Source organism: Gymnoscopelus braueri (genome assembly GCF_963280865.1).
Source record: "Gymnoscopelus braueri genome assembly, chromosome: 11".
Taxonomy (NCBI): Eukaryota; Metazoa; Chordata; class Actinopteri; order Myctophiformes; family Myctophidae; genus Gymnoscopelus; species Gymnoscopelus braueri.
The window spans coordinates 6,115,141-6,359,765 of record NC_137613.1 but is presented as its reverse complement, the minus strand read 5'-3'; the positions used below and the strand labels follow the sequence as shown (position 1 = coordinate 6,359,765).

The 244,625-nt window shown below is 39.8% G+C and overlaps 8 protein-coding genes across 13 annotated transcripts in view; all 8 read right to left on the bottom strand.

Moving 5' to 3' along the window:
* Positions 1-1,447: 1,447 nt before the first annotated feature.
* Positions 1,448-26,250, bottom strand: LOC308095966 (2-5A-dependent ribonuclease-like). The gene is made up of 14 exons (XM_080443161.1): positions 26,201-26,250; positions 16,064-16,130; positions 12,564-12,621; positions 11,893-12,177; positions 9,567-9,831; positions 8,709-9,272; positions 8,438-8,595; positions 8,118-8,359; positions 7,510-7,693; positions 7,090-7,238; positions 6,219-6,345; positions 1,882-1,961; positions 1,741-1,796; positions 1,448-1,623 (listed from the first exon to the last, which is right to left on the bottom strand). Exons 4-14 carry the CDS (start codon positions 12,166-12,168, stop codon positions 1,583-1,585), a joined length of 2,142 nt encoding a protein of 713 aa, XP_080299287.1. The 5' UTR covers positions 12,169-12,177; positions 12,564-12,621; positions 16,064-16,130; positions 26,201-26,250; the 3' UTR covers positions 1,448-1,582.
* Positions 26,251-93,758: 67,508 nt separating this feature from the next.
* LOC308095168 (uncharacterized protein) lies at positions 93,759-116,362 on the bottom strand. Its single transcript, XM_080442118.1, has 19 exons — positions 116,312-116,362; positions 115,006-115,053; positions 114,858-114,914; positions 111,020-111,304; positions 110,330-110,488; positions 108,825-109,049; positions 107,935-108,309; positions 106,646-106,788; positions 103,828-103,950; positions 103,238-103,460; positions 101,641-102,129; positions 100,938-101,012; positions 99,590-99,741; positions 98,554-98,688; positions 97,686-97,743; positions 96,702-96,758; positions 96,496-96,603; positions 96,346-96,408; positions 93,759-95,589 (listed from the first exon to the last, which is right to left on the bottom strand). Exons 1-19 carry the CDS (start codon positions 116,334-116,336, stop codon positions 94,625-94,627), a joined length of 3,765 nt encoding a protein of 1,254 aa, XP_080298244.1. The 5' UTR covers positions 116,337-116,362; the 3' UTR covers positions 93,759-94,624.
* Positions 116,363-119,002: 2,640 nt separating this feature from the next.
* On the bottom strand, positions 119,003-213,411 carry LOC308094882 (uncharacterized protein; the record flags this gene model as incomplete). The annotated part of the gene is made up of 38 exons (XM_080441705.1): positions 119,003-119,014; positions 120,420-120,488; positions 120,639-120,676; positions 120,885-120,968; positions 121,159-121,722; positions 188,447-188,506; positions 188,592-188,639; positions 188,923-188,977; positions 189,788-189,898; positions 190,960-191,099; positions 191,388-191,462; positions 191,665-191,688; positions 192,527-192,554; positions 192,837-192,905; positions 193,118-193,152; positions 193,513-193,767; positions 194,434-194,490; positions 194,581-194,628; positions 195,224-195,278; positions 195,362-195,457; positions 196,474-196,613; positions 197,039-197,114; positions 198,286-198,354; positions 198,515-198,540; positions 199,792-200,080; positions 200,183-200,265; positions 201,018-201,083; positions 201,616-201,696; positions 202,409-202,466; positions 204,364-204,492; positions 205,158-205,297; positions 206,000-206,068; positions 207,441-207,494; positions 208,495-208,552; positions 209,259-209,384; positions 209,816-209,949; positions 212,571-212,624; positions 213,372-213,411. The coding sequence occupies 38 exons, from the start codon at positions 213,409-213,411 to the stop codon at positions 119,003-119,005; spliced, it is 3,615 nt and encodes a 1,204-aa protein (XP_080297831.1).
* LOC308094798 (uncharacterized protein) lies at positions 122,581-147,253 on the bottom strand (the record flags this gene model as incomplete). The annotated part of the gene is made up of 27 exons (XM_080441624.1): positions 147,243-147,253; positions 146,468-146,521; positions 144,081-144,214; positions 143,309-143,434; positions 141,144-141,201; positions 140,074-140,127; positions 138,440-138,508; positions 137,729-137,868; positions 137,310-137,438; positions 137,136-137,193; positions 136,419-136,499; positions 135,814-135,879; positions 135,082-135,164; positions 129,912-129,977; positions 128,813-128,905; positions 128,675-128,729; positions 128,355-128,411; positions 127,206-127,682; positions 126,810-126,844; positions 126,535-126,603; positions 126,214-126,241; positions 125,336-125,359; positions 125,069-125,143; positions 124,626-124,765; positions 123,461-123,571; positions 122,955-123,009; positions 122,581-122,663 (listed from the first exon to the last, which is right to left on the bottom strand). The coding sequence occupies exons 3-27, from the start codon at positions 144,186-144,188 to the stop codon at positions 122,581-122,583; spliced, it is 2,340 nt and encodes a 779-aa protein (XP_080297750.1). The 5' UTR covers positions 144,189-144,214; positions 146,468-146,521; positions 147,243-147,253.
* LOC308094797 (uncharacterized protein) lies at positions 155,889-171,715 on the bottom strand. Its single transcript, XM_080441623.1, has 14 exons — positions 171,657-171,715; positions 171,221-171,294; positions 167,126-167,279; positions 166,881-167,023; positions 166,553-166,791; positions 165,859-166,030; positions 165,407-165,558; positions 164,346-164,479; positions 162,958-163,554; positions 162,684-162,853; positions 162,363-162,601; positions 159,893-160,076; positions 158,612-158,778; positions 155,889-158,046 (listed from the first exon to the last, which is right to left on the bottom strand). The coding sequence occupies exons 2-14, from the start codon at positions 171,236-171,238 to the stop codon at positions 157,887-157,889; spliced, it is 2,529 nt and encodes an 842-aa protein (XP_080297749.1). The 5' UTR covers positions 171,239-171,294; positions 171,657-171,715; the 3' UTR covers positions 155,889-157,886.
* On the bottom strand, positions 171,677-184,136 carry LOC308094796 (uncharacterized protein; the record flags this gene model as incomplete). Its single annotated transcript, XM_080441622.1, has 7 exons — positions 184,072-184,136; positions 183,763-183,902; positions 183,206-183,325; positions 183,039-183,093; positions 181,732-181,779; positions 181,584-181,640; positions 171,677-171,714 (listed from the first exon to the last, which is right to left on the bottom strand). The coding sequence occupies exons 2-7, from the start codon at positions 183,883-183,885 to the stop codon at positions 171,677-171,679; spliced, it is 441 nt and encodes a 146-aa protein (XP_080297748.1). The 5' UTR covers positions 183,886-183,902; positions 184,072-184,136.
* A 5,895-nt stretch (positions 213,412-219,306) lies between the features above and the next one.
* Positions 219,307-244,625, bottom strand: part of LOC308095965 (uncharacterized protein) — a 93,947-nt gene continuing 68,628 nt past the window's right edge. For all 6 annotated transcript variants that reach the window (XM_080443155.1, XM_080443160.1, XM_080443156.1 and 3 more), the window contains 2 exons: positions 220,948-221,168; positions 219,307-220,805 (listed from right to left, as the gene is read on the bottom strand). In XM_080443155.1, the coding sequence (XP_080299281.1) occupies positions 219,611-220,805; positions 220,948-221,168 (1,416 nt within the window). In that variant the 3' untranslated portion in view covers positions 219,307-219,610. The remainder of the gene's footprint in view (positions 220,806-220,947; positions 221,169-244,625) is intronic.
* Positions 239,398-244,625, bottom strand: part of LOC308094795 (uncharacterized protein) — a gene marked incomplete at both ends in the record, with an annotated part of 40,533 nt that continues 35,305 nt past the window's right edge. Inside the window, 3 exons of the mRNA XM_080441621.1 lie at positions 239,398-241,058; positions 242,302-242,407; positions 242,979-243,035. Coding sequence (XP_080297747.1) covers positions 239,398-241,058; positions 242,302-242,407; positions 242,979-243,035 — 1,824 coding nt within the window. The remainder of the gene's footprint in view (positions 241,059-242,301; positions 242,408-242,978; positions 243,036-244,625) is intronic.

Sequence of the window (244,625 nt, the reverse complement as noted above, 5' to 3'; positions counted from 1 at the left end):
TTTTGATAAATCTAACATGTTAAAAATGTAGTTTGAAGTTATAATGGGTTTGTATAGGAAGGGGGGGGGCGTGAATATCAAATATCTAAATCAAGCAACTTAAAAACTGTCTGGGGGGCTCACACAAGCCTGAGTAGACGATAAAATGACCCAAAGTTTTTTTGAAAGTATCCCTTTAAGTCTTCTGACTTTTTGCGTTATCCCGATAATTCTAATGTACTATGCACCTTGGTGAATTGTATCATGAATTTATCAAATAAATCAAATCAAACAACTTGACCAGATTGACAGACTATCATAATTCAATCATCATGTCTGGTACATGGGCAGGTTTTACTGGCTATGTACGCAGGCCTTGTTACCAGGGTACTTCTGTCCTTATACTAAAGTTTATCTTAAATTGTCGTCACAACTACAGACTATCCTGTCTGTCTTTTCAAAATCTGAATCCATTTAATGAATGAGTACAATAAGTTTAAATAGATTCAAAGCCTTCGAGATGCTAGTTACTTAACAGAACATATTTTACCTCTCCCCTTGGCACATTTGTTGGCAGCAGATATACTACCAAGGACCCTACGCTGCCTATTACTCTACAGAACAGCCGAACTTCAGCACGTGTTGGTCTCCTTAGCCGTCGGTTGGTCACCAGCCCAAACCAAGACAGATGGGGCACGTTTACAACCACGTGAGTCTTGGTCACTTCCAGGGGTTTTAAGAACTCCACCCCCTCATCTGTGATGTGGGCCACAGAAAGGTCATCATCTGTGAAAGGTTTTTAACATTGTGCAGATTATTTAACATGAATCCTTTCATTCTGTTGTGCAGAGGACGTGAAAATCAGTCACAACACAAATGTGTTCTGTGTGCCGAGGGCTTGCCTACCAAGCTTTATGTACTGATGGTTTTAATTTTCATTCTCACAGAAGGTATTTGAAAATGTTCTGTCTGATTTTCACATCCTCCTCACTATAGGATAGGGTGTAATTTAAATATCAGGAAGGTTCCCCTTGTAAACATCATAGACTCCATTTTACGGTAAACAAAACTTAAACAAGAACAATTATCTCTTTAACAACATGCCTAAACCATCAAATACAACATCCCACATTGGATTACAACATATTATTGTCATAATATCATTGCATCATATTATTGTCTGTTTCACAGTGTCACTTTGAACTTAAAAACAAAAAGAAAGAAACAACTAAAAATGATTGATAATGATTAGACAATGAGAAGAGCAGCGCCTCACCGAGTGTGATCTCACAGTGCAGCAGGTGTAGCCGGCAGACAGACTGCTCAGGACACTGGATTTTAAACAGAGGCCCTGCGGGAGCCCGTGCAGTAGCCCCTGCAGGATCCCCTGCAGTAGCCCCTGCAGGATCCCCTGCAGTAGCCCCTGCAGTAGCCCCTGCAGGATCCCCTGCAGTAGCCCCTGCAGTAGCCCCTGCAGGAGCCCCTGCAGGAGCCCCTGCAGGAGCCCCTGCAGGAGCCCCCGGAGACTGGAGAAATCTTTCATCCCACTCAACAGTCCTGTAGACGACTTCTCCTTCCCCTGTTGTTACAAACACCAACCCTGTCACACTGCACTGGAACAGCCCTGTCCCGGGGAACTTGAACCTGTGACACAAAACAACCATTGTTTCTGATATCATCTATTATTGACTTCATTATGTCTAATCATGCCACATTGTTGTATCAAGTTAATTTATAATCACAGTGGTGAAATACAGTTACCTGTATTCATTGGTTGTCTGTACTTTGTCTTTGTGCACTGTCGGTGTAAAAGTGGTCTGAAAGAGAAAAAGCAGTCAGTAAACATATCATTCCTGCTGTTCAATCTGTCTGATTATTCTATAGAGGAGCTGGTTTACTCACAATGGCCATGTTTGAACGATCGACCTCATGCAACTTCTCTGGTGCCACCATTGACACATTTGGCTGACTTGGGCCGGCAACTGGATGGTGGAAAAATAATTGCTTGGATTAAATTAAAATTACATTTTTGGTTAAAATGAACATACATATATGGTAATTACACAGTGTGACTGGCACAGATTGACTAACTAAATGTTTGACTAACAGACAAGCCAACAGACAGACATGCGTGTGTGTGTGTGTGTGTGTGTGTGTGTGTGTGTGTGTGTGTGTGTGTGTGTGTGTGTGTGTGTGTGTGTGTGTGTGTGTGTGTGTGTGTGTGTGTGTGTGTGTGCGCGCGCGCTCAGGGGATAAATTGAATCTTGACCATCAGGTCAAACTTTGTGTCAGATCCTGTGCTTGGTGAGACATGACCTTTGACACGATCTAAATGTCTCAATAGAAGAGCAGGGAGACAAAATACAACCACCCCAATTGTTATATTGTATTAACATACTCTACCATACAGATTGTATAAGTTATATTGTATTAACATACTCTACCATACAGATTGTATAAGTTATATTGTATTAACATACTCTACCATACAGATTGTATAAATTATGTTGTATTAACATACTCTACCATACAGATTGTATGCTACCATACAGAAGTTAGATATAGTTCATCATTCTTCAGGTCTTTGTACACGTTTAGGGTTTTAGAGGGTTTTCTCTTAACTGCAACTTCAGTGCCATCACTTAACCCCAAGAAGACCTCAACTCCATTACTTCCCTCTCCTAATTCTTCCCCTTCCCCAAACACAAGACTCTGAACTTTACTGTCATCCATGATTACAAGCTTCTCTAACTTTTCCCTCCATCTTTTACTGACTGGGAGACATTTTTGTGGTATTGTTGATGTACTAGCATTGAGGTCATGTGGTATTGTTGATGTACTAGCATCGAGGTCATGTGGTATTGTTGATGTACTAGCATCGAGGTCATGTGGTATTGTTGATGTACTAGCATCGAGGTCATGTGGTATTGTTGATGTACTAGCATCGAGGTCATGTGGTATTGTTGATGTACTAGCATCGAGGTCATGTGGTATTGTTGATGTACTAGCATCGGGGTCATGTGGTGTTGTTGATGTACTAGCATTGAGGTCATGTGGTGTTGTTGATGTACTAGCATCGAGGTCATGTGGTATTGTTGATGTACTAGCATCGAGGTCATGTGGTATTGTTGATGTACTAGCATCAGGGTCATGTGGTATTGTTGATGTACTAGCATCGGGGTCATGTGGTATTGTTGATGTACTAGCATCAGGGTCATGTGGTATTGTTGATGTACTAGCATCGGGGTCATGTGGTATTGTTGATGTACTAGCATCGAGGTCATGTGGTATTGTTGATGTACTAGCATCAGGGTCATGTGGTGTTGTTGATGTACTAGCATCGGGGTCATGTGGTATTGTTGATGTACTAGCATCGGGGTCATGTGGTGTTGTTGATGTACTAGCATCGAGGTCATGTGGTATTGTTGATGTACTAGCATCGAGGTCATGTGGTATTGTTGATGTACTAGCATCGAGGTCATGTGGTATTGTTGATGTACTAGCATCGGGGTCATGTGGTATTGTTGATGTACTAGCATCGGGGTCATGTGGTATTGTTGATGTACTAGCATCGGGGTCATGTGGTATTGTTGATGTACTAGCATCGGGGTCATGTGGTATTGTTGATGTACTAGCATCGGGGTCATGTGGTATTGTTGATGTACTAGCATCGAGGTCATCGCTCAGCTCCTCTTTAGTTCTTTTCCTTTTCTTCCCATTGGATCCTGTCCAGAAATGAGCCCCCGCCCCCTGAACTGTTGCTCTGTACATACCCCCCCCCCCCCAAGTGTTTTTCTGTACATATTCCCCCCAAACGTTTTCTTTTCTTTTTTGTACATATTTGAAGATTAACCCCAAAAGGTCCACCCGAACTGTTTCTTCTTTTTTCTTTTCTGTACACATATATGTTCATCGCTCCTAACGTTGATGAAGTCTTGTACCGTACATAATGCATATTGTTGTATGTCTTTAAATTGAAAAATGTTATACCTAGGACCACAATGGAAGCAAGTCCTTAGGGCTTTTTGTGTTATCCTTTTAACAATCATTGTAACATCATACATCTGTATTGTTTACAAATCTGTTAATAAAGTATTCAATCAATCAATCAATGAATTACAATAAAAGTATATATATATATATATATAGATAAAAAGGCACTTTGAGTCTATTAGTCCTGATTCTTACACTGGTAGAATGGAACATGACTCTAGCTGTCTTGTGGATGCAGCACTGGTGCTGATACTGTATCTTCTACTGCGTTCAGGAAGTGAACTTTTATTTTATCAGGTCAAACTTTGTGTCAGATCCTGTGCTTGGTGAGACATGACCTTTGACACGATCTAAATGTCTCAATAGAAGAGCAGGGAGACAAAATACAACCACCCCAATTGTTATATTGTATTAACATACTCTACCATACAGATTGTATAAGTTATATTGTATTAACATACTCTACCATACAGATTGTATAAATTATGTTGTATTAACATACTCTACCATACAGATTGTATGCTACCATACAGAAGTTAGATATAGTTCATCATTCTTCAGGTCTTTGTACACGTTTAGGGTTTTAGAGGGTTTTCTCTTAACTGCAACTTCAGTGCCATCACTTAACCCCAAGAAGACCTCAACTCCATTACTTCCCTCTCCTAATTCTTCCCCTTCCCCAAACACAAGACTCTGAACTTTACTGTCATCCATGATTACAAGCTTCTCTAACTTTTCCCTCCATCTTTTACTGACTGGGAGACATTTTTGTGGTGTTGTTGATGTACTAGCATTGAGGTCATGTGGTATTGTTGATGTACTAGCATCGAGGTCATGTGGTATTGTTGATGTACTAGCATCGGGGTCATGTGGTATTGTTGATGTACTAGCATCGAGGTCATGTGGTATTGTTGATGTACTAGCATCGAGGTCATGTGGTATTGTTGATGTACTAGCATCGAGGTCATGTGGTATTGTTGATGTACTAGCATCAGGGTCATGTGGTGTTGTTGATGTACTAGCATCGAGGTCATGTGGTATTGTTGATGTACTAGCATCAGGGTCATGTGGTATCAGGGTCAGGGTCAGGGTCATGTGGTATTGTTGATGTACTAGCATCGGGGTCATGTGGTGTTGTTGATGTACTAGCATCGAGGTCATGTGGTATTGTTGATGTACTAGCATCGGGGTCATGTGGTATTGTTGATGTACTAGCATCGAGGTCATGTGGTATTGTTGATGTACTAGCATCGAGGTCATGTGGTATTGTTGATGTACTAGCATCGGGGTCATGTGGTATTGTTGATGTACTAGCATCGAGGTCATCGCTCAGCTCCTCTTTAGTTCTTTTCCTTTTCTTCCCATTGGATCCTGTCCAGAAATGAGCCCCCGCCCCCTGAACTGTTGCTCTGTACATACCCCCCCCCCCCCCCAAGTGTTTTTCTGTACATATTCCCCCCAAACGTTTTCTTTTCTTTTTTGTACATATTTGAAGATTAACCCCAAAAGGTCCACCCGAACTGTTTCTTCTTTTTTCTTTTCTGTACACATATATGTTCATCGCTCCTAACGTTGATGAAGTCTTGTACCGTACATAATGCATATTGTTGTATGTCTTTAAATTGAAAAATGTTATACCTAGGACCACAATGGAAGCAAGTCCTTAGGGCTTTTTGTGTTATCCTTTTAACAATCATTGTAACATCATACATCTGTATTGTTTACAAATCTGTTAATAAAGTATTCAATCAATCAATCAATGAATTACAATAAAAGTATATATATATATATATATATATATAGATAAAAAGGCACTTTGAGTCTATTAGTCCTGATTCTTACACTGGTAGAATGGAACATGACTCTAGCTGTCTTGTGGATGCAGCACTGGTGCTGATACTGTATCTTCTACTGCGTTCAGGAAGTGAACTTTTATTTTAATTTTATTTTCTTCTTCTCCCCCCCTCCCTCTTTTTCGTTGCTCTTCCTCATGGAACTACTTGCGGATTATACCAGGGTCAGTCGGTCGACACGCACTGACATTTTGCACCTTAATCCCAGGTATAACACACTTTTGTTCTCTTGTTTGATCTCCCTTCCCACTTGCCCCCCCCCACGTCTTCTCCCTCCCCCTCTTCTTTCTATGGAAATAACGTTAAGACGGGAACGATGTACGAAAACGAATTTCACCCACTTTTTTACTTTGTAAACCTGTGTTGTGACAATAAACCTGATTCTGAACTCACCAGTAGAGTCAAACATTTCCCGTCTTGTTCTTTGGCAAACTTGTAAACGTATCCAAACAGAGCAGGAAACATCTTCATCAGGTTGATACCAGCTACAGCGTCTGGACTGTGAACTAATATCTCTGGACTGTGAACACAAAGCAGTGCTCCTTCAAATCACTACTTCTGATGATGACAACATTCACAACTATAGTGATACCACAATTAATTAAAATCATATCACCATGTCTGCCATAAGGTCAAATTTTAAGGTCATGCTTTTATAAATAGTAAAATATCATCATTTAATTCAGCTCCATGGCTCCTAATAGACAATATTCAATAGAGCAGTGGTTCTCAAACATTTTCAAGTCAAGGACCCCCAAATTGATATGTATTTGGCCGCAGACCCCCATGTGAAAATATTTTATGCCAACGACCCCCATACAAGATTTGTATTGTTAAAATGTTTCAAAATCTCTCAAAACAGCAGATGGTAAAACTGATTTGCTATATCAACTAATTTAGCTGGGGACCCGCTGGAACCTACGCCAGGCAGAGAATGTATATATTACAATTTTAATGTCCTTTGCGTGTCCTTTGCAATGTCCCAAGCATGTTGCATCACATAATGTGAGGCTATGAGCCTCTTCATGAGAAGTATTTTATGGATGCCCTAATTGTTTACTGGCCTGTTGTGTAATTCTCTGTGTGTGTGTGTGTGTGTGTGTGTGTGTGTGTGTGTGTGTGTGTGTGTGTGTGTGTGTGTGTGTGTGTGTGTGTGTGTGTGTGTGTGTTGGACATTGGACAAACCCACCAGATGTTTTGTTTTAGTGCAATAGCATGAGTGCTAATGTTCAACACCGGTTTGTGTTGATGTAATTCAACTTACTTGTGTGCATGGAGGTTGCGTATGAAGCGCAGCAGGCCAAATGAGTTGTCAGAGTAGATCGTCAACCTTTTGCCATCAGGGCCTTTCTTCGTTTTATATTCATCCAACCCCTCAAACAACTTCCTGGTCTCCTCCTCGGCTTCTCTGAACTGGAAAAACACAGACAGTAACTGAAAGATAACTGTAAAAACACACAGTACCAGTATCAAATGGGTTTGAGAACATAAAGATGGATGTGAGCCTGAAATGATGCTTTACTTAATTTGGAAAGGTTTATTTGTATGTCACAAACAAAGGCATTTAAAGGCATTAAAATGCATTTAAAGAGAAATAAAGAACAGAAGGAATCAAATAAAGAGAAAAGAAATAAGGTAAATGTGGGGTCATACAGTTTTCTCATATTATTAGTAATAAACTAACCTTTTGTTTCCATGTGTTGAACTGTCCCTGCTCAGCATACTGCTCTAATGCAGGGATGAGGACCTTCAATGACCTGATGAGTTTCTTCTCCTCCTCATCCTTGGCCTTGTTCTCGTCCTGTTCAGCTTTTCGATGCTTCTCAACTTCCTTTTCATTTCCAATCTTGCTCAAGTACTCCTCTCTCCTGGGAAGAAAAGAGTGAAAACATGAGTCTACTTCATATGGATATCATCTCTGTCGGATGGAAACCTCATACAGTACAGTCCAAAACTGTTACTTTTCAGGATTCAGATTCAAAAGTAGCAAAAGTAGCAGAAAACGTGGTCCAGCTTGTGGATCGGCTACTTTTGATGGTAACGTTTGACCTTATGTCTAACCTTTTAAGGCATTTTTTACTATTTTGAAAAACATTTTAAAATAGTGAAAATAGTGAACTTGTAGATCGGCTATTTGAACTATTTAAAATTTTTTTCAAAATATAAAAATTGTAATATAATAGTAGGCTACCTTACTGTCTGATAAAACAGATTAAGATAATATGCTGAAATAGTGTTTATAGATCAATGAATGAATGAGGAGCGTGTGGAATAAAAACCTTTCTATCGTACCGTGTGTTTGGCCAAAAGAAGGGATGAGCCAAGCATTGCTCCACTTTAGGTCTTTTCTCTGGTTCTCCATGGATCATCCACTCAACAAGATCCTTAGCAACCATATCATCATCAATATGTTTCAGACAATAGTTGCCTTTGGAAATGTTGTATTGACATTCAAAGATTGTTCCATTGGTGGTGTCCTCCAGAAATGGATGGTGTCCTCCAGAAAGGATGTAATGTATCAACATCCCAGCAACCTTAAGAACAAACATTAAAATGAGTAAGATTCTTGTTCCCATTCATTATATTGTTCTCACACAGATTAAAAAACTAACCTGGATATCAGTGCTTCTTTTATAAGCATCACTTTTATTCAAAGTCTCCTTTGCCATCCAGCATGGTGTTCCTGCAACTTTTGTGTGATAGGTTGTTTTTCCTTGGTCTATTTGGCGGCTTACTCCAAAATCTGCCAATCTGGCCTTGCCTTGAATATCTGCGAGGAAAGTCCAGAGATCAATAATATAATAACAGGTTTTAGATTAAGCAAAATAAACATAGTTGAACATAGTTGCTTATAATTTTGAAATGATATGCTTGTTTTCTTACCAATCAAGACATTTTGAGGCTTGATGTCCCGGTGGAGAATTTTACTATCCTGACAATGAAGAATTCTTAAGCTATTGAGGAACTGTTCCGCAAGCTGTTTCCTCTCCTGTTCTGGAAGTTTAGTGATGTATTCTTCCAGTGTGTATTCACATAACTGAAGAGCAAGGTACCCATAGCCCTTATCCTCTACAAAGTCAATGTATCGTACAATCGAAGGATCATCAAGCTCTGGAAGACGTAGATAAAGTTCATCATTCTTCAGGTCGTTGTACATGTCGTGGGTATTAGACATTCTCTTCACTGCAACTTCAGTGCCATCATCTCTTAACCCCAAGAAGACCTCAACTCCATTACTTCCCTGTCCTATGCGGAATTCTTTATCTTCCCCAAACACAAGACTCTTAACTTTTTTAACTTCACTGTCATCCATGTTTGCAAGCTTCTCTAACTGTTCCCTCCATTTCTTACTGACTGGGACCCATTTTCGTGGTATTGTTGATGAACTAGCATCAGGGTCATTGCTCAGATCCTCTTGATTTCTTGTCCTTTTCTTCTTATTGGATCCTGTTGATGGTAGTCATGGAAATGTCAAATTCTGAGTTTGGTTTGGTTTGATTACATTGCTTGGGCAGTTTTTTTATAGGCTTATACATATACTGTACATACGTCTCCTACATATTAAATGTGGCTTGTGGGCACTGCTTGCGTTTGTAATGTTAACAGGTGAAGATTCAGAATGTCCCAAAATATGTTTCTGTTATGTCACGTTACGTCACACGTTACGTGTATGAATTACCACTACAATCTACAGGAATGTTAATAGCCTTAATGTTTTAATAGCATTAATTCTTCACCTACCTTTGAGTATGTCTAGAAGCCGCTCCAGTGTATCAGCATCATCCTTGAGGATCTGCTGTAGAACATTCATTACGACCTGTTCTGCAGCATCCGGGTAGTAGTACTCCATTATCAGGTCGACAGTGTCTGGCCTGTTAGCTCTACCCAGCTCTTCCTTTGGTATTGCCTTAAGGGCAAGGTTACGCTGGAACTTTTCCAAGTCTGTGGTTTTCAGCTCACCCAGAGTTTCCATGATACGTTCCCCAAGTGTGACCGTGATTGATTTCTGGAATAAACAGAGGATGTTGACATCTAAGATTCATTCTCTTTATGCTTTGGGTTAGGGTTAAAACAAAGCCATATAGATTAAACACTTACTGCATGTATGAATGGTCTGACTGCTCAGAGCAGGGTGCGTGTGTGTGTGTGTGTGTGTGTGTGTGTGTGTGTGTGTGTGTGTGTGTGTGTGTGTGTGTGTGTGTGTGTGTGTGTGTGTGTGTGTGTGTGTGTGTGTGTGTGTGTGTGTGTGTGTGTGTTAATTTTGATTTTAATATAATTACCATAGTTTCAATTTTATTAATTATTTTATATATTGTAATTAAAAAATATTTGTTTTTACTTTACTCCCTGATACTGTGCCTTGCAGCAGTAACCTGTCACATTCCAGGTGGCTGACCAAAGATAGTATGTTTTATATGGAGGTTATTCAATGTTTTTTCCTGTCATGATTTGCATATGCACACAGTGAAACTTGGTGTTCCTCCGGCTACCTTGTGCAATCATGACTGCTAGTGATAAAGACAGTAAATGAATGCCCTCATCAAGTGGATTGATAATGAAATTCCCTCTTGAAAGGGACATTATTGAGTGAGCCTGGGAGAGGACAATATGAATGTTTCCATAGGCTTTGAGTGATATACTGTAAGAGAAAGAACATTATGTTTAAGAAACGGCACAGGGAGACTGAGGCTGACGCAGTGTCATGTGATGAATGGCTGAGGGACCAATTGGGACAGACATAGAGGAAAACATTAAGAAGGTCATAAGAGTGGAATCGAGTACTAACGTTACCTTACAACACTCTGACCTACACAGTAAAAAGTGATAACTATAAGGGGTATTTTGTGGCGAGCTGTGGTTACATCGTAGTGTGCACATTAGTCTTGAAGCGGGCCCCTGATGGGAGGGAAAGCTTCATTTAACATGCAGCTTTTCCTCTGGTCTCTGGTATGACAGGTTGTAACTGTTATGTTTAATGCTCTGGTAGCGTTCATTTTAGATTTTAAGTTGAGGCCAAATCTGCTGTGTGTCTGAACCTCTGTTTGATACACTTTATGTCCCATTCTATAGTGACCCCCGCTTCCAGGTGTTGAGCCTTCCTTAATGTGTTTACATAATATGATTTACTTATTTACTTTACTTTACTTTACTACTTTACTCACTTACACTGACTGCCACTACTGTTTAGTTTTATTGTTGATGTAGTTGTTTTATTTTTGTTCTATTCTAGTCTTGGCATTATTTAGCGTTACTATTTATTTATGTTATTGTTTATTTTTGTTATGTTGTACGTATGCCAGCCTTCTTACACCAATAAGTTGATAATAGTCTGGTGGTGTGTGGCTGTATGGACGCTGGAGGGTTGCTAATAGGTTACTTCACACCTCTATAATTGTGTTGAATAAACAAACAAGAAAGCGCTGCGTGGGTCTTTAATTATCAGAAACTGAAAACAGATGCTCTTTGGAAAGGGTTAAATTTTAGGTCAACACATGTAAATGATTATTGGACCCTGATGAAGGCTCTTGAGCCCGAAACACGTTGGTCACATGTGCGTTTTTTAACTTTGCCAATCAAAGCCATTACAAAATAAAGGCTTTTAACTTAACTGAGCGGAGTGCCTTGGATCTTTTCTTAAGTTCACCTGTTTTTCACACTTGGATTGTCAGCCTACTGCAAGGGAAGGAACTTAAATGTGTCGCCCTATAATTGTGTGTTTGGTATTTTTTTGCATTTCTTCACCATTTGCATACTTTTACTCCTTTCAATTTGCTCCATGTTTTAATCTTTCATCTGCTTGTGTGTGTGTGTGTGTGTGTGTGTGTGTGTGTGTGTGTGTGTGTGTGTGTGTGTGTGTGTGTGTGTGTGTGTGTGTGTGTGTGTGTGTGTGTGTGTGTGTGTGTGTGGTTGCAGTGTATTATAACTTAAATCATTGCCAAGTGTCTGTGTATGAAATCATGTGCATGTGTGATGCAGAGTTGTGCTCGTGTACATCAGTGTTTACTGAACTAGTGACTGCTTTCAGACACAACAACCATTGTGTTCAGTTTCTGGACAGTGCACATACCTCATGTACGTTGGGTTTATCTAAAAACCTGACCAGTAGATCATTCCTCCTGATCTTCTGCAGAACATTCACCATGACCTGAGCTCCATTACTGGTGTAGTACTTGATGATGAGATCAACAGTCCTCGTCGGTTCAGCGTTCTCCAGGCGCCTCTTTGAGAGCGGCGGGAGGCCTTCAACGTTACCAGGCTGTTTGAGATACCACTTGAACCTCATGAACTCATTATTGTCCAGCTCCTCCAGAGTATCCAACATAAGGCCCTTAAGTGTCTCCATGGCTGATTCCTGGTACAAACAGAGGGTGTCAACATCTCAGCTTCATTCTCTTAAAGCTTTGGGTGCGAAGATTTAGTTGTTAAGTTACACACATCATGGAATGGAATATACATTAACCTCTTAAATCGTATTTATATTTTGTCATACGATGGTGTCGTGCGGCAAAAATAGCCAATCTACAATCTCGAAAACGTTTGAAGGTTTGCACCTACAGTATAATGACAGGCCCAACATATAGGGATATCAGGATTTGTTTTAGATTAACAGACACATAGGTCAATGAAAGTAAAGCCATTCTCATTAAATACTGCTACTATGCATAATATTACATTAGATGGGACATACACACATGAAGAGGATCTGTACAAATATCCAAATGTAGCATAAGGACATACCTGTGATTTACAGTCTGAGATTCCACAAATTGTCCACTAGATGGCAAACTTTAACCACCTAAGAGAACAACAGAGATAGGCGGGAGGAAGACAGAAATACAAATATTAGAAGTTGAAACTCTACAGTACTAAAATACAGGGCTGGATTAACACCTCTCAGTGCCCCTGGGCACTGGAACTGCAATGCCCCCCCCCACCTCATGATTTTTTTTTAGGTTTCTTTTTTTCTCTAATCTAGCTAATTTGACACTGTGGGGAAAAAAAATGTGAAAAAAAAACGGTTTTTTTTGCCCCCTGATGCCCAGGTGCCCCTGGGCACGTGCCCAAAGTGCCCATATGGTAGATCCGGCCCTGCTGAAATACAAATTTAAACACACAATGTGACGCTCTGTGTTGTACTTTGGTCTGTTTTGCTACTTTTGTGTGACACTGAAGTATGATGAAGTAGGGCGATCATTTACGAAAAATCATTTAAAAGTTGAAATATGGAGATATGAGGTTTTTGCCCGACAGCATCGATAAATACTATTGCAGCAATAGAAACATCAACATAATAATAAAAAATACAATAAGTCATCATGTAACAGATACCTTGTATACAGTACATTGCAATATTGGTTTGAGCAATCTGTACATGGTGTTGCTCTCTTGCTCGAGGAGAAGGAGACAGTGTAGGAGAGACAGACAGACAGTAGGACAGCTAACAGAGAGACAGTGTAGAAGAGACAGACAGTAGGACAGCTAGTAGAGAGACAGTGTAGGAGAGACAGACAGACAGACAGACAGGAAGGACAGCTATTACGGAGACAGGAGAGACAGACAGTAGGACAGCTAGCAGGAAGACAGGGAAGAGAAACATTTTAACAAGCCTATCTGAATCTTGAGCTCATTATGACATTTCCAAGAACTTCTCCCATCTGACCACTTAACATGGGTGGGCTCTGATCCGGAACATGTTGGTAACCACTTGTCTAAATATTCACACAATTGAAATGACAAAGCCTTGATTTCTAAAGCCTCAATTTGGCAGATCTGCATGGAGCAAAGGCAGATCTACGGCCCAGATAGTTTCAAGAACCTGTACAGATGTGATATTATATCATACCAACCTGGAAGGCCATTGTGGTACAGTAGAGGAGAGAGGTATGTTTCCTGGTCTAAAGTGCCGTTCACACTGAGCAGCACAATAACTATAAAGATAACTATAACTATATTGTTCACCATTGTATTTTTTTTTTTAATCGGTGTGAACTCTTACTCTGCCATCCACTTGACTTTTAAAACTATATTTATATAGTTATAGTGCTCAGTGTACTGTTAATGGCCTTAGGCGGCATAAAATGATGTTGCACGTTTTCTAATGAAACTCTGTAAAATTGTGGATTTCATAGATGTTAGTAAGGTTGTGATGTCTATTTACACAGCTCTCCTGTGGCCAGATTATGTTACAATCTAGGTAGCTGGCTAGCTGTTTATATGTTAAAGCGGCACTATGTAACTTTTTTTTTTATGAATAGAATGTAATTTTGTCCAATCTGTATGGTAGAGTATGTTAATACAATATAACTTATACAATTGGGATGGTTGTATGTTGTCTCCCTGCTCTTCTATTGAGACAAAGGTCAAGGTCATGTCTCACCTAGACACAGGATCTGACACGAATTTTGACCTGCTGGTCAAGATTACATTTATCCCCTGAGCAAGCAGGCAGGCTCTATTAGCTCAGTGGTATAAAAAAAAATCAGCGCTTGTGCAGGAAACCGGGTTCAAATTCTGGGTAGAAGAGGAAAGTTACATCATGATCAAGCCGACACTAGAAACACAGATATTGACCAAATCATCAGCACAAGTTAAGTGGGAGCTTACTATAATGCAGTAACATGCCAGCACAAGATATCATAAGCAGGCATGTGCTTTACAATATATCTAAACCATTCAGCATTGGAAAATATAGATGACTAGATTTTCAGCCTGCTATGTGGCGTTCAAATCCAGTCCTATCGGCTGATCAGATCAATGGTCACCGAGTTAAGGTCATTTGACTATAACACTGCTGTAATGCCACATAATGTGTGCAAATTATTAAATTTTTTGTGTGACTATTGTCATGGCAGATCCCAGTGTTTGTGCCATGTTTTTTTTTTAAAGTAAAAGTTGGGAAGCTGAACGGAGCTTCCCAACTTTTACCCCCAAATTAGGCCAAATATGACATTTTTTTTCTGAAATCCCTTGTGTCTAACTGATTAGTGGCAGTGCACACCTGGCTGTATTGGCATGGGCGTGGGGGCAGTCCAAACACACGTAAGGATCTGCAGGTATTTGTGAGTGAATCTCACCAAAAGAGTGTGAAGCTTGTCTCAAAACTGAATGCGTGTGTTGGTGTACTCACAAATGCAGATTCAACAATTCACACGCAGAATTGATTCTTTACTAATGATAGTTTATGATAAATGCACACACAAGTATAATTATTTCTCTCCCCATATTAGTTTATTGCAATTTCACAATGTGGTGGTGACTCTCGTGAACCGAAAGTGCAGACCGGCGCAAACATGAAGAATGTGCATTTGAATTGTTTAAAAATCTTTTAATCTACAATAGACCGTGCCAACGCGTCGTCACCACGGGGGGTGGGGGGCGTGGCATAGTAGCGCAGACATGTTTGTTTTGGGCAATGTTAAGTCAACCTGGTTTATACCCCTCAAAGATGTCCGCTGCTACCAAAAGACACTTGTTGACGCCCCCTTCAGGATTTTTGGCACGCTCTATAGAGACTTTGTTATTAAATGTGTCTCTCTAGTAGACTGTATATTTAGTCTATTTTATGCCGCCTAAGGTAACAATAACAACAAAACAACTAAAACCATATACTTAGTTGACCGTATTCCCAAGGGCAGAGAAAAGGCAGATCTACGGCCCAGATAGTTTCAAGACCCTGTACAGATGTGATATTATATCATTGCCAACCTGGAAGGTCATTGTGGTACAGGAGAGGAGAGAGGTATGTTTCCTGGTCTAAAGTGACATTCACACTGAGCACTATAACTATAAAGATAACAATAACTATATCGTTCACCATTGTATCATTTTTTATTATCGGTGTGAACTCTGCCATCCACTTGACTGATTTTTTAAACTATATTTTTATAGTTATAGTTATAGTGCTCAGTGTACTGTTAATGGCCTTATGTGGCGTAAAATCGACTAAATATATAGTCTATTAGAGAGACACATGTAATAACAAAGTCTCTATTGCAGTTTAAAACATTTTTAAACAATTAAACACATTCTTCATGTTTGCGCCGTTCTGCACCTTTGATTCAGGAGAGTCACCACATTGTGAAATTGCACTAAACTAATGGTGCCTTATAGGATAGTAGGACAGTAGGTTACTGTACTAGGAAGTAGGATAGAAAGATTTATAATAGTACAGTAGGATGTTATTAATCAGTAAATATTTTAAGCTTCATAGATGATATTATTGATCAGTATAAACTCACCTGCGCAGGTAGAAGTCTATAGTTGAGGAGAGAAGAGAGAAATGACACAACCAGGAAGGAGCTGTTTCTGATGATTCCAGCCAGTACACACACACACACACACACACACACACACACACACACACACACACACACACACACACAGTAGACAAAAGGTTAAAACAGCACATTTTAACAACAAGGCCGTTCAAAGTGCTTAATAAAAGAATACAGGGAAGGTGGGCACTAGGGAAATCTGGGCACCATCTTTAGTAGGGGTTAAGTGTCTTTCTCAGCGACACTTCCACACATTGCTGACAGCCAGTGGTAACTAAATACATTTACTCTGTATTAAGTACTGTACTTTATTTACTTTACTGGAGTATTTCCAATTTTCTGTACTTTTACTTCTACTCCACTATATCTCAAAGGCAAATATTGTACTTTTACTGCACTACAATTATTTGAAAACTTTAGTTACTTTGTAGATTTGGATTATTATTAACATACATTAACCACTTCGGCCCTTCATACATTTTGGCCAATTGAAAATAGCACATCTAAAAGTTCACAATGCGTCGCTTCGCAATGCATTGTGAGCTTTTATATCTGCTATTTTCATTTTTTTTATATACATTTAAACGCTTGTGAAATGGGACATTCTGCGTAATGAGTACTTTCTACTTTTGGTACTTTAAGTACATTTTGATGCCAGTACCTTCGTACTTTTACTCAAGTACATTTTGAATTCCGGACTTTTACTTGTAACAGAGTATTTCTACATTGCAGTATTGATGCTTTTACTGGAATAAAAAATGTGATTACTTCTTCCACCACTGCTGAGAGCTAGAATTGTACCTGGGACCTCCAGGACCTCCAGAGTTCTAGGTGGGCTCACTAACCATTCAGCTATGGCCGCCCCAAAATGCTTGGAAATGGGGTCAACCTGCAAACAAATTGATCCCAGCCTAGAAGGCTTCTAATCCCATATCATGTGACATTCATTCCGCTGCCATTGGCTAGATCAAGGGTCTTCAACAGGGGGTCCGGGACCCCTATAGAGGGTCCTCAGAATTACTACAGGGGGTCCCACCAAACCTTTGTGTGATAGCATTTTTTTTTTACATTAACCACTTTGAACCCTATAGCATCCCTATTCTGAGGAGAACTTTAGCCAAAAATAGCGGATCTACAAGCTCTACAAGCTCTCTTCGCCTCGCACTTGCGAGGCGTTGAGAGCTTGTAGATCGGCTATTTTTGGCAAAGAGGTTTGGTATTAGAGGGGAAAAAAGCAGGAAAGGCGAAATCTGCCACCGACTCGACTCAGGTTGTGTCTGAAGTCGCCTAGGTCGTGATAGTCGGTTCCTTAGTCGCTAGTCGTTTCCTTAGAGTCGCCACGGCCAGGTCGGGTACGCCACGACCAGGTCGGTTACGCCACGACCAGGTCGGGCACGCCACGACCACGTCGGCCATGGCACGACCAAGTTGGGCAGGTCGACGCATATTGCGCCTGACCAACGACTCTAATGGTAAGCTCACCGTGGCCTTTTGTGCAGTCCTCTGTTCCCGTAGTTAACACAATCCCCCCCCCATGTGCGCGTCCCCCCCCCCCCCCACGTGCGCCCCCCCCCCCCCCCCCCTCTAAGGGGTCACCCATAATATTTTTTAAATAGTGAGCTTGTAGATCGGCTATTTTCAAACAGCCATGGAGAGGAGTTGACATTTCACTAAGGCAGAACTCTGTCAGTAATCAATGGATTCTTGTATTTCAAAGTTTTCTATGATCTGTCAAGTTTATATTTTCATTTGGTGTATTTATTTATGTAATTTATTTTCTGTCTATCGAACGAAAATAGAGCGGACAATTACGCAGTACGGCCATGAACGAGTCATGTTCCACTCCCAATTTAGGTGGAATTTCAAATACTTATTCCTTCATTAATCCCCCCCCCCCCACACACACACACCCCCCACGTCATAATAATCTGTCTATCAAAGGATATCAAGCCAGGGTTTCTTGCGCGTAATTACGCACGTAAGTCCATGCTGTGACATAATAATGTACTACTTATACTTATATAATACACAACAGCCTACTGTACGCTACCATTGTTGGGCTGTTGGCCACCGTGGCACCACCGTGGCACTCATCATGATTTGTGTGCATGGGGTTCTCATCTTAAACAAGCTGCGTGCTTAATGAGATTTCCAGTTTAGTAGACCTTGTATTGTGAATTTGTATTTCCATGTACTGTTATGTACTGTCATGTACCGTTCTCATGTCTTACTAAATAAAGTACATCAATCAATCAATCGTTTGGCAGTGGAGATCATTTGCAACCTCGTTGAGGTTGTGACCTAGGTCGCTAAAGTCCCGACGCACCTCGCCAGTCGTGACCCAGCCTAGGTCGCTAAAGTCGCGACCTCAGCGACCTTAGGTCCCGACGCACGTCGCCTGCCAGCTAGGTCGCCAGCTAGACCAGTGTGCCAGGCTCCAGACCGACGCACGGACCGCTCGGCAGCTCATGAAGTTATCCCATTTAGCTCCCATTGTGAGCTTGTAGATCGGCTATTTTTCAAATCGCCTATGTATAAAATATGGCTGAAGTGGTTAATGTATGGTTTATAATATAATACTTTTTTCTCTGCAAAGTGTAGGATTATTATTATTATTGTTATGTCTGTCAAAAGTCTGCGGCTGTAATACAAACACAGACACGCAGTTAACCCCCACGTTATTGCTTGCTCCAAGGTGAATAAATAATTTAAGAAAAAATTAATTACATTAAAACCGTCATTTTTGCCCATGGAAATTATATTAAAACCCCTTTATCTATCTATCTATCTATATCTATCTATCTATCTATCTATCTGCGGTAGAGTTCAGGTCGGAATTAAAGTATTATATATGTCGAGAACTTTATTATGTTGGAGAAATTGATGCTATTCAATTCAAGGATTATTATTATTATTATTATCATCATTATTATTATTATTATTACCCTTATTGTTATTATTATTATAGACCTATTGCAATAATAGACTTTATTATTATTACTGGAGTATTTCCATTTTTTTCTATACTTTCACTTCTACTCCACTAAATCTCAGAGGCAAATATTATTGTACTTTTACTCCACTACAATTATTTGAAAACTTTAGTTACTTTGTAGATTTAGATTATTATTACATCCTCAACCACTTCAGCCCTATTTAAACGTTGGCTATTTGAAAATAGCAGATCTACAAGCACACAATGCATCACAATGTGAGGCGTTGTGAGCTTGTAGATCGGCTATTTTAAAAAGATTATTATACATTTTAGACATAATGATAACATGTGAAACGGTACACTCTGCATAACACGTTTTTTACTTTTGGTACTTTAAGTATATTTTGATGCCAATACTTTTGTACTGACACACACACACACACACACACACACACACACACACACACACACACACACACACACACACACACACACACACACACACACACACACACACACACACACACACACACACACACACACACACACACACACACACACACACACAGTAGGGGTTAAGTGTCTTTCTCAGCGACACTTCAACACATTGCTGAGAGCCAGTGGTAACTAAATACATAGTACTGTACTTTACCTTACTGGAGTATTTCCATTTTTCTGTACTTTTACTTCTACTCTACTATATCTCAAAGGCTAATATTGTACTTTTACTCCACTACAATTATTTAATTCTAGTGGAGTAAAAGTACAATATTTGCCTCTGAGATCGAGTGGAGTAGAAGTAAAAGTATTGAAAATTGGAAATACTCCAGTAAAGTAAAAATACCTCAAAATTGTACTTACGGTACGTCAAAGCCAAAAAATAGCAGATCTACAAGCTCACAATGCCTCGCACTTGCAAGGTGTTGAGAGCTTGTAGATCGGCTATTTTTGGCAAAGAGGTTTTGGTGTAGAGGGGAAAAATGAACAGACTAAGTAAAAAGTGAAAGGTCAAATTGACGGTTTAAGTGGTTAAATGTCTGAAAATACACATTAACATGAATCCAACACAACACTGATGATAGTGCTGTCATACAGCACAGTGCTGTCAAACACACAAATCCAGTGACCTCTGAACCGTAGGACCCACCTAAACCTACTCGGCCGGCATGGAAAAGGTGTCTTTCACTATAGTACGCCTAAATGTGCTGCTATTCATCCACGCCGCCTGGATGAATACCATGGGACTGTCCCACGCAAAGTGGGACAGTCCCACATCTAAATGACTTTTCAGGCGTCCCACAAATTGAGACGCTGTCCCACACTGTGACTGCCAGACATCAGTGTTCAAATGTGCGTATTAAAATCTAGCTTACATCACAGGCAGTGTGGAGAAAGCGTTCTAATTACCCTCTTTAAGAGAGAAATAAAGCCTCATCAGTCATAAATCAATGCACAGATGTAGAGAGGTGTGCTGAAGCTCTTAACATGAGCATACATACAGCAAACTAGACGGGTTGTGTTGCCGCGATGCAACTCAGTGACAAGCAGGGGTGCAATGCTCATAGGACGGCCTTGCACGGCGTGCAGGAACCTATTTGACCAGGAGCACGCGCAGGCACACGCATAGATTTAAAACAAGTTTAAATTCACACCTCAACGAAGTTTACAAAGGCTCCCGACTCACACCAGGTATTGTACATTAACATAGGAATTAGCCTAGATGCATATCAATTGTCCATTGTTTGACCTGAAGTGTAGGTGTTAAGCGACGTGCGCGTCACGTCATTAAAATACACTGCGTACTGACGCCCAAATGAGCATAGCAACACTGGTGACAAGAGATCCCTTCACAACAAGTGAACACTGGACACAACACTGCTCTAGCAGCACGTGAATAAATAGGCTCTATGCACAGCAGCCGTATTGTGAAGAAATTGGGCCTCTTTCTTACTTCCTTCACAGGTGTTGCCAATGATACTAATGAAGGCTCAGTTCCATTCTGGTCAAACAGGGTCAGGGTGCAGATATTGTGCATGTTGGCTCACTGGAAACACTCTGCTACACCAGTGGGTCTCAACGTGTGGTCCAGGTACCCTCATGGTTCCAAGAGGGGGTTCCAAATTGACCCTTATGGATACTGTATGTAACTCTGAGGGTGTACAAATGGAACCAAATGGACCCGTAAGGGTGAATTTGGTTCCATTTGTACACTCAGAGTTATGGGGGTCCTTGAAATTAAAAAAGTCTGAGAACCACTGTGCTACACTAAATGGAACAGAGCCTTCATTAGTATCATTGGTAACACCTGTGAGAATAGGGGAAGTGGAAGTGAGAAAGGGAAGTGAGAATATGGCTGCTGCTCACAGAGCCTAATATGCTTTTATTAAACATTGTGGTTAATCTAATCAAAAGCGAAATAGATACTACAGGAGCTGTAGAGAATGCTGTCCATTCTAACAATAATTAAAATACAGAATGAAGTTAGAACAGTTATTTACAAGCTTGTTTAATTTGTTGCATGTTGAAGTCGGCCATACCACCCATGACCAAAATGTGCATTTTTAAAACAAAATGTGAGACGCCAGAGGGTTTTAATAACAAAATGATAGGCAATATTAGGCCTATGGTCGAATATGACATCAAGACATATAATAGCAACTAATTTGCTATTAATCCCCCACACCCTCACCCCGCATTGTCCCACAAAAGCGGTACTTCTGTCCCTCAAATTAACAGTTTGGATCTGGTCACCCGGACCACGCAGCTCACCATCTGACCACTTAACATGGGTGGGCTCTGATCCGGAAAAGGTTGGTAAGCACTTGTCTAAATATTGACACAATTGAAATGATAAAGCCTTGATTTCCAAAGCCTCAATTCAGCAGATCTACATGGAGCAAAGGCAGATCTACGGCCCAGATAGTTTCAACACCCTGTACAGATGTGATATTATATCATACCAACCTGGAAGGCCACCAGGTTGTGGTACAGGAGAGGAGAGAGGTATGTTTCCTGGTCTAAAGTGACATTCACACTATAACCATAAAGACAATTATAACTATATCGTTCACCATTGTATCATTTTTTATAATCGGTGTGAACTCCACTTGCCATCCACTTGACTATATTTTTATGGTTATAGTTATAGTGCTCATTGTACTGCTAATGGCCTTAGGCTGCGTAAACTCGACTAAATATATAGTCTATTAGAGAGACACATTTAATAACAAAGTCTCTATTGCAGTTTAAAATATTTTTAAACAATTTAAATGCACATTCTTCATGTTTGTGCCGGTCTGCACCTTTGGTTCAGGAGAGTCACCACATTGTGAAATTGCACTAAACTAATGGGAGAGATTTGTCTCAAAATTATTTGTGAATCCAATACCATGATGCACAAATATTCCATGATTTACAAATGTGTTTCCATGATTTACAATTATTTATTTGTGACTTTTGTATAAAAGGAATTTTTAATTAAAAAAAATATATAATGTACATTTGCATTTTTGTGTGCATTTATCATAAAATATCATTAGTAAAGAATCGATTCTGTGTGTGAATTGTTGAATCTGCATTTGTGAGTACACCAACACACGCATTCAGCTTCACACTCTTTTGGTGAGATTCACTCACAAATACCTGCAGATCCTTACATGTGCTTGGACTGCCCCACCCCCACCCCCATGGCAATTACAGCCATGTGGGCACTGCCGCTAATTAGTTAGACAGGAGGGGTTTCAGAAAAAATAGGTATTTGGGGTAAAAGTTGGGAAGCTGAACAAAATAAAAACTGGTCAGGGAGCTGCCATTACAATAGTCACACAAATAATGTAATAATGTGCACACATTATGTGGCACTACAGCAGTGTTATAGCAGTGTCTAACATTTCAAATGGCCATAACTCGGTGACCATTGCTCTGATCAGCGCGATGGGACTGGATTTGAACGCCACATAGCAGGCTGAAAATAAGGCCCCAAATAAAGCTGTAATCCCACGTTTTATGTCCTCTCCTGATGTGGAGACTAATCAACTTAAACCATATACTTAGTTGACCGTATTCCCCAGGGCTCTATAATTGGCCCTCTCCTGTTTTCTCTGTACACCAAATTATCAAAAATGGCCGATCTAAAAGCTCACAACATGCATGATAACGTTACTTGTGACACGTTGTGAGCTTGTAGATCAGATGTTTACTATTAGCCCCTGAATAGGAATGCTACGATTCAAGTGGTTAATTACAACTGTAAGACCAGGGATTTGAACCTGGGTCTTCCGCATGGGAGCTAAGAGTGAATCCCCACTAGGCAGGATATTGGACGTACGTAGGAGCTTCAGGAAAGGCTACTGGTCACCTGCTAGGTGTCCTACCTAACACCGGGGAAAAGACACTATAAAGCCCCAAGGGCCTCCGGTCAACCATATAGTGTTTAAGTGGTTAAATATAGTTCACTTTATATATAATATCTGTTCCCATTATGTGTCGAAAGACATGGCTTTCAGATCAGCCTTTCAACCCTGCTTCCCTTAACCTTGGGTACCTTGGACCCCTTATGGCAAATCCCAGCCCAGGGCAGGTGATAATGGTCTCCATGTCTGCCTACTAAACGATGGTCAAAGAAGAGAAGAATTAATAGGAAAGAGTATAGCATAGCGGGGCTCATAAACCTTGCTTATAAGCTTACAATAATGCAGAATGAATCAAATCACTTATTGCATAATGCTGTGTGTGTAAAGCTCCCCAAACATCTTGGGGACAGGATGTTACTGCAGTACACACAAAATGTTACTGGTTACTGGACGCCAACGTTACTGGACGTGCATTGGGTCATGATAGGGCCTCGTATGACACAGGAGATGTTGACAGGACTGGCAAACAGTGGTAAACTAATCTATAATTTGGTTGTGTTATACCGTAGAACCAATTATAAATTATGCTAAAGTGTGATATTAATTATCTGAACTCATTTTACTATGATGTACTATGATTTGTTCTGACTATGACTATGAGTCGGTCCTTCCTTAATATAACTTTTTTGATCCTAAAGAAATAATCAAGAATGTGATTATATTATTTTGGTTTATTTTATTGTTTTATGACCATACTGTATTATGTCTAATCATGTGTTTGAATTGTACTCAGCTGTTTGTGCAGCAGTGACAGTGGAGCAAGGAGGAAAACAGAAGTTGGTTAAATGAAGAAATTTAGAAGGGACGTACATAGCAGATGTTTCCTGTACTTTGGGCTGGTGAAAGCAGAATACCACACACTAGTGATGCGCGGGTTGACCCGTAACCCGCGGGACCCGCGGGACCCGTGGATCAAATGTTTTTTTTTTTACATTAACCACTTGAACCCTAGCATCCCTATTCTGAGGAGAACTTTAGCCAAAAATAGCAGATCTACAAGTCTCACAACGCCTCGCACTTGCGGCTATTTTTGGCAAAGAGGTTTTGGTGTAGAGGGGAAAAAAGAGCAGACTAAGTAAAAAGTTAGCCTGTGTTATTAAATAAAAACGGGCGATAATGGCCAAAACTCAATTCAACTCATTTCAGTTTTACTTCTTTTTTTAAATATAGAGACAGATACAAAGGAGGAATGTATGACAAGGCCAAGGCAGGGAGAAGGTTAAGGGGTTCTGGGACACATCAGGGTCAAGGCACAGCAAATTAAGTTCTCTATTTCCGAGTCAGTCAAGTCTGCCTCTGTGATAATCAGGTCTCTTTTTTTTAATAGACACTAGGAACATGTTGGTTCTCAGCACATACTTTCAAATTGGGGATACATATTTACAAGACTTATTTTCAAATTATTCGATTTGGGTGCAAAATCTTGCATTAAAAAGCCATTTAAGCATATGGAAGTATTGAATAAGTAAAATAACCTTTCCAATCAATTCCCCATACTTGAATTGTGCAGAAAAGTGTGCTCATAGGTCTCAACACAATAATGGCTCAAAAGTTGATAATATATTTGTTGTAACAATTTGCGTGTGATAATATAGGGGTCCACATATTCAATGCATGATAACTACCACTAAGCTACTCGTCTGCAATGGTTATCATGCCAAATTGTGAGGTAGAATTTGCCGAAATGTACAGTAAGTTAAAAAAAACTCATACCTAGCTTTGCCCACCACCCATTTGAGAACCATGGCTCAATTCTAGGGCCCTGCCTCATGTTATCACATTAACATAATAGTGTTTCTGACTGTATCTCTAGAGTTATAACCACATGTTACCACTCGAATTAAAGCTTAGAATGGTGAGCAGTTTTCTATAGCCATTAGGAACATGTTGGTTAATGCCACTGCCGGCGGGACAGTGCTCAAGGTAGTCGAGGACCAGTAGTGGAAAAAGTAATCACATTTTTTACTTAAGTAAAAGTATTAATACTGCAACGTAGAAATACTCTGTTACAAGTAAAAGTCCGGAATTCAAAATGTACTTGAGTAAAAGTACAAAAGTATTGGCATCAAAATGTAGCAAAAGTAAAAAGTACTCATTATGCAGAATGTCCCATTTCATAAGTTTTCAAATGAATAAAATGTATAAAAATCATTTGAAAATAGCAGATCTACAAGCTGTAAATAGCTTATATTTGTACAAATCATAGCATATGTATTTAAATGCCAACTTACAAGTTACAAGTACGTTTGCAGATAGGAAAATACATTCGTAAAAATGTTCTTAAAAAAGCGTGACGTTTGTCTCAAAATGATGTAACAGGAAAAAGGAATGTATGCGTGTGTTGGTCTACTCACAAATGCAGACTCAACAATTGACACGCAGAATTGATTATTTACAAATTATATTTTATGATATATTTACGCACCAGTATAATACAATTTTGTAAAACTTACAAATTCATATTTACAAAAATCACAAATAAACCATTTGTGTTTGCAGATTGCAAAACACATTTGTGAATAATGGAATCACATTTGTAAATCATGGAATATTTGTGCATCATGGTATTGGATTCATAAATAATTTTGAGACAAATCTCTCCCATTAAACTAATGGTGCCTCATATGATAGTAGGACAGTAGCTTACTGTACTAGGAAGTAGGAGAAAAAGATTTAGAATAGTACAGTAGGATGTTATTAATCAGTACATATTTTAAGCTTCATATATGATATTATTGATCAGTATAAACTCACCTACTGAAGTAGAAGTCTCTAGTTGAGGAGAGAAGAGAGAAATGACACCAACCAAGAAGGAGCCGATTCTGACCGCACTCAGCCTGTACACGCACACGCACGCACACGCACACACACACACACACACACACACACACACACACAAACAAAGTAGACAAAAGGTTAAAACAGCACATTTCAACAAGGCCGTTCAAAGTGCTTAATAAAAAAATACAGGGAAGGTGGGCACAAGAGAAATCTGGCACCATCTTTAGTAGGGGTTAAGTGTCTTGATCAGTGAACTGCATAGAAGTTAAGGAAAACTCCTTAGACACACTTAAAGAAATATGTTTTCTTTATTTTATGATGCTCATCTTGTGCTCGGTGCTCAAAAGTGAATTAAAAAGCAAACGTTTCAGTCCTCCTAGGACCTTCGTCAGTGCTATGACACTGACGGACAGATGGCATCTGTCTAAGGAGTTTTCCTTAACTTCTATGCAGTGAGCGAGTCTCCTTCTGCCCGTTTACCTTTATGTTTTTGAGACCACCGCACCGGCAGTCAACCTTGACCAAAGGACAAAGAAATGCAAAACAGTTTTCTCTGTTCTGTAAAAAAACTTTTGACATGAGATCTACAAAAAGAGGCACTAGCCTATGTAACTTATTTTTAATGAATAAAACATATTTTTGTCCAATCTGTATAGTAGAGTAAGCTGCTCTTCTATCGAGACATTTAGATCATGTCAAAGGTCATGTCTCACCTAGACAAAGGATCTGACATGAATTTTGACAAGATGTGTTAGTATAGGAAATCAAAGGTTGTTTGTGTGGAGACCAAGCAAGTCGACTTGTCTCTGCCCCATTTTGTTTTGACAGGCCTAAGTTCGCCGCTGTGCATATCGGCATCATCTTGTTTTGACAAGGTGAAGTTAACGGTTGTGCGTGTGGGTGCATAATATATGAAACTGCAGATAACAGCTTCTTCATTGTGACCACTTCCTCTGCTCTCATGAGAGCACTAGTTATGGAGACAGAATGCGCTGCAAGCCACTAGTTTTTTTAGAATGCGCTGGCTGCTAAAAACAGTCGGCCGCACACAACCTGAGTTCATCAGCGGCCAGACATATTTTAGTGTGGCCTTGCCCTTAATCAGAAATACCTGATGAATGTCAGTTGGAAACACTGTACTCGCAATAAAATACTTTTTTTCTGTAAGTGAAGACAATGTGTGCGATCACCATTCTTTCCTTACACACACACACACACACACACACACTATTTCCGAATCAGTCAAGTCTGCCTCTGTGATAATCAGGTCTCTTTTTTTTATAGACACTAGGATATGTTGGTTCTCAGCACATACTTTCAAATTGGGGATATTTACAAGACTTATTTTCAAATTATTCGATTTGGGTGCAAAATCTTGAATTAAAAAGCCATTTAAGCATATGGAAGTATTGAAAAAGTTAAAAAACCTTTCCAATCAATTCCCCATACTTGAATTGTGCAGAAAAGTGTGCTCATAGGTCTCAACACAATAATGGCTCAAAAGTTGATAATATATTTGTTGTAACAATTTGCGTGTGATAATATAGGGGTCCACATATTCAATGCATGATAACTACCACTAAGCTACTCGTCTGCAATGGTTATCATGCCAAATTGTGAGGTAGAATTTGCCGAAATGTACAGTAAGTTAAAAAAAACTCATACCTAGCTTTGCCCACCACCCATTTGAGAACCATGGCTCAATTCTAGGGCCCTGCCTCATGTTATCACATTAACATAATAGTGTTTCTGACTATCTCTAGAGTTATAACCACATGTTACCACTCAAATTAAAGCTTAGAATGGTGAGCAGTTTTCTATAGCCATTAGGAACATGTTGGTTAATGCCACTGCCGACGGGACAGTGCTCAAGGTAGTCGAGGACCAGTAGTGGAAAAAGTAATCACATTTTTTACTTAAGTAAAAGTATTAATACTGCAACGTAGAAATACTCTGTTACAAGTAAAAGTCCGGAATTCAAAATGTACTTGAGTAAAAGTACAAAAGTATTGGCATCAAAATGTAGCAAAAGTAAAAAGTACTCATTATGCAGAATGTCCCATTTCACAAGTTTTCAAATGAATAAAATGTATAAAAATCATTTGAAAATAGCATATCTACAAGCTGTAAGTAGCTTATATTTGTACAAATCATAGCATATGTATTTAAATGCCAACTTACAAGTTACAAGTACGTTTGCAGATAGGAAAATACATTCGTAAAAATGTTCTTAAAAAAGCGTGACGTTTGTCTCAAAATGATGTAACAGGAAAAAGGAATGTATGCGTGTGTTGGTCTACTCACAAATGCAGACTCAACAATTGACACGCATAATTGATTATTTACAAATTATATTTTATGATATATTTACGCACCAGTATAATACAATTTTGTAAAACTTACAAATTCATATTTACAAAAATCGCAAATAAATCATTTGTTTGCAGATTGCAAAACACATTTGTGAATAATGGAATCACATTTGTAAATTTGTGCATCATGGTATTGGATTCATAAATAATTTTGAGACAAATCTCTCCCATTAAACTAATGGTGCCTCATATGATAGTAGGACAGTAGGTTACTGTACTAGGAAGTAGGATAGAAAGATTTATAATAGTACAGTAGGATGTTATTAATCAGTACATATTTTAAGCTTCATACATGATATTATTGATCAGTATAAACTCACCTACTGAAGTAGAAGTCTCTAGTTGAGGAGAGAAGAGAGAAATGACACCAACCAAGAAGGAGCCGATTCTGACCGCACTCAGCCTGTACACACACACACACACACACACACACACACACACACACACACACACACACACACACACACACACACACACACACACACACACACACACACACACACACACACACACACACACACACACACACACACACACACACACACACACACACACACACACAGTAGACAAAAGGTTAAAACAGCACATTTCAACAAGGCCGTTCAAAGTGCTTAATAAAAGAATACAGGGAAGGTGGGCACAAGAGAAATCTGGGCACCATCTTTAGTAGGGGTTAAGTGTCTTGATCAGTGACACTTAAGACACATTGCTGAGAGCCAGTGGTAACTAAATACATTTACTCAAGTTTTATACTTTATTTTGCTGGAGTACTCAGAATTACTACAGGGGGGGCACCAAACCTTTCTGTGATAGAATGTTATTTTTTTACATTAACCACTTGAACCCTAGCATCCCTATTCCGAGGAGAACTTTAGCCAAAAATAGCAGATCTACAAGCTCACAACGCCTCGCACTTGCGGCTATTTTAGGCAAAGAGGTTTTGGTGTAGAGGGAAAAAAAGAGCAGACTAAGTAAAAAGTGTTATTAAAGAGAGACGGGCGATAATGGCCAAAACTCAATTCAACTCCTTTCAGTTTTACTTTTTTTTTTAAATATAGAGACAGATACAAAGGAGGAATGTATGACAAGGCCAAGGCAGGGAGAAGGTTCATGGGTTCTGGGACACATCAGGGTCAAGGCAAAGCAAATTAAGTTCTCTATTTCCGAATCAGTCAAGTCTGCCTCTGTGATAATCAGGTCTCTTTTTTTTATACACAACTAGGATATGTTGGTTCTCAGCACATACTTTCAAATTGGGGATATTTACAAGACTTATTTTCAAATTATTCGATTTGGGTGCAAAATCTTGAATTAAAAAGCCATTTAAGCATATGGAAGTATTGAATAAGTAAAATAACCTTTCCAATCAATTCCCCATACTTGAATTGTGCAGAAAAGTGTGCTCATAGGTCTCAACACAATAATGGCTCAAAAGTTGATAATATATTTGTTGTAACAATTTGCGTGTGATAATATAGGGGTCCACATATTCAATGCATGATAACTACCACTAAGCTACTCGTCTGCAATGGTTATCATGCCAAATTGTGAGGTAGAATTTGCCGAAATGTACAGTAAGTTAAAAAAAACTCATACCTAGCTTTGCCCACCACCCATTTGAGAACCATGGCTCAATTCTAGGGCCCTGCCTCATGTTATCACATTAACATAATAGTGTTTCTGACTGTATCTCTAGAGTTATAACCACATGTTACCACTCAAATTAAAGCTTAGAATGGTGAGCAGTTTTCTATAGCCATTAGGAACATGTTGGTTAATGCCACTGCCGACGGGACAGTGCTCAAGGTAGTCGAGGACCAGTAGTGGAAAAAGTAATCAAATGTTTTACTTAAGTAAAAGTATTAATACTGCAACGTAGAAATACTCTGTTACAAGTAAAAGTCCGGAATTGAAAATGTACTTGAGTAAAAGTACAAAAGTATTGGCATCAAAATGTAGCAAAAGTAGAAAGTACTCATTATGCAGAATGTCCCATTTCACAAGTTTTCAAATGAATAAAATGTATAAAAATCATTTGAAAATAGCAGATCTACAAGCTGTAAGTAGCTTATATTTGTACAAATCATAGCATATGTATTTAAATGCCAACTTACAAGTTACAAGTACGTTTGCAGATAGGAAAATACATTCGTAAAAATGTTCTTAAAAAAGCGTGACGTTTGTCTCAAAATGATGTAACAGGAAAAAGTAATGTATGCGTGTGTTGGTCTACTCACAAATGCAGACTCAACAATTGACACGCATAATTGATTATTTACAAATTATATTTTATGATATATTTACGCACCAGTATAATACAATTTTGTAAAACTTACAAATTCATATTTACAAAAATCACAAATAAATCATTTGTGTTTGCAGATTGCAAAACACATTTGTAAATCATGGAATATTTGTGCATCATGGTATTGGATTCATAAATAATTTTGAGACAAATCTCTCCCATTAAACTAATGGTGCCTCATATATGATAGTAGGACAGTAGCTTACTGTACTAGGAAGTAGGATAGAAAGATTTATAATAGTACAGTAGGATGTTATTAATCAGTACATATTTTAAGCTTCATACATGATATTATTGCTCAGTATAAACTCACCTACTGAAGTAGAAGTCTCTAGTTGAGGAGAGAAGAGAGAAATGACACCAACCAAGAAGGAGCCGATTCTGACCGCACTCAGCCTGTACACGCACACACGCGCGCGCACACGCACACGCACACACACACACACACACACACACACACACACACACACACACACACACACACACACACACACACACACACACACACACAAGCAAACAAAAGGTTAAAACAGCACATTTCAACAAGGCCGTTCAAAGTGCTTAATAAAAGAATACAGGGAAGGTGGGCACAAGAGAAATGTGGGCACCATCTTTAGTAGGGGTTAAGTGTCTTGATCAGTGACACTTAAGACACATTGCTGAGAGCCAGTGTACATTTACTCAAGTTTTATACTTTATTTTGCTGGAGTACTCAGAATTACTACAGGGAGCCACCAAACCTTTCTGTGATAGAATGTTTTTTTTTTACATTAACCACTTGAACCCTAGTAGCATCCATATTCTGAGGAGAACTTTAGCCAAAAATAGCAGATCTACAAGCTCACAACGCCTCGCACTTGCAGCTATTTTAGGCAAAGAGGTTTTGGTGTAGAGGGAAATAAAGAGCAGACTAAGTAAAAAGTGAGCCTGTGTTATTAAAGAAAAACGGGCGATAATGGCAAAAACTCAATTCAACTCATTTCAGTTTTACTTTTTTTTTTTTATATATAGAGACAGATACAAAGGAGGAGTGTATGACAAGGCCAAGGCAGGGAGAAGGTTCAGGGGTTCTGGGACACATCAGGGGCAAGGCACAGCAAATTAAGTTCTCTATTTCCGAGTCGGTCAAGTCTGCCTCTGTGATAATCAGGTCTCTTTTGTATAGACACTAGGATATGTTGGTTCTCAGCACATACTTTCAAATTGGGGATATTTACAAAACTTATTTTCAAATTATTCAATTTAGGTGCAAAATCTTGCATTAAAAAGCCATTTAAGCATATGGAAGTATTGAATAAGTAAAATAACCTTTCCAATCAATTCCCCATACTTGAATTGTGCAGAAAAGTGTGCTCATAGGTCTCTACACAATAATGGCTCAAAAGTTGATAATATATTTGTTGTAACAATTTGCGTGTGATAATATAGGGGTCCACATATTCAATGCATGATAACTACCACTAAGCTACTAGTCTGCAATGGTTATCATGCCAAATTGTGAGGTAGAATTTGCCGAAAGTAAAAAAAACTCATACCTAGCTTTGCCCACCGCCTCATGTTATCACATTAACATAATAGTGTTTCTGACTGTATCTCTAGAGTCACAACAACATGTTACCACTCAAATTAAAGCTTAGAATGGTGAGTTTTCTATAGCCATTAGGAACATGTTGGTTGCCACTGCCGACGGGACAGTGCTCGAGGTAAACCAGTAGTGGAAAAAGTCATCAAATGTTTTACTTAAGTAAAAGTATTAATACTGCAATGTGGAAATACTGTTACAAGTAAAAGTCTGGAATTCAAAATGTACTTGAGTAAAAGTACAAAAGTATTGGCATCAAAATGTATCAAAAGTAGAAAGTACTCATTATGCAGAATGTCCCATTTCACAAGTTTTCCAATGAATAAAATGTATAAACATCATTTGAAAATAGCAGATCTACAAGCTCACAATGCGTCGCTTGTAGATCTAATATTTTCAAATGGCAGAAATGTAAATAGGGCTGAAGTGATTAATGTATATTTGGAATAATACTCAAAGTATAAATTATTTTTACAAATTGCAAATGATATATTTATAAATAGCTTATATTTGTACAAATCATAGCATATGTATTTAAATGCCAACTTACAAGTTACAAGTAAGTTTGCAGATAGGAAAATACATTTGTAAAAATGCTCTTAAAAAAGCGTGACGTTTGTCTCAAAATGATGTAACAGGAAAAAGTAATGTATGCGTGTGTTGGTCTACTCACAAATGCAAACTCAAATTGAAATGTAGAATTTATTATTTACAAATGATATTTTATGATATATTTACACACAAGTATAGTACATTTTTGTAAAACTTAAAAATTTATATTTAAAAAAGTCACAAATCAATAATTTGTGTTTGCAGATTGCAAAACACATTTTGTGAATAATGGAATATTTGTGCATCATGGTATTGGATTCAAAAATAATTTTGAGACAAATCTCTCCCATTAAACTAATGGTGCCTCATATGATAGTAGGACAGTAGGTTACTATACTAGGAAGTAGGATAGAAAGATTTATAATAGTACAGTAGGATGTTATTAATCAGTACATATTTTAAGCTTCATACATGATATTATTGATCAGTATAAACTCACCTACTCAAGTAGAAGTCTCTAGTTGAGGAGAGAAGAGAGAAATGACTCAACCAAGAAGGAGCCGATTCTGACCGCACTCAGCCTGTACACACGAACACACGAACACACACACACACACACACACACACACACACACACACACACACACACACACACACACACACACACACACACACACACACACACACACACACACACACACACACACACACACACACACACAGTATTTTTAAAAGCATATAGGCTACTGTAAAAAACTTTTGGTAAACTGGCAGAAGGAGACTCGCTCACTGCATAGAAGTTAAGGAAAACTCCTTAGACACACTTAAAGAAATATGTTTTCTTTATTTTATGATGCTCATCTTGTGCTCGGTGCTCAAAAGTGAATTAAAAAGCAAACGTTTCAGTCCTCCTAGGACCTTCGTCAGTGCTATGACACTGATGGACAGATGGCATCTGTCTAAGGAGTTTTCCTTAACTTCTATGCAGTGAGCGAGTCTCCTTCTGCCCGTTTACCTTTATGTTTTTGAGACCACCGCACCTGCACTCAACCTTGAGCAAAGGACAAAAAAAGGCAAAACTGTTTTCTCTGTTCTGTAAAAAACTTTTGACATGAGATCTACAAAAAGAGGCACTAGCCTATGTAACTTCTTTTTAATGAATAAAATGTATTTTCATGTCAAAGGTCATGTCTCACCTAGACAAAGGATCTGACATGAATTTTGACAAGATGTGTTAGTATAGGAAATCAAAGGTTGTTTGTGTGGAGACCAAGCAAGTCGACTTGTCTCAGCCCCATTTTGTTTTGACAGGCCTAAGTTCGCCGCTGTGCATATCGGCATCATCTTGTTTTGACAAGGTGAAGTTAACGGTTGTGCGTGTGGGTGCATAATATATGAAACTGCAGATAACAGCTTCTTCATTGTGACCACTTCCTCTGCTCTCAAGAGAGCACTAGTTATGGAGACAGAATGCGCTGCAAGCCACTAGTTTTTCTAGAATGCGCTGGCTGCTAAAAACAGTCGGCCGCACACAACCTGAGTTCATCAGCGGCCAGACATATTTTAGTGTGGCCTTGCCCTTAATCAGAAATACCTGATGAATGTCAGTTGGAAACATTGTACTCGCAATAAAATACTTTTTTTCTGTAAGTGAAGACAATGTGTGCGATCACCATTCTTTCCTTACACACACACACACACACACACACTATTTCCGAATCAGTCAAGTCTGCCTCTGTGATAATCAGGTCTCTTTTTTTTATAGACACTAGGATATGTTGGTTTTCAGCACATACTTTCAAATTGGGGATATTTACAAGACTTCTTTTCAAATTATTCGATTTGGGTGCAAAATCTTGCATTAAAAAGCCATTTAAGCATATGGAAGTATTGAATAAGTAAAATAACCTTTCCAATCAATTCCCCATACTTGAATGGTGCAGAAAAGTGTGCTCATACAGTAGGTCTCAACACAATAATGGCTCAAAAGTTGATAATATATTTGTTGTAACAATTTGCGTGTGATAATATAGGGGTCCACATATTCAATGCATGATAACTACCACTAAGCTACTCGTCTGCAATGGTTATCATGCCAAATTGTGAGGTAGAATTTGCCGAAATGTACAGTAAGTTAAAAAAAACTCATACCTAGCTTTGCCCACCACCCATTTGAGAACCATGGCTCAATTCTAGGGCCCTGCCTCATGTTATCACATTAACATAATAGTGTTTCTGACTGTATCTCTAGAGTTATAACCACATGTTACCACTCAAATTAAAGCTTAGAATGGTGAGCAGTTTTCTATAGGCATTAGGAACATGTTGGTTAATGCCACTGCCGACGGGACAGTGCTCAAGGTAGTCGAGGACCAGTAGTGGAAAAAGTAATCACATTTCTTACTTAAGTAAAAGTATTAATACTGCAACGTAGAAATACTCTGTTACAAGTAAAAGTCCGGAATTCAAAATGTACTTGAGTAAAAGTACAAAAGTATTGGCATCAAAATGTAGCCAAAGTAGAACGTACACATTATGCAGAATGTCCCATTTCACAAGTTTTCAAATGAATAAAATGTATAAAAATCATTTGAAAATAGCAGATCTACAAGCTGTAAATAGCTTATATTTGTACAAATCATAGCATATGTGTTTAAATGCCAACTTACAAGTTACAAGTAAGTTTGCAGATAGGAAAATACATTTGTAAAAAAAATCTTAAAAAAGCGTGACGTTTGTTTCAAAATGATGTAACAGGAGAAAAGGAATGTATGCGTGTGTTGGTCTACTCACAAATGCAGACTCACTCAACAATTGACACGCATAATTGATTATTTACAAATTATATGTTATGATATATTTACGCACCAGTATAATGCAATTTTGTAAAACTTACAAATTCATATTTACAAAAATCACAAATAAATCATTTGTGTTTGCAGATTGCAAAACACATTTGTGAATAATGGAATCACATTTGTAAATCATGGAATATTTGTGCATCATGGTATTGGATTCATAAATAATTTTGAGACAAATCTCTCCCATTAAACTAATGGTGCCTCATATGATAGTAGGACAGTAGCTTACTGTACTAGGAAGTAGGATAGAAAGATTTATAATAGTACAGTAGGATGTTATTAATCAGTACATATTTTAAGCTTCATACATGATATTATTGATCAGTATAAACTCACCTACTGAAGTAGAAGTCTCTAGTTGAGGAGAGAAGAGAGAAAGGACACCAACCAAGAAGGAGCCGATTCTGACCGCACTCAGCCTGTACACGCACACACACACGCACACGCGCACACGCACGCACGCACACACACACGCACACACGCACACACGCACACACGCAAACACACACACACACACACACACACACACACACACACACACACACACACACACACACACACACACACACACACACACACACACACACACACACACACACACACACAAAGTAGACAAAAGGTTAAAACAGCACATTTCAACAAGGCCGTTCAAAGTGCTTAATAAAAGAATACAGGGAAGGTGGGCACAAGAGAAATCTGGGCACCATCTTTAGTAGGGGTTAAGTGTCTTGATCAGTGACACTTAAGACACATTGCTGAGAGCCAGTGGTAAGTAAATACATTTACTCAAGTTTTATACTTTATTTAGCTGGAGTACTCAGAATTACTACAGGGGGGGCACCAAACCTTTCTGTGATAGAATGTTTTTTTTTTACATTAACCACTTGAACCCTAGCATCCCTATTCTGAGGAGAACTTTAGCCAAAAATAGCAGATCTACAAGCTCACAACGCCTCGCACTTGCGGCTATTTTAGGCAAAGAGGTTTTGGTGTAGAGGGGAAAAAAGAGCAGACTAAGTAAAAAGTGTTATTAAAGAGAAACGGGCGATAATGGCCAAAACTCAATTCAACTCATTTCAGTTTTACTTATTTTTTTAAATATAGAGACAGATACAAAGGAGGAGTGTATGACAAGGCCAAGGCAGGGAGAAGGTTCATGGGTTCTGGGACACATCAGGGGCAAGACAAAGCAAATTCAGTCCTCTATTTCCGAATCAGTCAAGTCTGCCTCTGTGATAATCAGGTCTCTTTTTTTTATAGACACTAGGAACATGTTGGTTGTCAGCACATACTTTCAAATTGGGGATATTTACAAGACTTATTTTCAAATTATTCGATTTGGGTGCAAAATCTTGAATTAAAAAGCCATTTAAGCATATGGAAGTATTGAATAAGTAAAATAACCTTTCCAATCAATTCCCCATACTTGAATTGTGCAGAAAAGTGTGCTCATAGGTCTCAACACAATAATGGCTCAAAAGTTGATAATATATTTGTTGTAACAATTTGCGTGTGATAATATAGGGGTCCACATATTCAATGCATGATAACTACCACTAAGCTACTCGTCTGCAATGGTTATCATGCCAAATTGTGAGGTAGAATTTGCCGAAATGTACAGTAAGTTAAAAAAAACTCATACCTAGCTTTGCCCACCACCCATTTGAGAACCATGGCTCAATTCTAGGGCCCTGCCTCATGTTATCACATTAACATAATAGTGTTTCTGACTGTATCTCTAGAGTTATAACCACATGTTACCACTCAAATTAAAGCTTAGAATGGTGAGTTTTCTATAGCCATTAGGAACGTTGGTTGCCACTGCCGACGGGACAGTGCTCGAGGTAGTCGAGGACCAGTAGTGGAAAAAGTAATCAAATGTTTTACTTAAATGGTAAGACCACTTTGGTAGAGGTTTGGGTTGTGTAGTTACCTTGCCATGATGTAACTCCAAAGGTGGGCAAGAAATCAAAAATAATTGCTCCATCGATTAGAAATTGATAATTCAAAATATGCTCCTCATTGACTTACATTGTACGGTAAAACAGCTCTTAAAGTCACTCTTTTAGCACATAAATGAACCCAAACATAGCTGATTCAGGCAATATAGAACATCACCAAACCCAGTACTGTTTATTTTTTTAATAAAAATGTCAACTTCCTGTTGATTTTACTATTTGAAGATCTGGATCCGCTGATCCAGTCCAGGTTTTCTACTTATTAAAAATGGCAAAATCAACAGGAAGTTGACATTTTTATTTAAAAAAAAAACAGTACTGGGTTTGGTGATGTTCTATATTGTCTGAATCAACTTTGTTTGCGTTCGTTTATGTGCTAAAAGAGTGACTTTGAGAGCTGTTTTACCATACAATGTAAGTCAATGAGGAGCATATTTTGAATTATCAATTTCTAATGAATGGAGCAATTATTTTTTATTTCTTGCCCACCTTTGGAGTTACATCATGGCAAGGTAACTACACAACCCAAACCTCTACCAAAGTGGTCTTGCCCTTTAAGTAAAAGTATTAATACTGTAATGTAGAAATACTCTGTTACAAGTAAAAGTCCGGAATTCAAAATGTACTTGAGTAAAAGTACAAAAGTGTTGGCATCAAAATGTAGCAAAAGTAGAAAGTACTCATTATGCAGAATGTCCCATTTCACAAGTTTTCCAATGAATAAAATGTATAAAAATCTTTTGAAAATAGCAGATCTACAAGCTCACAATGCGTCGCTTGTAGATCTAATATTTTCAAATGGCCGAAATGTATATAGGGCTGAAGTGGTTAATGTATATTTGGAATAATACTCAAAGTATACATTATTTTTACAAATTGCAAATGATATATTTATAAATAGCTTATATCTGTACAAATCATAGCACATGTATTTAAGTGCCAACTTACAAGTTACAAGTAAGTTTGCAGATAGGAAAATACATTTGTAAAAATGTTCTTAAAAAAGCGTGACGTTTGTCTCAAAATGATGTAACAGGAAAAAGTAATGTATGCGTGTGTTGGTCTACTCACAAATGCAGACTCAACAATTGACACGCAGAATTGATGATTTACACATAATATTGTTTGTGCACACACAAGTACCGTATAATACATTTTGTAAAAATTACAAATTCAAATACATGTAATAGTACAGTAGGATTATATTAATCAGTAGGCCTAACTAGTTTAAGCCTCATACATGATATTATTGATCAGTATAAACTCACCTACTCAAGTAGAAGTCTCTAGTTGAGGAGATACGAGAGAAATGACTCAACCAGGAAGGAGCGACAACCAAGAAGGAGCCGATTCTGACCACACTAAGCCTGTACACACACACACACACACACACACACACACACACACACACACACACACACACACACACACACACACACACACACACACACACACACACACACAGTATTTTTAAAAGCATGTAGGCTACTGTAAAAAACTTTTGGTAAACTGGCAGAGGGAGACTCGCTCACTGCATAGAAGTTAAGGAAAACTCCTTAGACACACTTAAAGAAATATTTTTTATTTATTTTATGATGCTCATCTTGTGCTCGGTGCTCAAAAGTGAATTAAAAAGCAAACGTTTCAGTCCTCCTAGGACCTTCGTCAGTGCTATGACACTGACGGACAGATGGCATCTGTCTAAGGAGTTTTCCTTAACTTCTATGCAGTGAGCGAGTCTCCTTCTGCCCGTTTACCTTTATGTTTTTGAGACCACCGCACCTGCAGTCAACCTTGACCAAAGGACAAAGAAATGCAAAACAGTTTTCTCTGTTCTGTAAAAAAAACTTTTGACATGAGATCTACAAAAAGAGGCACTAGCCTATGTAACTTCTTTTTAATGAATAAAAAATATTTTTGTCCAATCTGTATAGTAGAGTAAGCTGCTCTTCTATCATGACATTTAGATCATGTCAAAGGTCATGTCTCACCTAGACAAAGGATCTGACATGAATTTTGACAAGATGTGTTAGTATAGGAAATCAAAGGTTGTTTGTGTGGAGACCAAGCAAGTCGACTTGTCTCTGCCCCATTTTGTTTTGACAGGCCTAAGTTCGCCGCTGTGCATATCGGCATCATCTTGTTTTGACAAGGTGAAGTTAACGGTTGTGCGTATGGGTGCATAATATATGAAACTGCAGATAACAGCTTCTTCATTGTGACCACTTCCTCTGCTCTCAAGAGAGCACTAGTTATGGAGACAGAATGCGCTGCAAGCCGCTAGTTTTTCTAGAATGCGCTGGCTGCTAAAAACAGTCGGCCGCACACAACCTGAGTTCATCAGCGGCCAGACATATTTTAGTGTGGCCTTGCCCTTAATCAGAAATACCTGATGAATGTCAGTTGGAAACATTGTACTCGCAATAAAATACTTTTTTTCTGTAAGTGAAGACAATGTGTGCGATCACCATTCTTTCCTTACACACACACACACACACACACACACACTATTTCCGAATCAGTCAAGTCTGCCTCTGTGATAATCAGGTCTCTTTTTTTTATAGACACTAGGATATGTTGGTTTTCAGCACATACTTTCAAATTGGGGATATTTACAAGACTTTTTTTCAAATTATTCGATTTGGGTGCAAAATCTTGCATTAAAAAGCCATTTAAGCATATGGTAGTATTGAATAAGTAAAATAACCTTTCCAATCAATTCCCCATACTTGAATGGTGCAGAAAAGTGTGCTCATAGGTCTCAACACAATAATGGCTCAAAAGTTGATAATATATTTGTTGTAACAATTTGCGTGTGATAATATAGGGGTCCACATATTCAATGCATGATAACTACCACTAAGCTACTCGTCTGCAATGGTTATCATGCCAAATTGTGAGGTAGAATTTGCCGAAATGTACAGTAAGTTAAAAAAAACTCATACCTAGCTTTGCCCACCACCCATTTGAGAACCATGGCTCAATTCTAGGGCCCTGCCTCATGTTATCACATTAACATAATAGTGTTTCTGACTGTATCTCTAGAGTTATAACCACATGTTACCACTCAAATTAAAGCTTAGAATGGTGAGCAGTTTTCTATAGGCATTAGGAACATGTTGGTTAATGCCACTGCCGACGGGACAGTGCTCAAGGTAGTCGAGGACCAGTAGTGGAAAAAGTAATCACATTTCTTACTTAAGTAAAAGTATTAATACTGCAACGTAGAAATACTCTGTTACAAGTAAAAGTCCGGAATTCAAAATGTACTTGAGTAAAAGTACAAAAGTATTGGCATCAAAATGTAGCCAAAGTAGAACGTACACATTATGCAGAATGTCCCATTTCACAAGTTTTCAAATGAATAAAATGTATAAAAATCATTTGAAAATAGCAGATCTACAAGCTGTAAATAGCTTATATTTGTACAAATCATAGCATATGTGTTTAAATGCCAACTTACAAGTTACAAGTAAGTTTGCAGATAGGAAAATACATTTGTAAAAAAATTCTTAAAAAAGCGTGACGTTTGTCTCAAAATGATGTAACAGGAGAAAAGGAATGTATGCGTGTGTTGGTCTACACACAAATGCAGACTCACTCAACAATTGACACGCATAATTGATTATTTACAAATTATATGTTATGATATATTTACGCACCAGTATAATGCAATTTTGTAAAACTTACAAATTCATATTTACAAAAATCACAAATAAATCATTTGTGTTTGCAGATTGCAAAACACATTTGTGAATAATGGAATCACATTTGTAAATCATGGAATATTTGTGCATCATGGTATTGGATTCATAAATAATTTTGAGACAAATCTCTCCCATTAAACTAATGGTGCCTCATATGATAGTAGGACAGTAGCTTACTGTACTAGGAAGTAGGATAGAAAGATTTATAATAGTACAGTAGGATGTTATTAATCAGTACATATTTTAAGCTTCATACATGATATTATTGATCAGTATAAACTGACCTACTGAAGTAGAAGTCTCTAGTTGAGGAGAGAAGAGAGAAAGGACACCAACCAAGAAGGAGCCGATTCTGACCGCACTCAGCCTGTACACGCACACACACGCACGCACGCACGCACGCACGCACGCACGCACGCACGCACACACACACACACACACACACACACACACACACACACACACACACACACACACACACACACACACACACACACACACACACACACACACACACACACACACACACACACACACACACACACACACACACACACACACCCACACACACACACACACAAAGTAGACAAAAGGTTAAAACAGCACATTTCAACAAGGCCGTTCAAAGTGCTTAATAAAAGAATACAGGGAAGGTGGGCACAAGAGAAATCTTTGTTAGGAGTTAAGTGTCTTGCTCAGTGACACTTAAGACACATTGCTGAGAGCCAGTGGTAACTAAATACATTTACTCAAGTTTTATACTTTATTTTCCTGGAGTACTCAGAATTACTACAGGGAGCCACCAAACCTTTCTGTGATAATTTTTTTTTGTTTTTACATTAACCACTTGAACCCTAGCATCCCTATTCTAAGGAGAACTTTAGCCAACAATAGCAGATCTACAAGCTCACAACGCCTCGCACTTGCGGCTATTTTTGGCGAAGAGGTTTTGGTGTAGAGGGGAAAAAAAAGAGCAGACTAAGTAAAAAGTGAGCCTGTGTTATTAAAGAAAAACAGGCGATAATGGCCAAAACTCAATTCAAATCATTTCAGTTTTACTTATTTTTTTAAATATAGAGACAGATACAAAGGAGGAGTGTATGACAAGGCCAAGGCAGGGAGAAGGTTCAGGGGTTCTGGGACACATCAGGGGCAAGGCACAGGAAATGCAGTCCTCTATTTCCGAGTCAGTCAAGTCTGCCTCTGTGATAATCAGGTCTCTTTTTTTATAGACACTAGGATCATGTTGGTTCTCAGCACATACTTTCAAATTGGGGATATTTACATGACTTATTTTCAAATTATTCGATTTGGGTGCAAAATCTTGCATTAAAAAGCCATTTAAGCATATGGAAGTATTGAATAAGTAAAATAACCTTTCCAATCAATTCCCCATACTTGAATTGTGCAGAAAAGTGTGCTCATAGGTCTCTACACAATAATGGCTCAAAAGTTGATAATATATTTGTTGTAACAATTTGCGTGTGATAATATAGGGGTCCACATATTCAATGCATGATAACTACCACTAAGCTACTAGTCTGCAATGGTTATCATGCACAATTGTAAGGTAGAATTTGCCGAAATGTACAGCAAGTAAAAAAAAACTCATACCTAGCTTTGCCCACCACCCATTTGAGAACCATGGCTCAATTCTAGGGCCCTGCCTCATGTTATCACATTAACATAATAGTGTTTCTGACTGTATCTCTAGAGTTATAACCACATGTTACGACTCAAATTAAAGCTTAGAATGGTGAGTTTTCTATAGCCATTAGGAACGTTGGTTGCCACTGCCGACGGGACAGTGCTCGAGGTAGTCGAGGACCAGTAGTGGAAAAAGTAATCACATTTTTTACTTAAGTAAAAGTATTAATACTGCAACGTAGAAATACTCTGTTACAAGTAAAAGTCCTTAATTCAAAATGTACTTGAGTAAAAGTACAAAAGTATTGGCATCAAAATGTAGCAAAAGTAGAAAGTACTCATTATGCAGAATGTCCCATTTCACAAGTTTTCAAATGAATAAAATGTATAAAAATCATTTGAAAATAGCAGATCTACAAGCTGTAAATAGCTTATATTTGTACAAATCATAGCATATGTATTTAAATGCTCACAATGCGTCGCTTGTAGATCTAATATTTTCAAATGGCCGAAATGTATATAGGGCTGAAGTGGTTAATGTATATTTGGAATAATACTCAAAGTATACATTATTTTTACAAATTGCAAATGATATATTTATAAATAGCTTATATCTGTACAAATCATAGCACATGTATTTAAATGCCAACTTACAAGTTACAAGTAAGTTTGCAGATAGGAAAATACATTTGTAAAAATGTTCTTAAAAAAGCGTGACATTTGTCTCAAAATGATGTAACAGGAAAAAGTAATGTATGCGTGTGTTGGTCTACTCACAAATGCAGACTCAACAATTGACACGCAGAATTGATCATTTACACATAATATTGTAGTAGTACCGTACTACCGTATAGTACATTTTTGTAAAAATTACAAATTCAAATACATGTAATAGTACAGTAGGATTATATTAATAAGTAGGCCTAAATAGTTTAAGCCTCATACATGATATATTGATCAGTATAAACTCACCTACTCAAGTAGAAGTCTCTAGTTGAGGAGATACGAGAGAAATGACTCAACCAGGAAGGAGCGACAACCAAGAAGGAGCCGTTTCTGACCACACTAAGCCTGTATACACACACACACACACACACACACACACACACACACACACACACACACACACACACACACACACACACACACACACACACACACACACACACACACACACACACACACACACACACACACACACACACACACACACACACAGTATTTTTAAAAGCATGTAGGCTACTGTAAAAAACTTTTGGTAAACTGGCAGAGGGAGATTCGCTCACTGCATAGAAGTTAAGGAAAACTCCTTAGACACACTTAAAGAAATATGTTTTCTTTATTTTATGATGCTCATCTTGTGCTCGGTGCTCAAAAGTGAATTAAAAAGCAAACGTTTCAGTCCTCCTAGGACCTTCGTCAGTGCTATGACACTGACGGACAGATGGCATCTGTCTAAGGAGTTTTCCTTAACTTCTATGCAGTGAGCGAGTCTCCTTCTGCCCGTTTACCTTTATGTTTTTGAGACCACCGCACCTGCAGTCAACCTTGACCAAAGGACAAAGAAATGCAAAACAGTTTTCTCTGTTCTGTAAAAAAACTTTTGACATGAGATCTACAAAAAGAGGCACTAGCCTATGTAACTTCTTTTTAATGAATACAAAATATTTTTGTCCAATCTGTATAGTAGAGTAAGCTGCTCTTCTATCATGACATTTAGATCATGTCAAAGGTCATGTCTCACCTAGACAAAGGATCTGACATTAATTTTGACAAGATGTGTTAGTATAGGAAATCAAAGGTTGTTTGTGTGGAGACCAAGCAAGTCGACTTGTCTCAGCCCCATTTTGTTTTGACAGGCCTAAGTTCGCCGCTGTGCATATCGGCATCATCTTGTTTTGACAAGGTGAAGTTAACGGTTGTGCGTGTGGGTGCATAATATATGAAACTGCAGATAACAGCTTCTTCATTGTGACCACATCCTCTGTGCTCCATGAGAGCACTAGTTATGGAGACAGAATGCGCTACAAGCCACTAGTTTTTCTAGAATGCGCTGGCTGCTAAAAACAGTCGGCCGCACACAACCTGAGTTCATCAGCGGCCAGACATAGTTTAGTGTGGCCTTGCCCTTAATCAGAAATACCTGATGAATGTCAGTTGGAAACATTGTACTCGCAATAAAATACTTTTTTTCTGTAAGTGAAGACAATGTGTGCGATCACCATTCTTTCCTTCCACACACACACACACACACACACACACACACACACACACACACACACACACACACACACACACACACACACACACACACACACACACACACACACACAGTAGACAAAAGGTTAAAACAGCACATTTCAACAAGGCCGTTCAAAGTGCTTAATAAAAGAATACAGGGAAGGTGGGCACAAGAGAAATGTGGGCACCATCTTTAGTAGGGGTTAAGTGTCTTGATCAGTGACACTTAAGACACATTGCTGAGAGCCAGTGGTAACTAAATACATTTACTCAAGTCTTATACTTTATTTTGCTGGAGTACTCAGAATTACTACAGGGGGGGCACCAAACCTTTCTGTGATAGAATGTTTTTTTTTTACATTAACCACTTGAACCCTAGCATCCCTATTCTGAGGAGAACTTTAGCCAAAAATAGCAGATCTACAAGCTCACAACGCCTCGCACTTGCGGCTATTTTAGGCAAAGAGGTTTTGGTGTAGAGGGAAAAAAAGAGCAGACTAAGTAAAAAGTGAGCCTGTGTTATTAAAGAAAAACAGGCGATAATGGCCAAAACTCAATTCAACTCATTTCAGTTTTGCTTTTTTTTTTTTTATATAGAGACAGATACAAAGGAGGAATGTATGACAAGGCCAAGGCAGGGAGAAGGTTCATGGGTTCTGGGACACATCAGGGGCAAGGCACAGCAAATTCAGTCCTCTATTTCCGAGTCAGTCAAGTCTGCCTCTGTGATAATCAGGTCTCTTTTTGTATAGACACTAGGATATGTTGGTTCTCAGCACATACTTTCAAATTGGGGATATTTACAAAACTTATTTTCAAATTATTCGATTTGGGTGCAAAATCTTGAATTAAAAAGCCATTTAAGCATATGGAAGTATTGAATAAGTAAATTAACCTTTCCAATCAATTCCCCATACTTGAATTGTGCAGAAAAGTGTGCTCATATAGGTCTCAACACAATAATGGCTCAAAAGTTGATAATATATTTGTTGTAACAATTTGCGTGTGATAATATAGGGGTCCACATATTCAATGCATGATAACTACCACTAAGCTACTAGTCTGCAATGGTTATCATGCCAAATTGTGAGGTAGAATTTGCCGAAAGTAAAAAACAAGAAATGACAAAGTCATAATATACCCGCTTGCGGCAGGCTGATTTTGCCCCAATCTGCAGCACAAAATGTAAAAGTTGTCATGAAAATAAAATCTCAGCCATTCGAATGCAACAAAAATAACTCCACAGAGGTTCATTGGTTGGCTACCAATATAAAGTGTGTGTGTGTGTGTGTGTGTGTGTGTGTGTGTGTGTGTGTGTGTGTGTGTGTGTGTGTGTGTGTGTGTGTGTGTGTGTGTGTGTGTGTGGTGTGTACAATATCAATGATAGTGAAAATAATTGATCTACAATCTGACAGATCTGCTATTTTCACCAGCTGATATAGTTACTTCTTAATGTAGCCTACCCTTAGCCAAGTCAAAACTACAGTGTTTCACTTAGAAATGTATGAACAACAAAAATGACGAGACACACACACACACACCCAGGAGGACTGGTTGATAGTGTTGTATGCATTGTTCCTGGACAAAAGACCGGTGGTGAGCAGTTAGTATTCATTTATGTATGAAAGAAATAAACTATTTTCAGAATAAACTAAGTGAGTCCATAGAATACAGGTAGCATAAGGGCAGTCATGTTAAAAACATCAACAGTGGTGGAAAAAGTACTGTAATGTTTTACTTAAGTAAAAGTATCAATACTGCAATGTAACCCTAACCCTTTATAAAAGTGAAGCTCACAACGTGTCTTTTGATTTCACTGTTTGAAACAGCTAGGCTTGAGTTGTAATGCATAACTGCAAGTTTGCCCTTTCCACTACTGGCTTAAATGAATGAAAAACCCAAATGGGTCCATTTGGTTTCATTAATGTCTTTTGTAAATGAAGTATTCAATAAAACGTCATAATAAAAAATAGCAGATGTACAAGCTCACAAGGCGGCGATGCGTTGTGAGCTTGTAGATCTGCTTTTTTCTGATAAAATGCAGCTGATTTTAGCGTCATACCTTACATGAAAAATGTTGCTACAGTAACCTTGGTTGTAGTGTGTATTCATTCATTTGTAAACAGGGCAGTCATGTTAAAAACAGCAACAGTGGTGGGAAAAGTACTCGTACTAGTGTTGCCATGTATAGTAATTACCGCCGTCCGAGTTATGTACCGATAGGCACAGAATAGTAAATGATGTTGTGGGGACTGCGTTTGCCCCAACTCGTTTCACTCAACTCGCCGGTCTCTCCCCGCACCCGCCCCCCGCTACTGAGACCGGGGGTAAAAAGGCAGGTCGCGTGAAAGACAGTATTATGTTGAGAAAATATGAAGTCATTACAGCACCATAACATGGTGAATAAATTTTGTTTTGGGATGTACAATACATGAAAATTAAGAGAGTAATAACGCGACTTGCGTCGATAACTAATGGGGAGCGGACAGTAGCGCGCTTGGCTAAAAACAGTTAGTTAGTAACATCATAGGCCTACAAGCTAACTATTAGCCAAATTCGGCTAGCGCTCGGAGGACTGCATAGTCCCATAGCTTGGGAGAGAGGAGGCCGCCCGTTCAGAGTATGGGAAAGTATCCCATTGGCTTAAACGACAGCCAATGACGCAAATCTGTCGAACAAATCTGTCGAATGCAAATTTATCTGTCGAATGATGAGTCGTAGGTCTGCCTCTGCATAGACCCGCCAGCTTTCAGCAAGCGGGTAAAAACTCATACCTAGCTTTGCCCACCACCCATTTGATAACCATGGCTCAATTTTAGGGCCCTGCCTCATGTTATCACATTAACATAATAGTGTTTCTGACTGTATCTCTAGAGTTACAACAACATGTTACCACTCAAATTAAAGCTTAGAATGGTGAGTTTTCTATAGCCATTAGGAACATGTTGGTTGCCACTGCCGACGGGACAGTGCTCGAGGTAAACCAGTAGTGGAAAAAGTAATCACATTTTTTACTTAAGTAAAAGTATTAATACTGCAATGTGGAAATACTGTTAAAAGTAGAAGTCTGGAATTCAAAATGTACTTGAGTAAAAGTACAAAAGTATTGGCATCAAAATTTAGCAAAAGTAGAAAGTACTCATTATGCAGAATGTCCCATTTCACAAGTTTTCCAATGAATAAAATGTATAAACATCATTTGAAAATAGCAGATCTACAAGCTCACAATGCGTCGCTTGTAGATCTAATATTTTCAAATGGCAGAAATGTAAATAGGGCTGAAGTGATTAATGTATATTTGGAATAATACTCAAAGTATAAATTATTTACAAATTGCAAATGATATATTTATAAATACGGTAGCTTATATTTGTACAAATCATAGCATATGTATTTAAATGCCAACTTACAAGTTACAAGTAAGTTTGCAGATAGAAAAATACATTTGTAAAAATGCTCTTAAAAAAGCGTGACGTTTGTCTCAAAATGATGTAACAGGAAAAAGTAATGTATGCGTGTGTTGGTCTACTCACAAATGCAAACTCAAATTGAAACGCAGAATGTATTATTTACAAAAGATATTTTATGATATATTTACACACAAGTATAATACTTTTTTGTAAAAACTTAAAAAATGATATTTAAAAAAGTCACATAAATAATTTGTGTTTGCAGATTGCAAAACACATTTTGTGAATAATGGAATATTTGTGCATCATGGTATTGGATTCAAAAATAAATTTGAGACAAATCTCTCCCATTAAACTAATGGTGCCTCATATGATAGTAGGACAGTAGGTTACTATACTAGGAAGTAGGATAGAAAGATTTATAATAGTACAGTAGGATGTTATTAATCAGTACATATTTTAAGCTTCATACATGATATTATTGATCAGTATAAACTCACCTACACAAGTAGAAGTCTCTAGTTGAGGAGAGAAGAGAGAAAATGACTCAACCAAGAAGGAGCCGATTCTGACCGCACTCAGCCTGTACACACGAACACACACACACACACACACACACACACACACACACACACACACACACACACACACACACACACACACACACACACACACACACACACACACACACACACACACACACACACACACACACACACACACACACACACACACACACACACACACAAGTAGACAAAAGGTTAAAACAGCACATTTCAACAAGGCCGTTCAAAGTGCTTAATAAAAGAATACAGGGAAGGTGGGCACAAGAGAAATCTGGGCACCATCTTTAGTAGGGGTTAAGTGTCTTGATCAGTGACACTTAAGACACATTGCTGAGAGCCAGTGGTAACTAAATACATTTACTCAAGTTTTATACTTTATTTTGCTGGAGTACTCAGAATTACTACAGGGAGCCACCAAACCTTATGTGCTAGAATGTTTTTTTTTACATTAACCACTTGAACCCTAGCATCCCTATTCTGAGGAGAACTTTAGCCAAAAATAGCAGATCTACAAGCTCACAACGCCTCGCACTTGCAGCTATTTTAGGCAAAGAGGTTTTGGTGTAGAGGGAAATAAAGAGCAGACTAAGTAAAAAGTGAGCCTGTGTTATTAAAGAAAAACGGGCAATAATGGCCAAAACTCAATTCAACTCATTTCAGTTTTACTTTTTTTTTTTTTATATAGAGACAGATACAAAGGAGGAGGGTATGACAAGGCCAAGGCAGGGAGAAGGTTCATGGGTTCTGGGACACATCAGGGGCAAGGCAAAGCAAATTCAGTCCTCTATTTCCGAGTCAGTCAAGTCTGCCTCTGTGATAATCAGGTCTCTTTTTGTATAGACACTAGGATATGTTGGTTCTCAGCACATACTTTCAAATTGGGGATATTTACAAAACTTATTTTCAAATTATTCGATTTGGGTGCAAAATCTTGAATTAAAAAGCCATTTAAGCATATGGAAGTATTGAATAAGTAAAATAACCTTTCCAATCAATTCCCCATACTTGAATTGTGCAGAAAAGTGTGCTCATATAGGTCTCTACACAATAATGGCTCAAAAGTTGATAATATATTTGTTGTAACAATTTGCGTGTGATAATATAGGGGTCCACATATTCAATGCATGATAACTACCACTAAGCTACTAGTCTGCAATGGTTATCATGCACAATTGTGAGGTAGAATTTGCCGAAAGTAAAAAAAAACTCATACCTAGCTTTGCCCACCACCCATTTGAGAACCATGGCTCAATTCTAGGGCCCTGCCTCATGTTATCACATTAACATAATAGTTTTTCTGACTGTATCTCTAGAGTTACAACAACATGTTACCACTCAAATTAAAGCTTAGAATGGTGAGTTTTCTATAGCCATTGGGAACATGTTGGTTGCCACTGCCGACGGGACAGTGCTCGAGGTAAACCAGTAGTGGAAAAAGTAATCACATTTTTTACTTAAGTAAAAGGATTAATACTGCAATGTGGAAATACTGTTACAAGTAAAAGTCTGGAATTCAAAATGTACTTGAGTAAAAGTACAAAAGTATTGGCATCAAAATGTAGCAAAAGTAGAAAGTACTCATTATGCAGAATGTCCCATTTCACAAGTTTTCCAATGAATAAAATGTATAAACATCATTTGAAAATAGCAGATCTACAAGCTCACAATGCGTCGCTTGTAGATCTAATATTTTCAAATGGCAGAAATGTAAATAGGGCTGAAGTGATTAATGTATATTTGGAATAATACTCAAAGTATAAATTATTTTTACAAATTGCAAATGATATATTTATAAATAGCTTATATTTGTACAAATCATAGCATATGTATTTAAATGCCAACTTACAAGTTACAAGTAAGTTTGCATATAGGAAAATACATTTGTAAAAATGCTCTTAAAAAAGCGTGACGTTTGTCTCAAAATGATGTAACAGGAAAAAGTAATGTATGCGTGTGTTGGTCTACTCACAAATGCAGACTCAACAATTGAAACGCAGAATTTATTATTTACAAGTGATATTTTATGATATATTTACACACAAGTATAATACATTTTTGTAAAACTTAAAAATGTATATTTAAAAAAGTCACAAATAAATAATTTGTGTTTGCAGATTGCAAAACACATTTTGTGAATAATGGAATATTTGTGCATCATGGTAGGCTATTGGATTCAAAAATAATTTTGAGACAAATCTCTCCCATTAAACTAATGGTGCCTCATATGATAGTAGGACAGTAGGTTACTATACTAGGAAGTAGGATAGAAAGATTTATAATAGTACAGTAGGATGTTATTAATCGGTACATATTTTAAGCTTTATACATGATATTATTGATCAGTATAAACTCACCTACTCAAGTAGAAGTCTCTAGTTGAGGAGATACGAGAGAAATGACTCAACCAGGAAGGAGCGACAACCAAGAAGGAGACGATTTTGACCACACTAAGCCTGTACGCACGCGCACGCACACGCACACACACACACACACACACACACACACACACACACACACACACACACACACACACACACACGCACACACGCACACACACAGTAGACAAAAGGTTAAAACGGCACATTTCAACAAAAAGGCCGTTCAAAGAGCTTAATAAAACAATACAGGGAAGGTGGGCACAAGAGAAATGTGGGCACCATCTTTAGTAGGGGTTAAGTGTCTTGCTCATTGACACTTAAGACACATTGCTGAGAGCCAGTGGTAATAAATTTACTCAAGTTTTATACTTTATTTTGCTGGAGTACTCAGAATTACTACAGGGAGCCACCAAACCTTTCTTTGATAGAATGTTTTTTTTTACATTAACCACTTGAACCCTAGCATCCCTATTCTGAGGAGAACTTTATCCAAAAATAGCAGATCTACAAGCTCACAACGCCTCGCACTTGCAGCTATTTTTGGCAAAGAGGTTTTGGTGTAGAGGGAAATAAAGAGCAGACTAAGTAAAAAGTGAGCCTGTGTTATTAAAGAAAAACAGGCGATAATGACCAAAACTCAATTAAACTCATTTCAGTTTTACTTTTTTTTTTTTTAAATATAGAGACAGATACAAAGGAGGAATGTATGACAAGGCCAAGGCAGGGAGAAGGTTCAGGGGTTCTGGGACACATCAGGGGCAAGGCACAGCAAATTCACTCCTCTATTTCCGAATCAGTCAAGTCTGCCTCTGTGATAATCAGGTCTCTTTTTGTATAGACACTAGGATATGTTGGTTCTCAACACATACTTTCAAATTGGGGATATTTACAAAACTTATTTTCAAATTATTCGATTTGGGTGCAAAATCTTGAATTAAAAAGCCATTTAAGCATATGGAAGTATTGAATAAGTAAAATAACCTTTCCAATCAATTCCCCATACTTGAATTGTGCAGAAAAGTGTGCTCATATAGGTCTCTACACAATAATGGCTCAAAAGTTGATAATATATTTGTTGTAACAATTTGTGTGTGATAATATAGGGGTCCACATATTCAATGCATGATAACTACCACTAAGCTACTAGTCTGCAATGGTTATCATGCCAAATTGTGAGGTAGAATTTGCCGAAAGTAAAAAAAAACTCATACCTAGCTTTGCCCACCACCCATTTGAGAACCATGGCTCAATTTTAGGGCCCTGCCTCATGTTATCACATTAACATAATAGTGTTTCTGACTGTATCTCTAGAGTTACAACAACATGTTACCACTCAAATTAAAGCTTAGAATGGTGAGTTTTCTATAGCCATTAGGAACATGTTGGTTGCCACTGCCGACGGGACAGTGCTCGAGGTAAACCAGTAGTGGAAAAAGTAATCAAATTTTTTACTTAAGTAAAAGTATTAATACTGCAATGTAGAAATATTGTTACAAGTAAAAGTCTGGAATTCAAAATGTACTTGAGTAAAAGTACAAAAGTATTGGCATCAAAATGTAGCAAAAGTAGAAAGTACTCATTATGCAGAATGTCCCATTTCACAAGTTTTCAAATGAATAAAATGTATAAAAATCATTTGAAAATAGCAGATCTACAAGCTGTAAATAGCTTATATTTGTACAAATCATAGCATATGTATTTAAATGCCAACTTACAAGTTACAAGTACGTTTGCAGATAGGAAAATACATTCGTAAAAATGTTCTTAAAAAAGCGTGACGTTTGTCTCAAAATGATGTAACAGGAAAAAGGAATGTATGCGTGTGTTGGTCTACTCACAAATGCAGACTCAACAATTGACACGCAGAATTGATTATTTACAAATTATATTTTATGATATATTTACGCACCAGTATAATACCATTTTGTAAAACTTACAAATTCATATTTACAAAAATCACAAATAAATCATTTGTGTTTGCAGATTGCAAAACACATTTGTGAATAATGGAATCACATTTGTAAATCATGGAATATTTGTGCATCATGGTATTGGATTCATAAATAATTTTGAGACAAATCTCTCCTATTAAACTAATGGTGCCTCATATGATAGTAGGACAGTAGCTTACTGTACTAGGAAGTAGGAGAGAAAGATTTATAATAGTACAGTAGGATGTTATTAATCAGTACATATTTTAAGCTTCATACATGATATTATTGATCAGTATAAACTCACCTACTGAAGTAGAAGTCTCTAGTTGAGGAGAGAAGAGAGAAATGACACCAACCAAGAAGGAGCCGATTCTGACCGCACTCAGCCTGTACACGCACACACACACACACACACACGCACACGCACACGCGCACACACACACGCGCACACACACACACACACACACACACACAAACACACACACACACACACACACACACACACACACACAAAGTAGACAAAAGGTTAAAACAGCACATTTCAACAAGGCCGTTCAAAGTGCTTAATAAAAGAATACAGGGAAGGTGGGCACAAGAGAAATGTGGGCACCATCTTTAGTAGGGGTTAAGTGTCTTGATCAGTGACACTTAAGACAGATTGCTGAGAGCCAGTGGTAACTAAATACATTTACTCAAGTTTTATACTTTATTTTGCTGGAGTACTCAGAATTACTACAGGGGGGGCACCAAACCTTTCTGTGATAGAATGTTTTTTTTTTACATTAACCACTTGAACCCTAGCATCCCTATTCTGAGGAGAACTTTAGCCAAAAATAGCAGATCTACAAGCTCACAACGCCTCGCACTTGCGGCTATTTTAGGCAAAGAGGTTTTGGTGTAGAGGGGAAAAAAGAGCAGACTAAGTAAAAAGTGTTATTAAAGAGAAACGGGCGATAATGGCCAAAACTCAATTCAACTCATTCAGTTTTTTTTTAAACACAGAGACAGATACAAAGGAGGAATGTATGACAAGGCCAAGGCAGGGAGAAGGTTCATGGGTTCTGGGACACATCAGGGGCAAGGCAAAGCAAATTCAGTCCTCTATTTCCGAATCACTCAAGTCTGCCTCTGTGATAATCAGGTCTCTTTTTTTTATAGACACTAGGATATGTTGGTTCTCAGCACATACTTTCAAATTGGGGATATTTACAAGCCTTATTTTCAAATTATTCGATTTGGGTGCAAAATCTTGAATTAAAAAGCCATTTAAGGATATGGAAGTATTGAATAAGTAAAATAACCTTTCCAATCAATTCCCCATACTTGAATTGTGCAGAAAAGTGTGCTCATAGGTCTCAACACAATAATGGCTCAAAAGTTGATAATATATTTGTTGTAACAATTTGCGTGTGATAATATAGGGGTCCACATATTCAATGCATGATAACTACCACTAAGCTACTCGTCTGCAATGGTTATCATGCCAAATTGTGAGGTAGAATTTGCCGAAAGTAAAAAAAAACTCATACCTAGCTTTGCCCACCACCCATTTGAGAACCATGGCTCAATTGTAGGGCCCTGCCTCATGTTATCACATTAACATAATAGTGTTTCTGACTGTATCTCTAGAGTTACAACTCAAATTAAAGCTTAGAATGGTGAGTTTTCTATAGCCATTAGGAACTTGTTGGTTGCCACTGCCGACGGGACAGTGCTCGAGGTAAACCAGTAGTGGAAAAAGTAATCACATTTTTTACTTAAGTAAAAGTATTAATACTGCAATGTGGAAATACTGTTACAAGTAAAAGTCTGGAATTCAAAATGTACTTGAGTAAAAGTACAAAAGTATTGGCATCAAAATGTAGCAAAAGTAGAAAGTACTCATTATGCAGAATGTCCCATTTCACAAGTTTTCCAATGAATAAAATGTATAAACATCATTTGAAAATAGCAGATCTACAAGCTCACAATGCGTCGCTTGTAGATCTAATATTTTCAAAGGGCAGAAATGTAAATAGGGCTGAAGTGATTAATGTATATTTGGAATAATACTCAAAGTATAAATTATTTTTACAAATGGCAAATGATATATTTATAAATACGGTAGCTTATATTTGTACAAATCATAGCATATGTATTTAAATGCCAAATATCTATCTGCAAACTTACAAGTAAGTTTGCAGATAGGAAAATACATTTGTAAAAATGCTCTTAAAAAAGCGTGACGTTTGTCTCAAAATGATGTAACAGGAAAAAGTAATGTATGCGTGTGTTGGTCTACTCACAAATGCAAACTCAAATTGAAACGCAGAATGTATTATTTACAAATGATATTTTATGATATATTTACACACAACCTATAATAAATTTTTGTAAAACTTAAAAAATTATATTTAAAAAAGTCACAAATAAATAATTTGTGTTTGCAGATTGCAAAACACATTTTGTGAATAATGGAATATTTGTGCATCATGGTATTGGATTCAAAAATAATTTTGAGACAAATCTCTCCCATTAAACTAATGGTGCCTCATATGATAGTAGGACAGTAGGTTACTATACTAGGAATTAGGATAGAAAGATTTATAATAGTACAGTAGGATGTTATTAATCAGTACATATTTTAAGCTTCATACATGATATTATTGATATCATACTCAAGTAGAAGTCTCTAGTTGAGGAGAGAAGAGAGAAATGACTCAACCAAGAAGGAGCCGATTCTGAGTTAAGGAAAACTCCTTAGACACACTTAAAGAAAATATGTTTTCTTTATTTTATGATGCTCATCTTGTGCTCGGTGCTCAAAAGTGAATTAAAAAGCAAACGTTTCAGTCCTCCTAGGACCTTCGTCAGTGCTATGACACTGACGGACAGATGGCATCTGTCTAAGGAGTTTTCCTTAACTTCAATGCAGTGAGCGAGTCTCCTTCTGCCCGTTTACCTTTATGTTTTTGAGACCACCGCACCTGCAGTCAACCTTGACCGAAGGACAAAGAAAGGCGCAACAGTTTTCTCTGTTCTGTAAAAAACTTTTGACATGAGATCTACAAAAAGAGGCACTAGCCTATGTAACTTCTTTTTAATGAATAAAATGTATTTTTGTCCAATCTGTATAGTAGAGTAAGCTGCTCTTCTATTGAGACATTTAGATCATGTCAAAGGTCATGTCTCACCTAGACAAAGGATCTGACATGAATTTTGACAAGATGTGTTAGTATAGGAAATCAAAGGTTGTTTGTGTGGAGACCAAGCAAGTCGACTTTTGTTTTGACAGGCCGAAGTTCGCCGCTGTGCATATCGGCATCATCTTGTTTTGACAAGGTGAAGTTAACGGTTGTGCGTGTGGGTGCATAATATATGAAACTGCAGATAACAGCTTCTTCATTGTGACCACTTCCTCTGCTCTCATGAGAGCACTAGTTATGGAGACAGAATGCGCTGCAAGCCACTAGTTTTTTTAGAATGCGCTGGCTGCAAAAAACAGTCGGCCGCACACAACCTGAGTTCATCAGCGGCCAGACATAGTTTAGTGTGGCCTTGCCCTTAATCAGAAATACCTGATGAATGTCAGTTGGAAACATTGTACTCGCAATAAAATACTTTTTTTCTGTAAGTGAAGACAGTGTGCGCGATCACCATTCTTTCCTGTCTCATGCACTGGCTGCCTGCTCCTATGCACCTGTCCAAGTAGGTGTGCAAAAGGACCTTTTTTTTAACAAAATTTCAAGTCATACAATTTGACTATTGGCTGATGATGAAACCATAACTGGCATAAGGACGTTGCAGATTACAGGGAGAGAGTTTGAATGACATAAATCTGTTCAAAATAACACACGGTATCAGAGCGGGTACATCATGCATCCTGTGCACGTTAAAAAGCATCACACAATATTCATCCGACAGATACATTCCCTGTGGGTGCTCAGCTTTCTCCTTGGGTGCTCGGGCTCCCCGGCACCCACAGGATTAGCGCCAATGTCGGCAGGTCTCTGCACAAACATACACTGAACAGAGAGAATGTTCTGTTTTCTATGTCAACTGTATGCATGCAGAATGAGCATGTAAGGTATTGTGTCATATCAATAGATGTTACTTATAATCTGGTGAAAAAATATGTGTAATCACTGTAATCAAAACGCCCTTCATGACAGTTACTCTATTTTTTTAAATGTATTTTACATGATTACATGATATTATTGATCAGTATAAACTCACCTACTCAAGTAGAAGTCTCTAGTTGAGGAGAGAAGAGAGAAATGACTCAACCAGGAAGGAGCCGATTCTGACCACACTCAGCCTGTACACACACACACACACACACACACACACACACACACACACACACACACACACACACACACACACACACACACACACACACACACACACACACACACACACACACACACACACACACACACACACACACACACAGTAGACAAAAGGTTAAAACAGCACATTTCAACAACAAGGCCGTTCAAAGAGCTTAATAAAAGAATACAGGGAAGGTGGGCACTAGGGAAAACTGGGCACCATCTTTAGTAGGGGTTAAGTGTCTTGATCAGCGTCACTTTGACACATTGCTGAGAGCCAGTGGTAACTAAATACATTTACTGGTGTTAGAGGGGGAAAAAGAGCAGACTAACGGACACAGCAGAGAATGTAAGGCAGTAGAAATGGAGTGCAAGAAGATCTGCCTCAAGCTCTATGCCAAGAAAACAAAAGTATCTGTATTTAACACAGAGGACATCATTGCCACTGCTGACGGGACAGTGCTCGAGGTAGTCGAGGACCAGTGGTGGAAAAAGTAATCACATCTTTCACTTAAGTAAAAGTATCAATACTGCAATGTAGAAATACTCTGTTACAAGTAAAAGTCCAGAATTCAAAATGTATTTGAGTAAAAGTACAAAAGTATTGGCATCAAAATGTACCAAAAGTAGAAAGCACTCATTATGCAGAATGTCCCATTTCACAAGTTTTCAAATTAATAAAATGTATTAAAAAATCATTTGAAAATAGCAGATCTACAAGCTCACAATGGGTCGCATCACGACACATTGTGAGTCTGTAGATCTGCTATTTTCAAATGGCAGAAATGTATACAGGGCTGAAGTGGTTAATGTATATTTGGAATAATACTCAAAGTATGAATTATTTTTACAAATTGCAAATGATATATTTATAAATAGCTTATATTTGTACAAATCATAGCATATGTATATAAATGCCAACGTACAAGTTACAAGTAAGTTTGCAGATAGGAAAATACATTTGTAAAAATGTTATTAAAAAAGCGTGACGTTTGTCTCAAAATGATGTAACAGGAAAAAGTAAGTAAAAAAAGTAAAAAATGTGAGTACTTCTTCCACCACTGCTGAGAGCTAGAAATGTACCTGGGACCTCCAGGACCTCCAGAGTTCTAGGCGGGCTCACTAACCATTCAGCTATGGCCGCCCCAAAAGTGGGATCAACCTGCAAACAAATTGATCCCAGCCTAGAAGGCTTCTAATCCCCGGTGTGACATTCATTCCGCTGCCATTGGCTAGATCAGTGGTCTTCAACAGGGGGTCTGGGACCTCTATAGGGGGTCCTCAGAATTACTACAGGTGGGCCACCAAACCTTTGTGTGATAGAATTATTTTTTACATTAACCACACTTGAACCCTAGCATCCCTATTCTGAGGAGAACTTTAGCCAAAAATAGCAGATCTACAAGCTCACAATGCCTCGCACTTTGGTAACCACTTGTCTAAATATTCACACGATTGAAATGACAAAGCCTTGATTTACAAAGCCTCAATTATGCAGATCTGCATGGAGCAAAGGCAGATCTACGGCCCAGATAGTTTCAATGTGATCATAGCCAACCTGGAAGGTCATTGTGGTACAGGAGAGGAGAGAGGTATGTTTCCTGGTCTAAAGTGTCATTCACACTGAGCAGCACTATAACTATAACGATGACTATAACTATATCCTTCACCATTGTATTTTTTTTATAGTCGGTGTGAACTCTGCCATCCACTTGACTTAGAACGATTTTTAAAACTATATTTATATAGTAATAGTTATAGTGCTCAGTGTACTGTTAATGGCCTTATGCGGCGTAAAATCGACTAAATATATAGTCTATTAGAGAGACACATTTAATAACAAAGTCTCTATTGCAGTTTAAAATATTTTTAAACATTTAAAAAATAACATTCTCCATGTTTGCGCCGGTCTGCACCTTCGGTTCAGGAGAGTCACCACATTGTGAAATTGCACTAAACTAATGGTGCCTTATAGGATAGTAGGACAGTAAGTTATACTGTACTAGGAAGTAGGATAGAAATATGTATAATAGTACAGTAGGATGTTATTAATCAGTAAATATTTTAAGTGTGGCCTGTACAGTACATGACATGGCTCAAACAAAATATCTGTCTCAAATAGCCAGAAGAAGAATACACAAGTCGCAACACGTCGGTTGTTCCTCCGGGTGAGGAAAATAAAACAATGAAAAGACTTCAAGTGCCGTTTTCTCTTTTGAGCCGTGCTCCTAGAAGTATTTTTATTTGTTCTTGGAGTGTTGCCACTCATGAGCAAGTTGAGTAGTACAAGTACAAGACTCGAGAGCAATACAATCAAAGTTACCTGGTAGCTGGAGCAGTTGTGTAGTTGTTTGTGATGTTTGTCTAAAAGCCAGTCAGTGTCTGTTGGAGTGAAGTGTTGATGTCTGTGTGTGTTGATAAAACCCTATTGGAACAAAGAGACACATTCATAGTTTAAATAATTAAACTCCTCTCTCCTTTGAGGAAGTAGGAACATGATAATAATTCATATTATTTTACAAATAATATGAAATATACAAAAAACATACCTGTCATGAATAAAAGCAAAACGTAAAATTAAATAAGTAAGGAAGATATGAACCCATTTTGGGAGGGAACCCCTATTTGTAACTATACCTTCCAGGACGGGAACCCCTTTTGGTGTCCCTGTTGATATGTACAGTATATAGCAAAATAGATTTTTTGTAATTTTTTAATAAATATTTGAAGTTTTTCAGAAAACTTAGGTCAGGATTTAGAAGGCGTTTTTAGAATCGGCCTCAGGTCTAAATGGGTTAAAGTTAAACCAACACGGTCAACGATGAACGCGGTTCTTGACTGGTGACTTCAGTACAAAACAACTTGATCAGAGCTAATGTATGAAAGTATACACATTAACATACATATCATCTGAGGCTATCATAATTATACTGATTAAATCATTATCAATTCATTTTGTAATGTCATGACAGAGAACACGATGAAGGACAACTACCTGTTCAACAAGGAGGAAGTAACAAGAAAGAAAAGATGACAGTGAAGTGACAATTTAAGGACTTTTTAATACCTCAAAGAAAGAAAGAAAAGAAAAAAGAGCAAAGGTAATCAACAAACTATACTATAATAACTGGTCAAACAAGGGCCAAATTGTTAAATTATATAAGAAAGAGGCAAAACATTTGAAAATAGACGATCTACAAGCTCACGAGTCGTGAGCTTGTAGATCTGCTATTTTCACAATATTTATCTATGGAACCGAGTCAAACTAAATGTAATGTCTCAACTCCTACAATTCCAAGTGCTTATCGGGGTGGGGGGTCCCCAATTCAAATATGATTATTTTGAGGGGTCACCAGTTCAAATATGATTCTTTTGGGGGGTCCCCAATTCAAATATGATTATTTTGGGGGTCAAAACCTGAAAAGTTTGGGAACCCTTGCTCTACACAACATACTGTTTGTCTTTTGGAGTCTCGCTCCAGTTCCGCCGGTCAGGTGAGTTTTCCTACAGTGAGAGCCAGAGTGAGGAGCCTAGAGTCCAGCACCTCAGACAGCCCCGTTGCCTAGGGCAACTGAGTTGGAAATGATGACACCTGCGTGCTGGGCAATCAGAAGGCAGCTGGGCTGAGTTTACAAAATCAGCTCACTCACTCATGACTCTCCCTGGGGAAACACCGTCCGGCGGTAAGCGATACACTCCACTCATTTCTCAGTGTTATTAGAGATCAATGCTATGTTTGAATACAAGGCTCGTGTTATGTCTCTTTTGTTTTTTAGGCAATGTACGAGCGCTCATGAAGCCTGCACTGCTTCTCCCTAAACCCTACTAACCCCTGATGTGGGAAGAATCTAAGTTTGTTTTTGCCTGAGATGCATGCCCCATGACCGGTTAAGTTTTCCCTTCAATAAATTGAGCTTTAAAGCCTGAACTGTTTCTGTTCTCTGTGCCGGGTTGGGGTCAGACGCCACAGTCTATAATTGCCTTCACAAAATTGTGGGCAGGGGCTATTTTTAACAACAAAACAAAACAACCACCATATATGATGAAAACTAAATCCAATCATCCCTAAACTGGACTCACATGTTGAGGGGCCTCTACAGAGCACACATCTAAACGCTTGCATATCTGCCCATAGGGGGCGCCACAATCTCAAACAGTTGCACTGTCTGTAGTACCAACTCCATTTACTTAAAGCTCACTTTCGGATGTAATCCTGTGGATACAATAATAACTGTTATGGGGAAGCAGGCCTATAGTTTCTCCACGCACAGACACACAGACACACAGAGAGAGAGAGGGAGTCGCCCGGAGGGCAGTTGTTTGCATGAATCGAGATCCGCGGCTGGCAGAAGCCGAACAAGTAGTGTTGTGTATCAGTATTCAAGACTGATGAATATGAAGTTAATATGCTATTAATACAATATGAACACAAATTGTCAAGAGTGTTCCATGTCAGAGAACAGCTGCTGTAGTAATCTGCTACAGAGGTAATTAGGTTAAAACTCTGGGATCCTGTCTATTGTCTTAGGTGCGAACCTAAGACACCACACCCAGCCGAGTTCTTTGTTCCCAAAAAGGCATTGTAATTATGCGATCTAATCATGCATGTTGCCATGTCTCTCTCTCTCTCTACAGCCAGCTGTTAAAGAAATAGACTTAAACTGAATTATTGTAAATTATAACTAGCTCACAGTAAAAGCTTATTCTATAGTAAGTACACAAGTGTGAACAAATGTGGTTGGGGAGAAGCCAGTTAGTTGCATGTAGTCCTTTTTAAATCATCTCTTTCTGTCTAAATCATTCATACAAAGTTGAATACATATATGTGTGGTCTTATTTTGAAGGTAGTAAGGTGTTAAATAAAGATTGCATAATATGAGCTTGTGTAAAAGTATAGTTTTATAAATAGGTAAAAGTAAATTGTCATGAGTCAGTGTAAAGAAGGTAGGGCCATTGAAAGGCTAGCCCAAGAAGGTCTATTGTTCTATAAAACCTGTGTTGTGAGTGGTCAGAAGGAGGAATATCTGTTTGCTTATAACATGGTGCTATTGTGAGAAACAGGACTCTCTGTGTTTTTTAGGCTACACACAGGTGTCACGTTCAACAGGACAAAGCAGGTCCTATGAACAAAGATGCGGAATACAACATTGAACCCTTCAGGAATGACCCTAAGAGATGAGGAGATATTAGAAAATGTGTTGGCCACCATAAATGGTGGACTAGCAATCGCCTCTCTTAATGCGGAAAGAGCAAATGTAGAGAGAAATATCGAGGAACTAGGAGAAACAATCGCCACTCTTAATGCAGAAAGAGAAAATGTGGAGAGGAATATCGAGGAATTAGGAGAAACAAAGTCAGAGGGTAGTGATAGAAATCAGTGATGATGAAGACAGGATGGAATCAGACGCTAGGAACAGAGATGCTGTGATAGTGTTAAGCAGTGATGAGGAGAGTGACATAGAGGAGTTGCAGCAGTGGAGTGAGGAGCACAGGGAGGTGGAGTTAGAACAGGGTCCAGAGGCGACACCCCAACAGCAGCAGCTGATAAGGTTGATGTTGCAACGACCACAATCACCAGGCCGCATCATCACCAGGTTGCATCATTCCCTGGTCTACGTGCCTTCCACTCCAGGAAGGGGGAATTCACCTACCCCTCCATCATCACCGGACAGTCCATAAGAGAATCAGTTGGCGATGAGGGAGATCAGAGCGATCCTCCACCATATTGTTTCATATATTCATTGTATGGATGCCTTATGCCTAAACTGTGTTAATTTGATGAACTGAGTACTGAGGAGGGTACTTAAAATCTTTTTCTGTTTCAAGCTTGAATGCAAGGGGTTAAAATTAAGATATGAGAAAAGACAGGGCCACTACAGTGTGTGTGAGAATGACAAAATAGGTTAGCAGTGAAAGAAACAGCTAGAAAAGAGGAACTTCTAGTGGAGGACAGGAAACCATGAAAGCTGGGCGAGGAGCCAAAAGGCAGAGAGAGTGTGACTTTGAGAAGAAAGAGTAGAAATACTCTACTATTTTTACTCTACTCTCTATAAGAATAAAAATACTTAAAGACAGTAAAAGGTAAATGAAATAAGAAGAGATGGAGTAACAAAATAATGATAAAGTGTGGTAATGCTTGCTATATTCTTAAAGATTGTGTTAATCACTAGAAGAAGTGGTAAGGATGAAGTAATCACTGAAAGGAGAGTTAGGGAGTAAAGTATAAAGATAGAAGGTAACGTAGTATTACAAGGGGGGAGGAAAGGCCTTACTAGACAGACTGGGTGTAGCACAGTAATACACTGATTAGGCGATAGTGGGGTGAAGAGTAAATGCTTTATACTTAAATAATAGTTTATTTGGGTTAGTTAACTGACGATAAGTAAACTGAGATAAATAGTATACATAGGAAAATAATGGTCACGACTAGTGTATAGGGTAATAGCTACTGAGACTATGGAACTTTCCCTAAGGGTATTGCATATGGTGAAATAGTGTGTAAGAATAGGGAAGAGGTGATATGTCCCAAACATAGATTAAAAGGGTCATGACGCATCAAGCACAGTCACGCTGACCATGGGGTAATAAACGGGATATGGTCAAGAGAACGTGGGTGGTACGAAAAATAGGATGGGCCAAAATGCCCTTTATAAACAATGTTCAGAGAGCAAGTTGTGAAGAGACTTTGCGCGCTGTCGTTAGAGACCTGGGGTATGTTAGAGTAATCTCACCATATCACCCGAGTTGGGGAATTAGCCTCTGACTTGTGCGAATATGGAATTTAGATGCTTAATAATAGATGGGGTAGAAAAATCTGCCAAAAACATAGTGCGTGTATTAGACTAAAAGATCTCCCAATTTGATGATGGGTCTTATAAGGGGCCTCACCCTTTATAGCCTATTATTAGGTTGTAGTCAGGCGAGGGAAAGAGTGTATACTGTACCTCGCTCTGCTTTAAAATAGACAACAGGTAGAAAGAAGGAATCTGGATTATTGGAAGGAACTACCAGAAGGTGATATTTTAGTTATGTCTTGTTTTATCACAGCGTGGGAGGGTAAGAGTACCTATGTATTTGAGATCTATTTGGATAGAACTTTAATATTCTCATGTATGTGATATGGATTAATTTGTAACAGCTTAATTGAACATTGTATTCAATCTACTTACTTTTACCTGAATTTTCTGCTTAAAGCTGTAAGCAATACTATAATACATTTTACATTTCCTGCATTTAAAAGAGAAGTTTCATAGTTATTTTACACACTTTGGGGATAATTCCCCTTATTTGGTTTATCTCCTTCAAAGATATATATATATATATATATATATATAAGGATTTTATGGGTTACCTCTAACCCCACCTTGGGTATTGATTAAAAGGGTTTAGTCATTATTCAAGAAACAACACCCTGGATTTAGACATTGTTAATAAATTCAGAATAATCAAACCAGTAATCACAATAACTTACCGCCCGGCGACCACACACACACACACACACACACACACACACACACACACACACACACACACACACACACACACACACACACACACACACACACACACACACACACACACACACACACACACACACACACACACACACACACACACACACACACACACACACACACTAGACAAAAGGTTAAAACAGCCCATTTTAACAACAAGGCCGTTCAAAGTGCTTAATAAAAGAAGACAGGGAAGGTGAGCACTAGATCTGGGAAATCTGGGCACCATCTTTAGTAGGGGTTAAGTGTCTTGCTCAGCGACACTTCCACACATTGCTGAGAGCCATTGGTAACTAAATACACTACTCAAGTACTGTACTTTACTGGAGTATTTCCAATTTTCAGTACTTTTACTTCTACTCCACTACAACTCAAAGGTAAATATTGTACTTTTACTCGATTACAATTATTTGAAAACTTTAGTTACTAGTTACTTTGTAGATTTTGATTATAATTAACATACATCAACTTCTTCAGTCCTATACATTTTGTCCATTTGAACGTAGCCGATCTACTGTAAATCTGCTGTTATACATTTGAAAACTTGTGAAATGGGACATATTCTTCATAATTAGTACTTTCTACTTTTGGTACTTTAAGTACATTTTGAATTCCGGACTTTTTTTTGTATTCCTATATTGCAGTATTGATGCTTTTACTTAAGTAAAACATGTGAGTACATCTTCCACCACTGCTGAGAGCTAGAAATGTACCTGGGACCTCCAGGACCTCCAGAGTTCTAGGTGGGCTCACTAACCATTCAGCTATGGCCGCCCCAAAATGCTTGGAAGTGGATCAACCTGCAAACAAATTGATCCCAGCCTAGAAGGCTTCTAATCCCATATCCCGGTGTGACATTCATTCCGCTGCCATTGGCTAGATCAGGGGTCTTCAACAGGGGGTCTGGGACCCCTATAGGGGGTCCTCAGAATTACTACATTAACCACTTGAACCCTAGCATCCCTATTCTGAGGAGAACTTTAGCCAAAAATAGCAGATCTACAAGCTCATAATGCCTCGCACTTGTGAGGCGTTGAGAGCTTGTAGATCGGCTATTTTCGGCAAAGAGGTTTTGGTGTAGAGGGAAACGAAGAGCAGACTAAGTAAAAAGTGAAAGGTCAAAATTGCTAAGTATTGAGGGTTTAAGTGGTTAAATGTCTGAAAATACACATTAACATGAATCCAACACAACACTGATGATAGTGCTGTCATACAGCACTGTGCTGTCAAACACACAAATGCACAGACCTCAGAACCGTAGGACCCACCTAAACCGACTCGACCGGCATGGAAAAGGTCTTTCACTATAGTACGCCTAAATGTGCTGCTATTCATCCACGCCCGGCGTGGATGAATAGCAGCACAGTCTGTTCCTGACTTTTCAGGCGTCCCACAAATTGAGACACTGTCCCACACTGTGACTGCCAGACATCAGTGTTCAAATGCGCGTTTTAAAATCTAGCTTACATCACAGGGCTGTGTGGAGAAAGCGCTCTAATTACCCTCTTTAAGAGAGAAATAAAGCCTCATCAGTCATAAATCAATGCACAGATGTAGAGAGGTGTGCTGATTGTTGCTGAAGCTCTGAACATGAGCATACAGCAAACTAGACGGGTTATGTTGCTGAAGGAGCGAGTGCATTCTCCAACAGCGGCAGAATGCACTCGCTCTCCCTCTTGTGTTGTCGCGATGCATCTCAGTGACAAGAGATCCCTTCACAACAAGTGAACACTGGACACAACACTGCTCTAGCAGCACGTGAGTAAATAGGCTCTATGCACAGCAGTCGTATGCGAAGAAATTGGGCCTCTTCCTTACTTCCTGGTGTGTTGCCAATGATACTAATGATACTACTCCATTCTGGTCAAACAGAATCAGGGTGCTGATATTGTGCATGTTGGCTCACTGGAAACACTCTGCTACACCAGTGGGTCTCAAAGTGGGGTCCAGGTAGCCTCATGGTTTCTGGAGGGGGTTCCAAATCGACCCTTATGGGTGTGTAACTCCACACACCAAATGGACCCATAAGAGTCAATTTTGTTCCATTTGTACACTCAGAGTTATGGGGGTCCTTGAAATTAAAAAAAAGTCTGAGAACCACTGTGCGACACTAAATGGAACAGAGCCTTCATTAGTATCATTGGTAACACCTGTGAGAATAGGGAAGTGGAAGTGAGAATATGGCTGCTGTGCACAGAGCCTAATATGCTTTTAAACATTGTGGTCGCGGAGGCAGTCATTTTGAAAGACAATGATCAGAGGAACTGCTGCAACAACGTTGATCTAATCAAAAGCGAAATAGGAGTACTACAGGAGCTGTAGAGAATGCTGTCCATTCTAACAAGAATTCAAGTTCAGAATCAAGTTAGAACAGTTATTTACAAGCTTGTTTTATTTTGTTGCATGTTGAACCTATCCCCTAACAGTTTGCTTTCTGTTGTAAATATCTCTGTGTCTCTTTTCCTGCAAGATGTGTTTTTACAGACATGCCTGTTAAAATAACATGAGAAATATCCCCTAGGCTAGGCTACACTATCAAGTCGGCCTTACCACCCATGACCAAAATGTGCATTTTTAAAACAAAATGTGAGACGCCAGAGGGTTTTAATAACAAAATGATAGGTAATATTAGGACTATGGTCAAATACTTAAGTAATAAGTTGCTATTAAAGAATAGATCTGCTATTTTTGGCAGAGAGCTTTGGTATTAGAGGGGGAAAAGAGCAGACCAAGTAAAAAGTGAAAGGTCAAGTTTACTAAGTATTGAGATGTTTAAGTGGTTAAATGTCTGTTTGGCAAAGAGGTTTGGTATTAGAGGGTGAAAAAAAGCAGACTAAGTAAAAAGTGAGCCTGTGTTATTAAAGAAAAACGTGCGACAATGGCCAAAACTCAATCGGAAATCGGACGAAAATCTGACGAAAATCGTCGAAAGTGGCCGTTTTCAAGATGTTCTGGCCATTATCTCTGGAACAGAAGGTCCAATCTGCTCAGTTCAAAGCTTGTTGGATGTGTGACTTTGAGGACATTAAGCACTCAATGACACCTTTTCGGGCTTTTCGTTTTTTTTCAGGTTTTCTGGCCTAAAAGTATGGTAATTGTTGGGGCCGGTCCTTAATTTTCAGTTTTCAAAAGTGCTTGCTATTCTTGTGTGACCCTCAACACAGGTTTTTGATCATTCCAGGCTCAAATTATTAGTATTGCCACCACCACCAATAATCATGATTTAAGAGCATCTATCTGCACATACAAACAACGTTCAGTGGAGCAGTGGAACCCCTGCTTTGTTGTGGGTACTTGTGTTGTTGTGGAGCATTTCCTATAACAAAGTATAGATAGCCTGTAGCTGTCGCCATAAAAGGGTTGTATATTTTTTGTATTTTATTTACATTTTGAATGTGGTTTATATTTGAGTGAAACACTGTATTGATTATTTGTATATTACTGCAGTGCCATCTACAGTTCAGGTCTTGTCATGTTACCTGGTCAGTCACGTAACACCCATCACTGAACATTGGGTTCACGTGTTATACCTTAGAGGCCTGCAATCAGTACTACTGAGTTTCTGAAGAGGGAAGGAGCTCTCCTTCAGCTAGAAAGAGTTTCTAAAAACTACAACAAATCTAACCTCCTAGATATCTGTGCAGAAGGCGCACATGGTATGTTTTTTGTTATGTGTTATGTTTGTGTAAAATGTCATCATTGTTGTTGTATTGGATGTGTTTATGTTTATGTGAAAATGGACATTTCATGAATAATATGGACAAACAATTCATTGACCCTTAAAAAGACAGTATGATTGTCAACATGGACATTTATATTTCATTATGTTTATAATTCATTCTTTAAAAACATATTATTTGTTTTGTGTTGCAGTTTTTCACATTGTTGTCTACATGGGGTTACAATAAAGAGCCCTCGTGAACTACACCAGTGAAGCAGGGTTTATTCTGCCTCAGAAAAAGACAATTTAGGGACGGTTATATAGCCTAGACTAGTGTCATTGCTGTAACTTGTCATCTGGAATGTGATGCTGTTGCTGCAGGGTGAACTATGGGTATCATATAGTATAATGGATGTCTTATAGCCCCCCCACCCAAAATCACAACCAGCTGCTTCTGAGTAGGACAGTAGCTTACTGTACTAGGAAGTAGGATAGAAAGATTTATAATAGTACAGTAGGAGGTCATTAATCAGTAAATATGTTAAGCTTCATACATGATATTATTGATCAGTATAAACTCACCTACTCAAGTAGAAGTCTCTAGTTGAGGAGAGAAGAGAGAAATGACTCAGCCAGGAAGGAGCCGATTCCACACTCAGCCTGTACACACACACACACACACACACACACACACACACACACACACACACACACACACACACACACACACACACACACACACACACACACACACACACACACACACACACACACACAGTAGACAAAAGGTTAAAACAGCACATTTCAACAAGGCCGTTCAAAGTGCTTAATAAAAGAATACAGGGAAGGTGGGCACAAGAGAAATCTGGGCACCATCTTTAGTAGGGGTTAAGTGTCTTGATCAGTGACACTTAAGACACATTGCTGAGAGCCAGTGGTAACTAAATACATTTACTTAAGTTTTATACTTTATTTTGCTGGAGTACTCAGAATTACTACAGGGGGGGCACCAAACCTTTCTGTGATAGAATGTTTTTTTTTTACATTAACCACTTGAACCCTAGCATCCCTATTCCGAGGAGAACTTTAGCCAAAAATAGCAGATCTACAAGCTCACAACGCCTCGCACTTGCGGCTATTTTAGGCAAAGAGGTTTTGGTGTAGAGGGAAAAAAAGAGCAGACTAAGTAAAAAGTGTTATTAAAGAGAAACGGGCGATAATGGCCAAAACTCAATTCAACTCATTTCAGTTTTACTTTTTTTTTTTAATATAGAGACAGATACAAAGGAGGAATGTATGACAAGGCCAAGGCAGGGAGAAGGTTCATGGGTTCTGGGACACATCAGGGGCAAGGCAAAGCAAATTCAGTCCTCTATTTCCGAATCACTCAAGTCTGCCTCTGTGATAATCAGGTCTCTTTTTTTTATAGACACTAGGATATGTTGGTTCTCAGCACATACTTTCAAATTGGGGATTTTTACAAGACTTATTTTCAAATTATTCGATTTGGGTGCAAAATCTTGAATTAAAAAGCCATTTAAGCATATGGAAGTATTGAATAAGTAAAATAACCTTTCCAATCAATTCCCCATACTTGAATTTTGCAGAAAAGTGTGCTCATAGGTCTCAACACAATAATGGCTCAAAAGTTGATAATATATTTGTTGTAACAATTTGCGTGTGATAATATAGGGGTCCACATATTCAATGCATGATAACTACCACTAAGCTACTCGTCTGCAATGGTTATCATGCCAGATTGTGAGGTAGAATTTGCCGAAAGTAAAAAAAAACTCATACCTAGCTTTGCCCACCACCCATTTGAGAACCATGGCTCAATTTTAGGGCCCTGCCTCATGTTATCACATTAACATAATAGTGTTTCAGACTGTATCTCTAGAGTTACAACAACATGTTACAACTCAAATTAAAGCTTAGAATGGTGAGTTTTCTATAGCCATTAGGAACACTAGCCCATACCCGGTCGACGACCCACCACCCAAGACACACCCAAGACAGACAGAGGTTACTCCAATTATATAGTAGGATGTTGGTTGCCACTGCCGACGGGACAGTGCTCGAGGTAAACCAGTAGTGGAAAAAGTAATCACATTTTTTACTTAAGTAAAAGTATTAATACTGCAATGTGGAAATACTGTTACAAGTAAAAGTCTGGAATTCAAAATGTACTTGAGTAAAAGTACAAAAGTATTGGCATCAAAATGTAGCAAAAGTAGAAAGTACTCATTATGCAGAATGTCCCATTTCACAAGTTTTCCAATGAATAAAATGTATAAACATCATTTGAAAATAGCAGATCTACAAGCTCACAATGCGTCGCTTGTAGATCTAATATTTTCAAATGGCAGAAATGTAAATAGGGCTGAAGTGATTAATGTATATTTGGAATAATACTCAAAGTATAAATTATTTTTACAAATTGCAAATGATATATTTATAAATACGGTAGCTTATATTTGTACAAATCATAGCATATGTATTTAAATGCCAACTTACAAGTAAGTTTGCAGATAGGAAAATACATTTGTAAAAATGCTCTAAAAAAAGCGTGACGTTTGTCTCAAAATGATGTAACAGGAAAAAGTAATGTACCGTAATTTTCGCACTATAAGCCGCACCTGAATATAAGCCGCAGCAGCTAAATTGAATGTTTGGAACATATATAAGCCGCACTGGACTATAAGCCGCGGGTGTAAAATCCATAGATTTAGGAGGTCCCCTAGTGGCCGTTAGCTGTAAAAATCCATAGATAAGCCGCACCGTTATATAAGCCGCAGGGTCGAAAAATTGGAAAAAAGTCGCGGCTTATAGTCCGAAATTTACGGTATGCGTGTGTTGGTCTACTCACAAATGCAAACTCAAATTGAAACGCAGAATGTATTATTTACAAATGATATTTTATGATATATTTACACACAAGTATAATACATTTTTGTAAAACTTAAAAAATTATATTTAAAAAAGTCACAAATAAATAATTTGTGTTTGCAGATTGCAAAACACATTTTGTGAATAATGGAATATTTGTGCATCATGGTATTGGATTCAAAAATAATTTTGAGACAAATCTCTCCCATTAAACTAATGGTGCCTCATATGATAGTAGGACAGTAGCTTACTGTACTAGGAAGTAGGATAGAAAGATTTATAATAGTACAGTAGGATGGTATTAATCAGTACATATTTTAAGCTTCATACATGATATTATTGATCAGTATAAACTCACCTACTCAAGTAGAAGTCTCTAGTTGAGGAGAGAAGAGAGAAATGACTCAACCAGGAAGGAGCCGATTCTGACCACACTCAGCCTGCACACACACACACACACACACACACACACACACACACACACACACACACACACACACACACACACACACACACACACACACACACACACACACACACACACACACACACACACACACACACACACACACAGTAGACAAAAGGTTAAAACAGCACATTTCAACAAGGCCGTTCAAAGTGCTTAATAAAAGAATACAGGGAAGGTGGGCACAAGAGAAATCTGGGCACCATCTTTAGTAGGGGTTAAGTGTCTTGATCAGTGACACTTAAGACACATTGCTGAGAGACAGTGGTAACTAAATACATTTACTTAAGTTTTATACTTTATTTTGCTGGAGTACTCAGAATTACTACAGGGGGGGCACCAAACCTTTCTGTGATAGAATGTTTTTTTTTTACATTAACCACTTGAACCCTAGCATCCCTATTCCGAGGAGAACTTTAGCCAAAAATAGCAGATCTAAAAGCTCACAACGCCTCGCACTTGCGGCTATTTTAGGCAAAGAGGTTTTGGTGTAGAGGGAAAAAAAGAGCAGACTAAGTAAAAAGTGTTATTAAAGAGAAACGGGCGATAATGGCCAAAACTCAATTCAACTCATTTCAGTGTTACTTTTTTTTTTAAATATAGAGACAGATACAAAGGAGGAATGTATGACAAGGCCAAGGCAGGGAGAAGGTTCAGGGGTTCTGGGACACATCAGGGGCAAGGCAAAGCAAATTCAGTCCTCTATTTCCGAATCACTCAAGTCTGCCTCTGTGATAATCAGGTCTCTTTTTTTTATAGACACTAGGATATGTTGGTTCTCAGCACATACTTTCAAATTGGGGATTTTTACAAGACTTATTTTCAAATTATTCGATTTGGGTGCAAAATCTTGAATTAAAAAGCCATTTAAGCATATGGAAGTATTGAATAAGTAAAATAACCTTTCCAATCAATTCCCCATACTTTAATTGTGCAGAAAAGTGTGCTCATAGGTCTCAACACAATAATGGCTCAAAAGTTGATAATATATTTGTTGTAACAATTTGCGTGTGATAATATAGGGGTCCACATATTCAATGCATGATAACTACCACTAAGCTACTCGTCTGCAATGGTTATCATGCCAAATTGTGAGGTAGAATTTGCCGAAAGTATAAAAAAAAACTCATACCTAGCTTTGCCCACCACCCATTTGAGAACCATGGCTCAATTTTAGGGCCCTGCCTCATGTTATCACATTAACATAATAGTGTTTCTGACTGTATCTCTAGAGTTACAACAACATGTTACAACTCAAATTAAAGCTTAGAATGGTGAGTTTTCTATAGCCATTAGGAACACTAGCCCATACCCGGTCGACGACCCACCACCCAAGACACACCCAAGACAGACAGAGGTTACTCCAATTATATAGTAGGATGTTGGTTGCCACTGCCGACGGGACAGTGCTCGAGGTAAACCAGTAGTGGAAAAAGTAATCACATTTTTTACTTAAGTAAAAGTATTAATACTGCAATGTGGAAATACTGTTACAAGTAAAAGTCTGGAATTCAAAATGTACTTGAGTAAAAGTACAAAAGTATTGGCATCAAAATGTAGCAAAAGTAGAAAGTACTCATTATGCAGAATGTCCCATTTCACAAGTTTTCCAATGAATAAAATGTATAAACATCATTTGAAAATAGCAGATCTACAAGCTCACAATGCGTCGCTTGTAGATCTAATATTTTCAAATGGCAGAAATGTAAATAGGGCTGAAGTGATTAATGTATATTTGGAATAATACTCAAAGTATAAATTATTTTTACAAATTGCAAATGATATATTTATAAATAGCTTATATTTGTACAAATCATAGCATATGTATTTAAATGCCAACTTACAAGTAAGTTTGCAGATAGGAAAATACATTTGTAAAAATGCTCTTAAAAAAGCGTGACGTTTGTCTCAAAATGATGTAACAGGAAAAAGTAATGTATGCGTGTGTTGGTCTACTCACAAATGCAAACTCAAATTGAAACGCAGAATGTATTATTTACAAATGATATGTTATGATATATGTACACACAAGTATAATACATTTTTGTAAAACTTAAAAATTAATATTTAAAAAAGTCACAAATAAATAATTTGTGTTTGCAGATTGCAAAACACATTTTGTGAATAATGGAATATTTGTGCATCATGGTATTGGATTCAAAAATAATTTTGAGACAAATCTCTCCCATTAAACTAATGGTGCCTCATATGATAGTAGGACAGTAGGTTACTATACTAGGAAGTAGGATAGAAAGATTTATAATAGTACAGTAGGATGTTATTAATCAGTACATATTTTAAGCTTCATACATGATATTATTGATCAGTATAAATTCACCTACTCAAGTAGAAGTCTCTAGTTGAGGAGAGAAGAGAGAAATGACTCAACCAAGAAGGAGCCGATTCTGACCGCACTCAGCCTGTACACACGAACACACACACACACACACACACACACACACACACACACACACACACACACACACACACACACACACACACACACACACACACACACACACACACACACACACACACACACACACACAGTATTTTTAAAAGCATGTAGGCTAAAACTTGGTAAACTGGCAGAAGGAGACTCGCTCACTGCATAGAAGTTAAGGAAAACTCCTTAGACACACTTAAAGAAATATATTTTCTTTATTTTATGATGCTCATCTTGTGCTCGGTGCTCAAAAGTGAAACAAACGTTTCAGTCCTCCTAGGACCTTCTTCAGTGCTATGACACTGACGGACAGATGGCATCTGTCTAAGGAGTTTTCCTTAACTTCTATGCAGTGAGCGAGTCTCCTTCTGCCTTTCCTTAACTTCTATGCAGTGAGCGAGTCTCCTTCTGCCCGTTTACCTTTATGTTTTTGAGACCACCGCACCTGCAGTCAACCTTGACCAAAGGACAAAGAAAGGCAAAACAGTTTTCTCTGTTCTGTAAAAAACTTTTGACATGAGATCTACAAAAAGAGGCACTAGCCTATGTAACTTCTTTTTAATGAATAAAATGTATTTTTGTCCAATCTGTATAGTAGAGTAAGCTGCTCTTCTATTGAGACATTTAGATCATGTCAAAGGTCATGTCTCACCTAGACAAAGGATCTGACATGAATTTTGACAAGATGTGTTAGTACAGGAAATCAAAGGTTGTTTGTGTGGAGACCAAGCAAGTTGACTTGTCTCTGCCCCATTTTGTTTTGACAGGCCTAAGTTCGCCGCTATGCATATCGGCATCATCTTGTTTTGACAAGGTGAAGTTAACGGTTGTGCGTGTGGGTGCATAATATATGAAACTGCAGATAATAGCTTCTTCATTGTGACCACTTCCTCTGCTCTCATGAGAGCACTAGTTATGGAGACAGAATGCGCTGCAAGCCACTAGTTTTTTTAGAATGCGCTGGCTGCTAAAAACAGTCGGCCGCACACAACCTGAGTTCATCAGCGGCCAGACATATTTTAGTGTGGCCTTTCCCTTAATCAGAAATACCTGATGAATGTCAGTTGGAAACATTGTACTCGCAATAAAATACTTTTTTTCTGTAAGTGAAGACAATGTGTGCGATCACCATTCTTTCCTTACACACATTATTTCCGAATCAGTCAAGTCTGCCTCTGTGATAATCACGTCTCTTTTTTTTATAGACACTAGGATATGTTGGTTCTCAGCACATACTTTCAAATTGGGGATATTAACAAGACTTATTTTCAAATTATTCGATTTGGGTGCAAAATCTTGAATTAAAAAGCCATTTAAGCATATGGAAGTATTGAATAAGTAAAATAACCTTTCCAATCAATTCCCCATACTTGAATTATGCAGAAAAGTGTGCTCATAGGTCTCAACACAATAATGGCTCAAAAGTTGATAATATATTTGTTGTAACAATTTGCGTGTGATAATATAGGGGTCCACATATTCAATGCATGATAACTACCACTAAGCTACTCGTCTGCAATGGTTATCATGCCAAATTGTGAGGTAGAATTTGCCGAAATGTACAGTAAGTTAAAATAACTCATACCTAGCTTTGCCCACCACCCATTTGAGAACCATGGCTCAATTCTAGGGCCCTGCCTCATGTTATCACATTAACATAATAGTGTTTCTGACTATCTCTAGAGTTATAACCACATGTTACCACTCAAATTAAAGCTTAGAATGGTGAGCAATTTTCTATAGCCATTAGGAACATGTTGGTTAATGCCACTGCCGACGGGACAGTGCTCAAGGTAGTCGAGGACCAGTTGTGGAAAAAGTAATCACATTTTTTACTTAAGTAAAAGTATTAATACTGCAACGTAGAAATACTCTGTTACAAGTAAAAGTCCGGAATTCAAAATGTACTTGAGTAAAAGTACAAAAGTATTGGCATCAAAATGTAGCAAAAGTAGAAAGTACTCATTATGCAGAATGTCCCATTTCACAAGTTTTCAAATGAATAAAATGTATAAAAATCATTTGAAAATAGCAGATCTACAAGCTGTAAATAGCTTATATTTGTACAAATCATAGCATATGTATTTAAATGCCAACTTACAAGTTACAAGTACGTTTGCAGATAGGAAAATACATTCGTAAAAATGTTCTTAAAAAAGCGTGATGTTTGTCTCAAAATGATGTAACAGGAGAAAAGGAATGTATGCGTGTGTTGGTCTACTCACAAATGCAGACTCAACAATTGACACGCATAATTGATTATTTACAAATTATATTTTATGATATATTTACGCACCAGTATAATACAATTTTGTAAAACTTACAAATTCATATTTACAAAAATCACAAATAGATCATTTGTGTTTGCAGATTGCAAAACACATTTGTGAATAATGGAATCACATTTGTAAATCATGGAATATTTGTGCATCATGGTATTGGATTCATAAATAATTTTGAGACAAATCTCTCCCATTAAACTAATGGTGCCTCATATGATAGTAGGACAGTAGCTTACTGTACTAGGAAGTAGGATAGAAAGATTTATAATAGTACAGTAGGATGTTATTAATCAGTACATATTTTAAGCTTCATACATGATATTATTGATCAGTATAAACTCACCTACTGAAGTAGAAGTCTCTAGTTGAGGAGAGAAGAGAGAAATGACACCAACTAAGAAGGAGACGATTCTGACCGCACTCAGCCTGTACACGCACACACGCGCGCACACACACACACACACACACACACACACACACACACACACACACACACACACACACACACACACACACACACACACACACACACACACACACACACACACACACACACACACACACACAAAGTAGACAAAAGGTTAAAACAGCACATTTCAACAAGGCCGTTCAAAGTGCTTAATAAAAGAATACAGGGAAGGTGGGCACAAGAGAAATCTGGGCACCATCTTTAGTAGGGGTTAAGTGTCTTGATCAGTGACACTTAAGACACATTGCTGAGAGCCAGTTGTAACTAAATACATTTACTCAAGTTTAATACTTTATTTTGCTGGAGTACTCAGAATTACTACAGGGGGGGCACCAAACCTTTCTGTGATAGAATGTTTTTTTTTTACATTAACCACTTGAACCCTAGCATCCCTATTCTGAGGAGAACTTTAGCCAAAAATAGCAGATCTAAAAGCTCACAACGCCTCGCACTTGCGGCTATTTTAGGCAAAGAGGTTTTGGTGTAGAGGGAAAAAAAGAGCAGACTAAGTAAAAAGTGTTATTAGAGAGAAACGGGCGATAATGGCCAAAACTCAATTCAACTCATTTCAGTTTTACTTTTTTTTTTTTAATATAGAGACAGATACAAAGGAGGAGTGTATGACAAGGCCAAGGCAGGGAGAAGGTTCATGGGTTCTGGGACACATCAGGGGCAAGGCACAGCAAATTCAGTCCTCTATTTCCGAATCAGTCAAGTCTGCCTCTGTGATAATCAGGTTCTCTTTTTTTTATAGACACTAGGATATGTTGGTTCTCAGCACATACTTTCAAATTGGGGATATTTACATGAATTATTTTCAAATTATTCGATTTGGGTGCAAAATCTTGAATTAAAAAGCCATTTAAGCATATGGAAGTATTGAATAAGTAAAATAACCTTTCCAATCAATTCCCCATACTTGAATTGTGCAGAAAAGTGTGCTCATAGGTCTCAACACAATAATGGCTCAAAAGTTGATAATATATTTGTTGTAACAATTTGCGTGTGATAATATAGGGGTCCACATATTCAATGCATGATAACTACCACTAAGCTACTAGTCTGCAATGGTTATCATGCCAAATTGTGAGGTAGAATTTGCCGAAAGTAAAAAAAACTCATACCTAGCTTTGCCCACCGCCTCATGTTATCACATTAACATAATAGTGTTTCTGACTGTATCTCTAGAGTCACAACAACATGTTACCACTCAAATTAAAGCTTAGAATGGTGAGTTTTCTATAGCCATTAGGAACATGTTGGTTAATGCCACTGCCGACGGGACAGTGCTCGAGGTAAACCAGTAGTGGAAAAAGTCATCAAATGTTTTACTTAAGTAAAAGTATTAATACTGCAATGTGGAAATACTGTTACAAGTAAAAGTCTGGAATTCAAAATGTACTTGAGTAAAAGTACAAAAGTATTGGCATCAAAATGTAGCAAAAGTAGAAAGTGCTCATTATGCAGAATGTCCCATTTCACAAGTTTTCCAATGAATAAAATGTATAAACATCATTTGAAAATAGCAGATCTACAAGCTCACAATGCGTCGCTTGTAGATCTAATATTTTCAAATGGCAGAAATGTAAATAGGGCTGAAGTGATTAATGTATATTTGGAATAATACTCAAAGTATAAATTATTTTTACAAATTGCAAATTATATATTTATAAATAGCTTATATTTGTACAAATCATAGCATATGTATTTAAATGCCAACTTACAAGTTACAAGTAAGTTTGCAGATAGGAAAATACATTTGTAAAAATGCTCTTAAAAAAGCGTGACGTTTGTCTCAAAATGATGTAACAGGAAAAAGTAATGTACAGTATGCGTGTGTTGGTCTACTCACAAATGCAAACTCAAATTGAAATGTAGAATTTATTAATTACAAATGATATTTTATGAGATATTTACACACCAGTATAATACAATTTTGTAAAACTTACAAATTCATATTTACAAAAGTCACAAATAAATCATTTGTGTTTGCAGATTGCAAAACACATTTTGTGAATAATGGAATATTTGTGCATCATGGTATTGGATTCAAAAATAATTTTGAGACAAATCTCTCCCATTAAACTAATGGTGCCTCATATGATAGTAGGACAGTAGGTTACTATACTAGGAAGTAGGATAGAAAGATTTATAATAGTACAGTAGGATGTTATTAATCAGTACATATTTTAAGCTTCATACATGATATTATTGATCAGTATAAACTCACCTACTCCACCTGACTCAAGTAGAAGTCTCTAGTTGAGGAGAGAAGAGAGAAATGACTCAACCAAGAAGGAGCCGATTCTGACCGCACTCTGTACACACAAACACACAAACACACAAACACACACACACACACACACACACACACACACACACACACACACACACACACACACACACACACACACACACACACACACACACACACACACAGTATTTTTAAAAGCATGTAGGCTACTGTAAAAAACTTTTGGTAAACTGGCAGAAGGAGACTCGCTCACTGCATAGAAGTTAAGGAAAACTCCTTAGACACACTTAAAGAAATATGTTTTCTTTATTTTATGATGCTCATCTTGTGCTCGGTGCTCAAAAGTGAATTAAAAAGCAAACGTTTCAGTCCTCCTAGGACCTTCGTCAGTGCTATGACACTGACGGACAGATGGCATCTGTCTAAGGAGTTTTCCTTAACTTCTATGCAGTGAGCGAGTCTCCTTCTGCCCGTTTACCTTGGTTTTTGAGACCACCGCACCTGCAGTCAACCTTGACCAAAGGACAAAGAAAGGCAAAACTGTTTTCTCTGTTCTGTAAAAATACTTTTGACATGAGATCTACAAAAAGAGGCACTAGCCTATGTAACTTCTTTTTAATGAATAAAATGTATTTTTGTCCAATCTGTATAGTAGAGTAAGCTGCTCTTTTATTGAGACATTTAGATCATGTCAAAGGTCATGTCTCACCTAGACAAAGGATCTGACATGAATTTTGACAAGATGTGTTAGTGTAGGAAATCAAAGGTTGTTTGTGTGGAGACCAAGCAAGTCGACTTGTCTCTGCACCATTTTGTTTTGACAGGCCTAAGTTCGCCTCTGTGCATATCGGCATCATCTTGTTTTGACAAGGTGAAGTTAACGGTTGTGCGTGTGGGTGCAAAATATATGAAACTGCAGATAACAGCTTTTTTATTGTGACCACTTCCTCTGCTCTCATGAGAGCAATAGTTATGGAGACAGAATGCGCTGCAAGCCACTAGTTTTTTTAGAATGCGCTGGCTGCTAAAAACAGTCGGCCGCACACAACCTGAGTTCATCAGCGGCCAGACATAGTTTAGTGTGGCCTTGCCCTTAATCAGAAATACCTGATGAATGTCAGTTGGAAACATTGTACTCGCAATAAAATACTTTTTTTCTGTAAGTGAAGACAATGTGTGCGATCACCATTCTTTCCTTCCACACACACACACACACACACACACACACACACACACACACACACACACACACACACACACACACACACACACACACACACACACACACACACACACACACACACACACACACACACACACACACACACACACACACACACACTAGACAAAAGGTTAAAACAGCACATTTCAACAAGGCCGTTCAAAGTGCTTAATAAAAGAATACAGGGAAGGTGGGCACAAGAGAAATCTGGGCACCATCTTTAGTAGGGGTTAAGTGTCTTGATCAGTGACACTTAAGACACATTGCTGAGAGCCAGTGGTAACTAAATACATTTACTCAAGTTTTATACTTTATTTTGCTGGAGTACTCAGAATTACTACAGGGGGGGCACCAAACCTTTGTGTGATAGAATTTTTTTTTTTTACATTAACCACTTGAACCCTAGCATCCCTATTCTGAGGAGAACTTTAGCCAAAAATAGCAGATCTACAAGCTCACAACGCCTCGCACTTGCGGCTATTTTAGGCAAAGAGGTTTTGGTGTAGAGGGAAAAAAAGAGCAGACTAAGTAAAAAGTGTTATTAAAGAGAAACGGGCGATAATGGCCAAAACTCAATTCAACTCATTTCAGTTTTACTTTTTTTTTTATTATATAGAGACAGATACAAAGGAGGAATGTATGACAAGGCCAAGGCAGGGAGAAGGTTCATGGGTTCTGGGACACATCAGGGGCAAGGCAAAGCAAATTCAGTCCTCTATTTCCGAATCACTCAAGTCTGCCTCTGTGATAATCAGGTCTCTTTTTTTTATAGACACTAGGATATGTTAAGTTCTCAGCACATACTTTCAAATTGGGGATATTTACAAGACTTATTTTCAAATTATTCGATTTGGGTGCAAAATCTTGCATTAAAAAGCCATTTAAGCATATGGAAGTATTGAATAAGTAAAATAACCTTTCCAATCAATTCCCCATACTTGAATTGTGCAGAAAAGTGTGCTCATAGGTCTCAACACAATAATGGCTCAAAAGTTGATAATATATTTGTTGTAACAATTTGCGTGTGATAATATAGGGGTCCACATATTCAATGCATGAGAACTACCACTAAGCTACTCGTCTGCAATGGTTATCATGCCAAATTGTGAGGTAGAATTTGCCGAAATGTACAGTAAGTTAAAAAAAACTCATACCTAGCTTTGCCCACCACCCATTTGAGAACCATGGCTCAATTCTAGGGCCCTGCCTCATGTTATCACATTAACATAATAGTGTTTCTGACTGTATCTCTAGAGTTATAACCACATGTTACCACTCAAATTAAAGCTTAGAATGGTGAGCAGTTTTCTATAGCCATTAGGAACATGTTGGTTAATGCCACTGCCGACGGGACAGTGCTCAAGGTAGTCGAGGACCAGTAGTGGAAAAAGTAATCTTCTTTTACTTAAGTAAAAGTATTAATACTGCAACGTAGAAATACTCTGCTACAAGTAAAAGTCCGGAATTCAAAATGTACTTGAGTAAAAGTACAAAAGTATTGGCATCAAAATGTAGCAAAAGTAGAAAGTACTCATTATGCAGAATGTCCCATTTCACAAGTTTTCAAATTAATAAAATGTATAAAAATCTTTTGAAAATAGCAGATCTACAAGCTCACAATGCGTCGCTTGTAGATCTAATATTTTCAAATGGCCGAAATGTATATAGGGCTGAAGTGGTTAATGTATATTTGGAATAATACTCAAAGTATACATAATTTTTTACAAATTGCAAATGATATATTTATAAATAGCTTATATCTGTACAAATCATAGCACATGTATTTAAATGCCAACTTACAAGTTACAAGTAAGTTTGCAGATAGGAAAATACATTTGTAAAAATGTTCTTAAAAAAGCGTGACGTTTGTCTCAAAATGATGTAACAGGAAAAAGTAATGTATGCGTGTGTTGGTCTACTCACAAATGCAGACTCAACAATTGACACGCAGAATTGATGATTTACACATAATATTGTTTGTGCACACACAAGTACCGTATAATACATTTTTGTAAAAATTGCAAATTCAAATACATGTAATAGTACAGTAGGATTATATTAATCAGTAAATAGTTTAAGCCTCATACATGATATTATTGATCAGTATAAACTCACCTACTCAAGTAGAAGTCTCTAGTTGAGGAGATACGAGAGAAATGACTCAACCAGGAAGGAGCGACAACCAAGAAGGAGCCGATTCTAACCACACTAAGCCTGTACACACCCCCACACACACGCACACGCACACACACACACACACACACACACACACACACACACACACACAGTAGACAAGTAGGCCGGCATGGAAAAGGTCTTTCACTATAGTACGCCTAAATCTGCTGGTATTCATCCACACGGCTCACCCATCTGACCACTTAACATGGGTGGGCTCTGATCTGGAAAATGTTGGTAACCACTTGTCTAAATATTCACACAATTGAAATGACAAAGCCTTGATTTACAAAGCCCAAATTCTACAGATCTGCATGGAGCAAAGGCAGATCTACGGCCCAGATAGTTTCAAGACCCTGTTGTTAGGAATGCAGAGTGAATAGAACCCAATAGCACAGCTACAACAAACAGAAGAGTTCAATCAAAGTATGTATTAATACATGCAGAAAAGGCAAGCCTACAACCGGAGAATTCAGACAGTAAGGTTGTCCAAAATGCAAAGAGGGCAAGTCGATTTGTCTCTGCTCCATTTTGTTTTGACAGGCCTAAGTTCGCCGCTGTGCATATCGGCATCATCTTGTTTTGACAAGGTGAAGTTAACGGTTGTGCATGTGGGTGCATAATATATGAAACTGCAGATAACAGCTTCTTCTTTATGACCACATCCTCTGCTCTCATGAGAGCACTAGTTATGGAGACAGAATGCGCTGCAAGCTGCAATGGAGCTGTGAGTGGGTACTTGTGTTGTTGTGGAGCATTTCCTATAACAAAGAATAGATAGCCTACAGTAGTGTCATTGCTGTAACTTGTCATCTGGAATGTGATGCTGTTGCTGCAGGGTGAACTATGGGTATCATATAGTATAATGGATGTCTTATTATAGCCCTCCCACCCAAAATCACCACCAGCTGCTTCTGAGTAGGACAGTAGCTTACTGTACTAGGAAGTAGGATAGAAAGATGTATAATAGTACAGTAGGATGTTATTAATCAGTACATATTTTAAGCTTCATACATGATATTATTGATCAGTATAAACTCACCTGCCCAAGTAGAAGTCTCTAGTTGAGGAGAGAAGAGAGAAATGACTCAACCAGGAAGGAGCCGATTCTGACCGCACTCAGCCTGCACACACACACACACACACACACACACACACACACACACACACACACACACACACACACACACACACACACACACACACACACACACACACACACACACACACACACACACACACACACACACACACACAGTAGACCTAAGGTTAAAACAGCACATTTCAACAACAAGGCCGTTCAAAGAGCTTTATAAAACAATACAGGGAAGGTGGGCACTAGGGAAAACTGGGCACCATCTTTATTAGGGGTTAAGTCCTCAGAATTACTACAGGGGGGCCACCAAAAAGTTGTGTGGTAGATTTTTTTTACATTAACCACTTGAACCCTAGCATCCCTATTCTGAGGAGAACTTTAGCCAAAAATAGCAGATCTACAAGCTCACAATGCCTCGCACTTGCGAGGCGTTGAGAGCTTAGATCGGCTATTTTTGGCAAAGAGGTTTTGGTGTAGAGGGAAAAGAAGAGCAGACTAAGTAAAAAGTGAAAGGTCATGTTTACTAAGTATTGACGGTTTAAGTGGTTAAATGTAACAAAATACACATTAACATGAATCCAACACAACACTGATGATGCTGTCATACAGCACAGTGCTGTCAAACTCACAAATCCAGCGACCTCTGAACCGTCAGAAACACCTAAACCTACGCGACCAGCATGGAAAGGGTGTCTTTCACTATAGTCCGCCTAAATGTGCTGATATTCATCCATGTGGCTCACCCATCTGACCACTTAACATGGGTGGGCTCTGATCCGGAAAATGTTGGTAACCACTTGTCTAAATATTCACACAATTGAAATGACAAAGCCTTGATTTCCAAAGCCTCAATTCTGCAGATCTGCATGGAGCAGATAGTTTCAAGACCCTGTACATATGTGATATTATATCATAGCCAACCTGGAAGGCCATTGTGGTACAGGAGAGGAGAGAGGTATGTTTCCTGGTCTAAAGTGACATTCACACTGAGCAGCACTATAACTATAAAGATAACTATAACTATATCGTTCACCATTATATATATGTTTTTCAGTCGGTGTGAACTCTGCCATCCGCTTGACGATTTTAAAACTGTATATTTTTTAACTATATGCCTTAGGCGGCATAAAATCGACTAAATATACAGTCTATTAGAGAGACACAATTAAGTCTCTATTGCAGTTTAAAAGATTTTTAAACAATTTAAATGCACATTCTTGATGTTTGTGCCGATCTGCACCTTTGGTTCAGGAGAGTCACCACATTGTGAAATTGCATTAAACTAGTGCCTTATAGGATAGTAGGACAGTAGGTTACTGCACTAGGAAGGATAGAAAGATTAATAATAGTACAGTAGAATGTTATTAATCAGTAAATATTTTATGCTTCATACATGATATTGATCAGTATAAACTCACCTGCGCAGGTAGACGTCTCTATTGAGGAGATACGAGAGAAGTAAAGAGACAAAATTAGGAAGGAGCCGTTTTTTTTCTTTCTAATCCACACACACACACACACACACACACACACACACACACACACACACACAAAAAAACAGCACATTTTAACAACAAGGAAGTTCAAAGTGCTTTACATAAAAGCATTAAGACAGCAAAATAAACACATTATGAAACATTTGAAAAGTAAAAAATTATAAAAAATAAAACGGAACGGATTCAGCTATAATTCCGGTGGATCATCTGTTTCATCGGCTTCTGCATGTTCTCACCATCTTCCTCAGTCACTCCAGCCACCTGCATGTCCTCTCTCACTGAAACCTCCTCTTTGGCTTTCCTCTTCTCCTCTTGCCTGGCAGCTCCATCTTCACCGTCTCCAAATGTAGCCCTCGTCCCTCCTCTGCACATACTGTAAGAGTGGCCCTTACAGAGTATTTGTGCCAAATTTCATCCCTGTATCACAACCTGAAAGATAATATTACTATCTGCTCCGCTACGGTGACGGCTATCTTGAAAAAATGGTCACCATCTTGGATATTTGAGTGGCCAGCACCTTTTTCCATATTATATTATATTATATTATTATTATTATATTATATATATATTCCGAGTATTTGTGGCACATTTCATGCGTGCATCACAATGTGAATGATTCTTATGAAATATGCCTTTAGTTCCACGTGTGTCATCAGGCCTGTCTCTCATCTTATGCAACTGCTTGGCAAGCCTTTATAACATTCCCTGATACATTATAAGCACTGTGACTGAGCTGCACATAGTAAACTAGAAAAAGTGCTCCTCGGAGCACAGGTCTCTACCAGGTCAGGTAGGTTATTGTGGCCTCCTGGTGGCGCTACAATAGGCCAATGTCAAAAGGGTGCCATTTGTTCTTAGGTCTTGCACGGCAATCGGACACTGCTTTCATGATTTGAGGCATTTTGTTCAAAAAAAATGTTTTGCTAAATTAGACCTGCTGGTGGCGCTATAACAGACCAATGTTAAAAGGTAGCATGTGTTCCTCAACATAGTGTGAATGTGCGCGCAAAGTTTGACCGCAATCGGCCGCTGCATTCATGATTTGCGGCATTTTGTTCTAAACATGCAAACTTTAGATGTGAATCTTAGCCAATCGGGATGGAATATGAAAAATTAAACAGATCCATCTTGATCACAGAATCAGAATCAGTTTTATTGTCACATCACAGGTTTACAAGGTAAAGAAGTGGGTGAAATTCGTTTTTGTACATCGTTCCCATCGCAACGTTAATTTCCATAGAAAGAAGAGGGGGGGGGGGGGGGAGAAGAAGAGGGGTGGGGGGCAAGTGGGAAGGAGATCAAAACAAGAGAGCAACAGAAGGCCAGACAAGTTATCTACATATTTACAAAGTACCTGAGATAATAAAAAACTAAGGTGCCTGAGCATAGCAGCAATGTATGTATACTGTGCATGTTATACTTATACTGTGCATGATATACATATGGACGTTAAGGTGCTTAGAGAAAAAAAAGCACAATAAAAAAGACAAAAAAGTCAGTGCGTTATACATGGGATTAAGGTGCAAAAGGTCAGTGCGTGTCCACCTAGGGTGGACTGACCCTAGTATAATCTGCAAGTAGCTCCATGAGGGAGTGCAGCAAAAAAGTCATTTGTACCTGGTGTAGTCCACAGGTGTGTCCGAGGGGGAGCTAAGTCCAAGTCATTGTCTCTGGTATAATCCACAGGTGTGTTCAGGAAGAGCCAGAAAGGTTTTGCACCGCCTGCTGTCAGGCTGCTGAGCAAGGCTTATGCCTCATTCAGCATCCTGACAGCAGCTGGATTAAAACTACACCAGTACCTGGTGGTGGAACTCTTGATACTGCGGTAGAGCCCCTTGCCCGGTCGTTGTAGGGGTTTGAACAGTCTGTGACTTGGGTGGTGCTTGTCCTTGATGATGCGCTTGGCTTTGACCACGCACCGCTTTTTGTACAGTTCCTGGAGCGCTGGGAGCTCGATTCCCATTATCCGCTCTGCCGATCGCACTACTCGCTGTAGGCTGGTCTTTTCTCGGGCAGTGCAGTTCCCGTACCAGGCCGTGACACAGCCTGTTAGGATCACATGACTATAGACATCATGTGTACCGATTTGCGTGAAATTTGGATAAAATCGGAAGGAGTAATGTAAAGAAATATGTTTTACATAAGTCGGCCTCCTGGTGGCGCTATAAAGGCAGATGTGAAAAATGCAGGGCAAAGGTTTTTCTTTGACCTCTAGGGAGTGCACATACAAAATTTTACACAGATTGGTGCAGTTATAGGTAAAAACACGAATCGGGCTGTTATAGCGCCACCATGAGGCTGATTAGAAAAATCTCAAGTGGAATTTCTTCCTCTATGAAAAACTAATGAAAAAAAAAGAAAAAAGAAAACTGCCACCCATTCAGCTGCTCAACCGTTAAGCCAGGTGTGATCCACAAATAAACAAAATAACATAAGTAACCAAATCAGATATTAAACCTCTAGTCTTTCTCTACCCCCCCCCCTCTCTCTCTTATCTGTTTGTTGGATAGTCAAATATATGCTTCAGAGTGAAGCAGGAACATTAGTTTGAACCCACATCCTTTGGATCATGTAGACATTGGTCCCAACAAAGTGAGCTACTACTCTATGCTGCCTGCACCTTGCCCTTTCCTTCTGCTCTGAGTAACAAACAACAATGCAAACAAAATACACAATATGAAGTTTAATTTTTTTTTTTTTAACTTATTGTTTGTTGTGAAAATCTTTTACACATTCTGAACACTTTTGAAAGTTTTAAACAAATCTTTTAAAACCCTCAATACATAGGAAAACGTGACCTTTGGCTCCATTTTCTCTCTACACCAAACCTCTTTGCAGAAAGTATCAGATCTACAAGCTGACAACGCGCCGATGTGTTGTCAGTTTGTAGATCTGCTTTTTTCTGCTAACGTTCCCCCCAGAATACAGATGCTAGGGTTCAAGTGGTTAATGTAAAAAAGGACCCCCTAGGGGTCCCGGACCCCCTGTTGTAGACCCATGATGTAGTAGACAATTTATGAAAAACATAAATACAGAGGGTGAGTGCAGCCTTTGTTTCTCAACAAACCTGTATTATTATCTATTGTATAGGATGTGAAACTTGCAACTAATAATAAAAGAAAATGCCAAATTAATAAACTGCTTCAACTGCTTTGATCACTGCTGCTCTCTTTCATCAATCTATTGTCTCAGACCGCTGACAATGACATTCCTCTCCATAAACTGTCTAGAGTAAAGCATTGCCCATTCATAAATCCACTTATTAGAATATAAAGAGGAATGTACAGTGGTTGGCAGGGTGTGACTATGAACTCACATAACCTTGCAGAGTCTTAAAACACTCAGTGGGTGCGGGTACATGGACAGTTTCATTCGGAATGAATACACTTCTATTCGGAATGAATGAATGGATGAATTCATTCAGAATAGAAATGCTCATGTAAACACCTCAATTGGAATAGAATATTCCATTCCAGTCTGACCCGAATGAATTTTCATTCGGGTTAGGAGGGGTGGTATAGACCGTTTGAATCGGGATACACCAATCGGAATTGACCATGTAAACACTTTATTCCGAACGCTCCTCTCTGTTTGGAATACATGCATTCCTTTGCGCATGTCCGTGCTTATAGTGCTGTCAGAATTGTCCAAAAATGACCTATCAAATCTCTAATTCGGCCACGGTCGCTCCTGCGGGATAAAATTAATGATTCTATTCTATAGCGTCATTTAATAAGCCATGGTTAAGCCCAGACTTGTCCAGGAGAACGGACGCTCCAAGGATTGCTGCAAGTTTCAATTTTTAATCAGATTTTACATTTATTTTATATATGAGGGGCCAAATAGTATACATTTTTAATCACATGTTAAGGCCCAATACTGCAATAGCTGCATTGTTTTAATAGCATACGTGAACAAAAATAAATGAAAACTACATTATTAGGGCGCAGCTGCAGCGAAAACAGATGAGTTTTACTTAATCAATTCATTACATTGGCAGCCGGAACGGTCCCAAAACACTACGCCCCACCCATCCACGGCCGCTCCATGGTCGCTGGATTTTGACCCGGGGCGATTGTGTTTTAGGGCGACAGACTCCGCATTCTCCGTGTGCGCACCGCGCGCTACTCGGCGCAGAAAGAGGGTTTTCGTCACAGTGAATGAGTTACAGCATGTTTCAAAGCTTTTTCATAATAATACAAGAAAAACGTGACACTCGGCATAATGAGTAGCTTATACTTTCTACTTAAGTATATTTTGATGCCAATACTTTTGTACTTTTGCCATAAATGAGCGTGCCTTGTTTCATAGACTGTAGTGTTGCTCTCTCTCTCTCTCCATTTATTATTATAATGACCATGAGCGGTCCGGTGTTTATGTATTATTATTTATTATTATAATGACCATGTGCGAATGTGCTTTGACGTCATCGTACCTACATGAGAAATGTGACAAATAGTATAGGCTAGCCTACGTTTTACCGTGTCTGGTACCAATACAAAAAAATAAACTGGTCTGAACTTGTAGATCTGCTACTTTTGCATTAAAACGGCGATAACAAAGGAACACAGGCTTGTACCGGAGTACCGCATACAACGCTGCCTGGCCAGGAGTCGGTGCGTTGCTTACCGGCCTGTCTACGACCGACAGACCTCCGCCACGGAGGCACAAGGGGGCTATTCATTGCCTCCTCCCATGCCCACCAGGGGAAGCTCTGCTCCGGGTAGTGGCCCCTGGTCCATGCCCGGGCGTAGGCGGGAAGCACTTTGCGCATGTCAAAAGTTATATTCCGAATGGATGCTTTGGTCATGTAAACGAGGAATACTTTTATTCAGGTCCCATGTAAACAGGTGAGTGGATCAGATTCCTCTATTCGGAATGAGTTCATTCGGAATGAATTCATTCTGAATGAATACATGATGGTCCATGTACCCGCAGCCAGTGTGAGAGAAGCTGTGTGAACAATAATGCAATAGAGAGGAGTCTGTTACCAATATTAATTAATTAATTCATGCTGAAATGTAATGTGATTTAAGTAACGTTAGGTGACCACTTTTGAGAAGTGGGTCGATCAAGGCATTATATGCCAGGGCCAACTTTTTGTCCCGGTACAGGCCTGGGTACAGGCCTGGATTGAGCAAAATACCATATAACAAAACACATGCCTTTATTGGTTCAACTGTCTCCTGACATTCATCACATGTCCTATAGGGAAATCATACATTTTCCACAGATAGCATATTGCCTGGTGAAAGCCTGGTGACGGGAGGTTACAAACATTCTGATCATGTACAATGTACATGATCAGAATGTTTACAATATCTCTTGTGGGAGACTGCTGGTTCCCACACTGTTCTGACACACAGCTCCCCAAGGATTCTGTAGGCTAGACTGGACTGGAGTAGGCTATATCTGATAAAACCATTCATTTCTTTGTGCATTCAATAGAATCATATCATATCGTATTGTCTACTGAGCTTTGGGTTGGGCTAATGTCATGACAGAAAAATGTGTGTGTGTGTGTGTGTGTGTGTGTGTGTGTGTGTGTGTGTGTGTGTGTGTGTGTGTGTGTGTGTGTGTGTGTGTGAGTGTGAGAGAGAGAGAGACTGTGACTGAGTGTGTGAGAGAGAGTGAGAGAGTGAGTGAGTGAGTGAGTGAGAGAGAATTAACAGACGTAAAAGAACACCTTTGTGACTCTCACTCCCTCGACCAAAACTTGTTCAATAAAAATTACATAAATATTAAATACTGTTCACGCTAACTCAGAGAGTGTACCAATGGAACCGTATAGGGTCCATTGGGTTTCGAGGAAAATAGCCGACAGACTGCAACGAGTGGCATTTGATCCGACAAGCACAGATGATGAAAATGTTTCAGAGACGATACAGACGCACTACAGGCCCAGAACAGAATACCAGACTACTGTACACCACCCTGTGAGTTTCACCCAGATAATCAACCCATTAAGCCCAGGGAAAGCATCAGTGTCATTTTTACATTTCTCTGGCTACGCTATGAGCTTGTATATCTGAATTGTGCAAATCTTTGAATATTTATATATTTTCAAAGTGAACATTTGTAACTTAAATCTTTGCTTCTGGGGAAGTTAAAAAATAAATAAAATAAATGTTGCTGAAATATCAATGGTTCTCAAACTTTTTCATGTCAAGGACACGGATCCCCATCTGAAAAGATTTTGTATTTTGTATTAAGCAATTGAGATGGTGTGCTTTACCTTGATTATTGGCAGCAAGCCAGTGGTGAGGTCAGGAAGGAGGCGGAGCAGAGTTCATCAAGCATCACGGTAAAGAACACCCTCCTGTGTAACATTGCGATTATATAACAGTTATCATAATAATAAAATGTATCAAAATTCATCTTGCGGGACATTTCTCTTTAAAAATAACTATAAATAGGCTATGTTGCTTTTGGAGTAGAGGTGGAATAGAGCAGTGGTTCTAAAACTGGGGGTCAGGACCCCGAGGGTGGTCTCCAAAAGATTTTGGGGGGTCCCCAGATGATTTTCAATATGGTTTTCTCAACAGTACACAAACCAACAGTTACAGTATAAGTGTGTATAGGGTATCTGCACAATTTAAGGACCTTTAAATATCTTTTTAATACGTCTAAAATTAAAATAAATGAGACCATTACTGCATCAAAAGCAATCAACAAACTATACTATAAAAATGGTCAGACATTGGCCAAATATCAAATATAAAATATTAAGACAGAGGCAAACATTTTGAAAACACAAACTCACACAATGCCTTGTAGATCGCTTGTAGATTTTCACATCATCATCTGGGCGGCAGTGGCTCAGGGGTAGAGTTAGTGTCGAAGTGTCCTTGGGCAAGATACTGAACCCTACATTGGCCCCAATGAGTCGGTAGGCGCTAGCTTGCCACCATTGGTGTGAGAATGTGGTGACTTATTTGGCCGCCAGCCAAGTCATACTAAATGTAATGTCTCAACTCCTAAACCTACAGGGTGGGGGGTCCCCAGCTCAAATATGATTATTTGGGGGGGGGCTGGAAAGTTTGAGAACCACTGGATTAGAGGCAGAATATCAAGGCACATTAATCATGTCAAAAAATTATTATAACGCGTTACTTCCCAACTGGTGGTCGCATAGATACAGTATCCACGTCAGCTTGCCTACGGCACCTCCACACACTTAAGTTTGTGAGTGTCGTTTCTGGATGTTAGTCTACAAAATATGCTTCAGAGTGAAGCAGGAACATTGTTTTGAACCCACGACCTTTGGATCATGTAGACATTTGTCCCAACAAAGTACTACTACTGTATGCTGCCTGCACCTTCCCCTTTCCTTCTGTTCCAAGTAACAAACTACGATACAAACAAAATATGAAGTTAGATTGTTTTTTTAAATGGTTGTGAAAATCTTTTACAAATTCTGAATACTTTTGAAAGTGTTACACAAATATTTTAAACCCTCAATACATAGGAAAACGTGACCTTTGGCTCTGTACTTGGTCAACTCCTTTTTCTCTCTACACCTCTTTGCCGAAAATAGCAGATCTACAAGCTGACGTGTCAACACTTTGTCAGCTTGTAGATCTTCTATTTTCTGCTAATGTTCCCCCAAGAATACAGATGCTAGGGTTCAAGTGGTTAATGTAAAAAAGGACCCCCTAGGGGTCCCGGACCCCCTGTTGAAGATCCATGATGTAGTAGACAATTTATGAAACAGAGGAATACAGAGGGTGAGTGTATAGCCTTTGTTTTATTCATAAAAATAAAGACATGAATTTATTGTATAGGATGTGAAACTTGCAACTAATAATAGAAAATGCCAAATTAATAAACTGCTTCAACTGTTCAGAGCTCTCTTTCATCAATCTATCGTCTCAGACCGCTGACAATGACATTCCTCTCCATAAACTGTCTAGAGTAAAGCATTGCCCATTCATAAATCCACTTATTAGAATATAAAGCAGATTCATGTTTTGTCGGCTCAAAATCATTCCTTTGATTTCTGCGAGGCTAAGCGCCGACTTTTGGTTCCCATCTCCCGGACAGCGTAGTTAACATCCCATAGCCATAGAGGAGATGTTGGGCTGTAGTATCCAATAACTAAATAGGTTTAAATTCTTACATCACTAATTCTGACAAAAAGTGTAGATCCACTTGATCTACCCTCGTCTCAAGCACCTTGCAGAGCCTCCTCCTCCTCTCTTTCAGCTCCTTGAGAAGCAAATTACAACGTGGAACGTTGTTATTTGCTGTAATTTCGTTGTAATATGTACAATTTTAATTACGGTTCATTTGAAAACTTTTTTTTTTTTTTAACTTTACTTGAACATTCTGGGGCTGTGAGATATGGACATACCTCAAAATTTATGCCAAATATCTCAATAGCTAATATGCTATATGACATTTTTAATTCCTCAGACTCAAACACACTTGCCCATCGGGCAACCTGAAAGCAAACTGCACTTGCCCGAACGTTTTCTTTACTTGCCACGGGCAGTGGGGCAACCGTTAGTGTCAACCCCTGGATTATTAAACTGTGGCTGGTGAAAGTAAATGCCACAAAGCACCAGAGGATTTCTATAAGGGACAATGTTACCCAGAACATTACTGCGGCTGCTGCTGTCTTTGCATTTCAAGCCAGGCTTCTGCAGGTGGATTGGTGGTGTAGGCGCCTCCAGGAATCACATACTGTCCTGTCCCTTGCTGAGGAGGGGTCTGGACTGGGTTAAATCCTCCAGTAGAACCAACACTGTAGTTTACATACTGTGAGAACACAGGGTGCTGCTCTGGAGCTCTGTGAATACCTGCAGGTCCAGTTCCGTACGGATACCCATGTGTGAAGTAAGGGTTCTGGGTCCCAGTTCCGGATGGATACCCATGTGTGCAATACGGGTTCTGGGTGAGTTGACTGTAAGGATAAACGGGCGTCCCATAGTAGCCTGCAGCTGGCAGGGAGACACTGGGGTTTAACATGGCTACGGTGGGCTGGTTGATTCTGTAATCAGAACCAGGAAACTGCTGGCTAGCGGGGTTTGGGCTGACCGTGGTGATGGAACCGATATTAAAAGGAGAGACCCTGGTGTTATAGATACAGGCCTGAGATGCTAGAGCAGGGTTTGTATTAACGGCGCTGGGTTCACCCACACTGAAGTTCTGATTACAGTCCAGCTGTGGGCTGGAGGCAACAGGAAGGTCTTCCCCCGCAGCAGCAGGGTGGGCTGCTCTGTAGTAGCTTTCCGGAGGCTGGTCATAATCGATGACGTCGGCGGCCTGGCTTTCCGACGTGAACTGCCGGTCGGCGTAGCTCGTGACGATGTTGTCGACAGGCTTCGGGGCCGTTTGCGTCCTGGGCTCAGTGAACCAAGGCTCAGAAGATGCAGCCGAGACTGGACTTAATGGAGGAGATTCAAGGTTGAAGTTGGAGGACGCTAATATTTTAAGTGAGTTCAAGACCAGCTCCAATTTTCTCCCATCGGGAGACTTTGAAATTCTTCTCCGTTTGTTGCCCGTCTCTCCATCTTCATTTGAGGACACGTCATCCAAACCATGTTTCACTGCCTTTCTCATTTCTGGGGGGGGGAACAGACACATATGTTAAGATACATACAGTACCAGACTGTCACACACCAGGAGACACAAGCACGTCAAACATTACTTCCATACAGATACGACTGCAGAGGATATTTAAATTGTCTGTAACACATTTCTGCCACTTAACACCTTTACCGCCGGGCCCGTAGTTCTACGGGCCGTTAAATCCAACGGTTAAGCGCCGAGCCCGTAGTCCTACGGGCTGCGGTCTTTTCGCGCATGCGCGGTCCGGGTGCACTTTCGGAATTTTTTTGATCCACTTCCGTTTCCGGTTTGATGACAGGAAATAGAATTATTTGGGATCCGGTTTCGACGATCACGCCCGCTCCCATTCTACAGACGAAACTGAAACTCAATTCTCTTCCTGTAGTTTTTTCTCCTCGCATTTCACTGTTTAACGTAATCCGCTCTAACTCAAACATGGATGCCCCGTTTGACACGCGATCTTCACTGTGAGATACAGGGAGATCTCGCGGATGTAAACAGACCGTTCACGGCTCAATCTTAAGGATTTTAACAAGATCTATGGCGACATGAAAAAAACAAAAAAACAACAAAAACACCTTGGCACTGGTGAGTACATTATGAGATTAACCTCTGGCGGTGGATGTGTTAATAAAAACCCCTCTGGGAGTCGGGGAGTCAATTCCATTTAAAGTAACCTCTGTTTTTCTATGATAGTAAAACACCAGGTTTATCAGGAAAACTGTGTTCCAGTAGGCGTCAGTATTTACCAGTATGTCCAGAGAAACAGCTGTGGGTGTGGTCTTCCTGTTTCACCTCCTGTTTAATGGTGACTGGAAACAACAGAGAGACAATTAGACATGGTTTTATATTCAACATTCTACAGTATGTGTCGGGGGAGTAATGTTGACCTCACACACCTGTTATGGTGGAGTTGCGAGTGTTCATGGTTGCCACACGCTCTGGGTGTGGTCTGTCTGACATGTGCTCTGCGACCGGCTCAGTCTTCACTATGTTGTCCGTCTCTTCTGAATTGGGAACAAGGATGACTAAGGATTATGAACGTCAACAGTGGTCTCTAGCTGGGACATATCTGTATGTGTGTGTGATGGTTGGTTCAGTATACCGTTATCTGTGCTCTTGTCTGCCTCTGGTGGCCTGCATGACTCCAGTATGTGGATGCCTACAGACAACAATCAGACCACTACAGTTACAACACCACACATTCACAGAGCTGTGGATGGACATTGACATTTTTACTGACACCGATATGGTACGATATGGTCCACCTGCAATGACCTTTTGCAACCTTTATTTTCACGTTTCCTAGTAAAACAGTGGCTGGTTATGTCTCAGCCAATCACAGTCTCAGCCAATCACAGTCTCAGCCGATCGTCCCATTAACCTCGGGCTATGGGATCTCTTCAACTACACAGGCTTGTGTCGGCACTCGTCTCACGCTCAGCAAGGCAGAGGCAGAGAGGCAGTGCCAAAGCACATTTATGTTACTGCATTGCCCATTTCTCACCTCAATAGTTTTAAGATGCATGTTTTAATGTACCGTTTTAAGTTTAAAATGAGAACGTTTGTAAGGTACCGTCTGGCCGTCATCTTGAATTAGATTCAGAACACAGGAGAAGCACTTTAAGCGCATTAACAGGAATCACACCCTGTCCTGCTCCCTGCTGAGGGGGAGTCTGGACCAATCTTTATGGATTGCGAGTAAATATCCCCTTTTTTGTTTCGAACTTTTAAGAAAAATATGTATACATTTCAAAAGATTTAAAAAAGTTTAAACAAAAAAAGAAAAATCGCCACTTCAATCAATCAATTAAAAAAATCAATTAAAAACAATTCCAGCATTTTTCTAAAGTATTTAATAAAGCTTGCAAAGCTGCTTGTAGATCTGCTATTTTCACTAGTTTGGGTCCCGGGCAAATGTAAATCCTTTTATTTTAGGAGGTTTTGGGAACCACTGGTATGGGAATCACATGATTCATGATTATTCATAAGGTCTTGCTGATGTAATCGAACATTCCATTTTTTGACAGGAAGTAATAATTGGATTTTTAGGGACTAGGGGAAAAACATAGTTTAAGAACTACTGTACCTTCATTGAATGAAGCCACACGAACACGATGATACGAGTCCTTGTCAAGCAGTATAACCTTGACAAGAGAAAATAGGTAAAACATGAACAACATTATAGTTGAGACAGACAATACAAGTTAAAAAATGTATCAGGCTGTCACTCATAAGGAGAAAAGTCACATATTTTGTTCTCTCTAATCTACACAATGTTATTAAGATGCCCGGAGTTGTCCTGACAGGTCAGTGTATGGACAACAATTAGTGTAACTCACAACAAAGTAGCCCCTGCCCTGCATAATGTGTAGCTTAATAACGAGACCTCCACTTGAATTAGTAAATAGCCATTTCCGCAGAAAATACGGAGGTAAAACGTCTGCCTCACTTCTTCAGGGACTTTCAAAATTTGAGTTGGTATTTTTGCCCTTTGAACCTGTAGGTGGGCACTAGGGACAACTGGGCACCTCTATGTAAAATTGTCTATTTTGTCCAAAATGTTGAAAAATGTAATATTTGGAAAATGTTTTAAAGTATTTCTACAATTATATTTCTACAATTGCTACAAATGGCTACAAAACCAGTATATCCAGTCATTTTGGGGCATAAACAAAAAGTTGAAGGTTAAAATTAAGTCTGATAATGATGTACCGTGCACGTTCACATCATGTATACTTTACATTACTTAAGACCATTTTTCAAATATAAATTTATTTTAACATTTTGGTCAAAATAGGCAATTTTACATCGAGATGCCCAGATGTCCCTAGTGCCCACCTATCCTGTATCCGTATAGTTCCATTACAGTTTCCCCACCACCTGTAGCACAACGGTGAACCCACAGCAGAGGTTAACTTCATGGAACAGTAACAAACAGTATCAAACTAAGTTACCTCAGCATCCATTTGGTAAAGCTGTTCCTGCTCAGCAATTCTGTTGACCATAACCTCAAAGTCATCCATCTTGTCTTTCTCACTCAAGTCCTCCAGATTCCAGATTCCAGCCATCATCTTGGGGTACTTCTCCCACTAACACAAACATACAGGAGACGTTTTCAAACTGTCACACATACACAAACATAACGGCAGACATGTCAGACTGTAGCTCAACACTGCCACTGCATTATTTGAATAATACAAATATATTCCAATATGCTTATCGGCTTTACGGCTTATTGGTTAATTTAATAAATACATTTTAAGATTTAGTTTTACTCAAACTAAACTCAGGGCCTCTTGTTTTTCTGACAATGTTATGTAAATACATGTAACCAACAACTTGGTGAGTTAGCATGACTTGAATTAGATGAATTAGACATGACCAAGACAAGAGACTTGAATCAGAGACAAAGTTGCAAAGCATTATAAAAGGTTTAAAACAGGGGTCTTGAACATTTTGTCAGGCCAAGGACCCCCTTAGATGAGAGAGAGAGACAAAGCAGGGACCCCCCATATTGAATACAATTATTTTGCATATTAAAGGTTTTCATAAATTTCATAAATGCATGTCCCACCCGGTTATTCAATACCTGTCGTACCCGTCTGTCTGCCTGTGTCCCTTTTATGCCCATATATGGGTATGTCTTTGTCTGTCTATCTGTGTCCCTTTTATGCCAATGTGCGGAGTTGCTGTTTGCTGTTTAAAAAAAAAACATTTATTTCAGGGAAATCCATCGAGACCAGGGTCTCTTTTTCAATGGCGCCCTGTGTACAAAAGGAACATTTACAACAATGGCTATACAGACATGACATAGACAACAAGGTACACATAAATATAATAAAATAAAAAGGTTTAAAAAATATACATTAAAACCAGATATTACACCAAGCAGGTGCATAGGCTTTCTTCTAATATAAGGTCAGCTAAAAATTAGTTACTGTAGTAAAAATGGTCATACTGTATGTGAGAAGTACCGGAGAGGACACTGACCATGTACTTGTGCTGATGATCGAGGCTGATGATGTGTCCAATAATGTTTTGCAGCTGGAAAGTCTTTAGACAGCTACAACACAAATAAAATGGGGCCAGTCGCTCATTCTTAGATATGTCTCCACACTGGCACTCCAGCACTGAGCCCAGACCTGAAAAAACACACACACACACACACACACACACACACACGCACACACACACGCACACACACACACACACACACGCACACAGGTTGAGGTGAAAACTCGATTCAGGTGACTAAAGACTCTTTCCCCAAGTCCACTGAAAGACGTTAATCCACTGGTAAGGTTTCATGTTGGCATAATAATGTTTACACGTAATTAAGATCATCAACAATTGATCAAGTACATTTCTCATTCTATTGACGACTTCCACTTTCAGTTGAGGCTCATGATTTATGATGACTTGAATGAAGGCTTGAATTGACTTGTGGGCGTGTGACTTGGAGTAAAAAAAACACTGCGTTGAACATTTGAAGCCCAATAGTCAGGTGTTAGGCCTCGACTTTGGCTCATTGACTTGGGACTTACTTAACCCATTAAGACCTGAGGTGATTCTTAACACATTGAGTGCCAAAAACGGTCCGGACTGTTTTTCATAATCCAAACGAGGTGTGCCAAAAACTGTTATAACCGTTTTTGGATTTTTTATTTTTTTTCCCTTCACAGCACCAGGATCATCAATCGAAGATTTAGACTTTAATCCACTTCCTGGTTAACTTATGACTTCAAAAGCCTGTATCTCAGCTCCTGTGTACTTTTTTTTTTTACTCTGTATTTTTGACTATTACGATTATTTTCAACTGGCTGCAACTATGGAACGGATTACCGAATGTTTTTATTTTTTTTCCCCCCGATTGTACGAGACCTCTATGTGTGTAATGAGGGGATCACCGTGAGGACGGTGATCACTGAAAATATTTTGTGACTACCGTACTTGAAAAAGGTTAAAAAATGGTTAAAAATCCAGGCACTGACTGTACCCTGTTTTTAAAAAAGCCTGGCACTCAATGTGTTAAAAATGTTTTCTAAATCCTAACAGTTTTTTGAAAGAAAAAAAAAATATCTAGATTTTTCAAAAATAGCAGATCTACAAGCTCATAGCGTGGCACCTATGAGCTTGTATATCTGCTATTTTTGAATAGCCAAAGAAATCTAAAGTGACACAGATGCGTTCCAGGTCTAAATGGGTTAAAGACTGATGATGTAAAACTTACTTGATACTCGATTCTAAAATACTTCAATCCTTGCAGACACCGCTGCAGCCAAATCTCAACACCGCAAAGCATTTTTCATTTGTGCACAAAGGTCAAACAAACACTCACCTACGACTCTCTTTCTCTCAGCTTCTGACAGCTTCACATTGAGGAAGAGGGACACACGGCTGGCAATCATTTCCCCTGTGTGTGTGAGTGACAGACAGACAAGTCAACCGATAGACCAGTGTTGATTTCGTCGACTAAAACTATGACGAAAATTGTTCTTCGACTACCTTTTTTCACTGACAAAAACTAAGCTACGACGACTAAAACTAAGACTACGGTAAATATATTGACATTTCGTCAACAAATAAAAACTAGACTAAAATGTTAACGAGGGACGAGTGGAGAAGAGATCCAGTATAACTAAAAGTAATTTTATGTTTGGTTGCGCTCGGGTGTTGCGCTCTGAAAATAGCAGCTCTACAAGCTCACAACGCGTCGCGCTGCGACGCGTTGTGAGCTTGTAGATCGGCTATTTTCAGCATGCAACCAAGTGTAAAATCAGCCATTGCGACGCCATCAAGGCACCGCCAAAATACATTTTAGTCGACTAAATCAACTGTAGATTTAGTCGACTATAATCTCATGATATTTAGTCGAGTATAACTAGACAAAAACTAAAACATTTCAGATGACTAAAATTATGACTAAAACTAAATCAAAATGGTGTCAAAATTAACACTGCGATAGACACAAACCTACACAGAAAGTGAACCATAAATTAAACATAAATAAATGCAGTGATTCAATCCACACACACACATACCTGCCGAGTTGCTTTGACACACCGGTGGCTCTGGGTCCAAGAACGTCTGTCTGTCTGAACACACCAGTGGCTTCTGTGTTTCCTCTAGTTTGATGCCTCTTCTGTCCCTCGGTTCTTCTGGGTTCTGTGGTTGAATACCACCGGGGTCTTGAGGTGCCGACTGGTACCAGGGTGCTGAGGAGGAGTACTGAGGAGCCCAGGGTTGTGTGTCACAATCCCGGGGAGCCTGCTGCCACGTACCAGGGATCTGAGGAGCCCATGGCTGGGCCATAGGGTCATGGGGAGCCCATGGCTGGGTCATGAGGTCATGGGGAGCCCTTGACTGGGTCATAGGGTCATGGGGAGCCCATGGCTGGGTTCTTCTGGGGTCTTCATAACTCTCTGGCTGAACATCACAGCTCTGTGGGCTTTCTGGCTGGGTGTCAGGGGGTAAGATGTGCATCGGTGAGGATTGTGAGCCTTGATTGGGGCTTTGATTTATTCCATTACCTACAGTATGGATAGAGGAAAGGTTGGTGGATGAGTGCAAATAAACGATGGTCAGAAACAGATGGAGATGAGTCACTGACAACAAGTGGATGGATATGAATAAGGCATCATGTCTTCTTCATTAGCGTCGCATACATTGACATATTTGTTAAAGACCTGGTGCCACAATCCATGCCTTTTTTCCTCCTCATATATACCACTATACAATAATGTTTGAGATCACCTGAAGTGCTTAAAATGGCTGGCTTACAGTTGTAAATTCAAAAACACATGTAGAATATATAATGCAGGATGCAACACAAAAATACATAGTAATAGTCCACTTCAAATGACATTTCAGTACATCTTGTGATAGAAAATGTTCATTCTGTTTAAAAGCATACGTGTGTAAAACTCATAATCTTTTACAAGGATGCTACCCTTCTAACACAGGGGTACTGTAGGCAAAGTAAGGCATAAGTATGAGAAAGAGGATTCATTTAAAATAAAATATATGTTTTTAATGTAGTCAATTAAATTAAGTCCCCTCACATCTGTGTGCAAATTAAAATCCTGCACATAATTCTACATTCATTCAAACTCTGAACTCTGACTGGGGAGGGAGTCTGGGAGATAGGTGTTATTCTGTTGATCATTAGGATGTCCTGATGTGAAATAAAATATTTCAGAAGAAGAAACAAATCAGGTTGTTATGAATATGGGAATCAAAAATCTGTTAGAAATATTTTATTTTGATGTGGTGTCATCATAATAAAATGTAATATTGATACGGCACACTGACTATCAAGAAAATAAAAACATGGCACTTCATGTCAAAAAGGTTGCCGACCCCTGATTCTAACCTGTTTGTGCAACATACCATGTTAAGATGACCACAGGTCACGTTCATACTGTCCTTCAGAAAAATCTCTCTAGGCAGCGTTTTGATTTTTATTCATAAAAAAGGTGGACAGTGTGAACCAAGTTTGTGTTTTCAACCAAGTAAGTAGTGCCTGTATTTGTATAAAAGATTACAACGAGGTAAATGTTTTGAAGAATGTTGCATATTATACTGACATGCCCAAAACAGATACGCCAGGGTTAAAATGGTTGAAAAAGTAATACTGACCCTCTGTAGGTTTGGAGATGGAGACAGTTTGGGATGTATCTTCAGTTAGGCAGCTCTTGGACAGTTCAGTTAATTCCGCCACAGTCTTGGAGATGAGAATCATTTTGAGGTCTTCGTTCATTTTAAGAGAAACGTCCGTCGTTTTGCTTGTGACTCGTGCTTTCAAAGGGGATTTGGCAGCAGCTTTCGGGGACTGGCTCGTGGATGACCTCATCACCGTCACCTTTAAAATGGCAAACAATATTATGTTAGTCACTGCTTATTTAACACCTTTCAAATGGCTATGCACACAGTTAGAACATGATATTATTATAGTATTCCCCTCCATTTCAAATACTGCTACAGCTTTCAGAATCATGTTTACAAACAGTACATCTTGGGAAATGGCTGTTTAAATATGAGAGTTCTAAACCCCTTCAATCTGAGTCATTTTAGATTTCAGTTTTTCAGAAAACTTCAGGTCTGAAGGCTTCAGGTCTAAAGGGGTTTAATCTTTATTTTGTTTATACATTTCATACACGGTTAAATTTGATCTCCAGTAGCCAAGCAACCAGCTAAGTGGTAAAACATTTAAGGTAAAAAAAAATTACCTTCAATCTTCCCCATCCCTCATCTCTCTCCACCTGTTGGGCCAGGTCTCTCAGCTCTCTAGGACGCTCATTAGGTTCCACACTGCTTGGCCAATCACGGACCATACGAGGACGCACCTTTTTCTGCAAAAACACAAACAAGTAGAGAGTGAGTCACTGTTCAGTTTGAATCAGTAACCATGTACGAGAGTCTCTCTCTTGTTATTCATTCAAACACACTTGCAAGCGGGCACAAACCAACCACCGACATTACAGAGTCTCAGGCTGAATGAGCAACTTTCCTCCAGTGAGTTCCCCCTTTATGCCTAGGGGTCACCAGGTGTCACATAAAAGATGGACTCCCTCCTCCCCAGTCCCCAAACAAACAGTCAGTCCACACAGGTTTAAAATCCCCCAAATCAAGCATTTAGTTTATATTTGAGATAAAAATCAGTGTAAAAACCATGTATCACTTTATTTCACCATGTTACTTTTTGCACTTTTGTAAGTTAAAGACAATTTTTGCATCCAAAGAGCCTCAATGTTCATTTTTTCAGTGTGTGAGCCTTTTTGTTGTTTATGGACTTTCATGCTGGCCTCTCGCACCAGTATTCAGCCCTGGTAAGCCTCGAGTATAAAGCGGCAAACTTCTCTACTTTTACCTAACATAAAAGGAAACAAAAACACAAGTATCTTACCTAATAAAAACTAACAGTAAAACAGAACTAATAACAAAAAGAGGTCACCCACCCCTACACTCCCAAGGCATTACATTATCCAGAACTTTAACCCGTGGAAGTTCTAACACAAGAGTGCTGGAGGAAGACATCTGATCAACTGAAGGCAGGAAGCTTTATACTACAGTCAATGAAGACAGGAGCCAATCACCTGCGAGGTTCAACCTACTAGTTAGTTACCAGTCAGTCATCATTCACACCAGCTGGTGGTCAATTAGTCACTCACCACCATTCATTCACACACACACCAATGATGGGAGAGGACAGGCATGGGGCAAAACAGTACCAGCAAATACACGTATGGTATGACCATAGACATATAAAGGTAGACGCCTCCTCTGGCTCTGAAGCATCTGCACTGTATGGCGGGCGCGCTTCCGCTTCTGGGGTGCAGCTGGAAATTTCCGTGTGCGTCACAGAACAATTAGAGGCAGGTGGGGACAACTAGATTCTGACAAGTCCTGGAAAAGACGCGCTGTGATTGGCCAGTAGTCAACACGCTGTGATTGGCCAGTGCCCGTGCCCCCCGTAAATATGGCGGCCACCATACCAAACAGGTCGCTCCAACGAACTGCAGAGGCCAATGAGGTATCTAGGTTTCTATATCTATGCGTATGACCCTATGGCATACATGGGCAACTGCCTGGCGGCCCCCACCTTCACTTATTGCAGCCCGCAGGTTAATATCGGAATACTGATATATTATTGATTTCAGCTGTTACAATTCTAAACATGACCCGCTTTAATTACTTCAGTTTAGTAGCTTAATGACTAGTATTAAAATTCTATTGTCTTTTTTATGTCCAATGTATTTGTATTTAAGTTAATAAAGTAACAAATAAGTATAACAAAATGCATTTGAAATTAAATAAAAACGTTACTTTTCCAATTCAAAAATAGCAAAACATTATTCAGGATTCCAATAAAAACATTGCAAAAATAGCCGATCTACAAGCTCAAAACGTGTCGCACTGCGACGCTTTTTGAGCTTGTAGATCTGCTATTTTTGCAACTTTTGTGTGACATAGAATGACAAAGTAGGGCAGTAATTAAGAAAAAAGTTAAAATACGGAGATAAGAGGTGTCTGTACAGTATATGCAATGTGGCCCTCTGGAGTGAGTGTGGAAATATAGTTGCCCTCTCCATCATCAAAGTTGCATCACCCCTGCCCTAGGGTCATAACAATGCACAAAGCATACAATGTAGTGACACAGTACAGTTAAGCAACAACATAGATCTTGTCTGTCATTAATATACAGTTCTAGGTCGGGCCTGCAAGTCCAGCCAAAACAAGCCTCAACCTTCCACAGGCTGTTTAGGGGTTTTACTGCTCAATAGCTTTGTGCTCTTTTTGCCATAGTTACTGGCGAATCCTCAAGCATGTTCCATTTCTCTAATACGTAAACTGCACTTTATCTAAACCTAAATGACCTGCATGTGCATGTGCATGTGCATGTGCATGTGCATGTGCATGTGCGTGCAAAGTTTTACGGCAACCGGACGCTATGTTCATTTTGTTCAAAACAGGCCACTCCTGCAAACTTTAGAAGCCAATCTTAGCCAATCAGGATGGAATATGAAAAATCCATTTGATCACAGATCCGTCTTGATCACATGACTATAGAGGTAATGTAAATGGTAAATGGTGCATTTATATACTGTAGCGCCTTTATCCAAAGCGCTTTACAATGTGCATTAAATTCACACACCGATGGCGGAGGAAACCATGCAAGGCACCAACCTGCTCATCGGGAACAATTAGGGGTTCAGTGTCTTGCTCAAGGACACTTCGACACTAACTAATCGAACTGGAAACCTTCCGGTTCCCAAGCGGCAGCTCTACCTCCTGAGCCAAAATCTGTGTTTTGCAAAAATCGACCTACTGGTGGTACTATAACAGGCTAATGTGAGAAATTTGGGGCAGAGGTTTTTACTTGGCCTTGTAAGGAGTATGCGTGCACAGTTTCATGCTAATCTGTCCAACGGTGCCGGAGATTAGCTGCTCACAGACAGACGGACGGATGGACGGACAGACAGACGGACGGACACACACAAAATTACAAAGAGTGTCCTTGCCACCACCACAGGCTCACATACTCACTATGTAGTTGTAGCGGTGTTTGGCAGATATGATGTGAGACATGTGTTGGGAACGGATGATGTCTCTGGAACAGCAGTGACACCGGAAATAGTTGCGGGCGTTGTTCTCCATCGGCCACTGGAACTCTGTCATCATGCTCAGACCTGGACCACAGTGTCACAGAACAGTCACATAGTGAACACAACGTACTGTAGAAGATGACAGTGAATGCTCATCACATGTTATCTGAAGCCAAACAAGACAGGGTATAATAACGTGGATACTCGGTGTACAGTAGCTAATAAGCTGTTAGCTGTGCAGTTTCTGAACCAAACAGAATTTAAGTACTTCTGTGCTAATGTGAGCTTAAGCAGCGTGAGGCGAGCTATGATAGGCGTAGCAGCATCAGCTTGGCTGTGTATAGGTCACCGTGATTGGTCTACGTTTGTGGGGACATAACAAGCCTAGCCTGGCATGGCCAGACTAATATCACTGCGTAGATATTAGCCTGGAATCTCTGTGTGAAACCTGCATTTCCGAGGGGCAAATAAAAAAAAATGCCTCCGGTGATAAACCCGCCCCATATTTGCATACTGGGCCCTGATTGGTCCCTCACAACTTCGGAGGGAGAGAAATCCAAACTCTATTAAGAGGGGCCAGACCTAATCTGCCAAGGGGCATTTGTTTTTTTTGCCATGGCAGATTTGTCTGGAACCAGGCTAATACAAGCCTGATTTATGCTTCGCCATACGACGGTGTAGTGTGCCGGAAATTGCCGTCCTACGAGCTCACAACACTTAGTGGTTGTGAGCTTGTAGATCTGCTATATTGGGCACGAGACACCATCGTATGACAGAGCACATGCATGCATACATAGAGAACAACCCTGTTCTAGACAGCTGGTCCCTTCGGTGGCATGCCACAATAAGACATAACCACATTTGTACATGATACAATTGTTAAACTAATTAGTTAATTACTAAAATGCTAAATGAATTAACTAAAATTATCATTTTATCCGTACAATGAAATATTCATGTGAAGATATCTCAGGCTGAGTAAAAGCCTGATTTCGGCATGAGACACCATCATACGATGAGGTATAAATCAGACTTAAGTCTGAGCAGGACAAACTAAACACATCCATCCAAGTATGCATGTAATGGACATACGAATATGACCTAAAATAAGCTATCTAGCTCAATACCACACCATAATAAACTCTCACAATGTCATGAACCAGATATTTCAAGACATAGTTTGTAGGAACATTTTAGAAAATTAAAACAAATTAGAGAGTATATGCTGACCAATGACTGGCTCTGTTCTCTCAGTGTTGTTGAGGTAGTGCCACAGGGCTGTGTTTGTAACTGTGGGGTCCATGATGTCCTCAGGAGTGACCTCGGGGTGACAGTGACACCTGCTGGTCGGTTCCTGAACTTGGGGCTGCTGGAGTTCAGCACTGAATGGCTCGTCCTGGACGTCAGAGATGAGTGCACTTGGCCGGGGTTGACAGTCAGATGTGGACGGAGGGGTTCGAAGGCCCTGGGGAGGCGTGGGGCTGACCTGGACGTTGTGGGTCACCTGAGAAACAGCCGGGGCGTCTGCAGGTTGATGAGGAGCTTTTGGTTGGAGTCCATACAAAGTGTCCTGTTCAGCAACGAGCTCTTTCTCTTTCCTTAAGTCTGTCAACACACACAGAACATACAGTAATGGATAAGTTCAAACACCTACTAAGAATACTAAGATGTGATTATCTTAGTTGTGCAGTTACTTAACTTCCTGTACAAACCCTTCAAACTTCAAACTCCATTTGAATCATGATAGACTGATAGAAAACACCGTCCTTGGTTCTGGTGACTCCCACCCTCCTAAAACTTTTTTCATTTATTTTGCATTAATAAAAAGAATGACACTAGTAATACTTAAACAACCGTGCCATAATTCACAGGTCACTGAGTAACAGCTCACTATACTGTAGACATATGAAACAGCAAATTAACTAATGCAGCTGTATTCTTTCTCTCTCCTTCTCTCAAACATTTGCCTACAAGCTTACAACGCGTCACTTTGTGGCGCCTTGTAAGCTTGTAGATCTGATATTTCTGCTTTTTTTTTTACATTTGAAAATGTATGAACATATCAACAATCATTGTGATCAGACGATTATGTAATAATTGTGACAATAACAGGCCTATACCGTGGAGGACTCTCCCGTCGGGTTCATGGACACAGGGATCTTTCTCAGGTACAGCTTCCTGTTCCAGGGTGGAGTGTGGCGGGGTGTGATTGACATCTCTCCTGACCAATGGCCAGACCCCTTGCAGGACGTCCGGCCAGTCGGCTGGCGCTGCGTCTTCTTCCCTCCTTTTCTGCCTTTTCCTCTCCGACGTCCCGCTCTCCGTCTCCGAGCCGAGGTCTAGAGCTGTGTCACCATAACAACATTTAAGTAGACCGTTAATTTGTCACAAAAATAATTGCGATTAACGATTTAATTGTGTTTTTTGGTATTGAACATTGGGGAACATATGAATAAAAACTAAATTTCTGTTTGTTTTTTTAGGCTTCATAATCACAAATTGCACAGGGCAGATATGACAAATAACTTAACACATTGGGTGCCAAAACCGTATATATACGGTTTTGCGCATACTAACGTTGAGTGCCAAAACCGTATATATACGTTTTTTTTTTTTTTTCCTTCACAGCAACAGGAAATATCACTCCTACAAGATTTAGACTCCAATCCACCTCCTGGTTAACTTATGACTTCAAAAACCTGTATCTCGGCTCCTGTGCACTTTTTTTTTTTACAATGTTAATTTAACTATTTTCAACTGGCTGCAACTATGGAATGGATTTCCGAATGTTTTAATTTTTTTCCCCCCGATTGTACGAGACCTGTATGTGTGTAATGAGGGGATCACCGTGAGGACAGTGATCACTGAAAATATTTTGTGACTACTTGAAAAAGGTTCAAAATGTTTAAAAAGTCCTGGCACTCAAAGTATAATATTTTAATAAACCTCTGGCACCCAATGTGTTAAATATACATAATAAAAATACAGTAATTTTATACTTAAATTTTCTTTTTGCGGAAATAACTGATCTACAAGCTTACAACACGTCACAGAGTGACGTGTCCCACAGTGGTGGAATGAACTCCCCACTGATGTCAGGACAGCAGAGTCACTGCCTATCTTTCGCCGCAGGCTGAAAACCCACCTCTTCAGGAAACACTACCCTTCCTCTTTGCCTGGCCTACTTATTGTTAACTAGTTGTACAAACCCTTGTTTTATAATTGTATTGTTTTATTGGATCTTGTTTAGTCGATACACTTATTTGTTTTAGCTCCTGCTCATTTGATTTAGCTATTTTGTCTCATCTGTTTAAGAAAGTAGGTAGCTGATATATTGCACTTTTACCTTAGCGCTAGGTATACTCTTAGTTGCTTGTTTTAGCAGAAAATGCACTTAATACTTCTGGTGATTAGTAGTTTTCATTCCCTACCCATGTTGAATGCACTTATTGAAAGTCGCTTTGGATAAAAGCGTCTGCTAAATGACTGTAATGTAATGTAATGTAAGCATACTATTTCTGCTATTTTTTGAAAATGTTGAAAATGATCATTTTTCAACATGGAAACGATTATGACGAGTACGCAAAATAATTGCGATTATCTCAAATAATTGTAACAGGCCTACCAAGGTCTCTGCAGACCCTCCTTGGCGTGGCGTCCTCGCTAGTCGCGCCCCTTTCCGTTTCGTCCTCTTCTCCCGCGTCGCCCTTTCTTTTACGGGACGTGTCCTGAACCTCAGAACTCTGCCTTCTTCCCGTCATCTTCACAGCCTCAGCCATCACTCCTGCAGTGGTGGAAAAAAGTACTCAAATGTTTTACTTAAGTAAAAGTATCAATACTGCAATGTAGAAGTACTCTGTTGCAAGTAAAAGTCCGGAATTCAAAATTGACCTGAGTGAAAGTACAAAATCTATCCAAATGTATTTAAAATGCCAAAAGTAAAAGTACTAAAATGTTTGAAAATAGCAGATCTACAAGCTCACAACGCGCCGCGATGCGACGCGTTGTGAGCTTGTAGATCGGCTATTTTCAAATTGCCTATGTATAAAATAGGGCTAAAGTGGTTAATGTATGTTTTATAATGCAATAATATATATCTGCAAAGTAACTAGTAAATAAAGTTTTCAAATAATTTTTGTGGAGTAAAAGTATAATATTTTCCTCTGAGATATAGTGGAGTAGAAGTACAAGTATAGACAATTGGAAATACTCCAGTAAAGTAAAAGTACCTAAAAAATGTACTTAAGTACAGTACTTGAGTAAATGTACTTAGTTACTTTACACCACTGCACTCCTGTCATCTTCAAAGCCTCACCCATCACTCGGTCCTTTTCAGCGGCCGGCCTCTGGACCCACTCAGCACATGGTTCAGAGTGGGTTTCTTCTTCTTTGCCTTTTTCAGGGTCTTGTTCTTCTGTACTTTGTGTCAGAGTGTCTGTGTCTGCTCTACGTTCCACAGAGGTGTTCTGAGTGGGACACTTCTTCTCCTCCTCAGGTTTATGGACACAGGAATCTTCCACAGGCACTGCTTCCTTTTCCACTGGAACGGGCTGTGGAGTGAGACCCTTCACATCTGGATGCTGTGGAGTTTCTGTAGGGACTGAGAAACAACACAAAGGTAATACAGGCAACTGACAAAAAAAGCAAAACAAACTCTGTAAATAAGGTGTAATAAGGAGCAGGGCTTAGTTAGTTAGGGACCAGTCGAAATTTACATAAGGGGGGGCATGGAGGAAATGTATGTGCCCTGATCTAAAATGCCATGACCCTCCCTTTGACAAAAAAAAAAAATCAATGACCCTCCCCAAGTGATTACAAAAAAAAGAGTAACCCTCCCCACCTAGAAGTGTCACGATATAGCCTATCGTGGTATTAAAATGTGATGATAGGTATTGTCATGATGTCATACTGTATCGTAATATTTTATTAATTGTTTTTTTAATAAAAAAAAAAACACTTTCTTTTTTTTTGCCGGTGAAAGTTAGGAGTTTTTACTGTATGATATGAAATGTAAAGCTTATCATAATCATAGTAATTATTAATCATGTCCTCCATCATATTCAAGGTATTTTGGAGAGAAATGAAACAGACTCCAGTCAGTCACTTTCAGTTTAAAGCACTGCAGAGGGGAGGTGTTGTGTGTCAGCTGATGCTCGTTGACGCTCGTTAATGTGACATGCATCTGCACTCTCAAATAGGCCTACATCTAATCTAAGATTGTATTATACTGTATCTGGTATTATAGATTTTTTTTAGCTGTTGGAAATAACTAGGCTGCACTTGGTTGGTAAAGTCCAGATGACAAAAATATGAGGTTTGTGGAATTTATAGTTATGCAGTCTTATATTATATTATATTTGTTAAATTAGTGTCTATCTGTCCTCTGAAACAATGGGTTTATAGTTAGTGAGAACTTCACTTCTCCATTAAGCTTGCACAAATGTATTTATTTGTGTGTACAAAGCACTTTGTAATTGTTTCTAACTTGCTTTATAACGTTATTTATAAGATGATGGCCAATGTTGATGATACATGAGAAAAGAACATTATATATCATATCGATATCATGCCCAACATCATGTATCGTATTGTGAAATTCTTGACACCCCTAACCCTCCCCATCAAATACAACATGACATTTAAAACTGATATGTCCAATGTTTTGCTTTCCACATTGATTAGAACATTGCTGTAGTGTAGTCAGTCTTGCTAAATGCACAGTGTATCTGTAGTAGTGGTAGCAGAATGGATAGTGTTCTCATCTTACATGTGGGAAACCCATTGAATCCTGGTCAGATTGAAGAAAGTTGAATATTTGGTAACCAGTAGTTTAAAACTTTTGTCACTCTGCCCTTTTAATTATCAACTACAGTGACTACAACTACACTGTTGCCTAAAACAAATTAGGCTATCAATTATGGCCTGATGCTTCTGGTTTTACTTGTGGAGCTAGGCATCTATACACAACTGTCCATATAGATCCACATTAATCACATGCACAGAATTACTTCAAATGATCATGAATATCCAGTTATAGTAGGCCTATTTATAATGCATCTCTCCAATAACGCCTGTTGAAGTTTTGCTTAATTGTTCAACCACCATCGTTAAGACGCTGAATAGATTTGACTGGGTCGTTCACACTCGCTGTGCGTTGATGGCTTGTTAACGACCGTCATTGATTCTAAATAGACAAGGTGTTACTTGATTTGAATTCTTTGTATCCTTTGAAATGGAGAGGGGTCATTGACCACTGTTCTGCTGTACTAAAAAGGTATATAAAAAACGGACTATTTTATCAATTCAAAATTGCATGACCCTCCCTTGGATTCAAAGTAAAATTAGCTGACCCTCCCTTGGACCAAAATTAGAAAGGCATGACCCTCCCCTATTTTCCTCCATGCCCCCCCTTATGTAAATTTCGACTGGTCCCTTAGTTAATTATTTTTATTTCAGTCATGATTTTTTTAAAACAAAGCAGTTGAACCTTTTTACCATTTAAAATAAATGATCAAAGTAGCATAAGAGCAAACAAGAGAAAATAAACTAACACAGAGCTTCAAATATTACATATCAGAACAGACGAAACAAAAAGAAACAACATTTTGTTTAGTTTTTCAGACGTAAACAATTTGTACGCATCTTTTTCTAATTATATTATAACAATTATATTCTATCACTAGCAGCATACGAGCATACCATCACTATTTAGAATGTATTACTATTTTTATTAATTTATTTTATTTTATTTTTCTATTTATTTATAATCTTTATCCTTCCTAATCAGATTAGCTTCGCTTCATGTTTTTGTTTCACCATTTGTCACATGGTTGCAGGTGGAAATCAGAAGACACGGCGCTATGGCGACCGGGCGGACTTGGTGGACTAGACAGACACCCACAAAGTTCAAGGTCAAAGCATTATTGTCCTGTTAAAGAGACGTTGAAGTGAAAATCTCATTCAAAGTGAGCACTGTCTCAGCGTGTAGTTATGAGGAGGAAGAGGTGCTCTAATCCACCTTCAAGTATGAAATCAAATTAATTCCAAAATTACCATTTAAAAAATACACTTATTTGTAAAAAAATATATAGAAAACATTAAAGCTACATTAAAGCTTTTTTGGTGAATAAAATGTTATTTTGACAAATCTGTATGGTAGAGTATGTTAAAACTAAATAACTACCACAACTTCAGTGGTTGTATTTATTTTCTCTCCCTGCTCTTCTATTGACACATTTAGATCCTGCAGTGACCTCTACTGGTTGATAAGTGGTACTGCCTGAAATAGATGTGCTCTATTAGCTCAGTGGTAAAAATGTCAGAACCTGTATTCCAATGTCCGGTAGCACACGAAAAAGTGCAGCTTTAACTGACCACACTTAAGTCTGTTTTATACGAGTGGCGGTTTCACATCGTGAAAGTAGCTTTTCGCCTACAATGACATGCATAAAATAGGGATGCCAGGGTTAATGTTGTTTTAAACAGCTGAAAGGTTACTGCGCGAGGGCTTTAAATAAGACCCCGTGGACCGAAACATTTCACCAATAATGATGACATGCCCAAAATGTTGTTAATTAGCTTCTATAAGAGTGTAACATTGTTACCGTGCAGGTCCAGCTCATCACACATGAACACTACCTGTTGATATTTAGGCCTCTTTTCTACCAGGGTTGAACCGGTTCAGTTCTTTTTTCTCGCCTAATTCTGGACCAGTTCAGAGTGTTTCCACTGAAAATGAATTGGTTCAGAATCCTAAAAGTTGGTTCGGTTCGGTTTTTCTTGCCCTGAACTGGAAACCAAAGTGGGCGTGTCACTATTCTACAGGTTGTAAGATGCAGATAAGATATAAACAATGGCAAAAGCAAGCAAAAAATCATCATAAAAAAAATGAACTGTAACCGCCACTGACGATTGAATTTCCCCTTTTAAATGGACATTTTGACCGGTCATATTCAACACATTGCTGGCCAGGCCTGGAATCGAACCTGGGGCAAACTGGTGACTCCTGCTGCCTAACTACAATGGTGCTTTAAACTGGTGGAAACGGCCGGTTCCGTGAAAGCACCACGGTTCCAAGGATCTAGAACGGAACCAGCTCTAGAAACCAAAGTTATTCTGGTGTAAAAGGTTCAAGAGGCTACGGTGGTTCTCACCCAGCTGAGGAGATGTGAGGCTGTCCTGCAGCTCATCAAGTGAGACCATGTTTGGCTCTATATGCATAAATAAACACAACAACAGAACATGTCAGAATAAAACACAAACGTTATTTAGCTAATGAAGCGTTACATGAAAACCACTGACCTTCATGTTGCCAGTCTTTGCGGAAGAGCTCGTCAAGAATCTGGCAGACTGTTAAAGGATCATTAGAAACCATTAGAACAGTGTAGGACATTGGTTCTCAAAGTGGGGTCCGTGAGGGAGTTCTAGGGGGCCCCCAGCTAAATGAGGGATAGTTAGGAACCAAATGGACCCTTGTGGCTCTGTAACTCTGAGAGTGTACATTTGTTCACTCTCAGAGTTAAATTAACATTGATTTTACAATATAAATTGGGGTCTCAGAGATAGAAATGCCATAGCGTAAGGCATGTCAAACTTGGGGGTCCTTGAAATTAAAATGGTTGAAAATGCTAGAGCCGTACAAATCTTCTGTTATGGGGGTCCCTGCCATATCTTTTCAAATGGGGGTCCGCGGGCTAATATGTGTCAATTTGGGGGTCCTTGACATGAAAAAGTTTGAGAACCACTGGTGTAGGACAGAGGGGTGGAGGTGGGCCACTCGCTGACAAGCCCCCTATATCGTCTCTGTCGGGTGGAAACCTCATATGTCCAAAACTGTTACCTTTCAGAATTCAAGTTCAACAACGGCAAAAGTAGCAGATCTACAAGCTACAAAACGCGTCGATCTGCGCAGCGTTTCGAGCTTGAGGATCTGCTGCTTTTGAGGCTTTTGTGGGGGAAAGTAAGAGCATTAATTGACAAAAAAAAACACAAAAGGTTAGAATATGGAGATGGGAGGTTTCTGCCCTGACAGCAACGATATGTTTGATGCAGTGTTGGTTTCGTCGACTAAAACTATGACGAAAAATGTTGGTCGACTTTTTTCACTGACGAAAACTAAATAAAAACTAAATAAAAACTAAGCTATGATGACTAAAACTAAGACTAAATATATTGACAATTTCGTCAAACAAATAAAAACTAGACTAGAGTGAGGGACGAGTGTAGAAGAGATCCAGTAGATCTAAGACAAGTAATTTTATGTTGTTTGCGCTCGGGTGTTGCGCTCTGAAAATAGCAGATTTACAAGCTCACAACGTGTCGCGATGCGACGCGTTGTGAGCTTGTAGATCGGCTATTTTCAGCATGCAACCAAGTGTAAAATCAGCCATTACGACGTCATCAAGGCACCCACAAAATACATTTTAGTCGAGTAAATCAACTGTAGATTTAGTCGACTAAAATCTTATGATATTTAGTAGACTAAAACTAGACTAAAAGTAAAACATTTCAGATGACTAAAATATGACTAAAACTAAATGGAATTTTATTCAAAAGACTATGACTAAAACTAAATAAAGACTGGTTTGATGACATGGTCAGTACTCACCATGCTGAAAGTCGTCACTGAGCATGTAGAAAATGCTGCACGGGAGATCAATTATCTGAAAGAAATACAATAAATGTGTCAAGTTTTACAGCACTGACTGCAATACATCGCACACAGCCTCACATAAGGATCAATGACTTCCAATGTGCTTTATTTGCCATTTTACCTTGATCACCATGTGTTCAGCTCCTTGAGCGTTCTCCTCCTGCCAGGCCAAAGATGTCAGGACCTCTTCACACTCGCTTCCATTCCAGGCAGATGGTAATCGAGCAGGACTCTGGTGCATCTAGAGCACAGATTGAAGTAGAAAGACCCATGGAGTCATTTTACGACAATAAGGACAGTGTGTGTGTCGAGGACATTTCTTTTTACAAATAAAATGTGCAAGCTTTCTTTGAAGTTGCTATTATACTGTAGATGTACCCGGTTAAAACAAATATTGTGAAGTTTAACACATTGAGTGCCAGGGTTTTTTTAAAACAGGGTACAGTCAGTGCCTGGATTTTTTACAAATTTTGAACCTTTTTCAAGTAGTCACAAAATATTTTCAGTGATCACCGTCCTCACGGTGATCACCTCATTACACACATAGAGGTCTCGTACAATCGGGGGATTTTTTTTTAAAACATTTGGTAATCCGTTCCATAGTTGCAGCCAGTTGAAAATAGTCAAAAATAGTCAAAAATACATAGTAAAAAGAAAAGTACACAGGAGCCGAGATACAGGCTTTTGAAGTCATAAGTTAACCAGGAAGTGGATTAAAGTGTAAATCTTCGAAAAATGATATCTCCTGGTGCTGTGAAGGGGAAAAAAATGTATTTTTTTTCCCCCCAAAAAAACTATTATAACCGTTTTTGGCACACCTCGTTTGGATTATGAAAAACGGCCCGGACCGTTTTTGGCACTCAATGTGTTAAGACTGACACACTTCTGCTCAGGAATATGTTCCTCTAATCTCCATTCTGTTGGTACTATAGGACCTGGTGACCTAGAAGTTGTCCGTTTCAATTTTCAATGATAAAATTATCTTGCCAACTCTGACCTAACACTATGACTTTCTTGCTAAGCATAACTGTTGGTGCAACAGAGCTAAATGTACGCTTGTGAGAGAGAGCATACTGTAAGTGATGATACAAATGGGGTCTTTTTAATGCACATTCAACTTCAACTCACAATTTTACTCAACTCAAGATGAATGAACAGAAACAAAGGACTCACCAGAGTGTGTTTGATGTGTCTTGGATCACACAGGTGGGCTTTGAAGTCGGAGGCAGAGAACGTACACTTACAAACCAGGCACAGGTAATGAGGCGTGCAGTTAGTGCGGGCGCTGACGCACATCACGACATGAAGCAGACCTTTACGAAAGAAAATGCTCCGTTCATTATTGATCAAGGACAACAGTCACTTGTGTTTGCAACTGTGTAACAAAGTACATTTTCATTTCATCACAAAGTGATTATACTGTAGTACCGATACCAAATGATTGAGCCCAACTCACCGATGACTGGCTCAGCCCGCTGTTCTTTCTTGATGTACTGGCATTCAGTCAGGATAGAACTGTATAACACTGAGATGAAAGCAAGCTTCTATTAAGCTTTACAATACAACACAATACTGCTTCATCAAAGTTGGTACAGTGACTTTATACATTGTCAAAATGTGTCCTTATATTATCATCACTTTACACAAATACAGCTCAATGGAGTTAGGAGGTTTTTGAACATTAATGCGGAAATGAAAAATTTTGAAAATCCCTTGAAAATTTTTTTTCAAGTTGAAAAATTGAGATAGCTGTTTTCTGCCTGACAGCGACAATGTAAAAGTAGAATAATAATGAATCATACCTCGTCCTTTCTCCAGTTCATCTGCTGTGATTGTAGAACAGAGGGTTAAGAATAAACAAGATGCATTAATGTCACATACAGTACATGTGGATAACAACAGACCATGAGATCTCTCTCCTCCCGTCCTCTCTCTTCTCGTCCTCCCTTTTGGTTGTGTGGGTTTGTGTCCCACTGGTACAATCGTAATTAACACTGTACGGATTCACGCTCTAGTAAGGCCTGCCACTAATTCTACACCCGGGGACCCGCTGCCCGGAGTTTCTTTTATCTCCCACGTCGCAGTTCCATGGACTGTCACTACGGACCCCCAGCTGCGGCTCAAGACTGTGACTGCGGACCAGGCCTCTCCATGGAGCACGACCGTGGATTTCTACAACATTACACTATACCACTACACTATACTGTGGATTTCTACAACATTACACTATACCACTACACTATACTGTATCATCTTAACATTCTTAAATTATACCATTATATACTTTATACACATTATTGTTGTACTATATTATATTATCATATACTATCTTACACTATTATATTTGCTACCATTGTTATTGTTACTACTTGTATCTCTTTCTGTCTCTCCTCTGTCTCTCCCTCTCTCTCTCTTCTTTCCCCCCGACACGGTTGAGGCAGAAGGCCCCCACCCTAGAGCCTAGGGTCTGCCTGACATTTCTTCCAGTTAAGAGGGAGTTTTTCGTTGCCACTGTCGCAAAATTGCTTGCTCAGGGTGGGACTGTCGGGTCTCTTCTCTACATGTAAAGTGTCTTGAGACAACTTGTTGTGATTTGACACTTTAATAAAATTGAATTGAAATTTGAATTGAATGAGATAACAGGGTTTACTGTAGTACCTTCTGTCACAAAGATAGTCTTCATTTTCTGTAGACACACACACACACACACACACACACACACACACACACACACACACACACACACACACACACACACACACACACACACACACACACACACACACACACACACACACACACACACACACACACACACACACACACACACACACACACACACACACACACACGCACGTACGTTATTGGAAGGTTCTGGTCAAGTAAATTCATTAACTGTTATGCAGATGATACACAATCTATCGATGAAGCCAGATGAAACAGATCAACTGGCTAAACTTTCAAGCATGTCTTATAGACATCAAGAGTTGGATGACCCGTAATTACCTACTCCTCAACTCGGACAAAACTGAAGTTATTGTACTTGGCCCTAAGCACCTCAGAGATAAATTAGCCGATGAGAATTTTACCCTAGATGGTATTACCTTGACCTCCAGGGCCACTGTAAAGAATCTGGGAGTCACGTTTGACCAAGATATGTCCTTTCAGTCCCACATAAAACAAATTTCAAGAAATGCCTTTTTTCACCTGCGTAATATTGCAAAAGTTAGGCACATTCTGTCCCAAAATGATGCAGAAAAACGCATTTGTTACTTCTAGGCTGGACTATTGCAACGCTTTATTATCAGGCTGCCCAAGTAAGTCCCTAAATAGCCTGCAGCTAGTCCAAAATGCCGCTGCGCGCATACTGACAGGAACCAGAAGAAGAGATCATATCACTCCTTCATTGGCCTCTTTGCACTGGCTCCCGGTTAAATACAGAATAGAGTTTAAAGTTCTCCTCCTCACATACAAGGCTCTCAATGGACAGGCACCAGTATATCTCAAAGAACTCATCGAGCCCTATAAACCAGCCAGAACACCATTGGGTCCATGGTCGAGGCAGAAGGCCGCCCACCCTAGAGCCTAGGGTCTGCCTGACGTTTCTTCCAGTTAACACATTGGGTGCCAAAACCGTATATATACTTCTTTTCAAATACAACTGTTGAGTGCCAAAACCGTATATATACTGTTTTTGAAAAAAAAAAAATATATATATATATATTTTTTCCCCCGATTGTACGAGACCTCTATGTGTGTAATGAGGGGATCACCGTGAGGACGGTGATCACTGAAAATATTTTGTGACTACTTGAAAAAGGTTAAAAAATGGTTAAAAATCCAGGCACTCAACGTATAATATTTGAATAAACCTCTCAGTTAAGAGGGAGTTTTTCGTTGCCACTGTCGCAAAATTGCTTGCTCAGGGTGGGACTGTCGGGTCTCTTCTCTACATGTAAAGTGTCTTGAGACAACTTGTTGTGATTTGACAACTTTAATCAAATTGAATTGAATTGAATTGATATTCTAAATTGTGGAACATAATAAAATAATTATGGCTCACCTGCTTGTGTTCCCCTCCTTTCACGTGAGAAAAGTATTGCCATGTGGTCTGGAATTTCATACTGCAGACCTGATGGGGAGTTAAAATACATTTGTTTCAGCATCATTAGTCCATTGGGTTATCTTACACTGTGCTTCAAAGAATTATAGAAAGAGGCAAGCAAGTACAGTGTGGTGATGATGTCAAGATTATGGTGGTGAGAATAGAATTCATCTTCACCTGGCAGCTCAGTACGCAAAACATTACTGGATGCTTTGCTGCGCAAGAAAAAGAAAAAGGAAAGAAATATGCAGATATTAGAGAACAAGATAATAACACAATACATGAAAATGAACAGAGATGATTAAACACAACACAACGCAACGCAACACAACACAACACAACACAACACAACACAACACAACACAACACAACACAACACAACACAACACAACGCAACGCAACACAACACAACACAACACACACCTTCCAGCTTAGAGACTGCAGTTGGAGGCTCTGTATTGGTGGGATGCTGTGCTGTCATTTCACCACCAGGGGGCTCAGCAGTAGCTTTAAAATGATAAACAGAAAAGGAAAATTACAACTGAGAGTCAGTCCAACGGTTCTACTAAAACACACTGACTGGCATGATGACAAACAGAGGGGAAAGGGGTTTAACGTTGACACTGTTATAAAGAATGCTTCCAATTCATGTTTTCCCACATTTTATCTTGGCATATTGCTGCGCCTGCAAGCTTACCACATTTAGCTGAGCTAGACTGATGGTGGGGTGTCTCTGACTCCGAGGGTCCCTGAGCACCCAGGGGTGTCTCTGACTCCGAGGGTCCCTGAGCACCCAGGGGCGTCTCTGACTGTGAGGGTCCCTGAACACCCAGGGGTGTCTCTGACTGCGAGGGTTCCTTAACAGCCAAGGGTGTCTCTGACTCCGGGGGTCCCTGAGCACCCAGGGGTGTCTCTGACTGCGAGGGTCTCTGAGCACCCAGGGGTGTTGGTGACTGCGAGGGTCCCTGAGCATCCAGGGGTGTTGGTGACTGCGGGGGTCCCTGAACACCCACCGGTGTTGTTGACTCCGAAGGGCCCTGAGCACCCGGAGGTGTCTGTGACTCCGAGGGTCCCTGAGCACCCATGGGTGTCTCTGACTGTGAGGGTCCCTGAACAGCCAGGGGCGTCTCTGACTCCGAAGGGCCATGAGCACCCAGGGGTGTCTGTGACTCCGAGGGTCCCTGAACACCCAGGGGTGTCTGTGACTCAGAGGGTCCCTGGGCAGCTGGGAACGTCTGTGGCTGTGATGAACCCTGAATAGCTGGATTATTATGAAATTATTAGAATGCATCAAAACTATGAGCATTTATCTATCATTTATTTATCTTTTTTGTTTATCATTTATCTTGAGATTTTTAGAGGAAACATTTAGTCACAGAGTAAAACTATGAGCATTATAATATTAAATGATCCTGGCTCCCTATGAAGCCGATGTCTATAATGCATTATAAACATGCTTATAATGTATTATAATCTGCTTAACACAGTATAGTTATAGTTATAAGAACTCAAATATATTAATACCTGTGAAGGTACTGTTGGTACTCAGTACTCAGTATTAATACCTGTGAAGGTACTGTTGGTACTCAGTACTCAGTATTAATACCTGTGAAGGTACTGTTGGTACTCAGTACTCAGTATTAATTCCTGTGAAGGTACTGTTGGTACTCAGTACTCAGTATTAATACCTGTGAAGGTACTGTTGGTACTCAGTACTCAGTATTAATACCTGTGAAGGTACTGTTGGTACTCAGTACTCAGTATTAATTCCTGTGAAGGTACTGTTGGTACTCAGTACTCAGTATTAATACCTGTGAAGGTACTGTTGGTACTCAGTACTCAGTATTAATACCTGTGAAGGTACTGTTGGTACTCAGTACTCAGTATTAATTCCTGTGAAGGTACTGTTGGTACTCAGTACTCAGTATTAATACCTGTGAAGGTACTGTTGGTACTCAGTACTCAGTATTAATACCTGTGAAGGTACTGTTGGTACTCAGTACTCAGTATTAATTCCTGTGAAGGTACTGTTGGTACTCAGTACTCAGTATTAATACCTGTGAAGGTACTGTTGGTACTCAGTACTCAGTATTAATTCCTGTGAAGGTACTGTTGGTACTCAGTACTCACCCAGCTGAGGAGATTGTTGATTGACAGTGAGGCTGTCCTGCAGCTCATCCAGTGTGACCACCATGTTTGGAACTATGCATACACACCAACACAGAACACGTCATTATAAAACACAAACCTTATTTAGCGGATGAAGTGTTATATTAAAACCACTAACCTTCACGTTGCCAGTCTTTGCGGAAGTACGTGTTGAGAATCTGGCAGATTGTTAAAGAATCATTAAAGAAAGCAATTATATATACGTAGTACAGGACAGTGGGGTGGAGGTGGGCCTTTAGATATACGTAGTACAGGACAGTGGGGTGGAGGTGGGACACGCCCTGACAAGCCTGACATCATTTGATGGCAAAGGCCAGTACTCACCGTGCCAATAGTCGTTACTGAGCATGGCAAAAATCCTGTTCGGGAGCTCAATTATCTGGAAGGGAAGAAGAAAGGAAGAAAGAAAGAAAGAGAGAAAGAAAGAAAAAAGAAAGTGTCAAGTTGCAGTAATCCTGGTCTCTATACTGCCTCTCCCTGGTCAGCCGGGGCGCCTGATGGAGGGGAAAGGAACTGGTTGGAATAACGTGTTCCTTCCACGCGCTACGTCCTACCGGGGAAACTCCTCCCCTGTCGGGTGATAAGAATCGGCCTGCTCACTCCTCATGCATTGAAGGAAGCATGAGGTCAGTTCAGGGCTCTCCCCAGGCTGGCAGAGGGAGAGTAGCGCCCAGGATTACTTAGGCAATTGGCACTGTGTGAAAAAATGGGTTACAAAAACCGTGGGATAAGAACTTAAAAACTTAAGTGTCAAGTTTTAGTGGACTGACTGGCTGCAATACATCAAGGATCGCCCGACAACCTCAAATTGGCTTTGTCTGCCATTTTACCTTGAGCACCATGGGTCCAGCTCCTTGAGCGTTCTCCTGCTTCCAGGCCAGTGATGTCAGGACCCTTTCACTCACATGTGGATTTGTGACTGAATTGATATTCTGGTGCGTCTAGAACACAAAAGACAACACACACAAAGTCCTGTGGTTAGGTATTATTGTCCCACCATAATGATGACAGGTTGTCAAGGAGATTCTTTCTTACAAATAAATGTGTGAGGTTTCTTTGAAGTTGCTACATACAGTAGATACAGAAGATTACCTAGATCAGTGTTTCTCAAAGTGGGGTCCAGGGACCCCCAGGGGTCTTTGAGGGGGTGCCCAGCAAAATGATTGATAGTTAGGAACCAAATGGACCCTTATGGAGCTATAACTCTGAGAGTGTACAAATGGAACAGAACGGACCTGTAAGGGTCCATTTGGTTCCATTTTGCCCTCGAGTGGGTTCCGGGAGGTCCCCAGCAAAATGAGTTAATATCAATATCAGTTTAACCACTTTAACGCTAATATATACAAACGGCTATTTTCAAAAATGTTTGAATATCTTTCATTTTGGTGGGATGATCTTTTCATCTTTTTCATCATTTTTAACACCACAAATCTTGTATGGGGGTCCTTGGCACAAAAGATTTTCAGATGGGGGTCCGCGGCCAAATCCACATTCATTTAGGGGTCCCTTGGCATGAAAACGTTTCACCACTGACCAGAGGTGGAAGACATACTCAGATATTTTACTTTAGTAAAAGTAGCAATACCACAATATAAAAACTACCACAATATAAAAACACTCCTTTACAAGTAAAAGGCCTGTGTTCATAATGTTACTTGAGTAAAAGTACAAAAGCATTGGCCTCAACATATACTTAAAGTACCAAAAGTAAAAGTACTAAAATGTTTGAAAATAGCCTAGGTATAAAATAGGGCTAAAGTGGTTAATGTATGTTTTATAATATCACAATTTATATCTGCAAAGTAACTAGTAGCTTAAGTTTTCAAATAATTGTAGTGGAGTAAAAGTACAATATTTGCCTCTGAGATGTAGTGGAGTAGAAGTAAAAGTGTTGCAAATTGGAAATACTCTACTAAAGTAAAAAGTAACTCAAAATGGTAAAGTAAAGTACTTTACTGCCACTGACCCAGCAGATGTGGTTCTGAGAGGACTCACCAGAGTCTCCTGGATGTGTATAGGATGACACATATGGGCTCTGAAGTAGGAGGCGAGGAACGCACAGCGGCAGACGCTGCACACGCTCAGAGGAACGCCGTCACCTCGGCTGCTGACACACGTCACAATATGAAGTAGACCTGGCCAACAGAAAACACTCCATTCATTATTAATGAAGGAAAAGAGTCATTTGAGTTTTTTCATTTGTTTTTCTTTTCGTGGAAGCACAGTGAAACACCCAGTGATTACCAACTATCAGGGGATTGAGCATAATGGAGATAAATATATATTCTGTGGCTACTTCAAAAGGTAAGAAAATCAAAAAATCACTGGCAGTGGGTGCACGCAGCCAGAAATAAATAAGTCTGGCAGTGAAAGAGTTAAATGGCATCATATCACACACCTGTCTGCAGTGATTCTACAGATAATGGACCCCAACTCACCGATGACTGGTTCTGCCCGCTGTGTGCTCTTGAGGTACGATAGTATCTCTTGACACGTGGAAATATCGTAGAACACTGAGGTGAAAGGAAAGCTTCAATTGAGTTCAATTTAAAGTCTACAGTCAATGACAAAAGAATGACAGAATTATGATCGTCTGCTATAGTTTAAGCAGCACTCGTCCACTATCACATGAAATCCTCTCCACAGCATCTCTGATAACCCAACATATGAAACAAGTAATACATAAAAACAATAATAAATCATACCTTGTCCTTTCTCCAGTTCACCTGCTGTGATTGTAGACAGAGGGTTAAGAATAAGCAAGATGCATTAATGTCACATACAGTACATGTGGACAACAACAGACCATGAGATAAGGTTCGATCCCAGTTCGATCCCGGGCTCCCCCAGAGTTAGTGTCGAAGTGTCCTTGAGCAAGACATTGAACCCCTAATTGCTCCTGATGAGCAGGTTGGTGCCTTGCATGGTTTCCTTCGCCATCTGTGTGTGAATGTGTGTGTGAACGGGTGAATGTAATGCACAATCTATGTAAAGCGCTTTGGATAAAAGCGCTGTATAAATGCACCATTTACCATAAGCAAGGGATAATTGACAGGAAAAATAAATCCCGACAGGGTCACATAATCATCAATTATCCCGCTTATAGAGCACCGAAGTCTGACATAATTTACACATCCTACCTGGGCGTTTTTTTCCCCCCCGTTCTGAATTCCCACAGACGTGTTTAATATCGCATCAAATAAGAACTGTGTTCCAAGAATAAACAAATGACCCCGGTGGTTTTACTCTTATGGATATGAAGCATCAACTGCCGGTGAGAAAACGCGAATGTTACTTCCGCCGAATTAGTAGAATTTTCACATTTTTGGTTACTGAATCATCTATTTCTCGCCTCAAATGTTTTCAAAAACATTCTTGAGAGCAATGTTTAGCTGCAAATGACATGGTGTGTTTGTTTACATGACTGTCATGTTGACTACAGCATAAAATCAAGCAGCGCAGGTTGATATGAGCAGGTGCTTGATTAGACAGCGGACTGTTATTGAGCTCATCGGTCATTATCCAGAAATAACACACCGCTGAAGTCAACCAAGCCGTGTAATAACAGAGTATACTGTATTACCTTCTGTCACAAAGATCGTCTTCATTTTCTGTGGACAGACAGAGACAGACAGACAGACAGACACGTTTTTGATACATTATATAAAGACATTTTTTATGCACTCTACTGTACTGTATGCGTTTCTTTTTCAATATTTGTATTCTCTCTTCCCTACTTTTCTTTTTTCTTTGCAATAGTGCGAGCCTGCACAAACAAGAATGTCACCCACTTTTAACTGTGACGTGACAATAACCTTGGTGGATGGATGGATAGATGGATGGATGGATGGATGGAGGAATCAGATCATTTCATTCAACTTGAACATATGAAAATATGTCTCACCTGCTTGTGCTTCCGTCCTTGAATGTGAGCACAATAATCCTTTGTGTTCTCCACCGTCCAATTGCAGACCTCAAAATAAATTCACATCAGCATCATTTTTCTTTAGTCCACTGGATTATCTTACATTATTGCACTTCACAGAATTATAGAGAGAACCAAGCAGTTACAGTGTGGTGATTGATTGATTGATTGATTAATTGATTGATTGAATACTTTATTAGTCAGAAATGGGATGATGCCAAGTTTACGGTGGTGAGAATAGAATTCATATTCACCTGGCAGCTCAGTACGCCAAATCCTGGAGACTTTCCTGTCAAATAAAATACAAACAGGGCTGTTATGATTATGAACATGTAGGGGTGTCATAGGGCTGTCATGATTATGACATTTTACATGTCGACTAATTGTCACACAAATAATTGCGATTAACGGTTTAATTGTGTTTTTGTCGTTGAACATATGAATAACAAATTACATTTGGATTTTTAGGCTTTGCAGTTGCACAGGGCAGACATGGCAAATGACCTAAATACACAAAGAAATGACTGACATATTATTTAATAACTTTATACTTAAAAAAAAAAAACTCACTAAATAAATTCACAGGAGGAAGAAAGAAGAGAATCTCAGATGATAGAAGACATTTTGTTTGTGCAAAAAAAAAGGCTCACTTTCTTCTTTCTTTTTCTGCTTCTTTTTGCTTTTGTAGGTTTCTCTGGCCTCTGCCACTGCCTTCTCTGTTGAAACGTCACCCTGTCTCATGGTGGACGCTGGGTCGTGAAGGGGGGTGCTGCTGGTGTTCTGTTTCTCTGTTGAAACGTCACTCTGTCTACTGGTGGACACTGGGTCGAGAAGGGGGGTGATGCTAGTGTTCTGCTTCTCTGTTGAAACATCACTCTGTCTCATGGTGGACACTGGGTTGTGATGTGGGGAGCTGCTGGTGTTCTGCTTCTCTGTTGAAACATCACTCTGTCTCATGGTGGACACTGGGTTGTGATGTGAGGTGCTGCTGGTGTTCTGCTTTTCTGTTGAAACATCACCCTGTCTACTGGTGGACACTGGGTTGTGATGTGGGGAGCTGCTGGTGTTCTGCTTCTCTGTTGAAACATCACTCTGACAGAGTTCTGTCTGCTCGCCAGGGACGTGAACTGAAAAAAGAACACAGCGGTGATGATTTTGACAGCAAACTTTGATTTAGTTTTCGAGTAAAATAGAGTTTTAGTCATCTGAAATGTTTCAGTTTTTGTCCCGTTTTAGTCAACTAAATCTACAGTTGATTCAGTCGACTAAAATGTATTCTGGCGGTGCCTTGATGGCAGCAATGGCTGATTTTACACTTGGTTGCATGCTGAAAATAGCCGATCTACAAGCTCACAACTTGTGAGCTTGTAGATCTGCTATTTTCAGAGCGCAACACCCGAGCGCAACCAAGCATAAAATGACTTGCCCTCCATGTCTCGTCTGTCAGACTGGAGATAGACTCTTCAGATATCTCCCCAAATCTGAGTGTGTTGCTGGGATAGAGAAAGGTCACTAACCAAGTTGATTTTCTCCAGTGAACCCCTTTAAATATAAGACATTTTAGTATGAAAATCTAGTAAATATTATGTGTCTTGTGACGATTAGGTCCAATATTTAGTTCAGTGACCATGGGGCTAAAGAATGGTTCAGAAGCTGTGTTCACGTTCACTCTTCCATTGGAATGAATAGACTCCAACCTGCTTCCGCTCTCCTAAAAAGGCGTCCACCTACGTCACGCAGATACGGGAAGTAAACCGGAGATGGTATGTCTTGCTATTTCCGTCTTGGGTGGTACTCACCCTGCTGAGGAGATGTGTGGCTGTCCTGCAGCTCGTCAAGTGTGACGATGTTTGGATCTATATTACATACACACGGAAACATAACATGTCATAATAAAACACAAACATTATTCAGCTGATGAACTGTTATATTATAAAACCACTAACCTTCACGTTGCCAGTCTTTGCATAAGTACTCATCAAGCGTCTTGCAGACTGTCAAATAATCATTAAGAAACCGTTAAATGGTGTAAAGGAGGGCCTCAGATAGTCCCTCCCTGACAAGTTCCAATGTGTTACCATAACACCATAACATATAACATATGGTCAGTTATACTCACCATGCTGATAGTCATCGTTGAGCATGCCAAAGATCCTGCTTGGGAGATCAATTATCTGGAAAATAAAACGTGTCAGGTTTTACTGCACTGACTGCAATACATCGCAAAACACACAATGTGCTTTGTTTGCCATTTTACCTTCAGCATCATGTGAGCATTCTCCTCCTCCCTGACCTGGGGTTTTAGGACCCCTTCACTCACAACTGGTAACTGAGCAGCATTCTGGTGCACCTATCCAAGAGAACAAAGTAGAAACCTCTAGTTTGTTAAAACCAAGGACATTACATTGCAGTCATTTAGCAGACGCTTTTATCCAAAGCGACTTACTATAAGTGCATTCAACATAGGTAGGGAACGAAACTACTAATCACCAGAAGTCTTAAGTGCATTTCCTGCTAAAACAAGCAACCAAGAGTATACCTAGCGCTAAGGTAAAAGTGCAATATATCAGCTAACACATTTTTTAAACAGATGAGACAAATAGGAAAATCAAATGAGCAAGAGCTAAAACCAATAAGTGTATCAAATAAACAAGATCCAATAAAACAAGAGCTCGTACAAATAATTGTCAACAAGTAGACAAGGCTAAGAGGAAGGGTCAGGGTAGTGTTTCCTAGAGGTGGGTTTTCAGCCTGCGGCGAAAGATGGGCAGTGACTCTGCTGTCCTGACATCAGTGGGGAGTTCATTCCACCACTGTGGGGCCAGAACAGAGATCGTTCAGAAGGACCACTGAGCGACGGGGAAACCAGTCGCCTCGAGGCGGCAGACCGAAGTGGTCGGGAAGGGGTGTAAGGCTTGATAGCCTGGAGGTAGGAAGGAGCTGTTCTTTTCACTGCCCTATAGGCTAGCACCAGGGTCTTAAACTGGATGCGAGCCGCCACGGGGAGCCAGTGTAGAGAACGGAGAAGGGTAGTTGTGTGGGAGAACTTGGGGCGGTTGAACACTAAACGAGCTGCAGCTTTCTGAACAAGAAAGGTGTGCTCTTCAGAGCGCAGAGATGGTACGACAGACGCTGTGCAACTGTCTGTTGTACAATCAGTCAGTCAGTCAGTCAGTCAGTCAGTAAAGGACATTCCAGGCCAGTCCCAGGGTCCAGCAAAATGTTAAATGAATAAAAAGTGAGGTTACACATGGGGGTCTCTTTGATATGTACAGTAGTAATAGACTTCAAATCAAATCAAAACATACAAATACACATTATACACAACCAGAACTGGACAGAAACAAAGGACTCACCACAGTGTGTTTGATGTGTGTTTGATCACCCAGATGGGCTCTGAACTTGGACCCGGGGAAGGTAGACTGGCAGACGCAGCACACGCACAGAGGCATGCTATTAGCACGGCTGCAGACGCACGTCACAACATGATGGAGACCTATCCCAGAGGAAACGCTCCATTCATTATTATACATATTATACATATATGATGGAGACCTATCCCAGAGGAAATGCTCCATTCATTATTATACATATTATACATATATGAAGGAGACCTATCCCAGAGGAAATGCTCCATTCATTATTATTGAAGACAAGAGTCATTTGTGTTTGCAAACTGTGGAACAAGATTACCTTTTCATTACAATAAGTACAAAACAAATGTAGCAAAATGTAGCTCTTGAATGGCATCATACTGGCATTATATATTGATTCCACATAATGCAGTCTACTGCAACTCACCCTTGACCCAATGTCTTTTCTTGATGTACTGGCATTCATTCAAGATAGTACTGTAGTACACTAAGATGAGAGAAAGCTTCAGTTAAGATAGTACTGTAGTACACTAAGATGAGAGAAAGCTTCAGTTAAGATAGTACTGTAGTACACTAAGATGAGAGAGAAAGCTTCAGTTAAGATAGTACTGTAGTACACTAAGATGAGAGAAAGCTTCAGTTAAGATAGTACTATAATACACTAAGATGAGAGAGAAAGCTTCAGTTAAGATAGTACTGTAGTACACTAAGATGAGAGAAAGCTTCAGTTAAGATAGTACTGTAGTACACTAAGATGAGAGAGAAAGCTTCAGTTAAGATAGTACTGTAGTACACTAAGATGAGAGAGAAAGCTTCAGTTAAGCTTCATGGTTCACACTCAATGAAATGAAAACTAGAAAAAGTGCTCCTCGGAGCACAGGTCTCCACCAGGTCAGGTAGGTTATTGTGGCCTCCTGGTGGCGCTATAATAGGCCAATGTGAAAAGGGTGGCATTTCTTCCTTGGCCTAGTGGGAATGTGCATGCATTCATGATTTGAGGCATTTTGTTCCAAAAATGTGTTTTCGGACAGATGCGTCTTGATCACATGACTATAGAGATAATGTGTACCGATTTGCGTGATGTTTGGATAAACTCTGAAGGATTAATATCCAAAAATGTATTTGACATAAGTCGGCCTCCTGGTGGCGCTGTAAAAAGCAGATGTGAAAAATGCAGTGCAGAAGTTTTTCCTTGGCTTCTAGGGAGTGTGCGTGCAAAGTTTCACGCAGATCGGTGCAGTTATAGTTAAAAATGCAAATCAGCCTGTTATAGCGCCACCATGAGGCTGATTTGAAAAGTTTTAAGTGGCATTTCTTCCTCGGCCTAGTGGGAATGTGCGTGTGCAATTTTATGGAAATGGCAAGCTGCGTTCATGATTTGAGGCAGTTTGTTCAACACTAACCAATCCTGCAAACTTTGGAAGCCAACCTTAGCCAATGAGGATGGAATATGGGAAATTGAACAGATCCGGGTTGATCACATGACTATAGAGATACTGTGTACCGATTTGCATGACGTTTAGTTAAAAGCTGTAGGAGCAATGGGGAAAAATGGGTTTTGCACACATCGGCCTCCTGGTGGCACTATGACAGGCCTATGTGAAAAATGTGGGGCAGAGGTTCTGAATTGGCATCCAGGGAGTGGGTGTGCACAGTTTGGCAGTGACCGGGCCAACGGTGCCTGAGATTAGCTGCTAACACACAGACAGGACGGACACACGGACACACGGACGGACACACACACGGACGGACGGACAGGGGGCAAAACATACTCTCTCGCCATGCCTTTCGGCCTGGCGGAGACAATAATGACATAATATATGATTGTCTGCTACAGTAGTTTCCCAGAACCTACCCCCCCCCCCTCCTCCTAAAACTGTCTATTGTACATATTTCTTGTTTTTCATACCAGTAACCTGTAAGCTGATTATATGACGTTCTGCATAGTAGAGTATATTTGTATGTCTTCTTAAATGTCAACATGATTTGAGTGCACAGGGATCTCATTTTAAATAAGCCAAGTGCTTTTATGAGCGATCCACTTTAGAGGACCTTGTATTGTGATTTGTACTTCCATGTACTGTTACCATGTCTTTCTAAATAAAGTATTCAATCAATAAAAAAAAAACTCTGTTTGAAATCCTCTCCACAGCATCTCTGATAACCCAACATACGGAACAAGTAGAATAATAATAATTCATACCTCGTCCATTCTCCAGTTCATCTGCTGTGATTGTAGAACAGAGGGTTAAGAATAAACAAGATGCATTAATGTCACATACAGCATTGGTTCTCAAAGTGGGGTCCGGGGACCCCCAGGGGTCCTTGGCGGGGTACCAGGGGGGTCCCCAGCTAAATAAGTGTCACAATCATTTTAACCACTTCAACCATTATCATATACTTTGGCTATTCAAAAATAGCAGATCTATAAGCTCATAGCGCTATGAGCTTATAGATCTGCTATTTTTGAAAAAAAATTTAAACTTTGTGCAAATCTTTGAATATAATATTTTTTTAAGCGAACATTTGTAACTCAAATCTTTGCTCCCAGGGGTCCCTGGAACAAAATGTTTTGACATGGGGGTCCGTGGCCAAATACATATCATTTTGGGGGTCCTTGACATGAAAAAGTTTGAGAACCACTGACATACAGTACAGTACATGTGGATAACAACAACAGACCATGAGATAACAGGGTTTACTGTGGTACCTTCTGTCACAAAGATAGTCTTCATTTTCTGTGGATGGACAGACAGACAGACAGACAGACAGACAGACAGACAGACAGACAGACAGACAGACAGACAGACAGACAGACAGACAGACAGACAGACATACAGACATTTTATTAGGACACATTTAATCAAGTTCTGGGCAAGTAAATTCATTAATATTCTAACTTGTGAACAACATATGAAAATATGTCTCACCTGCTTGTGTTCCTCTCCTTTCACGTGATTAGAATATTGCGACGTGGTTTCAAATGTCATACTGCAGACCTGACCGGGCAGACAAAATGAATGAATATCAGCATCATCTTTACTTATTTTACATTGTACTTTATAATCGTTTTAGAAAGAGGCAAGTATACAGTGTTGGTGATGATGTGAAGATTATGGTGGTGAGATTGGAGTTCATATTCACCTGGCAGCTCAGTATGTAAGATATGTCTGGATGCAAAATAACAAAATACAAAAAGAAAAAAAGAAAAAAAGAAACAAAGAAACAAAGAAACAAAGAAACAAAGAAACAAAGAAACAAAGAAACAAAGAAAAGAAATAAACATGAGTATGTGGCTAAAGAACCAGATGGTAACACAAGACATGAAAACAAGAGAAGGGGAGACTGACTATAAGAGTTTGCAGATGTGGTCAGATAATTGCAGCAGTGTTCCCCTACCATTGTATTGGGTCAAGTCAATTTTATTTTAATTTATATAGCACCAAATCACAGAAGAACGTACCGAATGCCCCTCGTTTCATTTGGGTCGTTGCGATGCGGTTCACATAATCTTTTATATTAACTTTGCAGGCTGCAGCTGGATAGATAGAGCTTCCAAAGTGAAAAAGCGGCCTGTCAATGACGCTTTCAGTGCATGAGGGCATCAGTATTATACCACCTATATTGCCTACAGCTGGTTTTGATGCATTCTCTGCATCTGCCACAAATGTACGTACAGTACAGTATGTCTTATAAGGCAGTCTGTGGTGGAGTTCCACTAACATTTCTTAAATGAGGCTTAGATTATATGTTCTGGCCCTCCGTCTATTGGCTTAGTCCTGACCTAGAGGGTTATGGTGATGATAGCCTAGATCCCAATTCATGTTTTCCACATTAGTCTTGGCATGTAGTTAGCATGTTATGTAGACGGACGCCAGGTACATTTGTAGACTTTCAAGCATCCTATAGTGCATTGGTTCTCAAAGTGGGGTCCGGGGACCCCCAGGGGTCCTTGTCAGGGTACCATGGGGTCCCCAGCTAAATAAGTTTAAATACATTTATCGTCACAATCATTTTAACCCCTTTATCCATATCTTAAACTTTGGCTATTCAAAAATAGCAGATCTACAAGCTCATAGCGTGGCACTCGGTGTAGATCTGCTATTTATTAATTAAAAATAATCCCTGGCACAAAACATTTTTGAGATGGGGGTCCGCAGCCAAATACATATCATTTTGGGGGTCCTTGACATGAAAAGGTTTGAGAACCACTGCTATAGTGTGTACACAGATTATAGATTTTTTGATATAATACTGTTTAGACTGATGATAGGTTCTTGGTTTACCTAATGATCCTAGATTACTATTTCTATGCATTTGATGTATTACCTGGTGTTTTCTTTTCTTACTGTAAATCGCTCTGGATTAAGAGTGTCTGCTAAATGCCTAAATTGTTGATTGTAAATTGATGAAGCAGCTTACCACCACGTGTGGCCGCGCTGGATGCAGACTGGTGCTGGGGCGTCTGTGACCAAGATGGTCTCTTAGCAACCAGTGTCTGTGACTGCGAGGGTCTCTTAACAGCAATGGGTGTCTGTGGTTGCGAGGGTCCCTTAGAAGCCACGGGTGTCTGTGACTGTGATGGTCTCTTAGCAACCAGGGGTGTCTGTGACTGTAAGGGTCTCTTAGCAGCCAAGGGTGTGTGTGACTGCGAGGGTCTGAGAAGAATCCGGGGCTCCTGGGGAAAAAAATCAAGGTTTCAACAAAATCAACGGTTTTCTGAAAAACGTATGTTTCTATATCAGTGGTAATTAAACTTTTGCATGTCAAGGACCCCCAAAATGATATGAATTTGGCCGCGGACCCCCATCTCAAAATATTTTGTTCCAGGGACCCCCAGAAGCACTCAAGATTTGAGTTAATGTTTGCTTTAAAAGAATATATTATTCAAAGATTTGCACACATTTTTACGATTTTTCTAAAATAGCAGATCTACAAGCTCGTAGCGCGGCACTCGGTGCCGCGCTATGAGCTTGTAGATCTGCTATTTTTGAATAGCCAAAGTGTAAAATAATGCTTTTTAGCTCAAATGAAAAAGTGACACAGATGCGTTCCAGGTCTTAATGGGTTAAAAGCTATAAAGCGGTTGCTTGTTTGACACTATAGTGATGGCTGCCACTAGTGTATATTGATGAAGACGTGTTCAACTTACAAAGAACAAGAACTCTGGATTCCTCTGGGCCTCAGGACAATTTCTCAGCTCTATCAAAAAATCTCTTGTGTAGGAAATTCTTCCTATAGGAGGAAAGGAAGGTAGAAAGTCTTCATATCAACCCAGCATCAATATCAGGTTCAAATCCCTATAACCTACTGAATCAAACTAAGATATTTGACATTTGGTTCCTTTGGTTGTTACGCCACTACTGAGATGATGCAATCACTCCTGTTTGTGTTTGTGTGTGTGTGTGTGTGTGTGTGTGTGTGTGTGTGTGTGTGTGTGTGTGTGTGTGTGTGTGTGTGTGTGTGTGTGTGTGTGTGTGTGTGTGTGTGTGTGTGTGCATGCGTGTTTCTCAATCACACTGTAATCCATTATAAGTGCTTATAATACAATTATTATGTATTACAACTATGACATTATAATAATATACTATGCAAAACATGATGAAGTATTATATTTATAATACTTGACCTCATAAAAGATGTATAAAATTATTTATTATCAACTATAATCAATAAATGATTATTGATCATAGTTACAAAGCAATGAAAGCATTATGAATAATTATGAGTGGCTGTAACTAAGGATACCATCAATGGAGAAAGTGTTTTATAAACCAGACACAATTCTGATGGTTATATCCCTCAATCAAATGTACAGCAGTAAGACAGATGATCTGTGACTGTTTATGAAGTCATTTTTTTGTATGCCACAAAAAAAGCTCACTTTTTGGAGAGGTGCTGCTGGGGTTCAACTTGTCAGGGACATGAACTGAAAAACATACAGACAACACTGAAGAAAAAAAGACAAGAATTAGGTTCTGAGAGGAACAGGGAACCTTAAACTTTACATAGAACACATGAGACAAACCCTTACAAATGCCATGAGTCATATTCCTTCAGTCTAATACTTACCCAGCTTGCAGTGGTGGAAAGTAACTAAGTACATGTACTTAAGTACTGTACTTAAGTACAACTTGAGGTATTTTACATTTTTACTTCACTGGAGTATTTCCAATTTTCAGTACTTTTACTTCTACTCCACTATATCTCAGAGGCAAATATTGTACTTTTACTCCATTACAATTATTTGAAAACTTGAGTTACTAGTTACTATTATAAAACATACTGTACATTAACCACTTCAGCCCTATATACATTTCGGCCATTTGAAAATAGCCGATCTACAAGCTCGCGACGCATTGTGAGCTTGTAGATCGGCCATTTTCAAATGATTTTTATACAGTTTGAAAACTTGAAATGGGACATTCTGCATGATGAGTACTTTTACTTTTGGTACTTGTCATATTATTCCTTCAGTGTAATACTTACCCAGCTTGTCTCCTGGTGTGATGCTGGTCATCAAGCTGCTCTCCTTGCGTTCCTTCCTCCAGTTTTCCAGCATCTTCAAGGCTACACATGGTCAGTGAGGGTTACATGGTTACATATAGGGACATGTTTTTTTTTAATATAATTTCCTCTGCACTGTAATTCTATTATCTTATTTTGGTTTCATTTAAAACAAAACACAAATAATTGTACTAAATGCTTTTATACAGATTGTGATGTTGTTATTTAATGCTCCGTGTCATAATATCTTAATGCTTTTGAAGGTTACTGGACATTCAACACGTTCACAAACACACATTAGATATACCAGTCCACGTAAGAGCATAAGACATTTAGGGTGCTTCTTGAGGACACACTACATAGTGACTGCACCTGCTTCATGTAACACTATGTTTATTTGCATCTGTGACATTGTAATGTGATTCAAATGTTTGTTATTGTTTCTCATTATGTATGTATTTTATATGTTGTTATCAGGGCGTCCATGAAAAAGAGAGCTTGCTCTCAATGGGCTTCCCTGAATAAATAAAGGAAAAAGAAAGAAAGAAAAATAATGTTTTGTGTTAAGCACTCTGAATTGCCTTCTCTAAGCTCTATTAAAAATAAATTCAATGCCCTGCACGTGACCAACAGGAGGAATAATAATGTGAATAGTGTTTCTGACTCTGGAACTAAAACTAAAAATAAATAAAAACATACCCTCTGTGTAGTAAGTATCTTCCACTGATGAGAACAAAGCAGGCCCCAGGACCACTTTCTATAAACACAAGGCCTTACAATTATTAAAACTGACATACAGTGCACTACCAGAGCATCTTAGGAAATGCATTTCTGATGATCATTTACTTCTAGAGTGTTACTGTACTTCATTACCTTCATATCAGTGATGGTCGTTCCATGGATTTCTTCCATCTGTTTAGCTAAATCCCGCATCATGTTGTGAAACATGTGATTGTAGGTGTAGGAACTGTAGAACTGCAGAGTAGAGGGATGCCATGCATTCTGGAGACACAAACCACACCCAGGTCAATGTAGTAGGCTACCCAACAACACTCGTACAAGGCCTTAAAATCTCCTCGGTTTGCTCATTTGAAAGACTGGACTGTGTGACGACACATGAAGAAAGGCACAGGTGGTCATGAATATGCACAAAGTAATTAATGGAAATTCAGGCATAAGCTGGGTTAAGCTGAAACTTAATTTTCCCCAAAGGGACTAAAGAAACACCTCCCTTATTGAGCAGACTGGAGCGTTTCCTTTTTTTATAAACAATCAGAGTGTAGCTAAATTACAATGTATCGGTGGATGTGATAGAAGCTGAGGAGATGTCTGATGATCTTAGAGTCGGTTAGAGTGAGTTTGCAGACGGTGCAGAGATATAAGCGTCTGTCAGTCTGCTCCTCACAGCTGCATTCCACCAGGTGCTCCAGACCTGCAGGGAGGAGAAGCACTGTTTGATTTCGTCGACTAAAACTATGACGATTTTTTTTTCGCCGACTACCTTTTCCCACTTACGAAAACTAAATAAAAACTAAGCTATGATGACTAAAAACTATGACTAAATATATTGACAATTTGGTCAACAAATAAAAACTAGATTAAAATGTTAGTGAGGGACGAGTGGAGAAGAGATCCAGTAGAACTAAAAGACAAGTCATCATGGTTGTGCGGGTGTCACAGACTGAAAATAGCTGATCTACAAGCTCACAACGCGTCGCGCTGCGACGCGTTGTGAGCTTGTAGATCAGCTATTTTCAGCATGCAGCCAAGTGAAAATCAGCCATTTCGATGGCATCACTAAATCAACTGTAGATTTAGTCGACTAAAATCTTTATGATATTTAGTCGACTAAAACTAGACTAAAAGTAAAACATTTCAGGTGACTAAAATATGACTAAAACTAAACAGAATTTCATTCCAAAGACTAGATGACTAAAACTAAATCAAAATTAGCTTAATCTTCTTAGCTAAATCAAAATCAACACTGGATGCAAAGCACTGACCTAGAAGAGGATGCTTCCTGTTGGCGGTTCCCATGTATGTCTGTATCGACATCTTTTTTGGCCTTGCAGCTGTGGATAGATGGATCACAAATATTATGATGATAAAGAAGGGATCTATTTATTATTTTCACTGAAGGGTTCAATTAAACTGCATAGATTACAATTACAATTTAGGCATTTAGAAAACTCTAACCCTAACCCTGACCCTAAGAGTAAACGGCATGAACCGTATTCACCAAACGACAGGATAAAGAGTCACATGAGTAGAATGGAATAGAGAACAGTAGTGCTTCTAGGAAAACTAGGATATCTGGTAAACATCAATGCTAGCATCTGTCTAAACAACATCTTATCTAAATATTATATTATTCTTAACTTAATTTGTGTTCAAGCCAATAAAATAAACACAAATAAACATGTTTTTGTGTCATATCTGCCTAGTATAACTAGTACAGTATAGCATAGTATACAAGCATGGAGGAGTACTAGGAGGTGAGGTAGAGCCTGAAGAGGTGAGTTTTCAGACTGCAGTGGAAAACGGGGAGCGAGTCTGTCTGCAGTTCTGACTGCAATGGAGAGTTTATTCCACAGCTTGGGAGCCAGGAGGGAGAAGAGTCTGGGACGCGTGGAGCGTTGTCCAGGGTGTTTTGGAGAAGAGTCTGGGACGCGTGGAGCGTTGTCCAGGGTGTTTTAGAGAAGGGAGAAGAGTCTGGGACGTGTGGAGCGTTGTCCAGGGTGTTTTAGAGAAGGGAGAAGAGTCTGGGACGTGTGGAGCGTTGTCCAGGGTGTTTTAGAGAAGGGAGAAGAGTCTGGGACGTGTGGAGCGTTGTCCAGGGTGTTTTAGAGAAGGGAGAAGAGTCTGGGACGCGTGGAGCGTTGTCCAGGGTGTTTTAGAGAAGGGAGAAGAGTCTGGGACGCGTGGAGCGTTGTCCAGGGTGTTTTAGAGAAGGGAGAAGAGTCTGGGACGCGTGGAGCGCTGTCCAGGGTGTTTTAGAGAAGGGAGAAGAGTCTGGGACGCGTGGAGCGTTGTCCAGGGTGTTTTAGAGAAGGGAGAAGAGTCTGGGACGTGTGGAGCGTTGTCCAGGGTGTTTTAGAGAAGGGAGAAGAGTCTGGGACGTGTGGAGCGTTGTCCAGGGTGTTTTAGAGAAGGGAGAAGAGTCTGGGACGTGTTGTCCAGGGTGTTTTAGAGAAGGGAGAAGAGTCTGGGACGTGTGGAGCGCTGTCCAGGGTGTTTTAGAGAAGGGAGAAGAGTCTGGGATGCGTGGAGCGTTGTCCAGGGTGTTTTAGAGAAGGGAGAAGAGTCTGGGACGCGTGGAGCGTTGTCCAGGGTGTTTTAGAGAAGGGAGAAGAGTCTGGGACGTGTGGAGCGTTGTCCAGGGTGTTTTAGAGAAGGGAGAAGAGTCTGGGACGCGTGGAGCGTTGTCCAGGGTGTTTTAGGGGAAGGCTTGTAAAGCATTCCTGTGTTAGCTATTCTAAGTGTGCAGGCTGGGGTATGGGGTTGGATCAAATCCTAAAGGTTAACAGGGCTTTGTACTAGTGGCTGCTGGCAGCAACCGGAAGCCATTGAGGGGAACACAAAATAATAAATGATGAGGCGACCCATGGAGAAGCCATGGACCAGCTCATCAACTGACCTGTGGTCCTCTTCAGTCCCAGAAGGTAGGGGTTGTGACTCAGAGTCTGCATCGCTGTCAAAGAGTGAGAAGAATCGTGAATTTGTAACCGCTCAAGAATTCAAGTGTTTTAGTCCGTAAGCAGAAGGACACTTTGGTAGAAGTTAGGGTTCTGTAATGAATTACCTCGTCATGGTGTAAACTAATCCAATTGGCGAGATATCTTGTTCCATTGTGCCGTTTATTTTTTAAATTAATAATCCAAAAATAGTCTCCTCATTTACTTACATCGCACAGCTCTCAAAGTCACAAATGCAAACAAAGCAGATTTAGTTTTTGTAATGAAAAATGTCAACTTGATGTCGATTTAGACATTTGTATTGGGTAGTAAACCCGTATGTATCCATACTGTATCCATAGAATAGTAAAAATCAACAGGAAGTTGACATAAAAAATCAAATAAAAACACAAATACTGGGTTTTGGTTACATATTGGTCAAGTCAATGAGGAAACTTTTTTTTATTATTATTATTTCCAATCAATGGCGCTAGATATCTCACCAATCATGACAAGGTACTGTAACTACACAACCCAAACCTCTACCACAAGTGACCTTGTGCTTTAACATCCAAGTAAATAATATAACTTCAAAATCTGGGATCTGTGTTCTACATTATTTTAGAGTGACAGTCTATTTTACAGTTAAATAGAAAAAGTGGTCCTCGGAGCACAGGTCTCCACCAGGTCAGGTAGGTTATTGTGGGCCAGCAATGTTGATGGAATATGAAAAGTCGTTCATGATTTGAGGCACTATGCAAAACATAGTCTCGGCCACGCCTTTGGCCTGGCGGAGACAATAAATATGTATACTGTAATGTACAGTTTCTGACAACTTTTGTTGCATTCCATAATATCCTATAGGTCACTACATTCTTTCTGAGAAGAAGCACTTCCCCATAGAGTAGACAACAGATGTAATGACAACAGAGCTACGAGTTACGTCACCAAACAGAATGTATGTACATAGTATTTTACACTTTAGCTCTGTAGGTAAAGTCAATATAATAAAGCAGAGGGCAGCAGCATGTACCTTTGACATAACTGGTTCCTTTCACCGTATCAAACAAATCTCTAGGCATGTCCACAACCTGTACACAACACAGAAAAGATGGAATAAAACAGCTCATGTATATTGAAACCATCAACCACACTGTTCCTTCTGGTTACAAAATCAAAGACATTATTTTGCCCATGTTGGATTTGGAAAATGAATTGTTTCAGGAATCTATTATGTTAATAACACCTTTAATAACATTTTGGGACGGTAAAATGTAATCTCTGCTAATTTATGTTAGTTTTGTGGTGACCTGTAAGTTGATTGCGCTGATAGTTTCCATTATTAGCAGGACTAATCCCCTATGGCTTCAGGGGTGATCAGCAGACACAAGTGAAAATATTGTTTGCGAAGTTACGTCTTGAGATAACAACGCATCCACCGTCGCATCGTGACGCCTTGAGAGATTTGTAAATCTCATGTTTTCGCTATTCTTGAAGATTTTGAAAATAAAATATTTGCCCTATAATGACATCCAGTGCTATCATGTTGAAAGTGGTTAACCCAGAGCTATGCTCTCACAGACAAAGACAAAGTGATGAGCTCTCTGACCTGTGATAGGGATTTTTCCATATATGACTATATGCCCTGCCTGCACACAGTTACATGCACACAACATTATACTGATTACACACATTACACACATTATAGATTCCTAGAATGTTTAAACCGCTCAACCAGTCAACAGGATAAGAGCCCCAGCCAGGTGCAAACTGGCACTATAACAGGCCAATGAGAAAAGGGTGGCATTTCTTCCTGGGCCTAGTGGTTATGTTCGTGCAAAGTTTCGCGGCAATCGGAAAAAGTTCATGATTTGAGACATTTTGTTCAAAACGAGCCACTCCAGCAAACTGCCAATCTTAGCTAATTAGGATAGAACATGAGAAATCGGACAGATCCGTACTGATCACATGACTATAGAGATACTGTGTACCGGTTTGCGTGATGTTTGGACACAATCTGTAGGAGTAATATCGATTTCTTTTTGTTGCAAATATCGGCCTCCTGGTGGCGCTTTAATATTCAGGCCAATGTGAAAGATTTGGGCAACTGTTTCTGCTCTGGCTCACGTGCACTCCAGGGAGTGTGCGTGCACAGTTTCACGCCGATCGGTTCAATGGTGCTTAACAGACGGCAGCAGGGACGTGCAGAGAATGTTAGAGGGGCAGGGGCTGAAGTTTCCAAAAGGGCACTTTTGGTGAAAATACAGAAAATAGACGATCTCCAAGCTCACAACGCGTCGCGCTGCGACACGTTGTGAGCTTTGAGATTGGCTATTTTCGGTGCGTGATGCCGCACTCAACTAAAGCTTTCAAGATTCAAGCCAATACTGGAGATGCAATTCTTTCAACATAAAATGCTTGCATTCAAGTTCAGGAGAGTTTGGAAAAGGCAATTCTCTTGAACGCTGCATTCAGGTACGGCAGGGCTACTCAACTTAAGATGGCTCAGGGGCCACTCAGCAAAATACCAAAAGTCCAAGGGGCCGCAAGCTAAAAATGACGGTCCTATTTTGGATTTTTCGATTTTGTAACACACACTACACATTGTTATTGTTATAAGAAAATGTACATTTTGACATCATATTCTTTTCACTGTACCCGTTCAATTTGTGTGTATGTTCAGTTCAGCAAAAGCTAAGGTATGGCAAGGTTAGGGTTGCCAACTCCCAGAGATTGAAATAAGGGACACCTATCCGCGCTGCCCAAAAAAATTGGGGGTCAAACCCCCCAAAAAAAACGAAATGCATAGAAAACTATGCATTATACCTGTAATAATTAACGCACCTGTATGTATGTCTGTTTGTTTTTGAATTTTTTTTTAGCAACCCATATATTTGAACGGAAATGTATATTTTTATCCTGTGCTTAAAATCTTTTTTCAGATGGGTAAAAGGGCAGGGGCTCAAGCCCCCTTTGATGTCTATGTGTGCACGTGCCTGGACGGCAGGACGAACACGCACACACTCACAGACACACACACACGGACGGGGACACGGACACACAGACGGATGGGGGCGGAAACATGCCACGCCTTCGGTCTGGCATAAACAATAAACATATTGTAAAAAAAAAAGTACAATCACATATACTATGCAGCGCTCTGATCAAATTCAAGTGTTCTGTGCATCGCCAACCGACCTGCATCCTCCCAGCGTGCAGCTCCCAGTTCTTCTTTGTGTCCCTGTGGGCCGCGGTATCCACACACAGCTCTATATGATTGTTGTGAATCCAGGAGAACCTCAGTATGTCTGGGTTGGTGTAGTTCTGGGAAGTATAGGAAAGATAAATCTAAATTACAAAGAGCATTTATGCAAGATGATGTGTATCTCTGTAGCGTGATTTGGGACCGCACTGGGGATTTGGGGAAACCACGCCCCCGGAGCCGATCTACAAGCTCACGATGCGTCGCATCGCAAGGCTTGTAGATCGGCTATTTTCAAATGGCCAAAATAAATGTAGGGCTGAAGTGGTTAATGTATGTTTTGTAATAATAATACAAATCTACAAAGTAACTACCGGTAGTAACTAAAGTTTTCTAATAATTGTAATGGAGTAAAGGTACAATATTTGTCTCTGAGATGTAGTGGAGTAGAAGTAAAAGTACAGAAAACTGGATATACTCCAGTAAAGTAAAAATACCTAAAACATTATTATAGAGTAGCGTATTTTAACCATCATCATCATCAGCTCGAGACGAGAGAGAGAGAGAGAAAGAGAGAGAGAGAGAGAGAGAGAGAGAGAGAGAAAGAGAGCACGGCCATTCAAGCAATTATTAACCTATATAACAGATTGGCGTATTTTCACAACAACAGTTGACAGTGAACGGATGCACAAGACCGCCGTCTCCATCTATTTCTCCGTGGTTTCCCCAAATCCCGCATCTCTGTATAAGGTGGTGGTCAACACTTACGTAGTAGTTGCGGCAGTGCTCAGTAGAGGTGAAATGTTCACTTATGTCAGAGACTGATTCCTCACAGGCGTGACACAGGTAGAACAGGGAGCCAGACTCTGAACTCATGTACAGAGTCACCAGAGACGGCAGGCCTGCAGGGAGGGAGACAAATACAGAAAATAAAACACATTCCTGTGTGTTACAATGAAGAACAGTAGGATGTGCTGTTTAAAGGGAATTAAATGTCATTTTCCAGCCAGGAACAAGTGGAAAACCACCACACAATGCAGGGGTTCTCTACAGGACAACAAACAAATGGTGATGCAAAATATATACAGTATTTTCTTTTTTTTATTATATATATATATATATATATATATATATATATATATATATATATATATATATATATCGCGATACTTTCTCCCGCGATAACTAATCGATATACTGCCGAAAAATATCGATATTAAAAATAAAAAAAATAAAAAAACCTTTTTTTTTTATTTGTTTTAGTTTGTGATACGTTGTTTTTCCTACTCTGTATTTGTGTAATGATGATTTTGAACTGTTTGGTGCTATTTTATGTGTTTATGAATTGAATACAAGGACTATCGTGATATATCGTTGGTGAAATTTCATGCAATATATCGTGATATCGCAATATATCGATATTTTCAGATATCGTGATATATCGTTGGTGAAATTTCTTGCAATATATATTGAATATCGTGATATCGCAATATATCGAATATCGTCGAATATCGTGATATATATTGTTATCGTGGGCCTAATATCGTGATATATATCGTATCGTGAGGTACCCATATCGTCCCACCCCTAAAATATATATATATATATATATATATATATGTATATATATATGTATATATATTTTTTTTGTAATACTTATTTATTCTCTATTTTGCGTTTACAGGAAGTAGTGCTAAAAGAAAACGGACAGCGCCTCGGAAGGCAACGGGAGTCTGACACCAAACTCAGTGTTGGTGAAAACTAAACTAAGACCAGGAGACCTGGTTCTGCCAGACCCAGAAGGAACACATTCCTAGTAGGCAACACACCTACAAACCATTTTATAAGTTAAAAGTATAAATCATTTTAGGCATTTTGTGTGTGTGTAACATTTTGTGTATAGGGGTATTTGGTTGTAGATTTGGTTTGCTGGTGTATAGGCTAGACCAGCAAACCTTCCAGTCTGATTACATTCACCTGTCCCTTGTCAGTCAGTGCACAGAATATGGGCAGATGGGCTTTGAATCCAGCATTTCATAAGTTTAGGTCATTTACTATGCTGCTTGTGTAGTAATAAACCTCTGAAATAAGTTATGTAGAACAACAAAATTGCCTAAAAGTGATCCAACGGACAACAGCAGTAAGTTTCACTGCTGGTTCAAATGGTAGCAAGTCCAGACCTGCTCTGTTGCCCCTGGTGGTTGAAATCTGAAGCGTTCCTGAATGGCTAGGGAGGAAAAGAGGGAGAGACCGACCGACAGACAAAGCCTCCTGTAGGCCGACCCCCTGGGTCTGGCAAATACAGAGTTCCAGGAGGGTGAAAGGTTAACCCCAATAAGGATACAAATGTAATCAGACGGCCCCGGTGCAGTATTTTGGCTAAGCAGTTCTCCTTTCCCAGTAAACACCAATGCAGATGGCTCCTTATCTTCCTTGTTTACGTTCCCTGCTAGAACACTCCATTCAGGCATAATCAGAACAATGTGTAGTAATAATTATAATAATTCAGGAGATACGGTATAACGGTAATACTCAAATTAGATGAATAATAATTCAATATTAGTAAATCAATAATTAGACAGGAATATAAATGTGATTTTCCGTTACAGTCACCAGAACCAAGGACTGGGGGTTTTCAATGAATCTAACATGGTTCAAATGGAGTCTGAAGTTACAATGGGTTTGTAGGAAGGGGGAGTGTCAGATAAAATGAATATCAAATATCTAAATAATGAACCAAGGAACTTAAAAACTGTCTGGGGTGTTCACAAAATTCAGAGTAGACGTTAAAATGACCCCAAACATGTTTGAAAGTGAAATATCCCTCTTAATCATTAAGACCGGGAACGAATCTGTGTATGGCAGAGTGCCGCACTATGAGCTTGTATATCTGCTATTTTGTTTTCTTGTATATTTCTTGTATATCTGCTATTTTTTAATCCTGAAAATTTGTACAAACCTTTATATACATAATTTTTTTTGTTTTCCAAAGCGAACATTTTTAACTCAAATCTTTGCTTCTGGTGATTCTCCAAATGTCTTTTTTTACTTATGATGCTATATATCAGTGGTTCTCAAACATTTTTCATGTCAAGGACCCGCAAAATGATACGTATTTGTCCACGGATGTGTATTTGTCAGCACACAGTACTAACCTAAATATGGGTCTCTTGGGGACTGCCGCAGAGAGGGAATGTGGTCCAAATAGACTGGAAGAGAGTTAAGACAAGGAGAAACATCAGCATCAATGCACAATATTAAAACAATAGACCGTTTGCTTGCGTCAATAAGTTTGTGATTAACCACCTAAAAGGTAGGGTAAGTGATATTGTTTTGTTAAAAGTTTAAGGACTATATTGTGATAGTAATCATTGCTATAGAGTGTTTGATCAGTCACAGGGGTGTGTGTGTGTTTGTGTGTGTGTGTGTGTGTGTGTGTGTGTGTGTGTGTGTGTGTGTGTGTGTGTGTGTGTGTGTGTGTGTGTGTGTGTGTGTGTGTGTGTGTGTGTGTGTGTGTGTGTGTCCCGTCTCCCCAGCTCTTAAAAACATTTTCAGGTAGGTGACAACATTTCAGCCAATCGGGAAAGAGCACCCATTTATCAGCTTCATTGTTATAGTGTTCCAGTTCCAATGTTGTGTCTGCTCATTTCTTAGTGTCATCACTTCCAATTTCACTTGTTTAATCTGTATCCTGTCTGAATTCTCTATCCTGATTGGATAAAATTGGTATCCCGACCTGAAAATGTATTTTCTGTTTACTAAAGAGCTGGAGAGACATGGAGACTCCTGTTACTGAACAAACACTCTATATCGATGAGTACTATCAGAACATAGAGCTATTTAACACTTATTTTAACCAAAGAAAACCACTTACCCTCTCTCTCTCTCTAAATGTTAAAAACAAATGTTTGTAAAGGGATAGGATCTTACCCGACTTAACACCATCTGAACTCCAGGAGGAAAAGAGCATCCAGAGAGAAAACAAACAGATCAGAGGTGAATTCAAATAATAGTAATAGTAATAGTAATAGTAATAGTAATAGTAATAGTAATAGTAATAGTAATAGTAATAATAGTAATAATAATAATCCACACTCCTTGGTGGTATTTGTTACTGTATATCTGCATACACAGTGAAATGAGGTATCTACATTTAACCATCCTCAGTGAGGAGCATTGGGGAGCTACGGGGACAGCGCTACGGGGAGCAGTTAGGGGTTAAGCGTCTTGCTCAGGAACACATTGCTGAGGCCTGGAATCAAACCTGGGACCTCTGGCTTCCTATAGGCTGGGCTCTTTAACCATTCAGCTATGGCCGCCCCATTACCTTGAATATAGGCCTGTCTGATGCCTGGACTCAGACTGACTGCACTCCATAATGATGGAATTTACTGAAAATGGAAAAAAAGAGCCCTGCATGTAACTGTGCAGAAGACAAGTACGTGTCTGCATGCACGTACAGCTGGACAATTTGGCTCCATTGAGACATACCAACCAGTCAAATGGGATAAAACATGCACCCAGGTGCAGGGTTTAAATCTGTTACTTTTGCTACTACTAGTGACAGGCCAGCTAGGGAGGATCGACAGGATCTAAGGACTGTCTAGGAACTAGACAGGATGGCTTACAACAACCTATGACCCTTAGCTCCATATCTCTGTGAGGCCCTCTGCTCCCTACTTCACTGCTAGTGCAGACAACCAATTATTTCAGAGTTCAGATTGTTGTATTAACCCATTAAGACCTGAAGCCGATACTACAAATGTCTTCTAAATATCAACAGAATTCTGAAAAACGTATGTTTCTATATCAGTGGTTCTCAAACCTTTTCATGTCAAGGACCCCCAAAGTTATATGTATTTGGCCGCCGACCCCCATCTCAAAACATTTTGTTCCAGGGACCCGCAGAAACAAAGATTTGAGTTAAAAATGTTTGTTGCTTTAAAAGAATATATATATTCAAAGATTTGCACACGATTTTTAAAAAAATAGCCAAAGTGTCAAAAGTAACATGGAGTTCTGACAATAGACTGTTTATGCCTTGCTGGCTGCTCGCTCAGTCAAGGCCATCTTTTGACTCACTTTGGGGAATTGATAAGAGAATCACTCCCGTGCCCTATTCCCTCCTCCCTTAAGATTCCTTTGCGAGGGGCGAGAACTCTCTCATTTGTGTGTGTGTGTGTGTGTGTGTGTGTGTGTGTGTGTGTGTGTGTGTGTGTGTGTGTGTGTGTGTGTGTGTGTGTGTGTGTGTGTGTGTGTGTGTGTGTGTGTGTGTGTGTGTGTGTGTGTGTAAAATGTGTTCATGTTAACTTGATCGAGGCAGGAGCCAACATCTGCTATTTTTGAAAAATCTTGAAAATGTGTGCATATCTTTGAATATATATATATTTGTAAAAGAAAAACATTTTAACGTATATCTGCTATTTTTGAATAGCCAAAGCTAAGTGGTTAAAATGATTGTGACACTATGTGTTAGGGATCAAAGTTTGTATTTTCTATTTGTATGTAACTTACACTGTATTTTGTACTTGTATTAATCATGATATATGCTTGCCCCTGAAGGGGCCTCTAACCCGAATGCATGCTTCCTCACATGTTGTTCTTTGACCTATGTACACATTATGTACGCTGTGTTCCACGTCTTGGAGGACATGTCTATTACTCATTATACACTGGGCAAACAGAAACCTGTTAGCACAGCTTTTCGGTTCCTCTTTATGATGTGTTATGAAACCGCTTATGTTGAATAAACGGGTCGTGCGGAGACGAAAAGAGTCAGTGGTTGTCTGGAGGTTAGCAGGAAGCTAAGTCTGACTCTCTCCGTGCAGCACGTAAAATTGAGCGCTCTGGTGTCTGTCTGTCTTTATTTCATTGGGTTGTTGGTCTGACTGAACAAGTGAGGTGTTTCTTCTAAGTAAATACCCTACACTATGTCAACTAATTTCACTGGGGACCCCGTGGTAAACCCCCCCCCCCCCCCCACACACACACACACACCCAAGGACCACTGGTGGTCCCCGGACTACTGGTTGAGAACCACTGCTCTATGCTATTATCAGTGACTATTGTCACCCTCCCCGCCCGGCTTCCCTCCCCCGAACACGGGACACATTGTGTTGGTATGGTCACTCCACAAAGCCGGATGCAGCGCGGTGGATTCCATCCTCCGCCGGTGGTGAGCAGACACTTTAGCACTGTGCCACCAGAGTGAACCCTTTATCAAATGTATAAGAGAGGGCCTTACCTTTCTGAAATACTTTTCCCTTGTTCTGTGGGTAGAGAACAGCAGACAGGTTCAGTAATGACTAGTGAAAAAGATCACAACACGTCGCATCTTTCAGATCTGCTATTTTCACTTACTTCTTTTTTTACAGTTTTTTTTTTCATGTATTAAAAAAAATGTAATAATACCAAAAAATATATATATCTCCCCGCCCGGGGAGGGTGATTACATACCTTTCTATGTTTCTTAGTCTTCAGATGTTCGTGGAAGAAATTTGGATTGGGGTGATTCCAGTCCTCAAGGCAAATCTGACAGGAAACAAACAATGCTCTACATCAGCTTTACAGGAATTGAATGATAGTCAGGGATCCAGTCAACCAGAATGTGATAGAACCTGACATGCTACACTTCTTCATTGTGTTTTTATATTGCATGTGTCTTTTAGTAACATGGAGTTCTGAAAATAGACTGTTTATTTATGCCTTGCTGGCTGCTCGCTCAGTCAAGGCCACCTTTTGACTCACTTTGGGGAATTGATAAGAGAATCACTCCCGTGCCTCTATTCCCTCCTCCCTTAAGATTCCTTTGGGAGGGGCGAGAGCTCTCTCATATGTGTGTGTGTGAGTGTGTGTGCAAAATGTGTTCATGTTAACTTGATGGAGGCAGGAGCCAACATCAACTGTCACGATTATGACATTTTACGTGACGATTAATTGTCCCACAAATATTTGCGATTAACGATTGAATTGTGTTTTTGTCGTTGAACACTGGAACATATTATGAATAAAAAATACATTTATTTTAGGCTTTGAAGTTGCACAGGGAAGACATGACAAATGACCTAGTAATTATACAAAGAAATGACCAATAAAGGCTTCATAACCCACTGCACTAGAGGAAGGAAAGTGACAACAACCCTGTAGTTAAAATCAGTGGTGGAAAGCAACTAAGTACATTTACTTAAGTACTGTACTTAAGTATAATTTTTTCCAATTTCCAATACTTTTACTTCTACTCGACTACATCTCGGATCCAAATGTTGTACTTTTACTCCACTACAATTATTAGAAAACTTTATTTACTTTGTAGATATATATTATTATTACAATACATACATTAATCACTTCAGCCCTATTATACATTTTGGCCATTTGAAAATCTACAAGCAGATCTACAAGCTCACAATGCATTGCATTGCAACGCACGGTGAGCTTGTAGATAATTGCTGCTAATTTCCAAAGATTTGCATCCGTTTTATACATTTGTAAACTTGTGAAATGGGACATTGTGCATAATGAGTACTTTCTACTTTTGGTACTTAATTAGCCCTGAAACATGACTGTCATATCATGTCATGGCGCTACTAGGGTTTTTGAAACGTCTACATTTACAACCCGTACATCTACATAAACGTTCAGATATCAATATAAAGAGCTGACCCCCCGGCCATGGATGTAACAAGTTAAAACGGGTGGGTGTAAGTACCCGTATCTTCCGTATTGTTCAATAAAAAGCATTTTAATCCCATCGGCGGCTATATTTTCATAGAGTTATAGTGTATCAGAGTGCAATGCACATCCAAACCGATAGGGTCGCGTAGGTAAAGATATGGAGACAATTCTGAGAAAATGGCCACCAATCGGATTAAAAAGCGTTTTATTGAACAATACAGAAGATACAGGTACTTAGACCCAAGCGCTTTAACTTGTAACATCCGTGGCCGTGGGGTCAGTACTTTATATTTGAAATGTTTGTGTAGATGTACGGGTTGTAAATGGAGAGATTTGAAAAAAAACAGGAACAAGTAGCACCATGACGCTTGTGACAGACGAGCGTCATGTGAACCATGGCTAGTACTTTTTAAGTAAATTTTGATGCCAATACTTGTGTACTTTTTACTTCCGGACTTTTACTTGTAACAGAGTATTTCTACAAAATTGCAGTATTGATACTTTTACTTAAGTAAAACATTTTTAGTACCTTTTCCACCACTGATGAGGAAGGAAAGTGACAACAACCCTGTAGTTACAGTGTGTTTTATAGTTCCTACCTGACAGTGTAGTCCTGGAGGATGAAACATGCTGAAACACCACGCTGATAATAAGGCTTATAAACTGTTTATATGGGTTTATATCAAACTAAATCACTGATCAGTGCTTTAGTTTAGAGCTGCTGATCAGAGAGTTAAAAACATCCTGTGGTTCTTCTTCTACTACTTCAGCTTTTTGTCCTTCTTGTTTTGGTGTTGTTGTAGCCCTGAAACATGACTGTCATACCATGACAGTCATGGTGCCGAGTCCCCCAGGTCTAAAGTTGTGTTCTATTTTTTCACATTGCCATCTCTCACATAAACATAAACGTTCAGATTTCAAATATAAAGTGCTTACCACCGAGCCACGGATGTTACAAGGCGATGCGGACCGCGATGAGTACCCGTATCTCCCGTATTGTTCAATAAAAAGCATTTTAATCCCATCGCCGGCCATTTTGTTTGTTTTTTTGTTTTGTTTTGTAATGTATCAGAGTGCAATACACCTTCCAACCATTAGTGTCGCATGGTCGAAAGTATCGGAGACAATTTGGAGAAAATGGCCGGCGATGGGATTAAAATGCTTTTTATTGAACAATACGGGAGATACGAGTACTCATCGCGGTCCGCATCGCCTTGTAACATCCGTGGCTCGGTGGTAAGCACTTTGTATTTGAAATCTGAACGTTTTTGTTTATGTGAGAGATGGCAATGTGAAAAAATCGAACACAACTTTAGACCAGGGGGACTCGGCACCATGACGCTTGTATACAAGCGTCATGTGAACAATGGCTAGTGTTGTTGTAGCCACAGGTTGTACAGTTAAAGAAGCACAATGCTGCCCCCCACAGGAACACTGTGGAACTCTTTGGAAGACATACCTGTAGAGAATGTTTCAGACAGCTGTTCACTTAGAGAGAATATAGGGGGTCCTTGAGGGGGTTCCAGGGGGTCCCCAGCAAAATGATTGATAGTTAGGAACCAAATGGACCAATAAGGGTCTGTAACTCTCAGAGAGTGTATAAATGGAACCAAATGGACCCATAAGGGTCTGTAACTCTCAGAGAGTGTACAAATGGAAACAAATGGACCCTTATGGGTCTGTAACTCTCAGAGAGTGTACAAATGGAACCAAATCGACCCTTAAGGGTCTGTAACTCTCAGAGAGTGTATAAATGGAACCAAATCGACCCTTATGGGTCTGTAACTCTCAGAGAGCGTACACATGGAAATGGACCCTTAAGGGTCTGTAATTCTCAAAGAGTGTACAAATGGAACCAAATGGACCCATACGGGTCCATTTGGTTCCATTTGTACACTCTCTGAGTTAAATTAACACAGAGGATTTTACTGTGTAAATTGGGGTCCCAGAAATAATCATGGCATCACATGGTTTAATAATGCATATCATAGTGGGGGTCCTTGAAATGAAAAAAGAAAAAAGAAAGAATAAAAGACATCAAAGAGTTTGAGAAGCACTGGTCTAAATAGCCCTGAAACATGACTGTCATACCATGACAGTCATGGTGCCGAGTCCCCCAGGTCTAAAGTTGTGTTCTATTTTTTCACATTGCCATCTCTCACATAAACATAAACGTTCAGATTTCAAATATAAAGTGCTTACCACCGAGCCACGGATGTTACAAGGCGATGCGGACCGCGATGAGTACCCGTATCTCCCGTATTGTTCAATAAAAAGCATTTTAATCCCATCGCCGGCCATTTTGTTTGTTTTTTTGTTTTGTTTTGTAATGTATCAGAGTGCAATACACCTTCCAACCATTAGTGTCGCATGGTCGAAAGTATCGGAGACAATTTGGAGAAAATGGCCGGCGATGGGATTAAAATGCTTTTTATTGAACAATACGGGAGATACGAGTACTCATCGCGGTCCGCATCGCCTTGTAACATCCGTGGCTCGGTGGTAAGCACTTTGTATTTGAAATCTGAACGTTTTTGTTTATGTGAGAGATGGCAATGTGAAAAAATCGAACACAACTTTAGACCAGGGGGACTCGGCACCATGACGCTTGTATACAAGCGTCATGTGAACAATGGCTATGGTCTAAATAACTGCTGCCTCTCATTGATATAATTATAGATTTATTATACAGAACATGCTGTTTGCTCTGTAAATACATTTCCACACTGACACAGTGTGTCTGGATGTTCACCCTATTGTTTTGGAAACAAGAATCTTAGTGTGTGAGAGTGTGTGTGTGTGTGTGTGTGTGTGTGTGTGTGTGTGTGTGTGTGTGTGTGTGTGTGTGTGTGTGTGTGTGTGTGTGTGTGTGTGTGTGTGTGTGTGTGTGTGTGTGTGTGTGTGTGTGTGTGTGTGTGTGTGTGTGAGTGAGTGAGTGAGTGAGTGAGTGAGTGAGTGAGTGTGTGTGTGTGTGTGTGTGTGTGTGTGTGTGTGTGTGTGTGTGTGTGTGTGTGTGTGTGTGTGTGTGTGTGTGTGTGTGTGTGTGTGTGTGTGTGTGTGTGCGTGCGTGCGTGTGTGTGCGGACTCCTTTCATGATGTTTTACAAATCACAGATTGGGACTTTATGGCCTGTCAGTGTCAGGACTATTCTGTGGGGTGTCGTCTCGACCTCCTTGGTGTTAAGAGTGAAGCCAAGATTCTGCTCTCGTCCACTGATGGCCTTCCTGAGAAGCATAGTCCAGGACCATGATGAAGAGGAAGGGGGCCAAGGCTGTGTCCCCTTGCAGTACACCAGCCAGGATGTCAAACCCCTCACTGTTGCCATCTGGGGTCACCACCTTGGCCCTAGTGCCTGCGTCTCTATTGCCCGGAGTAGGTTGGGAGGGACACACACCGTAGGCCTTAAAGGTTTAATGACATTCACTTTTACACCACATTCAAAGTCTTTGTCCTGGTCCTTCAAAAGTGTACAAAAAGTTTTAAGTGAAAATTCCATTCCAGTGATCAATGGCAGGTGTTTTTCTCTCACATTTCTAAAGCCTTTTCAACTGCAATGAAAAAAGAAATCTTTGCCTGCGGGTGTCGCTGGTGAGGGATTTTGCCTGTCAATCATCGCCTCTGCTCCGCCCCCCCCAAAGGAAAGGATAGGGGAGGGGAGGGGCGAGGAGGAGAGTGGGCGGGATTATTTGACAGTGACCTCACTGTCGAAGGGCCAAGCTCAGATTACTTTTCAGCCTAATTATTCAGAAAACCCCAGACCACAGAAAATCCACTGAATGTTTTAAGTTCAGGTTTTTTGGGTGTAATTGAGGTCATAAAACCCCAAATAAAACATTGAAAATAAAAAAAGTGAAAATGAATGTCATGATACCTTTAAGGATTTTCATCATCGTGCCTCACTCTATGTGCCTTCTATAATGCCCTTTTGGAATAACAATAATTAAAAGCAAAATGTAGGAAAAGAAAAATGAAGGGATATTTTCTCATGACCCAAAAATGGGTCGGGTCCCCACCCCCTGTTTGGGAAACACTGCTGTAACTCCCTTTAAGCGGGAATTGACCGGTCATCACTCAGTCGCCCACAGGCGAGAAATAATGTGATCGCATGACTCCGATCTTGGCCTCACTCCATTGGCTCCCCGTGCATTTTAGAACTCATTTTTAAGGCCTCTACAAACATTGATAAAGGCCTTACAAACAGCCTCTACAAACATTGATTATTGGTAAATACATGTATTAAAAATTATAATAAATTACATTAGATAATTTAATTACAATAAAATAAATGTTTTTCTTTTTTTATTCTTTAAGTTGGGGAAAATAGCCAATCTGAAATGCATTGTGAGCTTGATTGTAGATTGTCAAAAAATAATAATTAAAATGTGTTATACATCTTGTGGTGCAGGACACTATAATGATTTATTTTATCTTTATCTACACCTGAAATTAAAATAAATATGATTCATAATCCATTCCCTTTAGTTTTCTCCATTCAGATGTTGAAGGATCATATTGTTACTTTATAGAGTTGGGAATGCATATTATCATCTTTATAAAATATTTGTCAAGTTATTTAAAAAATAGTTATGCTTCTATGAAATATAATATCTCTCTATAAAGAACACTATCACTGGATATGATTTCTCAACACAAGACATAAAGATCACATTAATATCTCTCCATAAAGGAAAAAGCAGAGTCACACACTCATAGCCACGATGCAATTTTATTAAGAAATCCTGCGTTTTGACAAAAATATTTCAAGAGGGATTTTTCAAACATGCAATTAAAACATTTATTTTGTTTATATTTGTAAATATTTTTTACAAATCAATAAATGCAGCCAATTGCACTTACTAATGTAATATTATTTCTTTAATAATGAAGCTTTTTTTGTGAACCCCGTCAGGACGAATAAGGGGGTACAAAGTCTAAAATGTTTGGGAACAGCTGGATTATACAAAAAAACATCATCTAAAAAGTAAAGAAAAGTCAGAAATAAACAGCAGAATCTGGAATATAGTCTTATCAAAAGATAAGCGAAACATGAGGAAATTCTATTTATAAGACCAGAAACCAAAATACATTCCTAGTTCCAGAAAAACCTGAGGTGGAGTAGAGATAGAGGTGGAATAGAACAGTGGTTCTCAAAGTGTGGGTCAGGACCCTCAGGGTGGACTCCAAATGATTTTGGGGGGTCCCCAGGAGATTAGATTAATGTGCAACATTGTTTTCTCACTCAAAAGTAAACAAAGCAACATACAGTATAAGTGTAAACAGGGTTATCTGCACATTTTAAGACCTTTTTAATACCTCTCAATTGAAAATAAATTATAATAATCGACAAACTATAAAAAATGTTCAAACATTGGCCAAATGTCAAATATTACTTTGACAAAAAACTTTGACAATAGCCGATAGCCGATCTACAAGCTTACACCACCTTGGGGGCTGGTAGATCGGCTATTTTCACAATATTTATCGGTGGAACCGAGTCAAACTAAATTTTATTATGAATTGAATATGAATTGAAATACGAGTATTTTGGGGGGCAGCGGCCTGTAAAGTTTGAGAACCACTGGAATAGAGATAGAGGTAGAATATCAGGGCACATTAAACATAAAAACATTGTATTATATGGTCACTGTCGGGAGGATAAAATGTATATAAAAAAAACCATTACATTTCAGGAAATGGAAATAAGAACTGGTGTTCTGATGATAGTTAGTCACAAGCTCGTTCATATTTTTCATTGGTTCAATATTTATAGAACCAAACAAATTCTTTTTTCAAAACTTGCCATTTTTTTGTAGCATCGTAACACGTTCTGAGTTTTTTTAGATCTTTTCACTTCTTTCGCATAACACCGTCATACGACAAAGTATAAAATAGGAAAATGGGGGGAAAAAACACTATGAAATATGGGGATACAAAGTTTCTGCCCGACAGCGGCAACATTTCAGTCAGATAACTCACAAATAGATTGAACCAATATAATAGAACAAAGAGATTGAACCAATATAATAGAATGAGAATACAAGAGTGGATATAATATCTTATCTTGGCGTTCAGGCTCTGCTACATGTTTCTCCCTGCTCAGCACATTAGACAACCATCATTAACCATTAAGAGCAGGGAGATAGATGTACAATAACAACCCCCCATGGGGAACAGAACCAATAGCAGAGCCCACTGGTGGTGCTGGGGTGGCGGTGGGAGCTAACGCCACATGACAACAACCAGACACACAAAGCGGAAGGAACGTAGATTTAGATGAGCTTAAATAACCCGCCCAATTGGTCAGCTGATTGCCACGTCAGTGTATGACGTATGGATCTTGCATGACACCGTATACAGCCAGTAATGAGCATGCACGTAACCTCTCGAGTGTATACTGCATGAACTAAACTTGCAGGCTACGTATCATTTCAGTCAGATAACTCACAAAGTTTCTGCCTGACAGCGGCAACATGTAATTCACAAGGAAATAAAACATTGTATATTAGAATCTCAATTCAAGAGATTCCTTCACTTTGAGTGAATTACTATTAATTATAGATTGTGTTTCGAAAGTCGAATGAGACATATTGACGAATACAGATATGCTGTATGGACTTTAATGTTCAATTTAGATTTTAAATTGTTTTCAGAATTGCTTTGTTCTAATTTAGCTTTTTTGCATCACTGGGTGTACTGTATAAGAAAACAAATGATGAAAATCAAAATAATTACAAGGATATGTAAATATTGTAAAACCATGATTGAATTGCAATAAAAGTACATAGAAAAAAAGGCCATGTTGAGTCTATTAGTCTTGATTCTTACACTGGTAGAATAGAACATGACTCTCAATGTCTTGTGGATGCAGCACTGGTGCGTATACTGTATCTTCTACTGCGTTCAGGAAGTGAGCGCACATCTGGGACAGAATTCAAACATATCCTTCAGGGCGAGCCTTGACTCATTCCATTTTTGTTCTTTGGCAAACTGGTAAACGTATCCAAACAGACCAGGGAACATCTTCATCAGGTTGATACCAGCTGCAGCCTTTTCCTCTAGTCTGTGAACACAAAGCAGTGCTCCTTCAAATCACTACTTCTGATTGTGACCACATTCACAACTAAAGTGATACCACAGTCAATTAAATTAAATTACAATATCACTATGGCTGTCATATGGTCTGATGTCTGCTAAAATAAATAGTAAAACATCATTTAATTCAGCTCCATGTCTCCTAATAGACAATATTCAATAGATAATGTACATCATTTTAATTAAAACAACATATTCATTTTCTTTGTCCTGTGCATGTGGACACGCTCTCATCACATAATGTGAGGCTATGAGTTTCTTCACGAGATGCATTTTATGGATGCCCTAATTGTAGAGCACTGTTGTGTGCACTCTGTGTGTGTGTGTGTGTGTGTGTGTGTGTGTGTGTGTGTGTGTGTGTGTGTGTGTGTGTGTGTGTGTGTGTGTGTGTGTGTGTGTGTGTGTGTGTGTTTATTGTTTTGTTTTTATCCAGAGAAATGCTCCACTCATTTAGAATAAAAATAAACCAAATACGTCTTTATTCATAAATGAATGGAAGTGACTTATCTTTCTTTTGATCTTATTCAACTTACTTGTGTGCATGGAGGTTGCGTATGAAACGCAGCAGTGCAAATGAGTTGTCAGAGTAGAACTTCTTCTTCTTCTTCTTCTTCTTCTTCCCATCAGAGCCTTCCCCCATTCTAAATTCATCCATCTCCTTAAACAACTGCCTGGTGGTCTCCTCCTCTGCTTCTTCAAACTGGAAAAACACAGAGTACAACTTTAAAACGCACAGTACAACTTTAAAACACACAGTACAACTTAAAGGGTCTACACCATGAAAATCACTTTTTTCTTGTTTTTTTGTATTTTTTGGGGTCCCCAGTGTCTCTTGTACCCCAAAAAATGTTTTTTTTTTAATTCAGTCATTCCTTCTCATTTCATGGATTTCCAGAATGGGCGTGTCTGAACAGGCGATCTCAGAATGGCAATGTTTATGATGTCATAAACATTTTTGATGGCAAACCCCAATGTTAAATGAAAAGTGCCCGAATCGCTCCGAAACTTTTTCTACCCCCCCTAAGTGGGGGTCTACGAACAAATACTTCGGGCTCGGATTTTGGCTCCGCCCCCCGGAAGTGGGTGAAACAGGCACCTCAAACACTTGGTGGAATTGTTCAAAAATGTTCAAAGTGTTTTTTTTTCGATTTTGTATTTTTCTTAGATGCTTCTTTTTATGCAGAATTTTTCCATTTTTTTTTTTTTTTAAATATTTTTTTTAATTAACTGAATTTATTAACTGAACAGAATTGCTCAGTAGCCCCCCCCTGCCCAAGTGGACGTTTTGGTATTGCAGCTGAAAGTGCTGTATAAGCCAGAGACAATTGACTTGGGATGAGTATATCTGAGTGATGATTTAGGCTCAAACCTTTTGAAAAAGGTTTGAGGGACATACACAATATGATATTAAATATCAAATATTTTTTTTAAATTCATGGTGTAGCTCCTTTAAAAACACACAGTACAACTTAAAAACACACAGTACAACTTAAAAACACACAGTACAACTTTAAAACACACAGTACAACTTAAAAACGCACACACACACACACACACACACACACACACACACACACACACACACACACACACACACAACAATCAAATGGATTTGAGAACATAAAGATGGATGTGAGCCTGAAATGATGCTTTAGTTACATTGGAAAGGTTTATTAGTATATTTCACAAACAAAGGCATTTTAAGAGAAATAAAGAAGGAATCAAAAATAAACAGAAGGAAACAAATAATGAGAAAACAATAAAGGTAAAAGTGTGGTCATACAGTTTTCTCATATTATTAGTAATAAACTAACCTTTTGTTTCCATGCGTTGAACTGTCCCTGCTCAGCATAATGGTCTAATGCAGGGATGAGGACCTTCAATGACCTGATGAGTTTCTTCTCCTTCTCATCCTTGGCCTCGTTCTCGTCCTGTTCAGCTTTTCGATACATCTCAACTTCCTTTTCATTTCCAATCCTTCTCAAGTACTCCTCTCTCCTGGGAAGAAAATAGTGAAAACATGAGTCTACTCTTCATGTGGATATCGTCTCTGTCAGGTGGATGATCAAGTAGGGCGTTAATAATAATTAAAAAAAAAGAAAGTTAAACTAGAAAAAGTGCTCCTCGGAGCACAGGTCTCCGCCAGGTGAGGTAGGTTATTGTGGCCTCCTGGTGGCGCTATAATAGGCCAATGTGAAAAGGGTGCCATTTCTTATTAGGCCTTGCACGACAATCGGACACTGCATTCATGGCGTGAGCATTTTGTGCAAAAAATGTGTTTTGCTAAATTAGACCTGCTGGTGGCGCTATAACAGGCCAATGTTAAAAGGGTGGCATTTGTTCCTCAACATAGTGTGAAGGTGCGTGCAAAGTTTGACCGCAATCGGACGGTGTGTTCATGATTTGCGGAGTTTTGTTCAAAACAAGCCACTACTGCAAACTTTAGATGTCAATCTTAGCCAATGAGAATGGAATATGAAAAATCAAACACAGCTCGGCCGCCTGGTGGCGCTATAAAAGGCAGATGTGAAAAATGCAGGGCAAAGGTTTTTCCTTGACCTCTATGGAGTGCGCATACAAAGTTTTACACAGATCGGTGAAGTTATAGGTACAAACATGAATCCGCCTGTTATAGCGCCACCATGAGGCTGATTTTTAATTTTTCAAGTGGCATTTCCCCCTCTGCATAGTGGGAATGTGCGTGCAAAATTTCACGGACATTGCATGCTGTGTTCATGATTTGAGGCATTTTGTTCAAAACGAAGCATTCCTTTAAACTTTGGAAGCCATTTTTAGCCAATCAGGATGGAATATGAAAAATCTGAAAGACCTGTTTTGTTTAATGACTATAGAGATACTGTGTACCGATTTGCGTGATGTTTGGACAAAGTCTGTAGGAGTACTGTCAAAAAATTTGTTTTGCAAAAAGCGGCCTCCTGGTGGCGCTATAACAGGCCCATGTGAAAATTTTAGGGCAGAGGTTCTGAATTGGCATCCAGGGAGTGTGTGTGCACAGTTTCACTGCGATCAAGCCAACGGTGCGGGAGATTAGCTGTTCACAGACGGACACACACACGGACGGACACACACACGGACGGACGGACAGGGTGCAAAACATACTCTCGCCATGCCTTTCGACCTGGCGGAGACAAATATGGAGATAAGAGGTTTCTGCCCGACAGCAACGATATGTTCCTCTGTGCAGGCTTTACTGTCCTTGTGGACCTGCCATGTGTATCTGTTTTCACTGTGTAGTTTCTGCCCTTTGTGTTATTATTGTTATGTCTAATCATGTACATATCTGTCCTATGTGTTATTATTGTTATGTCTAATCATGTACATATCTGTCCTATGTGTTATTATTATTATGTCTAATCATGTACATATCTGTCCTATGTGTTATTATTATTACGTCTAATCATGTACATATCTGTCCTATGTGTTATTATTATTATGTCTAATCATGTACATATCTGTCCTATGTGTTATTATTATTATGTCTAATCATGTACATATCTGTCCTATGTGTTATTCTTGTTATGTCTAATCATGTACATATCTGTCCTATGTGTTATTCTTGTTATGTCTAATCATGTACATATCTGTCCTAAGTGTTATTATTATGTCTAATCATGTACATATCTGTCCTATGTGTTATTATTGTTATGTCTAATCATGTACATATCTGTCCTAAGTGTTATTATTGTTATGTCTAATCATGTACATACCGTAACACTACCTGCCGCTATGTACATCTACAGTACCAATGTGTCACCACTTTCACAACTTATCCTTAACCTCATGTACATACTGTATGCATGTGCTGATCTTATGCTATGTGTATATGTAACATCATGTACAGTACATACTGTATGTGCTGGTTTATGCTATGTGTATATGTAACATCATGTACATACTGTATGTGCTGGTTTATGCTATGTGTATATGTAACATCATGTACATACTGTATACATGTGCTGGTCTTATGCTATGTGTATATATGTAGATATCTTGATTTGTTTTAATGTTCTCTTTGACATGCTTACTTAACGTTTGATTTAACGTTTCTGGAAAACAAAAAGATGGAGCTTACGCAAAAACACATTTTATCCACTTATTTACACCTGTAAAACAGTGATGTGACAATAAAGTAGATTGTGATTCTCTTCAAACATATTGGTTATATATGAGTACCTTACCGTCTGATCAAACAGATTAACATAATGTGCTGAAATAGTGTTTATAGATCAATGAATGAATGATGTGTGGATCAAAAACTAGTACCATGTGTTTGGCCAAAAGAAGGGATGAGCCAAGCATTGCTGCACTGTAGGTCTTTTCTCTGGTTCTCCATGGATCATCCACTCAACGAGATCCTTAGCGACCATATCATCATCAACGTGTCTCAGATAGTAGATGCCTTTGGAAATGTTTTGTTGACATTCCCAGTCTGGTCCTTCGGGGTCCTCCAGAAATGGATGGTGTCCTCCAGAAAGGATGTAATATATCAACATCCCAGCCGGCTTAAGAATGAGCATGAAAATTAGTTAAGACATTTTTATGTATTTCTGAATTAAATTCTTCTCACAGATGAAAAAAACTAACCTGGATATCAGTGCTTATTTTATAACCTATTTTAGCACCTCTTGTATTCAATGTCTCCTTTGCCATCCAGCACAGTGTTCCTAAAGCGCCTGTGGGTTTACAGGTATTTTTCCCTTTGTCTATTCGTCGGCTTATTCCAAAATCTGCCAATCTTGCCTTGCCTTGAATATCTGCGGGTAAGTTGGTAGATCAATATAATAACAGGTTTTAGATTAAGCTAAATAAATTAAACACAGTTGCTTATAATTCTGATATTATTTGCTTGTTTTCTTACCAATCAAGACATTTTGAGGCTTGATGTCCCGGTGGATAATCCTCTGACAATGAAGAATTCTTAAGCTATTGAGGAACTGTTTTGCAAGCGTTTCAGGGGGTGTCAGGGGTTTCTCCTCCTGTTCTGTAAGTTCAGTGTCAGTGATGTATTTTTCCAGTGTGTATTCACATAACTGAAGAACAAGGTACCCATAGTTCTCATCCTCTACAAAGTCAACGTATCGTACAATCGAAGGATCATCAAGCTCTGGAAGACGTAGATATAGTTCATCATTCTTCAGGTCGTTGTACAGTTTGCAGCTGTTTTTTTTTTTTTTAAGAGACATTCTCTTAACTGCAACTTCAGTGCCATCATCTCTTAACCCCAAGAAGACCTTAACTCCATTACTTCCCCCTCCTATGAGTAATTCTTCCCCTTCCCCATACACAAGACCCTTAACTTTTTTAACTTTACTGTCATCCATGTTTACAAGCTCCATTAACAGAGGCTTCCATCTTTTACTGACTGAGCGCCATTTTCGTTTTGTTGTTGATGTAATATCATTGGGGTCATCTCTCAGCTCCTCTTGATCTCTTTTCCTTTTCTTCTCATTGGCTCCTGTTGATGGTAGTCATAGAAACTTCAAATTCTGAGTTTGATTAGATATCTTGAGCAGTTTTATATATATGTATACACTGTACATCTCATACATATTAAATGTGGCTTGTGCCCCCCCCTCAAGTGTTTTTCTGTACATATTCCCCCCAAACGTTTTCTTTTCTTTTTTGTACATATTTGACGATTAACCCCAAAAGGTCCACCCCAACTGTTTCTTCTTTTTTCTTTTATGTACAAATATATGTTCATCGCTCCTAACGTTAATGATATCTTGTACATAATGCATATTATTGTATGTCTTTAAATGGCTTGATGAATTGAATGCCTAGGACCACAATGGAAGCAAGTTCTTAGGGCTTTTTGTGTTATCCTTTTAACAATCTGTAACATCATACATCTGTATTGTTTACAAATCTGTTAAGTATTCAATCAATCAATCAATCAATCAATTACAATAAAAGTATATATATATATAGATAAAAAGGCACTTTGAGTCTATTAGTCCTGATTCTTACACTGGTAGAAAGTAGAATGGAACATGACTCTAAATGTCTTGTGGAACTACTTGCGGATTATACCAGGGTCAGTTATTATGTGGATTATTTTTTTGTTCTCTTGTTTGATCTCCCTTCCCACTTGCCCCCCCCCCCCCCCCCCCCCCCACATCTTCTTCCTCCCCCTCTTCTTTCTATGGAAATAACGTTACGACGGGAACGATGTACGAAAACGAATTTCACCCACTTTCACTTTGTAAACCTGTGATGTGACAATAAACCTGATTCTGAACTCACCTCTGAGAAAGCAGTCAAATATTGCCTTCAGGGCGGGCCTGGAGTTCCAGTCTTGTTCTTTGGCAAACTTGTGAACGTATCCAAAGAGACCAGGAAACATCACCATCAGGTCGATATTATTTGCTTTCTCTGCACTGTGAACACAAAGCAGTGCTCATTCAAATCACTACTTGATTGTGACTACATTCACAACTATAGTGATACCACAATTAATTAAAATCATATCACCATGTCTGCCATAAGGTCAAATTTTAAGGTCATGCTTTTATAAATAGTAAAATATCATCATTTAATTCAGCTCCATGGCTCCTAATAGACAATATTCAATAGAGCAGTGGTTCTCAAACATTTTCATGTCAAGGACCCTCAAATTGATATGTATTTGGCCGCAGACCCCCATGTGAAAATATTTTATGCCAACGACCCCCATACAAGATCTGTGTTGTTAAAATGTTTCAAAAATATCAACATCTCTGAAAACAGAAGATCTATTAATGGTTAAACTTATTTGCTAGATCAACTAATTTAGCTGGGGACCCGCTGGAAGCTACGCCAGTGGTCCAGGCCGAGAATGTATATATTACAATTTTAATGTCCTTTGCATGTCCTTTGAAATGTCCCAAGCATGTTGCATCACATAATGTGAGGCTATGAGCCTCTTCATGAGAAGTATTTTATGGATGCCCTAATTGTTTACTGGCCTGTACTGTCGTGTAATTGTGTGTGTGTGTGTGTGTGTGTGTGTGTGTGTGTGTGTGTGTGTGTGTGTGTGTGTGTGTGTGTGTGTGTGTGTGTGTGTGTGTGTGTGTGTGTGTGTGTGTGTGTGTGTGTGTGTGTGTGTGTGTGTGTGTGAGAGAGAGAGAGAGATTGCTTGTTTTATCCAGAGAAATGCTCCACACACCCCCCCCCCCCCCCCAAAAAAAATTATCCAATATATGTCTTCATTCATATGTGGATGGAAGTGACTTCTCTTTAAGTTATTTTATGGGACATGGACAAGACAAATTACATTGGACAAACCCACCAGGTGCTAATGTTCAACACCTTCACATTCAACTTACTAGTGTGCACGGAGGTTGCGTATGAAGCGCAGCAGTCCAAATGAGTTGTCAGAGTAGAACTTCTTCTTCTTCCCATCAGGGCCTTTCTTCATGAAATGTCCATCCATCACCTCAAACAACTGTCTGGTCTCCTCCTCCTTGGCTTCTCTGAACTGGAAAACACAGACAGTAACTTAAAGATAACTGTAAAAACACACATCACCAGTTAAAAAGTAAAAGTATCAATATTGCAATGTAGAAATGTTAAAAACATACACAGTACCACTTAAAAACATACACAGTACACAGTACAATCAAATGGGCTTGAGAACATAAAGATGGATGTGAGCCTGAAATTATGCTTTAGTTACTTTGGAAAGGTTTATTTGTAGTCACAAACAAAGGCATTTAAAGGCATTAAAATGCATTTAAAGAGAAATTAATGAGTTTTCTCATATTAGTAATAAACTAACCTTTTGTTTCCATGCGTTGAACTGTCCCTGCTCAGCATACTGCTCTAATGCCTTCAATGACCTGATGAGTTTCTTCTCCTCCTCATCCTTGGCCTTGTTCTCGTCCTCTCCAACTTTTCGATGCATCTCAACTTCCCTTTCATTTCCAATCTTTCCCAAGTACTCCTCTCTCCTGGGAAGAAAATAGTGAAAACACAAGTCTACTCTTCATGTGGATATCGTCTCTGTCGGGTGGAAACCTCATACAGTATGTCCTAAACTGTTACTTATCAGGATTCAGATTCAAAAGTAGCAAAGGTAGCAGATCTACAAGCTCAAAAAACCTAGTCAAGCTTGTGGATTGGCTACTTTTGATGCATTACACCTTATGCCTAAACCTTTACGGCATTTTTTTTACTATTTTGAAAAACAGTAAATCGACTATTTTTTTCAAATAGTCGATCTACATCGACATGTACTGAACTTGTAGATCGGCTATTTGAACTATTTTTAAATGTTTTTCAAAATATAAAAAACACCTGTAAACCAGTGATGTGACAATGAACTAGATTCTGATTCTCTTCAAACATATTGGTAATATAATAGTAGGCTAACTTACTGTCTGATAAAACAGATTAAGATAATATGCTGAAATAATGTTTATAGATCAATGAATGAATGAGGAGCGTGTGGAACAAAAACCTTTCTATCGTACCGTATGTTTGGCCAAAAGAAGGGATGAGCCAAGCATTGCTCCACTGTAGGTCTTCTCTCTGGTTCTCCATGGATCATCCCCTCAACGAGATCCTGAGCAACTACATCATCAACAAGTTTCAGATAGTAGTTGCCTTCGGAAATGTTGTTTTTACATTCCAAGAATGTTCCATTGGTGGTGTCCTCCAGAAATGGATGGTGTCCTCCAGAAAGGATGTAATATATCAACATCCCAGCCACCTTAAGAACAAACATGAAAATGAGTAAGAACATTTTTATCTTGTTCTCATTCATTAGATTGTTCTCCTCACACAGATTAAAAAACTAACCTGGATATCAGTGCTTCTTTCATACCGGTATTTGTCAAAACCGGGATCCAAAGTCTCCTTTGCCATCCAGCATTGTGTTCCTGCAGCACTTGAGTGATTGGTTGTTTCTCCAAAATCTGCCAATCTTGCCTTGCCTTGAATATCTGCGGGGAAAGTTAGTAGATCAATATAATAACAGGTTTTAGATTAAAATAAATGTAAACACAGTTGCTTATAATTCTGATATTATTTGCTCGTTTTCTTACCAATCAAGACATTTTGAGGATTGATGTCCCGGTGGAGAATTTTACCATGCTGACAATGGAGAATTCTTAAGCTATCGAGGAACTGTTCTGCAAGCTGTTTCCTCCCCTGTTTTGGAGGTTTATTGATGTATTCTTCCAGTGTGTATTCACATAACTGAAGAACAAGGTAACCAAAGTGCTCATTAGGGGTGGGACGATATGAAAATTTCATATTGTGACAATTGTGGCCAAAAGTATGACGATATACGATATTATCACGATATTAGCGCGTTGCTTATAAAATTCTTAAAAGGCTAGAAAAACAGTGAAATCACTTGACCTGTCATTTCTGTTAAAGATTAAAGAGTCACATTTATTATCTTGTCACGCAATTTGTAAGCATCCAATACTGTCTCACATGGAGGTAGAGAAAAACAATGTAAACATAACATAAGTAATCTGAACTTATCAAGAATCATTCACAATAAGTTATTTATTTTATCATTCAGAAGTAATCAAAGATGATATCTCTACATACAGTGGTGTAAAAGTACATTAAGTACTAAGTACATTTACTCGAGTACTGTACTTAAGTCTTAAAGGAGAATTTTGGACTAAGGTTTTCTTACCTTTTCTATGATGTTATGATATAACAGTCTCGCTAGACGAGATAAAAATCTCGAGATTTCAATCTCGTCTAGCAAGATTTTTTTATTTATTTTTTTCATAGTGTTCCGTCACTATGAACGTCAGATCTCACCAAAAAAAAGAAAGAAAAAAAGCTATTAAAATATGCGATCTAACGCAAGGCCTATCCGCGCACGTTTTAAGCTGTGGCGGACCTGGGATGGAGTTATGACATTTTTCTACTGTACCATTCATCCTAAGATATCATAACATCATAGAAAGGGTAAGAAAACCTTCTCCTTTAAGTACATTTTTGAGGATTTTTTACTTTACTGGAGTATTTCCCATTTCCAATACTCTCACTTCTACTCCAATACATCTCAGAGGCAAATATTGTACTTTTCCTCCACTACAATGATTTGACAACTTTAGTTTCTAGTTACTTTGCTGATTTAGATCACAAAACATACATGAACCACTGCAGCCCTATGCATTTTGGCCATTTGAAGATAGCCGATGATCGGCTATTTAATTTTTTTTTTATAGATTTGATGCCAATACTTTTGTACTTTTATTCAAGAACATTTTGATTACCAGACTTTTACTTGCAACAGAGTATTTCTACATTGCAGTATTGATACGTTTACTTAAGTAAAAAATGTGAGTACTAATCCACCACTGGCTATATAAATATCAATCTGACAATGTAAAGTTAAAACGGAACGGGACGTGCAGCAATTGCTGCTATAAAATAATGACTTTATATTTGGTTGCGCGCCGTGTGACGCATCAAAAAGAGCCGATCTACAAGCTCACGAGCGTCAGATCATGATCATTTCGCGTTAACTTGAATTCCACGCTGTAATATGGATGAGGCTTGACAACAACTAGCCTGGGGCCTGTTCCTCAAAAGGTGAATTAGAGCTAAAGCCTGGCTTTTCCACCTATCCTGGCTTAATTTAGCCAGGATTAGAGCTGAGTCGGTTCCTCAAAAGGTGAATTATCTTGAAGATTAGTTTAGCCAGTTCACCCTGGCTAAGTTTAGCCTTATCCGATTCCTCAAAAGAGAATTGAAGCAAGCCTAGCTTAGTTACCATGGCAATTTAGCTGTGAAGTTAGCCTGGTCAGGAGCAGGCTAACAGCCAAGCTTACTTAATCTAGTGCCTTGTTCTTCAAGTTTTTCCACAGTTAATTCAAAACATGTGTTTGTATATGGACTCATTTTAATGACCCTGCATTCAAATAAAATGAAATAAATACAATAACATATAATCAAATTAATTACTGAAATAGTGTGTGACCATGAATCATAATAATAATTGTTTCACAATGACTCATGTGATATGTAATTGTCACTCTGTTATAGTTAACACTATAGTTCATCTTGTTGTTAGATGTTTGATAATATATTACATTTTTTTTTAAATATTATAAAAAATGTCTGACACATACATACACACACATATACCCGTAACTAATCATTTATATATATATATATATATATATATATATATATATATATATATATATATATATATATATATATATATATATATATATATATATATATATATATATATATATATATATATATATAAATTATTAGTTATGGGTTTAAAGGAGCCTCTTTGTAAGTCAAGAGGAGCATATTTTAAATTATCAATTTCTAGTCAATGGAGAAATTATTTTTTATTTCTTGTCCACCTTTGGAGTTACATCATGATGGCAAGGTAACTACACAACCCAAACCTCTACCAAAGTGGTCTTGCAAATGTGGGGTTATTTATTGCGTGTCTCGTCCCGTCCCGTCCCCCCCGCTCATCCCGTCACGGCCCCCTGTCGCGGTCAACCCCCCCCGTCCCGTCCCGTTGTGGCCCCCGTCGCAGTACACCCCCCCCCCCCCGTCCCGTCCCGTTCCCGTTCGTCCCGTTCGTCCCGTTCGTCCCGTTGCCCGTCCGTCTCAAACACACACACACACACACACACACACACACACACACACACACACACACACACACACACACACACACACACACACACACACACACACACACACACACACACACACACACACACACACAATACAATACTTTGCCATGCTTTCTCCCTGGATCTATTTATTGCGGTCGCGTTTCCTTTCTTGCTTAAATACATTTTACTTCCTTGTATTATTTCATGAGCTGCTGCAGTGCTGCTATTCAGCCACAGAGAAGAACGCTGCTCTGGTTTTGGACTCGGTGATTGGTCAAGTTCAAGGAATCTGCGCTCGAGTTCATGGTCTTTTATAGAAATACGTCGCCGGCGAATCGCCGCCCATTCAGCGTGGCTTCATTATCCTGACTGGACACAGCCTGGCTCGACATAGCCTAGCTCGACAAAGTTGCTCCTTTTCAGCCTGGCTTGGCGTCTGAGGAACGGAATAAACGAGGCTTTTCGGACCCGACTTTGTCAAGTCTAGATTTGGCTTAAGGCCAGGCTTTTTTAATTCACCTTTTGAGGAACAGGCCCCTGGGATCCTAACCTGGAATCACCAGGCTTTCCAGCACGGAGGAATCCGTTCGGTGGATGTGAAGTTGTGAGAAGAAAAAAAAGTCAGCCGAATGGAGCGAATCAGTCTGGGTTACAGGCTAGACATTAGACAACAACTTGATATAAACGTGACTTAGTTTACTAAAGATCAGCAGCTCAACATATTGGCAATAAAGCTGGGTACAACGCGCGTTCTCGACGGCACTGCCGTATATTCTCTATCTATCTCTACGGACACCTTCGTACTAGTGCGTAGCACAAAATGCTAGTAGCCTACAAGGGACAGCGAGGCGAGTGCACTGACTCGCTGCGACGCTGCCTATTACACTACACCCGCCTTCTTTGGAACTGTACCCGGTGCAGTCCACACACTATATATGCATGCTCACAGCTGTTTCCGTTTCCTTTGATTCTCTCTAGGCTGGATATGCAACCTGGCAAAGCAAATGGACACCAAAATCTTTTTTGGTCGAACTTATCTTTATTTTTTTTCTCGCGATAATTACAGTACCTGCGATACAGTTATCGTGGACGTTTTTTATCGCGATATACGATAATATCATGTAACGTCCCATCCCTAGTGCTCATCCTCTACAAAGTCAACATATCGTACAATCGAAGGATCCTCAAGCTCTGGAAGACATAGATATAGTTGATCATTCGTCAGGTCGTCGTCGTACAGGTCGTGGGTTTTAGACATTCTCTTAACTGCAACCTCAGTGCCATCATCTCTTAACCCCAAGAAGACCTCAACTCCATTACGGAATGGTAAAGAATTCTGCATAGTAGAGGGAACTCTACTATGCAGAATTCTTTACCATTCCCAAACACAAGATTCTTAAGTTTTTAAACTTTACTGTCATCTATGTTTACAAGCTTCTCTAACTGAGGCCTCCATCTTTCACTGACTGGGAGCCATGTTCGTCGTATTGTTGATGTGCTAGCAGGGTCATCTCTCACCTCCTTTTGTGTCTCCATGGTTGATTCCTGGTACAAACAGAGGGTGTCAACATCTCAGCTTCATTCTCTTAAAGCTTTGGTTGTGAAGAGAGTGAACACAAGCTTTAGTTAAGTTACACACATCATGGAATACACATGAACCTCTTAAATCGTATTTATATTTTGTCATACGATGGTGTCGTGCGGTGGAAATTGAATCTACAATCTCGAAAACGTTTGAAGGTTTGCACCTACAGTATAATGACAGGCCCAACATAGGGATGTCAGGATTTGTTTTGGATTAACAGACACACATATGTCAATGAAAGTAAAGCCATACACATTAAATACTGCTACTATGCATAATATTACATTAGATTGAACACACACACATTAACTAATCAGGCTTGTGTGAAGAGGATCTGTACAAATATCCAAATGTAGCATAAGAACATACCAGTGATTTACAGTCTGAGATTACCCAAATTGTCCACTAGATGGCGAACTGTAACCACCTAAGAGAACAACAGAGATAGGAGGGAGGAAGACAGAAATACAACAATTAGATGTTTAAACTCTACTGTACTGAAATACAAATGTAAACACAATGTAACGATGTGACGCTTTGTGTTGTAGTTTGGTCTGTTTTTCTACTTTTGTGTGACATTGAAGTATGATGAAGTAGGGCATTCATTTACGAAAAAACATAAAAAGTTGAAATATGGAGATATGAGGTTTTTGCCCGACACATTGATAAATACTATAGCAGCAATAGTCATAATGTACAGATACCTTGTATACAGTACATTGTGCAATATCGGTTTGAGCAATCTGTACATGGAGTTCAAAAAAAGTTATAATCTATTGCTCAAAGAGAAGGAGACAGTGTAGAAGAGACAGACAGACAGACAGTAGGACAGCTAACAGACAGACAGTGTAGGAGAGACAGACAGACAGACAGACAGACAGACAGACAGACAGACAGACAGACAGACAGACAGACAGACAGACAGACAGACAGACAGACAGACAGACAGACAGACAGACAGACAGTGTAGGAGAGACAGACAGACAGACAGTGTAGGAGAGACAGACAGACAGTAGGACAGCTAACAGGGAGACAGTGTAGGAGAGACAGACAGACAGACAGGTTAAAACAGCACATTTTAACAACAAGACCGTTCAAAGTGCCTAATAAAAGAATACAGGGAAGGTGGGCACTAGGGAAATCTGGTCACCATCTTTAGTAGGGGTTAAGTGTCTTGATCAGTGACACTTCAACACATTGCTGAGAGCCAGAGGTAACTTAATACATTTACTCAAGTAGGCCTACTGTACTTTACTTTAACGGAGTATTTCCAATTTTCAGTACTTTTACTTCTACTCCACTACATCTCAAAGGCAAATATTGTACTTTTACTCCACTACAATTATTTGAAAACTTTAGTTACTAGTTACTTTGTAGATTTTGATTATTATTAACATACATCAACTTCTTCAGTGCTATATACATTTTGGCCATTTGAAAATAGCCGATCTACTGTAAATACTGCTGTTATACATTTGAAAACTTGTGAAATGGGACATATTCTGCAAGATGACTTTCTACTTTTGGTACTTTAAGTACATTTTGATGCCCGTACTTTTGTACTTTTACTCAAGTACATTTTGAATTCCGGACGTTTACTTGTAACAGAGTATTTCTATATTGCAGTATTGATGCTTTTACTTAAGTAACAAATTTGAGTACATCTTCCACCACTGCTGAGAGCTAGAAATGTACCTGGGACCTCCAAGGACCTCCAGAGTTCTAGGTGGGCTCACTAACCATTCAGCTATGGCCGCCCCAAAATGCTTGGAAGTGGATCAACCTGCAAACAAATTGATCCCAGCCTAGAAGGCTTCTAATCCCATATCCCGGTGTGACATTCATTCCACTGACATTGGCTAGATCAGGGGTCTTCAACACGGGGTCTGAGACCCCTATAGGGGCCCTCTGAATTACTACAGGGGTGCCACCAAACCTTTGTGTGATAGAACTTTTTTTTTTACATTAACCACTTGAACCCTAGCATCCGTATTCTGAGGAGAACTTTAGCCAAAAATAGCAGATCTACAAGCTCTCAACGCCTCGCACTTGCGAGGCGTTGAGAGCTTGTAGATCGGCTATTTTTGGCAAAGAGGTTTTGGTGTAGAGGGAAAAAAAGAGCAGACTAAGTAAAAAGTGAAAGGTCAAGTTTACTAAGTATTGACGGTTTAAGTAGCTAAATGTCTGAAAATACACATTAACATGAATCCAACACAAAACTGATGATAGTGCTGTCATACAACACAGTTCTGTCAAACACACAAATCCAGCGACCTCTGAACCGTAGGACCCACCTAAACCTACTCGGCCGGCATGGAAATGTAGGCGGGTGCAGTTATGAAAAAAAAGCACCTTACCCAAAACAAATTGCAACAAAACGTTTTTCAACAGTTTTTTGTAGTATTAGGTGTCCTTAATAACATACTAAAAGTTTACCAAAGTTTGATCACTGGAAATGTGTTTTCAAGATGGCGTCCAAAATGGCCAAAAAATCATTAAAATAACCTAACTCCTTCATTATTTATCCTAGACAAGTACTTTTTGTGTCTAACCCTATGTTTTGGGGGCATAGAAATCCACAGGACTTGTCCAAATTGCAGAGATACATTTAGATAATTGTGAAATCCAATATTTTGTTTTTGACTCTATTAAAACCCTCTGAAATGTTCACCCGTTTCAACTAGTTATATTTGTTTTACTGGAACAAGGCTTCAAGATATCCTCAAAACACAACAAAACAATAGTCACAATTTTCAGTCATTCAGAAGGTGGCAGAGAAAGAGAATATTGTCAGTTGATATAGTATTGCTTGCAATATTGAAACATTTTGGATAGCTCTGCGGATCAAATGTGAATCAAACTGTCATCTTGTAGACAACATTTTGAAAAACTTTTTTAACACATTAGGAAGGCAATCAGTGTGAGTGTGTAAAGACTGAGGGGTGGCTACGGAGGTTAGTGCAGAGCTGTCAGAACCCATTTCTCTACTGGGTGCCTAGGCAGAGGGGAGTATGAGGGTGAGGTTGTGTGAGGAGGTAAAATGGGGTCTGGTGTAGAGTTTAGTGGGCCTAGGGTTCCCCTCAGGTGGGTACAGGGGAGTATGGGGAGTGGGGGTCACTGGATTGCTCCCTGAGCACAGAAGAGCAAAGTTATAGGAGCCAAGGAGACCCTGAGCTTCTCCTCTCCCCCATGTCCGAGGTGCAAAACCTTCAACAGTTGGCTCAGACATGTCCCATTAAAGCTATAGTGGGGCACGTGTGGAGCTCAGGACGAGTGCTCATAGGCAGCTAAAGAGAATGGGGCTTGTCAGCCGTGCATCGCGATAGCCAAATTCCAATTTTCAAGTGTCCATCCTCAAGTCCTCCACTCCCGCCTAAGCCCTGCCTCCGAGCGAGGAGGTGAGGAGGCAAGGAGCATCATTTTGAAGTGACAGCAATTATTACGTGTCACACAGTTGGATTGCTGGACTATTCCAGAGCTTGGAGGGTTGTCATGTGGAGGAGGAGAAATTATACGCCACGCATTTCAACGAAGACAGTTCCCCAAACGATACATGAAAGATACACTTGTATCTTGCCAGATTTCACTCCAAGTGGCTTAGGGAGCCTGCGCTCACCTCACGCTGGAGGACAGAGTGAGGAGGAGGCAGAAATGAAGCTTATGCGTTAGGCTGAGAGGAGTGTCCCTATGTCGCCTGGCTCACTGGATAGTCCCACTGGTCCCAAGTGGACCTCCATGCTGGCTCCTATGCCCGAGATGGGCACTCGTGAGTGGGAATAGTTAGTGAGGAGGGACCCCCCCCCCCCATAGTTGTGGTTGTAAGACCTCCACGTGGTGCATGACTGTGTCAGGCAGTCAGGGGTGTCCCTATGTCTGACTGGCTCACAGGAGAGTCGGTGTCTGGTTGGTGGCTGACCATTAATATTCCCAGGGGCCCCCAGTGACTTATCATTATGACTCAGAGCATCCTCTCCCCTCAAATCAACTTTTAAAGTTAAAATTATCCAGAAAAAAAAGATTTTAAAAAAAGATCAAAGTTCAAGGTTATTGCCAGCAGTACCAATCACAAAATAAAAGACATGTGAAATTAATTTTGCACTAAAACCCCACACAACTACTACAATCTCAGGAATAAGATGTCTGTGACAAGCAAATCTGAACCCTATCCGGCCACGCTCCTCTACCACCCCTACCCAAGACAGTAGACACTAAATGTTGTGATAGCTCTGTGCTGACTTACAATGTTTACAAATGTCACAGTACCACCCAGTAATAATGAATTTATTCCTTTTTGGTATGAAAAGAAATCTCCTGAAAGCTTCAACAGAATGTGAATTACCAATTATGGCATTATGTAGAAAAGGGAGAAATGTCAAATTACATTGTTATATATATATATATATATATATATATATATATATATATATATATATATATATATATATATATATATATATATATATATATATATATATATATATATATATATATGTGTGTGTGTGTGCTTATAACCATGCTTATAACCAATTCCTTTATAATTGAACTTGTAATCACTTGACTATAATTTATATAGCTAATTAGATTTCAAGATTACCAAAACATGGGGTTAGGCACCAACATTACTTGTCTAGGATGAATAATGAAGGAGTAATGGTCTTTTTAAGGAACTGGCGGCGGCCATCTTGAAAATGTTACCTTTCTAGTGGTCCGATTTTGGTAAACTTTTGATATGTTATTAAGTACACCTAATACTACAATAATCCATTGAAAAACCTTTTGTTGCAATTTGTTTTGGGTCAAACCATAACTGCACCCGCCTAATGGTCTTTCACTATATTACGCCTAAATGTGCTGCTATTCATCCACGCAGCTCACCCATCTGACCTCTTAACATGGGTGGGCTCTGATCCGGAAAATATTGGTAACCACTTGTCTAAATATTCACACAATTGAAATGACAAAGCCTTGATTAACAAAGCCTCAATTCTACAGATCTGCATGGAGCAAAGGCAGATCTACGGCCCAGATAGTTTCAAGACCCTGTTGTTAGGAATGCAGAGTGAATAGAACCCAATAGCACAGCTACAACAAACAGAAGAGTTCAATCACAGTATTTATTAATACATGCCGAAAAGGCAAGCCTACAATTGGAGAATTCAGACAGTAGTAAGGTTGTCCAAAATGCAAAGAGGGCAAACGACCAAACAAGATAAGTAAGAAAGAGGCGAGCGGAGGATAAAGTTACTATTTAAAAAATATGTTTTATTTAAGAACAGATGGCCTCAGTTTAAAGTTAGCTCATGTCCTAATCTTTGAAGCTGAATAAAGAGGTCACAGCTGATGGCCCTGGATCTGAGAATTTGTACCAAATAGATTTCCTTTATCACCAAAGTACATTAAGAACTGGAATATAATTAATGTGATCTGAGAGCAGCTTTGTCAGCGATGTGTCACGCATGTCATGTGTGACTCCTGTTATTTCCTCATGAGAAAATAATATTCGGTCTTTTGAGGCACTGGGGTTCACGGCGTGAACCCCAGTGCCTCAAAAGACCGAATATTATTTCACGGCTCACGCTGGTCCCGAGGAAGACTAAGCTAGTAACTCCCATCATGATTATTGACATAGACTATGCAGATGACATTACCCGAGTCTCAGACACAGCAGAGAATGTAAGGGAATACTACTGGCAGTAGAAATGGAGTGCAGGAAGATCTGCCTCAAGCTCTATGCCAAGACAACTAAACTATCTGTATTTAACACAGAGGACATCGTTGCCAGTGCTGACGGGACAGTGTTCGAGGTAGTCGAGGACCAGTGGTGGAAAAAGTACTCACATTTTTTACTTAAGTAAAAGTATCAATACTGCAATGTGGAAATACTGTTACAAGTAAAAGTCCGGAATTCAAAATGTACTTGAGTAAAAGTACAAAAGTATTGGCATCAAAATGTAACAAAAGTAGAAAGTACTCATTATGCAGAATGTCCCATTTCACAAGTTTTCCAATGAATAAAATGTATAAACATCATTTGAAAATAGCAGATCTACAAGCTCACAATGCGTCGCTTGTAGATCTAATATTTTCAAATGGCAGAAATGTAAATAGGGCTGAAGTGGTTAATGTATATTTGGAATAATACTCAAAGTATAAATTATTTTTACAAATTGCAAATGATATATTTATAAATAGCTTATATTTGTACAAATCATAGCATATGTATTTATATGCCAACTTACAAGTTACAAGTAAGTTTGCAGATAGGAAAATACATTTGTAAAAATGTGTGACGTTTGTCTCAAAATGATGTAACAAGAAAAAGTAATGTATGCGTGTGTTGGTCTACTCACAAATGCAAACTCAACAATTGACACGCAGAGTTGATTATTTACAAATGATATTTTATGATATATTTACGCACCAGTATAATATATTTTTGTAAAACTTACAAATTCATATTTACAAAAGTCACAAATAAATGCAGATTGCAAAACACATTTGTGAATAATGGAAACACATTTGTAAATCATGGAATATTTGTGCATCATGGTATTGGCTTCACAATTCATTTTGAGACAAATCTCTCCCATTAAACTAATGGTGCCTCATATGATAGTAGGACAGTAGGTTACTGTACTAGGAAGTAGGATAGAAAGAGAAGGAGGTAGATAGAAAGAGAACACACACACACACACACACACACACACACACACACACACACACACACACACACACACACACACACAACAAAGTAGACACAAGGTTAAAACAGCACATTTCAACAAGGCCGTTCAAAGTGCTTAATAAAAGAATACAGGGAAGGTGGGCACAAGAGAAATCTGGGCACCATCTTTAGTAGGGGTTAATTGTCTTGCTCAGTGACACTTAACACACATTGCTGAGAGCCAGTGTAACTAAATACATTTACTCAAGTTTTATACTTTATTTTGCTGGAGTACTCAGAATTACTACAGGGAGCCACCAAACCTTTCTGTGATAGAATGTTTTTTTTTTTTTACATTAACCACTTGAACCCTAGCATCCCTATTCTGAGGAGAACTTTAGCCAAACATAGCAGATCTACAAGCTCACAACGCCTCGCACTTGCGGCTATTTTGGCAAAGGGGTTTTGGTGTAGAGGGAAATAAAGAGCAGACTATGTAAAAAGTGAGCCTGTGTTATTAAAGAAAAACGGGCGATAATGGCCAAAACTTAATTGAACTCATTTCAGTTTTACTTTCTTTTTTTTTAAATATAGAGACAGATACAAAGGAAGAATGTATGACAAGGCCAAGTCAGGGAGAAGGTTCAGGGGTTCTGGGACACATCAGGGGCAAGGCACAGAAAATTCAGTCCTCTATTTCCGAATCAGTCAAGTCTGCCTCTGTGATAATCAGGTCTCTTTTTTTTTTATAGACACCAGGAACATGTTGGTTCTCAGCACATACTTTCAAATTGGGGATATTTACAAGACTTATTTTCAAATCATTTGATTTGGGTGCAAAATCTTGCATTAAAAAGCCATTAAGCATATGGAAGTATTGAATAAGTAAAATAACCTTTCCAATCAATTCCCCATACTTGAATTGTGCAGAAAAGTGTGCTAATAGGTTTCTACACAATAATGGCTCAAAAGTTGATCATATATTTGTTGTAACAATTTGCGTGTGATAATATAGGGGTCCACATATTCAATGCATGATAACTACCACTAAGCTACTAGTCTGCAATGGTTATCATGCACAATTGTGAGGTAGAATTTGCCGAAATGTACAGCAAGTAAAAAAAAACTCATACCTAGCTTTGCCCACCACCCATTTGAGAACCATGGCTCAATTTTAGGGCCCTGGCTCATGTTATCACATTAACATAATAGTGTTTCTGACTGTATCTCTAGAGTTATAACCACATCTTACCACTCAAATTAAAGCTTAAAATGGTGAGTTTTCTATAACCATTAGGAACATGTTGGTTGCCATCGCCGACGGGACAGTGCTCGAGGTAAACCAGTAGTGGAAAAAGTAATCACATTTTTTACTTAAGTAAAAGTATTAATACTGCAATGTGGAAATACTGTTACAAGTAAAAGTCCGGAATTCAAAATGTACTCAAAATGCAGAATGTCCCATTTCACAAGTTTTCCAATGAATAAAATGTATAAACATCATTTGAAAATAGCAGATCTACAAGCTCACAATGCGTCGCTTGTAGATCTAATATTTTCAAATGGCAGAAATGTAAATAGGGCTGAAGTGGTTAATGTATATTTGGAATAATACTCAAAGTATAAATTATTTTTACAAATTGCAAATGATATATTTATAAATAGCTTATATTTGTACAAATCATAGCATATGTATTTATATGCCAACTTACAAGTTACAAGTAAGTTTGCAGATAGGAAAATACATTTGTAAAAATGTGTGACGTTTGTCTCAAAATGATGTAACAAGAAAAAGTAATGTATGCGTGTGTTGGTCTACTCACAAATGCAAACTCAACAATTGACACGCAGAGTTGATTATTTACAAATGATATTTTATGATATATTTACGCACCAGTATAATATATTTTTGTAAAACTTACAAATTCATATTTACAAAAGTCACAAATAAATGCAGATTGCAAAACACATTTGTGAATAATGGAAACATATTTGTAAATCATGGAATATTTGTGCATCATGGTATTGGCTTCACAATTCATTTTGAGACAAATCTCTCCCATTAAACTAATGGTGCCTCATATGATAGTAGGACAGTAGGTTACTGTACTAGGAAGTAGGATAGAAAGAGAAGGAGGTAGATAGAAAGAGAACACACACACACACACACACACACACACACACACACACACACACACACACACACACACACACACACACACACACACACACACACAAACAAAGTAGACACAAGGTTAAAACAGCACATTTCAACAAGGCCGTTCAAAGTGCTTAAGAGACGTTGAAGTGAAAATCTCATTCAAAGTGAGCACTGTCTCAGCGTGTAGTTATGAGGAGGAAGAGGTGCTCTAATCCACCTTCAAGTATGAAATCAAATCAATTCCAAAACTACCATTTAAAAAATACACTTATTTGTAAAAAAATATATATAGAAAACATTAAAGCTACATTAAAGCTTTTTTTGGTGAATAAAATGTTATTTTGACAAATCTGTATGGTAGAGTATGTTAAAACTAAATAACTACCACAACTTCACTGGTTGTATTTCTTTTCTCTCCCTGCTCTTCTATTGAGACATTTAGATCCTGCAGTGACCTCTACTGGTTGATAAGTGGTACTGCCTGAAGTAGATGTGCTCTATTAGCTCAGTGGTAAAAATGTCAGAACCTGTATTCCAATCTCCGGTAGCACATGAAAATTACAGAGTGCAGCTTTAACTGACCACAATTAAGCCTGTTTTATACGAGTGGTCGGTGTCACACAGTGAAAATAGCTGCTTTACAGTCTCACGACGTGTCGCATCACGATGCGCTGTGAGCTTGTCGGCTATTTTCGCTGCCCGACACCAGCATAGAGCAGAGTACATAAAGAGGGTATTTTTGAGAATTTTCGCCTACAATGACATGCGTAAAATAGGGATGCCAGGGTTAATGTTGTTTTAAACAGCTGAAAGGTTACTGCGGGAGGGCTTTAAATAAGATCTGTGGACCGAAACATTTCACCAATAATGATGACATGCCCAAAACGTTGTTAAATAGCTTCTATAAGAGTATAACATTGTTACTGTGCAGGTCCAGCTCATCACACATGAACACTACCTGTTGATATATAGGCCTCTTTTCTACCAGGGTTGAACCGGTTCCGTTATTTTTTCTCGCCTAATTCTGAACCAGTTCAGAGTGTTTCCACTGAAAATTAATTGGTTCAGAATCCTAAAAGTTGGTTCGGTTCGGTTTTTCTTGCCCTGAACTGGAAACCAAAGTGGGCGTGTCACTATTCTACAGGTTGTAAGATGCAGATAAGATATAAACAATGGCAAAAGCAAGCGAAAAATCATCATAAAAAAAGAACTGTAACCACCACTGACGATTGAATTTCCCCTTTTAAATGGACATTTTGACCGGTCATATTCAACACATTGCTGGCCAGGCCTGGAATCGAACCTGGGGCAAACTGGGGACTCCTGCTGCCTAACTACAATGGTGCTTTAAACTGGTGGAAACGGCCGGTTCCGTGAAAGCACCACGGTTCCAAGGATCTAGAACGGAACCAGCTCTAGAAACCAAAGTTATTTTGGTGTAAAGGGTTCAAGAGGCTACGGTGGTTCTCACCCAGCTGAGGAGATGTGAGGCTGTCCTGCAGCTCATCAAGTGAGACCATGTTTGGCTCTATATGCATAAATAAACACAACAACAGAACATGTCAGAATAAAACACAAACATTATTTAGCTAATGAAGCGTTACATGAAAACCACTGACCTTCATGTTGCCAGTCTTTGCGGAAGAGCTCGTCAAGAATCTGGCAGACTGTTAAAGGATCATTAGAAACCATTAGACTCTGTAGGACATTGGTTCTCAAAGTGGGGTCCGTGAGGGAGTTCTAGGGGGTCCCCAGCTAGATGAGGGATAGTTAGGAACCAAATGGACCCTTGTGGCTCTGAGAGTGTACATTTGTTCACTCTCAGAGTTAAATTAACATTGATTTTACAATATAAATTGGGGTCTCAGAGATAGAAATGCCATTAAATGGGGGTCCGTAGCGTAAGGCATGTCAAACTTGGGGGTCCTTGAAATTAAAATGGTTGAAAATCACTGCTAGAGCCGTACAAATCTTCTGTTATGGGGGTCCCTGCCATATCTTTTCAAATGGGGGTCCGCGGGCTAATATGTGTCAATTTGGGGGTCCTTGACATGAAAAAGTTTGAGAACCACTGGTGTAGGACAGAGGGGTGGAGGTGGGCCACTCGCTGACAAGCCCCCTATATCGTCTCTGTCGGGTGGAAACCTCATATGTCCAAAACTGTTACTTTTCAGAATTCAAGTTCAACAACGGCAAAAGTAGCAGATCTACAAGCTACAAAACGCGTCGATCTGCGCAGCGTTTCGAGCTTGAGGATCTGCTGCTTTTGAGGCTTTTGTGGGGGAAAGTAAGAGCATTAATTGACAAAAAAAAACACAAAAGGTTAGAATATGGAGATGGTGCCCTGACAGCAACGATATGTTTGATGTAGTGTTGGTTTCGTCGACTAAAACTATGACGAAAAATGTTGGTCGACTTTTTTCACTGACGAAAACTAATTAAAAACTAAATAAAAACTAAGCTATGATGACTAAAACTAAGACTAAATATATTGACAATTTCGTCAACAAATAAAAACTAGACTAGAGTGAGGGACGAGTGTAGAAGAGATCCAGTAGAACTAAGACAAGTCATTTTATGTTGTTTGCGCTCGGGTGTTGCGCTCTGAAAATAGCAGATTTACAAGCTCACAACGTGTGGCGATGCGACGCGTTGTGAGCTTGTAGATCGGCTATTTTCAGCATGCAACCAAGTGTAAAATCAGCCATTACGACGTCATCAAGGCACCCACAAAATACATTTTTGTCGAGTAAATCAACTGTAGATTTAGTCGACTAAAATCTTATGATATTTAGTAGACTAAAACTAGACTAAAAGTAAAACATTTCAGATGACTAAAATATGACTAAAACTAAATGGAATTTTATTCAAAAGACTATGACTAAAACTAAATAAAGACTGGTTTGATGACATGGTCAGTACTCACCATGCTGATAGTCGTCACTGAGCATGTAGAAAATGCTGCACGGGAGATCAATTATCTGAAAGAAAATACAATAAATGTGTCAAGTTTTACAGCACTGACTGCAATACATCCCACACAGCCTCACATAAGGATCGATGACTTCCAATGTGCTTTATTTGCCATTTTACCTTGATCACCATGTGTTCAGCTCCTTGAGCGTTCTCCTCCTGCCAGGCCAAAGATGTCAGGACCTCTTCACACTCGCTTCCATTCCAGGCAGATGGTAATCGAGCAGGACTCTGGTGCATCTAGAGCACAGATTGAAGTAGAAAGACCCATGGTGTAATTTTACGACTATAAGGACAGTGTGTGTGTCGAGGACATTTCTTCTTACAAATAAAATGTGCAAGCTTTCTTTGAAGTTGCTATTACACTGTAGATGTACCCGGTTAAAACAAATATTGTGAAGTTTAAGACTGACACACTTCTGCTCAGGAATATGTTCCTCTAATCTCCGTTTCAATGTGATAAAATGAAATTATCTTGCCAACTCTGACCTAACACTATGACTTTCTTGCTAAGCATAACTGTTGGTGCAACAGAGCTAAATGTACGCTTGTGAGAGAGAGCATACTGTAAGTGATGATACAAACGGGGTCTTTTTTTAATGCACATTCAACTTCAACTCACAATTTTACTCAACTCATGCATGCATTGAAGAATGAACAGAAACAAAAGGACTCACCAGAGTGTGTTTGATGTGTCTTGGATCACACAGGTGGGCTTTGAAGTCGGAGGCAGGGAACGTACACTTACAAACCAGGCACAGGTAATGAGGCGTGCAGTTAGTGCGGGCGCTGACGCACATCACGACATGAAGCAGACCTTTACCAAAGAAAATGCTACGTTCACTATTGATCAAGGACAACAGTCACTTGTGTTTGTAACTGTGTGACAAATTACATTTTCATTAATAATAACTACTATACAAAAAACTGGCATCACAAAGTGATTATACTGTAGTACCGATACCAAATGATTGAGCCCAACTCACCGATGACTGGTTCAGCCCGCTGTTCTTTCTTGATGTACTGGCATTCAGTCAGGATAGAACTGTATAACACTGAGATGAAAGCAAGCTTCTATTAAGCTTTACAATACAACACAATACTGCTTCATCAAAGTTGGTACGGTGACTTCATACATTGCCAAAATGTGTCCTTATATTATCATCACTTTACACAAATACAGCTCAATGGAGTTAGGAGGTTTTTGAACATTAATGCGGAAATAGTTTTTTTTCTCCGTCTGACTTCGTCATTCTCCACAAGTTGGAGTTAGATGGTTTGAACGACAGTTTGAGGATCCAATGGAGTTAGGAGGTTTAGCCAGAAGAGCTTTTTATATATTATATTGGTTCAATATTTGTAAAACCCACACATATACCTAAAGGGTGTTCAATCAATAGCACTAGTTTAAAAATGTTTTCTGTTTTCTGCCCGACAGCGACAATATAAAAGTAGAATAATAATGAATCATACCTCGTCCTTTCTCCAGTCCATCTGCTGTGATTGTAGAACAGAGGGTTAAGAATAAACAAGATGCATTAATGTCACATACAGTACATGTGGACAACAACAGACCATGAGATAACAGGCTTTACTGTAGTACCTTCTGTCACAAAGATAGTCTTCATTTTCTGTAGACACAAACACACACACACACACACACACACGCGTACACACACGCACACACGCACGCAAGCACGCGTTATTGGAAGGTTCTGATGAAGTAAATTCATTAATATTCTAACTTGTGGACATAATAAAATAATTACGTCTCACCTGCTTGTGTTCTCCTCCTTTCACGTGAGAAAAGTATTGCCATGTGGTCTGGAATTTCATATTGCACACCTGATGGGGAGTTAAAATAAATGTGTATCAGCATCATTAGTCCATTGGGTTAACTCACACTGGCTGCGGGTACATGGACAGTTTCATTCGGAATGAATACACTTCTATTCGGAATGAATGAATGGATGAATTCATTCAGAATAGAAATGCTCATGTAAACACCTCAATTGGAATAGAATATTCCATTCCAGTCTGACCCGAATGAATTTTCATTCGGGTTAGGAGGGGTGGTATAGACCGTTTGAATCGGGATATACCAATCGGAATTGACCATGTAAACACTTTATTCCAAACACTCCTCTCTGTTTGGAATACATGCATTACTTTGCGCATGTCCGTGCTTAGTAGTGCTGTCAGAATTGTCCAAAAATTACCTATCAAATCTCTAATTCGGCCACGGTCGCTCCTGCGGGATAAAATGAATGATTCTATTCTATAGCGTCATTTAATAAGCCTGTAATGGTTAAGCCCAGACTTGTCCAGGAGAACGGACGCTCCGAGGATTGCTGGCCTAGGCTACACTTATATGGATATTTTTCTAAACGTGTATTTTAGGCCTCAGTTTTTAAAAAGAATCCCTGGCCACATGACAAAGATTATTTTTTTAAATCCCTGTCCACACGTAAACGCAGAAACGCATTGATCAGCTGCAAGTTTCAATTTTAAATCAGATTTTACATTTATTTTATATATGAGGGGCCAAATACGTATACATTTTTAATCACATGTTAAGGCCCAATACTGCAATAGCTGCATTGTTTTAATAGCATACGTGAACAAAAATAAATGAAAACAACATTATTAGGGCGCAGCTGCAGCGAAAACAGATGAGTTTTACTTAATCAATTCATTACATGGGCAGTCGGAACGGTCGTCCCAAAACACCACGCCCCACGCACCTTTTGAGCGGGCCATCCACGGCCGCTCCATGGTCGCTGGATTTTGACCCGGGGCAATTGTGTTTTAGGGCGACAGACCCCGCATTCACCCGTGTGCGCACCGCGCGCTACTCGGCGCAGTAAGAGGGTTTTCAAAGCTTTTTCATAATATTACAAGAAAAAAAGTGACACTCGGTATAATGAGTAGCTTATACTTTCTACTTAAGTATATTTTGATGCCAATACTTTTGTACTTTTGCCATAAATGAGCGTGCCTTGTTTCATAGACTCTCTCTCTCCATTTATTATTATAATGAAGCGGTCCGGTGTTTATGTATTATTATTTATTATTATAATGACCATGTGCGAATGCGCGATGACGTCATCGTACCTACATGAGAAATGTGACAAATAGTATAGGCTAGCCTACGTGTCTGGTACCAATACAAAAAAAGAAACTGGTCTGAACTTGTAGATCTGCTACTTTTGCATTAAAACGGCGATAACAAAGGAACACAGGCTTGTACCGCATACAACGCTGCCTGGCCAGGAGTCGGTGCGTTGCTTACCGGCCTGTTTACGACCGACAGACCTCCGCCGCGGAGGCACAAGGGGGCTATTGCCTCCTCCCATGCCCACCAGGGGATGCTCTGCTCCGGGTAGTGGCCCCTGGTCCATGCCCGGGCGTAGGAGGGAACCACTTTGCGCATGTCGGAAGTTATATTCCGAATGAATGCTTTGGTCATGTAAACGAGGAATACTTTTATTCAGGTCCCATGTAAACAGGTGAGTGGATCAGATTCCTCTATTCGGAATGAGTTCATTCGGAATAAATTCATTCTGAATGAATACATGATGGTCCATGTACCCGCAGCCACTGTGCTTCATACGTTCATAGGAGTATAGAAAGAGCCAAGCAAGTACAGGGTGGTGATGATGTCAATGACGATAGAGAATTCATATTCACCTGGCAGCTCAGTACGCAAAACATTACTGGATGCTTTGCTGCGCAAAAAAAAAGAACAAGGAAAGAAATATGCAGATATTAGAGAACAAGATAATAACACCAGAGTTGATTTTGACAGCACATTGTGATTTAGTTTTAGTCAGTCCTTTGAATAAAATTCCATTTAGTTTTAGTCATATTTTAGTCATCTGAAATGTTTTACTGTTAGTCTGGTTTTAGTCGACTATAAAATCATAAGATTATAGTGGACTAAAACTACAGTTGATTTAGTCGACTAAAATGTATTTTGTCGGTGCCTTGATGGCGTCATAATGGCTGATTTTACACTTGGTTTCATGCTGAAAATAGCCGATCTACAAGCCCATGCTCTGAAAATAGCAGATCTTCGAGCTCAAAACGCGTCGCAGAGCTTGAAGATCTGCTATTTTCAGAGCGCAGCACCCAAGCGCAAACAAGCATAAAATGACTCAGTTCTACTGGATCTCTTCTCCACTAGATCCCTCACTAACATTTGAGTCTAGTTTTTATTTGTTGACGAAATTGTCAATATATTTAATAGTTTTAGTCATAGGTCAGTTATTATTTAGTTTTCGTCAGTGAAAAAAGGTAGTCGACCAACATTTTAGTCGACAAAATCAACACTGAATAACACAATACATGAAAATTAACACAGATGATTAAAACAACACAACACAACACAACACAACACAACACAACACAACGCAACGCAACACAACACAACACAACACACACCTTCCAGCTTAGAGACTGCAGTTGGAGGCTCTGTATTGGTGGGATGCTGTGCTGTCATTTCACCACCAGGGGGCTCAGCAGTAGCTTTAAAATGATAAACAGAAAAGGAAAATTACAACTGAGTCAGTCCAACGGTTCTACTAAAACACACTGACTGGCATGATGACAGACAGAGGGGAAAGGGGTTTAACATTGACACTGTTAGAAAGAATGCTTCCAATTCATGTTTTCCCACATTTTATCTTGGCATATTGCTGAGCCTGCAAGCTTACCACATTTAGCTGAGCTAGACTGATGGTGGCGTGTCTCTGACTCCGAGGGTCCCTGAGCACCCAGGGGCGTCTCTGACTGTGAGGGTCCCTTAAGACCCGCCGGTGTTGTTGACTCCGAAGGGCCCTGAACACCCAGGGGTGTCTCTGACTGCGAGGGTCTCTGAGCACCCAGGGGTGTTGGTGACTGCGAGGGTCCCTGAGCATCCAGGGGTGTTGGTGACTGCGGGGGTCCCTGAACACCCACCAGTGTTGTTGACTCCGAAGGGCCCTGAGCACCCGGAAGTGTCTGTGACTCCGAGGGTCTTTTTTGTTTATCATTTATCTTGAGATTTTTAGAGGAAACATTTAGTCACAGAGTAAAACTATGAGCTTTATAATATTCAATGATCCTGGCTCCCTATGAAGCCGATGTCTATAATGCATTATAAACATGCTTATAATGTATTATAATCTGCTTAACACAGTATAGTTATAGTTAAATATATTAATACCTGTGAAGGTACTGTTGGTACTCAGTACTCAGTATTAATACCTGTGAAGGTACTGTTGGTACTCAGTACTCAGTATTAATACCTGTGAAGGTACTGTTGGTACTCAGTACTCAGTATTAATTCCTGTGAAGGTACTGTTGGTACTCAGTACTCACCCAGTTGAGGAGATGTGAGGCCGTCCTGCAGCTCATCCAGTGTGACCACCATGTTTGGAACTATGCATACACACCAACACAGAACACGTCATTATAAAACACAAACCTTATTTAGCTAATGAAGTGTTATATTAAAACCACTAACCTTCATGTTGCCAGTCTTTGCGGAAGTACGTGTTGAGAATCTGGCAGACTGTTAAAGAATCATTAAAAAAGCATTTAGATATACGTAGTACAAGACAGTGGGGTGGAGGTGGGCCTTTAGATATACGTAGTACAGGACAGTGGGGTGGAGGTGGGCCTTTAGATATACGTAGTACAGGACAGTGGGGTGGAGGTGGGCCTTTAGATATACGTAGTACAGGACAGTGGGGTGGAGGTGGGCCTTTAGATATACGTAGTACAGGACAGTGGGGTGGTGGTGGGCCACGCCCTGACAAGCCTGACATCATTTGATGGCAAAGGCCAGTACTCACCGTGCCAATAGTCGTTACTGAGCATGGCAAAAATCCTGTTTGGGAGCTCAATTATCTGGAAGGGAAGAAGAAAGGAAGAAAGAAAGAGAGAAAGGATGAAAGAAAGAGAGAAAGAGAGAAAGAAAGAAAGGGAAAAAATGAGTCAAGTTGCAGTAATCCTGGTCTCTATACTGCCTCCCCCTGGTCAGCCGGGGCGCCTGATGGAGGGGAAAGGAACTGGTTGGAATAACGTGTTCCTTCCACGCGCTACGTCCTACCGGGGAAACTCCTCCCCTGTCGGGTGATAAGAATCGGCCTGCTCACTCCTCATGCATTGAAGGAAGCATGAGGTCAGTTCAGGGCTCTCCCCAGGCTGGCAGAGGGAGAGTAGCGCCCAGGATTACTTAGGCAATTGGCGCTGGCTGAAAAAATGGGTTACAAATATCATAAGATTTTAGTCGACTAAATCTACAGTTGATTTAGTCGACTAAAATGTATTTTGGCCGTGCCTTGATGGCGTGGTAATACCTGATTTTACACCTGGTTGCATGCTGAAAATAGCAGATCTGCTGCGACGCGTTGTGAGCTTGTAGATCTGCTATTTTCAGAGCGCAACACCCGAGCGCAAACAAGCATAAAATGACTTGTCTTTTAGTTCTACTGGATCTCTTCTCCACTAGTCCCTCATTTTAGTCTAGTTTTTATTTGTTGACGAAATTGTCAATATATTTAGTCTTAGTTTTAGTCATCATTGCTTAGTTTTTTATTTAGTTTTCGTCAGTGAAAAAACTTTTTTCGCCATAATTTTAGTCAACGAAATAAACACTGGCTGCAATACATCAAGGATCGCCTGACAACCTCAAATTTGCTTTGTCTGCCATTTTACCTTGAGCACCATGGGTCCAGCTCCTTGAGCGTTCTCCTGCTTCCAGGCCAGTGATGTCAGGACCCTTTCACTCACATGTGGATTTGTGACTGAATTGATATTCTGGTGCGTCTAGAACACAAAAGACAACACATACAAAGTCCCGTGGTTAGGTATTATTGTCCCACCATAATGATGACAGGTTGTCAAGGAGATTCTTTCTGACAAATAAATGTGTGAGGTTTCTCTGAAGTTGCTACATACAGTAGATACAGAAGATTACCTAGATCTGTGTTTCTCAAAGTGGGGTCCAGGGACCCCCAGGGGGTCCTTGAGGGGGTGCCCAGCAAAATGATTGATAGTTAGGAACCAAATGGACCCTTATGGAGCTATAACTCTGAGAGTGTACAAATGGAACAGAACGGACCTGTAAGGGTCCATTTGGTTCCATTTTGCCCTCGAGTGGGTTCCGGGAGGTCCCCAGCAAAATGAGTTGATATCAATATCAGTTTAACCACTTTAACGCTAATATATACAAACGGATATTTTCAAAAATGTTTGAATATCTTTCATTTTGGTGGGATGATCTTTTCATCTTTTTCATCATTTTTAACACCACACATCTTGTATGGGGGTCCTTGGCACAAAAGATTTTCAGATGGGGGTCCGCGGCCAAATCCACATTCATTTAGGGGTCCCTTGGCATGAAAACGTTTCACCACTGACCAGAGGTGGAAGACATACTCAGAAGATATTTTACTTTAGTAAAAGTAGCAATACCACAATATAAAAACTACCACAATATAAAAACACTCTTTTACAAGTAAAAGGCCTGTGTTCATAATGTTACTTGAGTAAAAGTACAAAAGCATTGGCCTCAACATATACTTAAAGTACCAAAAGTAAAAGTACTAAAATGTTTGAAAATAGCCTAGGTATAAAATAGGGCTAAAGTGGTTAATGTATGTTTTATAATATCACAATTTATATCTGTATAAAGTAACTAGTAGCTTAAGTTTTCAAATAATTGTAGTGGAGTAAAAGTACAATATTTGCCTCTGAGATGTAGTGGAGTAGAAGTAAAAGTGTTGCAAATTGGAAATACTCTAGTAAAGTAAAAAAGTAACTCAAAATTGTAAAGTAAAGTACTTTACTGCCACTGACCCAGCAGATGTGGTTCTGAGAGGACTCACCAGAGTCTCCTGGATGTGTATAGGATGACACATATGGGCTCTGAAGTAGGAGGCGAGGAACGCACAGCGGCAGACGCTGCACACGCTCAGAGGAACGCCGTCACCTCGGCTGCTGACACACGTCACAATATGAAGTAGACCTGGCCAACAGAAAACACTCCATTCATTATTAATGAAGGAAAAGAGTCATTTGACTTTTCGTGGAAGCACAGTGAAACACCCAGTGATTACCAACTATCAGGGGATTGAGCATAATGGAGATACATATTCTGTGGCTATACTGTACTTCAAAAGGTAAGAACATCGACAAATCACTGGCAGTGGGTGCACGCAGCCAGAAATAAATAAGTCTGGCAGTGAAAGAGTTAAATGGCATCATATCACATACCTGTCTGCAGTGATTCTACAGATAATGGAGCCCAACTCACCGATGACTGGTTCTGCCCGCTGTGTGCTCTTGAGGTACGATAGTATCTCTTGACACGTGGAAATATCGTAGAACACTGAGGTGAAAGAAAGCTTAAATTAAGTTCAATTTAAAGTCTACAGTCAATGACAAAAGAATGACAGAATTATGATCATCTGCTATAGTTTAAGCAGAACTCCTCCACTATCACAAGAGTTCATTATGAAATCCTCTCCACAGCATCTCTGATAACCCAACATATGAAACAAGTAATACATAAAAACAATAATAAATCATACCTTGTCCTTTCTCCAGTTCACCTGCTGTGATTGTAGAACAGAGGGTTAAGAATAAGCAAGATGCATTAATGTCACATACAGTACATGTGGACAACAACAGACCATGAGATAAGGTTCGATCCCAGTTCTATCCCGGGCTCCCCCAGAGTTAGTGTGGAAGTGTCCTTGAGCAAGACATTGAACCCCTAATTGCTCCTGATGAGCAGGTTGGTGCCTTGCATGGTTTCCTTCGCCATCTGTGTGTGAATGTGTGTGTGAACGGGTGAATGTAATGCACAATCTATGTAAAGCGCTTTGGATAAAAGCGATATATAAATGCACCATTTACCATAAGCAAGGGATAATTGACAGGAAAAATAAATCCCGACAGGGTCACATAATCATCAATTATCCCGCTTATAGAGCACCGAAGTCTGACATAATTTACACATCCTACCTGGGCGTTTTTTCCCCCCCCGTTCTGAATTCCCACAGTCGTGTTTAATATCGCATCAAATAAGAACTGTGTTCCAAAAATAAACAAATGACCCCGGTGGTTTTACTCTTATGGATATGAAGCATCAACTGCCGTAGAATTAGTAGAATTTTCACATTTTTGGTTACTGAATCATCTATTTCTCGCCTCAAATGTTTTCAAAAACATTCTTGAGAGCAATGTTTAGCTGCAAATGACATGGTGTGTTTGTTTACATGACTGTCATGTTGGATACAGCATAAAATCAAGCAGCGCAGGTTGGTATGAGCAGGTGCTCCGAGTCTTTGATTAGACAGCGGACTGTTATTGAGCTCATCGGTCATTATCCAGAAATAACACACCGCTGAAGTCAACCAAGCCGTGTAATAACAGAGTATACTGTATTACCTTCTGTCACAAAGATCGTCTTCATTTTCTGTGGACAGACAGACAGACAGACAGACAGACACGTTTTTGAGCGGGGTATACATTATATAAAGACATTTTGTATGCACTCTACTGTACTGTATGCGTTTCTTTTTCAATATTTGTATTCTCTCTTCCCTACTTTTCTTTTTTCTTTGCAATAGTGTGAGCCTGCACAAACAAGAATGTCACCCACTTTTAACACTTGACGTGACAATAACGTTGGTGGATAGATGGATGGATGGATCAGATCATTTCATTCAACTTGTGAACATATGAAAATATGTCTCACCTGCTTGTGCTTCCGTCCTTGAACGTGAGCACAATAATCCTTTGTGTTCTCCACCGTCCAATTGCAGACCTCAAAATAAATGTTAATTCACATCAGCATCATTTTTCTTTGGTCCACTGGATTATCTTACATTATTGTACTTCACAGAATTATAGAGAGAGGCAAGCAGTTACAGTGTGGTGATTGATTGATTGATTGATTAATTGATTGATTGAATACTTTATTAGTCAGAAATGGGATGATGCCAAGATTATGGTGGTGAGAATAGAATTCATATTCACCTGGCAGCTCAGTACGCCAAATCCTGGAGACTTTCCTGTCAAATAAAATACAAACAGGGCTGTTATGATTATGAACATGTAGGGCTGTCATAAGGCTGTCATGATTATGACATTTTACATGTCGACTAATTGTCACACAAATAATTGCGATTAACGGTTTAATTGTGTTGTTGTCGTTGAACATATGAATAACAAATTACATTTGGATTTTTAGGCTTTGCAGTTGCACGGGGCAGACATGGCAAATGACCTAAATACACAAAGAAATGACTGACATATTATTTAATAACTTTATACTTTAAAAAAAAACTCACTAAATAAATTCACAGGAGGAAGAAAGAAGAGAATCTCAGATGATAGAAGACATTTTGTTTGTGCAAAAAAAAAAGGCTCACTTTCTTCTTTCTTTTTCTGCTTCTTTTTGCTTTTGTAGGTTTCTCTGGCCTCTGCCTTCTCTGTTGAAACGTCACTCTGTCTCATGGTGGACACTGGGTCGTGAAGGGGGGTGATGCTAGTGTTCTGCTTCTCTGTTGAAACATCACTCTGTCTACTGGTGGACACTGGGTTGTGATGTGAGGTGCTGCTGGTGTTCTGTTTCTCTGTTGAAACATCACTCTGACAGAGTTCTGTCTGCTCGCCAGGGACGTGAACTGAAAAAAGAACACAGCTGTGATGATTTTGACAGCAAACTTTGATTTAGTTTTTGAGTAAAATAGAGTTTTAGTCATCTGAAATGTTTCAGTTTTTGTCCCGTTTTAGTCAACTAAATCTACAGTTGATTCAGTCGACTAAAATGTATTCTGGCGGTGCCTTGATGGCAGCAATGGCTGATTTTACACTTGGTTGCATGCTGAAAATAGCCGATCTACAAGCTCCCAACTTGTTGTGTGAGCTTGTAGATCTGCTATTTTCAGAGCGCAACACCCGAGCTCAACCAAGCATAAAATGACTTGCCCTCCATGTCTCGTCTGTCAGACTGGAGATAGACTCTTCAGATATCTTCCCAAATCTGAGTGTGTTGCTGGGATAGAGTAACCAAGTTGATTTTCTCCTGAACCCCTTTAAATATAAGACATTTTAGTATGAAAATCTAGTAAATATTATGTGTCTTGTGACGATTAGGTCCAATATTTAGTTCAGTGACCATGGGGCTAAAGAATGGTTCAGAAGCTGTGTTCACGTTCACTCTTCCATTGGAATGAATAGACTCCAACCTGCTTCCGCTCTCCTAAAAAGGCGTCCACCTACGTCACGCAGATACGGGAAGTAAACCGGAGATGGTATGTCTTGCTATTTCCGTCTTGGGTGGTACTCACCCTGCTGAGGAGATGTGTGGCTGTCCTGCAGCTCGTCAAGTGTGACGATGTTTGGATCTATATTACATACACACGGAAACATAACATGTCATAATAAAACACAAGCATTATTTAGCTGATGAACTGTTATATTATAAAACCACTAACCTTCACGTTGCCAGTCTTTGCATAAGTGCTCATCAAGCGTCTTGCAGACTGTCAAAGAATCATTAAGAAACCGTTAAATGGTGTAAAGGTGGGCCTCAGATAGTCCCTCCCTGACAAGCTCCCGATGGTGGAAAGTAACGAAGTACATTTACTCAAGTACTGTACTTAAGTACAAGAGCATTTCCAATTTTCAAAACGTTTACTTCTAATCCACTACATCTCAGAGGCAAATATTGCACTTTTACTCTACCACAATTATTTTAAAACTTAGTTACTAGTTACTTTGCAGATATAAATCATTATAAAACATACATTAACCACTTTAGCCCTATTTTATACATAGGCTATTTGAAAATAGCCGATCTACAAGCTCACAACGCGCAGCGATGCGACACGTTGTGAGCTTAGTAGATCTGCTATTTTCAGGCATTTTAGTGCTTTTACTTTTGGTACTTTAAGCATATTTTGATGCCAATACTTTTATAATTTTACTCAAGTAACATTTTGAACACAGGCCTTTTACTTGTAACAGAGTATTTTTATATTGTGGTATTGCTGCTTTTACTTAAGTAAAATATCTGAGTACTTCTTCCACCACTGCAAGTTCCAATGTGTTTGATAACATATGGTCAGTTATACTCACCATGCTGATAGTCATCGTTGAGCATGCCAAAGATCCTGCTTGGGAGATCAATTATCTGGAAAATAAAACGTGTCAGGTTTTACAGCACTGACTGCAATACATCGCAAAACACACAATGTGCTTTGTTTGCCTTTTTACCTTCAGCATCATGTGAGCATTCTCCTCCTCCTCCCTGACCTGGGGTTTTAGGACCCCTTCACTCACAACTGGTAACTGAGCAGCATTCTGGTGCACCTATCCAAGAGAACAAAGTAGAAAACTCTAGTTTGTTAAAACCGAGGACATTACATTACATTGCAGTCATTTAGCAGATGCTTTTATTCAAAGCGACTTACAATAAGTTCATTCAACATATGTAGGGAACGAAACTACTAATCACCAGAAGTCTTAAGGATAATTCCTTTTAACAGGTCGTTCATGAAAGTCCTTGCGGTCTTGTTTCCAATGAGAACCTGTGAGCAATTAGGGGTTAAGAGTCTTGCTCAGGGACAAATCAACACATATGCTGGCCTGGCCTGGAATCGAACCTGGGGCAACCAGGGTCTCTGGCTCCCTAGGCGGGCTCACTAACCACTCAGCTATGGCGGCGCATTCTCTTCTCAAACAAGCAACCAAGAATATACCTAGCGCTAAGGTAAAAGTGCAATACATCAGCTAACTACTTTTTTAAACGGATGAGACAAATAGGAAAATCAAATGAGCAAGAGCTAAAACCAATAAGTGTATCAAATGAACAAGATCCAATAAAACAAGAGCTCGTACAAATAATTGTCAACAAGTAGGTAAGGCTAAGAGGAAGGGTCAGGGTAGTGTTTCCTAGAGGTGGGTTTTCAGCCTGCGGCGAAAGATGGGCAGTGACTCTGCTGTCCTGACATCAGTGGGGAGTTCATTCCACCACTGTGGGGCCAGAACAGAGATCGTTCAGAAGGACCACTGAGCGACGGGGAAACCAGTCGCCTCGAGGAGGCAGACCGAAGTGGTCGGGCAGGCGTGTAGGCTTGATAGCCTGGAGGTAGGAAGGAGCTGTTCTTTTCACTGCCAGCACCAGGGTCTTAAGTCAATCAGTCAGTCAGTCAGTAAAGGACATTCCAGGCCGGCCCCAGGGTCCAGCAAAATGTTAAATTAATAAAAAGTGAGGTTACACATGGGGGTCTCTTTGATATGTACAGTAGTAATAGACTTCAAATCAAATCAAAACATACAAACACACATTATACACAACCAGAACTGGACAGAAACAAAGGACTCACCACAGTGTGTTTGATGTGTGTTGGATCACCCAGATGGGCTCTGAACTTGGACCCGGGGAAGGTAGACTGGCAGACGCAGCACACGCACAGAGGAATGCTATTAGCACGGCTGCAGACGCACGTCACAACATGATGAAGACCTATCCCAGAGGATATAATCCATTCATTATTATACATATTATACATATATGATGGAGACCTATCCCAGAGGAAACGCTCCATTCATTATTATACATATTATACATATATGATGGAGACCTATCCCAGAGGAAATGCTTCATTCATTATTATACATATTATACATATATGATGGAGACCTATCCCAGAGGAAATGCTCCATTCATTATTATACATATTATACATATATGAAGGAGACCTATCCCAGAGGAAATGCTCCATTCATTATTATTGAAGACAAGAGTCATTTGTGTTTGCAAACTGTGGAACAAGATTACCTTTTCATTACAATAAGTACAAAACAAATGTAGCAAAATGTAGCTCTTGAATGGCATCATACTGGCATAATATATTTATTCCACATAATGCAGTAACTACTGTAACTCACCCTTGACCCCATGTTTTTTCTTGATGTACTGGCATTCATTCAAGATAGTACTGTAGTACACTAAGATGAGAGAAAGCTTCAGTTAAGATAGTACTGTAGTACACTAAGATGAGAGAAAGCTTCAGTTAAGATAGTACTGTAGTACACTAAGATGAGAGAAAGCTTCAGTTAAGATAGTACTGTAGTACACTAAGATGAGAGAAAGCTTCAGTTAAGATAGTACTGTAGTACACTAAGATGAGAGAAAGCTTCAGTTAAGATAGTACTGTAGTACACTAAGATGAGAGAAAGCTTCAGTTAAGATAGTACTGTAGTACACTAAGATGAGAGAGAAAGCTTCAGTTAAGATAGTACTGTAGTTCACGATCAATAAAATAAAATCGACTACCTTTTTTCACTGAGGAAAACGAAATATAAACTAAATAAAAACTAAGCTACGACGACTAAAACTAAGACTAAATATATTGACAATTTCGTCAACAAATAAAAACTTGACAAAAATGTTAGTGAGGAACTAGTGGAGAAGAGATCCAGTAGAACTAAAAGACAAGGCATTTTATGTTTGGTTGCGCTCAGGTGTTGCGCTCTGAAAATAGCAGATCAACAAGCTCACAACGAGTCGCATTGTGAGCTTGTAGATCGGCTATTTTCAGTAAGCAACCGAGTAATCAGCCATTACGACCCATCAAGGCACCGCCAAAATACATCTGAGTCGACTAAATCAACTGTAGATTTAGTCAACTATAATCTTATGATATTTAGTCAACTAAAACTAGACTAACAGTAAAACATTTCAGATGACTAAAATATGACTAAAAAACAAAATCAAAATGCAACATATTAACACTACATATGATTGTCTGCTAGTTTACAAGAGCTAGGTTTGAAATCCTCTCCAACATATAGAACAAGTAGAATAATAATAAATCATACCTCGTCCTTTCTCCAGTTCATCTGCTGTGATTGTAGAACAGAGGGTTTAGAATAAACAAGATGCATCAATGTCACATACAGTACATGTGGACAACAACAGACCATGAGATAACAGGGTTTACTGTAGTACCTTCTGTCACAAAGATAGTCTTCATTTTCTGTGGACGGACAGACAGACAGACAGACAGACAGACAGACAGACAGACAGACAGACAGACAGACAGACATTTTATTGGGACACATTTAATCAAGTTCTGGGCAAGTAAATTCATTAATATTCTAACTTGTGAACAACATATGAAAATATGTCTCACCTGCTTGTGTTCCTCTCCTTTCACGTGATTAGAATATTGCGACGTGGTTTCAAATGTCATACTGCAGACCTGACCGGGCAGACAAAATGAATGAATATCAGCATCATCTTTACTTATTTTACATTGTACTTTATCATTGTTTTAGAAAGAGGCAAGTATACAGCGTTGGTGATAATGTAAAGATTAGATTAAAGGTGAGATTAAAGGTGAGATTATAATTCATATTCACCTGGCAGCTCAGTATGTAAGATATGTCTGGATGCAAAACAACAAAATACAAAAAGAAGAGAAAGAAATATGAGTATGTGGATAAAGAACCAGATGGTAACACAAGACATGAAACACAGATGTTTAACCCATTAAGACCGGGAACGCATCTGTGTCATTTTAAGATTTCTTTGGCTATTAAAAAATAGCAGATCTACAAGCTGCAATATTTTTTATATACACACACACACACACACACACACACACACACACACACACACACACACACACACACACACACACACACACACACACACACACACACACACACACACACACACACACACACACACACACACACACACACACACACACACACACACAGATTAGCAAAATCTTTCAACATTTTCCAGAACTTTTCAGATCTTTGTGGGGTCCTCTTTCCTGACCTGAAAATGTATTTTTATTTATTTTATACATAACCACAGAAGAACGTACAGCATGCCCCTTGTTTCATTCGGGTGGTTGCGATGCGGCTCACATCATTTTTTATGTTAATAATTGCAGTCTGCAGCTGAATATATATGAATAGAGCTTCCAAAGTGAAAAAGTGGCCTGTCAATGACGCTTTCAGGAGTGCCACGCTATGAGCTTGTAGATCTGCTATTTAAAAATAAATCCCTGGCACAAAATATTTTTGAGATGGGGGTCCGCAGCCAAATACATATCATTTTGGGGGTCCTTGACATGAACAAGTTTGAGAACCACTGCTATAGTGTGCACACAGATTATAGATTTTTGGGCGGTGAAAACGCCCCTATATGTGAGGTTTGGACATTGCACCCCCCCAACCCTGCGCTGTGATTGGCCACCAGTGTACCCCCCTAACCCTGCACCGTGATTGGCCAATCACAGTCTATTCAGGACTGTGATTGGCTAGTGAAACATGACACATGTGCATAGCCCTATAAATAGGACTATGCACTATAAACATTTATGTTTTTTTTTAAGTTAGGGGTGTACAATGGTTGGTCCACAATATTACTTTTCTTTAAGTGAACTTCCATCACTGTGATGACCACTGTGACCACACCGCCCACTTCACACTGGGTGTGATTTTTTAAATTATACTGTTTAGACTGATGATAGGTTCTTGGTTTACCTATGATCCTAGATCATACTATTTCTATGCATTTGACGTACTACCTGGTGTTTTCCTTGTTTACTGTAAATCGCTCTGGATTAAGAGCATCTGCTAAACACCTAAATTGTTGATTGTAAATTGATGAAGCAGCTTACCACCACGTGTGGCCGCGCTGGATGCAGACTGGTGCTGGGGCGTCTGTGACCAAGATGGTCTCTTAGCAACCAGGGGTGTCTGTGTCTGCGAGGGTCTCTTAACAGCAATGGGTGTCTGTGGTTGCGATGGTCCCTTAGAAGCCAAGGGTGTCTGTGACTGTGATGGTCTCTTAGCAACCAGGGGTGTCTGTGACTGTAAGGGTCTCTTAGCAACCAGGGGTGTCTGTGGTTGCGAGGGTCCCTTAGCAGCCAGGTGTGACTGCGAGGGTCTGAGAACAATCCGGGGCTCCTGGGGAAAATAATCAAGCCATTAAAAACAGTAAAGCGGTTGCTTGTTTGACACTAGTGATGGCGGCCACTAGATACTGTTGTACTGACGTGTTAAACTTACAAAAAACAAGAACTCTGGATTCGTCTGGGCCGCAGGACAATTTCTCAGCTCTATCAAAAAATCCCTTGTGTAGGAAATTCTTCCTAATGGGGAAAGGAAGTTATTATAAGTGCTTATAATACATAATACAATTATTGTGTATATTACAACTATGACATTATAATAATACACTATGATCCTTGCAAAAAATTATGAAGTATTACATTTTTAATACTTGACGATATAAGTCTTTATAAAATGCTTTATTATCAACTATAATCAATAAATGATTATTGATCATAGTTACAAAGCAATGAAAGCATTATGAATAATTATGAGTGTGTTATAAGGATACCATCAATGGAGAAAGTGTTTTATAAACCAGACACAATTCTGATGGCTGTATCAGTGTCGATTTTGACAGCAAATTTTGATTTAGTTTTGGTCATAGTCTTTTGAAAAGAAATCCATTTTGTTTTAGTCATATTTTAGTCATCTGAAAGGCTTTAGTTTTTGTCTAGTTTTAGTCGACTAAATATCATAAAATTATAGTCGCTTAATCTACAGTTGATTTAGTCCACTAAAATGTATGTTGGCGTGCCTTGATGGCTGATTTTACACATGGTTGCATGCTGAAAATAGCCGATCCATATATTTAGTCTTAGTTTTAGTCATCGTAGCTTAGTTTTTATTTCGTTTTAGTCAGTGAAAAAAAATCAATTCGTCATAGTTTTAATCGACGAAATCAACACTGGGCTGTACCCCTCAATCAAATGTACAGCAGTAAGAAAGAAGAGAACGTCAGATGATCTGTGTTTATGAAGTAATTTTTTTGTATGCCACAAAAAAAGCTCACTTTTTGGAGAGGTGCTGCTGGGGTTCAACTGGTCAGGGACATGAACTGAAAAACATACAGACAACACTGGGAAAAAAAAGACAAGGATTCTTAGAAGAATAGGTTCTGAGAGGAACAGGGAACCTTAAACTTTACATAGAACACATGAGACAAACCCTTACAAATGCATGAAGTCATATTCCTTCAGTCTAATACTTACACAGCTTGCAGTGGTGGAAAGTAACTAAGTACATGTACTTAAGTACAACTTTGAGGTATTTTTACTTCACTGGAGTATTTCCAATTTTCAGTACTTTTACTTCTACTCCACTACATCTCAGAGGCAAATATTGTACTTTTACTCCACTACAATTATTTGAAAACTTGAGTTACTAGTTACCATTATAAAACATACATTAACCACTTCAGCCCTACTGTATATACATTTCGGCCATTTGAAAATAGCCGATCTACAAGCTCACAATGCTTGTAGATCAGCCATTTTCAAAAGATTTTGATACAGTTTGAAAACTTGAAATGGGACCTTCTGCGTGATGAGTACTTTTACTTTTGGTACTTTTATTGGTACATCATATTATTCCTTCAGTGTAATACTTACCCAGCTTGTCTCCTGGTGTGATGCTGGTCATCAAGCTGCTCTCCTTGCGTTCCTTCCTCCAGTTTTCCAGCATCTTCAAGGCTACACATGGTCAGTGAGGGTTACATGGTTACATATAGGGACATGTTTTTTTTTAATATAATTTCCTCTGCACTGTAATTCTATTCCCTTATTTTGGTTTCATTTAAAACAAAACAAAAATAATTGTATTCAATGCTTTTATACGGATTGTGATTTTGTTATGTAATGCTCCGTGTCTTCATATCTTAATGCTTTTGAACCAAAGGTTACTGGACATTCAACACGTTCACAAACACGCATTAGATATACCAGTCCACGTAAGAGCAGTGAACAAGGAAAAACTGCTTTCATGAACAAACTTCAGGACTCTCTGAAACTGGTGCGATTGGTCTCAATAGAGACATTCAGGGTGCTTCTTGAGGACACACTACATAGTGACTGCATCTGTTTCATGTAACACTATGTTTCTTTGCATCTGTGACATTGTAATGTGATTCAAATGTTTGTTATCGTTTCTCATTATGTATGTATTTTATATGTTGTTATCAGGGCATCCTTGAAAAAGAGAGCTTTCTCTCAATGGGCTTCCCTGAATAAATAAAGGAAAAAGAAAGAAAATGTATGTTTTGTCTAAAGCACTCTGAATTGCCTCCTCTAAGCTCTATCTATTAAAAATAAATCCAATGCCCTGAATGTGCCCATCAGTAGGAATAATAATGTGAATAGTGTTTCTGACTCTGGAACTAAACATTTTAAATAAATAAAAACATACCCTCTGTGTAGTAAGTATCTTCCACTGATGAGAACAAAGCAGGCTCCAGGACCACTTTCTATAAACACAAGGTCTTACAGTTATTAAAACTGACATACAGTGCACTACCAGACAGAGGTGGGGACTTGGACTCGAGACTCGACTTGGACTCGAGTCACGATTTTGATGACTTTAGACTTGCTTGACCAAATCAAAAATAGACTTGGACTTGCTTGGGACTTGAATGCCAAAGACTTGAGACTTGACTTGACTTGAACGCTAAAGACTTGAGACTTGACTTGACTTGAGCCCTCTTGACTTGAAAATTCAAGTCTTTTCAAGTCACTTTCAAGTCACTTAAGCAAGCCAAAAATGTTTAAAAAGTGTGCATCAACTATAATGTTATTAGTCAGAAATCCCGGCCGTCAGTGACACCTAGTGTAGTGTTGCCAAAGCTGCTTATTTACCCTAACTTTTGGACAAACTTTGGCTTGTTTTTGGCTTGTTTTTGGAAGTTGGTTCGCTTGTTTCTCTCCCGATACTTGGCAACACTGGCCCACATGTTGCACGTTACCAAACAAACAACACACCGGCTTCACTCCTGCCGTCGCTGCTGGAACTGAAGCCAGGTGGAATAAAATGTCAACTCCAGCAGTTATAGCTTTCGGTTTTAAAGATTACAAGGTGGAAGACAAGACGAGAAAAGCAGTATGCAAGGCAAGACCTATACTTCACATTAACATTACTGCGTGCTAAGAGCAAACTATAACCAGTGGTGGAAAGTAACTAAGTACATTTACTCAAGTACTTGACTTTACTGAAGTATTTGCAATTTTCAGTACTTTTACTTCTACATTACAGTCATTTAGCAGACGCTTTTATCCAAAGCGACTTACAGTAAGTGCATTCAACATAGGTAGGGAACGAAACTACTAATCACCAGAAGTCTTAAGTGCATTTTCTGCAAAAACAAGCAACCAAGAGTATACCTAGCGCTAAGGTAAAAGTGCAATATATCAGCTACCTACTTCTACTCAACTACATATCAGAGGCAGATATTAGCCTACTTTTACTCCACTACAATTATTTGAAAACTTTAGGTACCAGTTACTTTGTAGATTTTGGTTATTAATACAAAACATACATTGACCACTTCAGCGCTATATACATTTCCTCTTCTACCCCGGATTTGAACGCGGTTTCCAGTGCAAGTGCTGAAATTTCACCATTGTGATAATAGAGCCTGCCTGCTTGATCAGAGGATACACTGAATTTGTGTCAGATCCTGTGTCTAAGTGAGACATGGCCTTTGACATGATCTAAATGTCTCAATAGAAGAGCAGGGAGACAAAATACAACCACCCTGATTGTATAAGTTATATTGTAGTAACATACTCTACCATACAGATTGTACAAAATTACATTATATTCATTAAAAAGGGCCCTTTTAAACCCCGTCCTCAAGGAGGAAATTATAAGTACAGTATCTGCGTTCTGTTGGCCTGGAAGAACCCTTGTTTTAAAACAAATGCAAATTGTGAAAAATGGTCATGATTTATGTAAATCTTTACATATCTTGAATTAACATTTTGACTTGTTTGGGACTCGAAACAAAATGTTAGGACTTGTGTGGGACTCGAAACAAAAGGTTAGGACTTGTGTGGGACTCGAAACAAAAGGTTAGGACTTGTTTGGGACTCGAAACAAAAGGTTAGGACTTGTGTGGGACTCGAACCAAAATGCTAAGGACTTGTGTGGGACTCGAAACAAAAAGCTGAGAACTTGGACTTGACTTGGGACTTGGCTGTGTTGACTTGGACTTGACTCGGGACTTGAGAGCAAAGACTTGAGACTCGACTTGAGACTCGACTTGGACTTGCAACATAGGGACTTTGTCCCACCTCTGCTACCAGAGCATCTTAGGAAATGTATTTCTGATGATCATTTACTTCTAGAGTGTTACTGTACTTCATTACCTTCATATCAGTGATGGTCGTTCCATGGATTTCTTCCATCTGTTTAGCTAAATCCCGCATCATGTTGTGAAACATGTGATTGTAGGTGTAGGAACTGTAGAACTGCAGAGTAGAGGGATGCCATGCATTCTGGAGACACAAACCACACCCAGGTCAATGTAGTAGGCTACCCAACAACACTCGTACAAGGCCTAGCATCAAAGCCACGCCCCCTAAGTACATTAGTATATTTCCATCATCAGTTAATTGATTTTAAAAAGTCTACTGGACTTTTCGACTATGCATGTACCACAACACCTCTAAGGCCTTAAAACAAGGCTCCAGACATCCCAAAAAAAACTAGTAAGGCTACTTCTTGGCCTTACACCTACAACTCATCTAACCCCTGCTCACTTTGCAAGGGTCGGATGGCTCAGGGTAGAGGACAGAGTACAGCAACTTGCAATGGGCCTGGTCTGCAAGACACACTACACCACAAAGACACCCATGTACCTGTCAAACTACTCAAAAAATGTAAATGTCCACAATCATAATACCAGAGGTAGCGCCACTAATCACGTTCAACCCAGATTTGGCACTAAAAAGGGTTTGAATTCGTTCTCCTACTATGCAACAAAAAATGTGGAATGCCCTACCAAAAGCCACAAGGAGTGTAAAACCCTACTTTCCTTCAAAACCACTAATTTTGGGGGTCCTTGACATGAAAAGGTTTGAGGACCACTGTCTTATTGAGCATGTTGACTGGAGCATTTCCTTTCTTTTTTTTATAAACAATCAGAGTGTAGCAAAATTACAATGTATCGGTGGATGTGATAGAAGCTGAGGAGATGTCTGATGATCTTAGAGTCGGTTAGAGTGAGTTTGCAGACGGTGCAGAGATATAAGCGTCTGTCAGTCTGCTCCTCACAGCTGCATTCCACCAGGTGCTCCAGACCTGCAGGGAGGAAAAGCACTGTTTGATTTCGTCGACTAAAACTATGACGATTTTTTTTTCGTCGACTACCTTTTCTCACTTATGAAAACTTAATAAAAACTAAGCTATGATGACTAATTAAGACCTGAGGCCGCTACTATTTTTTTTTTAAAATCCCAACAGTGTTTCGGAAAAAAATATAAAAAATAATTTTCACGGTTTTTCAAAAATAGCAGATCTACAAGCTAATAGCGCGGCACTCGGTGCCGCGCTATGAGCTTGTATATCTGCTATTTTTGTATAGCCAAAGACATCTAAAGTGACACAGATGCGTTCCAGGTCTTAATGGGTTAAAATGTTAGGGAGGGATGAGTGGAGAAGAGATCCAGTAGAACTAAGACAAGTCATCATGGTTGGGCACGGGTGTCACACACCGAAAGTAGCTGATCTACAAGCTCACAACGCGTCGCACTGCGACGCGTTGTGAGCTTGTAGATCAGCTATGCATCGGCATGCAGCTAAGTGAAAATCAGCCATTTCGACGGCATCACTAAATCAGCTGTAGATTTAGTCGACTAAAATCTTTATGATATTTAGTTGACTAAAACTAGACTAAAAGTAAAACATTTCAGGTGACTAAAATATGACTAACACTAAACAGAATTTAATTCAAAAGACTAAATGACTTGCTTTCAAAATCAACACTGGATGCAAAGCACTGACCTAGAAGAGGATGCTTCCTGTTGGCGGTTCCCAGGTATGTCTGTATCGACATCTTTTTTGGCCTTGCAGCTGTGGATAGATAAATATTGTGATGATAAAGAAGAGATCTATTTATTATTTTCACTGAAGGGTTCAATTAAACTGCATAAATTACAATTACAATTTAGGCATTTAGAAAACTCTAACCCTAACCCTGACCCTAAGAGTAAACGGCATGAACCGTATTCACCAAACTACAGGATAAGGAGTCACATGAGTAAAATGGAATAGAGAACAGTAGTGCTTCTAGGAAAACTAGGATATCTGGTAAACATCAACGCTAGCATCTGTCTAAACAACATCTTATCTAAATATTATATTATTCTTAACTTAATTTGTGTTCAAGCCAATAAAATAAACACAAATAAACATGTTTTTGTGTCATATCTGCCTAGTATAACTAGTACAGTATAGCATAGTATACATGCATGGAGGAGTACTAGGAGGTGAGGTAGAGCCTGAAGAGGTGAGTTTTCAGACTGCAGTGGAAAACGGGGAGCGAGTCTGTCTGCAGTTCTGACTGCAATGGAGAGTTTATTCCACAGCTTGGGAGCCAGGAGGGAGAAGAGTCTGGGAGGCGTGGAGCGTTGTCCAGGGTGTTTTAGGGAAGAGAGAAGAGTCTGGGACGCGTGGAGCGTTGTCCAGGGTGTTTTAGAGAAGGGAGAAGAGTCTGGGACGCGTGGAGCGTTGTCCAGGGTGTTTTAGAGAAGGGGGAAGAGTCTGGGACGTGTGGAGCGTTGTCCAGGGTGTTTTAGAGAAGGGAGAAGAGTCTGGGACGTGTGGAGCGTTGTCCAGGGTGTTTTAGAGAAGGGAGAAGAGTCTAGGACGTGTGGAGCGTTGTCCAGGGTGTTTCAGAGAAGGGAGAAGAGTCTGGGACGTGTGGAGCGTTGTCCAGGGTGTTTTAGAGAAGGGAGAAGAGTCTAGGACGTGTGGAGCGTTGTCCAGGGTGTTTTAGAGAAGGGAGAAGAGTCTGGGACGTGTGGAGCGTTGTCCAGGGTGTTTTAGAGAAGGGAGAAGAGTCTGGGACGTGTGGAGTGTTGTCCAGGGTGTTTTAGAGAAGGGAGAAGAGTCTAGGACGTGTGGAGCGTTGTCCAGGGTGTTTTAGAGAAGGGAGAAGAGTCTGGGACGTGTGGAGCGTTGTCCAGGGTGTTTTAGAGAAGGGAGAAGAGTCTGGGACGCGTGGAGCGTTGTCCAGGGTGTTTTAGGGGAAGGCTTGTAAAGCATTCCTGTGTTAGCTATTCTAAGTGTGCATGCTGGGGTATGGGGTTGGATCAAATCCTAAAGGTTAACAGGGCTTTGTACTAGTGGCTGCTGGCAGCAACCGGAAGCCATTGAGGGGAACACAAAATAATAAATGATGAGGCGACCCATGGAGAAGCCATGGACCAGCTCATCAACTGACCTGTGGTCCTCTTCAGTCCCAGAAGGTAGGGATTGTGACTCAGAGTCTGCATCGCTGTCAAAGAGTGAGAAGAATCGTGAATTTGTAACCGCTCAAGAATTCAAGTGTTTTAGTCCGTAAGCAGAAGGACACTTTGGTAGAAGTTTGGGTTCTGTAATGAATTACCTCGTCATGGTGTAAACTAATCCAATTGGCGAGATATCTTGTTCCATTGTGCCGTTTCTTTTTTAAATTAATAATCCAAAAATAGTCTCCTCATTTACTTACATCGCACAGCTCTCAAAGTCACAAATGCAAACAAAGCAGATTTAGTTTTTGTAATGAAAAATGTCAACTTGATGTAGATTTAGACATTTGTATTGGGAAGTAAACCCGGACTGTATCCATAGAATAGTAAAAATCAACAGGAAGTTGACATAAAAAATTTGATAAAAACAGAAATACTGGGTTTTGGTTACATATTGGTCAAGTCAATGAGGAAACTTTTTTTTATTATTATTATTTCCAATCAATGGCGCTAGATATCTCACCAATCATGACAAGGTACTGTCACTACACAACCCAAACCTCTACCACAAGTGACCTTGTGCTTTAACATCCAAGTAAATAATATAACTTCAAAATCTGGGATCTGTGTTCTACATTATTTTAGAGTGACAGTCTATTTTACAGTTAAATAGAAAAAGTGCTCCTCGGAGCACAGGTCTCCACCAGGTCAGGTAGGTTATTGTGGGCCAGCAATGTTGATGGAATATGAAAAGTCGTTCATGATTTGAAGCACTATGCAAAACATAGTCTCGGCCACGCCTTTGGCCTGGCGGAGACAATAAATATGTATACTGTAATGTACAGTTTCTGACAACAGCATTCCATAATATCCTATAGGTCACTACATTCTTTCTGAGAAGAAGCACTTCCCCATAGAGTAGACAACAGATGTAATGACAACAGAGCTACGAGTTACGTCACCAAACAGAATGTATGTACATAGTATTTTACACTTTAGCTCTGTAGGCAAAGTCAATATAATAAAGCAGAGGGCAGCAGCATGTACCTTTGACATAACTGGTTCCTTTCACCGTATCAAACAAATCTCTAGGCATGTCCACAACCTGTACACAACACAGAAAAGATGGAATAAAACAGCTCATGTATATTGAAACCATCAACCACACTGTTCCTTCTGGTTACAACATCAAAGACATTATTTTGCCCATGTTGGATTTGGAAAATGAATTGTTTCAGTAATCTATTATGTTAATAACACCTTTAATAACATTTTGGGACGGTAAAATGTAATCTCTGCTAATTTATGTTTTGTGGTGACCTGTAAGTTGATCGCGCTGATAGTTTCCATTATTAGCAGGACTAATCCCCTATGGCTTCAGGGGTGATCAGCAGACACAAGTGAAAATATTGTTTGCAAAGTTACGTCTTGAGATAACGACGCATCCGCCGTCGCATCGTGACGCCTTGTGAGATTTGTAAATCTCCTGTTTTCGCTATTCTTGAAGATTTTGAAAATAAAATATTTGGCCTATAATGACATCCAGTGCTATCATGTTGAAAGTGGTTAACCCAGAGCTATGCTCTCACAGTCAGACAAAGTGATGAGCTCTCTGACCTGTGATAGGGATTTTTCCATATGACTATATGCCCTGCCTGCACACAGTTACATGCACGCAACATTATACTGATTACACACATACACATTATAGATAGCAGAAACAATAAACATAATGTAAAAAAAAAAGTACAATCACATATACTATGCAGCGCTCTGATAAAATTCAAGTGTTCTGTGCATCGCCAACAGACCTGCATCCTCCCTGCGTGCAGCTCCCAGTTCTTCTTTGTGTCCCTGTGGGCCGCGGTATCCACACACAGCTCTATATGATTGTTGTGAATCCAGGAGAACCTCAGTATGTCTGGGTTGGTGTAGTTCTGGGAAGTATAGGAAAGATAAATCTCAATTACAAAGAGCATTTATGCAAGATGATGTGTATCTCTGTAGCGTGATTTGGGACCGCACTGGGGATTTGGGGAAACCACGCCCCCCGGAGCCGATCTACAAGCTCACGATGCGTCGCATCGCAAGGCTTGTAGATCGGCTATTTTCAAATGGCCAAAATATATATAGGGCTGAAGTGGTTAATGTATGTTTTGTAATAATAATACAAATCTACAAAGTAACTAGTAACTAAAGTTTTCTAATAATTGTAATGGAGTAAAGGTACAATATTTGTCTCTGAGATTGGCGTATTTTCACAACAACAGTTGACAGTGAACGGATGCACAAGACCGCCGTCTCCATCTATTTCTCTGTGGTTTCCCCAAATCCCGCATCTCTGTATAAGGTGGTGGTCAACACTTACGTAGTAGTTGCGGCAGTGCTCAGTAGAGGTGAAATGTTCACTTATGTCAGAGACTGATTCCTCACAGGAGTGACACAGGTAGAACAGGGAGCCAGACTCTGAACTCATGTACAGAGTCACCAGAGACGGCAGGCCTGCAGGGAGGGAGACAAATACAGAAAATAAAACACATTCCTGTGTGTTACAATGAAGAACAGTAGGATGTGCTGCTTAAAGGGAATTAAATGTCATTTTCCAGCCAGGAACAAGTGGAAAACCACCACACAATGCAGGGGTTCTCTACAGGACAACAAGCAAATGGTGATGCAAAATATATACAGTATACTTTTTTTTCTTTTTTTTTATTATTATTATTATTATTATTATTATTATTATTATTACAATTATTATTATAATAATAATTATTATAATATACTAGCCCATACCCGGTCGACGACCCACCACCCAAGACAGACAGAGGTTACTCCAATTATATAGTAGGATATATATATATATATATATATATATATATATATATATATATATATATATATATATATATATATATATTAGGGGTGGGACGATATATCGATATCGCGATATATCGCGATACTTTCTCCCGCGATAACTAATCGATATACTGCCGAAAATATCGATATTATTATAAATAAATAAAAATTGTGATACGTTGTATATATATATATATATATATATATATGTATATATATATATATATATATATATATGTATATATATATATATTTTTTTAGAGGATACCTAATATAGGTGTAATACTTATTTATTCTCTATTTTGCGTTTACAGGAAGTAGTGCTAAAAGAAAACGGACAGCGCCTCGGAAGGCAACGGGAGTCTGACACCGAACTCAGTGTTGGTGAAAACTAAACTAAGACCAGGAGACCTGGTTCTGCCAGACCCAGAAGGAACACATTCCTAGTAGGCAACACACCTACAAACCGTTTTATAAGTTAAAAGTATAAATCATTTTAGGCATTTTGTGTGTGTGTAACATTTTGTGTATAGGGGTATTTGGTTGTAGATTTGGTTTGCTGGTGTGTAGGCTAGACCAGCAAACCTTCCAGTCTGATTACATTCACCTGTCCCTTGTCAGTCAGTGCACAGAATATGGGCAGAAGGGCTTTGAATCCAGCATTTCATAAGTTTAGGTAATTTACTATGCTGCTTGTGTAGTAATAAACCTCTGAAATAAGTTATGTAGAACAACAAAATTGCCTAAAAGTAATCCAACGGACAACAGCAGTAAGTTTCACTGCTGGTTCAAATGGTAGCAAGTCCAGACCTGCTCTGTTGCCCCTGGTGGTTGAAATATGAAGCGTTCCTGAATGGCTAGGGAGGAAAAGAGGGAGAGACCGACCGACAGACAAAGCCTCCTGTAGGCCGACCCCCTGGGTCTGGCAAATACAGAGTTCCAGGAGGGTGAAAGGTTAACCCCAATAAGGATACAAATGTAATCAGATGGCCCCGGTGCAGTATTTTGGCTAAGCAGTTCTCCTTTCCCAGTAAACACCAATGCAGATGGCTCCTTATCTTCCATGTTTACGTTCCCTGCTAGAACACTCCATTCAGGCATAATCAGAACAATGTGTAGTAATAATTATAATAATTCAGGAGAATCCAGTCATACGGTATAACGGTAATACTCAAATTAGATGAATAATAATTCAATATTAGTAAATCAATAATTAGACAGGAATATAAATGTGATTTTCCGTTACAGTCACCAGAACCAAGGACTGGGGGTTTTCAATGAATCTAACATGGTTAAAATGTTACAATGGGTTTGTAGGAAGCGATTTTCGTGTTTTTTTGTTTCGTTATTTTGTTATTTAATTCACATATAGAAACTCTAGCTGGACAGTTGAATCGTTTTGATCGTTCCACCACTAGGGAGCAGCACATACCAAGCTTGATCGCCTCTCGATCACACTCGCCCCCTCCCAGACCCACTCACACAGTGAAACACATGAACCGGAAGTGAAATGTCTCAGATTCTGTTATCGGCGAAAATTACTTTGTGATACACAACGGGGATGACTGTTCGTCACCCAGACCATAGATTATAGGAGGGGAGGTCTCCGATCGTTTTTCATAGCGTGTGAAAAACAGTTTGTTTCCCTATTATGGTCGAAAATGACTGGGGGGAAAAATGTAAAACCGAAAACGGAACCCAAGTCATGGAACCGGATGCAGTGGTGGTTGAAGTAAGTGGAACCCGAAACTTAGCCTGATTCATAACAGAATAGCGTGATCAGAGCATAAAGATCAATAAAGACCATAGATCGCATTAACGCGATCCTGGCGGCCAAGCGCGCTATTTATTAGATCGCGTTAATGCGATAATGGCGGCCAATGAGTTAAGACCGGGAACGAATCTGTGTATGATTTTTAGATTTCTTTTGCTATTCAAAAATAGCAGATCTACAAGCTCATAGTGCGGCACCGAGTGCATTATCTGCTATTTAATTTTCTTGTATATTTCTTGTATATCTGCATTTTTTTTATCGTGAACATTTGTACAAACCTTTATATACATGATTTTTTTTTTTTTTCAAAGCGAACATTTTTAACTCAAATCTTTGCTTCTGGGGATTCTACAAATGTCTTCTAAATCCAAATAGTTTTTTTTTTACTTATGTTGCTATATATCAGTGGTTCTCAAACATGTTTCATGTCAAGGACCCGCAAAATGATACGTATTTGTCCACGGATGTGTATTTGTCAGCACACAGTACTAACCTAAATATGGGTCTCTTGGGGACTGCCGCAGAGAGGGAATGTGGTCCAAATAGACTGGAAGAGAGTTAAGACAAGGATAAACATCAGCATCAATGCACAATATTAAAACAATAGACCGTTTACTTGCGTCAATAAGTTTGTGATTAACCACCTAAAAGGTAGGGTAAGTGATATTGCTTTGTTAAAAGGTTAAAGCACTATATTGTGATAGTAATCATTGCTATAGAGTGTTTGATCAGTCACAGGGGTGTGTGTGTGTGTGTGTGTGTGTGTGTGTGTGTGTGTGTGTGTGTGTGTGTGTGTGTGTGTGTGTGTGTGTGTGTGTGTGTGTGTGTGTGTGTGTGTGTGTGTGTGTGTGTGTGTGTGTGTGTGTGTGTGTGTGTGTGTGTGTCCGTCCCCCGTCTCCCCAGCTCTTAAAAACATTTTCAGGTAGGTGACAACATTTCAGCCAATCGGGAAAGAGCACCCATTTATCAGCTTCATTTTTATAGTGTTCCAGTTCCAATGTTGTATCTGCTCATTTCTTAGTGTCATCACTTTTTTTTCACTTGTTTAATCTGTATCCTGTCTGAATTCTCTATCCTGATTGGATACAATTGGTATCCCGACCTGAAAATGTATTTTCTGTTTACTAAAGAGCTGGAGACACATGGAGACTCCTGTTACTGAACAAACACTCTATATCGATGAGTACTATCAGAACATAGATATATTTAACACTTATTTTAACCAAAGAAAACCACTTACCCTCTCTCTCTCTAAATGGTAAAAACAAATGTTTGTAAAGGGATAGGATCTTACCCGACTTAACACCATCTGAACTCCAGGAGGAAAAGAGCATCCAGAGAGAAAACAAACAGATCAGAGGTCAATTCAAATAATAATAATAGTAATAATAATAATAATAATAATAATAATAATAATAATAATAATAATAATAATAACAATAATAATAATAATAGTAATAGTAATAATAGTAATAATAATAATCCACACTCCTTGGTGGTATGTGTTACTGTATATCTGCATACACAGTGAAATGAGGTATCTGCATTTAACCATCCTCAGTGAGGAGCATTGGGGAGCTACGGGGACAGCGCCTCTGGGAGCAGTTAGGGGTTAAGCGTATTGCTCAGGAACACATTTCTGAGGCCTGGAATCAAACCTGGGACCTCTGGCTTCCTATAGGCTGGGCTCTTTAACCATTCAGCTATGGCCGCCCCATTACGTTGAATATAGGCCTGTCTGATGTCTGGACTCAGGCTGACTGCACTCCGTATGATGGAATTTACTGAAAATAGAGCCCGGCATGTAACTGTGTAGAAGTACGTGCCTGCATGCACGTACAGCTGGACAATTTGGCTGCATTGAGACATACCAACCAGTCAAATGGGATAAAACATGCACCCAGGTGCAGGGTTTAAATCTGCTACTTTTGCTACTATAGTGACAGGCCAGCTAGGGAGGATCGACAGGATCTAAGGACTGTCTAGGAATTGATAAGAGAATCACTCCGGTGCCCTATTCCCTCCTCCCTTAAGATTCCTTTGGGAGGGGCGAGAACTCCCTCATATGTGTGTGTGTGTGTGTGTGTGTGTGTGTGTGTGTGTGTGTGTGTGTGTGTGTGTGTGTGTGTGTGTGTGTGTGTGTGTGTGTGTGTGTGTGTGTGTGTGTGTGTGTGTGTGTGTGTGTGTCTGTGCAAAATCTGTTCATGTTAACTTGATCGAGGCAGGAGCCAACATCTGCTATTTTTGAAAAATCTTGAAAATGTGTTTGAATATATATATATATATATTTGTAAAAAAAACATTTTTAACGTATATCTGCTATTTTTGAATAGCCAAAGCTAAGTGGTTAAAATGATTGTGATGCTATGTTAACTAATTTCACTGGGGACCCCCTGGTAAACCCCCCCCCCCACACACACCCAAGGACCACTGGTGGTCCCCGGACTACTGGTTGAGAACCACTGCTCTATGCTATTATCAGTGAGTCAGTGACTATTGTCACCCTCCCCGCCCGGCTTCCCTCCCCCGAACACGGGACACATTGTGTTGGTATGGTCACTCCACAAAGCCGGATGCAGCGCGGTGGATTCCATCCTCCGCCGGTGGTGAGCAGACACTTTAGCACTGTGCCACTCGAGTGAACCCTTTATCAAATGTATAAGAGAGGGCCTTACCTTTCTGAAATACTTTTCCCTTGTTCTGTGGGTAGAGAACAGCAGACAGGTTCAGTAATGACTAGTGAAAAAGATCACAACATGTCGCATCTTTCAGATCTGCTATTTTCACTACTTCTTTTTTTACAGTTTTTTTTTTCATGTATTAAAAAAATTATAATAATACCAAAAAATATATATCTCTCCCCGCTCGGGGAGGGTGATTACATACCTTTCTATGTTTCTTAGTCTTCAGATGTTCGTGGAAGAAATTTGGATTGGGGTGATTCCAGTCCTCAAGGCAAATCTGACAGGAAACAAACAGTGCTCTATATCAGCTATACAGGAACAGGAAACAAACAATGCTCTATATCAGCTATACAGGAACAGGAAACAAACAATGCTCTATATCAGCTTTACAGGAATTGAATAATAGTCAGGGATCCAGTCACCCAGAATGTGATAGAACCTGACATGCTACACTTCTTCATTGTGTTTTTATATTGCATGTGTCTTTTAGTAACATGGAGTTCTGACAATAGACTGTTTATTTATGCCTTGCTGGCTGCTCGCTCAGTCAAGGCCATCTTTTGACTCACTTTGGGGAATTGATAAGAGAATCACTCCCGTGCCTCTATTCCCTCCTCCCTTAAGATTCCTTTGGGAGGGGCGAGAGCTCTCTCATATGTGTGTGTGTGCAAAATGTGTTCATGTTAACTTGATGGAGGCAGGAGCCAACATCAACTGTCACGATTATGACATTTTACGTGACGATTAATTGTCCCACAAATATTTGCGATTAACGATTGAATTGTGTTTTTGTCGTTGAACACTGGAACACATTATGAATAAAAATTACATTTCTTTTAGGCTTTGAAGTTGCACAGGGAAGACATGACAAATGACCTAGTAATTATACAAAGAAATGACTGACAAATGTAATAGGTTTATACTTTATAAAAACATGAATAGTGGAAATAGCAGATCTACAAGCTCACACCGCATTGCATGACGTTGTAGTGTTAATCAAAAATAGCCACATCACTATGAGCTTGTAGATCTGCTATTTTAGAAAAATCTTGTTTTGTGCAAATCTTTGATATTTTTTTTAATCTCAAATCGTTGCTTCTGGATCCAAATGTTGTACTTTTACTTCCACTACAATCATTAGAAAACTTTAGTTACTAGTTACTTTGTAGATTATTATTACAATACATACATTAACCACTTCAGCCCCTATACATTTTGGCCATTTGAAAATAGCAGATCTACAAGCTCACAATGCGACACATTGTGAGCTTGTAGATCTGCTATTTTCCAAAGATTTGTATCCGTTTTATACATTTGTAAACTTGTGAAATGGGACATTCTGCATAATGATCACTTTCTACTTTTGGTACTTTTGACTATCATATCATGACAGTCATGGCGCTACTTGTTCCTGATTCTAGAAATGTCTCCATTTACAACCCGTACATCTACATAAATGTTCAGATTTCAATATAAAGTGCTGACCCCACGGCCATGGATGTAACAAGTTAAAAAGGGAGGGTGTAAGTACCCGTATCTTCCGTATTGTTCAATACAAAGCATTTTAATCCCATCGGCGGCCATATTTTCATAGAGTTATAGTGTATCAGCGTGCAATACACATCCAAACCGATAGGGTCGCGTAGTTAAAAGATATGGAGACAATTCAGAAAAAATGGCCACCAATCGGTTTAAAATGCTTTTTATTGAACAATACGGAAGATACAGGTACTTAGACCCAGGCGTTTCAACTTGTTACATCCATGGCCGTGGGGTCAAGTTGCGCCATGACGCTTGTGACAGACGAGGGTCATGGTAACCATGGCTAGTACTTTTTAAGTACATTTTGATGCCAATACTTTTGTACTTTTTACTTCCGGACTTTTACTTGTAATATTTCTACTAAATTGCAGTATTGATACTTTTACTTTAAGTAAATCATTTTGAGTACCTTTTCCACCACGTACTGCACTGGAGCAAGGAAAGTGACAACAACCCTGTAGTTAAAGAGTGTTATAGTTCATATCTGACAGTGTTAGTTAAAGACAGTGTTAGTTTCTCTGTGTTTTATAGTTCCTACCTGACAGTGTAGTCCTGGAGGATGAAACATGCTGAAACACCACACTGATAATAAGGCTTATAAACTGTTTATATGGGTTTATATATCAAACTAAATCACTGATCAGTGCTTTAGTTTAGAGCTGCTGATCAGAGAGTTAAAAACATCCTGTGGTTCTTCTTCTACTACTTCTGCTATTTTGTCCTTCTTGTTTTGGTGTTGTAGCCACAGGTTGTACGGTTACAGAAGCGCAATGCTGCCCCCCACAGGAACACTGTGGAACTCTTTGGAAGACAGACCTGTAGAGTGGAGAAGGTGGGGGGTCCTTGAGGGGGTTCCAGGGGGTCCCCAGCAAAATGATTGATAGTTAGGAACCAAATGGACCCTTGTATGTTTGTAACTCTCAGTGAGTGTGCAAATGGAACCAAATGGACCCTTACGGGTCTGTAACTCTCAGAGAGTGTGCAAATGGAACCAAATGGACCCTTACGGGTCTGTAACTCTCAGAGAGTGTACACATGGAACCAAATGGACCCTTAAGGGTCTGCAACTCTTAGAGTCAGAGAGTGTACAAATGGAACTAAATGGACCCTTAAGGGTTTGTAACTCTCAGAGAGTGTACAGATGGAACCAAATGGACCCTTAAGGGTCTGCAACTCTTAGAGTCAGAGAGTGTACAAATGGAACTAAATGGACCCTTAAGGGTCTGTAACTTTCAGAGAGTGTACAAATGGAACCAAATGGACCGGTCGTCTCGACCTCCTTGGTGTTAAGAGTGAAGCCAAGATCCTGCTCTCGTCCACTGATGGCCTTCCTGAGAATCATAGTCCAGGACTATGATGAAGAGGAAGGGGGCCAAGGGTGTGTCCCCTTGCAGTACACCAGCCAGGATGTCAAACCCCTCACTGTTGCCATCTGGAGTCACCACCTTGACCCTATAGTGCCTGCATACATGGTCTCTATTGCCCGGAAGTAGGTTGGGAGGGACACCATAGGCCTTAAGGATTTTCATCATCGTGCCTCGCTCTATGGATCGAGCCAAATGCCCTTTTGGAATAATAATAATAAAAAGCAAAATGTAGGAAACGAAAAATTATGGGATATTTTCTCATGACCCATAAAAATGGTTTCGCAACCCAAAAATGGGTCTTGACCCCCTGTTTGGGAAACACTTCTGTAACTCCCTTTATGCGGGAATTGACCGGTCATCACTTTTTTATCACTCTTAGCAGACCTGTATTGAACTGGACTTTCCTGTGCTTTTTTTTGCAAACTGCTAATAAAGTATTCAATCAATCAATCAATCACTCCATTTGTCAGCTTGTTTTAACTTTGTCCATTTATCTGGGCTCTGTTTTCCTAGGCAGCTGAAAGATCAGATTAATATCCCTCTATAAAGAACACAATCACTGGATATGATGTCTCAACACAAGACATAAAGATCAGATTAATATCTCTCTATAAAGAACACAATCACTGGATATGATGTCTCAACACAAGACAAAAAGATCACATTAATATCTCTCCATAAAGACATGACAATGTCATTTGTAAAGGAAAAAGCAGAGTCACACACTCACAGCCACGATGCAATGACATTTTATTAAAAAATCCAGCGTTTTGACAAAAACATTTCAAGAGGGATTTTTCAAACATCCAATTAAAACATTTATTTTGTTTAATTTACTATTTTAATTAAAAAAAATAATGTCAACAAATCAATAAATGCAGCCAATTGCACTTCTGCGCTAATTTAATATTATTTCTTTAATGATTAAACTTTAAAGTGGCATTAAATAGGCAATGAAGCTTTTTTTGTTGTTGCTTTTTAAAGGTGTGGGGGATCGGGGGGCATGCCTGTCAGGACGTAGAAGGGGGTACGTCGGTACGAAGCCTAAAATGTTTGGGAACAGCTGGATTATACAAAAACAAACATCTAAAAAGTAAAGAAAAGTCAGAAATAAAAGTCAGACGCTTTCCTCTGGGCGGCCAGCTCTTTGAAATACTGCAGTCGAGTAGCGGGGTCGTTCATGTTCAGAGACGAGGACTGTTGTTCTGAAGACGTGCTCGTGCTTCTCCATCTCCTCTGCCTTCTTCTTCCACTCGAACGGCTCGCGGGACATGGACCTCCTCTTCTCCAGGATCTGCGCCACGATGGTGGAGGTGCGGAGCGGGTCCAGCTCCTCGTCCTCCTCCGTGGCCGTCTTCAGGCCCAGGCCGCCGCTGTGCGTCTCCACCTTGGAGGAGGAGAAGATGAGCGAGCTCGCGCAGGCGGGAGCTCCGCTGGAGGAGCGGGTTGATGCGCGTGCATGTATATATAAAGCAATTACATGTTTACTCTGTTTCTGATCAAAATGTACAGTATTGTGTTTGTCTTAAAAAACAATAAGACAAACATTTTTCTTCAGATCTACAAGCTCATAGCGCGGCACTCGGTGCCACTGCCGCGCTATGAGCTTGTAGATCTGCAAAAAAAAAAACATGCTTCTCCTGTCCCTGGCACAACATAGTTTGAGATGGGGGTCTGCGGCCAAATACATATAATTTTGGGGGTCCTTGACATGGAAAAGTTGGAGCACCACTGATATAGCAACATACTGTTAGGATTTAGAAAACATTTTCAGATATGTGTTTGGCTGCGGACCCCCATCTCAAAATGTTTTGTTCTAGGGACCCCCCCATGAAGCAAAGATTTAAGTTACAAATGTTTGAGAATATTCAAAGATTTGCAAACATTTTCATGATTTTTAATAAACAGTAGATCTACAAGCTCTAGTGCCGTGCTATGAGCTACGACGTCTCCGTCTCCATCCTGGAGCTTTCCTCTTTCCTCTTGGCGGCCGCTTTCCTCTTGGCGGCCAGCTCTTTGAAATACTGCAGTCGACCGGACGGGTCGTTCATGTTCAGAGACGAAGGTTGTTGTTGTTCTGAAGACGTGCTCGTGGTCTCCCCGCTCGGCGGGGACCGTACCTCCCCGCTCGGCAGGGACCATACCTCCCTGCTGGGTTTGGGAGGTTCCTCTTTCGGTTCACTTTCTTCTCTCAGCGACGCTCTTCGCTCTTTATCTCTCTCTAACTCCCTCTCTTTTGTCCTTTCCTTCTCCATCTCCTCTGCCTTCTTCTTCCACTCGAACGGCTCGCGGGACATGGACCTCCTCTTCTCCAGGATCTGCGCCACCGCCGCCACCGCCACCGCCACGATGGTGGAGGTGCGGAGCGGGTCCAGCTCCTCGTCCTCCTCCGTGGCCGTCTTCAGGCCCAGGCCGCCGCTGTGCGTCTCCAACTTTTGCAGGAGCAGGTTGATGGGCGTGCGGAAGGAGTCCGCGTCCAAACCCGTCTCCTGCATGGGCTGCACCAGGCCTTCCTCCAGCTGATCGTCCTCGTAGGCGCTGAGATACGAGTTTATCCTCCAGCTCCTCAGACCCTGCCTGACGCTGGGGACCGCGTCACGCTCCGGAGCGGGATGATGATGTTCTTTGGGGAATGGGTGCTTCTCCGGGGCGTGGGGCTGAGTGGGGGAGCTCTGGCAGGCGTAAGCCTGGCCCAGGGCGGGCCTCTTGTGGCCCGAGCCGGCAAGTCCAAGCCGGCAAGTCCAAGTCCAAGCCGCCGGCTCCGCCGGCGGCTTGGACGCGGCGGCGTCCGGCTTCTTGGGTTCAGGCTCCGGTGGCGGGTTGACGGACACGGACGGGATCTTGGTCGTCGGGGGTTTTATTATAAGAGGCTTGTCAGAAACGTCTGCCTTTTTTTCAGCCGGTTCCGTGGCTTTTAGCCACGTCTCCGTCTCCTCGTCCAGCTCCTCGTCCTCCTCCGTGGCCATCTTCAGGCCCAGGCCGCCGCTGTGCGTGCTGTGCGTCTGTTTCTTGAGGAAGTCCAGCGGCTTGCCCTCGCCCTTCCCCTCCACCCCCAGCGTGTTGATGGAGGTGTTGGAGCCCGTGTTCTTCCCCTGAAGGCCGTCCTTGGACTCGGTGCGCATCATGCTGGAGGAGCTGTGAGAGCGGCTTATTATATTAGGCATAGTCTTAAAACATACCGTCAGATCTAACTGATTAAGATGAGCTGAAATAATGTTTAAAGATTAGTGAATTAATAAATAATACTGTATGTGGAACAGAACAGTTTCTATCATACTTCTCATTTGACCAAAAAAAGGGATGAGCCAAACATTCCTTCACTGTAGGTCTTTTCTTTGGGTCTTTGTTGATCGTCTGCTCAATGAGATCCTTAGCAACCACATCCTGAACATCTTTCAGATCGTACTTGCCATCCAAAATGTTGACCTCACATCTAGCGCCTTCGCCAAATGGATGGTGTCCTCCAGAAAGGATGTAATATATCAACATTCCAGCCACCTTAAAAATGTGCATGAAAATGAGTAAGAACATTTTGAGATTTAATTTAATTAATGAGAATATTATTCTCATTAATTCAATAGTTTTACACAGAATAAAAAAAACAACAACCTGGATGTCAGTGCTTCTTCTATATGGGATTTTACTGTATTGATCCAGAGTCTCCTTTGCCTTCCAGCATTTTGTTCCTGCAACATTTGTTAGTAGGTTGGTTTGTCCTTCGGGTAATTTTCGGCTTATTCCAAAATCTGCCAATTTTGCCTTTCCATGAATATCTGCAGGCCAAAATGATAAAAAAAAAAAAAATTATAAAAAGAAATCTATATAAAGGAATAAAGAAAATTCATTAAGTCGCTTAGTATTTCTGATATTACATATGTTTTATTTTGTATCTTACCAATCAAGACATTCTGAGGCTTTATATCCCGATGGAGAATTTGAGGAGTGTGACAATGAAGAATTTTTAAGCTATTGAGAAACTGTTCTGCAAGCTGTTTCCTCCCCTGTTCTGGAAGTGTTTTGATGTATTCTGCCAGTGTGCATTCACATAACTGAAGAGCAAGGTAACCAAAGTGCTCATCCTCTGCAAAGTCAACATATTGCACTATCAAAGGATCATCAAGCTCTGGAAGACGTAAAAAGTGTTCCTCATGCTTCAGCGCTTGGCAGAAGGATTTAGGCATTGTCTTAACGGCGACTTCAGTCCCATCAGTTGTTAACCCCAAGAAGACCTCAGTTCCCATACTTCCCTGTGCTATGCAGAATTCCTTATCTTTCACAAACACAAGACTCTTAACTTTGACAACTTTACTGTCATCAATCTTTGCAAGCTTCTCTAACTTTTGCCTCCATATTTTACTGACTGGGAGCCATTTTCGTGGTGTTGTTGATGTACTAGCATCAGGGTCATCTTTCGGCTCCACCCAGAGCTCACCCAGAGCTTTTCTTAGGTCCGAGATTGATTTCTGGAATAAACAGAGGATGGTAACAGTTCAGATTCATTCTCTTTATGCTTTCAGCATGACTTTCTACATTATGGTTCTAAAAAAAGTATTTGCATTAATTTAATGTATTTACATAATAGAGTAGACCAACAGGTCAGTGAAAACAAAGCCATATACTATAGATTAAACACTACTGCATGTATGAATGGTCTGACTTCTCAGAGCAGCGCGTGCGTGCGTGCGTGCGTGCGTGCGTGCGTGCGTGCGTGCGTGCGTGCGTGCGTGCGTACGTGCGTGCGTAAGTGTGAATTTAAACTGACGTAAACTTGTGTAAAGGAAACATCCTGATGAGAGTGTGGATCGATGATTTCTATAATATATGGCTACTTTACTGTACATGCAAATCAAAGTACACTGGTGTCATTGCCCTACAGTAAGTACACTCGTCATTGGTTTACATAGTGTGTCACACTATGTAAACCACTTACAGTGATCATAGTTACAGTGATCAACCGCTTATAGTGTTAACTTTGTCGACTAAAACTATGACGATTTGTTTTTGTCGACTACCTTTTTTCGCTGACGAAAAGTAAATATAAACTAAGATACGGTGACTAAAAACTAAGACTAAATATACTGACAATTTTGTCAACAAATAAAAACTAGACTAAAATGTTGGTGAGGGACGAGTGGAGAAGAGATCCAGTAGAACTAAAAGACAAGTCATTTTATGTTTGGTTGCCCTCGGGTGTTGCGCTCTGAAAATAGAAGATCTACAAGCTCACAACACGTTGCAGCATGACGCGTTGTGAGCTTGGGCTATTTTCAGCATGCAACCAAGTGTAAAATCAGTCATTACGACACAATGAAGGCACTGCCAAAATACATTTTTACAATACATTACAATACTTTTTTTTTTCCAGTCTCTCCAGCTCTTTATTAAACAGAAAATACATTTTCAGGTAGGTGACCAATCACCAGCCAATCAGGAGAGAGTACCCATTTATCAGCTTAAATTTTATAGTGTTTCTGTTTTGTTTTGTCTGCTCATTTATTTGTGTCATCACTTCCAATTTCACTTATTTAATCTTTATCCTGTGCGAGTTCTCTCTCCTGATTGGATCAAATAGGTATCCCCACCTGAAAATGCATTTTCTGCTTACCAAAGAGCTGGAAAGACAGGGAGACTTCTGTTACTGAACAAACATTCTATATCAATGAGTACTATCAGAATACAGATATATTTAACACTTATTTTAACCAAATAATATACCTTTAAAAGGGATAGTTCACCCCCAAAATGACTTTTTTTCCTATGGATTACTCACCCCATGAAGACTTGAATTCATGGATATTTCAGTTTTTGTCACATTCCTAAGCCAATAATTTGATGACCGGCTGCGGTTCCGGAAGGACACACAAAGACTCCTTTGTATCTCCTACCGGAACCGCTGCCTACGGTCCGCTGGTCATCAAATTATTGGCTTAGGAATGCGACAAAAACTATTGCTATGTCTTCATGGGGTGACTAATCATAGGAAAAAAAAGTTTTGGGTGAACTATCCCTTTAACTAATACTTACACTGACTGCCACTGCTGTTTAGTTTTTATTGTTGATGCAGTTGTTTTATTTTTGTTCTATTCTTGTCTTGGCATTATTAGCTTTACTATTTATTAGTTTATTTTTGTTATGTTCTATGTCAGCCTTCTTACACCAAGAAGTTGATAATAGACTGGTGGTGTGTGTGGCTGTCTGGATGGTGGAAGGTTGGTTACTTCACACCTCTATAATTGTGTTTAATAAACAAACAAGGAAGCGCTGCGTGGGTCCATAGTTATAAGAGGGTTCAATTGTAGGTCAACACATGTAAATGATCATTGGACCCTGATAAAGGCCCTTGAGCCGAAACGCGTTGGTCACATGTGCGTTTTTTTTTTGCCAAGCAAAGCCATTACAAAATAAAGGCTTTTTCACCTGTTTTTCACACTTGGATGTCAGCCTACTACAAGGGAAGGAACTTAAATGTGTTGCCCTATAATTGTGTGTTTGGTATTTTTTTGCATTTCTTCACCATTTGCATACTTTTACTCCTTTCAATTTGCTCCATGTTTTAACCTTTTACTTGCGTGTACGTGCGTGCGTGCGTGTGTGGCAGTGTATTATAAGTTAAATCATTGCCAAGTGTCTGTGTATGAAATCATGTAAATGTGTGATGCAGAGTTGTGCTTAAGTACATCAGTGTGTTTACTGAACTAGTGACTGCTTTCAGACACAACAACCATTGTGTTCAGTTTCTGGACAGTGCACATACCTCATGTACGTTGTTGTGCATAGTTAAAAAACCTCTCCAGTAGCGGCAAAAATAGCCGATCTACAATCTCGAAAATGTTTGCACCTAGAATGACAGGCCCAACATCAGGATTTGTGTTGGATTAACAGACACAGAGGTCAATGAAAGTAAAGCCATTCACAGTACATACTGGTACTGTGCATAATATTACATTAGATAGAACACAAACACATTAACTGATCAGGCTTTTATGAAGAGGATCTGTACAAATATCCAAATGTAGCATAAGAACATACCTGTGATTTACAGTCAGAGATTCCACAAATTGTCCACTAGATGGCGAACTTTAACCACCTAAGAGAACAACAGAGATAGGAGGGAGGAAGACAGAAATACAACAATTAGACTTTTAAACTCTACTGTACTGAAATACCAATTTAAACACAATGTCACGATGTGATGCTTTGTGTTGTAGTTTGGTCTATTTTGCTACTTCTGTATGACACTGAAGTATGATGAAGTAGGGCATTAAAGGTAGGGTAAGTGATATTTTTTGGTAATCTTTTTTGTTCTGTTAAAAAGGTTAAAGTACTATATTCTGATAGTAATCATTGCTACAGAGCGTTTTTTCGGTCACAGGGGTCTCTCCAGCTCTTTAGTAAACAGAATATCGTACATTTTTAGGTAGGTGACAACATTTAAGCCAATCAGGAGAGAGCACTGAAAATGCATTTTCTGTTTAATAAAGAGCTGAAGAGACATAGAGACTTTTACTGAACAAACACTCTATAGCAACGAGTACTATCAGAATATAGAGCTATTTAGCACTTATTTTAACCAAAGTAAATCACTTACCCTACCTTTAATTTACAAAAAAACTAAAAGTTTAAATATGGAGATATGAGGTTTTTGCCCGAGAGCATCGATAAATACTATAGCAGTAATAGTCATCATGTACAGATACCTTGTATACAGTACATTGTGCAATATCGGTTTGACCCTAACCCAATCTGTAAAGGGAGTTAAAAAATGATATCCTTTATGCTCCTTTCTTGCTCAAGGAGAATGAGACTGTAGGTGAGACAGACAGTAGGACAGCTAACAGGGAGACAGTGTAGGAGAGACAGACAGTAGGACAGCTAACAGGGAGACAGTGTAGGAGAGACAGACAGTAGGACAGCTAACAGGGAGACAGTGTAGGAGAGACAGACAGTAGGACAGCTAACAGGGAGACAGTGTAGGAGAGACAGACAGTAGGACAGCTAACAGGGAGACAGTGTAGGAGAGACAGACAGTAGGACAGCTAACAGGGAGACAGTGTAGGAGAGACAGACAGTAGGACAGCTAACAGGGAGACAGTGTAGGAGAGACAGACAGACAGCAGGACAGCTAACAGGGAGACAGTGTAGGAGAGACAGACAGACAGTAGGACAGCTAACAGGGAGACAGTGTAGGAGAGACAGACAGTAGGACAGCTAGCAGGGAGATAGTGTAGGAGAGACAGACAGTAGGACAGCTAAAAAAATCTAAATATAGCCTATGTATTTTCTTCATTATACAGAAAAACAGAAGTCATGTCATCTGTTCAGAAGGAGCTATTTGCTACCAAGGTAAAGGAGGGCAGAACTGGACAAATAAAGCTGGTTGTCGTTAGTTGAGAGACAGTGTTTCAGTGTGTCCACTAATGACAATAACAACTATAATAACACTCAACAATCATTATCCATGGAAACCCCCCATCCACAGCCTGGGACCTCCTCCAACCTAAAACTTAGCTCACCTCTGATCAAAGTTAGGTGCCTTTGCATTAAACTATTTTGATACTGCATTCAATTAAAATCCTGGCATACCCTTCATTAATCACTCACCATGTACTTTTTTGTCTCTCAAGTTTCCTTGTTCTAGTGTTCCATTGGCATTTTATCCTTGACGTTTCCGTGAGAAGCATTTAACATGTAATTATTACGTCTAATAAATCAAATCAAATCAAGTGTAGCTTGTAGTGTGTATCTGTTTTCCATTGTTGCATGCCGTGGACTTTCTCATCAACAGAGAATACCTGATCACCTTAATGGAAATCACAACTAGCTACCGTACCTTGCCAAACCAAACCAATGGTTTAGCTGGTAGAACTTGATCTCCTTCTGTCTTCAAGTAACCCTGTCCTTTGAAAAGCCAGCAATCTCTATAATACCGTAGCCATATGATGCATAATACGCACCCACTCACCTTGGCAGCTAAGAGGCCCTTTTGCGATGGAAGCACTGTCTGTACTGATGACACTTCTTTGATGTCTCTCATTATTACGTCATTTTTTTTTTGTTTGTTTGTTACTCACTTTTGATCAGTATTCTGTACCACTCTTATCTCATTGTTGCTCAAGGTCATATGTATCTGTAGTAAAAGCAGGTTCATTGTCAATGTCAGTGATTTCTTGCTTTTGTATGTGACTCTGTTGTTGACTCGATACATTTTTTTGCCCATAATGGCATGCACTGAAATTGGTATGTCAGGTTTATAGAGATTGGCTTGTCAAAGGACAGTGTTACTTGAGAACAGGAGGAGATCAAGTTCTACCAGCGATGCTATTTGTTTGTTCTGCACGGTACCTTCAATTATTGTGGTTTTCATTCAGGTGAACAGGTTTCTATGTTGCTGAGAACGTCTAAGGTATGCCCAGTGGTGGAAAAAGTACTCAATTGCTTTACTAAGTAAAAGTACCAATACTGCAATGTAGAAGTACTCCGTTACAAGTAAACGTCTGGAATAAAAAAAATACTTGAGTAAAAGTGCAAAAGTATTGGCATCAAAATGTACTTAAGGTACCAAAAGTAAAAGTACAAAAATATTTGAAAATAGCAGATCTACAAGCTCACAACGCGTCGCGATGCGTTGTGAGCTTGTAGATCTGCTATTTTCAAATAGCCTAGGTATAAAATAAGGCTAAAGTGGTTAATGTATGTTTTATAATAAAAAAATGTATATCTGAAAAGTAGCCAGTAACTAAAGTTTTAAAATAATTGTAGTGGAGTAAAAGTACAACATTTGCCTCTGAGATGTAGTGGAGTAGAAGTAAAAGTATTGGAAATTGGAAATACTCAAGTAAAGAACAAATATCTCAAAATTGTACTTAAGTACTTAAAGTACAGTACTTGAGTAAATGTACTTAGTTACTTTACACCACTGGGTATGCCCCACATACCAGTACATGATGAGTGATTAATGAAGGGCATGACAGGGCATGACATTGAATGCAGTGTCACAATAGTGTGTATGGGAAGGCGCCTAACTTTGATCAGAGGTGAGCACTCTGGTCACTAGCCTGGTAAACCCTCCGGAGGGAGGGTTTACCAGGCTATCTGGTCACAGCTTCTGTGGATAAAGCATTTGGAACAGACCAACTTCAACTTTAATAAATGTGTAAATCAACAAACTCCTGGCAAACATCCAATACATTTCTAGAACACAATAGGGGACCCACAGTGTAAATAAGTCTATGACAATACTGAATTTTGTTTTTGTTTATCCTTGATTGTCTTTTTAACCTTATTTGTTTGTTGGTTGCACGCAATTAAATCAATCAAATCAACACTGAGATTACACAAGAGTCTGCTTCCCACACCCTGAAGACTTGTAAGCCGGCATTTAAATAAAACTATTCTGATTTGTATAAATATTTGTGTATTTGTAAATATATCATTTGTAAATCTGCAACCTTGTGTAAGTTGTTACACTGCACTACTCCATTAAATCCTGCCATCACTCATCAACTATATGTCAAAAAGAAATCTAATTATAGCCTATATATTTACTTTATTAGAATGTAAAAACACATAAAAATGTGTTTGAATAACTTTGGTGACTCGTAAAGTAACACGCTCATTAACATGTTGCAGGAGATTTGTAGTATTGCACATGTACCTGTACACACAATTGCATCAGGTGAAGACAACAAGACAGCCAGAAGAAATGATTGCTAATAGCTGCCTCAATTCTGCGAAAATATAGCAAAATGTGCTTTCAATCCTTTGTTGTTTTCTTTCTTTTTTTTAAGACGGATTCATGGAGTGTATGTGGTGTGGTCAAACAATTAAATAATTAAAGTCAACGGCATGCAAGGGACCACAGTCAGGGGCGGATTAACCCTTCGTGGTGCCCGGTGCTTGGACCCAGTTCGGTGCCCCCAGGAGAAAAAGAATGACGCTTCACCGGCGCGTTTCAATGTTGTAGCGCTCCTTTAGCAGCCCTGCTTCTAAATTTAGGCGTTTTCCCCCCAAGGTTGGTGTCCTGTGCTTCAGCACCTCAAGCCCGTTAGATAAGCCACCACTGACCACAGTGAAAAAATGGTGCAGAAAAAGAGCAAAAACAGAAGGCATGTCATCTGTTCAGAAGGAGCTATTTGCTACCAAGGCAGAACTGGACAAGTAAAGCTGGTTGTCGTTAATTGAGAGACAGTGTTTCAAAGTGTCCACTAATGACAATGACAATAATAACAACACTCCACAATCATTATCCATGGAAACCCTCCATCCACAGCCTGGGTCCTTCTCCAACCTAAAACTTAGCTCACCTCTGATCAAAGTTAGGTGCCTTCACATTAAACTATTTTGATACTGCATTCAATTAAAATCCTGGCATGCCCTTCATTAATCACTCACCATGTACATATATTTTATGGCTCAGTAGTTAATGCAGACATACTATTGTTTTAAAATGTGCAGCACATTAGAATAGACCCTATGATACATTAGGAGTTCATTTGTATACATTTAGGGCTAGGCCCATGTGTTTTTGGTAAAATTATTATTTTGCATGTCCGTGGCAAAAATGAAATATTGATGAAAATGTCCATCACAAGCTGCCATGGTGATGACCCCTGCCAACAACTTAACCACTAAGTCAAAGGCAATTCCCTATAGCTCTGGGGAGATATTGGACTTTTATGTCATCAGGCTGAGGTTGTGAGCTTACATTCACACAACTGAAATGACAAAGCCTTGATTTACAAAGCCTCAATTCTGCAGATCTGCATGGAGCAAAGGCAGATCTACGGCCCAGATAGTCTCAAGACCCTGTACAGATGTGATATTATATCATAGCCAACCTGGAAGGTCATTGTGGTACAGGAGAGGAGAGAGGTATGTTTCCTGGTCTAAAGTGACATTCACACTGAGCAGCACTATAACTATAAAGATAACAATAACTATATCGTTCACCATTGAATAATTTTGTATGGTCGGTGTGAACTCTGCCATCCACTTGACTTAGAACGATTTTTAAAATTATATTTTTTATAGTTATAGTGCTCAGTGTGCTGTTAATGGCCTTAGGCAGCGTAAAATCAACTAAATATATAGTCTATTAGAGAGACACATTTAATAAGTCTAAAAGCTTTTTAAACAATTTAAATGCACATTCTTCATGTTTGCGCCGGTCTGTGCACCTTCGGTTCACGAGAGTCACTAAATTGTGAAATTGTACTAAACTAATGGTGCCTTATAGGACAGTAGGACAGTAGGTTACTGTACTAGGAAGTAGGATAGAAATATTTATAATAGTACAGTAGGATGTTATTAATCAGTAAATATCTTAAGCTTCATACATGATAATATTGATCAGTATAAACTCACCTGCGCAGGTAGACGTCTCTATGGTTGAGGAGAGAAGAGAGAAGTGACGAAATCAGGAAGGAGACGTTTTATATTTCTGATGATTCTGACCACACCCAGCCTGCACACACACACACGCACACGCACACGCACACGCAAAAGGCTAAAACACATTTTAACAACAAGGCAGTTCAATGTGCTTTACATAAAAGCATTAAGACAGCAAAATAAACACATTATGAAACAACATTTGAAAAGAATAAAAATTATACAACTGAAAGATTTTCACAGTACAGAAGAATTCAGCTAATTCCCACCAGGGTCGCCACAGCAGATCATCTGTTTCATCTGCTTTTGTTTTCTACATCTTCCTCAGTCACTCCAGCCACCTGCACGTCCTCTCTCACCACATCTATAAACCTCCTCTTTGGCCTTCCTCTTCTCCTCTTACTTAGCAGCTCCATCTTCTGCATCCTTCTCCTAATGTAGCCCTCATCCCTCCTCTTCACATGTCATCCAAACCATCTTAACCTCACCTCTCTTAAATTGATCTGTCGTTTACAGTTTAGGCATTTAGCAGACAACTTACAGTAAGCAAGGACACAATAATACATCAAAGAATGTGTCGTGAATGTGTGTGGAGGGAATACACAAATACAGACAGCTAACAGTAGGCTTGAAGAGACGCTCAGATGAAGAGTAGACTACAAATATATATTTCTTTTATGGTGCCTGGTGAAAGCCTGGTGACGCGAGGTTACAAACATTCTGACCAGAATGTCTGATCAGAATGTTTACAATATCTCTTGGGGGAGACTGCTGGTTCCCACACTGTTCTGTCACACAGCTCCTAAAGGATTCTGTAGGCTAGACTGGACTGGAGTAGGCTATATCTGATAAAACTGTTTGTTTCTTTGTGCATTCAATAATCATATCATATCGTATTGTCGACTGAGCTTTGGGTTGGGCTAAAGTCATGACAGAAACAAATGCCTCTCCATAGCAGCACCTGGGCATTAGAGCGAGAGAGAGGGGTGTAGGGGGGTTAAGCAAGAGAAAGGGGCGAGAGAGAGCGTGCACATCGTTCCGTAATACACACACTGGGCAATACAACAGAACAAGAGTAGACTATTTAATTCATTACAAATCCCTGTGCTTTTTTAAGTCTGCTAGAGCAGTGATTCCCAAATAGTGGCAGACAAACATTGACAAACATGTCAGAAAAAATGCCAGAGCAGAGCCTACAAGGTTACAGAGAGATAACATAACCTGTTTGGTGAGGTTAGATTACAACATGCTACAGTACAAATGAAGGAAGCTGCCATCCCACACATTCAGCTGCTCAACCCCTAGCTAGGTATGCTCCACAAATAAACACAAAAACATAAGTAACCTCTCATCACATATTAAACAGTGACAGGGACAGTGCTAGAGGTAGTCATTATGCAGAATGTCCCTTTTCACAAGTTTCCATATGTGTAAAATGTATACAAATCTTTTGAAAATAGCAGATCTCATTGTGAGTGAAGCATTGTGAGCTTGTAGATCTGCTATTTTCAAATGGCCGAAATGTATATAGGGCTGAAGTGGTTAATGTATGTTTTGTAATAATAATCAAAATCTACAAAGTAACTAGTTACAAAGGTTTTCAAATAATTGTAGTGGAGTAAAAGTACAATATTTGCCTCTGAGATGTCAGTGGAGTAGAAGTAAAAATACTGAAAACTGGAAATACTCAAGTAAAGTACAAATACCTCAAAATTGTACTTAAGTACAGTACTGTCCACTGTCAAATATCTCGGGGCCTGGACAGCTTCAACGGAACGGTCCGGAAGGGCACTTGCCTGGAATGCCCTGCATAGGATGAGGAGAGTGTGTTCATACAATGGACACAGGTAGACAAACAGATACATATATACAGTATATGGGCACAAAAGGGATACAGACAGATGGGTACAACCGGGTACTCAGGGGTCTCCAACAGGGGTCCGGGACACCTATAGGGGGGCCACCAAACCTTTGTGTGATAGAAAATATTTTTTTACATTAACCACTTGAACCCTATAGCATCCCTATTCTGAGGAGAACTTTAGCCACAAATAGCAGATCTACAAGCTCACAACGCCTCGCACTTGTGAGCTTGTAGATCGGCTTTTTTTTTGGCAAAGAGGTTTTGGTGTAGAGGGGAAAAAAGAGCAGACTAAGTAAAGAGTGAAAGGTCAAATTTACTAAGTAATGACGATTTAAGTGGCTTAATGTCTGAAAATACACATTAACATGAATCCAACACAACACTGATGATAGTTGCTGTCAAACAAATCTATAAAGCTATCTATGAAATCTATGAAAAAGTTTAATCTGCAACACAGAAAAGGGTGCAATTTCTTCTTAGGCAGAAATCGGCCTCCTGGTGGCGGTATAACAGGCCAATCTGAAAAATGTGGGGCAGAGGTTCGGCTTTGGCATCCAGGGAGTATGTGTGCACAGTTTCAAAGCGACCGGGCTAACAGTGCCGGAGATTAGCTGTTCATAGACAGACACACAGACACACGGACGGACGGACGGACGGACGGACGATGTGCAAAACATCGTCTCGGCCATGTCTTTCGGCCTGGCGGAGACAACAACAGTGTCTCTGAGGAGAGGGTTAAATAACCACTCCAAGCAATACACTTTTCAATTCTTTTTATTTTGTATTTTTTTTATTGAGAGTAAACTTTGCACTGACACTTTCATTTACAGCATTGACCACACATCAAACACTGCCTCCTTTCTTATGGACTGATTGGGAATGTATCAAGTATAATCTGAGAAAGTGCAATTAACTTTTCTGAAATTGTATGGTCATTGGTGTATGGATTGTTGCAGTATATATACTGTATATATATATATAAAAAAGAAAGGTTTTGAGTACAAAATGACAGAGCCCCGTTGCTTAATGCAATAATAAACAAACATACTGTAACTCAGAGTCTTCTACAACTTCTCTGACAGTATTCAATAGTGCTCAAACAAATGAACATGGGTGTGCAAAAACAAAGACACGATTCAGACATCAGTGATTCAAGTGTGCCGCCACAGATTGCACCATATAACAACAAAATAATGATTCCATGTGATAAATAATATCTAATACTCCAGCCCTAGAGATGCTTTCTCTTTTCTCTTGGCAACATCTGCTGACCAGATGTAAAAAAACACAGAAATTAAGAACAGCACCTTGCAGTTTGGTCTGTTTGATGGAATCACAGCATCTGCCCCCAGACCAAGGGTTACCAAATAATATTTTAACTGTGGATCCCCCAAAATAATCATATTTGAACTGTGGATCCCCCAAAATAATCATATTTTAACTGGGGACCCCCCACCTCGACAAGCATTGTAGGCGTTGATGCATTACATTTTGTTTGCTTTTTTTCCAGATAAATATTGTGAAAACAGCCAAACTACAACCTCACCACCTCACAATGCGAGTAGTTCACAACCTGTATTATTAGTATATGTATATGAGCTGTTTGCTTGTGTCATATGTTACTTCCCAAAAATAAGCAACAAAGTGTGTCATCAGTTCAATAAAGGGACACGTCGTTTAGTTTCCAAATAAGGGACGATTTCTTATTTCAAGGGAGAGAGGGTTGGCAACCTGCTGCTCTCTTGCTGTTCCTCCTCTGTGCTTTGAACATCATTGTGTTTAACAGGGAAATGAATGTGGAATAGTTACTGAATGTTTAACAGGGATATGACTGTGGAATAGTTACTGAATGTTTAACAGGGATATGGATGTGGAATAGTTACTGAATGTTTAACAGGGATATGAATGTGGAATAGTTACTGAATGTTTAACAGGGATATGACTGTGGAATAGTTACTGAATGTTTAACAGGGATATGACTGTGGAATAGTTACTGAATGTTTAACAGGGATATGAATGTGGAATAGTTACTGAATGTTTAACAGGGATATGAATGTGGAATAGTTACTGAATGTTTAACAGGGATATGAATGTGGAATAGTTACTGAATGTTTAACAGGGATATGAATGTGGAATAGTTACTGAATGTTTAACAGGGATATGAATGTGGAATAGTTACTGAATGTTTAACAGAGATATGACTGTGGAATAGTTACTGAATGTTTAACAGGGATAGGACTTGTTACCGAATCCATTTCACTTTCTCTGACGATGCAAATTCAACCCAAATGAAATGAAAATGGGAACCGTTTTGATTGCATATAAAACTATATATTCTGCTGCCGACATTAACTAACTATAGAGGGGGTCCAACAAAAGGAGAGGGAAGTATTGTGTCTATAGTTTCACCCTCTACACCTACAGTATGGCCTCTACACCTACAGTATTCCCTGGCTGCATAGCAGCCAGGGAAAGAAGGAAAAAGTCACACTAATAACCTCAACAATACCATTCCTCTGCTCGCCAAATGATTGACAGCATAATAGGGCGACACAGGGAGGCAGTGATTCAACATAGTCGTTTGTTGTAAATGATTAATTTGAAGACAGAGGTAATGAGGTTCAGTGTGCCACGTCACATAGCATGGTCCCTATAATGGAATCCATTGACATGTAGTGGTGCTTAATGAACAGTGGTAACATTAATTAGCTACTCATTTCATGAACATTTTAGAGACGTCTTTGAAAGTGGTGGAAAGTAACTAAGTACTTAAGTAAAATTTTGAGGTATTTGTACTTCCAATTTCCAATATTTTGACTTGTACTCCACTACAATTATTTGAAATCTTTAGTTACTAGTTACTTTGTATATTTTGATTATTATTACAAAAAATACATTAACCACTTCAGCCCTATATACATTTCGGCCATTTGAAAATAGCCGATCTACAAGCTCACAATGCGTCGCGATGCGACGCATTGTGAGCTTGTAGATCTGCTATTTTCAAAAGAAGAAAGAGAACTTGAAATATGACACTCTGCATAATGAGTACTTTCTACTTTTGGTACTTTAAGTACATTTTGATACCAATACTCTTGCATTTTTACTCAAGTAACTTTTGAATTCCGGACATGTAAATTGTATCGGAGTATTTCTACATTGCAGTATTGATACTTTAACTTAAGTAAACTTAAGTTTCCACCACTGGTCTTTGATCAGTCAGTAAAATCTAACAGAGTTAGTGGCTACAGTAGCTAATAATCTGGATGATACTTTGTGACATTTGCCTCTAATCTCCCAGGCAAACCCAATGAAGTGGCACAATGAATGAAGTGTGTGTAGCAGTGTTGCCAGATGGGAAATGTTGGATTATCGTACCGGAGGCTTAAAATGATCGTATTTGAAAGAAAACACAGCCAAAAAGGAGAAATAACAGGTGTAAATATGTCATTTCACAAAGAAGTACGTATTTAGTGTAAGAAACAACCCTATACGTGACAAAAACGCATCACATAGCTGCTGCGTGGAAGCAGGCAACTTCCTGAACCTTACACAAATAAAAGCCTGAAACTGGACTGGAAAGATGGACCGGTGTTTTTAATGCCTCCAAGTTAGGGGTGTGCCGATACACTAATTTCACCAAACGATACGATATGATATTGGGCTCACAACTTCGATACGATTTCGATACGATACGCACTTTTTTATTATGAAAATATATATAAAGCAAATAATATATATAAAAAAGCAAATGCAAACAAATAATTCTGTTTTTGCATTATTCAGACATGCAAACTTGTAGCTTTTCAGCTACAATAGCCGTTTTGAATCCAAAAAGGGCAATAGTGTGACACCTGACCCGAAAAAAAACAACATGTTGTCACCCTTTTCACCTCGGGGCTGTTTATATGCCTGATTATTATTATTGTAATATTTTTTTTTTTTTTTTTTTCCCCCAAAACAATACATATCGTCACGAAAACGTATCGCGATATATCGCGGGACGATATATCGGCACACCCCTACTCCAAGTACAGATCTAGGGTCAGATTTAGTGAATTCCTGAGTTATTTTGAAAAGCCAAATCGGATCCCGAATCAGCAGCCAGGGAATTTAGTAAATTCACACACTTTTTTTTTGTGATATGGTGAAATGATCGTACATTTGGGAATTTTAGGAATTATTGATCGTACATGGTGCAGAGGGTAAAATGATCGTACAAATACGATAATTATCCTACATCTGGCAACACTGTGTGTGTGTGTGGGGGGGGGGGGTTATGGCAACAGTCACCCCAAAGTGGGCGAGTATTCAGCTACTGATCATTCATCATCAGTAGGACCTCCATGAAGCTTGGAGTTTGGTACAAAAATGTAACACAATTAATAAATATACTCAGCAATGATTGAAACAATTAAAAAAAAAAAGGCACACAGACCTAAAAAAATTTGTGATATCAAACCATCAGTGAAAACCCAACTCATCATCATCCATGGTTCAACCGTTATCAATGAATAACACACTCCATCAGTAGTGGAATAGATATGATCACAAAATAAAATAGAATAAAGAAAGTCCATTTAAATAAGTGTTAGTGTCGAAACATACTTGGCACAAGAAAAGCCAGCCTGAATGATGTGATTACTGCACCGTAACATCTAGAGTGTTCATTCAATCGTAGAAATTGACCCGTAATAATGGTCCAAATCACGTTTAAAGGGATAGTTCACCCCCCAAAAAATGTCCCATGGAGACTTGAATTCATGGATTTTTATTGTTTTTGTCTCATTCCTAAGCCAATAATGTGATGACCAGCGGACCGGTAGGCAGCGGTTCTGGTAGGAGACACAAAGGAGAACTCTTTGCTCCTACCGGAAGCGCTGCCGGGTGACTAATCCATAAGAAAAAAGTCATTTTGGGGGTGAACTCTCCCTTTAAGAATTAAATGAACACTAAAAGGATTTTAATGTGTACAACCATAGTTCTTCACACTTGTGACCTTTGACCTTCTATTCACTGAACATGAGTGGTTCTCAAGCTGTGGCCCCGGGGCCCCACTGGTGGGCCACCAAATAACTGGCAAAAAACACAACGGTTTTGATAATAATAATAATATAAAATAATGCAAAAACCTTGAAAAAGAAACATGCTCTGGGAAATGCACGCGGGCCCACCCATTATGGGTGGGGCTGCACGCGGGCCCACCCATAATGGGTGGGGCTGCACGCGTGATTTTCCAAGTGAGCTTCTGACCCAGAAAAAGGTTGAGAACCACTGATCTACAAAGACAACAACAACAAACGGAACATGAGCCGGTTTTGACTGCCGCCTTGATGATGTCATAGTGGGTGGAGCTGCTCACTTGATGTCATAGTGGGTGGAGCTGCTGACTTTCGCCCATTAAGACTATTCAAAAACACTATTCAAAAATAGCAGATATACAAGCTCGTAGCGCGGCACCGAGCTTCTGGGGGTCCCTCCCTGGAACAAAATATTTTAAGGTGGGGTTCCGCGGCCAAATTCGTATCGTTTTGGGGGTCCTTGACATAAAAAAAGTTTGAGCACCACTCACACATAGACACCTACGTTTTTCAGAATACCGTTGGGATTTAGAAGACATTTGTAGAATCGGCTTCGGGTCTTAACACATCCACCGCCAGAGGTTAATCTCATAATAATGTACTCACCTGCCAAGGTGTTTTTGTTGTTTTTTTGTTTTTTTCATGTCGCCATAGATCTTGTTAAAATCCTTAAGATTGAGCCGTGAACGGTCTGTTTACATCCGCGTGATCTCCCTGTATCTCCCAGTGAAGACCGCATGTCAAACGGACTTCCATGACTGTAGTTAGAGCGGATTACGTTAAACAGTGAAATGCGAGGAGAAAAAACTACAGGAAGAGAATTGAGTTTCAGTTTCGTCTGTAGAATGGGAGCGGGCGTGATCGTCGAAACCGGATCCCAAATAATTCTATTTCCTGTCATCAAACCGGAAACGGAAGTGGATCAAAAAAATTCCGAAAGTGCACCCGGACCGCGCATGCGCGAAAAGACCGCAGCCCGTAGGACTACGGGCTCGGCGCTTAACCGTTGGATTTAACGGCCCGTAGAACTACGGGCCCGGCGGTAAAGGTGTTAATGGGTTAAGCTCAGCGATCGTAGCCTGGAAACCAGACTGAAAATACGCCAGCGCGACAAACAAAAAAGAAAGAAGCCCCTGGGTTAGATTAGTCTGGCCCCGCTCGGTACGGTAGTGATTGGACTTCGCTGGCCCCCCAAGGTTCCACACACAGATTCCAGACTAATATCTCCGCGGTGACATTTGTCTGGGCCGTGCCAGGCTATACAGCGATCGGGGCAAAAGGAAAAGGAAACCCACTTAGTTTGTCCAAGGACAACTATAGTTCGGAAAGCCTGTCCCGAACCCGCCGACGTCAGAAGGAGTGTGTGTGTTGCGCTTTAGCCAGGCGGGACTACTTACAGTATGTCTCCGTGTGGCAGCTTGGGATAAAAAATAGCAGATACACAAGCTCATAGCGCGGCACCGAGTGCCCGCGCTATGAGCTTGTAGATCTGCTATTTTTGAAAAATCGAGAAAATTGGGGAAAATCTTTGAATATATATTGTTTTAAAGCAAACATTTGTAACTCATATCTTTGCTCCTGGGGGGTCCCTGGAACAAAATATTTTGAGATGGGGGTCCGCGGCCAAATGCATATACATTTTGGGGGTCCTTGACATGAAAACGTTTGAGAGCCACTGATGTAGAAACATACGTTTTTTTTTTCTCAAAAAACTGTTAGGATTTAGAAGACATTTGTAGAATCGGAACCTCAGGTCTTAATGGGTTAAAGAGACCTTTTTGCCGTGTCACCATGACGACCGCGTGGGCGTGGTGGATAAGTGTCCACCCAGCTTGTGGACCACAGCCCTCGTGTCGCGGTTCAAAAAGGTGCGAGAGGCGCGTGCAGAAATCGGGACGTGATCGGCACCAAGATGTCACCCCCCCCCTCAGTGGTCGAATACTCAAAACCACAGGAGACGAGTGAATAAATAAAAAAATAAGAATACAAAATCAGAAAATCAAATCAAACGTGATAAACATGAACTATGCAGGTGTGATAGCAGTAGTTTTCTAACGATGCACTCACTCTCAGTTTGTCGACAACTCTTTAGTTTTTCTTTAGTTTTTTGTTTGTTTGTTTTTATTGTCAAAGCACATCTTTTTTCTCTTCTTTTCAACACACCGCTCATGACATCATCTTTAATGGACGAAGCGTACGTCTCGCGGTCACGTCCTCTTTTACGTACACTATGATACAAATAACCACAGTTCACTCTCACTCTCTCACTCCTCACCTCCCAGTCTTCCCACAAATATTTCCACCTTATTTTTTTCTCCGTCGTTCGCTCCGCTTCATCCCCGGTCTCTCTCTCTCTCTCTCGCTCTTGCTACATCCCGTTGGAAGTTGGTGATCACACTAAATGTACTTGCTCCACCCACTCCTCCTCCTCCTCCTCCGGCGATTGGTCCTCGTCCAGCTGAGGGGCGTGGTGGTGTGTGTGTGTCTCCGTGTCCCGGTCGTCCTGCTGTGCGGCGGCGGCGGCGCCGTCTCCCTCGCAGTGTGCGTGCGAGAGCGTGAGCGGGTAGTGCGTCGAGTCGGCTGCATCCGGCCCTGGCTCCGCCACGCTCCCCGCGTCCGCGCAGCGCTCCTCCTCCTCCTCCTCGCGCTCCAGGGTGGCTTCGGCAGCGGGCACCGCTCCGGGGTTGCCCTCCGAGGGGGCAACCCCGGAGACCTGGATCCGGCCCTGGCTCTCGGGGGACGAGTCGTCGTTGCTCTCGGTGGTGGTGGGGGGGGGGGAGGGGATGAGGGCCAGGCTCTGGGGGCTGTTCTGGGGGTTGATGTTCTGGCTGAACCAGGCCATGATGTTGTCCAGCAGCTGAGCGCTGGCCACCGGGTCCAGGGGCTCCAGGCTCTGGGGGTCGCTGGGCGTGAATGCCCCGCCCGGAGGGATCACGGGAGACAACAGCACCTCCTCCTCCTCCTCCTCCTCGTCCCCCTCCAGCTCCTGGTTCCGGTCCGGGGACAGGGGGAGGCACAGCTGGGTGGGAGGCAGGGGGCGGGGGAGGAGGACCGGGGAGCCGGGGAGGAGGACCGGGGAGCCACGCTCGGGGGCGTGAGGAGGAGGAGGAGGAGGAGGAGGAGGAGGAGGAGGAGGAGAAGGAGGAGGAGGAGGAGGAGGAGGAGTGTGTTGCGGGGTGTAAGAGCCGGGGCACTCCGGCGTAGCGGCGCAAGAGCCGTCGGGTTCGTAGGCGGCGGTCGGGCGGTCCGCGGTGTACGAGTCTGTGAGGGTGGGGTTTGGGTCGGGGGAGCTTTCCAGTGTGTAGGAAGGAGCACCGTGGGCGTGTTCCGCTTTGACCGAATACGCACCGGAGCGGCAGTGAGTCTGAGTCTGGGGCTCAGGGCCGGAGTAGCAGGGCTCTGAGCCCATGTGGTCCAGAGAGTACCGGCCCGGATCCAGGCCGCGGTCGCCGTAGTCGCCCGGCTCCGCGGCGTAGGGAGGAGCGCCGTGGCCGTGGTCGGCGCGGTGCAGGAGGCAGGGCGTGGCGTCGTCCAGGTGGTACGGCGTGGTGATGTCGCCCAGCTTCATCAGGCCGTCGCCCAGCTTCAGCAGCTCGGCCGTGAGGCAGGGGGGAGGAGGGGGAGGCAGAGGGAGGCGGGGGCCGCGGGGGGCCGCGGCGGGGGGCCGCGGGGAGGAGTCGGTCCTGGCCGGGGGGCGGGGGGGCTCCGGGAGCGCGTGGTGGGACGGGGGGAGGAAGGGGGAGGAGGTGGAGGAGGAGGAGGAGGAGGGGCGCCGGGCCCCTGAAGCGCCGCCGCCGTCTGTGCCGCCGGGGGAGGAGCGCGAGGAGGGGTCTGAGCCCGGGTCTGCCGCCGCTCTGTCGGCCGCTCTCTCGGGCTCCGGCCTCCCGTCCGTGTCTCTGTCTCGGTCTCGGTCTCTGTCCGGCCCTCCGTCCGGCTCTCTGTCCCTGCGGGCCTCCTGCAGGGACAGCTGGATGGCCAGCAGGATGTTGGGGTCGTCCTCGTCCAGGGAGGCCAGCGCTCGCCTGCGGCCCTCGCTCCTCTCCGGCCCTGATTCTGAGAAATCACACGGCAAACACAAACACAATGAAGCATCCATGACTGTTATTATTACCCACAGAGCATTGCTCTTCCTGTGCTTACGGTCATTCATAAAGCAGTATGTTGGCTGCCATCTTGGTATGTTGACAGGTCAACGTGTATAAACAGAGTGTATATCTCTGCTGTCGGGCAGAAACCAGCTAACTCCAAAATGTCAATTTTCCAGGAAATGACAAAAACAAAACAAAAAGTGGAGTCTTATCATTGATAAGAACAGCTGAATGGACGTCCAAGCGCACAATGAGGTTGGAGGTCAAAAGTTGGAGCCTGGAGTCAGCAAAACCAGCTAACTCCACCCACTCTAACTCCACCCTCCTCTAACTCCACCCCCCTTTGGTGGAGTTAGCTGGTTTAGCAGAAAGTTTGAGGATGCAATGGAGTTAGCTGGTTTTGTCAGAAGCGTTTTTTTAATACTTTTCATTGGTTCAATATTTGTTTAACCAACACACAGACGTAAAGGGTGTTCAATAGCACTGATTTATGGGAAAAAATGCAAAAGCGGAAAAATGTAGTTAGCTGGTTGCTGCCCGACAGCAACGAATACAAGCATATACAACAGCTTTCAGGGCACATGATAACTTAGCCATTTTCAAAGGATGGAATGGAATGATAACCCTGTTGCCAGAAGAAATACATTTATTGAAAAGAATCTTTATTGGTCATCATAGTGATGGAAACTTGTTTTTTGGAAGTCCATAATCTTATTTATAGGTTATTAATGTCATCATGTGTCTCGCTAGCCAATCACAGTGCTGAATAGAGTCAGCCAATAGAGTCAGCCAATCACAGTACAGCTAACTGGGCCAGCTGGGCCAATCACAGTGCAGGAAACTAATACTAATGAGATGTCCCAACCCCACTTATAGGGGCGGCTACACCGCCCAAAAATAACAGAGACAGCTGAATTCAGTGATTGACCAATCAGAACAAAGCATTCAACCAAGCCGCATAATATTCAACATATTATGTTATAATTGTCTCCGCCAGGCCGAAGGCATGGTGGAGAGTATGTTTTACCCTCTGTGTGTGTGTGTGTCCGTCTCAGCCAAGCTAACATTGGTCAAGCTTCACGTGACATCACAATATGTAATATAAATAGGTAAGACAGGATTAATCAGGAACAGTACTCGCCTGGCGGAGACCTGTGCTCCGAGGAGCACATTTTCTAGTTCCATGTGTTTTACACCTGCTTGTGTACCTGTGTTGTCGGCTCTCCTGCTGGTCTCTGGTGTGTTGTTGTTGCTGCGGACGCTGTGCAGACGACGTTGCCTGTGTCTGCGGCGGTACTGGAAGTCAGCGTACTCCTACCAACAAAACAACACAACGTTAGCCACCAGTGAACATAACATGAAAACAACACATGTGTCTCTTCTACAGAATGTGGGTTTTATGCCTCTTAAGCGGCGCATGCTGCAGTGCGGGATCGGTTCAGCAAAGCTCGCAAGAGACGTTAGTCGCACGCAGGGATTACACTGATATATACAATATATAATATACTGTACGCATTGGTTAATGAAGAGACATTTGCACTGCTGGCGTCTGGGATCGGACGCAACTTTTCTCATGCTGTAATAACTGCATCCCCAGACCTGTAATAGTAATTGTAAAAAATGGATAGATACATAAAGTGTCGGTATCAAGTGTTTCTGAAGTTATCCTACTGGCCAAACACTTGTGATGCATCTCAAGTTGTGACCAGATTAAGTTTGTTGAAGAGAAAACTTGAATGAGTATTGTCTCTACGTGTGGAGAATAATGACATACCTCTGTGTGTGTATGTGTGTGTGTGTGTGTGTGTGTGTGTGTGTGTGTGTGTGTGTGTGTGTGTGTGTGTGTGTGTGTGTGTGTGTGTGTGTGTGTGTGTGTGTGTGTTACCTGTGTGTGTCTCTCTCTCTGCTCTCCGTCTCCCAGTACTGAGTGACGTGCCAGCATCTTAACACACATATAAGCAGAGCGGGTCAGCTGTGGCCCTAATTAATTAGCTTTAATTAAATGTAATTCATTTGAATTTAAAGCCCCTTCATCACACCTAGTGGGTGTCATGTGCTGTTCTATGGTGGGAGTTACAGCGTTTCAAATGTGCTCCTACTAGGGGTGCAACTCTTAAGGTGGTTACACACCGGCGAATATGCGAATATACGCAAAATTCGGACTCGTTCCGAATAATTAAAAGACGCTTTTTTCGCTCCGCGAAACTGGTGTGGAAGCTTGCATTGACTTTATAAGGTTTTTTTTTTTAAAGTATTATTCGCATGAAAAAAATCGCCCCGGTGTGTAAGGACCTTTAATTTAACTGTTCAATTTATTGGATTATAATGAAATAATCGTTTAGTTGAGCAGCGTAAATGGACCGCGAAGTCCTACAGGGCAGCAACAGTTAACCACTCTCAACGTGGCATCCCTATTTTGGTCATGTCATTATAGATGGAAATTTCCAAAACATTTCTAATAGCAAAAAGAACGTGTTGTGATGCAATGCGTTGTGAGCTTGTAGAAAGGCAATTTTCACCCATTTTCAAGTACGAAATAAGTGGTTAATCACACTAGATTTGTTTTTGCGTTGATTCGTTGATATATAAAAAATAGAAAATAAATACAATTGGGCTTCTCAATTATTTGATTAATTGAAAAAGTAATCAATCGAAGAATCGCCAGGAAAATAATCGATAGGTGTAACTTCCACGCAACAAACATTTCAACCGTGAATTGTGGTTCTGTGGAAAGACCTCAGCAGTACAATAACATTATATAATAATAAATAATAATTATAATTATTAATCATAATAATAAATAACAGTAAATATATCATAGATATATATTTACATATATTTAACAGATATATCAGAGCCACAGGGTGCTGGTTGAACCACATGCATGTGACAGGGACAGAGTGTGTGACGCACGTCACTCATGCACGACACCTGCTGGATGTTTAAGGAACAGCATAGGACAGCTTAGCATGGAGGGAGGGAGTCTGTAGCCGTTATGCTGCGTTCACACGCAGTGGTGGAAAGTAACTAAGTACATTTACTTAGGTACTGTACTTTTTTGAGGCATTTGTACTTTACTTGAGTATTTCTAATATCCAATACTTTTACTTCTACTCCACTACATCACAGAGGCAAATATTGTACTTTTACTCCACTACAATTATTTGAAAACTTTAGTTACTAGTTACTTTGCAGATACAAATGATTACATTATAAAACATACATTAACCACTTCAGCCCTATTTTATACATAGGCAATTTGAAAATAGCCGATCTACAAGCTCACAACGCGTCGCATCGCGACGCGTTGTGAGCTTGTAGATCTGCTATTTTCAAACATTTTTGTACTTTTACTTTTGGTACTTTAAGTAGTACATTTTGAATTCCGGACATTTACTTGTAACGGAGTACTTCTGCATTGCAGTATTGATACTTTTACTTAAGTAAAACATTTGAGTACTTTTTCCACCACTGCACGGCAGATGCAAAAGATACATACAGTAGATACACAGTGATAGCATATTTGTATCTT

Coding starts and splice junctions, on each gene's coding strand:
- LOC308095966 (XM_080443161.1), bottom strand. CDS start 12,168: ATGGAGACACTTAAGGGCCTTATGTTGGATACTCTGGAGGAGCTGGAC. Junction 9,832..11,892: donor ATAAACCCAACGTACATGAG/GTATGTGCACTG, acceptor TGTTTATTCCAG/AAATCAATCACGGTCACACT. Junction 7,694..8,117: donor TTCTTTTGGCCAAACACACG/GTACGATAGAAA, acceptor TTTTCTTCCCAG/GAGAGAGGAGTACTTGAGCA.
- LOC308095168 (XM_080442118.1), bottom strand. CDS start 116,336: ATGCTCAGTGACGACTTTCAGCATG. Junction 99,742..100,937: donor TGAGAGAAAGAGAGTCGTAG/GTGAGTGTTTGT, acceptor GTGTTTTTTCAG/GTCTGGGCTCAGTGCTGGAG. Junction 96,409..96,495: donor TCGCAACTCCACCATAACAG/GTGTGTGAGGTC, acceptor TGTTGTTTCCAG/TCACCATTAAACAGGAGGTG.
- LOC308094797 (XM_080441623.1), bottom strand. Junction 164,480..165,406: donor CGCAACCTCCGTGCACACTA/GTAAGTTGAATG, acceptor TTGTGTTCACAG/TGCAGAGAAAGCAAATAATA. Junction 162,854..162,957: donor GCCTCAAAATGTCTTGATTG/GTAAGAAAACAA, acceptor ACTTACCCGCAG/ATATTCAAGGCAAGGCAAGA.